General features: G+C 38.3%; 2 protein-coding genes across 3 annotated transcripts; one reads left to right on the top strand and one right to left on the bottom strand.

Moving 5' to 3' along the window:
• Positions 1-657: 657 nt before the first annotated feature.
• On the top strand, positions 658-189,147 carry LOC150083328 (HAUS augmin-like complex subunit 1). Of its 2 annotated transcripts, XM_090377185.1 has the most exons (8): positions 658-859; positions 22,377-22,551; positions 32,325-32,457; positions 65,412-65,546; positions 103,016-103,139; positions 127,050-127,115; positions 154,950-155,021; positions 189,003-189,147. In XM_090377185.1, exons 1-8 carry the CDS (start codon positions 839-841, stop codon positions 189,108-189,110), a joined length of 834 nt encoding a protein of 277 aa, XP_090233311.1. In that variant the 5' UTR covers positions 658-838; the 3' UTR covers positions 189,111-189,147. The 2 variants fall into 2 exon arrangements, with proteins under 2 accessions (XP_090233311.1, XP_090233312.1); XM_090377186.1 differs by lacking the exon at positions 65,412-65,546.
• Positions 189,148-211,562: 22,415 nt separating this feature from the next.
• LOC150083329 (uncharacterized) lies at positions 211,563-232,672 on the bottom strand. The gene is made up of 4 exons (XM_090378477.1): positions 232,661-232,672; positions 219,457-219,725; positions 218,694-218,823; positions 211,563-211,673 (listed from the first exon to the last, which is right to left on the bottom strand). The coding sequence occupies exons 1-4, from the start codon at positions 232,670-232,672 to the stop codon at positions 211,563-211,565; spliced, it is 522 nt and encodes a 173-aa protein (XP_090234603.1).
• Between the last annotated feature and the right edge of the window lie 55,686 nt (positions 232,673-288,358).

Raw genomic sequence — 288,358 nt, forward strand, 5'->3', positions numbered from 1 at the left:
TGCTCAACCCATTCAAGGCCTTATACACCTATTAATCGACCAACAGTAACACCAGACATTAGAACCACAATGTGCACTTGGTGGCAGTATCCGTCACGGAGTGGAATCCCTCAATCAGGAGGAATAATATAAGAGCAACAATAATAATAAACGTGTATATGTAATCATTTACATATCATTTATATTGGGAGATCCTAATACAATAATTTGATTTGATTTTTTTTTATTTTCCAATTACAGATTTTTACACTTCTATTGGTGTTTGAATTATTTTATTGAATTAATATAAACACCTTTTATAAGATGACACACTTCCTTCAAAAGCGAGAGAAGTACAGTAATCAAGAATTTTGATTCCTTGTTACGAAGTTCACTATTGTAAAGGGAAACTTACGGTAAATAATAAAAAGGGGGCAAAAAAAAATGTCTGTCCGAAATTCATTTTGATTTCTTGATAAAAATTTAGCTATAAATAATAATGACAAACGGATATTTATTTATTTTTATTATTATATTTTTAAATTTTCAGTTCGGTATAATTTGTGGTGAGTTCACCTAGTGATGGATTATACACAGAGAAGTAAGATATGTTACTCAATTGTTTGCCCGCAAAATATTTGATTGTAACTTGGTGCTTTAATCTGTGGATTGGTTTTCAGTGCATTTTCGGGCTTCGTCGTTCGATTTGTAACTGGTGTTTCACGCAGTACGGGTTTTTTAACACAGTTGGGAAGCTTATTTCTTTTCCTTCACCAAATATAAGACGGTTAGTGTTTAATAATTAGCCACCTGTGATTACAGTTATGAATTAATGGAATCATAGCCCGTATATCTATAGATGGAAGAGAAACACCGACAGGTGAATTTTAATAATTCTCTAGAATTTTCAAAAATTGTATTAAATAAACACTGAACTAATATAAAATACAATATTGGTATAGTTATATTTAAAAAATACGTTTCAACAAAGAAAAACAAACCGTGCGTACAGGGTATCACAAAAAACCCTGTACTCACGAAAGATGTTTTTTTTTTTTTTTTTTTTTATGTGAAAACAACCTTGACTTGGACGAGGAGCGGTTTAGTATGAAAGGAATCCGAACACGTTTAACATTTTAAAGCATCTATTTTTTGGTAATCCTGCAGTTTAGTGTCGTGAGTCACGGTCAATACTAACCTGGCGTGAATCATATTTTTATGGGCAGTTCCATGCGTGACACTGACTATGTACTACTTACTGTACGTATGTGCAGTAATTTTATTCGCTATACTCCAGAACATGGTGCACCTTCAGCCTGCCATGGTCTTGGGGTGTTTATTCCCCCTCTTCCAGCTGTTTTAAAATAGGAAAACGAGTTCCCGATTTTAAAACAGCGGCAAGGGTGGGATAAACACCCTAACTAACGCTAACCATAGCAGGTTAGGCACGCGATTTTCAAAAGGGGAACCGTGTTCTGGAGTTTTACCATTTTATTTTTCGTTTTCAGAAAGAATAAAAAACAATTTCCTGACTACATAAGACTTTGATTATAAAAGTAGATAGTTATAAAACGATAATGGAAATAGGGGGCTCGCATCTGGTGAGTATGGGCTTGGCACACCCAGGGTCCTGAGCTGGATATCATCATTCTTCTCTTTCTTGGTGATTCCCTTCTACTTTTGACTCTCTCTCTCTCTCAGGGTAACTCGGGAACTTTTTTTTTTTCCTGGTGCAGCATAAGCCTCAGGCTTCCTTGCACCATATGGCTATTAATAATAATAATAATAGGTAATTATTTTTTTTCAGGTAATATATTTTGTATTGCCTGAAAATAATGAGTATACAGCAGGCCCCCGTTATAACCCGTATCTGACTACAACGCTGTTCTTATATTATAACCCGTATCTGACTATAACGCTGTCACAGATCACTATAACGCTCTTTTACAGATTACATTTTTGACATATTAACGAAATCGTTTCATTTGATGGAGTCGATAGCTTGAAAATGAATAGCAAAACAGCATTAATCCCACGCCGACTTGAGAAATTTTCTCGCACACTAACTTAAGTTTCAGTACAGTGACTTGTTACGTAGTTCCGAGATCAACATTTTAAAAAATGATCAAGTATATTTGCGTTGTATGCATTTATCCGAAGTCTAGTCATCACTCAGTAGAGTATTAGACATCGTGCGTAACGGAAAGTTTACTTGAACATTGTATCGTAATTAATTCAACCAACGCAGTTACATTTTCGAAGAGCTAATAATGACTGATATAATGAAAAAGCAACACGTCTGGGCGCAGTACGAAGACTATAAATGTAAGAAAAAGACTGAATTTGAAAATTAAATTAGACGTTTTGAAGCGAATCGATTCCGGTCAACGACAAACGGATGTGTGCCATAATTTTGGACTTGCAACTTTAACTGTAAGAACAATTATAAAAAAATAAAGAATTAATTTTTGCAGCGGGAAAGATAGCTGTTCCACTGCAAGCAACTAAGACTAGGCCGGCTATTAGGATTGAAATGGAAAGACTAATTTTATTGAAGGTAATATTCCAATGCAGAATTCAGTTAAGTTAAATATTAAAAAAAGAGAGAGAGAGAAAGAGATTAGCCAATATGATGATCTGAAGAAAACTCGCCTAAAAAAAAAAAAAAAAAAATGTGGAACCATTTAAAACTGGTAAGGGCTGGTTGAATAGATTTAAAATCCAGGGAGAAGCGGCAAGTGCAGATCAAGGAGCCGAAACTTTCAAAAAAGAGCTTTTGTTAAAATTATTGAAGAGGGGTATTATGTGTTATACTTCTCAACAAGTTTTTAACATAGCTGTAGCAGGACTTTTGTGGAAACGAATGCCTAAAAGAAGTTTCATATTGAAAGAAGAAAAAAACATGCCAGGTTTCAAAGCGGAGAAGGATCGAAGGATCGGTTGACTTTATTGTTGGTTGTAACGCTGCGAGGGATTTAAAATTAATACCACTTTTAGTTTATTTGGAAGAAGGCCAAAGTTCAACTCAAAATCCACACATTTTTCATGATTAAATTCATTATTTTAATTGGAATTTTAAATTTACTTTTGATACGCAAGTAGTTACCACATAATTATACGTATGCAATGCAGAATATTTTATATGTGCATTTGAATATTAAATATTTTGACTGACATTTGTGCATCTTTTTCATTACTGTTTATTATTCATTAGGAAATATCCTATGGCACTGACCGCAGCTCATAAATACATGTTACCTTATGGGAAAGCGGCGCTCGCTTAGTGCGGATTCACTTAGCGCTCTGTTTTTCCAGAACGAATGATCAGCGTTAAGCGGGGGTCACCTGTACACTATTTTGTGATTATTTGTAATAATTTGTGAAATTTTACATTTGTGAAAAGGTGAATTAAATAAAAATACATATAGTACTTAATGTTATAGATCCAATGATTTTATTGTGTTATCGAAACTTATCCAAACAAAAGTGCGTTACGTAACTAGGAATAGGAAATGTACGTAACTAGAAATGTATGCTTGCATGTATACCAATGCTAGAAGTATAGTAAATAAATTTGATGAATTTGAAGTGCTGGTCAAGACATCAAGAGCGGATATTGTTGGGATAGCAGAGACGTGGTGTCACACAGATATAAGGAATGCAGAACTGGAATTTGGGGAGACAATGCGTACAGAAAGGATAGAAAGGGAGGAGGTGTTATGCTGTTAATTAAGAAAAACATAAAATCAAAAGAAGTGCACCCAGTTGATATAGATGAACAGAACAGTGCACTGTTGAGTCAGTTTGGTGTGACATAAGCACTGCGAAAGCAAAAATAAGAATAGGAGTGTGTTATAGGCCTAATGGCTCAAATGAGTACAGTGAACAATTGTAAAGAGAAATAGTGGGCTAGTAAATCAGAATGTCTTATAATGGGGGATATTAAATTCCCAGATATTGACTGGAACTTGTGGGTTGGTCACTCACACATTAGTCAGAATTTTGTGGATTTGTTGGATGATTGTTTTCTGCAGCAGCATGTTCGAGAGGCAACCAGAGAGAGTAATACTCTTGATCTGGTTATCAGCAGTGATCATTCGTGTATTAAGAATTTGCAGATAAAGGAACCACTAGGTGACAGTGGTCACAGTGTACTGATGTGGGATTTACTTAAAGATTTAATTACCATCAGGGGTAAAGGTTTGCTTCTGTAAAGGTGAGTACAGTGGCCTCAGAAAATTTTTAAATTCTGTACAGTGGGATCAACTGACCATGTTACCAACAGTAAATTCTAAGTGGGAAGTTCAAGGAATTAATCGTGGATGCTACTAAAAGTTTCATACCTATCAAGAAATATTCAAGGTTTAGGCCTAAATGGTTATCAAATGAACTAATGAGACTCGTAACAGAGAAGAAAAATGCATTGGATGCATATAAATTATCAAGCGACTCAGAAGCCTATGGCAGATATAAGCTAGTCTGTAATCAGGTCACAAAGGAGGTTAGGCAGGCGAAGGCAGATTACAAGAAATCCTTGGCAAAAGATGCTAAGAAAAATAGCAAAGATTTTTTTACTTATATAAACTAAAAGGAAGGGGATGAATCTGATTGGTCCACTTGACATTGATGGTTCGACTGTTGATGATCCCACTCAGATAGTAAACAAACTGAATGTGTGCATCCATATTCCCACATGAGGATTTATTAAGGTTTGAAAATGGCAGAAGGTTTTCAAATTGTAGCAGGATACTTAATGATTTTGTAATAACTGAGAGCAAAGTGGAGGAGAAATCGTTGAAGTTAAACATAAGAAAAGCACCAGGGGTGGTTGGGATCTATCCAGTTATATTAAAGGAACTTTCCCTCACGGTACTTGTTTGCTATCGGTCTCACGGCCGTATTTAGCCTTAGGTGGAGTTTACTCCACCTAAGGCTAAATACGGCCGTGAGACCGATAGCAAACAAGTACCGTGAGGGAAAGTTGCAAAGAACTTTGAAGAGAGAGTTCAAGAGTAGTGACCCAGAGCGGGTGCGAGGCCCATAGCTGATGCCGTCTCCGTCGGTTGCGATCTCCTTGGAGTCGGGTTGCTTGGGAGTGCAGCCCTAAGTGGGTGGTAAACTCCACCTAAGGCTAAATACGGCCGTGAGACCGATAGCAAACAAGTACCGTGAGGGAAAGTTGCAAAGAACTTTGAAGAGTGAGTTCAAGAGTAGTGACCCAGAGCGGGTGCGAGGCCCATAGCTGATGCCGTCTCCGTCGGTTGCGATCTCCTTGGAGTCGGGTTGCTTGGGAGTGCAGCCCTAAGTGGGTGGTAAACTCCACCTAAGGCTAAATACGGCCGTGAGACCGATAGCAAACAAGTACCGTGAGGGAAAGTTGCAAAGAACTTTGAAGAGAGAGTTCAAGAGTAGTGACCCAGAGCGGGTGCGAGGCCCATAGCTGATGCCGTCTCCGTCGGTTGCGATCTCCTTGGAGTCGGGTTGCTTGGGAGTGCAGCCCTAAGTGGGTGGTAAACTCCACCTAAGGCTAAATACGGCCGTGAGACCGATAGCAAACAAGTACCGTGAGGGAAAGTTGCAAAGAACTTTGAAGAGAGAGTTCAAGAGTAGTGACCCAGAGCGGGTGCGAGGCCCATAGCTGATGCCGTCTCCGTCGGTTGCGATCTCCTTGGAGTCTGGTTGCTTGGGAGTGCAGCCCTAAGTGGGTGGTAAACTCCACCTAAGGCTAAATACGGCCGTGAGACCGATAGCAAACAAGTACCGTGAGGGAAAGTTGCAAAGAACTTTGAAGAGAGAGTTCAAGAGTAGTGACCCAGAGCGGGTGCGAGGCCCATAGCTGATGCCGTCTCCGTCGGTTGCGATCTCCTTGGAGTCGGGTTGCTTGGGAGTGCAGCCCTAAGTGGGTGGTAAACTCCACCTAAGGCTAAATACGGCCGTGAGACCGATAGCAAACAAGTACCGTGAGGGAAAGTTGCAAAGAACTTTGAAGAGAGAGTTCAAGAGTAGTGACCCAGAGCGGGTGCGAGGCCTATATTAAAGGAGGCTGCAAAGCAACTAAGCAAACCCTTAGCCATAATTATGAGAGCATCCCACGGACTGGAGATGTGGAAATGTATCCCCAATTCACAAAGGGGGATCGAAGGGTGGCACGAGTAATTACAGACCAGTTAGTTTAACTTCTGTTTCGGGTAAAATAATGGAGTCACTGGTTTAAGATGCATTGCAGGATCATCTAGACAAGACTGCAGCAATAATTCAGACACAGCATGGGTTTGTTAAGGGAAAGTCTTGTCTGACAAATTTGATAGGATATTATGATGTGGTTACACAGGAACTGGATGCAAAAAATAATTTTGATATCATATATTTGGATTTCAGAAAAGCTTTTGACACTGTTGCGCATGGAAGACTATTGTACAAATTGGAGCAGAATGGTATTAAGGGTAAGTTGCTACAATGGATAAAAGGATGGTTAAGTGGCAGTAGACAGGGATATCAATGGGTGCTGCTCTTCATTGACTAATGTTATTAGTGGAGTTCCACAGGGTTTGGTGTTGGGTCCACTGTTGTTTTGTATATTTATCAATGATATTGATGAAGGTATATCAGGCTTAATGTCGACATTTGCAGATGATACAAAGGTTGGCAGGGTTGTTAATGACAGCAGTGGCAGTGTGATACTGCAACAGGATCTAGATAATTTGGGCAGTGGGCTAAAAAGTGGCAACTGAAGTTTAACCTTGACAAATGCAAAGTACTGCATATGGGTAGAAGTAACCCCCAAAGAAACGTACCAACTGTGTGGTACTACACTTAAGGTGGCAGAAAATGAAAAAAAATGAAAATGAAACTGGGAGTAATTGTGCAGTTAGATATGAAGTTTTCTGAGCAATGCAGACAGGCTGCCAGGGCAGGTCATGGGGTTTTGTCAATGATATATAGGAATTTTGCTAGCAGGGAAAATTAGGCGATTGTCCCTCTGTATAAGGCAATGGTCAGGCCATGCCTTGAGTACTGCGTACAGGTCTGGAGGCCTCATTTTAGAAAGGATGTAGATTTGCTTGAACGTGTACAGAGAAGGGCAACAAGATTATTGAGGGGAATGAAGGGATCCTCTTACCAAGAGAGGCTTAAGTTCTGCAAATTGCAGTGGCTGGAGACTAGGCACCTGTGCAGTGATCTGATTGAGGTATATAAGTCCTTGAATGGGTTGAGCACGCTGAATTCTGATGGGATCCTTCCACTTGTTCAGATTTCGAACCTAAGGGGGCATAAATTCAAATTAAGAAAGGACAGATGTAGAAAAGATGTGCGTAAATTTGCCTTCAGCCAGTGGTTAGTTAATTGCTGGAACAAACTTCCATTTGTCGTTGTGGAATTTGATAGGTTGAATAAGTTTAAGGAGGAACTGGATAGGCATTTGGAGGGAAGGGTGTTATTTATTTATTTATGTTTTTTTTGGAAGCTCATACACTTGCTTTCTTGCATCACATGCTACTACTACTATGTATTTTTCTTACCCTGCATGTAATAGTAGCTTCTATATTCTCGAGTAAACTCAAATTGATTAATTAAAAATCACCTTAGATCAACACCTAGACAAGAACGACTAACCAATATATGAATTGTATCTATAGACAGGATATTAGAGCTGGAAAAGGAATTAGAAAATGTGAATTGGAATATCATCGGTTTGGCTGAAAGAAGAAGAAGAAATGAATCAATTATAAGTTTATCAAGTGGAAATCTGCTGTACACCAATGGAAACAGTGAAAGGAGTGAAGGTGGAGTTGGGTTTCTGGTCCATAAAGATTTTAAAAACAACATTTTGGAATTCAAAAGTACATCACCAAGGGTGTCAAGACTAATATTCAAGATTTCTAAGAGGTACAAGCTAAAGATTATAATGATTTATGCACCAACATTGAGCCATGATGATGAAGAGGTTGAAGAAATGTACGCCGAAATTGAGTCTTCTAGATGAGCAAAAAACCCACTACACTATTATTATGGGGGACTTCAATGCTAAGGTTGGAAAAAGGCAAAACAGCGCAGAAAGAGGAACTATAGGAAATTTTGGAATTGGCGAAAGAAATAAAAGAGGTGAAAGACTTGTGGAATTTTCAGAATCTCAAGGACTGTCAGTAATGAACACTTTTTTCAAGAAAAGGGTGAACAGAAAGTGGACATGGAAGAGTCCAAATGGATTAACAACTAATGAAATCGACTTCATCCTCACTAACAGAAGATATATTGTGAATGATGTTACCGTCCTGAATAAGGTAAATGTTGGAAGTGATCACAGAATGGCAAGATGTACACTTGATATATATGTAGGAAAGGAAAGGAAAGGAAAAAACTGACTCGAGTAAATAATACAAAGGTCTTTGAGATAACAGAGGAGGATAAAAAGCAGTATGTACTGGAACTTAAGAACAAGTTTGAGCTTCTGCAGACTGCTCAGGACCAAGATATTGACGAGGAATATTACAACTTTCTGAAAGTGATAAAGCCCAAGAAACCTATAAGGAAACAGAAATCCAAAGAAGAAAAAATTAGTCAAGAAACACTTGTCATGATGAACCGAAGATGACAAATGAAGAGCAACAAAAACACTGACAGGGAGAAAATTGAGTATACTGAGTTATGCAAAGCCATTAGAAAGAGACTCAGAGAGGACATAAGAAGATTTAACACAAGAAAAGTAGAACAAGCATTAAGGGAAAACAAAGGATTTAAATCAGCAGCCATGAGCAGTAATACAGAAAGACAAATGATACTGAAACTGAAGAATAGCGATGGTGTACTTATAAACAGTTGAGCCTTAAATTTGTTTAGTTGAGCCTTAAATTTGTTTAGGCTATCAACTTCAACAAGTGATGGAAGTCAGTTCCACCAACCAACCACCCGCTGGCCAAAGGCAAATTTCCGCACATCTATCCGACATCCGTCCTTCCTCAATTTGAATTTATGCCCTCTGAGCTGATTATTCTGAGCAAGATGAAGAATCCCATTGGCATTGAGCATGCTCAAACCATTCAAAGCCTTATACACCTCTATCAGATCACCTCGCCGGTGCCTAGTCTCCAGACTCTGTAATTTGCAAAACTTAAGCCTTTCTTCGTAAGAGCAACCCTTTGTTCCATTCACTAATCTTGTTGCCCTTCTCTGTACCCATTCCAGCAGCTCTATATCCTTCTTGAAATGAGGCCTCCAGACCTGTATACAGTACTCAAGATGTGGCCTAACCATTGCCTTATACAAGGGAATAATCACCTCCTTATCCCTGCTAGAAAAATTCCTGTATATCATTGACAAGACACCATGAGCTACTCTTGCAGCTCGTCTGCACTGCTCAGAGAACTTCATATCTGCCTGCACAATTACCCCCAGGTCCTTTTCATTCTCCACCACTGTCAGTGTAGTACCTCAGAGTTGATACGTTGCTCTGGGGTTACTGTTTCCCATATGTAGTACTTTACATTTGTCAATGTTAAACTTCATTTGCCACCTCTTAGCCCATCTGTTCAACCTTTCCAGATCCTGTTGCAGCAGCATAGCGTCAGTGGTGTCCTTAACAACCCTGCCAATCTTTGTATCATCTGAAAACTTGGACATTAAACTTGATATCCCATCATCAATATCATTCATAAACACCGAAAACAACAACAGACCCAACACTGATCCCTGAGGAACTCCACTAATAACATTAGTCCATGTTGAGCAGTGTCCATTGATTACCACTCTCTGTCTTCTGCCACTCAACCATCCCCTTATCCATAGCAGCAATTTGCCTCCAATGCCACACTGCTCCAATTTGTGCAGCAGTCTTCCATGTGCAACAGTATCAAAAGCCTTTCTAAGATCCAAGTATATAATATCAAAGTTATTCCCTGCATCCAGTTCTTTTGTGACTACATCATAGTATACAATCAGATTGGTCAGGCAAGACCTGCCCTTAACAAAACCATGCTGTGTTTGAGCTATAACTGAATTCTTGTCTAGATGATCCTGCAGCGCTTCTTTAACCAGTGCCTCCATTAATTTACCTGGAACAGAAGTTAAACTAACAGGTCTATAATTACTTGTGTCAGCCTTTGATCCTCCTTTGTGAATTGGGGTTACATTTGCACATCTCCAGTCTATGGGTACCTCCCCTGAGTCCAAAGAAGCTCTCATAATTATGGCTAGGGGTTTGCTTACTTCCTTTGCTGCCTCCTTTAATATAACTGGATAGATCCCATCCATCCCAGGTGCCTTTTTTATGCTTATCCTCAACAATCTCTCCTCCACTTTCCTCTCAGTTATTACAAAATCATCCAGCTCACTGCCAATGTTTTCTTTTCTGTTTATACTCCGGCACGACAACTAAGTCAGTAGAGTTTATAATAAATCGTCAATACAAATATTTATCGTATTAAGTAGTCACGGGCTTGAACCCCGGTCCACTCATGGAACGCGTGCTGTGTACTCTCGCTCCTGACCACTTGGTTACATCAGGCTTTATGTGTTACATAATGTCTCATTCTCTCTGCCCATATTCTCATACACCAGTAGAAACAAGTACGAACCAGTAAAGGATTAAAAGCGGAGATTGGTCGTGACGCCCAGTGATCATCCTAATCTTTAGACACAACGCATCCCAATGCTGTAGCAATCAAGTGTTAGAACAGCCCTTGGTTTGCCGAGAGCACAAGTTTTGTCCTATCCTGATGATCATAGCATTCAGAATAATTATCATAGGAAAAGTAACACGGCCATAAGTCAAGGGGAATAAACAAGAGAGAAAACCACACACACACACACAGAGAGAGAGAGAGAGAGAGAGAGAGAGAGAGAGAGAGAGAGAGAGAGAGAGAGAGAGAGCCCCTTACAGTGTAATAATCACAAATTATTACAAATATATACTAATAATCACAAAATATTATTTTCAGGCAATACAAAATGTATTACCTGAAAATGATAATTACCTATTTCCATTATTTATAACTATCTACTTTTATTTTTATTATCAAAATCTTATGTAGTCAGGAAATTGTTTTTCTTACTGAAAACGAAAAAAAAAAAAAAAAATACCGAGTACGTAGTAAATTGCCAGTATACAGAGTATACAGTATCGCGCATGACAATTCCCAGCACATAGACTGGCAGATACAGTGGCAACCACCGGCAGATAGAGTGAGTGTCGCGCATGCTCAGCAAGTTGGAACTGCCGTCAGAATACGATTCACGACAGGTTGGAGCTGACAGGACTTACAACTTTTTCAACAGTTTCATGAATGTGAGGTTGCAATAATAGGTAATTTACTTACAATGGGTTTATGATAGATAAAATAAGATACATATACTTGAGATTGTAAAGATTGTAAACGTCTTTGAAACACAGCATCAATTATAGTTCCATAATTAGTAGTCAATACAGATCCAGAAGTATTTAACATAGTCCAGATTTATTTTCTAAGAAATCAGTCAAAGGTTTGGATTGAGTATCTGCAAAATTAACGTTGAAATTTCCACTAAATGCGACCGAATACCACTATTATTGGTATTCAGTCTCATTTGTTGTGAAAAAATTGTAGCAATGCATCCAATTCAATCGTGTAAGGAAGTAAAATGAAATGGATGAATTCAATGATGTGTTCGATCTTTTGGTTAGGTGAAATGTAAATGACTACCGAGAATATTGTTTGACCATAAGGAAGAAGGCATTCAGCTGCACAAATGTCTTCAACAGGTCTAACACTCATGGTTTTGCCAACAGTTTGTCGATAAATCACTTCCATATGAGCAGTAACAACATGAGTGCGATTTTCTATCTTATGATAAACTGCTACACCACCGGCTTGTTGATCTTCTCGTTTGAATTGAACGACACAATTGAAGTTAGGTATGCTTACCTCTTTGTTATTTAGCCACATTTCAGAAAGTAGAAGTAAATTGGATTGTTGTGCGACTGCATCAGTGAGATCGTCACTGGGTTGTTAAGGACACTAATGACAGTACGTTGCTGCAACAGGATCTAGAAAAGTTGAGCAGATGGGCTGAGAGGTGGGAAATGAAGTTTAACATTGGCAAATGTAAAGTGCTACATATGGGAAGCAGTAATCCCAGAGTAACGTATGAACTCTGTGGTACCACACTGACATAGTGTGCATAGTTTTGGGGGAAAGGCGCCTCCGGTGGTTTCCCACATCTGCGCCATATATACTCTGTGGAGACAAACAGTATCACTGTGAAAGCCAGAAAAAATTTGTTGTGTTGTAAATTAAGTATTGTGCTGGGTTCTGTTGGGTGTCCTGGCTTTTGGCCGCAGGGCCCCTGATGGGACCCCACGTTGCCCGCACACACCACTAGGAGGTAGCCAGGCTGCCCATAATTCTCTGGCTAGTCTCCTCCAGGTCACCTGAGCTTCCTGGAAAGAGACCAAGTAAAAAAAAAAAAAAAAAAAATATATATACAGTCGGTCCTCGTATAACACGTGTTTGCATTACACGAATTCGATCATACACGATTTATAAATAGGGGAACGTTATCTTATATAACACGAACCGAATTCGCTTATGCGCGATTCGCCTTTGTGTTTACAAGAAATGGCAGTCGAATGCGGAATCACCCCAACTGAACGCAACACGACAGGAACGAAGAAGATTCTGAAAATGTATTTGTGTTTTATATCAGTGAAGGGGAAACACATTTCACCATAATAACGTAAAAACCAACACAATTCCAGCTATCCATATAATCGCAAATGCAATTAGATGGAGTTTACTACCAGTTTATAACAGATTCCACTAGCAGAAACGCAACTGGAAATTGTTTTTATTGTTTTATGGTAGTAACCCCCAGAAATGTGCTTCAGTAAAATGTGAGGTGTTAATAGTGTATCTCGGCCTTTACGGTGTTGTTTATTCAGTTGCTATACGCGCGCAGCTTTGTTTATGTGTATCAAGCATGCCTCTTCGTTTTGTAATTGTGCTTTATTCCCTAAAAACGAGTAAAATACTTAAAAGGTGTGAAAAGGAAGTGTCCTGGCTAAGACACTGCAGATTCAGAGAGAGAAAAAAAAAGAAGCAATATCGATAAACAGAGGCGGACTGGATCAAAAATTCTTACCAGGGAAAATTTGTAGTGGCCTCGTACTACGGTTTATGGCCAAAATCACACCGGCCTCCGGCCCACCGTGGTTTCCCCCGTAAGGCTTATGGCCAGTCCGCTTCTGTCGATAGAGAAAAAATATGAAATTGTGAAACGCTTTGAGCGAAATGAAAGACCATGTGATATTGCACGTGCTACAGACCTAAATGAGGCAACGCGGAGAATTACAAAGAATGCAGAGAAAATAAAAACAACTTTCATAGCGGGAACAACTCAAAGTGTAATTAAAATCCATTAGATTAAGACACAAAGAATTGGAAGAGATGTTTGTTGTTTGTTATTTGGTTTTTAGGAGCATTAGCAACTAAGGCCATATTGCTCCGGGGATATGCGGTGGTCATTCCCTGACCTTTCCCCAGCCTCCCTATTTGGTGGTCACGGGCATTGGAAGAGATGGAACGGCTGTCATCTCTTTGGATAGAAAATCAAACAAAAAGCAAGTTTGCTTACGATAGAAGCAAAAGCATTAGCAATATTTTATTACGACTTACGTATTATAATTTATACTTACGTATTATAAAATACGTAAGTATTTTATTACGACTATTTTATTTAATATAATAAATTTTTTACGAATAAAATACTATTTTATCCGTAAAAATACTTTTTAGTATTAAAAAATACTAAAAATACTTTATTATAATATAATATTATTTTTATTACGTATTTTAATCGTTATAAAATATGTAAATATTTTATAACGATTAAAATTACCCGATTATTTATTGTGTTTGGTAATGTTTTGGTTCCAAATGTGTGTTCAATCTTGGGTGGTCGGCACCTAACCCTACTTTTCCCATAGGGGCTGTTGTTTATATTGCACGATTTTGCATTGCACGAGGGTTTCTAGGAACGCAACTATCGTGCTATACGAGGACAGACTGTATATATATATAAAATAAAATAATAGGGTACAGGGAGTACAGGATGTACTGGAGAGGGTAAAGGAAAGGAGGTATAGACAGAGCGACGGAGGATGCAAGGGAAGGCATCCTCCACAGGTTGGGTGGGAATTTTCTCACCTAAGCGGAAGTGGAAGAAGAGGCCCCTCGAGAGGGTGGGAAGGCAATCACGTATCAAGAGAGACACGGATGAAACAATTCAAGCGACCTGAGTGTCAAGTCCAGTAGCTAGAAGTGGTCACAATCTAGGTGAAGATGCTCAGTATATGAGAAAGAGTGTTCATCAATGTGCATCAGTTCCAGGACGTTGTACCAGTGATCTTCTTCTGGTGAAGAGATCATGGGCGAAGGCAGAAAAAGCGTGGTACTTGTCTTCCTCATTGATCAGAAAATGTTCATTTCCTCGAGGCAGGGCATGTATTTTTGATATGAGCAACGTTCGCAGGTCCTCGTAGAGCGGGCAAACATAGAATAGGTGATCCCAGTCTTCGTTTTCACCACAAAGACAGCGAGGATCATCCACGATGTTCATAGAGGCAAGTTTGTAATTTATAGATCCATGGCCTGTAATCAGGAAAGTGGTATATAACCCTGGACTGTACCATGATGGAGCTTTAGGGTAGATCTGGGCTATTTCAGGTAAGAATTTTTTAGTAATGGAACCTTTGGGGGTGGTATTCCATCTGTTTTGCCAGGCGTTAAGAAGGTAGACTGCAAGGCGTTTTTTTTCTTCTTTGATGGTGTTTGCTGGGTTTGTAGTGAAATCCAGGACGGTGGTAGGGAGTCCCTTTGCGAGCCGGTAGTGCACACCTTTGCGAATTATCTGCAGGTCCAGAGGGAGAACTCCTGCCAAGACTTGGAGCGCTGGGTTGCTTACTGTGCAGCAGGCACGAGTGATAGTGAGAAGGATATTACGCTGGATGGAGGTGAGCTTCCTTTGGTTACGAACAATGAGTGCACGATGAAACCAGACACCTGCACAGTAGGTTATAGTGGGAATGAATACAGCTTTGTATAGCATGTGCAGCGAGCGGCGATTCAGGCCCCAGTCAGACCTGCTGATCCTCACTACCATTGCCGTGTAGTTCCTGACTTTGCGATGAAGGTAGTCTATATGCGGGTAAAACGTGAGCTTGGGGTCGAGAATTACCCCAAGGTACTTCATCTCAGTTGTCAGTTTGATAGTTCTACCAGCAATTTTAATCTGCGGCGGCCTGCTTATTTGAAGGGTTCCTCTGAGTAGAATTGAAGTAGTTTTCTCAGTGGATATATGGAGTTTATGGAGGCTGGCCCATTTTTCTAGCTTTGTAAGGGCTCCGTTGGCTGTTGTTTCCAGGGAAGCTCTGGAGTTTCCAGTGACTGTCAGTATCAAGTCGTCTGCGAAGGCTTGGGTGGAAACATCTCCCAGGTCTAGGTTCAGGAACTCGTCCATGACCACATTCCATAGGAAAGAACCAAGAACAGAGCCCTGGGGGCATCCTCTGTAGACATTTCTGGAGACTTGTCGATAGGCATTTCTGACTGTAACACTTCTGTTGTGAAGATAGTCCTGTATGCAGCTGTAAAGATTTGCTGGAACGCTAGCTTCTCTGAGTCTTCGTAGTATACTTGGCCACCAGAGCAAGTCAAAGGCCCCAGCGAAATCCACTGATATTACTAAGAAGTATTTGGTGGCTGAATTTTTGACAGAATCCGTGAGCTGCCGAAGAGCATCTTCTGCTGAACGGCCTGCCCGAAAGCCAAACTGGTTTGGAGACTGGAGATTTGCATTTTTATAGTGTTTTTCCAGTCTGGATAAGAGAAGACGTTCAAATATTTTGCTTAAAATGGGAAGGAGTGCTATGGGTCTGTATGACCTTGGCTGCTCTGGTGGTTTACTTGGGTTCTTCAAAATGAGGCGTAGATTGGCCTCTTTCCAGTCATCTGGGAAGAGTCCAACTTCCAGACAATGGTCGTACAGGCTGAGAAGGAGATTTGATTGCGTCTCTGCAAGCTTCTTAATTACTTCTGCTTCAATGAAGTCTAACCCTGGGCTTTTTTTGTTTTTTGTTTTGCCAATGGAAAGTTTCAATTCATCTAAGTTGAAAGGCGGTTCTATAGAAGTGGTGCTGTAGGATGCGTTTTCAGTACAGATTTCTTGTTGCTGGCTGGATTGAGGATCTGTGTTTAGCGGGAACAGGGTGTCCAAGATGTTGTTTACTGACTCTTCCCATGTGAGGGTTGTGGTGCCCTGCGGGGTGACTGTAGAGGAGATGACCTCACCCCTGGGGAGCTTGTTCGTAACAATGCGATACACAACTCCCCAGGGGGTGCTGTTTCCAGTCGTGGAGACCAGGTGCTCCCAAGACTGTTTCTTCTTGGCAGGCAGATATGAAGTTTTCTGAGTAGTGCAGATGGTCTGCAAGAGTAGCTGATGGTGTCTTGTCAATGATATACAGGAATTTTTCTAGCAAGGATAAGGGGATGATTATCCCCTTGTATAAGGCAATGGTCAGGCCACACCTTGAGTACTGTATACAGGTCTGGAGGCCTCATTTTAAGAAGGATGTTGAGCTGTTGGAATGAGTACAGAGAAGGGCAACAAGATTAGTGAATGGAATGAAGGGTTGCTCTTGCGAAGAAAGGCTTAAGTTTTGCAGATTACAGTATCTGGAGACTAGGCACCTGTGAGGAGATCTGATTGACGTGTATCAAGCCTTGAATAGTTTGAGCATACTCAGTGCTGATGGGATTCTTCCTCTTGCCCAGAATAAACACCTGAGAGGGCATTTGGTCCTTGAGGTTGTCACAGACATTCTCTCAGATATGCCAGACAAGCTGTACTTGCTACCTGGGAGTCTAAAACGCTGATGGAACTGATATTCGGGTGACACTCAAGTCAAGTGGACCCAATTTCGGCGAAGTCCGGACGGTCTGTGACAGCCAAATCCTCTGCTTGCACCTTCACGATGGTGGGACTGTTAGTAATCCTGGGTATAACCTCCATGCACAAGCACATGGTGGGTGACCACCCAGGTGTGAACCAACGTATGATGAACGTCGTGGCGAGATCCAATATTCCTTACATTTCGAGGGTACAGCTCTAAAACGGTTTTCGCAGGCCGGCCGCTAGTTAGTACACCGGACCGAACCTATTGGTAACTCTCTAGGAGGCTTCCGGATCAGCTAGTGTATAATCTTGCTACCTCTACTCTGCCAGATAGTGACTGGAGGGAGTCCGAGTAGTGTGTATGCGGGGAGCATTGTCGAGGCCACGTTATGTCAAGGATCTGGGTATATTCTTACCACATGTACGCCATATCCAAAAATTTCATTACTTCATACAGCATGTCCCACCCACTTTTTCTTACTATTGAATACACCATGAATTGTCAAACTAATAGAACAAGCTTATCTGCGAAAAGATCTAAACCTCCCAAGGATTTCCTAATTCATTTCACAAATATACGTGGTCTCAATTCTAATCTCAACGATGTCCATTTCCACTTGCAGTCTGCCAAACCCCATGTACATTTTTTCTGACAGAATCTCAGTTATCGGTTGATTCAACTACTGCTCATCTCAGATGCCCAAATTATTCGCTGTATGATTCCTTTCGCCTCAAAGGTGGTACTTGTGCATATGTCCGTTCTGATATTCCCTGTCAGAGACTTGGCAATTTGGAATCTCCTCTCTTTGATCTTCTCTGGCTTAAAATCTCTCTACCTCATTGTGTCAAATTCATCTGTTGTCTCTACCGTTCTCCCAACTCCACTAATCACTTGGAGCTCTTTGACTTCCTCTCGTTGCAACTTGACTTTCTCCAGTCCAACTTTCCTAACAGTGAGGTAATTTTCCTTGGTGATTTTAATGTTCACAACTCCAGCTGGCTTCCGTTTTTCTAGTCACACCGACCCAGCAGGTCGAGATGCTGAGGCTTTTGCAATTACTAATGACCTAGCACAGATTGTTCATTTACCTACAAGAATACCGGACAATCCGAATCATACAGCCAATACGCTTGATCTTTTTCTCACAAACAACCCTTCTAAGTACACGGTCGAAATGAGAGGTCCTTTAGGCACTTCAGATCACAACTTGGTGATTGTCTCTTCTCCAATGGAACCTTTATCTCATGGCTATTCCCAACCTCGTGTTGTTTGGCATTACAAGAATGCAAAATGGGATGACCCGCGAGACTTCTTTTCTTCTTTTCCTTGGTCGGATTACTGTTTCAAAACTCCTGATGTCAACGTTTGCTCAGATCGTGTCAGTGAAATTATTCTTGCAGGAATGGAATCCTTTATCCCACACTCCACTTTAAAATCTCGTCCTTTATCTAAACCTTGGTTTTCCAATAAATGTGCTAAGGCTGTTCAAGAGAAGAATGTTGCATATCGTAATTGGCTTGTTTCTAATTCTTCAGTTTCATTTTCTGCCTACACCAAAGCTCGCAACAATTGTAAAGCAGTTATTAATCGGTCCAAACTAGAGTTTGAACAGGCTAAGAGTAGAAAACTTGCTTCTTGCCCTAATGGTAGCCGAGCATTCTGGTCTCTTGCCAAAGCTATTGGCCGCAACTTTTGCCCATCTCTGCTTCCACCTCTGTCCAAACCTGATGGTTCTGCTGTCACTTCAGCCAAGGATAAAGCTGACCTGTTAGCATCCCATTTTTCTTCCAGCTCATGTATTAATGATCTTGGTTAAACACCTCCCACCATTCCCAACACGGTCCAATCAATGCCTCCTGTGGTCTTCCGTCAAAAGGATATCAGAAGGATTTTGATGAATCTTGATGCTAAGAAAGCTCCAGGTCCTGATGGTATTTCTCCACTTGTTCTCAAAATCTGTGCTCCTGAACTTACTCCTATTCTTTGCCGCCTTTTTTCACTTTCTTATTCCAAAGTTGTTTTTCCTTCTGCTTGGAAATTTGCTCATATCCAGCCAGTTCCTAAAAAGGGTGACAAATCCCTCCCATCCAATTATCGTCCCATTGCAATTACTTCTACTCTTTCTAAAGTAATGGAGAAATCAATTAACCGCCAACTCTTAAACTACCTAGAAACCTTCCATCTGATCAACGATCGCCAGTATGGATTCCGTCAGTGTCGATCCACTGGTGATATTCTGGCTTATATTACCCATTTATGGACTACTTCAATGGAAAGGTTCGGTGAAACACAAGTTGTTGCTCTTGACATCTCAAAGGCTTTCGATCGTGTTTGGCATAAAGGTCTTCTAAACAAGCTTCCATCTTATGGTTTACCAACTGTTTTTAGTAATTGGTTATCCAGTTTTCTCTCTGATCGCTCACTGAGGGTGATGGTAGATGGCTCTCTGTCTTCTAACTTCTCCACTAATGCCGGTGTCCCCCAAGGTTCAGTTCTTTCCCCCACTCTTTTCCTCTTGTATATCAATGACCTTCTTCCATTGACTGGAAATCCTATCCATAGTTTTGCCGATGATAGCACATTGCATTCAACTTTCCATTTTGAGAAACCTTGCCCTGCTCAATCAGCTTCAACTTCTCGAAAATCTGCTACCAATTCCTTAAATGCCGATCTTCAGGTAATTCTCCAGTGGGGCAAAGACAACTTAGTTGATTTCAACCCTTCTAAAACTCAGTCTTGTCTTATATCTCGCAAAAAGGATTCTTCTGCTCCTATGCTTATCTTTAGTGACACTCCAATTTCTAGGCAAAAGGATATATCTCTTTTGGTGATTACCCTGACTTCTAATCTCTCTTGGCACAAGCACATTACAAATATTGCTTCCTCTGCATCTAAAAAACTTGGTTTTCTCTTTCGCTCTCGGCGTTACTTTTCTTCCAAACAGCTGCTCACTCTGTATAAATCGCAAATCCGCCCTGCCATGGAATATTGTTCCCACATTTGGGGTGGTGCCCCCAAAACCTCTCTCAGGCTTCTTGATTCCATTCAGAAGAGGGCAGATAGGTTAATTAATGATTCATCTCTAACAGAGTCTCTCCACTTGCTTTCTCATAGACGTACTGTTTCTGCTGCATGCCTCTTCTACAGATATTTCCATGGGCGCTGTTCTTCTGAATTGGCTTCTATAATTCCCGCTCTCTCTTTCAAAACAGTCTGAACACATGCTGCCACCAGCCAACATCCATTTACTGTCCAACTTCAAACCCACAGAACCAACTTTTCATCTTCCTCATTTATTCATTCAACTGCCGTTTTCTGGAACAACCTTCCTTCATGCGTATTTCCTGAAAATTACAATCTACAGAAGTTCAAGTCCAATGTCAACAAATATCTTCTTTCGTCTTCTCAACCTCCAACCCAAGCACGGTACTAAGTACTATAGGTTCTAATACCTCTCGTGTTTGGGGTTCTCATAAAAAAAAAAAAAAAAAAAAATAAATTGAAATTGAGGAAAGACAGTTGTAGGATAGATGTGCGGAAGTTTGCTTTTAGCCAGCGGGTAGTTGATTGGTGGAACAGACTTCCATCATTTGTTGTGGAAGTTGATAGCCTAAATAAATTTAAGGCTGAGCTGGACAGGTATTTGGAAAGAACAGAGGGGTGAAATCGGAGCAGTTTTTTTTTTTTTTTTGGCTGATGCTGCGTAAGCTTGCTTTCTTCCATCATATGCCTCTACTAATGCTATCTGCCAAATTTAAGATTGTGGGGGCATTTAGACTAAGGCGCATTTAGGGCTAGAGCCTCAAGCTGCGAACAAATTTAGACTATGTATATAAAGTGCTTAGCATCATAATACACAGCCATTTCTGAATAAACAGAAAATTTTTAAGGTGGCATCGTTTTAGGTTATATCTCATATTGTGAATGCCTTCACAACGAGTTGCCATGATATTGCACTACTTCGAATAAGTAACGCTTCACCTAAGGAGAAGACTAGTGTTACTTATTCTCAGATAGGTACCACCACCCAGACAGCACTGTTTCAGGGCTATTTGGCCCTTCGTCTGAGAATCTGAGAATAAGTAACACTAGTCTTCTCCTTAGGCGAAGCGTTACTTATTCGAAGTAGTGCAATATCATGGCAACTCGTTGTGAAGGCATTCACAATATGAGATATAACCTAAAACGATGCCACCTTAAAAATTTTCTGTTTATTCAGAAATGGCTGTGTATTATGATGCTAAGCACTTTATATACATAGTCTAAATTTGTTCGCAGCTTGAGGCTCTAGCCCTAAATGCGCCTTAGTCTAAATACATCATACACCATCAGGCATCTCTCATATTGTGGAGTTATACTTCATAACTGTTTTTGCCATCATTGCATCACTTGGGTACCTACCCACTCACTGACGAAGGGCCAAATAGATTGTGGGGGCATTAATTGCACAAAACTTCGTCATTACTCCAGTACAACAAATTAAACTGATATTTATAAAAATAAATAAATAAATAAAGCTTTATTTCAATAAAAAAAAAATTATATTGTACTAATATGATTAGTATCAATATATTTCATTACTGTATTTGCATATTTTTACTATTACTTTTAGTATTAGTATTGATAAAATGATACAAGGAAGAAAGTTTATACAGGAACAGCCAAAAAAAATATAAATTAATAAATAACTGCTATCCAGTTTGTTTGTTAAATTCTTCCAATAATTTATTCAGGCTTCCTTCTTTCACGATACCAGGGGAAGTGGAAGTTTATTCTACCAATTAGTTACTTTCTGCCTGAAGGTAATTTTTAACTTGTTCTGCAACCTTCCTTTCTCAATTTACATTTAAGGTGTGTGTGTGTGCACTTGCGTGTGCATGTGCACACCATCTGAGAAAGAGTAAAGATGCCATCACCATTTGGTTTGTGTAACCCTTAAACACTTTTTTTAATTATGTTACATCCAGATGCCTAGTTTCCAGATGTAGCAATTTACAGAACTTCAGTCTTTCTTGGGAAGCATACATGGTTGCTACCCATTTTTACTACCAACAAATCTTGTACCTCTTCTATGCACCATTTCCAACAGATATGTGTTCTACCTGAAATGAGCTATCTAAATCTGTGAAGTTGATGAATGTTCATTTGTGCAGCAACCCCATCACCTGTTTTAGAAACTTATATGCACCTGTCAGATAGCTTCGTATCAGACAGTACAATTTCCCATAGATCATTTTCATTATAACTGCCTTGAGTTTTATTAATTTATTGTGTCTACGATGCCTTTTTCACAAAGTTTGGGGATGTCTCTATTCATCTGGGATATATAGCTTATCAAAATCTTGCAAAATAGCAGCCCGTTTGTATATGACTGTGTGATGTATATAACATAGTAGAACCTGTACATATTCAATGTTTAGTTTTTATTATATGATAGAGTGAAATCTCAAGTATTTACTTTTGCATATAGGTTCAGAATTGGCTAAAAAAGGTTTATGGAGATGGTGAAATTCCTTTTTTTGAAATTGATGGAGAGTCTTTTGAAAACTTATATAATGTAATGTGCTTCAGTGAGGGAACAGAGAAGGATACTGTTGAAATTGTTAAAGATTACATGGTTAAAACATCAGAATATAGCACTGAAGGTAAGTAAAGTTTTTGGCTTTGTACTAAAAATTTTTTTACTGGAAAAGGTGTTGCAATTTGATAAAAGAATTTTGTACAGGTGTGGTAAGAAAATAAAATTGGAATTATAAAAACTAGTTTAGCATTAGTATAGGCATTTGATGCAAGAAGGCAAGCTTATGCAGCATCAGCCAAAAAAAAAAAAATAATAAAAATAAATAAATAAATAAAAAATAACCACTTCCACTTCACCCCTCTGTTCGTTCGAAATACCTGTCCAGCTGAGCCTTAAACTTATTTAGGCTATCAACTTCAACGACAAGGGATGGAAGTCTGTTCCACCAACCAACCACCCGCTGGCTAAAGGCAAATTTCCACACATCTATCCTACAACTGTCTTTCCTCAATTTGAATTTATGTCCTCTCAGGTGATTATTCTGAGCAAGAGCAAGAATCCCATCAGCATTGAGCATGCTCAAACCATTCAAGGCTTTATACACCTCTGTCAGATCACCTCGCTGGTGCCTAGTCTCCAGACACTGTAATTTGCAAAACTTAAGCCTTTCTTCGTAAGAGCACCCCTTTGTTCCATTCACTAATCTTGTTGCCCTTCTCTGTACTCGTTCCAGCATCTCTACATCCTTCTTGAAATGAAGCCTCCAGACCTGTATACAGTACTCTAGGTGTGGCCTGACCATTGCCTTATACAAGGGAATAATCACCTCCCTATCGCTGCTAGAAAAATTCCTATATATCATCGACAATAGACCACGAGCTACTATTGCAGCCCGTCTGCATTGCTCAGAAAACTTCATATCTGCCTGCACAACCACCCCCAGGTCCCTTTCATTCTCTACCACTGTCAGTGTAGTACCACAGAGTTGATACATTGCTCTGGGGTTGCTGTTTCCCATATGTAGTACTTTACATTTGTCAAAGTTAAACTTCATTTCCCACCTCTCAGCCCATCTGCTCAACCTTTCTAGATCCTGTTGCAGAAGCATAGTGTCCTTGACAACCCTGCCAACCTTCGTATCGTCTGCAAACTTGGACATTAAGCTTGATGTACCATCATCAATATTATTTATAAATACAGAAAACAATAATGGACCCAATACTGAACCCTGAGGGACTCCACTAATAACATTAGTCCACGATGAGCAGTGTCCATTGATTACCACTCTCTGTCTTCTCCCCCTCAACCACCCCTTTATCCATAGCAGCAATTTGCCTCCAATGCCACACTGCTCCAATTTGTGCAGCAGTCTTCCATGTGCAACAGTATCAAAAGCCTTTCTAAGATCCAAGTATATAATATCAAAGTTATTCCCTGCATCATGGTATCCAATCAAATTGGTCAGGCAAGACTTCCTCTTAACAAAACCATGCTGTGTCTGAGCTATAACTGAAGTCTTGTCTAGATGATCCTGCAGTGCTTCTTTAACCAGTGCCTCCATTAATTTTCCTGGAACAGAAATTAAACTCACAGGTCTATAATTACTTGTGTGAGCCTTTGATCCTCCTTTGTGAATTGGGGTAGTAGTAGTAGTGGCACATGATGCAAGAAAGCAAGTGTAGGATCTTATGCAGCATCAGCCAAAAAAAAAAAAAAAAATCACACCATTCCCTCCAAATGCCTGTCCAGTTCCTCCTTAAATTTATTTAACCTATCAACTTTCACTACGACAGATGGAAGTGTGTTCCAGCAATTAACCACCCGCTGGCTAAAGGCAAATTTCCGCACATCTATTCTACATCTGTCCTTTCTTAATTTGAACTTATGTCCCCGTAGGTTCGTGATCTGAACAAGTGGAAGGATCCCATCAGAATTCAGCGTGCTCAACCCATTCAAGGCCTTATAGACCTCAATCAGATCACCGCGCAGGTGCCTAGTCTCCAGCCACTGCAATTTGCAGAACTGAAGCCTCTCTTGGTAAGAGGATCCCTTCATTCCCCTCTCCAATCGTGTTGCTCTTCTCTGTACATGCTCAAGCAAATCTACATCCTTCCTAAAATGAGGCCTCCAGACCTGTACGCAGTACTCAAGGCGAGGCCTGACCATTGCCTTATACAGAGGGACAATCACCTCCTTTTCCCTGCTAGCAAAATTCCTATATATCATTGACAAAACCCCATGACCTGCCCTAGCAGCCTGTCTGCATTGCTCAGAAAACTTCATATCTGACTGCACAATTACTCCCAGGTCTTTTTCATTTTCTACCACCTTAAGTGTAGTACCACACAGTTGGTACGTTTCTCTGGGGTTACTTCTACCCATATGCAGTACTTTGCATTTGTCAAGGTTAAACTTCAGTTGCCACTTCTTAGCCCATCTGCCCAAATTATCTAGATCCTGTTGCAGTAGCACACTGCCATTACTGTCATTAACAACCCTGCCAACCTTTGTGTCATCTGCAAACTTCGACATTAAGCCTGATATACCTTCATCAATATCATTGATAAATACACTAAACAACAGTGGACCCAACACCGAACCCTGTGGGACTCCACTAATAACATTAGTCCATGAAGAGCAGCACCCATTGATTACCACCCTCTGTCTTCTCCCACTTAACCATCCTTTTATCCATTGTAGCAACTTATCCTTAATACCATTCTGCTCCAATTTGTACAGTAGTCTTCCATGCGCAACAGGGTCACATTTGCACATCTCCAGTCTGTGGGTACCTCTCCTGAGTCCAAGGAAGCTCTCATAATTATGGCTAAGGGTTTGCTTACTTCCTTTGCTGCCTCCTTTAATATAACTGGATAGATCCCATCCACCCCCAGGTGCTGCCTTTCTTGTGTTTATCTTCAACAATTTCTCCACCACTTTACTCTCAGTTATTACAAGATTCTCTAGCTTACTGCCAGAGTTGAATACACTTCTGGCATCCCCTCGCTGAATAACTCCTCATGTGTGAATGTCGATGCAAAATATTCATTTAGTTTGTTAGCTACCTGAGCAGGATCATCAGTTGACCCATCGATATCAAGTGAACCAATCTGATTCATCCCTTTCCTTCTAGAGTTTAGATAAGTAAAGAACTCTTTGCTGTTTTTCTTTGCATTCCTTGCCAAAGATTTCTCGTAATCTGCCTTCGCCTGCCTAACCTCCTTTGTAACTTGGTTACAGATCAACTTGTATCTATCATAGGCTTGTGTGTCACATGTTAATTTGTATGTATCCCATGCATTTTTCTTCTCTGCCATATGTCTCATTAGTTCATCTGACATCCACTTAGGCCTAAACCTTGAACAATATTTCTAAGTTGGTATGTAAAGCCTAGTAGCTTCCAAGGTAAGTTCTTTGAATGCTTCCCGTTTTGAATTTGCTGTTGGTAACATCATCAGGTGGTCCCACTGTATAGAATTTAAATACTGTCTCAGTCCATCGTAGTTGCCTTTACGAAAGCAATAACCCTTCCCTTTACCTCTAATGGTAGTTACCTCTTTGAGTAAATCCCACTTCAGCACACTGTGATCACTGCCACCTAGTGGTTCATTTACCTACAGATTCTTAATGCATGAAGAATCACTACTGATAATCAAATCAAGAGTATTACTCCCTCTAGTTGCCTCCCGAACATGCTGATGTAGAAAACAATCATCCAATAAATCCACAAAAGCCTTGCTAGTGTGTGAGTGACCATCCCCCAAATTCCAGTCAATATCTGGGAAATTAAAATCCCCCATTATAAGACTCTCTGATTTACTGGCCCACTCTATTTCCCTGTACAATTGCTTATTATACTCATTAGACCTATAGCACACTCCTACTCTCAATTTTGATCTCCCTATGCTTATGTCACACCAAACTGACTCGACACTACACTGTCCAGCAATGTCGACTGGCTTCACTTCCTTGGATTTTATGTATTTCTTAACTAATAGCATAACCCCCTCCTCCCTTCCTATCCTGTCTATCCCTACTGTAGACATTGTACTCCCCAAATTCCAGTTCTGCATTCCTTATATCTGTGTGACACTACATCTCTGAAATCCCCATAGTATCTGCCTTTGATGTTTTGAGCAATACCTCAAATTCATCAAATTTATTTACTAAACTCCTAGCATTGGTGTACACGCAAGTATACATGCACCTGTTCTTTTTCTTAGCTACCCTAACACAACCCATGTGTTTACTTGTACCCCAATGATTCCCAGCAGTCTCTGAAATATCCTGCATCCTATTTTCCAGGCTGCGGCTCATTCCAATAGAAGCAGTGCAAGAATCACTTTCACCTCTGCCAGTGGCTACTGTTAATCTATTAGTCCTTGTATCCCCCCAATCTAGCAGTTTTCCGACCCACCTAACACTGCCTCGATAGCATCAGCAAACATTCTTGCACCCTTTCCATTTAAGTGTATCCCATCCCTGTAGAAGCAGTCTCTCCTGTTAACAAGTACAAACCAGGCTGAAAAAAATTCTACCCCTTGAGCCTTGCACAATCTCTCCAGGGCCGAATTGATCGACAGGGCTCTCATCATATACTCCCCCCTATCGTGTCTGGACAGAATTGCAGACACTTTCAAATTCAACCCTAATTCAAGGCTTTTTTTTCAACAGTGACCTGTACTTATTAAGTAATTCCGCTGGTCTCCTACTCTTAATATCATTAGTTCCTACGTGTACAACTATATCACCTTTTGTGCCCTTAAAAGATGATATCCGCTCTACAACGTCATCAACCTTTGCCCCTGGCAAGACATACTCTGGCCCTGTTCCACCTATCCTTTTTACAAAGCATGTTTACCTAAACACTACTCTGATAGGGGTAATTCAGCTATTGAGGTTGTGTTTTTAACATCATAACATTTAGTAAACATGGATCAGTGGATGTATAACAATGTACATTACCTTTAGAGCATTTCCTCTCGGTGAAGTTTGTGTCAGTGATAAAGTTTGGTGCAGGTTGTCTGATGGTTTGGGTGCTGTTTTTGTTGATGGTTTGTACTTGGTCTGTTGTTGGTAGAGCCTGAAACTATGGAGTCCATCACCTACTTGGACATTCTGGACAATTATATTTTACCTTTACTGTGGGAGTATTTGTGAAAATGAGGCCTATCAGCATGATAGCACTCCTTGTCATACAGTAAGGGTTATACAAGACTAGTTTGTGAACTGGGACATTAAAGTTTGACTAGCCTGTTCAGAGCATGGGCTACAATCCCAGTGAGGAGCACCTAGGAGACAACTTTAATGCAGGATTAGTCTGTGACCTAAATGTTCTTCTTCCAAACTGGCTCTGGCAGTTGCTTTGCTGAGAGAATGGAAACATTCCAGCCAGCAACTACCTGAAGTTTGTGAAAAGTGTGCTTAGGAGGCTGACTGTCACAGGCCAAATGTGACCCAACCATGTATTGGGTTTTTGAATTAAAAGACCTCATTTGTAACTATCTGTGTGTGTCTGGATACTTTTGGTTGTATGGTGTATATACACATATTGTAGAAGGTTGTTTATCCAGATTTGTCAGTGTCTTATGTGTTTTTTTGGATAAGTGATATTTCTGAATGTGGTGTTTTGGATAAGTGATATTTCTGGATATTGGATATTTTAACCACTACTTCTTATTTTAACAAGAAATGTTCCTTGTTGACATGCAAAGGCTTAGACCAAAGTTCACTGGACATTCATAAACAATACTTATATTATAAATAAGTTATAAATTTGTTTGTTATAAATATAACATTACATTTGAAAATTACAGTTAACATAAATTGTAATAGAAATATTATAGATTATCACATATGAAATGATTACATAATAATTCAAGAAATGAAGAAATGAAATGTCATAGTGTTACTTTGGACTTAAATTTTTCTCAAAGGTGTTGTTAACTGTCAAAATACTTGTTTTGACTTAAATATTTTGGAGGTTGTCTGCCAGTATTTCATTTTGAGAAATGTATGCTCATATTTATAGGTATGCCTGATTAAGGAAACTTGAGAAATTACTGATGGGGAAGATTAAGTGGGAGAACATGTCTATAATTAAAGTCAAGGCACATTAGGCTGTGAGGTATCAGTCTATGATGTCAACAAATTACACATATTCTGTCTTTCAAGTTTTTAGGAGGAAAAAGCCATGCAACCGTCATCTGAAAGTGACTAACTTGGCCATGGTTTGTCAAAAAAAATCGCATAGAAATTCCTCATGTCTTGAAGGGATTCTAATCTATTTGTGTGCTGCAAAGGACCACAAAACTACATCGTGTTCCATCGCTAAATCCACCTGCATTAACTGTCAAAGAGAGCGCTTGGCTTACTCACGAGCATTGCAGAGGTGAAAAGAAGAAAAAGAAATTCAAAGATTTAATGCAGGGTTGAACATATTATATCAGGAGGCAAGAAAAGCGGATTTGAAAAAAAACCATGAATAAATCTATCTACGCTTAGAAGGGAGATGTTGCATTGGAACCCAAACAGAAATGACTGTTCCAGCAAAAGTCATTAACTCTCATCACATGCTACTTATTCAGCATCCACTCCCATATCAGTACCTTTAATGCTAACAAAAGAAATAACTAGAGAAGCTAGAGAAAAGAACAAAAAATGCAAAATACCTCTAGTGTTCAAGAAAAAATGGACCAGAAAAAATGTTCCAAGACCAAAAATGGTCTTGGAACCCTTTGCAGAGGAAGGAATAGTCACATGATAGAATCCATACTTCCCCAAAAAGTTAAATCCATGACTGGGGAAAGTAAGCCCTGAGCACTTCAGAAGACTACCAGGCGATCCACCAAGTCAAAATAATGGCTAAATTCGTACAGTGGAATTGTCGTGGATTCCGGCGAAATAGTGATGACATTAAGGCCCTCCTGCAAAAGCATGAGCCAGTGTGCTTTTGCTTGTAGAAGACATTTGAAGCCAAATGAAAAGTCTTCCATCTGTAATGCTGCCATGGTACATAAAGACAAACTGGGGATGGACCTTCCCATGGAGGAGTTGCTATCCGCAGTTCACCCTTATGCTAGGGTTTCTCTAATTAACAGTCTGTTCAATTTATTTGCCACCTGGAACTGACGTCTAGGAGACAGACCTTGATGATTTTATTGTGCAGCTGTCCTCCCCTGTCCTACTCCTTGAGGATTTCAATGGACATACCACCCTCTGGGATAGTGCCATCATTAATGGAAGAGGATGTGTCATAGAACATATGCTCACTGACAGTAACCTGTCCCTTTTAATTTTGGCAACTAACACCTAACATTGATCTGTCTGTCTGCTCCCCTTCTCTCTCTTCACTTATTTGGAAGGTGGAGGAGAACCCATATGAAAGTGATCACTTCCCTGTGATAACCACCTTCATTAGTGGGAGACTGCCTTTCTTTTAGGTTACCATGGTGGAAGAAGATTGATCAGGCTGATTGGAATGCCTTTCACCATCTGGCAGAGTTTGACTTCACCACATTCATTCAGGAGCCTATCAATGATGCAGTGATGCACATCACAGAAAAAATATTTTTCATGCAGTTGCAATTGCCATTCTGAAAACATCCACCCAGTTTCCACCTTTTCCAAACCATGGTGGAATGCAGAATGTGCAGCAACAAAAATGGCTGAAAACAAAGCATGCTATGTGTACTGTCAAAGTCAAAAGGAATCTTGGGTCTGTTTCACATCGTCTGTTACCTAGTTTTCCAGTACTAGTGTGGTCTGGGATAAAATACAGAAAATAAGGGAAAATATACATTTTCACCCTTTACTGATTCTAGAATATAATGGATGCACTGTTGTTGCAAAGCCGACTGCAGTAACTAATTCTCTTGGGGATATGTTTTCTAATGTCTCTGCAATATTGTCTTATTCTCCAGAGTTTCTAGTTGCAAAACATAAAAGTGAAAAACAAGCACTTAATTTCACATTAAAGGGCATTGATCCCTAAATGGGCCATTCACCTTGCATGAGCTAAAAAGAGCTCTAACTCTCTCTAAGGCAAGTGCTGTGAACCAGATAGCATCCATTATGAAATGATTTAGCGCCTTTCGTCAAAATCTATGGATCACCTACACTGTCATTCAGAAACTGCTCTTGAATAAATATTCTGTATAACAGAATATTTATTCTGTATAATTTTGTTATAACAGAATATTCTGTTAGAACAGAATATTTATTCTGTATAATTTTGTTATAACAGAATATTCTGTTAGAACAGAATATTTATTCTGTTGTGCAGAATAAACTGTGTATAACAACTTCCTCCAACTTTAAATAGTGCCCTCTATGTTGATGATTTTTACATATTTTCTCAGTCATGCAACATAAGGAAATTGAAAGACAACTGCAACAAGCCATTGATTGCATTAACTCCTGGGCACTGGCTAATGGATTCAGGTTTTCACCGCAAAAGATCACTCTCATGCATTTTTGTTGTAAGTCTAGTCTTCATCCTGAACCTTAACTGAGGCTTTGACAAAATGCTATTCTGCTAGTATTAGACACAAAATTCTTGGGACTTGTGTATGATAATAAGTTTACCTTTTTTAGAATATATCTGTCAACTCTGTACAAAGTGCGTGAAAGGGCTGAACATTCTCCATCCTCTCTCCTCTACATCTTTGAGTGCGAACTGATTCACCTTGTTGCACATCTATCGTGCGCTCGTATGATATAAACTAGATTACAGGTCCCAGATATATGCGTCAGCCAGAAATAAATAGCATACTTTGATGGCTGGACTCCATCCATCATCAGGCTATCTGTATTGCTACTGGAGCATTTTGAACATCTCAGCTGCAGAGCCTATACATGGAAGCAAATGAACCTCTGTTATTGTTTCAATGGAAGCAGTTGTTGCTAATGTATGTTTTAAAACTGAAATCTCTGCCAGACCATTCTGTGTGGACATCTGTTTTTAGGCCACGATGGGAAAATTTTAACAATGCCCATCAGACTGCCAATCGTACTTTTGGTAATTCCAAGACTTGCGTATCATAGTAGACAGGGTTGCCCAAACACTTCCATCTTGGCATGCTCACATTCCTACATGTGACTTTACCCTTAAGAACTGGATAAAGTCTAATACTCCATTATATCTAAGCAGATTCTCCCTGAATGCAATATATACATTGCAGAGCTGAATGCTGTAGGGTTAGCCTTGGATTACATCAGAACTTGCCAATACCATTGCTTTATGATATATTCCGACCCTTTGAGCATATTACAGGTGTTATTAACTTTGAGTTACAATTCTCATCCAGTCCTGTCTTGGGTTGAAACAATTAACATGTATTATACTTTTACACCAGACAAAATAACACATTTTTGTTTGCCTCCTCTCAATACACTTCTGCAGCCCAGTTTTGTAGAAGTCTTCTAACTGTCCTTTAAACCATGATTCGGCAGCAGAAATCACCTTATCATCAGCAGCAAAGTGTTTTTCACAAAAAAAAGACTTCAGGACAGGAATTTTGAAGAAATCCAAGGGTTCAAGTTGGGGGGGAGGGGAATAAGCAGAATGTGGCAATATTTCAGTTTTTCTTGGCACATCAAAACATTTCATATGCATTAAGCTCTCTTCAAATTAGTGATGACTGATGAAACTACTATACTGTCAAGGAGGATAAATTGTAATAAGTAGTATTGTAATAAGTAGTACATTCTTGCCATATAATTTTCAAATGTTATAATAAAATAAAAATTTATGTTTATGCTAATTAAGTCTGAAAAAATTGGAACAATTACTGTAATTGTAATAACATAAAATTACTTATTTTAAAGAATTTTCAGTAATCATAATTGATATTTAAATTTTTTTTTTGTATATGAATCTCACATTTTTTTTAATAGCCAGAAGACTTGATTTTATACTTCAGCATGCAGGAATAACATTTCATGCTTTGTCACAAAATGGGCAGTCAGATATTATAGCTTTATCATCAGCTGCTTATATTCTTGGATTGAAGGATGCATCTTGTACAAGGTATAACTTAAGAGATTTGTTGAATCTGTATATTATATTTGCATTTACTGAATGATTGTTTCAAAATTCACACAAATATCAGTTGATTTGTCCATGATTATACATTAATTATCCAGGTTTTACTTGCATGTTGGAGTTCTGCTTGGACATCCATGTTTTGTGAATATTTTTCTACTCTTCTTGCAGAAATTATTAAGAAACTTCCCTTCTATGTGGTTTAGAGATAAAGAGCATGCAAAAGAAAATGGAGAGGCAGAAGAATACCCAATAATTTATTTACATCATTATAAAAAAAAAAAGAAAAAAAAAAGCTTTTGTATAGCCAGATTTCTTCTTATAACTTACAGCGATGCTCAGACTGCCAACATAAATCTAAAGTTCTTTTAATAAACAGGACTGTTGCAATTTTTGTAAAATGTTTTTCTTTTTAAAAAGTTTTTAAAAGAAAACTGTGAATAATAAAATACATTTTTAATTTAAATTTACTCACTAACATGAAGAGTTAGCAAACAAATATATTTGTATACCTTTTCTTTTTTTCTAATTTGGTGATTCTAATTTAAAAAAAAAAAAAAAAAAAAATCTCCCACATCAAAAGGAGTTCAGCTGTTGATAAACAGAATGTACATTTATTGTTGACAAGGACAGTTCTTTTTTTTCTCCCTGATTCCCTTCCTCACTCACTGGAAAGGAGGGAATCATGTACAAAAAGTTTCAGAAATTTTGTGAACTCTTGCCACACTTCCTTGTTATCACCAAGGTCAAGAAACTTAACTTGTAGTATCCTTCTGTTATATTTAATCATGTCACATATATCAACTTCAGGTTTCAGGCTATGAACTGCACAGTCAAATAATTTTGAGATCTTGGAAACAGATAGGTTTTTAAAAAGTTGTCCTTTTTTACTTATTGAAGACAATTTAATATGTTAATTAAATAGTTTTAATAGTCTTAGTCACATTCTTTAGCTTATTTGTAAATTGGGCCAAAGATTTTGTAAGTTATGATGTAATATTGGTTGTGTACAAGGAAAGGGTTGAATCACATTGGTCCACTGGATATGAATGGATTAACTGTTGATGATACTTCTGGGATGCCAGAAGTATATCAAACTCTTAACAGGGAGCTAAATGATTTTGTGATAACTAAGCGGAAGTGAAGTTGAAGCTAAATATAAAAAAGGCACCTGGAATGGATGGGATCTGACCAATCATATTAAAGATGGCAGAAAAGGAGGCAAGCAAATCCTTAGCCATAATTATGAGAGCATCTTTAGATTCAGGAGAGGTCCCTGTGAACTGGAGATGTGCAAATGTGTTTCCAATTCACAAAGGTGGATCAAAGAGTGACATGAGTAATTACAGACCTGTTAGCTTAACTTCTGTTCCAGGGGAAATATTGGAGTCACTGGTTAAAGAAGTACTGCAGTACCATCCAGACAGGATTGCAGTTATACTGTAGTCACAGTATGGATTTAGGCGCCTCCGTAGCCAGGTGGGAAGGAGCAGCAGTGCGTAGCACACACTTCTTGATTAGACCGGGGTTCGAGCCCGTCACCACCAAATACGGAGGATGCGGAAAGGTCAAGGGAATGACCACCGCATATCCCGGAGCAATATGGCCTTAGTTGCTAATGCTCCTAAAAACCAAATAACAAACAACAAACAAACAGTATGGATTTGTTAAGGACAAATCTTGTCTGACCAAATTGGTTGGCTACTATAATGCAGTAACAAAAAACTAGAAGAAAAAATAAAATTGACATCATATATTTAAATTTCAGAAAAGCTTTTGATACTGTAGCATATAAAAGACTGCTGTTCAAAATGGATCACTGTGGCATTAAAGGCAAGTTACTGCTGCTGTGGAGAAAGTGATAGTTGAGTGGGAGAAGACAGAGAGTGGTAATCAATGGACATGGCTCTTTGCTGACTAATGTTATTAGTGGAGTCCACCAGTGTTCAGGGCAGGGTCTGTTGTTGTTTTTTTATATTAATTAATAACATTGATGAAGGCATATCAGGTTTAATGACACAAAGATTGGCAGAGTGGTTAATGACAATAAGCAAGGTATGCTACTGCAACATGATGTAGAAAAATCATGTAGATGTGCTGAAAAATGACAATTTAAGTTAGCATTGACAAATGGAAGGATGGACGGACTGACAAACAATAAATAATTATTGTAGAATTTCTATTGGTCTAATTTTAATTAAATTTGGGATAGCTCTATAAATCATTTTAAATGGTCTCAATGTAAAATTTCATGAAAATCTTTCCAGAGAGTCTAGTTATTATATAAGGATGTGGGGGGTAAAATATGTATATGTAATAATTGTGAGATTTCTGTTGGTCTGATTTTAATGAAAGTTGGAATGGTGTGACAAATTTTTTTAAAGGCAAAAAATATAAAATTGGATTAAAATTTGTTCACTGGTAGTTGAGTTGTTACATGCAGACAGATGGACATGGCTAAGACAATAGGTTCATTATACATATATACTAATACGCTTAAAAACAGAGTGAAAGCCAAATGCTTAAATTTTATTGACTGATCTCTGGTGTTACCCTAGTGTAAACAAAAATAGCAGCATCCAGGGTGGAGAAAGAGTACAAGTATTTTTTGCACAGAAGAAACAGTGTACAACAAATTAAATGGAACTTTCATATAAGGTTTAGCAAACAATCTGATATTCGATAAAATTGGCATAAAAGTTTTGTAGTAACTTTCAGATGCTCTGTACACCATGTTAGGAAGACTGGAGGCCCTACTGTAAGTTAGGACATCATTGAGGAAGGAGGAATTTAATCCATAATTCACAAAAATCATGGTATTGTGCCAGCATATAACTTTATGTACCACAAAAAAAGTGTGGAGAGTGTTGTGTTGTGTACATAGAAATCATTACTAAGATGGCAGAGGTGCCTGCCAGGTGGAACACATTGCAAAACAGAAACTCACAATGAGAGTGTGGAATAGTGAAAAATTAAAAACATGATTTTGTACACGTCCACGACAGCCACAGTTAACCTGGACCGTACACCTTTCAGAAACTTGCAGAAAGGTATGTGACCCATTCTTTACAAAAACAATAATGACCTTGGAATGGCTCTCCCACCATTCACTTATGCAGTGCTTGTTAGATACTATGATGTTTTTTAATAAACATATTATAGCTAGCCTGTTTAGGCAGGCCAACATTAAGAGTTACACTGTTCACTCTGATAGTCATTCATTTAATTATTAAATTATATTATAATTGTATTATGAGTTTATTATAAATTTTATTATAAAATAAAATTATGTTTTATAAATTTTATGTTATCAGTAGTGCAGAGAACAGTGTATTCAATATAATTTGATTTATTATTTTTTTAAATGCCACATGTCAAAAAATGCAAAAGCAAAATAATTGCTTTATATTAAATTATTGACATAGGTTCAAATTGTGCATCAGTGAAAAGTCTTTTTCAGTCTGGATGCAGATCAAGCTGACAATGTTTGAGCTGATCTATATAATATAACCACTGCCCTACTATTCATATTTGGACAATCCCTCCATTGATACACAGCCAAGTTGTATCCAAGCACTACATGTCATACAGCTATAGATATGCCCATAGGCCTTTGAGGAGACAGTAGTATGATTCTAAATCCAAGATACTGCAATTGACAGAGTTAACAGATTTCCATCATGGAATGATAATAGGGTGACACATAAGCAGCCAGTCTGTATGAGACATTAACATCACTGAAATTCCTTGGTTGATGGCGATGTTGTCTGCAAACGGAAGCAGACTAGTGTTGAAACAATCGTGAAACAACTCAGAAAACCTCTCTGAAGCTGCTGGAACATGACAGGAAAGCTGTTCAAAAGTCGTCTGCTCAGAATGTAGATTGGCATCACTGCACACACAGGTTCTCTGGGACTTGTCAGCACCAGAACAGTATGCTGAATGATATGTGTTACCCTGGTCATGCAACCACCCGTGAGCTATCACCCTGACTAGCTTGATGTAAGGCCCACCATTCTTGAACCATAGACCAATGGAAAGCTGTGTTTTCGAGTGATGAGTCACGTACATGTCTATCAGTCTAATGGTCATGCCTAGAGAAAGCTTGTCCTTAACAATAAAGTTTGGAAGAGACAGTGTGTTGATCTGGAGTTGTTTTTCATGGTTTGGCTTGGGACCATTGGTTGAATAGGACAAAAATGTGGAGAACCCTTTAGACATCCTCAACAATAATGCATTACCTATGTTGTGGCAATACGTCAGGGAAGGCTTTTACTTGTATCAACAAGATAACACTCCATGTGATACTGCCTACATTGTGACAGACTGATTGGAGGATATGAGTGTTGAAAAATGGGACTGACTGGCTCAGAGCCCTGATCTCAGTTCTGTAGAGAACCTCTGGAATGAATTGGGTTCTCAGGTGTATGAGAGGAGAGACCATCCAAAAAAGAACTGAACTGGTCACCACTTTGAAGGTTGAATGGTGGAAAATATTATAGGACATTTACAAGAACTGGTCGAGTGTTCCATGGAGACTAGAGGCTCTAATAAAGGCTAAAGGATTCAGCAAAAAAGTATAGTTTTTCTGTAAGTAAAGGTTATTTGTAGATATGCAGGTATTTGAATATTAATGGTAATGTGTGTGCATGTGCCCACACACGTGCAGATGCACACACTTATACTGAATTGACCCAATTTTAAACACTCATGTTCATGTTCCAGCATGATCAGAGGAATTTGCAATAAATCACAAATACAATCATTAATCGTATATAGCAGTCACGTAAGTTTGAACCACAGTCCACTCAAAGAGCATGTGCTAGTACACTCATGCTCCTGGCTACTTGGCTGCATCAGGCTTCCATTATGAATTTTTCTTAGTGATCCCCACCCAAAATTCTAGTTCAGAAATTGATCTATTTTGATTTGACAGCAGTTTTTGGAAATTTATAACATGGCTGTCAATAGACATTTTTCCACAAAAAATTTCTACCAAATCAAATGCATGTACGTCTGTGAGAGATGTTATTACAGTATTGTCTGCAATAAACAATTTTTTGTAAGTTGTACACCTTTTTTCTTTTGAAAGCAATGTAAGGTGGTTTCAAAATGGTTTGATACTAGTTTTGTCAGTGTGTGGTATAACTATCAGTAGATAATTCTTGAAATTTTGTAATTAGATACATATCAAAGAAAGTTGTTATAATGATATTGATTCTTTAAAATAATTTTTGTGTGGAACACCCATGTTTTGTTTTATGTGCTGAATGTAAAGTGGATGCAGTTTTTTGTTTTACATTTTTTTTTTCCCCATAGTTGATATCATAGTTGCCAATGGACAGTTTTTTCTTCAAACGTTTGTTATTAGAGATACTCTGAAAATTAAATTTTCAAAAACAGTCTGTTATGAGTAGTGTGTGCCTTTTACTTTTGCACACAAAACAAATGCAAAGTTTTTTTCTTTGATACAAATTTTATAGTTTATATGACAACTGTCAGTAGATCATTTTCCTTGAAATTATGTCACCAGATCGTACACATATCTAAGAACATTTCCACAATGATACCTAAAAAAAAATTTTATCATGCTCAGCATAAAATAGTTGGGAAATTTTTTGTCAGTTTATACTGGAACCAGTAGAATCAATTTTCTTAATTTTTTTAACCAGCTCAGCTAACGTAAGGAAGATAACAAGGCAATAGGTCTTTTAAAAGATTGGTTTGTGTTCTTTTTTTTGCATTTTTATGCAACTTAAGATGGATGCAGAGTTTTCATCATCTTTTTTTGTGATCCTGATGTTTCTTCCCAGGAATTGCATTCATCACCTTGAGAAAAGAAGTAACTGACAGCAACCAAGTGACAAGTGAGTCATGTTCGAAACTTCTGAAGGGCTTGTGTTTTAGTGCAAGAAGTTTAATCCTGCATTGGCCGACCGGGCTAGCCGAGTGGGTAAAGTACCTGCCCGGCAACCCAAAGGTCGCGGGTTCGATTCCCGCCTCGGGCTTGGATCAAAGTACTGCAAAAACCTTGGGAGGTGCAATATGGCCACAGAAGCCGATGCGCCAACAACTACCAAATCAAAAAAAAAAAAAAAAAAATCCTGCATTGGGAATGCAGTGTCTTAAGGCCCTAGTAAATTTTGTTCTCTTCATCTACTCTATCCACACAGCTCAAACTCCCAGAACCTTCAAAAAAAAAGTGCTTTCTTTTTGTATCGAAAATTCCAGAAATTTCTCTTAGTTATTGTTCTCACTGAAAAAGTACAGAATCAAGTATAAAATGCTATTACACCTAACTTTTTCTTTGTGTACAAATTAAAAAAAGAAAGTGTGCTCTCTCTCCACAATGATTTTTGTTTAAAATTATTATATGATCCTTCTGCAATTTGTTTAGTACAGGCAATCCCGTTATAACACAGTTTCGCTCTAACACGATTGATAAATTATGGCAATCCTTGCACAACACAGTACTTATATAACACGGTTTCACTCTAACACAGAGAATTTTGGCAAACCTTGCTTAACACATTTTTGAGCATTTGGGCAGAGAAAACCCTGCTAAATATTATGTTGGATGCAATTTTTCAACATTTCCATTTTTTTTTTTTTTTTGCATCTGTGCTGTTGACTGGCTAGTTCTAATGCAAAAAAGAAATTGGGAAATCCCCGTGTTAGGTCCTGTGCTATCAAACTTGTGTTTGTTTTTGAGACCACAAAAAAAAAAGAAAAAAAAAAAGTGACTTTGAAGCATTACTAAACTTTGTTTTTAAGAACTGTATTGTTGAAATAATTTCTTTGTTGTGAATTAAATTCCAGCCCTAAATTATGCCCAAGGAACTTAGGCATAATTTGGAATTGGTCCTTGAGGTTGTCACAGACATTCTCTCAGATATGCCAGACAAGCTGCACTTGCTACCTGGGAGTCTAAAACGCTGATGGAACGGATATTCGGGTGACACTCAAGTCAAGTGGACCCAATTTCGGCAAAGTCCGGATGGTCTGTGACAGCCAAATCCTCTGCTTGCACCTTCACGATGGTGGGACTGTTAGTAATCCTGGGTATAACCTCCATGCTCAAGTATATGGTGGGTGACCATCCAGGTGTGAACCAACGTAAGCAGGGGTTGAGGTGTGGCATCCACACCACATGGAGGAATACTGCCCCTCTATGTTACCAGGCAGTACTAGGTGGTAGATTACTATCATCAACCGGTGCAATACCACCACTTTGCTTATTGGAGGCTTGAAGTGGTGGAACCCATGTTTAGTCTCTAGAGCTAAGTTCCGGTCAACCCTTCCCTATCTCTTCCATCATGAAGTATGATTGATGACTTTTGAGGTTATGATGAACATCGTGGCGAGATCCAATATTCCTTACATTTCAAGGGTACAGCTCTAAAATGGTGTTTGCAGGCCGGCCGCTAGTTAGTACACAGGACCGAACCTATCGGTAACTCTCTAGGAGGCTTCCGGATCAGCTAGTGTATAATCTTGCTACCTCTACTCTGCCAGATAGTGACTGGAGGGAGTCCGAGTAGTGTGTATGCGGGGAGCATTGTCTAGGCCACGTTATGTCAAGGATCTTGGTATATTTTTACCATGTGTATGCCATTTCCAAAAATTTCATTACTTCATACAGCGGCGTCTCTGTAGCCAGGTGGGAAGGAGCAGTAGTGCATAGCACACGCTTCTTGATTAGACCGGGGTTCGAGCCCGTCACTGCCAAATATGGAGGATGCAGAAAGGTCAGGGAACAACCACTGCATATCCCGGAGCAATATGGCTTTAGTTGCTAATGCTCCTAAAAACCAAATAACAAACAAACTTCATACAGCATGTCCCACCCACTTTTTCTTACTATTGAATACACCATGAATTGTCAAAATAATAGAACAATCTTATCTGCGAAAAGATCTAAACCTCCCAAGCACTTCCTAATTCATTTCAGAAATATACCTGGTCTCAATTCTAATCTTAACGATGTCCATTTCCACTTGCAGTCTGCCAAACCCCATGTACTTTTTCTGACAGAATCTCAGTTATCGGTTGATTCAACTACTGCTCATTTCAGATGCCCAAATTATTTGTTGTATGATTCCTTTCGCCTCAAAAGTGCTACTTGTGCATGTGTCTGTTCTGACATTCGCTGTCAGAGACTTGGCAATTTGGAATCTACTCTCTTTGATCTTCTCTGGTTTCAAATCTCTCTACCTTATTGTGTAAAATTCATCTGTTGTCTCTACTGTTCTCCCAACTCCACTAATCGCTTAGAGCTCTTTGACTTCCTCTCTTTGCAACTTGACTTTCTCCAGTCCAACTTTCTTAACAGTGAGGTAATTTAGCATTTTAGCATTTAGCATTAGCAGAGGCATATGATGCAAGAAAGCAAGCTTATTCAGCATCAGCCAAAAAAAAAAAAAAAAAAAAAAAAAAACACCCACTCCCATTTCACCCCTCCGTTCGTTCGAAATACCTGTCCAGTTGAGCTTTAAATTTGTTTAGGCTATCAACTTCAACAACAAGTGATGGAAGTCGGTTCCACCAACCAACCACCCGCTGGCCAAAGGCAAATTTCCGCACATCTATCCGACATCCGTCCTTCCTCAATTTGAATTTATGCCCTCTGAGGTGATTATTCTGAGAAAGATGAAGAATCCCATTGGCATTGAGCATGCTCAAACCATTCAAAGCCTTATACACCTCTATCAGATCACCTCGCCGGTGCCTAGTCTCCAGACTCTGTAATTTGCAAAACTTAAGCCTTTCTTCGTAAGAGCAACCCTTTGTTCCATTTACTAATCTTGTTGCCCTTCTCTGTACCCGTTCCAGCAGCTCTACATCCTTCTTGAAATGAGGCCTCCAGACCTGTATACAGTACTCAAGATGTGGCCTTACCATTGCCTTATACAAGGGAATAATCACCTCCTTATCCCTGCTAGAAAAATTCCTGTATATCATTGACAAGACACCATGCGCTACTCTTGCAGCTCGTCTGCACTGCTCAGAGAACTTCATATCTGCCTGCACAATTACCCCCAGGTCCTTTTCATTCTCCACCACTGTCAGTGTAGTACCGCAGAGTTGATACGTTGCTCTGGGGTTACTGTTTCCCATATGCAGCACTTTACATTTGTCGATGTTAAACCTCATTTGCCACCTCTCAGCCCATCTGTTCAACCTTTCCAGATCCTGTTGCAGCAGCATAGCGTCAGTATTGTCCTTAACGACCCTGCCAACCTTTGTATCATCTGCAAACTTGGACATTAAACTTGATATCCCATCATCAATATCATTCATAAACACCGAAAACAACAACGGACCCAACACTGAACCTTGAGGAACTCCACTAATAACATTAGTCCACGTTGAGCAGTGTCCATTGATTACCACTCTCTGTCTTCTGCCACTCAACCATCCCCTTATCCATAGCAGCAATTTGCCTCCAATGCCACACTGCTCCAATTTGTGCAGCAGTCTTCCATGTGCAACAGTATCAAAAGCCTTTCTAAGATCCAAATATATAATATCAAAGTTATTCCCTGCATCCAGTTCTTTTGTGACTACATCATAGTATCCAATCAAATTGGTCAGGCAAGACCTGCCCTTAACAAAACCATGCTGCGTCTGAGCTATAACTGAATTCTTGTCTAGATGATCCTGCAGTGCTTCTTTAACCAGTGCCTCCATTAATTTACCTGGAACAGAAGTTAAACTAACAGGTCTATAATTACTTGTGTCAGCCTTTGATCCTCCTTTGTGAATTGGGGTTACATTTGCACATCTCCAGTCTATGGGCACCTCCCCTGAGTCCAAAGAAGCTCTCATAATTATGGCTAGGGGTTTGCATACTTCCTTTGCTGCCTCCTTTAATATAACTGGATAGATCCCATCCACCCCAGGTGCCTTTTTTATGTTTATCCTCAACAATCTCTCCTCCACTTTCCTCTCAGTTATTACAAAATCATCCAGCTCACTGCCAATGTTTACTTTACCTACATCATTCTCCTTCCTGAATAACTCCTCATGCGTGAATGTAGATGCAAAATACTCGTTTAGATTGTTAGCCACCTGAGCAGGATCCTCAACTGTTGAACCATCAATATCCAGTGGACCAATCTGATTCATCCCTTTCCTTTTCGAGTTCAAGTATGTAAAAAACTCTTTTCTGTTTTTCTTTGCATCCTTTGCCAAGGATTTTTCATAGTCTGCCTTTGCCTGCCTAATCTCCTTTGTGACTTGGTTACAGACCAACTTATATCTATCATAGGCTTCCATGTCACCCATTAATTTGTATGTATCCCATGCATTTTTCTTCTCTGCCACATGTCTCATTAGCTCATCTGACAACCATTTAGGCCTAAACCTTGAACAATATTTCTTAGTTGGTATGTAAAGCCTGGTAGCCTCCAAGATTAGTTCCTTGAATGCTTCCCATTTTGAGTTTGCTGTTGGTAACATCATCAGTTGGTCCCACTGTATAGAATTTAAATACTGTCTCAGACCATCATAGTCGCCTTTACGAAAACAAAAACCCTTCCCTTTACCTCTGATGGTAGTTACCTCCTTGAGTAAATCCCACTTCAACACACTGTGATCACTGCCACCTAGTGGTTCATTTATCTGCAGGTTCTTAATGCATGAAGAATCACTACTGATAATCAGATCAAGAGTATTGCTCCCTCTTGTTGCCTCACGAACATGCTGATGTAGAAAACAATCATCCAATAAATCCACAAAAGCCTTGCTAGTGTGTGAGTGACCAACCCACAAATTCCAGTCAATATCTGGGAAATTAAAGTCCCCCATTATAAGACTCTCAGATTTACTGGCCCACTCTATTTCCCTGTACAATATCTTATTATACTCATCAGAGTCATTAGGCCTATAGCACACTCCTACTCTCAATTTTGATTTCCCTATGCTTATGTCGCACCAAACTGACTCGACACTGCCCTGTCCATCGATGTCGACTGGCTTCACTTCCTTGGACTTTATGTGTTTCTTAATTAATAGCATAACCCCTCCTCCCCTCCTGTCCTGTCTATCCTTTCTATACACATTGTATTCCCCAAATTCCAGTTCCGCATTACTTATATCTGTGTGACACCACGTCTCTGATATCCCAACAATATCTGCCTTTGATGTTTTGAGCAATACCTCAAATTCATCAAATTTATTTACCAAACTCCTAGCATTGGTGTACACGCAGGTATACATGCACCTGTTTCTATTCTTAGCTACCCTAACACAACCCATGTGTTTACTTGTACCGCAATGACTACCAGCAGTCTCTGAAATATCCTGCATCTTGTTTTTCAGACTTCTGCTCATTTCAATAGAAGCAGTGCAAGAATCACTTCCACCTCTGCCAGTGGCTACTGTTAATCTATTAGTCCTTGTATCCCCCCCAACTAGCAGTTTTCCGACCCACCTAACACTGCCTCGACAGCATCAGCAAAAATTCTTGCACCCTTTCTATTTAAGTGTATCCCATCCCTGTAGAAGCAATCTCTCCTGTTAACAAGTACAGTCCAGGCTGAAAAAAATTCTACCCCTTGAGCCTTGCACGAAAATCACCAATTTTCCTTGGTGATTTTAATGTTCACAACTCCAGCTCAGCTGGCTTCTGTTTTATAGTCACACTGAAGCAGCTGGTTGAGATGCTTAGGCTTTTGCAATTACTAATGACCTTGCACAGATTGTTCATTTACCTACAAGAATACTGGACAATCCTAATCATACAGCCAATAAGCTTGATCTTTTTCTTGCAAACAACCCTTCTAAGTACACAGTCGAAGTGAGAGGTCCTTTAGGCACTTCAGATCACAACTTGGTGGTTGTTTCTTCTCCAGTGGAGCCTTTACCTCATGGCTATTCCGAACCTTGTGTTGTTTGGCATTACAAGAATGCAAAATGGGATGACCTGCGAGATTTCTTTTCTTCTTTTCCTTGGTTGGATTACTGTTTCGAAACTTCTGATGTCAACGTTTGCTCAGATCGTGTTAGTGAAATTATTCTTGCAGGAATGGAATCTTTTATCCCACACTCCACTTTAAAATCTCATCCTTTATCTAAACCTTGGTTTTCCAATAAATGTGCTAAAGCTGTTCAAGAGAAGAATGTTGCATATTGTAATTGGCTTGTTTATAATTCTTCAGTTTCATTTTCTGCCTACACCAAAGCTCGCAACAATTGTAAAGCAGTTATTAATCAGTCCAAAGTAGAGTTTGAACAGGCTAAGAGTAGAATACTTGCTTCTTGCCGTAATGGTAGCCGAGCATTTTGGTCCCTTGCCAAAGCTATTGGCCGCAACTTTTGTCCATCTTTGGTCCCACCTCTGTCCAAACCAGGTCGTTCTGTTTTCACTTCAGCCAAGGATAAAGCTGACCTGCTATAATCCCATTTTTCTTCCAACTCATATATTAATGATCTTGGTAAAACACCTCCCACCATTCCCAACATGCTCCATTCAATGCCTCCTGTGGCCTTCCGTCAAAAGGATGTTAGAAGGATATTGACAACTCTTGATGCTAAGAAAGCTCCGGGTCCCGATGGTTTTTCTCCACTTGTTCTCAAAACCTGTGCTCCTGAACTTACTCCTGTTCTTGGCCGCCTTTTTTCACTTTCTTATTCCAAAGGTGTTTTTCCTTCTGCTTGGAAATTTGCTCATACCCAGCCAGTTCCTAAAAAAGGGTGACAAATCCCTCCCATCCAGTTATCGTCCCATTGCAATTACTTCTACTCTTTCTAAAGTAATGGAGAAATCAATTAACCGCCAACTCTTAAACTACCTAGAAACCTTTCGTCTGATCAACGATCGCCAGTATGGATTCCGTCAGTGTTGATCCACTGGTGATATTCTGGCTTATGTTACCCATTTATGGACTAATTCAATGGAAAGGTTTGGTGAAACACAAGTAGTTGCTCTTGACATCTCAAAGGCTTTCGATCGTGTTTGGCATAAAGCTCTTCTCAACAAGCTTCCATCTTATGGTTTGCCAACCGTTTTTAGTAATTGGTTATCCAGTTTTCTCTCTGATCGTTCACTGAGGGTGATGGTAGATGGCTCTCTGTCTTCTAACTTCTCCACTAATGCCAGTGTCTCCCAAGGTTTAGTTCTTTCCCCCACTCTTTTCCTCTTATATATTAATGACCTTCTTTCATTGACTGGAAATCCTATCCATAATTTTGCCGATGATAGCACATTGCATTCCACTTTCCATTTTGAGAAACCTTGTCCTGCCCAATCAGCTTCAACTTCTCGAAAATCTGCTACCAATTCCTTAAATGCCGATCTTCAGGTAATTCTCCAGTGGGGCGAAGGCAACTTAGCTGATTTCAATCCTTCTAAAACTCAGTCTTGTCTTATATCTTGCAAAAAAGGATTCTTCTGCTCCTATGCTTATCTTTAGTAACGCTCCAATTTCTGGGCAAAATGATATATCTCTTTTGAGGATTACCCTGACTTCTAATCTCTCTTGGCACAAGCACATTACAAATATTGCTTCCTCTGCATCTAAAAAACTTAGTTTTTCTCTTTTGCTCTTGGCATTACTTTTCTTCCAAACAGCTGCTCACTCTGTATAAATTGCAAATCCGCCCTGCCATGGAATATTGTTCCCACCTCTGGGGTGGTGCCCCCAAAACCTCTCTCAGGCTTCTTGATTCCATTCAGAAGAGGGCAGTTAGGTTAATTAATGATTCATCTCTAACAGAGTCTCCACTCGCTGTCTCATAGACGTACTGTTTCTGCTGAATTGGCTTCTATAATTCCCATTCTCTCTTTCAGAACAGTCCGAACACATGCCGCCACCAGCCAACATCCATTTACTGTCCAACTTCAAACTCACAGAACCAACTTTTCATCTTCCTCGTTTATTCATTCAACTGTCGTTTTCTGGAACAACCTTCCTTCATAGGAATTCCCTGAAAATTACAGTCTACTGAAGTTCAAGTCCAATGTCAACAAATATGTTCTTTCGTCTTCTCAACCTCCAACCCAAGCACGGTACTAAGTACTGTAAGTTCTAATACCTCTCGTTTGGGATTTACATAAAAAAAAAACAAAAAAACCTGACAATTATTAAAAGAATGATTTCTAAATTGCCTTGTGCCAACTGTGCAAAACTATTTAATGCTGAAGAATCCAGTAAAAGTTTTATTGCAATTGGATAACACTCCAGGCCATCCAAAAGATTTGTCATTGAAAATGTTGAAGTACTGTTCCTACCACCCAATACAACTTCATTGTCAGCCATTAGATCAAGGCATTATATGTACTGTTAAAACTCATTACATCAGAAAATTTACAATGGATTTTGGAAAAAATTGATTCCGAATTTATTGAAGTGATGGAGGCATGGAGACATTTCTCTATTGTGGACTGTATTGGAATCATAACTTTATAGCTCAAGAAATAAAACCAATAACATTAAAACCAAATTGTAAAAATGTATGGCTAGAGTCGGTTCATTTGGGAACTATGGTTGAACCGGCAGAAAACAGAATCGGTGCGATAGTAGATATTGCTAAGTTGGTAGGAGGAGAAGGTTTGATGAAATGACTACTGAAGATGTTCAAGAATTACTGGTAGAAAAGAGGCTGCTGAAGTGGAGGTAAACCAAACCAATTCAAAGGATGATAGCGTAGATTAAAATTCTGAAGTTTCAATTTTACACTAAAAAGCGCAAGGCATAAATTTAGCCGAGCAATTAGAATCTTATTTTCTGAATGCAGATCCTTTGACTGAGGGGAACACAAATCTCCAAAGGGTGCTTCAAAAATGCTTAAATCCATACCATGCAATTTACAAAGATCTATCAAGCAAAACCAAACAAACCCAGATTACTGATTTTTTAAAAAGAGCAGACGCTGCAGAAGAAAGTTCAGAAGGTGAAGATATTCTGCAACAGAGAAAACATTCTCGTTTGATTGTGCTTAGCAGCGGTGAAGAGGCAGAAAATTAAATGAACGTACATTATCTGATATATATATATATATATATATATCACAGTTTGTAAGACTTTGGTTTAGTTATTACTATTTTTAATAAAAATTAAATTTCTGGTAGTTATAAAATTATGTATTTTTGTTAGCTTTTGGAACATAACCCCCCTTTTTGTACTGGTTCTTAGTCCCGTGTACCATGGTTTTGCACTACATGAGATTTTGAGAACCTAACTACCGTGTTATATGGAGGGTTACCTATATATACTAACAAAATCGCAAAGAAATTCATTTATTAGATGTAACATTATAAATTTCAAAAACTGGTGTCAAATAGAAATTACAACATTACAAACTGGATAACAAAAGAAGTTCACATTACTCACATAGAATTATTTTTTTAAAAATGATATGATTAAAGCACCTTGCCTAGATGTGTATAGTGTAAAGTGTGTTTAGGGTCAAACGGCACCAGGGGTTTCCCCCATCTCCGCGTTGCTTTCATTGTGAGTGAACCAGTTCGCTGGGAAATGCCAGAGATTTAAAAGTGTATGGATATTGTATATGTGTAATGTCATGTACCGTTGTTCATCTGGTCGTTTAGCTGCTGAGGCCCGACGTTGCCCCACTTTCGCCCCGTGGAGGCAGACCAGGAAACACCAGTAGACTAAGATTTACTCTGGCAGGTCCTGCCGCTTAATTTCCTGAGATTTCGGCGGCTAGGACCTATAAAAAAAAAAAAAGAGGAAAAGAAAGTTAAAAAATAAACTATGATATAAATATATATATATATATTTTTTTATTTATTTATTTTTTTGCTAAATTCTATGGGGAATAACGCTAAATTTTTAAACGCCGAGTGTATGGGCGAAAAACGTAATTTGGAGATGATTAAATCAATTCCGATGTGTAGGGCATTCGCTTGCATATGTGCAGGTAGAGTGGGTGGGGAGACTGAAGTGTGGGGGAAAAGACAGAAGTATGGAGTCGAGAGAGGAGGCAACTCCAAGTCACAGTGGAGCATGCCCATGCCCCACCAGAAGGGAAAGTGGGAATGGCGAGAAGTAAGACAGTAAGAGAAGTAAGAAGTGAGACAGTAAGACCGTCTCTCCCCCCCACCGGGGATATGGGTATTAAAGATGAAGGAGGCTAGGGTGCCCTCTTCAAGTCGCCAAATGGCGTTTGGCAGCTGTGCTGCGTTAAGTCTCTTTTCTTCAATATTGAGTCGATTTCAGTCCAGTCGCTCATGGGGTAAGCTCCGTCCTTGTGTTTTTCACTCACTTGTCTCAAGGTTTTTCTCTGTAGTAACTCTGTTGATAGTATTTTATGGTCTTGTACAGTTTAACTTGTGGTGATCATTCTTCAGACACGATTTATGGTAATCAGCAGTTTCTCCTCTCGAAGAGGTCCTGCGCATATTGAGAAAGTGCTCTGTATTCCTCTTCTGTGTCAATGAAGTGGGATTCCAGTCCTTTCGGAAGGTAGTGTATCTTTGTGTTCAGGATGCCTCTGAGATCTTCGTATTCTGGGCAGTCGTAGACCAAGTGGTTCCAGTTCTCGATCTCCCCACATGTGCAGTTGGGGTCCTCAACAAGGCAGAACCCAAGCAGCTTCTCCTTAAAGGGACCATGACCAGTAAGGAGCGAAGTCAAATGCTTCCCCGGAAAGTACCAGGCTGGTTGCTTGGGATATATTTTGCTGAGGTTGGGAAGGAATTTTCTTGTGATTTCTCCTTTTGTTGTATCAGTCCATCTTTGTTGCCACTCCCGAAGTAGGTAAGCCTGTAATCGGACTTTTTCTGTTTTTGTACTACTCGCTGGGTCAATTATGAAATCCTGGAAGGTGGCAGCAACCCCCCTGGCATGCAGGAAGAGCAAGCCAGCTTTTACAGTCTCCAAATCGAGGGGGAGCGCTCCAGCGAGCACCTGCAACGCTGGTGTGCTTACTGTTCTGCATGCTCGTGTGGTTGTTAGTAAAATGGTCCTTTGTATCGTATCCAGAGTTCTCCTATTGACTGCAAGCGTCGTTTTGCTGTACCACACTGCAGCAGCATAAGTTATCGCAGGGATGAAGGTTGCCTTATAATACAACATTAGTGCTGTTTTTTTTTAATCCCCAGTCTTTTCTCGTAACCCTCGCCACCAGTGCCGAGTAACGTCTTGTCTTCGTCCTTATATATTGTAGGTGAGGTTGAAAGGATAAGTTTTTGTCTAGGATAACTCCTAGATATTTCATTTGGTTGGCAAGTTTAATGGTCACACCTTCTATTTTAATTTGGGGTGGACGCCGTATTTGCAGGGTTCCTTTTAGTAGAATAGATGTGGTTTTCGTCGGTGAAAATTTTTAACTGGTTTCTTGTAGCCCAATTTTGTATTTTCTGCAGAGCTTGGTTTGCGGTAGTTTCCAGTTGGGCTCTTGAGTCAGCCTCAATGGTAAGAATAAGGTCGTCTGCAAAGGCCTGGGCTCCGATCAGCCCCAGGTTCAGGAGCTCGTCGAGAACCATATTCCAAAGGAGTGGCCCCAAGACAGACCCCTGCGGGCAGCCCCTGTATACAGATCTTGTGACTTTTTGGTAGTTGGCATTTATTTCTACTTTCCTGCAAGATAGGTAGTCCTCCATTACCTTGTATAGGTTGATAGGGACTGCTGCCACCCTTAGTCTGGCTAGGACGCTCGGCCACCATAGTGAGTCGAACGCCCCAGCAAAATCAATTGAAATGACTAGTAGGTATTTTTTTCTGCATTCCTGTGCCTTCCGAAGCAGGTTTCCAAGTGCATCCACTGTGGAGGAACCCGGCTTAAATCCGAACTGATTCCTAGCCGCCAGGTTTGTCCTCTCATAGTGGTTTTTGATTCGCTTGTGCAGCAGTCTCTCATATAGTTTGCTGACCACTGAGAGCAGTGCAATAGGTCTATATGACTCTGGGCAGTCCGGTTTTTTGTTAGGATTTTTAAGTAACAACTTGGTGTTTGCTGTTTTCCATGCTGTGGGGAATTTGCCTGTTTCCAGGCACCTGTTGTAGAGAGTAAGTAGTAAGTGCGGTGCAAATTCTGCAGTTTTCTTCAAGATCTCTGGTTCGATCATGTCCAGTCCTGGGCATTTGCGATTTCTGATCTTGGTGGTAGCCTCACTGAGCTCTTCCAGGGTGAAGAGGGGTTCAATTGTCGAGGTGTTATAGATTGCGTTGTCCTTGCAAATTTCGTGTTGTTCTTGCATGGTTAATATTGCTGGTTCCTTGAAGATTTTGTCCAGTATGTTGCCCATTGACTGCTCCCAAGTGGTCGTTAGGTTTCCCTCCGGTGTCCTGGTAGTACTAATGACCTCGCCCCTGGGAAGCTTATTGGTTATCACCTTGTAGACTATGCCCCAGGGGTCGGTGTTTCCAGAAGTAGACACTAGGCGCTCCCAAGAACCCTTACTTTTTTTATGGTGTCTGTGTAACGGTTCCTAGCTTCTCTGTAATGTTGTCTCAGGACCTCCACCTCATCTTCAGGCCAGGTTCTGCGAGCTCTCTGGAAGTCTTTGGTTTTGGGGTTTTTTTTTTTTATCACTCGATCACTGATGTTTTGTAATAATTTTGTAGTTTCCCTCTGAAGGTCATCCGGGTCGCTCCGGGGGTTTATGTTTTCCAGATTGTGTCTAATTGCCGTGGTGAGCAACTCTCTATACAGTGTCCAGTCTGCATTTGCGACTGCATATCTCATTTGTGGTTGGTTTGTTTGAGTTATTCTTGTTAGTTGTCTTTCAACTGAAAAGGTTATTGCCCGGTGGTCTGAGGTGGTCCATGCTTCCTCCACCCTCCAATTAGTCACATGTCCGGCCATACTCCTGGTGGCCAGGGAGACATCAATTGTGGCCTCCCAGAGGGTGCTCGAAAATGTTGGCAGATGGTGGGGTCGATTTAGTACAGTTAGATAGGATCCTGCAAGGTAGTCTTCTAAGAGTTGTCCATTTCCTCGCCTGTCTGGGGTGAGGCTGTGCCATGCCGGGGAGCGACAGTTGACATCAGCTCCAATGATGACTCTTTGATTTGGTAGGGTGTCCTGTAGGCATCGTAGGTAGTCGATTGCAAAGCCTATATCTTGTCCCGGTCTGCAGTAGAGTGCCACGACATATAGAGATCCTAATGCTGTGCCAAGTTGTGCACAAGCTGCCCATGGAGTACACAGCTGTGTGATTTTAGTTGTGCTGATGTTGGTGTTTCTTACCAGAACGGCAGCCCATGGGGTGTTGTCATCCGTGTGGATCACTTTATAATTGTGTGGGTACCCTGCGACCCGCTTTAGATGTGTATACGGTTCCTGGACTATAATGACATCCAAGTTTTCGTCTTCGGCTTTGGTCCGTAACTGGTCAGCCACTGATCTGGCGCGTTGTGTGTTAATTTGGATTATTTTCAGCATATTTGTGTTATAATTCTTAATTCTCGTTCCCATAGTTGATCCTGCTTTGGTATAAGGTCTTGGTTCGTTGGTATGTAGGGCATTTCGGGTCCCTAAGTGAGTGCTTGTGGTCTAATTTCATAGTCTTGCAGTTAACGCAGGTGGGTTCCTTATCTTTGTGGGGGCAGGCGTTAAAATCGTGGCCTTTTTCAGAACAGTGGCCACATGTTGGGGTGGTTTGCACACATGTGTGTCATGTGGCCAAACTTACAGCAATGGTAGCATTTCGGTATGATTACTCGTTCGTGATAGCGGTAGCTTCCCCATTCAATGAAAACCCTTGTTTGGTCTTTCAGGACCTTCCAGGCCTCCGGGGTAAGCTCAATTACCCAATTTTTATTTATTCCGTTTCTCGCTTGTATGAAGTATTTGGGTATTACTGTTTCTTGTGGGTCCTTTCCCGGGATTTTGCTCTGTAAGTTCTTGTGGTACAGCTCAGACGCTAGTTGGTTAGGTGTGACATCCTTGCCCACGTCATAAATTATTATCGCCGGACCTTTTCTTTTTGGTGGCTCAGCTGTTAGGCCCAGGGCAGCAATCTTGGGGTTTTCAATTATCTCTTGCATCTCTCGCTTTGACTCGGTTTCGATCACGAGTCCTACGCTCCTTAGTTTGCGTATTGCTCTTATTCTTGTTTGCTGGAAGTCGTCCTTCATAGTGCTTATTAGTTTGTTTTTGATTTCGTCACTTGTACCAATTTCCTCGGTGTTTTTGCGTCTTAATATTACAAGGTTAGGCGTTGGGAGTAGCGTTTTTTTCTCTGGTTGTTCCTTAGCTGGTATATTTATTACAGTTGGTGGGTTCCTCAGTGCATTTGCATAGGTAGGGCGCGCTGTTGCATTTGTGTGCCCCTACATTCCAGGTAGGCCTCTAATTTGGCCGCGTTTTTTTTTGCCTCGCTGTTGACCTTGTGGAGGACTGTTTCTAGTTTAGTCCAGATTCCCACAATCTCGCCTCTGAGGGCTGCAGTGATTCTGTTCGTTGACTCTTTTAGTTTGTTTTCGAGCTCTACCCGAAGGGCCAGTACCTGGTCTAGCACAGAGCCTTCCGGCAGCCTGGGGTCAATGTTTGGGGATTCAGGCTGTTTGCTTGCTTCTTCGTTGTTTTCTGTTCGTACATCCTCTTTATCTTGTTGTTCTTTATGTTCGCCTTGAGATCTTGTCTCCCTTCCCAACTTCGGGGTGGCGTATTTCTTGTACTTCTTTTTGGGCGTTGGCTGTGGCAGTGCAATGTTGCAGTCTCCACTTTGCTCTATTATTTGCAATTCGTCGTTTTGATCTTGTTTGTGATGTCCTCTTGTTAGTTTTTCTTCGTCCATAGTTTGTTCTGTGATTTTCTGATTTGAATTACTCATTTTGTCCCAGTTGGTGTCTGACTTCGGATCCTCGAGGCTGTTGCGGATTAACGAGTTCAGGACCTCTCCGTCCGGAAGAGCCTTTGCGATGATAGCAAATGATGCCGACCGTGAGTCCGTGGCGAAATTTTTTGCCTGACAACGTTCAGTTCAAGTTTTTAACTTACCCCGTTACAATTTGGTGGGGGGGGGGAAACGCCCGAGAGTGAAACTAGTCTTTGAGAGATCAAACTAATTTCTGTTGGGGTTTTCTATGACGGAGGTTATAATGGTGAACAGTTTTTACACTAATGGTGTAGTTACGATGATTTGATCCGTCCATGAGAGTCTATGGCAGATGGGGGGGGGGGACACTAGAATCATTGTTCCTTGCATTTAAGTCCACAATAAAGTTTCAATTTTGGGGCAGAAGCACTATTCACTGTTACTCTGATTGGGACACCTCCCCAGTCAAGTGCAAATACTCTGTATAGTGCCTTTAGATGGATACATTTTTTTTATTAATACACACAATTTACATACATTCATTTCATATATATACAAAACTTATATAGGTTTATATACAATTATATATACATTTCCATCATCCAGGTGTATGTATGTATTTATGTAGGTTACTGGCGGTTTCCAGGGTTCCCCCTATGTCCGCCGTCTATTAAGCGGTAGTTATTGCCAGCAGAATTGTAATGATTCATCTAAAGAGAACGACTTGAATTTTGATACGACATCAGTGATTATTTTGAGTTTAATTTAGGTTTAGCCGCGTTTTGCTTTGGGATTACTATTTACACCCGCGCGTGCGAGAAGTTTAAGTTTAGCGTTAGTTTAGTATAGGGTGACATGAATGCACTAGGGAAGAATTAAGTTTATCGCTAGTTTTAGTTTTGGAAGTTTGGAAGGCGCGAGATAGAGTAGTATGGCGTATTAGACTAATTTAGTTTAGGATTCTTAATGCTGATAGCACTTAGATCTTTGATGTTCATTTTAGTGTGTGTGGAGTGTTGTATATGTTGTTGTGGCTGGCATCTGGCTTTTAGCAGCAGGGGGCTGAAGGCAAGAAGAGCCTCAACCCCCGCTCCCGTCCCTAGCCGCGAGGAGGCAGCCAGGTTCTACTATCTTGTTTAGAATCAGTTATCAATAACACATTTTGTGTTAACTCAGCTTCAATCTATATAGTTGTGCACCCGGATCCGCAGGGCCCAATCCTGACCTAGATCACGGGACACACCCATAGTATTTTAAATTCAACATTGGCTCTACATGGTTTGGAGTGTGCCCAGTTCCCGCAGGGCCCAATCCTGTCCTGGAACGACCACACCCTTAAATTTTTGGGTTGGAATTACTGAAGTAACATGGTTTGGAGTGCGCCCAATTCCCGCAGGGCCCAATCCTGACCTGGAGTTGAAGCGCACTCAATCAATACGTTGATTTCGTTGATTTACATTGATTCCAATACAGTCTGTAGCAGTGTTTATTCTTGTGTTCCTAGTTTCCTGTGGCTTGTATTCTCTTTCTACGGGAGAATACCTTTTCCGCGAAGGTGGCCAGCGCTGAGAAGGACTCGGGGCTGTCGAGTAGCATTGGCAGGTCATTGGGGTTGTAAACGTTTGTTACAATTTGGAGTTGTGCTCTAAGGTCCACATAGTAATTGCAGTCAAAGATGATATGGGACACCGTCTCAAGCTCCCCGCAAGCACAGTTGGGGGATTCAACCAGGTTGAAAGTGAAGAGCTTGGCATTTATGCTGCCATGTCCTGTTAGTAGAAACATTGTATAGAGTCCCGGGTTGATCCAGGGCTTGCTTGTTTTATTGATTTCTATAACTTCTGGCAAGTATGTAAATGTTATTCTGCCAAGGGGAGAATCGGTCCAGTCCCTTTGCCAGTCAGCTAAGTACAATTGTCTGAGCCGGTTGTTATCTTCTTTAGTTGGTAGGGCAGCATCTATGCTGTATTGTGCTATCCTCTTGGGAATGGGCTGTTTTCTTTGGTATTGCAGGAAGGTGTCAATCACATCGTATATTACTGGACGTTTCCCACGGATGACACTTAGGGCAGCGGTGGAGATGGTCCGGCAAGCCCTGGAGGTGGCCAGGAGGAAGAAGCGTTGGGCTCGCAGAAGTATTTTGCGGACTTGTCCTCTGCTCAGGCTCGGTGCCCAAGCTCCTGCAGCGTAGCAAACAGTGGGGAGGAAGAGGGTATTATAATATAGTCTTAGCGTTGATGGCTTTATCTTCCATGATTTCCTGGTTATTTTCATTAGGTTTCCTGTTAAGATTTTGGTTTTCCTTAGCAAGTACTTAGCATGAGGAATGAAACTGAGCTTGCTATCCAGCATTACCCCCAAGTATTTGTATGAATCAACCACTTTGATTGTTGTGTTCCTAAGTTTGATCTTTGGTGGCCTACGTGGGTCAAGGTGGCCCTTTAAGAGCATCTGGCAAGTTTTCTCTGTTGAGATTGTTAGCTTATGGGTTATGCACCACTGGTCCAGATCTTCCAGGACATCCGTGGCTAGTGTTTCCAATTCCCGCCTGGAGTTTCCGTTTATAAGCAAGATTAGGTCGTCTGCAAAGGCTACCTTTGTGATTTGTGGTTGACCGATGGCGAGCCACCCGTCAAGGACCAAGCTCCAGCAAAGGGGGCCAAGAACTGATCCCTGGGGGCAGCTTAGAGGTTTACTACCCTTTAGATGGATAGGTATAGGTATAGGTATAGGTATGTTGAGGGTCTGACGGCTCCGGGGATTTCTCCCATCTCCGCGTATGTTCTTTGTATCGAGTGACAGTACCCTGTCTATGCCAGAGGTTTAAAAATAATGTATGGGTCATGTGGTATGTAGTTTGTTGTGCCCATTGTTCATCCGGCCTGTTGGCCGCCGGGCCCCCAGTGGGACCCGGCGTTACCATACCTAGCGACGGGGACGCCGGCCGGGTGTACCAAGAGACTAATTATACTCTGGCAGGTCCTGCCACTTACTTTCCTGGGATTTCGGTGACGAGGACCTAAAATAAAGGTTGGAGTTATCGCTAAGTTGGAGTTATCGGTTTAAGTAAAATTGCATTTAGAAAGCGCTGCGTGGGGTTTTACGCTGAAAGAACTATTTGTAGAGAGCCTAAAAGGTCGGGCAAAATTTGATGTGATTTAAATTTGGACATCTGGGGCAGTCGCTGTACAAGAGAAAGTGTTGGGAGGGTAGGGTGAAGACTGGGGGGATGAAATAGGAAGAAGAGGGGTCGGATAGAGAGGTGACCCCACATTTTCAGTGGGGCATGCCCATGCCCCACCAGAGTGAAAATATGGGGAGGAGAGGAGAAGAGCAAATACCCCCTCCCCTCCCGCTCCCCGGAAAAAAAAAAAAAAAAAAAACCGCACAAGGGAGTGCAGTTTTGGGTCGATAGTAGGCCATTCAAATCATCCTCAAGTCTTGTCTTTCTGTGGTATGGTGAGTTTATTGCTTGTGTTTTTTTTTTTTTTTTTTTTTTATTACTTGTTTGACCTCCTGCATTCTTCCTAGTTGGGTTGCCTTTGGTATATTTCTATCATTGTTTTCCTTCTAGAAAATAGATCCTGGGCATATTGACTGAGTGCCTTGTAGTCCTCTTGAGTGTCTAGCAGTCTGGGTTCTTGGTTGTCTGGGATATATTGGATTGACGTTATTAGCTGTAGTCGCAGGTCGTCATACAAATCGCACTCAAACATTAAGTGTCTCCAGGACTCCGGGTTGCCACAGGGACAGTCCGCGTTATTTATGATACCAAGTTGGTGAAGTTTAGCTTTAAACGGGCCGTGTCCTGTAAGGAGAAAGGTGGTATTTCGACCAGGGTGAAACCACACTGGCGCCTTAGGGTACAGCTTGGTGACAGTGGGGAGGAATCTTCTGGTCACTGCACCTTTTTCTGTGTTGCTCCATCTCCTCTGCCAAATCTGGATGAGGTGGTCGGTGATTCTTCTCTTCTCATAGTTGCGGTCATTAGTGATGTCAGTGGTGAGGTCATACATCGTAGCCGATGTGTTTCTGGCAAGATGGTAGAGCAGACCACAGCGGGTAGCTTCGAGATCCAGGGGTAGAACTCCTACTAGGACTTGGAGGGCAGCCGTGCTAGTTGTTCTAGTTGCTCTCGACATGGTAAGGAGGATGGTCCTCTGAATGGTTTCGAGGATCCGTTTATTCACTTCTAGTGCCGCCCTCGCGTACCAGACAGGGGAGCCATATGTGATGGCAGGGATGAAGATAGCATTGTAGTACAAAGACAGGGTAGTACGTCTGAGTCCCCAGTCCCTGCGAGTGACTCTAGCGAAGAGGGCCGCGTATCTTCTTATCTTTTGTTTAATATATTCTAGGTGTGGTTTGAAATTTAATTTTCTGTCCAAGATTATTCCTAGGTATTTAATCTGTTCGCACAGCTTAACTGTTTTGTTCTCAATCTTAATTTGTGGTGGTCTCCTTAAGTCTAACGTACCTTTTAGCAGCACCGAATTTGTCTTGTCGGGTGCTAGTTTGAGCAAGTGTAGCTTCGTCCAATCTAGCAGCTTTTGCAGGGCATCATTTGCTTGGATTTCTAAGGAGGATCTGCTGTCAGCCTCGATGGTCAAGATCAAGTCATCTGCATAGGCCTGGGCCTCCACACCACCCAGATCCATGGCGAGGAATTCGTCCAGGACAAAGTTCCACAGGAGCGGCCCCAGGACAGAACCCTGGGGGCAGCCCCTGTGGACTGGGCGACTGAGGCATTTATATGGTGTGGTAACTTGCACTGCTCTATCAGCCAGGTAATCCTTCATGCAATAATAAAGATTCAATGGAAGGTTGGCAGCTCTGAGTCTCGCCAAGACGCTCGGCCACCAGAGGGTGTCGAACGCCCCAGCGAAATCCACTGCGATGACGAGGAAGTATTTCCTTTTACAATGGGCGACTCTAGAGAGGAGGTTCTGTATTGCTTCGATAGTGGATTTGCCAGGAGTAAATCCGTATTGCTTTGTCATGTTAGGATTTGCTTCATCATAATGCCTTGTGATTCTTGTATGTAGCAGCCGTTCGAATATTTTACTGAGGGTTGGTAGCAGGGCTATGGGTCTGTAGGAACTAGGTGTCTCTGGTGGCTTTGTTGGGTTTTTTAGGATCAGTTTTAAATTTGCTTTTTTCCACTGTAGTGGAAATTTACCTGCTTCCAGGCAGCAATTGAATAGTTTTAGCAGTAATTCAGGTATATGTTCCGTTGCTTCTTTTGCCATCTCCGGTTCAATTAGGTCCAATCCAGGGCATTTCTTATTTTTCGCGCGGCTTGCTGCATCCTGAATTTCTTCTAAGGTGAAGGGGAGTTCTATTTGATCATTATTATAGGAATTGTTTGCTTGGCAGATAGCCTGCTGCTCATCTGTTAGTGTTGTTGGCAGCTCCTGAAGGATGTTGTCCAGGATGTTCCCAATCGACTCCTCCCAGGTTATGGTTAAATTTCCTTGTGCTGTTTTGGTGGCTGTCACGACTTCCCCCCTGGGGAGTTTGTGAGTGGTAATTTTGTATACCACCCCCCAGGGGTTGCTGTTTCCTGACCCTTGTACCAACCTCTCCCATGATTCTCTTTTATTTTTCTTTATCTGTTCAGTATAACAATTTCTAGCGATTCTATATTGGTTCCTGAGTTCAGTGACTTCTTGTTGCGGCCAATTCCTCCTAGCCCTCTGAAATTGTTTCCTTCTGTGTTGAACTATTTTCCTCATTCGTGTGAGCTCTGGAGTCCACCAGGGCGTGGCCCCTGCAATGGGGATTCTTCTCTTCATGGCTTTCTCTGCTGCTTCTGTTATTATTTTTGTTAAATCTTTCTGGAGTCGTTCCGGGTTTTCGCTCCCGCATTCCTGCTCCCTCAGTGTGTGTAGGTATTGCTGGCCTGCTGTGCGTAGAGTCTCTCGGAAGGTGTCCCAGTTTGCCTTGCTTAGGGCGAATCTATTTAGCGTGTGCCTGTCGGCAGCTGTTCTTGTCAAGTTCCTTTCTATTGTGAAGGTTATTGTACGATGGTCCGAGGTCGTCCAGGCATTTCTAACCGTCCAATTTGTGATGTGGGTGTCTATGTTTCTTGTGGCTAATGTTATGTCAATCTCTGCTTCCCATAAGGTGTTGCAGAAGGTCGGGAGGCAGAAGGGTTGGTTTTTAACAACAAATATGGAGTTGGCCAGGTGCTCCTCGAGCCTTTGCCCATTTGTTGAGCCTCTTCTTTCAGGCGTGGTACTGTGCCAGAGGGGGGATCTGCAGTTGACGTCTGCCCCCACTATTATCTTGTTTCCGCTTAGTGCAGTTTGAAGATTCTCCAGGTATGTTATCGCATAGTCGATTTCTGCCCCTGGCCTGCAGTATAGAGCAACCACATAAAGACTTCCCAGAGAGGAGACAAGGTGGGCACATGCTGCCCATGGTGTGCAGAATTGTGGGATTTTTGTGACCGTGATATGGGGGTTCCTGATTATCACAGTTGCCCATGGGGTTTCATCTGTGTACTGCACAATTTTGTATTTAATAGGATACCCCCGTACTTGCTTTTGGTGCGTGTACGGTTCCAATATTATGAGGATGTCAGCATTTTCATCGTCAGCTTTTAGTCGGACTTGCTCCGCCACCGCTCTGGCACGCTGTGCATTGAGCTGGTGGAATGTGAGAACGCTGGAGTTGAATTGTTTATGGTGTGTGGCCATAATCTATTCTCTGTTGGTAGGAACTCTTGATTTTTTGGTATGTCGGACACCCAGTATCGCGGATGGAGTGTGAGTGCTCCAGTTTCAGACTCTTACAGTTTGCGCAGGTTGGTGCGTCGGTTTTGTTGGGGCAGGTATTGTACTCATGCCCTTTGCCAGAGCAGTGGCCGCAGGTCGGCTCTCTTTGTGTGCAAGTATGAGTGGTGTGGCCATATCTGCAGCAGCGAAAGCACTTGGGTATGGATATATGTTCCCTGTATCTCAGGCTGCTCCATTCTATATATATTCTGTTTTGGGTGCTTAAGATTTGCCAAGCAGATGGCGCCAGTTCCACCGTCCAATTTACTCCCATCCCGTTCTTTGCTTTTATTTTGAACTTTGGAAAAATCAGCTCAGAGGGTTCCAACTCTGGGAAGTGGCTCTGTAAGTTCTTTCTATAAATCTCGTTGGTTAATTGCTGCGGATCCATGTCATACTCTACATCAAATATTAGTATAGTTGGGCCTTTCTTTTTCGGTAATTCTGCCTTTAGCCCTAATGTGGTTATTTTCTCATTTGCTTTTATTTCTTCTATCTCCTTCTCGCTCTCAGTCTCAATCACGATCCCTGGGTTCCTGGTTTTGCGGATAGACTTTATCCTGGTGTTTTGAAAGTCTTCCTTCATATTATCTATGACTTTTTGTTTGATTTGCACACTTGATTGGTTGCTGTCCCCGGTAGGTCTCAGTATCACTATATTTGGAGTTTTTGTGAGTACTTTCTTCTTTGGCACTTGTAATTCACTGGTTTTTTCCCTCTCACTTGGGGTATGCCTCAGCGCTTGGGCATATGATGGGGCGCGCTGTAGCATTTGTTTGCCACCATCAGCATCTTTATATGCTTCTAGAGCTGCAAGCGCCCTCTGGTGCTCCACATTTGTTTGCAGGAGGATTGTTTCTAATTTAGTCCATTGAAGGACTATGTCTGCTCTTAAGGTTGAAGAAATTCTGCTACTGTTATCTCTCATTATATTTTCTAGAGTGGCTCGCAGGGTGAGCACTTGCTCAAGGACTGTTCCCTGTGGCAATGGGAGATCCGGGGGGGAGATTTTTTCCCCTTGTTTTTGCTCTTCTGTGTTTTTGCTTGGCTCCTGTCGATCTCTTGCTTCACTATTGCTCCTCATTTCCCGGTCTGGTTTTTCAATATTGTACCTCTTGTTTCTCCTCTTGCAGGTGGTGTCTTGTCTGGTTTCGTCTTGTTCTTCTGGTTTGTCCAGGCTGGGTTTCACCGCTCGCTTGTCGGTAGATGTCTGGGAACCCTCTGGCTGGCCTTGTTGACTGTCTGGCATCTCCTCCAGGTCTTGTGTTCCCATACCCAGAATTGTATAATGGTGCCAAAATAATTTTTTGCAGCAGGATGAAATCTGCGGGATGAAAGGGTCTGAGGGGCAGTTGCTTTGCTGCTGGGGTGCAGTGTTTAGTTCAGAGTCTTGCGAGTGGGAGGGGGGGAAGTCTTAACCCCTAGATATGAAGAATACTGGATGACGAGCTTGGTTTATTGTTCGTCCTGGGGAGCCATTGGGAGCACGGCACTGCGCCTATTATTATATATATATATATATATATATATACATGTTCTCAATATCTTAAATGTAATTAAATTAATAACTTCTATTCATATTTTAAATCTAATAAATTTAGTACCAATAAATATTCTGGATATAGATGTCTTGAGGTACGTAGCTACCAACTCACGCAACGGTCACTCAAACAGGGCTTGACCAATCAGGGCTTGACCGCGTGGCGTAAATTGAGAACAAAGGCCTTTGTTTATTAACCAGCATGCTAAAGTCAAACAAGGAAAACTATCAAAATATCCAAAATTCATTATGAAAGTTACATGTGGTTGTAGAACTGTTCAATTACTGTTCCCGATAATTACTATCATCAATATTTAGGAATTATTTGTTGTACTATTCACTTTAACAAAATTGGCAATATAACAATATGCAATGCAAAATCACGTTGTGACCCGGCGAGATCAACGCTAATAAAAATTTTCATAACTTTCGATTACCTTGGCCGATCTTCACGAAGTTGATGTCCATGGACACATCTTGAAAAGAGGAACTTGATGGACACAAAATAAATGAAAATGTGACACTTGAAACCAATAAACGGCACAACAATAACGGAGCACCAAAACTATGCGTGTGGCCAGTACTTGGTCACCCCCGCTATTCGCGGTATCTGTATTTGCGGTTACTGATTTAATATAAAATGAAACCTAAAAAAATGTGAATTTTAAAGCGCCGTGTTTTCTGCCATAAAAAAACATGGGCGTGGCTAAAATTATCTTTCCCGGTCAAAACAGCGCTCAGTGGGTGGGGGAGAGGGGTGACAAAATTGTGAGCGTGGATGTTTCTTGCTAATCCTTGTTCAGTATGTGTTATGCACTTGTCATGGAAGGTTTCGTCATTTGCTTTTAATTTATATACTTATAAATTGAATAAATTTATATGCTTCCAAAAGTGATAAATCTACCGTTTTGCAGTGTAAAACAGACTTTTTCGAGTGAGTTAATGGAAGAAAGTGCCTTATTGTGGACAAGTTCTTTCTAACCCGTACAAAAATATGGCTACGAATAACAAGGGAAATGTAAAAAGATCAAAGAAGGTGATGACATTAGCGAATAAAATTGAGTTATTAGATAAAATTTCTAATGGTGAAAGTGTCTCCTCAGTGGCAAAACATTATAAAATCAATTAGTCAACGGTACGATCAATCAAGAAATTGGAAGAAAAATTCCGCCGTAGTGTCCGTGAAAACGCGCTAATTGCTTCAAAAATTTGCTCTGTAACTTTTGATGTTCAATTAGAAAAAATGGAAAAGGCTTTAAATCTGTGGATAGAAGACCGAACTCAAAATAAAATTCCATTAAGTTCACTCATCATTCTTGAAAAGGCAAAACTTCTTTATCAACACTTTAGCGAAACTGGTGATAGCACTGGCGGGATAAGTTTTTAGCTAGCAAAGACGCTGGTTTGAAAGATTTGTTTGAAATTTTTAATAAATATTACATTTAATATTAAATTGTTTCTTATTTTCATTTCGATGCCATATGCTTGCATTTCTCTACGTACTGTCTATGTACATAGTCATATTATGAAGGTACATATAATACATACATAGACAAAATTTTAGACTAGTTTTTCTTATATATTTCATACTTTGGAACGGAACCCCTTTATTACTATGAGAGCCATAACTTAGTATTTGCGGAATTTCTCAGGAACGTAACCCCCCCGCTATTCGCGGGGGTTTACTGTACTTAATCTTGTAACAAAATTGAAGTTAAAATTGCTATTGGAAGCTATGTTATAAATTTCTAAAACTGGTATCAAATTGAAATCTTAGTGACTACTTTCATTTGCATAGAAAAAAGGATTTGCCCCTCATAACATTGTTTTTTGGGAAAAAAGCATGCTTCTCACAACAAATCGGTTTTTTTTTTTTTTTGGAGGGAAAACAAAAATTATACACTCCTTCTTTAATGTGTTTAGCATTTACCTAACAAAATTTCAAGGAAATTTATATATTGAAAGCTGTCATAAATGTCCAAAAACTGGTATCAAATAGAAAACACCACATTACACACTGTTAAAAGAAATGTTTACATTACTTTCTTAGAACGTTTTAATCTGATATTAGTACAGCACCTTTCCTGGATGTGCATTTAATCAATTAAGAAAATTTCAAAAAAGTCTCTATTGATAGCAATATAATAAACTTCAGAACACTGTTGTCAAATTGAAACATTCACATCCACTTTATCATGCCTGGAAAAAAAAAAAAAAAATTTATGCCACACACAATGGACGTTTTTTAAAATTTGTATTGTTACAATATCTTTTTTAGTGTGTATTTGACTGTAATAACAAAATATCAAGAAAAATTTTTTATTGGAAACTGCATTTTAAATTTAGAAAAATCAGTGTCAAATAAAATGGAATAAATGTGGTATTTAAAAAAAAAATAACTGCCTCTATTATTAAGAAGTTATTTAGTTTTGCGAACTAGGTAATATTACTAATTGGGGTGGGGGAAAACTTAAGAAAATTTCTTGAATTCCAGCATGCTATTGAGTGTTTATAATTAAGGTCTCTTAGATCCTGCATGCCATTAGCATAACAATTCCTTGGGGCAATGCTTAAGGGTTAAGTGCAGTTGCACATACCAAGTTGAATATATTTTGCTCCATAATCATGTACTTGTATGTTGACTTGATTGAGTATTTCTGAATCAAAATTTTTTACTTATAATTAATTATGTTGATAGAGTAGCTGATTTAGATTTCTCTGAAATGACACTAGAAGTGTGTGGGTGGGTGGGTGGGTGGGTGGGTGATAGACTGAAGGCCTGAACATGGCTTTGGCCATTTTATCTCCTTCAGTAAAGTGGTCGTATTGCACCAATTGATAAGAATCATCTACCCCCTAATACTGCTTAGTGTCACAGAGGCTTTTCCACTCTCTATGAGGTGTGCATACCACATTTCAATTCCTGCTAACATGATTTACACATGGAGAGAAATATAGGGTTCTAATAGTCCTGTCAGAATGAAGGTACATGCAGAGGATTTGGATGTCACAGAACACTAATGTAAGATATAATAAAAATCAAAAAGAAAATTAAATTTGCTAGTGGCAAAGTTGCATTTTACTGCTGAAAAGCAACCTCCATTGTTTTTGTGGCAGTGATGCTCATTCCATTGCTGTGAGCATCATTGCCACAAATGATTGAAGGCTGAAGATAGACTGAAGGCCTGAACATGGCTTTGGCCATTTTATCTCCTTCAGTAAAGTGGTCGTATTGCACCAATTGATAAGAATCATCTACCCCCTAATACTGCTTAGTGTCACAGAGGCTTTTCCACTCTCTATGAGGTGTGCATACCACATTTCAATTCCTGCTAACATGATTTACACATGGAGAGAAATATAGGGTTCTAATAGTCCTGTCAGAATGAAGGTACATGCAGAGGATTTGGATGTCACAGAACACTAATGTAAGATATAATAAAAATCAAAAAGAAAATTAAATTTGCTAGTGGCAAAGTTGCATTTTACTGCTGAAAAGCAACCTCCATTGTTTTTGTGGCAGTGATGCTCATTCCATTGCTGTGAGCATCATTGCCACAAATGATTTGTTGCATTGTATGAATCAATTAGTCTATTCCAAAAAGTTTTAAGAATGTTGGGGAAAGGTGGAAAGTTCTCCCCCATTTTTTTTTTAACAACAGTCCTGTCCACAATGCCTGAATTGAGGTGATTGTTACTGACTTATCCTTTGGAATTTATTAGAAAATACTGATGAGTACCTTTTACTGTTTTTTTTTTTTTTTTTTTTTTCAACCTTACTTTACAGCAAGGTTTGGAGGGAAAAAAATATGAAATAATATAAAATTTGTTAGCTAAAAGTTGGTATATGCTGTTTTTTTTTTTTTTTAAATTTATTTGTTTTTAAAAGTTTTCTTCTAGGATTGCATGCTTTGTTTCAAAACAGCATGAAGATTGAAGAAAATCTAGCATCAGAAAAAAAATTATATATGACTTTACTGACCAGGACAAAAAATATCCTACGGAAGGTTCAGCAATTTGAAAGGTTGGTTGCACTTTTCATTAAGTGCTCAGTTCTAATCATGAAAGTAAATTGCATTTTTATTAAATGTTGCTTTATCCTGTAAATACTTTTGTAAATGTTTCTGTAGGTATAAAATAATTTAGACATTGAGGACTCATCTTTTTTGATATAACAGTGCACTTTAGTATGGATGAACAATTGGGAAAAAAAAATTTTTTTTCATGACTGGAAAGCAAAATAATTTAAATTAATTGCATCACAGGAATTTGTCTTTAATATAGATAGATTTTCAGACCTTATACCTTGCACTCCTTAACATATTTCATAAACTTCAAAACCCCCCTTTCAGAACAAGTGCAAATATACAGATATGACATAAAAACTTAGCTATGATTATGCATACTTTTATAAATGAATATTCCTTCAGTACATTTAATCACATATATTGAAATAAAAATGTGCTTCATACTTGGATTAGTTTTTTATCATTTTTGGATTAGTGTGTGTGATGAATTAATGTGTATACCAGGGTTGGGAAAACTTATAGGTCATAAAAGTTTACAAATTATTATAGCAAAATCTAAAAACTGCCCATGATTAATTATTACATTATAGTAATTAATGGATTGATATTGGTTATGTGATACAAGGAAGCCAAGTTTTTCCTGAGCCAAGCAAAATAAAACTCCTGAGTGGATGGAAATATGTATCCCTCCTCCCAGATACTGTTGGCATTTGAATTAAGCCACCAAAGCTACCCATGGAAGCTACTACATCAAGTTAAGGTTGCAAGGAATATGATAGAATAAACTCGCTTACTTAATCTGTAGCTTGCTTGCACAATGGAGTCAGGTCTTGGTTGTTGTTTTAAATATTAATTGATGCCCGCACATGACTCTTCTAAAATCTTGTCACCACAGTTGATCTTGCTGTTATTCATACAGTGGTTTATGCCTGCTGTAGTAGTGATCATTTGATGATGTTGGTTTCAAACAAATGAAGCTAATGGGTGTGTTGGTTGCATTATCATATTCAATTAAATTATGGTATACTTATCAGCCAGAAGATTGTTTCCGTTTTCCAGAAGATTTTTGATATTTGTCTTTTACTGTTTTCTGGCAACTTTATTTATTTTATTATTATTTTTTTTCAGATTTCAATTGTTTTTCTTATCTTCTTTAATATGCAATATGCATTATATTTTATTTATGAATGCTGACTTCTTTGCTTCCAGTTAGGCAGCCTGCTCATGTTTAGCATGCCAGTTGTCAATCACTTGCTTGATACTTGCAGAGGGTTTTGATTTGTTCACTTGTGATTAATTCTCCTAATTATTTGCTTTTAAAAATATTTTTTGGAAATGTGCAGCTTACCTGATGATTGATTTCTTTTTGTGACTATTATTCTCATTAAGTCTGTCAGATGTCAGCCACTAATGTGAGGTCAAAACAAAAATCCATTTTAAAATATTTTTCCTATAAATTTTATAGGCAGTAACAGTGCTGTTTGTTTTCACTCAGTGTTTTTTTTTTTTTTTTTTTTTTACCTTCTATCTGATGCTCTGCGTTATTGAACATTTTTTTTTTTTTTTTTTTTTTTGTGCTTTAGAACCTGTGTGCATTAATGATGCCAGTTTGTGTACAAGATGTGATAGCCCAATTTGTGTTTAGTCCACAGTATACACTGCTCATCATCATGTGCTACCTAAAAAGAAAAGACTGATTTACATGCAGATTTGCATTCATAACTGTGATGTGGGCATAAAAAATTAGCAGGTCAAGCTGATTGGTGTAGTAAAATATCTAATAATGTGTCTGTTCCTACCTTGATGCTAGAATCTGGAGGTGCTATAAAAACGGGTAAGTATTAGTGGGTAAATAAAATAGTAAGCAAGTGACCACCTAAGAGTGTGCAGTGTCTTTAATAACTTGTAAAGGATTGATGACCAACAGATCTGATTTGATTTGGCTGTCAGAAGCTGGAGGGTCAACATGCCAAATCACCTTTTGTGTGGGTCATGATGCCCAGATGGTTGTACACTGCTGGTATCAGCATGTACAGCAGAGTACTTGGACACATCACCAAGGTTCCAGTGCCATAAGAAAAATAGGAGGATGGGCAGATCCATTGACTAGCAATGGGAAACAGATCTCTCATACTCTGCCATATTTCCCACATTGTAATGCCATCCCTGTGTGTGCTTGTGTTGTGGAGCATGGTTAGCAGATGACTGCAAGAAGTGTAGCTGCATTCTTGCTATCTATTGAGTCATCTGCCTCTGATGCTATTTCATTGTTGTCAACATCTGCAGTGATACAGGGAGAGCTACTTGGAGAAATAAGAATGGTATTGTGTTGTCTTTAGTTATGTTTCTGTTTCGGATTCAGTGATGGTTGCATGTGCTTCTAGAGAAATGCTGAGAAGAGAGGTAATCTAGCCTGCATCAGGAGACAGCATAACGGGCCAATGCCTACAATTATGGTTGAGAAGCTATCAGTTATAGGAGCTGTTCACTTCTGGTTTTTATTGATAGCATTTACAGCAAGATATTATGTTTTTACTATTCTTCAATCAGTGCTTCTGTCCTTTCTATGCTCTATTCCAAACACTATTTTACAGCATGATATTGCCTGCCCGTGTACACCTCTCGTTAACAGATGGTGCTTAAGTGATATGAGCATACTTACTTCCTTGGCCTGCATATTCATCAAATCTGTTGCCCATCAAACACATTTGGGATGTGATGGACACTTGCTGATTTCTTCCTGTCAGTCACCTACTATAGTTACCCAACTAACACCACAAGTGCTAGAAGCATAGCCCAGTATTCACCAATATAATATTGGTGAATACTGGGCCTTAGTAAGAAGTCAAAATTGACTTCTTACTAAGGTTAGCCACTTGTATTGCTGTTTGTGGTGGTCATGCTTCATTTTTAATCCCAGGGGCTCACATTTATGTGAGTATGGGCCTGGCATACCCAGGGTCCTGATTGCTGGATATCATCATTCTTCTCTCTCTCTTTCTGGGTAACTCAGGATTTTTTTTTGGCTGGTGGAGCAAAAGCCTCAGGCTTCCTTGCACCACATAACTAATGATGATAATAATAAGTTAATACTATTGAATTGATACACAAACTTAATCTTTTGTTGTCTACATTGATATCTGGCATTCCACTTATTTTGAGTTAAAAGCATGCATCCTTTTAAACACAAGGTACTTTCAGTGACAAGCAGTACAGTTATTTAAAATTCAAATTTTTTCACTTAAGTCTTAATTTTTCCAATGCGCCTATATTATTGAAGTAGTGCATGTGGCCATTTTATTAAGAACACCTACCCTTTTATGAAATGGAATGCTCCTTCAGTATTAAGCATGTGTTGTTGAACGTGGCATGGTAGTCGACACCAGTATGGATATTATTTTGGAACTGCAACCCTGCTAGAGTTGGCATGTACAGCTGTGTCTCAGGTGTATCTAGATTAGTCCAGTAATCAAATAACATCTAGCCAGTGGCAACCTCTTGGTCAGGAACAGCTTTTTGTTCTAAGAGTCCAACAGTGGCTGACAAGACTTATGCAGGGTAACAGAAACTGTTGCACTGGTGGGAGGACCAGAATATGATGAAAACAACGTGAGTACATGGACCCATTTGTGCCATGTGTTAATGATATAAGCTGCTGATGTAGGGAGTGTTTTTATGGTGCAGATTGGGCCCCTTAATGGCTCATCATTTGAATGTCACAGGTTATCTGGAAATTTTCTGACCAGGTGCATCCCTTTATGGTTATACTGTATCCTTTGTAAATTTGTGAATGGATTCTTCCAACAGGATAATGAGCCATGTCACAAGGCAAGAATTGTACAGAACTAGTTCCATGAACATGAGAGTAAATTCAACCTACTATGGTGGCCTCCCTAATCACCAGGTCTCAATCCAGTCGAGCACATGTGAGATTAGGTGGAATGAATTCTTCAGAACAGAGGTTCACAAGCATCCGGTCTGCATCAACTATGGAAAGCAGTTGAGTCAGCATGGATCAGCACCACTGTGGCATGCTTACAATACCTTTTTGATTCCATAATATGATGAATCCGAGCTGTTATGAGGCCTAAAGGGAACCTAGTGTACCTAATAAAGTGGCCATTCAGAGTATGCTCACCATTAATATTTGGATAAGCTGTAATAATATTATAATCAATTATTAACATGGATTTAATTTATTAACCTTAAGTACTCCAGGCAAGCAGAAATTAAATTATTTACATTTCCAGTTGTTTCTAAATTTCTCTACTAATATAAGTAATGCAATGATGATTAGGCTTATCACATACTAAAATGTAAAAAGGCACTTTCCAGTTTCTTTTGGCTGAAATGGAAAGTGTTTTTTTTTTTTTTTTTTTGTTTCTTTTTTTGTTTTTTTCCTTTTCCCCTCCCTTTTATCTTCATAAAAATGTAGGCAGGTAGATGATTAAAGGAGCATCCAAACAAGATTGTTTATATTGAAAGTTCTTAGTAGCATCTACTGTTCATTTGACTCTTGTGAGGTCAAGTACCTCCTCTTCATGGGGAGGGGGGAGGTACTTGACCACAGCTTTACTTCACCCCTGTTTTTCATCTTCATGCTGATGGGGCTAAAGACAGTGGTGAGCTATAGTATGCTCGCGAGAGCCCATTGTTATTTTTTTTGAAAATTTGTGAGCCCTTTGTTGAGACGATCATTTATTTTACAAATGAAATCCTGAATGCAATTATTGAGTATCCAGAGCCGAAACTACGGTGGGGCGAGAGGGCCCCCCATTCCCAGCATTTTCATGGCACAATCGATCGGTTATGTATTTTAAAATTGCTTCATTTTTGATTTAATTAGTCAGACCACTGTTTAACGAACTTTTTTTATAGCGAATTTTTTTTATTCCACCTTGGTAATTACATTTAAAATAGTTTCCGTTGAACAAAGAAAATTTCCATGTAAAGAACGGATTAGGAGAGACAACTGTGTATGCATTGTTCTGACCTCTGGCGTTTAGGCAATTTAGATAATTAGAAAGTGCGAATTAAGGGTGAAAGGGATTACCGTTTCACAATGTTAGTGGTGTCCATAAAACCTAGGCAGTTACATACCAAGAAGTCGTGCTAGTCAATATGCTTTCCATAGCCAGTCAGAGGATAAAGAAGGTTCTCGACACTGATTATAGCCTCTGGTCAACGTGTGTTGTGGTTCCCCTTTACTCTGACAAACGGGCATATGTTTTTCGGAGAAGTGAGTGATCCACACCTTCCAGTAAATTTCTCCTGTCTATGTTTACATGGTCACAGTAGCTGAATATCCATGGGATTCCGACATTTTGCACAGTATTCAAAGAACTAGTGAGAGTAGCAACGTAGAGGGGGGAAGGGATTGAGGCAACTAAGATATATAAACTTTACGAAGATGAAATGTTGGCAGATTTTGAAACTTTGTTGAGCCTTTCACTGTGTAGAAAATGTTCTAAAATATAATGGCATACAGGCAATAATTAAAAAAAAAAAAAAAAAAAAACTATATCACCAATCTCCAAAAAACTAACGCAAATTAAGGATGATTGCTAAAGAACTTGATGTGGAAACTATAAAGATCAGTCTTGTGTTCGGGCCACTATGAGCAGCTTTTAGCTTGCGGACGGCAATTGTGGGTTGGAGGCATTCCTGCTTTGTGCAAACATTTTGAATCAGAAGTTAAATATTCCGGATTGTTAAATCGACTTTTAAATTTGAAATTTCTTAGCAATTTAGCAGTAATGATCGACATCCTGCAGGAGCTCTCCTGGCGCCTCCGTAGCCAGGTGGGAAGGAGCAGCACTGCGTAGCACCCACTTCTTGATTAGACCGGGGTTCGAGCCCGTCACCACCAAATACGGAGGATGCGGAAAGGTCAGGGATTGACCACCGCATATCCCGGAGCAATATGGCCTTAGTTGCTAATGCTCTTAAAAACCAAATAACAAACAAAGCAGGAGCTCTCTTACCTTTCAGAAGCTTTACAGAATCACAATGGTAAAAGCATATAAATTAATTATTTGAACTATCAATGATATTGCTAATTTGAAAAATTCTGAAGGAAATTATGAAGTTGAAATTGAGAGCATGTTGAAGTGGAAAGAATTTGAAGGAATCAAAATCGAAAGTAAAAAAATTACCTCGTGACAAGTTATTAAATGCATTGTGTTATCCTTAAAGGATAAGTTATTAATGCAACAGGGCAATTTTAAATTAAATAAAGAAAATAACGATACCATTGAAAGAAATTTTTAAACATATGCTACCCGAAATCGTGGAATATGAAAGAACTTTCGTCTTGGTGGCAAGAGGGCGAAAACCGAATAAGAAATTTGTGTTTTGATAAAATATGAAATAAAATTTAATTAAAGATTTTAGAGATTTTGTCGAAGACAGTTTATCTTTAAAATCGAGTGAAATTATCTTTTCAATTTAAAAAGCCAGAAAATATCTTTGAAACCACTGTGATTAGCAGTGCTGAAGCTGAGTGAGTTTTCAGCGTACGTTGCAGATTATGATGACCATACATCTAAATGGAAAACCATTGCTTCAATTTGATCTGGATCGTTACGTCAAATCATTCCTCTGTAATCATCGCTCAGCTATTGAGCAAAGCAGAAGATCGACAACAAATATTAATAAAGAAGTAAATTGGCAATTTTTAGAATAAATTTTTCTTGAATATTTGTGAAATAATTTTTTTTCATGTAATCTGTGATTTTTGTGTACTTTTTCTAGTGTTTGTTTTTTATTTTTATATTGTGGAATGTTTTGTGATAGTTTTTATGTTACTTGTGATATGGGAAATATTTCATGTTATTTTTTATTCTCAATATTAAAATTTTATCATGAAAAAAATGTATCCATCAGTGGCATAGCTACCATGTAAGCAGGCAAGGCAATTTCCTCCCGGCCCGGGCCTTTTAAGGGCCTGGCGTCTTTGGCTGTCTCCTGTTTTTGCAATTTTCATTAATATTTTTTCATTTATTGTAAATATTTTATTGATCATTCAGATTTTCATAATTTCTGGAAGACAAGATACAATGGATTTATGATAACTAAAGTAAGAGATGTATATATATATATACTTGCGAGTGCAACGTATCTGAATAGCTCTGTAAAATAGCACCAATTGATGTACCGATCTTGTAGTTGAAGCGACATATGCAGCTGTTAGGGGCACCTAACAATGGAATATAACAAAAATGCGAGACGAAAAAATAAATTGTTGACAAATATTTGTATTGTTGCAATCATACTTACTGCAGTAGTAACTTCAGGAAGCATGATTGCGACGTCATAGTATTCAAAAATTCTAAAAAGTTAAAACTCCAAACACTGTCGTACATGGTGAAGCATGATGACTAGGTTTTTTTTTTTTTTTTTTTAATATATAGCTCTAGGAACGTTTTACACATTCACTTATACGCATGGTTAAGGGGATAATAAGTCGCACCTGTCCACCCCCCCTAAATCCGCCCCTGACTTGAGATATCATACCGGTCACGAAAAATCGTCACATGCTCTAATCACACTACTAGTAGTGCGAGCGTGTGAAGCGCCTCTAGTGGAAGCCGCGGATGACGTCATTTCCATGACTGATCAAATTTACTCGGTAGAAAGTTGGAAAAACTGCGAGCCCATTGTTAAAATATTCACAGCTCACCACTGGTTAAACGATATTACTGTCAAGGATCACCTGAATAATGTCAAATTGATTAATCTTGGTAAATAGCTCCTATCCTTTTTATTATTATTTGATAAATAAATGAACAACTTTTGGTTGATTTGAAATGTGCTCTGCTGTAAGGACCCATCCCTACAAATATTATTAATAGTGGCTTTGTTAAGTATTGGAAATTATTTGTATTTTTAAACAGTTAGCCTTCAGCAAAAAATACCGGGTTTTTAGAAAACAATAGACTGAAAATTGTAGTTCAGACACTCCCAGCCTTAATTATATCTCTTGTTAAGTAAGTAATCTTTAAGTAAGTCTTTGATTGAAATAGCAACGGGTGGAAAACGGTTTCGAACCCGCGGAACAATGCATTCACTGATCTGGAAAAAATTCATAGTGAAAGTATTCTGAGTGAAGGCAGAACCCCACCCTTAATCAAACAATAGACTGCTATGAAACGCATTTGGGGAAAGAGACAGCACACGATAGTGGAGGATATTCAAAAATGGGAGTAAGTACTTAAAAATTTCATGGGGGATTAAGGGCATGTGAGGTCACAAGAAGACCCGGAACTTCCGGCCATCCTTCTAGAAGGATCGCAAAAATTCTGGATGTCGGAAGTTCAGGCAACAAAGGACAATTGGAATGAAATGAGCAAATGAGATAGGAGATGAGAGGGGCGAAGTAGCGAATGATTGGTTAGAAATGAGAGGTAGTGGAGATACAAAAGGGGATGTGAGGCGAGATTAGGGGTTCCCGAAAGTTTTCCTGATAGGGTGTGTTCCCGAAAGTTTCCTGAGAGCGAAGGTTCCTGAGAGGTTGTTCCAGTGTTTGTTATGAGGATGGTCCCTAAAGAGGTGGTTCCTGAAGAGTAGGTTCTGATAAAGTTTAGGTCTGTCTGTTAGAGTTAAGAAAGTTTGGCAAAGTTTTAAGATGGAGTTTGTCGTTTGGTTTTTAGGAGCATTAGCAACTAAGGCCATATTGCTCCGGGATATGCGGTGGTCATTCCCTGACCTTTCCGCATCCTCCGTATTTGGTGGTGACGGGCTCGAACCCCGGTCCAATCAAGAAGCGTGTGCTATGCACTGCTGCTCCTTCCCACCTGGCTACGGAGGCGCCGTTAAGATGGAGTAGTTAGTTGTGAAAGGTTAGATAAGTTTTAAGAATAGGAGTGAACGGTTAAGTAGTTGTTTTATAAGGCTAGTGATGGAAGCGACAGTAGAGCAGTATGCGGACAAGTGCGTCAAAAGGAGAAATAGAGCCTTGGGCAAATAAGTGAAGTCTAAGGAGAAATAAAGCCTAGTCCGTCATCAGAAGGCAGTGACATTGGCCAGTGTGCAGATAAAGAGAGCCGTGAAGGTAAAGTTGCAGACCGAAACCGAGTAGCAGTATCAAGGACCATATGATAAATTCCTAGAAGATGTAGATGATGCCCTATTCAGACGAGAACAGCAGCCCCAATAAAGAAAGGAAAGCCCCAGCGGAGGGATCATGTCCATTATTAGCAGTAAGTGTCTGATTAGTATTCCCATGTATTTAAAAAAAACTCTAGAGAGAGGATAACAAATACAGAAAGAGCAAATTGTAACAGATTTATATATAATAAGAGACATGTGCATAAAAATGAGTAATTATGATAAGGGAAGGGGTTTCATAGAGGTAGTAAAATACCCTGATTAACAGAAAGTAAGATAACAGTTTTGGAGAGGAGTAATTAAGGGAGATTATATAGAGAATGTTATATAAATATATATGTGATCTCTAAAATGTGGTAAAACGACAAGTCAGAAGTAAAGTTGTTAGCATAACTTAGGCAATGAGATGATGTATATTGATTTAAAGGATGAATGCAAATGTATTAAGATAAAAATCTAAATAAGAGAGATTTATCACTTAATACAAATATTCTCTAAGTGTGATTTACTTAGAGAATATTCGTATTAAGTAAATTATGGAAGTATTATTATCCATGTGATGTAGTGAAGGACAATGTAAAAGAGTATAGCTTAACCTAGCCAAACATTTTATATTTGTACGGTGAAGATAATATTATCAACTGTTATATGTACTTAATTATTCACCAATTTATTTCATGTAAATATTCTTAATAAACAAATTGTATGTAATGCATATGAGTTGTAACTATTATTATACTCATATGTAATGCATATGAGTTGTAATAGAGTCCGGGTGAGGAATATAACCACTGGAAACCCCCCCCCCAAATCTAGAATCTTCTGAGAGATTAACAAGTCAGGTGTTAATGTGGAAGGGGGAGAATTAGGGGGAAAATAAATATAATACAAAAATAACAAAGAGGGTAAAATAAATAACAATTACATCCTTCCCCCCCCCCCCACACTGCAACTAGGTAATAATATTGATACAATAGATTACTTAGGTACTTTGCATTGTATTTTTTAAATGTGAATTTTTCTATCTCTTTTCTCTTTTGAAGATAATTTTATAGATTTAATCAGTTTTATAAAAATTTATTTGAAAAATAAGTATTAAAATTTATTTAATTAATAAGTAATTTAATGATTTCACTTAGTTTTATTTCAGCTCATTTGTTTAAATATGTATTTAAATTTTTATGAATATGATATGGTATGGTTTAATTAATTTAAAAGATTGCACAACTTACTTTTGGCAGAGTGGAAGTATGTAGCAACACTTTCAACATGTGCACCATTGACACACAAATATGCTGTCTAGTTGTCTTTGGAAATGTACCGTTTCTTCATTGTTGCTATTTCACATCCTTTAAAATTTTAAGTTTCATTTCATAAATGTGTGGAGTGTTTCTGCAAACAGCATCTTTAGAAATCTCCCAGATAGAAACTTTAGATAGAGACAGATATTTAGATAGAAACTTTAGAAAACTACTGGAAGTTACAATCTGGAGATTGTAGTGGCCAGGATAATCCATAAGCAAAATGTGCAGTAAATTGATTGGACAAAATTTGGTTATAAAAATGTTCACTGATATGATCTGGCACATTAGTAAGAATATCAATTTTAACCAACTATTTTTTAAAAGTTGATATTCTTATGATAAGAATATCAGTTTTTACCAAATAGTTAGTAAAAATTGAAATCCTTACCATTGGAGGAATGGGACAAATTGTTTTTCAATGATTTATTACAATGGATATGTCACAGTTTTATTGTTTAAAATTAGTTATGTCTATGTTAATTTATACATGCCAGAACAGGACATCATACTGTGCATATGTTGAGGTTTCATTATTTCATGTTAGTTAGGTTTTTTTTTTTTTTTTTTTGTGTTCTATACATGGATATAATAGATTTGGAGAGGAATTGAACAGTGGCTACAATGTTTACAGAAGGGACAGAGGTAGTGATGTGGGGGTGGGAATTGAGTATGCTCAATTTAATTTAACAAGCAAAGAATTCTTTTCTTGTTAGAAGGAAAGGGATAACCCACATTGGCCCACTGGATACAAATGGAAAGTGACCTCCACAGGGTAAGCAAGGGCTATGCTATTTGCTTACCCTGTGAAGGTCGCTGATGAACTAAACAAGTATTTTGGATCTCTGTTCATACATGAATAAGTTTTAAGGGAAATGGTAAGAAATACCAGATATATATGTAATTGTGACTGTGGATTGGATTTAATTTTATGATAACTGAAAGGAAAAGAAATTGTTGAAGCTAAAAGTAAATAAGGCACAGGAACTGATGGAATCTATCCAATTACATTAAAATAAAAAAAAAAAAAAAATGTGATAAGAAAACATTTTGCCATTAGAAGGATGTTTATTGTAAACCAACAGAGATGTTCCCAAGAACATTTACTAGTTGAAAAAGGTACTATACGTGCTCATTGTTGGTCTTCACTGTAGCAAAAATAAAATAATCATAAAAGGGTATGGTGGGTTTAAGATATGCTGACCTGTGCCATGTCCAGAAATTCTTCTCTTTTATAAAAGTTATCCCTGAAAGTATTGCTATCACTTTGTTTTATTGCATTACATTTGTTCTTGCGAATTTTATCAAGGACCACGATTAAAATGAAAATAGTTACATCGTAGCTTGAACTTAGACTGCCTATTTAAAGAAGCAAAAGTTCATTCATTTATTGGAATTTGTTCAAATTATATAAGCCGGAGAATTGTTTCCCTAACACTTAGGGGGGACTTAGAGGGGAACAGGTATCCTGTGTGTTATCAGACACTCAGCCTAAAACACTGATGGATCCAATATCTCTCTATTACAGAAGATTTAGGAGAAGGCCGGTTGGCCTGCCTCCCTAAAATCCACTCATGCACACCTTCTCGATGGTAAGCCCTGTTACGTCACTTAGGTGGCAACGAACGTGTAGAGTGGTTCTCTTCAAGACGCCTGGTCAGCGTGAAGAGGAAAAGACCAAACCCTCCAGCAATGAGAGCACAACAATACAAATGGCCCTCAGTCCCCAGCAGCTTTCACTCTCCCTCTTACGGCAGCGAGAGGATCAGAGTGGAAGCAGAGGGTGCTAAGAATCTCTGGGTATGACCAGGCTGCCATGCACGGAAATTGAACTTGGCCTGTTATAACGTACGATCACTCATCGGTGAAGACAGGATATTAGAGCTGGAAAAGGAATTAGAAAATGTGAATTGGAATATCATCGGTTTGGCTGAAACAAGAAGAAGAAATGAATCACTTATAAGTTTATCAAGTGGAAATCTGCTGTACACCAATGGAAACAGTGAAAGGAGTGAAGGTGGAGTTGGGTTTCTGGTCCATAAAGATTTTAAAAACAACATTTTGGAATTCAAAAGTACATCACCAAGGGTGTCAAGACTAATACTCAAGATTTCTAAGAGGTACAAGCTAAAGATTATAATGATTTATGCACCAACATCGAGCCATGATGATGAAGAGGTTGAAGAAATGTACACTGAAATTGAGAGTCTTCTAGATGAGCAGAAAACCCACTACACTATTATTATGGGAGACTTCAATGCTAAGGTTGGAAAAAGGCAAAACAGCGCAGAAAGAGGAACTATAGGAAATTTTGGAATTGGTGAAAGAAATAAAAGAGGTGAAAGACTTGTGGAATTTGCAGAATCTCAAGGAATGTCAGTAATGAACACTTTTTTCAAGAAAAGGGTGAACAGAAAGTGGACATGGAAGAGTCCAAATGGATTAACAACTAATGAAATCGACTTCATCCTCACTAACAGAAGATATATTGTGAATGATGTTACCGTCCTGAATAAGGTAAATGTTGGAAGTGATCACAGAATGGTAAGATGTACACTTGATATAGATGTAGGAAAGGAAAGGAAAAAACTGACTCGAGTAAATAATACAAAGGTCTTTGAAATAACAGAGGAGGAGAAAAAGCAGTATGTACTGGAACTTAAGAACAAGTTTGAGCTTCTGCAGACTGCTCAGGACCAAGATATCGACGAGGAATATTACAACTTTCTGAAAGTGATAAAGCCCAAGAAACCTATAGGGAAACAGAAATCCAAAGAAGAAAAAATTAGTCAAGAAACACTTGCCTTGATGAACCAAAGACGACAAATGAAGAGCAAGAAAAACAGTGACAGGGAGAAAATTGAGTATACTGAGTTATGCAAAGCCATTAGAAAGAGACTCAGAGAGGACATAAGAAGATTTAACACAAGAAAAGTAGAACAAGCATTAAGGGAAAACAAAGGATTTAAATCAGCAGCCATGAGCAGTAATACAGAAAGACAAATGATACTGAAACTGAAGAATAGCGATGGTGTACTTATAAACAGCAGAGAAGGCATAATTCAAATAGCAGAAGACTACTATAGAGAATTATACAAGGAGCGAGGGAATGATACCAGCAGTGGGGAAGATGGATTGCAAATTAGCAACACATACAACATACCCGATATTCTTCCTGATGAGGTAGAACATGCATTGAAGAAAATGAAGAATCGGAAAGCCCCGGGGGAAGATGAAGTTACTGTAGAGTTGTTAAAATTGGGAGGAAGAGACATAACACAAAAACTGGCAAGGCTCCTCACAAAGTGCATTAGAAAAGGTGATGCCTAAGCAGTGGAATAATGCAATCATAGTTTTGCTGCATAAGAAAGGAGATAAATCAGAAATTGGAAATTATAGACCAATAAGCTTGTTATCCCATATCTACAAGTTGTTCACAAGGGTCATTACTAACAGATTAGAAAGAATACTTGATGAGAATCAACCGAAAGAGCAAGCTGGCTTTAGGACAGGATTCTCAACTATGGATCACCTTCACGTAATATCACAGCTAATGGAGAAAGCAAATGAATATAAAACACCATTATGCCTGGCATTTGTGGATTATGAAAAGGCATTTGACTCCATACAGCATAAGGCAATGTTTCGGGCACTGGAAAGACAAGGCATAGATACTCCATATATTATGATTTTGAAGAAAATATATGAGAGTGCTACATCCTTTATTAGACTAGACAAAGACAGTAGCAAATTTAAAATCAAGAAAGGAGTTCGACAAGGAGACACAATATCTCCAAAGCTGTTTACTGCTGCCCTTGAGGAAGCTTTCAGAAGATTAGACTGGTCGCAGAAAGGAGTCAATGTGAACGGAGAGTACCTAAACCATTTACGATTTGCAGATGACATTGTGGTCATAAGCCACGATCCCAAAGAATTAGAGGAAAATCTTAATCAGTTATGCACAGTTAGTAAGGATTTTGGACTAAAGATGAATATGGCTAAAACAAAAGTAATGATGAACAAGTATGCCACGGAAAGGGAAATAATGATTGAAGGAGCAGTAATTGAAAAGGTGGAGTCATATACTTATCTGGGACAAGTTATTAGCTGTAATAATGATAAATGGCTGGAAGTCAAGAGAAGAATAAATTTTGGATGGATAGCATTCAGGAAATATAGTCACATACTGAAGAGCAATATCTCAGTCTGTCTGAAACGTAAAATAATGAATCAATGTATACTCCCCACCATGACTTATGGAAGTGAAGAATGGAACGAATTATATTGGGAATCAGACTAAGAAGAAGAAGACAGATAAGAAGAGAAACAGATGGATTAGGCAGCAAACTCAAGTAAAGGACATTCTTATCAAAACAAAAGAACTAAAATGGTCTTGGGCAGGACACATAGCTCGAAGACATGACGACAGATGGACTAAGAAAATAACAGAATGGTACCCAAGAGGAGCTAGAAGAAAACCTGGAAGACAAAGGCGGAGATGGATAGATGAAATTCATGAGTTTTTGAGTAGTAAATGGATGGCCAGTGCTCAAAACAGAAGGAACTGGAAAGTTGCTGGAGAGGCCTTCATCCTGCAGTGGATTGAAAATGGCTGATGATGATGAACACTTAGGGACTCTGGATTACCAGTGTTACCCACGCCAGAGTGCAGCCCTGATTAAGGATAACATTCCTTTCAAGATGGGCGCCTCCGTAGCCAGGTGGGCAGGAGCAGCAGTTCATAGCACACGCTCCTTGATCAGACTGGGGTTCGAGCCCGTGCCCACCAAATACGGAGGATGTGGAAAGGTCAAGGAATGACCACCACATATCCCCGGAGCAATATGGCCTTAGTTGCTAATGCTCCTAAAAACCAAATAACAACAACCTTTCAAGATGGTTTCTATATCGTGTCCTTAATGATAGACTCCATGACCTTACTCATCAGTCTGTTATTAGTAATGGCCATATGGTGCAGCATAAGCCTAAGGCTTATGCTGCACCAGCCAAAGAAAAAAAAGAGTAAAATAATAATAACAATAAATAAATAATTAATAAAAGAAAAGGAAATAGAAAACCTATGTGCTTCCTTCCTGTAGGTAACTATCCAGCTGACCTTGGAATTTCCCCAAATTGTGAGCCTCTACCACCCATGTAGGTAAATTATTCCAGTAATTTATAACTCACTGGCTAAAATAAACTTTCTGCAATCCAGTCCAAATTTCTACCGCCGTAGCTTGAATTTATGGCCCCTAGTTCTAGAGTCATTTATAAATGTAAATATTTTGTCCTCATTCATTTTACTTTTGCCGCTTAGAGCCTTAACCATCTTAATCAAGTCTCCTCTAAATTGTCTAGTTTCCAAACTGTGTAAGTCTCCTCATATGGATGCCCTTTTGCCAATCCCACCAGGCAAGCTGCCTATCTTTAGACACTTTCAAGAAGCTCAATGTCTGTTTTTAGGTGCAGTCTCCATACTTGAACACAGTATTCCAAGTGTGATCTAACACTAGTCTTGTATATGAGATTATGACGTCCTTATCTCTATTAGCAAATGTTCGATAAATCGTCAATAGGACACCATGGGCCTTCCTTGCAACTGGTCTACAATGCTCGGAGAACTTAATTTCTGACTGTATAGTAACTCCCAAGTCTCTTTCTTCCACTACTGACTTTATTTCAACTCCACCAAGTGTATAAGTTATTTTGGGGTTACTGTTCTTCAGGTGTAAGATCATGTACCTTGCTGGATTAAAGCATAGCTGCCACTTTTCTGACCATCCCCGAAATCTATCTAGGTGGTTCTAAAAAGCTATGCTTGGCAGTGATCATTAACCACTCTACCAATCTTTAGATCATCTGCATATTAAACAACCAGCCCTCTATTCCTTTATTGACATAATTTAAGAAAATCAAAAACAACAGTGGTCCCAGTACTGATCCTTGGGGAACCCCACTTCTTACATTAACCCAATCGGAGGAATAACCATTTATCACAACCCTCTGCCTCCTGCACTGAAGCCATCCTGCTATCCATCTGAGGATTTTTCTCTGCAATTCCAACCTTTTCCATCTTATAAAGTAACTGCTCATGTGGGACTGAGTCAAATGATTTGCTGAAATCTAAATAAACAATGGCAAAATTTTTCCTTAAATCCAGCTCAAGAGCAATCCTGTCAAAATAGCTAACCAGATTTGTTAAACATGATTTTTCCTTTACAAAACCATGCTGTGTATCCTTCAGAATTTCATTTCTGTCTAAAAGATCCTGAATTCCACCCTTGATAATTGTCTCCATGGTTTTCCCTACTACTGAAGTTAGACTGACCAGTCAGTAATTTCCCGCTACACTCTTAAAACCGTCCTTATGTATTGGAAATACGTTGGCACTTTTCCAGTCCAATGGAATCTCTCCTGAGTCCAGTGACTCTCTCATAATTAGCGTTAATCGTTCAATGCACTCACTTGCTGCCTCCCTTAAAATTGTAGGTTATATGCCATCAATCCCCAGGAACCTTACTCATCTCTAGGCTCAAGTTTTTATTCATTAAATAATCGTGTGAAATTTCAATATCATTAATTACATATTTTTCAGCTTCACTCCCATAATTTCTCATTGACACAAAGGGTTTTTCTTCTGTAAATATCAATGCAAAATAACTGTTGAGTTCATCTGCAATATCAGTTGGGTATCTAATATTATCTCATGTCCATTACATAAGGGTCCGATCTAGTTTGTCCTCCTCTTTGTATTTATATATATGTGAAGAATTCCCTATCCCCATTCTTTGCCAGCAATTTCTCATAAGCCTTTTCTGTGGCACTATTACAGATCAATTTGTAGCTGATATAGGCTTCAGTGCTTTTTATTCCTTTAACTTTTCTATGCTGTCTTTTACTGCTCAAGTAATCTGGCAACTTCATTATTCATCCAACTTGGAATCCTCCTCATGGAGTATTTTTAAAATTTTATATATGCATTCAAGACTTTTGTGTTTAATGTTTTAAAGGTATACCATAATTCAATTGTATTCGCTCTCTTTGCGATATCTACTCAGTTAATAGAGGCCATGTAGCACCTTAGGCCGTCGTAATTTCCTTAAGTTATAACCCATTCCTTTGCCTTTGACTACTGCTACCTCTTTCTCTTCATCATCCACCGTAGAAGTGTGTGATCGGTTCCTGTACTGTCAGCCCTATTATGTCATCTGGTTCATGGGTGATGATAGCTAGAACATTCTTTTCCCTAGTACTTTTCCTGACATGTTGATACAAATAACAATCATCTAGTTTAAAAATTTTGTCCCCCCCTATCAAGTTTCCTTCCCATTTGCTCCAATCAATTAGAGGAAAATTAAAATCACCCATAATAAGTCATTCCATTTGCATGTAGAGGCTGTCATCATAACCTTCACAATCACCTGGCTTGTAGATTACTCCCACTCTCATTGTACTTTTGCTTCCAACAATCTCACATCATACAGATTCTATACTAGCATACGAAACATCTGAATCTGGGAACCCCAGATTCAGATGTTTCGTATGCTAGTATAGAATCTGTATGATGTGATACCTCATCCCCTATCTCCTGGTGGCACCATGTTTCTGTAAGCCCTATTGTGTCAGCGTTACTTGTCCTAACCAGCAGTTCAAATTCACTCATTTTATTGACGACACTTCTGATATTACCATATAAACATTTAAGACTTAGTGTTTTTGTATAGTTAACTACCCTGACACACCCCTTGAGGTTATTTTAGCTTTCTTCCCTGGCTTTAGCTACCCGCTCATTTGAAACGTTTCTGCACTCAGAACATCTTGCTAATATGATCTGTTGTGGTAACAAACAAGAACTCTTGAGATATGTGCAAGCATTACTTTGACCAATACTGCAGATAAATGTATTTATACTACCCTTGTTCACCGAAACTAGCAGTTACCCTGAACCTTTGAGGTATCCTTAATGATACTGGCAAAAACCCTTGCACCACCTTTGTTTAAATGTATCCCATCTTTATAAAGCAAATTCCTTCTACCTACAAGTGCGGGCCAAGCTGATAAAAATTCCCCCCAAAAGCCCTGCAGCAGAGTCCTTCAAGTCTTGAGTTAATCCACAAGGCTTTCGGCATATAATCCCTCCTGTCATGTGTGGGCAGAATTGCAGACACAGACATTCTGACCTAACTCACAGAATTTCTTCAGCATGGTCCTATATTTGTCTAACAAATCGTCAGATCTCGTGTGCTTAATATCATTAGTCCCCAAATGAATAATAATAATTGCCCATTCTCTCTTTTTTGCAATGCCTTTGTGGATTGGGAAAATTCCCAATAGGTTGATGGATTCACATGCAGCCTTTTTCAGTATGAGAAGATGCATACCCTCCACCTCTGGAGTGTGATGCTGAGGAATGTGTTGAACTTTAGTTATCATTTTTAGACTGATTCTGCAACCAATTCAATTAATTTAGAGGCATCTTGGTCTTTAGTTTAATTGAGTGTTTGACCACCCTTTCTGCCTTCAGATTGCAAGCGTACCTTGACAGCTTTTCCAGTACTCCCTTATCAGTGCCATTAAGGAAGATTAGAAATAGGAGATGCCTCACACTAATTCAGTAAGGACTCCAACTCTACATTGGCTCACCCTGCAAATTGTCAATTTAAGATGTCTTCTGATAGTATACAGTTTTCACCATTTTATGCTGATTTGGGGCGCTCTGGATTTGATTCCTCTTAATGACGGGGGGGGGGGGGGGTTCTGAAGTCTCCATTTGAGGCTGTAGTTGGCCAATCTCAGGTGATTGGGTTTTTCAAACTGCACACTTGTACAGGTATAATACACAATGACACAATGTGGTTTAAATTGCTAATGCACCTAAAAACCCAACAATTTATTAGTTGCCTATCTTTTAGATAGACTCCAATTCACCAAAGGATCTCACCAGTAATTCCAGTTTGTTCCAGTTTTATACTAGCCTTTCATACAAAACTATATTAAAAGTTTTCTTAAGGTCTAGTTAAATAATGTCAAAGTTGTTTTTTGTATCCATCTTGCATCCCCCTCCCTCCCTCAGTAACGGTAGCTTTTTATTTTTATGATAATCTTTTCAGAGATATTTATTTCACTTATTTTCCCATAATTGATTTCTTTTCTCTGTTCCTCTGTGATTGAGATGGTCCTTCGGCTGTAAATATCATCAAAAGGTACCCATTCAGCTTGTATGCCACTTTGGCTGGACTTTTTATGATTCATCCTTATCATTCAAGTAAGAGGCTTATCTGTTTTCACTTTTTCCTTTTTTGTATTTATACAAGGGGGTTTTGATAAGTTTCTGGCCTGACAAGAAAAAAATATGAATAGATGAAAATCCTTTTAGTATGTTGTTACCTAATGTCTCATAACATGTGCAAAATTTCATTCATTTCCATAGTAGTAATTTTTTTTTTATAGGTCTGAAGTGACCATGGCGACGCAAAGTGGGAGTTTTTCCAAAGTTGAGAAGAGAGCCGTCATCAAGTACCCCTTCTCCAAGAAAATGGGAGCCAAAGAAATTTATGACGAATTGAAACAAACAATGGCCAAGGAGTGTCCTTCATACAGCACAGTGAAATCATGGGTGGCAGATTTCAGGAGGGGGAGAACAAGCACAGAAGATGAAGAAAGACCAGGAAGACCCAGGACAGTAGTGACTGTGAAAATTGTCGATAGTGTCCACGACCTGATCCTTGCAGACAGGAGGACGGGTCTGCAACATGTAGCAGATACCCTAGGCATCAGTTTGGAGCGGTTGCATTACATCGTGCATGAAGAATTGTGTATGAGAAAACTGTCTACCAAGTGGGTTCCCAACTCTTGATAGCTGATGACAGGAGGAAAAGAAGGGACTGTGAAGGCACTTTTGGACCGTTTTTCAAGCAGTGCAAGCAATGTTATTCAACGAATAGTGACAGTTGATGAAACACCATTGTACGTGTATGATCCTGAGACCAAAAATCAATCCATGCAGTTTTGCAATGGTGGATCACCATGACCCAAAAAATTTCGGAGACAGAAATCTCCAGGAAAGTGATGGGTGTGATATTTTGGGATTGTGAGGGGATAATACTCGGTGGATACCTGGAAAAAGGCACCACCTTGAATGCTGAACGTTATGTGGTCATGTTGGACAAATTACATGCTGCTTTGAAGGAAAAGAGGTGGGGAAATTGTCAAAATGCATCCTTTTCCTCCAAAACAATGCTCCCTGCCACAAGGCCAGAATTGTAATGGAGAAAATTCATGACTTGCAGTATGAAATCATTGAACATCCTCCTTATTCTCCAGACCTTGCCCCCTCGGACTATTATCTGTTCCTCAAACTCAAAATGTACCTCAAAGGTACTACATTTAGGGACACAAGAGACGTTATATCAGCAGTAGAGGGGTGGTTTGCAGACAGACTTCTATTACCATGGAATAGAATTGCTGCAGGAACGTTGAATCAAGTGTATCAACCTGGAAGGGAACTATGTTGAATGAAATGACATTTATTCGCCACTGGTGCCATGTTTTCTTTCTGAGGCCGGAAACTTATCAAAATCCCCTCGTATATGAGTGGAAATCCTTGTCTGCATTCTTCTTTCTCTTTGTTAATGATTTCTCATACTCAGCTCTTGCCTGTTTCACTCCATCACTAGTTTTGTTACACATACACAATTACTCATAAGTTGGTGTTCTTGCAATAGCCTGTAATTGACCCATGCTTTTTTATTTTACTGAATTCAACCCTCAACCTCTTTTGTTACCCATTTTGTCATCTTTCTTTTGCAGAACTTCACTACAACAAATGCATTTGTTGGATCTTGGATCAGATTCTTTCCATAATGAATTGTTATCCAACAACATTGTTGTTCAGGTTAATTGAGTTCATGAAATACCACAGTTTCACAGATACAGTTTGCTAGACTAGATGGTTTAGAAAACTGTATCTGCTTGGCTTACTGTTGGTCCACAGTTTCTAAGCTATGAGATAGGTTTAACTTGCTCATAAAGAGGCAATCTGCGTACATTATTTGTCATACTCTTCAGAATTGTTTGATGTATAACATATCCCCACTATCATTTCTTTACCATTAGGTCATTTCACACAGTGCAACCTCAACATCCATCTCAGTTTGATATAGTGTTATGAGCAGTCTGGTAGCTTTCAGATACCTTTTGATAAAAAGCATGATCCCTCCCCTCCCTTTCAACAAACCAATCTTTGCTGATTGTACTGTATTTGTCATAATGAAATTCTTCATCCCCTATCTCAGAACAGATCCATGTCTCAGTTACTGCTATTTCGTGGTCATTAGTTGACCTGATCGAAAGCTCAGATTTGTTTAATTTATATTCTCTACCCCTGGCATTACTGTAATCATCATCGCGAACTTGGTCCGGCTTAGGTCTTTTAAGACCTGTTCCATTGTAGCTCTTGGAGGTGGTGTTGATCTCGCCATTGTTGTCTTGGTCGACCAACATCTCTTGCCTGTAGGTTTGTAGTTAAAGGCTAATTTTGGGATCCGGTCTGGGTTCATTCTTTCTATGTGGCTGATCCATTTTTCCTGATGCCGTTTTATGTCATTTACTATGTTATCTACTTTTAATTTCTTGCGGATATCTAAATTTCTTTGGTGGTCTAGTCTTGTAAAGCCTAATAATGGCCTTAAAAATCTCATTTGTGCTGCTTCTAGTTTGTGTGCATCTTTCTTATTTATGACCCAAGTCTCACAGCTGTAGAAGAGGGCTGGTCTTGAAATGATGTTGTGCAGTCATAATTTTGTTTCAGTTGTCATTTGTTTTCCGAAGTGGCATTTAATCATTCCAATCATTTTATTATATTTTTGTAGTTTAGCGTGGATGTCTTTCCCTTCATTTGATATTAAATTTCCCAAATAGGTGAAGTCATATTTGTTCTATTATTTTACCATCAGTAACAATTTTGACTTTGTAATTTTTTTCCACATAATCCCATTGATTTTGTTTTTGAGGCGGAGATTTTCATCTCGTACTTTTTACCTATTTTATTAAGTTCATTTGCTGCTATCTGTAGTTCATCTTTGGATTTTGAAATTATAACTTGATCATCAGCATATAATATAGTTTGGATTTTATTCCTGTTGGTCAACTGTATTCCGTTAATTGTTTGTTTCCATTCTTGTCAATTGTGGTGGGGGTGTTATTTTTATTCTTTATCTTATTATTATTTATCTCACACAGATTTCTACCCTTATTTATATTTATTTAGATTTTCTTATTTATTTATTTTCCTTTTTTCACACAAGATTTTTTCTTAGGTGCCCTCACACCTATCAAGGTCCCACCTTTTTGCCACTTGAGTGCTATACTCTGTATATATCACAGAAGATTCTCAAGATCTTGAGGGTAATTTCTTTTGATTCCCCTTAATCAGAGACCAGGATTCTTTCAATAAATTGTGTGAGAGCAAACTCTTAACTAGGCAAGCAAGGTGTGTGTTACTTAGAATAACAGGACTCAAAGTGAAAACAAAACATGAAATTTATTACATACATATATACAACATAATATACAATTGAATTAAAAAGCATACAGTCCTAATATACAAAGTCAACTCACAGATACCGTGCATATTTTATTCTAATTACAGTTTCCATTCACTAGCTAATCTGAGTTGACCATTATATGAAAACACCTGATTCATTCTTCTTGCCCTAACTAACTCCTAACACTTGTACATTCACTATACTTATTTCATTTACTCCTGGATAGAATACTGTTTCATATATTAACAATCAAATATGTTGCATTCGTCATTCAGCTCTGTGTTCTCACCACACTGTTACAATATACTTGTTAACCAATATTCAGTATCCTAAAGTCCTTATTTGTTATTAATCACTCAGACAAACCAACAAATCTTCATAAATTAAAACACTATATTCAGAGTTGCTCATGTAACTTAATTATCTATAATTTTAAAACATATTCAGAATCCTTCCTTATAAGCTTTACTACCCTTCTAACACATTATGTGTGTAGCACACGCTTCTTGATTAGACCGGGTTTCGAGCCCGTGACCACCAAATACGGAGGATGCGGAAAGATCAGGGAATGACCACCGCATATCCCCTGAGCAATATGGCCTTAGTTGCTAATGCTCCTAAAAACAAACAAACTAACACATTATATTAATTTCATCTATTACTCATTCCTTAGTTTCCCTTGCATTATACACTAACCCTTTTTAACATAATAAACTCTGTTAGTATATCTACTTCAGAGATAATTTATCTTTCACTTTATTCTCTAGTGCTACCCCCTTTACATTAATTACTATACTATTTCACTAGCAGGCCTTCTTGCTAACTTAGTGTACTTAATATATTGCTCACCTACTTCTATCTTTTTCTTTTCTTTTCCAGGGAGGTTTCAGGCTTCCATCTTAGGCTCTCCGGGCTATCTTCTAAGTCTTTCCTTCATCTACTTTCTCCTGAATCTGCTTCAGATAATTTTCCGGAACTCTTGGCTGCACGGGTCTGGCGTCCTTTCTCCTGCTTTGAATGCATAGCTCCTCCTTTACTGCGGATCATTCAGATGTATCTTTCTCCAAGAGGTCATTACCTTTCCTGGTTCACTTAACTGTCTTTCATAACCCTTTGCTTATCATCTTTAGCCTTCCCCTTAATTTTCTACTCTTAACTATTTTTCCCCTTTCTGTCTAGGGCCCTTTTTTTGGCACTCCCTACATTTCTGCACTGCCCGACTTACTTTTCTCACTCTGTCTCTGCCATCCCCTTTAGCCACACTCCCTCTTACGCTTGCCACTTGTCTTTTTTCACCCTCTAAGAATTTTATTGATGTAGATATTGAATAAATTTGGTGATGGTCCACATCCTTGTTTGACATCTTTATTGGTGTTAATTGGGTCTGATAGTTGGCCATTAGAATATTTTATACAAATTTTTGAGTTTTTATATAGGCTTTGGATCACTTTCCGGAGTTGGGTTGGGGTATTTTCTTCACGTAGAATCTGCCCAAGTTTTTCCTGGTTTACATTGTCATATTCTTTTTCATAATCAATAAACAGCAGAAATGTTGGTAGATTGAATTCTCTTCTTTTCTCCAAAATTTGTTGTAGTGAGAAAATGGCATCTGTTGTGCTTCTCCCTTTTCTGAACCCACATTGTTCTTCTTCTAAGAATTGTTCACCATATTTATTAAGTTTATTCTTTAGTATATTAGAGTATAACATTGCAGCAGTTGACAACAGTGTTATCCCTCTGTAGTTGTTAGGGTTATTTCTGGAACCTTTTTTGTGTAAATTGATTACTATTCCTGTTTCCCAATATTTGTGTATCCGTTGCTTATGCCATATGATGTTAAATAATTTTAGTAGTGCGTTTTTTTAGTAAGGTTAGGTTCTACATTCAAATTGTCTATGCCTGGGCTATTTTGGTTTTTTGATTTTTGTAATATTAACTCTAGTTCTTCCATTATTATATTTTCTTCATCTTTGTTTACCACAGAATTTGGTTACCACATGACTTTCATACAGGCACTAGGGAATTGGAAGAATTCATCTTCCAGTTCCCTAGTGCCTGGGTTATACCATAGTTTGGAATAATGTTGCTTCCATTCTGCTTGGGAGATGGAGTTGGTTTTTATTTGATCATTTGTGTCTAGTTGTAATTTCTTAAAAATTTTAAAATGTCTTCTCTGTCAGCCCGTGATATCACATTCTAAAGATTTAACAAATTTATCCCAGTCAACTCGTCGGATTCTTCTGGTTAGTTTTCTGACTCCTGTTCTAAGCTTTTTATATTTTATGTGTAGATGTAGGTCTTTAGTTTTAGGAATAGTTTATAGTTCTTTTTTTTTCTCATTGATTGTTTGTTTCAATTCTTCATTCCAAGTTCTTAGCCAGTTTTTATTTTTTGTAGGTTTATATCCAAGACGTTCTTCAGCAGTTCCCAGAATTGATTTTCTCATGTTTGATCAGATTTCCTCAACATTATCACTTTCATCTGATTTGAGTTTCTTTCAATCGACTTTCATACAGGAATTTAGTGCTTATTATTACATTACTGTAATAAGAAATTAATTTTGTCTAGATAGTATTATAACTTTTTAAAAACAATTCTCTTTATATTTTATACTTTTGTAGAACCCAACCACTGACCCACTAAAGAATTCAGGATTGCTGCCATTTTAATTTATAAAATTTATAAAAAAATGTTAAATCAATAAACATAATTTAAAACATATCATACGACAGTCAGTTTTCTTAAAACTAATCCACCTTTCATTTCCTATTTATTAACCTTACTGAATTAAATTACTTTTACTTGCCACTTGGTTACGGTATCATTGCTCTAACCTCCCTGTGGTGAGATCAAAAACTTAGATTTGAAAAGTCAACCCCTTCCTCCAGGGAGGAATGCCATGGACTCTGAAAACTTCTCACCACTAAATTCATATAATTCCGTGGATTTTTTACATCAACATTATTCTGATTGACCTGAATATTCACCTATGAATTTCAAGGGATTAAAAAAAATTAAGAGATGATTAAGGATTTACCTCTTTTCTGATATTTCACTACCTTACAAACCAACCAGTAAGTTAAACTTCCTTTATTTCTCATCCGGCTATATCTGAAAAATGCTGTGGGTTCCCCAAAGATAATGAGAATGATTCTATCTGGAAAACTCCTAGTTGAAACCTCCAGTTTTAAACATACTGCTGTATTCTTGCTCTTGTATGAGTAAAAATCTCTCCTAAATAGCTCTCAAGGTGAAATGGGACCTTATGAATGTTTCAGAGAAGGAAATGATCCATGAATTAAGTATTCTGAACAAAATGGGATGGCTCCTAGCATCGTCCTAATGCTTAACTGATTTAATCTCTTTAAAAGCTGGTGTTTTAAAGTGCCCTGTATGTCTTTATATTCCAGTTCCACCAGTGTCATTTAAAAATATGGACACTCTAAACAGTGTGGCAGGGATTTCAAGTTTTCCCACACTGTAACTTTGTAGATCACAGTCATACTGGAATATAAAGATATTTTTTTAACGTCTTCCAGTGTTCACAAGACATTTAAAAAAAAAAAAAAAAATTGCAGAGATGCATAGTTGAGAACACAATAACCTCTGTAGAAGCTAGATTTTGGCAATTATTACCAAACCTTTTTATTTCATATCCCTACAAAAGAAGCAAACTGTGTTGATTTAGGCTGGCTTTCTCTTGCTCGACACCATAATGTTTTATTTTTCACATTCAGTACCATTAATACTGTAACTGTCCATGAACCAGCTAAAAAAAGGAGTAAGCTGCAACACCCTGTTATCGATCTCTCTCTCTCTCTGTCTCTAGCAACTGTGCTTTTCCCAAATGCAAAATAGTAATAGTATCACCATATAATGCAAGGAAGCAACAGGCTTTTGCTGCACTGGCAAAAAAAAAAAAAAAAAACCCAACCAAGAAATCACAAATTATATGCTTTCCTTCCTCACACAGGTAAGTATCCAGTAGACATTTAAATTTATTCAAACTGTCAGCCTCAACTACCTGCAAGGCCATCAACAACTCGTTGGCTAAAAGAAAACTTCCTACAATCTAATTAAACCTCAAGCCCTGTAATTTGAATTTTTGACCCCTAGTTCTGAAATGGTTTTAACAATAAGAATTCCACCTTCGTTCATTTTAGTAATCCCTCTCAGAGCCTTATAAACCTCAGTCAGGTCACCTCTGAGGTGTCTAGTTGTCAAACTCTGTAGCCTACATAATCTGAGTCCTTCCTCATATAGTCACCCTTCTGCTGATCTCATCATTTAAGTTGCCTATCTTTGGACCCTTTCAAGAAGCTCGATGTCTTTTTTTCAGATGAGATCTCCATACTTGAACACAGTATTCCAAAATGTGGTCTTACAATTGCCTTATACGGCGGGATTATGACCTCCCTATGTCTACAGGATAGCGTTCAATAAATCATTGATAGGTCACCATGGGCTTTCTTGGCTGCCTGGTTACACCTTTCAGAAAACTACATATCTGCTTGTATTGTAACTCCTAAAACTCTTTCCTCACTGTTTTTAATTCAACCCCACCCAATGTGTGATTTATTTTGGGGTTGTGTAAGACCTTGCATTTAGCAGCATTAAAACATAGCTGCCACTTTTGTGACCATCCCTGAAGTCTGTTCAAGTCATCCTGAAGGAGCACTGCTTGGCACTGATAATTAAAGACTCTGCAAATTTTGACATCACACCTTCTATCCCTTCGTCAATGTCATTTATGAAGATGAGAAACAACAGGCGTGCAAAAACCAATCCTTAAGGGACCCCACTCCTGATGTTACACCAATCTGAAGAATATCCATTAATCACAACCCTCTGCCTTCTTCACTGTAGCCACCCAGCAATCCATCTTAGAATCTTACCAGTAATCCCAACCTGTTCAAGCTTATACAGTAACCTCTCATGAGGGACCATCAAATGCTTACTAAAATCCAAATAAACTATGTTGAAATTGATCCCTATATCCAGCTCATGAGTAACTGTGTCAAAATAGCCTACTAAGTGAGTTAAGCATGATTTAGCCTTAAAAAGGCCATGTTGTGTATCCTTCAGAATGCCATATCCATCTAAATATCCCTGGATTGCACTCTTAATCACTGTCTCTAAGATTTTTGCTATTTACTGAAGTCAGACTAACTTGTCTGTAGTTACCAACTTCACTCTTAGAACTGCTTTTATGTATTGGCAATATATTGGAACGTCTCTAATCCAAAGAAATCTCTGAGTCCAAAGAAGCCCTCATAATTAAACTCAGCAGTTTAATACACTCCCTTGCATTTGCCCTCAAAAGTACAGGGTATATGCCATAGACTCCAGGAGCCTTATTTGTCTTTATGCTGAAAAGGTTTTCTAATAAATAATCATCTGTAATTATGACATCACTAATTTCATATGGCTCAGCTTAACTTGCACAGCCTCTTCTCACTATAAAGGGTCTTTCGTCAGTAAAGACAGATGCAAAGTACCTGTTCAATTCATCCACAAAATCAGTTGGGTTGTCTAAGACTTTCCCACACTCAATGCATGAGGGTCCAATTTGATTTGCTTTTTTTCATCCCTGTATCACCTACATGAAAAGTTGTTGCTAGAAAAGAAAATATTCAGCCACTGGCAGTTCTGTATATGGAAAGAGCTTGTTGATGGAAGACCAGCAGAGGGTGAAAAGAATCATGTGGCCAAACATATAGGCTGCATTTGATTAAATGACTGTGCAGCCCAACAGTATTGTGTAAAAGGTCTATCAGAATATGTGACATATCAGACCCTGTCATGGATGGAATATAGCAGCAAATGATCTCTCGAAGTTCCACCCCTTGTCATCTAAAATTGAGCAGCTGTAAATGTACAGTGGACACAGAACACTGATACCAGCTTTTGGTGAAGCACAAAAAATTGCCTGGTGTGGTAAATCCCAGTTCCAGACAGTTGTGGTTCAGAAATACCATTGGATTAATATTTGAATACCATAGCTTACTCTTGTCAAAAATTCTCTCCAAATTTGGCCTTCAACTGAATGCTGAAAAATCTTCACATATTTCAATTACAAAAACGTTTAATCCATTCCAAATTTCTCCTGCACTTGATGGTGTTATTTCTGAAGTTAATGAAGCATGAGGATCTCACTCTTACTGTTGCAACAAATCGCTTTGTGATTCCATCAAAAATCTCAAAGTTCTTGTCATACAGAAACCATGGGTTCTCAAACAACATTTGGTACATGCTTTTAATAAGGATTTATTATGAAGGTACATTGTGTCTTCTCCATAAACACTGATTTTGTATTCCTCAGAGATCTAGCCCTCAACTTCTAGCTGCAGTATTAAAATCCCAACTCTTACTCTGTTGAATAGCAAATTAAAGTGCATAGGCAAGATGTTAGCATTAGTAGAGGCATTTGATGCAAGAAAGCAAGCTTATGCAGCATCAGCCAAAAAAAAAAAAAAAAAAAAAAAACCACTTCACCCCTCTGTTCGATCAAAATACCTGTCCAGCTGAGCCTTAAACTTATTTAGGCTATCAACCTCTACCACAAGGGATGGGAGTCTGTTCCACCAACCAACCACCCGCTGGCTAAAGGCAAATTTCCGCACGTCTATCCTACATCTGTCTTTCCTCAATTTGAATTTATGCCCTCTCAGGTGATTTTTCTGAGCTAGAGGAAGAATCCCATCAGCATTGAGCATGCTTAAACCATTCAAGGCTTTATACACCTCTATCAGATCACCTCGCTGGTGCCTAGTCTCCAGACACTGTAATTTGCAAAACTTAAGCCTTTCTTCGTAAGAGCACCCCTTTGTTCCATTCACTAATCTTGTTGCCCTTCTCTGTACTCGTTCCAGCAGCTCTACATCCTTCTTGAAATGAGGCCTCCAGACCTGTATACAGTACTTGGGCCAACTTTTAAACTAATCAACAAAATAAACATTGATTCTGAATTGTTCAATAATGAATTGAAATACAGGACCAAGATCATCCAAATAGTTTTTGTAGGCTAACCATAATGGTGTAGGTTGGTTTTTTATTTATTTTTTTTAATTATTTTTTGTTATATAATATCGGTGTAAATACACCATAGTTAACCCATAGATTTGAGCTACGATTGTAGCGTAGAAGGCATCGTTTTAATTGTATCTCATAATGTGGTTGCCTTCACAACAAGATAGCTACTATTGAATTACTTCAAATAAATAACGCTTCTCTAGTAGAGAAGACTACTGTTATTTATTTTCAGCGTACCACCACCCAGACGATCGTTTCGAAGCTTTTTAGCTTCGTCATCAGTGGGCGGGTAGGTAATACAACAAGCCATCTCAGTTGCAAAGCTATATCCACATCATGAGAGATGCCAGAAGGGTGTGGTGGTAATGTATTTGGAAAATTAAATGCACTAGGCATAATCCTTATGGGTTTTGATAATTAACTATATAATATCGGTGTAAATACACCATAGTTAACCCATAGATTTGAGCTACGATTGTAGCGTAGAAGGCATCGTTTTAATTGTATCTCATAATGTGGTTGCCTTCACAACAAGATAGCTACTATTGAATTACTTCAAATAAATAACGCTTTTCTATTAGAGAAGACTACTGTTATTTATTTTCAGCGTACCACCACCCAGACGATCGTTTCGAAGCTTTTTGGCTTCGTCATCAGTGGGTGGGTATGAAATACAACAAGCCATCTCAGTTGCGAAGTTATATCCACATTTTCCAAATTATTTTTTGTGTACATACATGCATACACATATGCCAGGGGGAAGGTTTGGTATAGAATATGCAGTTATTGTTTGTCTGGTGTTTTGGATGAAGAGTGCTGTGTCTACTTGCACAATTTTTATCATTTGTTGTTAATTAATTTATGATGTGTATATGATTGTGTTATAAGCACCTCTGGCCTGCGAGCCATCCAGAGCATATAAATTTGAATGTCCCCTAAATGCTGTTATAATCAAGGGATTTTCCTAGAATAAAATGATATTTATATATTTTATTATTGCACATTGTTCCCTTCAGGTGCATTTCCTTTATGCTTGCAGTTTATCAATCTGGTGACAGTTACTTACAGCAGGATATTGTGCCATGTCACATAACTTGGATTGTTTAGAAATAATTCCAGAGCATGAGAGTGACTTTAACATACTTAATTAGCCTACCCAGTCACTGGATCTTAACACAATGGAGCTTCTGTAGGATAAAGTGGAATGAGTTGTTCACAGCAAGAATATACCACTGTTTGGTCTGAGGCAGGCACTTGGTGCATTTGAATCTGCATGGGCTAGTGATCCTGTGGAATACTTTTGACACCTCACTCAGACCATGTTTTCTGTGATTAGCCTTCTGTTTCAAGTAAAATTATACATCTCTGAAAGATATTGTAACTTTGATCTAGCTGCACACCATCACTAAATATAGTAATATAAAAATTGTTCTAAATGATTCTGTGTTTCTGGTTAAGGGTAAGTTCCACCTAGGCCTGTGGCTGAACCGTGTCAATGCCATGCCCCTACCCTCATGGTCTGTGGGACAAGATTCAGGGTGGCGGCGGTGCGGGTATGGTGTCTGGGTAGCCCTCGCGTTCCACTCCCGAGTGCATTTATTGCATGCCGGGTAGTGGGCGTCTCTTTGGGCTCCATGGTGGGTGGGGAGCCCGGGCACTGAACCACTTAAAAAACTACATGAATCCTGATAAATTAATTTCTTCTGGGGCCCCAACCCAGTCCCTAACTGAAAATTTTACCGTAGACCAAGAGAACGTCACTTCTGCAAAAAGACAGAAAAAGGAGGTTATATTAGGTCCTACACCTCGGTTCCTGATAATTCACTCAACTAGTGAGAAGCCTATAGGAAAAATGTCACCCTTCTTTATCCAGAAGGGTTTGGAAGGGTTGGCAGGCTCTCCTAAGTCTGTCAAATGGCTTCGTTCGGGTGACATACTTGTAGAAACCAGAAGTGATATACACTCAGAACAGCTCCTCCGTGCTATATCTATCGGGGGAATGCCTGTCACTATAACCCCCCACAAGACACTGAACTCATCCTGTGGTGTCATCGCGGAATGGGATCTGATGGATGTAACTGAAGAGGAAATTTGTTCAGAGTTAAAACCACAGGGAGTGACAGCTGTTAAACATATATCCATGCGTAAGGATGGAAAATTAGTTCCCACTAGAAATATCATCTTAACATTCAATTCACCAACTTTTCCTCATGAAATCAAAGCTGGCTATATTAACTGCCCAGTGCGTCCGTATATCCCAAAGCCGTTACGGTGCTTTAAGTGCCAGAAATACGGACACTCACAGATGGCTTGTTGTGGAACCCTTGTATGCGCTCGGTGTGGCGCAAAGGACCACAAAACAACATCATGCTCAGCTGCAAAACCAACCTGCATTAACTGCCAAGAAGAACACCCAGCCTACTCAAGGGCATGCCAGAGGTGGAAACCAGAAAACGAAATTCAGTGACTTAAGGCAGAGCTGAACATATCTTATCAAGAGGCAAGGAAAACGGTGAAACCTTTAAATATAAATAAACCAACCGACGCTCAGAAGGTAGCAGGGAGATGTTCCATCGGAACTCAGACCAAAATGACCATACCACCAAAGGAGTCATTCACTCCTATTGCTCGCTGCCTATTAAGTTCAATAAAACCCGCACAAAAGGACCAATCAGCTGCCACTCCAATATCTGTACCTCCTAGTGCCCCACCAATTAGAAAATCAGTTTCTGGAGAAAAGAATAAGAAATCTGACGCACATCCTAGTTCTCAGGAAAAAAATGGATGTTGAGGAGAAGGAGGTACAGGAAGAAGCAGTCTTGGAACTCTTTACTGAGGAGGATATGGACATGGGGCAGCGTCCATACTTCCCCAGGAAGGATAAATCTAAGACTAACAAAAATAAGCCCTCAGCACCTCGGGCCGACCGGGCTAGCCGAGTGGGTAAAGTACCTGCCCGGCAACCCAAAGGTCGCGGGTTCGATTCCCGCCTCGGGCTTGGATCAAAGTACTGCAAAAACCTTGGGAGGTGCAATATGGCCACAGAAGCCGATGCGCCAACAACTACCAAATCAAAAAAAAAAAAAAAAAAAATCAGCACCTCGGAAGCCGCCTGAAGGAACCACCAAGCCAAAATAATGGCTAAATTCCTACAATGGAATTGTCGTGGATTCCGGCAAAATGCAGAAGACATCAAGGCACTCCTGCAAAAGCACAAACCATCTTGCTTTTGCATACAGGAGACTTACCTAAGGGCAAATGATGACTCTAGGATGCACAACATTACTATCATTCGCAAGGATAGAACTGGGGATGGCCCCGCTCATGGAGGAGTCGCAATCCTTGTGGGCAACCATACCCCTTTTCAGCATCTGCAACTTACTACCAGCATGGAGCCAGTAGCAACTCGAATAACAGTGGGGTTTTTACCAACCGTTTGCTCTATATATTTGCCACCTGGTACTGACATCTGCCAGAAAGACCTTGATGATCTCGTAATGCAGTTGCCTCCCCCTTTCTTACTTCTTGGGGACTTTAATGGACATAATCTGTGTGGTAGTGCTAGCATTAATAGAAGGGGACGAGTCATAGAGAGTATGCTCATTGACAATGACCTCTGCCTTCTTAATGTGGGAACAAACACCTTTTTCCACATGCCTACCCATACGTTTTCTGCCATTGATCTTTCTATCAGCTCGCCTTCTCTTCTCTCGTCACTTACCTGGGAGGTAGAAGGGAACCTGTATGGAAGTGATCACTTCCCTGTGATAACCACCTTAATTACTGGGAGACCTTGTCTTCCTGTCAGGTTACCGCAGTGGAAGTTTGATCAAGCTGACTGGAGTGCCTTTGAACACCTGGCAAAATTTGACAACTCTGCAGTCAGTCAGGAGCCTACCAATGATGCAGTTACGTACATAACAGAAAATATTGTCCATGCAGCTGCAACTACAATTCCAAAAACATCCACCCGGTTTCCTCCATTTCCAAAGCTATGGTGGAATCCAGAATGCACAGCAGCTAAAAAGGCTCAAAACAAGGCTTGGGGAATATTTCGAAGATGTCCTACTACAGTCAACCTATTAGCCTTTAAACGTGCACGAGCCAAAGCACGCTACATCCGCTGTCAGAGTCAAAAGGAATTGTGGATCCGTTTCACATCATCCATTACCCAGACGACCAGCACTAAGGTGGTCTGGCAAAAAAATCCGGAAAATGAAGGGAAAATACACAGCACACCCCTCGTCAGTCCTTGAATATAATGGATGTACTATTGCAGACTCTACTGCAATAGCCAATGCTCTTGGGGAAACATTTTCTAACATCTCTTCAACATCATCTTACTCCCCAGAGTTTCTGGTCTTAAAGCGCAACACTGAAAAACAGGCCCTTAAATTCACATCGAAGGGTTCCCACCCATACAATGGGCCATTTAATATCAGTGAGCTGAAAACAGCACTCGCCCGTACAAAGGCTACCGCTGCTGGACCAGACAACATCCATTATGAAATGATCAAACATCTTTCACCAGAATCCATGGACCGTGTGCTCTTCCTGTACAACAGAATCTTCCTTGAAGAGCATTTTCCGGATACCTGGCGCAAGGCAACTATTCTTGCTTTTGCTAAGCCCAGAAAGGATCCTATATGTCCAAAAAACTATCGTCCCATTGCTCTGACCAGCTGTCTGTGCAAAATATTGAAGAGAATGGTCGGTGCTCGTCTCTTATGGTATTTAGAATCGAACGACCTTCTCTCCCGCTTTCAGTCCGGCTTCCGAAGAAACAGGTCCACACTGGACCACTTAATTAGACTGGAAACATCTATCTGAGATGCTTTCCTAAAAAGAGAACATTTGGTGTCCATCTTCTTTGACATGGAAAAAGCATACAACACAACTTCGAGATTTGGTATTTTAAAAGACCTTCACAACCTCGGTCTAAGAGGCCACCTTCCCATTTTTATTTAAAATTTTTTATCCTGCCGTTATTTCCAAGTTCGTGTAGGATCCTCCCTTTCGCGGCCCTTTTGCCAAGAGGAGGGGGTACCACAAGGATCTGTCTTAAGTGTCACGCTTTTTGCCATTAAAATAAATTCTATTTCTGAACAACTTCCTCCAACTATAAACAGTGCACTCTACGTCGATGACTTCAGCATATTCTCTCAATCATGCAATATGAGGGTTATTGAGAGACAACTGCAACAAGCTATTGACCGTCTTAACTCCTGGGCCACGGCCAATGGTTTCAGGTTCTCACCGGAGAAGACCGTTTGCGTACATTTTTGTCGCAAATGTAACCTCCACCCTGAGCCTGAATTACGACTTGGACAAAGCACCATTCCAGTTGTATCAGAGGCGAAATTCTTGGGACTAATTTTTGACAAAAAGCTGACATTTGTCCAACACGTTCGTCAGCTTTGCACAAATTGCACGAGAGGGCTTAAAATTCTCCACTCTCTCTCTTCTACCTCTTGGTGTGCAGACCAATGCACTCTCCTACGTCTATACCATGCACTTGTATGCTCAAAATTAGATTATGGGTCTCAGGTATATGCATCTGCCAGAAATAGTGCTGTTCGTTGGCTTGACCCCATCCATCATCAAGCCATTCGTATTGCTACTGGTGCATTCAGAACATCACCTGTCCAAAGTCTGTATGTCGAAGCAAATAAACCATCCTTGTCGCTTCGATGAATGCAGTTGTCTCTACAATATGCCTTCAAGCTGAAGTCCCTGCCAGACCATCCCACGTGGACATCCGTTTTCGAGCCACGATGGGAAAATCTCTATAACACACGACAGACTGCCAATCGCCCATTCGGCATTCGTGTTCAAGAGCTACTCAATGAGCTTAACATCTCGGTAGACAAGGTTGCTCGATCACCAAAGGAGCCCCTTCCACCCTGGCATGGACAAACACCAGCATGTGACTTCTCGCTCAAGATTGCGACGAAGTCTAATACTCCGTCTTCTGTCTACCTGCAGCTCTATTCACAACACCATGCAGAACATTTTGACTTCTTGCCAGTCTACACAGATGGCTCGAGGTCAGAATCGTATGTGGGATCTGCTGCTGTTTTTCCAGATAAAACCATATCAGAGCAGATACCCCTTGACTGCTCTGATATGGTTTTATCTGGAAAAACAGCAGCAGATCCCACATATCATTTACACTGCAGAGCTGCATGCCATAGAGTTAGCTCTAGATCACATAAGAAAACAGTTACCAATGGTGTATTATGTATGCCGATTCAGTGAGTGCACTACAGGCTTTATCAGCGGTGTCACGCACTAATCATTCAACCCTGTCCCAAATTCAGCAGATAATATACAGTCTCTATGCAAATCGATTTGATATCCGCTTCTGCTGGATTCCCCAGTCACATCAGGATTAGAGGAAATGATTTGGCTGACATTGCAGCCAAATCGGCAGCCCTGACGGATAATCTTGACCTGTTAGTCCTCTATACAGACTACAGGCAAGTGATCCGTAGTAACCTACATTCTCAGTGGCAGGATTCGTGGCATCGACTGATTACTACAAACAAACTATGTCGAATTAAGCCTGTGATCCATCCTTGGTGGTCCAGCTTACGCAGGGATCGCAAAGAGGAAGTTGTTCTTACCCGGCTCCGCATAGGACACTGTCATATTACACACTCCTTTTTGCTGAGGGCTGATGACCCTTTTATGTGCGAGCAGTGCGACACCATTTTATCTGTTGAACATATTTTATGTGACTGTACCAGTTTTATAAATTCTCGTTTTACTGCTTTTACCCATCTGACTGAGCCATATACACTCAGTCAGATTTTAAATGACAACGACAATGTGTCAGCAGTTTTTAAATTTTTAAAATCGATCAATATGTATACACGCATATGAAATGTACAATTTGCTTTTTATCATTGTACTGATTTTATGTATATATATATATATATATATATATATATATATATATATATATGTGTATATGCAACTTTAGATGAAGTAACCTTTTTAAAATTAAAAGTAACCAGTCTAATCTTTTTTGAATTTTAATCTTTCCATGGTGCACTATAACCTTGCTGTTTTTGCACCACAAAAATCAAATCAAATCAAACCTGTGGCTGAAATAACTAATTTAATGTATAGCAAAGTGACTTATTATTTTTTTTTTTCCCTCTCTCTCTCCATTTTGGAACTTTTAGTGTATAATTCTTCTCTATATAGGTCTATATAGGCCTAATTATAGCCTTCATTAAATTGGGATCTCTACATATTTATCTAGATATTACAGATAACTATTACAAAAAATTTTGAAAGTTCAAACTGAATAATCCTTATCCTCAAGAGAGGTGGTATTTTAAAACTGATGGGCTGGATTTGGAGAAAACAATATTTTAAGTTCTGCATATATATATATATATATATATTTTTTTTTTTTTTTACTTGGAACTTGTTATATGTTTTTTAGTTAATGATGCAGTATTATTATAGAGAATTGAATACAGCCAAAGAGTGGATAAAGGAAAACTTCACAGATACTCAGAAAAAGATTAAACAGACCTTGTATTTAAATAGCAAAGTCAAGGAATATAGTAGCAGCATTCAGAAATTTGAGGTAAGGAATTACAAAAAAAAAACTGCAGTAACATTTTATATCATTATCAACTTTTAAACGTCATTTTAAACAGGGTGTTTCTTAACATGTCAACCACACTTTCAGGGTTGATTTAGGACCTGAAAAAAATTTAAAAAGTTTAAATAAACACATGTCTGATTCTAAATAGTTAAAGCTATGGCTGTTTAAATTTAAAAATAATGGCTTTTCAGTGGTAAAAAATAATAAAAATATATTTAAATTCTTAAATAAAAAATAATTAAGGTTAACCAGACACATCTAGTAAAATGTTTATTCATATTAGGGACATTTGCGTGTTCTTGTTTATTTTTATTTTACCACTTACCTTTTTTTTTTTCATCTACCTTTGAAAACTATAGCCATTTTTTAAAATTCAAAAAAACTATAGCTCAGCTGTTCAGAATTGGACACATGTTTATGTTAACCTTTTTTTCATTATTTTCAGGGCTTGAATTGATCCTGAAAATACAACACTCACTTGTTATGAAACACACTGTATACAGTGTGTTTCATATGAGGCCTGAGCTAGTGCAAGGAATGTTTATTTTATTTATTTATTATTTTTTTTCCACTGGGTGTTTCACTATCTTAGATTTTGGTATAAAATATATTTTTTAACTGTCCTGCAAGGATTGTGTGTGGTATAGACCAGGGTGTGGGGTGTTTTTTTTTTTTTTTTTTTTGTAGCTGTACTGCAAATTTTATGACAGTTTTGATAAATTTTTACTAAAACCTAACAAAGATGCCAGTAATTTCCAAAATTAATAAAAGATGATAAAGTTGTTTAATCTGGCAGTTAAAAAATCTTAACATATAAAAGGTATGTACCAGGATAGACCCAAGAAGTCTGAGTGACAGATAAAAAAGAAGCCCCATATTCATTGACTTCCAAGATGGCCAACGTGACAATATGATATCATTTTCCGACAGCTTTAACAATCCAGAGAGCAACAATTAAGGAACTAAATGTTCCTTGAGAAAATAGCTTTCAAGAGTGATTTCAGTGATATTTTTAGATGCACACTTAATTAGGTTATGTTTGAAGACAAGCATGAAAAATAGTTGGTCAGTTTACAATAAAATTCTATATTGATTTAATCCTGGAGTTTTTTTGTTTTAAAAAAACAAAACCTTGTCTTTTAAATTTTAAAACAAAAATTAAAAGTTAGTATTTTTTATTAATTTCTTTTATTCTTGTATAGTAAACTTTGTAAAATCAACAATCCAGAATACTTTAAAATCACAAATCATTTTTTTTTTATAAAATCACATTTTACAAAAATATCAACATTTTACAATCCAGAAATATACAAGAAAGTAATCTGTCTACTCATATAAACATTCAAATTTTTCTTTAAGAATACATGAAAAAAAAAAGTGACACTTTTTTACAGGACTATCTTATCCTTTCATCTGTTTTTTTCAGCCAGCAGGATTAAAATTGCATTGATAACATGCAATGGTCTTAATTCTCACAGCAGAACAAACTTGTCCCTACAACGAATTGCCCAGAAATTGCACTATTTCCAAACAGATGACCTGCCGATAGGTTAATTAGCCATTTGTTTAAAAGATGAGACCTGTGATAGCCTGTTTCAGGACTGACTGGTCCCTCATCAGTAGCAGGTGGTCTCTAGGGATACCACACAGACATGCAGTTGTGGAGAAGTTGTTTGACATGAGCTATCATTTCTAGGACAACTCATTACAATGCAAGTTTGCTGCTGTGAGAATTGAAACCATTGCATTGTCCATGCAGTTTAAAACTTCCTCACAAAAACAGATGAAAGGACAAGATAATCATTATAAATTTTTAAATTTCTATAGGTATAAATAAATTCATTTATTTGTGCTTAATATTCATTAAAATGGGCTCCTCTAAAACTGTGCAACCACTAGGGATACTTCTTTAAAACCCGGCATTTCTCAATCCCTGAAGGTGTCGAATTTTAGTTTACTGTGTTATGCTTTGATATCACCATGTCAAATGATATATAATAAACTGGTTTTCCCTGCTGATTATGGGGAGAGGAAGTGTGTGCTACACACTGCTGCTCCTTCCCACCTGGCTACGGAGGTGCCGATTCTGTCAGAAAAAGTAAGTGGGGCTTGGCAGACTGTAAGTGGAAATGGACATCACTGGGATTGGAACTGAGATCATATATATCTCTGAAATGAATGAGGAAATGTTTGAGAGATTTAGATATTTCCACACATAAGATTTTTCTATTAGTCTATTTGTGATGTATTCAGTAGTAAAGAAAAGGCGGGAGACATGTATGAAGTAACGAAATTTTTGAATATAGCATGCACAAAGCAAGAACATACCCAGCTCCTTGCCATAATATGACCTCGACAATGCTCCCCCACATACACACCACTCAGACTCCCTCCAGTCACCATCTGGCAGAGTAGATGCAGCAAGATTTTTATTATCTATTTTATCATTTATATACACTAACCGATCAAGATGCCTTCAGAGAGTTACCAATAGGTTCGGTCTGGTAGACTATCTAGCAGCCAACCTGCAAACACCATTTTAGAGCTGTACTCTCAAAATGTAAGAAAGACTGGATCTTGCTACGATGCCCACCATAGCCTCAAAAGACATCAATTATACTGTATGATGGAAAAGACTGGGGAATGCCAGAGATTTGCTCTGGAGACTAAACATGGGTTTCACCACTACAAGCCTCCAATAAGCAAAGTGGTGGTATTGCACTGGTTTATGAGAGTCATCTACCACCTAGTACTCCCTAATAACACAGAGGGGTGGCATTCTTCTGTATGGTGTGGATGCCACACCTTGACCTATGTTGGTTCACACCTAGGTGGTCACCTGTAGTATACTAGCTGCTGTATTTCAGGACTTGCACATGGGGTCATATCCAAGGTTACTAACAATCCCACCATCATGAAGATGCAAGGAAGGAATGAGGCAACCAAATTTCAGTGAAGTCTGGTCATTCCAGACTTCACCGAAACTCAGTCCCCTTGACTCAAAGTGTCACTTGAATATCAGAGTTCCATCAGAGTTTTAGACTCCCAGGTAGCAAGCCCTAGCTTGTCATGCCTGAGAGAATGTCTGTGACATTATTTTAAATAAATGATATTTGAGATAAGCACTTGTGGTCAGTGTCCCTTTGGTAGAATTACCCTATCTGTGCAACCACTATTCATGTAGAACATTCAAAATTCTGGTTTTATTTCTTTTTTTGGGATCAGTTGTGGTTTCTATAACAATGTCAGAGAAATTAAGTGGAGATTCTTTCCTTAAATGTTAACAAAATACTTTATAAATGAAGTGTAATTCTTGTGGGAGAAGTCCATAGATGATTTGAAGTGAGGGTACAGAAACCATTCTACAAGTTCTTAACATGGCTAGAAGGCACGATCTTTGAATGGTGGCTAACTTAGTAGTAAGGATGCCAGCTCTTCAGAACAAAATACTAGCATCATATATAACTACAGAAATAAATATTATTCAACATAATATAGATAGGGTATTGATTTTTAGATCCCAATCTTGAGATATCTGAAAAATCATAGCTGTAAATTTTTTTTTTTTTTTTACTTTAGATAATAAATGATTGACACAAGGCATGAAAGCTATTTTATCTATATACACTTATAGATGTTCAGAATTACATAAGAAATAGGGTAACCAACCATCCCAAATTTTGCGAGACATCCCGATTTTCTCTCTCTATAGAGGTGTCCCAAAATAATCCTAGGCGGGACGCCGCCATCTGTTCCGATTTATCACATAACGTAAAATAAATAATATAAAATATAATAATAGATCATACTAAAATTCATTAACTAGCATAACATGAATGTGAATAGAAAGTTTAAATAAAATAAATCTTCATTTACATCTTCGATGTTTATTTGTCTTAGATTCCCAGTCACCAACAAAATCCCAGCTTCTAATTGGTACAAGTAATAAAGTGATGTGTGTGTGCTGCCGCATCACAATATATGTGAAATGTGTTCGTTGGGATGTATAGATAACGTGGGGGTCCTGTGGGGGGGAAGCTTGCCAGGGAAGGGGTTGAATTGAAACAAAAGCAGTCAGCCAGTCAGTTTAGTCACATGTGTAGCAGCATAAGGAAACAGAAAAATAACACTGGTCAACACCAAAAATGTGTCTGGCTTGAAAAGTCAATTCTTCTTAATTTCAGCATGAGAAAAATGAATATAACATTTAAAACTCTTAGTTAGCTCTCGGTTGCACAATATAGTCCCTCTTATGATTTAGTCAAATATTGGTGAATACTAGGGAATTTTGGAATCTAGAGAATAGATAGGTTGGTAATGCTGAAACAGGAACCGATATGCCATGTTTTTTTTTTTTTGTTTTTTTTATTTCTGTGTATTTGTATTTCTGTGTATCATATACCTTTCAAGTGATCTTCATTTCTTTTTTTTTTTTTTTTTTTTCCCTTCAGGTTTATGGACAAAAATTATGTAAAAAGCCAGGATGCCACGTAAATGTGTTAACAGGGTTGACAATTTTTGTTATGTGTGTGGTGATGTGACATTTTCCACTCAAACACCAATTGACTCCACTTGTGAAGACAGCCTACTACCATTATTTTGGCTGTAAGGTAGGGGATGAAGACAAATCCTGGGCACCTCATATTTGCTGCAACACGTGCTGTAAATCTCCGTGGATGGTTGAATAACAAAGGACGTTCAATGCCTTTTGCCACCCCAATGATTTGGAGGGAGCCTTCAAATCATGTAAATGACTTATTTCTGCATGGTGCCTCCTCTTCAGCATGGCATGTCAAAAAAAAAAGGAAAACTGGACTGTGGAATATCCCAACATCCCATCAGCTATCCAACAGTGGCACATGGAGATGGTCTGCCTATACCTCACCCTCCAGAAGAGTACACTTTGGAGTCTGATGAAGATGGGGACAGTGTGAGGAATGATGGTCAACCTGAGCCTTCAACATCACAGGATCTTAATTTTGTGCCAGAACCTGAGTCACTGAGTTAGTCGCACAAAATCACTCAAGGTGAACTAAGTGATCTAATTCAAGCCCTAGATCTAATGAAAGAAAAAGCAGAGCTTCTGGGATCAAGGCTCCAACAGTGGAATCTTCTGCAGCCAAAAAAAAAAACAACCTTGTTGTCTGCTGTGACATCAATAGTTTGATGACAGCTTTGAATGTGGAGCACAACCCACAGGACTGGAGGCTATTAATAGACTCATCAAAGCTAAGTTTAACGGCTGTTTTGCTCCATATTGTGGAGCATTGCCATTTTGTTTTGCTCCACAATGGCAACACTCTTCCTTCAGTTCCTCTAGGCCATGCTGTCCACATGGAGACATATGAGAATATGAAATTAATTCTGGAAGCAATGAAGTACAAAGACCACCAATGAGAGATCTATGGAGACCTGAAGGTGATTGCAATACTGCTGGACATGCAGTTGGGATACACGAAGTACTGCTGTTTCCTGTGTGAGTGGGACAGTCGGACTAGGTCCTCACGCTACAAAAGTCTAGCCTTTAAGGGAAAATCTGCGCCCCGGGGAAGAAAAATGTCCAGCACAATCCTCTGGTTGATCGAAGCAAAATTCTTCCGCCCCCTTTACACATCAAACTGAGACTCATGAAGAACTTTGTTAAGGGGATGCAACAGGATGGAGAAGCTTTCAAGTACCTGAGAGGACAATTTCTACTGATGAGTGATGCTAAGGTTAAGGAAGGAATCTTTCTTGGTCTGCAAATTCAGTTTTATTGTTGAGGTGCAGATGGTTCAAAGTTTCAGTGTACTATTCCAAGTTAATGTTAAATGATGAAAACTTTGAGTGAGTCCTCCAGGGTAATGAGAATGCAGCTTGGGAAGCCTTTAAAAGTGTTGTGCATGACTTCCTGGGAAACCGAAGAGCTAGAAACTATGTTGAGACTGTGAACAACCTTCTAGAAAAGTATCATCAATTAGGCTGCAACATGTCACTGAATATCCACTTTCTCTACTCTCATCTGGACTTCTTCCCTAACAACTGTGGTGCAGTGAGTGACGGGCACGGTGAGCGATTCCACCAAGACATATCAGCAATGAAAAGAAGCTATCAGGGTAGGTGGAACGCTTCTATGCTTGCTGACTACTGTTGGACAGTAACAAGAGATGCCCTGGAAGTGGAATACAAGCAACAAGCAAAAAGAAGTTACTGTCATGAATAGGCCACATTTTGAGAAAGTACTTTCGGTTCCTGTGCAGTTTTCTTGTGTTCTTGTTTTTTAAGTTTTAATTAAAAACAACTGTGATTTATGTTGTATCAAGAAAATGTAAATATGAGATTGTTTTAATATTACTTTTCACTCAGACAACTACTGAAATTACTATTCTCTTAGACAATAGCGAAAGTACTGTATCTCAAAAAATAGAACTAATAAAAATTTCTGACGTCATATTCGTTTTTCTCAACCCAAAATTAGTAAAGTTTGCCTATTTTAAGAAAGGAAACAAATTCAAAGAATTTTTTTGTTGAACAGAGAAGACTATGTTCTGCTGATTGTTTGAGGGCCTATATGAGAGCTTGAAGGACAGGGTGGATGTCCTCGAAGGATTTAAATTGAGGGGGCCCATCAAGCTCTCAGCTGCCCACATCAATGCTAGAGCTTGCACTTGAACGTCGTGCAATGCGACAACCACCAAGCCAGAATGTGCTGCTCCCAAAGGAACTAGTTGTCGGTGGCTCTATTGTCAGGGAAACATTTAGCATTGGCAGAGGCATATGGTGTGGGTGGGCGGGCTTATGCGGCATCGGCCAAAAAAAAAGAAAAAGAAACCCTCCCATTTCACCCCTCCATTCGTTCTGAATGCCTGCCTTGGGTTTGTTTGGGCTATCAACTTCCACAGCAAAGGATGGAGGTCTGTTCCACCAGCCGCTCGCCCTCTGGCCGTGGGCGGATTTCTGCACATCTGTTCTGCAACTGTCTTTCCTCGGTTTGAGTCTGTGCCTCCTCAGGTTCTTTGCGCGGGAGGAGAGATCCCATCAGCATTCAGCTTGCTTGGCCCATTCGGGGCCTTGTGCGCCTCAGTCGGGTCACCTCGCGGGTACCTACTCTCCAGCCAAACGGAGAACATATTGTGCAAAAAGGATAGGTAGAACAGGACCATGGTATGTCTGCCAGGGGCAAAGGTTGATGAGCAAATATAGAGCAGATATCATCTTTAAGGGCACAAAATGTGATATTGTCGTACACATTGGCACTAATGATATTAAGAGTAAGAGACTGGCAGAATAAGTACAGGTAAACGTTGGAAAAAAGCCATGAGTTAGGGTTGAATTTGAAAGTGTCTGCAATTTTGCCCAGACACGATAGGAGGGAGTATATGATGAGAGTCTTGTTGATCAATTCGGCCCTGGAGAAATTGTGCAAGGCTCAAGGGGTAGAATTTTTCTCAGCCTGGTCTGTGCTTTGTTAACAGGAGAGACTGCTTCTAAAGGGATGGGATACACTTGAATAGAAAGGGTGCAAAAATATTTGCTGATGCTATTGAGGCAGGGTTAGTGAGTCGGAAAATTGCTAGCTTGGGGGGATACACAGATTAACAGATTAGCAGTAGCTGCTGGCAGAGGTAAAAGTGATTCTTGCACTGCTTCTATTGGAATGAGCAGCAGCCTGGAAAATAAGGTGCAGGACATTCCAGAGACTGCTGGGAGTCATTGTGGAACAAGTAAATATATGGGCTGTGTTAGAGTAGCTAAGAATAGGAACAGTGCATGTATGTACCCCAGGGGTTCACATCTGATGAGTATGGGCTGGCAACCTCAGGATCCTGAGCTGGATATCATCATTCTTCTCTTTCTTGGTGATTCCTTTCTACCCTGTGTTCTCTCTCACACAGGGTAACTTGGGATTTTTTTTTTTTTTTTGGTTGGTGCAGCATGAGCCTCAGACTTGCTTGCACCACGTGGCTATTAATAATAATAATAATAATAATAATAATAAAAAACGATTTTGAAACATTCCGTCTAATCAAATCACCAGTATGGATTTTGTCAATGTTCATCCACTGGTGATATACTGACATATGTCCATCTGTGGACAAATTCAGTGGAAAAGTTTGGTGAAATGAAAAGTAGTTGCTCTTGACATTCAAAGACTTGTAATCATTGTGTTTGGCATAAAGATATTCCAAATATGCTTCCATCATATGGATTGCCAGCTGTTTTCTTTAAGTAATTGGGTATCCAGTTTTATCACTGACTGCTCAGTGGGTGGTAGTAGATGGCACTGTCTTTTAATTTATCCACTAATGCTGGTGTTATCTAAGTTCAGTTCTTCATCCCACTCTTTTCCTCTTGTATAATTAATGACCTTCTTCCATTTACTGGAAATCCTGTCCTTAGTTTTGATGATGCTAATACATTGCATTCAACCTTCCAGTTTGAGAAACTTTGCCATGCTCAAACAGCTTCAACTTCTGAAATACTCACTACCAATTCCTTCAATGCTGATCTCCAGTGGGGCAAAGATAATTTAGTTAATTTCAGTCCTTTTAAAACTCAGTCCTATCTTATTTTGCAAAAAGAATTCTGCTGTTATGCTTATCTTCGATGACATGCAGATTTCTAAACACGATCACATATCCCTATTAAGGATTACCCTGTCTTCTAATTTCTCTTGGCATTAGCACATCACAGATATTGCTTCCTCTGCATTTAAAAAACGGTTTTCTTTTTTCCTCTCAGCATTTATACTTTACTTCTAAACGTCTGCTTGCTCTGTACGTATCTCAAATCCACTCTGGCATGGAATGTTGTTCTCACATCTGGAGCAGTACCTCATAACCTCTCATGATTCTATCCTCTGTTCAAAACAGGGCAGTTAGATTAATTAATGATCCCTCTCTTACAAAGTCTCTCTCACATAGGCATTTTGTTTCTGCTGCATGCCTTTTCTGTAGATATTTCCGTGGGCATTGGTCTTCTTAATTAGCTTCTATAATTCCCCCACCCCCTCTCTCTTCCAAATCAGTCTGAACATGTGCCACAACCAGTCAATGTCCATTTATTGTCCTACTTCAAACTCAAAGAACCAACTTTTCTTCTTCCTCATTTATCTCGTCAACTTTCATTTTCTGAAACTCTCTTTACATACACTTCTTGAAAATTACAGTCTACAGAAATTCAAATCTAAGCCATGTGTCAACAGTTATCTTTCATCTTCTCAACCTTCAAACCATGCACAGTGCTAAGTATTATAGGTTGTAATACTTTTCATATTTTGGGTTTTCATAAAATAAAAAAAAAAAAAGTAGTTCTATCCTGGCCTCTCTGCCTCATTACTTATGACAGAATGTGGCTCTTTAAACCAGCTGTTCCCAAACTGGGGTCCACGGACCCCTGGGAGTCCATACACGTGCCATGGGGGTCCACGAAACGACCCTCTAGAACTGGTCAAATTATTCGTTCTATGTATGTATAGCAAATTGATGATAAATAAAGTTATTATATATTTATGTAAAATAAGAATAAAGTTGAGTTGTTTTAAACATAAAACTTTGAAGTTTTTTTTCCCCAGAAAACCCAGTGTTCGTGCGTTCACGCACACACACACACACACACACACACACACACACACACACACACACACACACACACACACACACACACACACACACACACAGAGGGTCTGCGAACTTTTTTTATTTTATTTTTGAAGGGGTCTGTAGATCTCAGTAGTTTGGGAACCACTGCTTTAAACAACCAACTTTTCCAGTTCATTTTTATCTAATACTGATGCCTGTTCTTGTGATTCTATCCTGCACTAGAAACATGTAATTTACTTCTATTCTTTTTATCTAGGCCTTTGGCAAACTCTCTTTACTGATATCTTGCATGTCTCTCCAGCAATGAAAATAATTTTGTGGGTTTCCAGGAGTTTATGGTAAAATTATTCAACAGACATCACAATTGACTATCTGTCAATTCTCCTACCAGTTCATCTGACTCCTGATTGTGTTTACCAGAAGATTCTAGTCCATCTACTTGCTGACTCTGCTTTGTGTGGAATTGTTCTTTTAGCAGAATTTGTATTCTTTGCATATTTTGTTGTCTAATGTTAAAAGCTCTTTGATCTTTTATACATTCACTCTTCAATCTCTTCTTTTCTAGTTTGATTGGATCTATGTGTGGCTGACTTCCTTGTGAACTGGTATTTTTTTATTTTTATTTATTTATTTTATTTTTATTCATTTATTTTATTTTTTTAAATTACTGGTATCATAGGTTGGGCCTCGATAGTGCAGGATTTAGTCCACTCAGTAGCACATGCACAGTTTTCACCCACCTCCTCATAGCGTGGGTGGTTACTGGGAAGCAGACTTCCATAAGTCCACATGTCATATAAACAATGTGAAAAACTAGCTAATGTTTATATTGAATTGTTAACAGCAGGTAGTTGTTTCACTTCATTTCAGAAGTCAGAGAGTATCTTTTACTCTGTGTTAGAAGTGAAGTATTTAAACATGGCATCATCATTTACATTTTATAACAGTTTTTCTGAGAAACTGTTGGAACTTTGATTCACAATTTGAATGGAAAGTTCATTCTATTTTGTTTTGGATATTTTGTTCTAGGAAGGATTATTGCATTAGGCAAAATGCCTGTTGGTTTCAAGGATAGAATTTCATTCAAATATTATGATCTCAAAAGCTAACACTGTGGGCTTTCATATATACAGGGTGAGTCATGAAAAAGTAGCCCTGTCAATGAAACTACAATACCATGCATGCACAAGTGAGTAAATGTATAGTACATTACCTGCCATTAAAGAAAATGTTGGAAATAACCTCCTTGGGCCGCAAGACAGTGCTGAGGCTGTGTCAGCATGTTTTGGCAAACTCTCTGCAACACTGTACCATCAATGCCCGTGATAGCAGTACGAATCTTCTCCTGTAATTCCTGAAGAGTGTGCAGGTTTGTCTCTTAAACTTTCCCCTTAAGGTAGCCCCAAATGTAAAAATCACATATGGACAGGTTGGGGGAATGTGGGGGCCATAAATCTTTGCTGACAGTTTTTCCATCTGGAAAGACTTCATGAATTTGGGCCAGCACTCTGTGGGATATGTGGCAAGTGGCCCCATCTTGTTGAAATATGTACCACTCCCGTCTTCATTGGTTAATTGTGCATAAAAGCTTTCAAATATTGCAAGATACATGTCTGCATTAACAGTTGTCTCAAAGAAGATGGGCCCTATGATCCGCCATGCTGATATGACACACCATACTCCGATTTTTTCATCATGAAGCCGTTCTTTGTGGAGTTGGTGTGGATTTTCAGTTACCCAGTACCTTGTGTTTTGAGATTTGATGTGTCTAGATAATGAAACCAGGCTTCATCTGACATAAAATATTGAGTTGGATTGAGTGTCCCATCAACAATGCTGTTGAGGAGCCACCTGCAATAATTTTCACGTTTCACTTTATCTGTCTCTTTTAATTCTTGCATGCACGTTACACAAAACATTTTCAAATTTAGAGAATGCAGTACACGTACACATGTTGTTTGACTTACATTGACTTGCTGGGCTAATTTCTGGGTGCTCTTCCTGGCGCTTAATTTCATCCTCTCGTGAATATTGCGCACTACAGTTGGTGTACGAATAGATGGGGCTCTGTTCTCTTTCACATTGAGGACACTTCCTGTGTCATGCCACTTCTTCATCAGTTGCTGTATACAGCATTTTGCTGGTATTTGAGCAGCGGGGAACTGTTCTGCAAACATTCTTCTTGTTTCCTTAAATGAACCTGTATGCACATATGCCTCAACAATTGCAACTCTTTCTGGAACTGAATAAGGCATGATGATGCAGAAAACCTTTACAAATACACAAGACACAAACTGGATTACATCCGGCAAAACACTGCCTTCCAACAAGATTGACCTTGAGGGGTGACGCAAGTGACTCACCCTGTATGTGTAACTGACTAGAAATAGGTTATGCCTCAGCTATTAGGCCATATTTTGGAAAGCCTGCTGCTGACTTGATAAGAGCAGGCTTGCTTTCACCTTAAGGATCATGTTTCATCTCATTTAAAAACTGCACAGTATTGAGGGTAGTGGATTACACAGTGCAGCAGTTTGAAAACGACACTGATTCTAGAAAAAATATAACAATCCCATGTATGAGTAAACTAACCTTGGTTTGTTTAAAGTAACTTACTCCTAAATCCACACATGCATGCATGCATGCAATGATCACAAATCTAATGGAACAACTGGTGGAAGGCCATGAACACTGATATACTGTTTGGCAAGAACGCTGACATGCTGTTTAGTGGTGCCTTGAGCTTTGTGTCAAAAAGAAGTCACACATAGCTAAGTCCGGTGAATACGGTGTGTGTGACAGTACACAGACATTTTTGCTAGCCAAAGACTTCCAAACAGTGAGAGCCTCATGGCTTCATATGTTGTCATGCAAGAGGAGCCAACTACTGCCGCCTTCCTATATTAAGGCTGCACACAACAGATTCTCTGCAACAAAAGTTTCAAAGCTTCCAGATAGTAGGCAGCAGTAACATTTTGGCCATTGGCACAAACTCTTTGTGCACAATTCCTTTGCTATCATAGAAAGTGATGAGCATAGTTTTGATCTATGACTTTTCTTAATGAACTTTCTTGGTTTTCAGAGTTCGCCGACTTCATCCACACTTTGTTTTGGAGTTGTGAAAATGCCATTTTTAGTCATCCATAACAATTGAATTCAGGAAGTTGGATTTGCTTTCTGCAGCGTTCAATTCACCCATATCATTGACAGTCTGTTAACGGATGTGGAACAAACCATGCACAGACCTTCGTTTCTTCAAATCCTGGGTTATTATTTGGTGAATGGTTTCTTTATTAATGCATTGATCTTTTGAAATCATTTAGAGTGTTGCACATCGGTCAATCTTTCAATTACCTCTGGCGTTTGAATTGTTTTTGCTGGACTCCGTTGTTCATCTTCCAGTGATTCTGTTCCATGGGTGAAACATTTATGTTACTCGAACATGTGTACAAGAGACAGTTCTCTCTGTACGCTTACTTCATAATCTGAAATGTTTCTGTGGCCCTTTTGTCCATTCGAACACAAAACTTGATGGTTGCTCTTTGTTCCATTGTTCCTCCACAACACAAGAGAGATGTGCAGTTCAGCTCACACTATGTTCTGAAATGGTGGCAATTTCCACTTACCTTGACTGCTGCTGTGCTTGAGGAACCATCACTCTTTCATTTCGTGTTTACTTCTAGTGGATGGCAGCACCAGCACCCACAACATCAGTCTCATTTTCCAGTTGCTGCACTGTGTATGTTTTCTACTTTTTATAATACTGAAAGTGCAGAGAGAGCAGACTTTCAAATTAAAAAGCGAGTCACTATTTTCAGATAGAAAATGTTGGTGATGTAGACAGATCTGAATGAATAACTTGCAGAATAATGGTTAGCTCTGTCTACATCACCAATATTTCTTGTGTATTTGTGAATAGTGACTAGCTTTTCAATTTTAAATTTGGTTTCTCCCCTTTACTTTTCCTGTTGTTGCTGCAGTTTTGGCCTCATAGAAAGCATAAAACATAAGTACCTTTCTCTTGTCCCTCCATGCTAACACTTCATAGTCTTTGAAAACCAACAGTTCTATGTTTTTCAGTTTTCTTTGTGGTCTTCATCTCTGCTGGTAATCCTTTTGTTTCCCATTACAGTACCTCTAAGGTGTATATTTAATTTATGCAGTTCTGCTAGTTGGATGATAGTGTAAAATTAGTGAGTGAATAAATAAAATCCATTATCCTCAGTACTGCGAAGTAGTTTTTGGATAAGCAATGAAATGGTGGATTAAGTTGTTTTTCTGTTGAGTTGAATTCTTTAAAATGATTCAAGTTTTTGCTTCCAAATTCCATGTATTATCCAATTAGCTTAAATTCCTGTTCTATATGATAATTACTTTGTAACACAAATATAAAGTACTCTCTTTAATTTTTATAAACAACAGGACTTGTCTCAGAGCAATTACTATAGATATGCAGTTTCTCCCCTAACTCTCTCAGCTGGAGATGCAATAAAAAATATATCAGTGGAATGCTAATTACAACAAGAAACTTAAAAAAAGTAAACATTTACATTTCATAGGGGAACTAGCTGTTTGTCAACTGCAGTATATTCAGTTTTAGAGTAATACATTAGAGTAAATTTTTGTAAATGAAAGCATGTCACCCTTTTTAGATTCTAAAATCAGAATTTGAAGAGCAGTGGTAGCTGATGCTATAACCCAATGTACATGAAAAATTGAACAGGTTAAGTGTTTCTAGTGTGTTACTGGTTGCACTTGTATTCGCCATAATATTATATTGTACTGTGAAGTTTGCCTGTGCTCTCATAACTAGAGAAGTAAAGAGAGGGAGTGGAAGTCTGATCTCGAATGTATCCTAGCCTTATTATTTTATTTTAAAGTAATAAATAAAGCAAACATGGTCAAACATGATAAAGCACATTAAACAGTAACTCAGACTTGAGGAATACCATGGGGGGGGGGGTAATAACCAAAACATGCTTCTGTTTTGCCATGGAGAATTTTACTTTACTTTTAAAAAAGTGTGGAATGAAATTTTCTCACAATAAAAATGCATGCATAAGTTAACTTTGTGTCTTTTAGTCGTTCTGTATTTGTATAAAAAATTTAGATAAATTTTATTTTTGACTATATTGTGGATATTAAACTAATCCCCCACCTTATATTGAGTTTACATTGTATTTCTTTGTTACCAACTTTTATCTCTTTATATCCCACTAACTTTTCTACTAATTTTCCCTTAGTATTCAAATATCACTTGCTTATGCTAGAAGCTATGCTGCACATCATAATGCATTAATTAAAATAGCTATAACTCATATGATATCTATCCTGAGTTAGTTGTTCATTAATCTAGTGTTGTGTAAACACTAGATTAATGTTTACACAACACTAGACTTAGCATAAACTTAACACAAAAAAGATATTCTTCCAGTTTTTCTTATATTAATTTATGCTAGGATACATATATCTTGTATAACTTGTTTATTTAAAATCTGTTAAATTCTTTACTTGTTAAAAAATAATTGTGGTGATTCCTATGCTATAGTAAAAGCATAGCATGCTTGTAATATATTTATGTGGCCTAAATTTTTGGTCTTAAACAACCCTTAAATACACAAGCTTTAGCTAATTGCAGGGACAGGTTGATTAAAAGCTTGATTAGAAGTTTATTTTCTTTAGTTTTTAATAACTGTTCTTTTGTACAACCATGTTTATAAGAGCAACAGTGCTCATAAAATTACCAGATATATTACATATATTTTTTGATATAAAGATCTTTAGTTATAAAAATTCAAGCAAACTTTTATTTTAAAATGACACAGATTATTATTATTTTTAAAAATTATACTCCTTTGGTTTTAAATGTTGCAATACAGTACTCTTTCTCACCTGTTTGTTAGAAAGGACTTGTTTCTTATGTGAATCTTTTTTTTTTTTTTTTTTGGTAATTGATGGCGCATAGGCTTCTGTGGCCATAATGCACCTCCCAAGGTTTTTGCAGTCCTTTGATCCAAGCCCGAGGTGGGATTCGAACCTGTGACCTTTGGGTTGCCAGGCAGGCACTTTACACACCCGGCTAGCCCGGTCGGCATTTTTGTGAATCACTGAAGTGATTGCATGCAATTGGTCCTGGAGAGATTGTGCAGGAATCATGGGACGGAATTTTTCTCAGTGTGGTTTCTGCTTGTTAACAGGAGAGATTGCTTCTGCAGGGATGTGATACATTTAAATAGAAAGGGCGCAAGAATATTTGCTGATGCTATCGAGGCAATGTTAGGTGGGTTTGAGTTTTATTGGCGCATAAGCAGCTGAGGCTATAATGCGGTGTTAGGTGGGTTGGAAAACTGCTAGCTTGGGGGGGGATTCACAGATTAATAGGTTAATAGTACCTGCAGGCAGAGGTGGAAATGATTCTTGCACTGCTTCTATTGGAATGAGCAGCAGTCTGCAAAGTTGAAGTACTGGGGATTTCAAGGGCTGCTGGTAGTCATCACGGAACAAGTAAAAACATGGTTTGTGTTAGGGTAACTAAGAGTAAGAACAGGTGCATGTATACTTGCATGTACACCAATGCTAAGAGTATAGTAAACAAATTTGATGAATTTTTAGTGGTGGTTAAGACATCCAAGGTGGATATTGTTGAGATATGGTGCCACTCAGATATAAGGGATGCAGAATTGGAATTTGGCGAGTACAGTGTGTACAGAAAGGATAGACAGGATAGGAAGAGAGGAGGGGTTATGCTATTAGTTAAGAAACACATAAAATCTAAGGAAGTGATTTTTGCACTGTCCAACGATGTCAAATTCCATTTGACATCAATGGACAGTGCAATGTTGAGTCAGTTTGGTGTGATGTAAGCACTGGGAAAGCAAAAATGAGGGTAGGAGTTTGTTTTAGAACTAATGACTCTGATGAGTACAAAGAACAACAACAATACAGAGAAACAGAGTGGGCCAGTAAATTGGAGTGTCTTATAATAGGGGATTTTAACTTCCCAGATATTGACTGGAACTTGTGATTTGATCACTCGCACACTATTAAGGCTTTTGTAGATTTACTGGATGATTGTTTTCTACAGCAGCATGTTAGAGAGACAACCAGAGGGAGTAACACTCATGATCTGATTATCAGCAGTGATTATTCATGCATTCAGAATTTACAGTTATAGGTAGCAGTGATCACAGTGTACTGATGTGGGATTTACTTAAAGATTTAACTACCATCAAGGGGGCACTACTTCCGGTGGGTGCGGGATTTTTGTGCATGAGGCACTTAAAATAGAAGACCAGGCCCAGCACCAATTGAATATGGGCGGCCATTAGGGTATATTCGCCATCGGGGAGCGGCTGTGCAGGTGACAGCTTCTCCCTGATGGCGAAGAGACCTTCCATACAGGTCTATTTTGCAGAGGCTCTGCACAAAGTCAATTTTATCAGGTGGAGATAGACGGAAGTCTGGGTGCCACTTTAGACATAATAATAATAATAATAATACCATCAAGGGTAAAGGGAAGGGTTTTTGCTTTTGTAAAGGCGACTACAGTGGTCTCAGAGACTTTTTAGTTTCTATACAGTGGGACGAAATGATGATGTTACCAACAGAAAATTCTAAATGGGAAGCATTCAAGGAAGTAATCTTGGAAGCTACTAGGCTTTTTGTTCCAACTAAGAAATACTGCTCTAGGTTGAGGCCCAAATGGATGTCAGATGAACTAATGAGACTCGTGATAGAGAAGAAAAATGCACGGTATGTGCATAAATTGTCAAGTGACACAGAAGCCTATGGTAGGTACAAGTAGTCTGTAATGAAGTCACAAAGAAGGTTAGGCAAGCGAAGGCAGATTATGAAAAAGCTTTGGCAAAGGATGCAAAGAAAAACAGCAAAGACTACTTATATAAACTCTAAAAAGGAAGGGGATGAATCAGATTGGTCCACTTGATATCAATGGTTTGACTGTAGATGATCATTCTCAGATAGCTGCCGAACTAAGTGAGTATTTTGTATCTACATTCACACGTGAAGAGTTATTTAAGGAGGAGACGGCCAGATGTTTATCTAACTCTAACAGGGAGTTAAATGATTTTGTAATAACTGAGAGCAAAGTGGAGGAGAAATTGTTGAAGATAAACATAAGAAATGCACCTGGGGTGGATGGGATCTATCCAGTTATATTAAAGGAGGCAGCAAAGGAGATAAGCAAACCCTTAGCCATAATTATGAGAGCATCCTTGGACTTGGGGGAAGTCCCTGCAGATGTGCAAATGTATTTCCAATTCACAAAGGGGGATCAAAGGGTGATACAAGTAATTACAGACCTGTTAGTTTGACTTCTGTTAAAAGGAAAATATTGGAGTCACTGGTTAAAGAAGCATTGCAGGGTCATTTAGACAAGACTGCAGCAATAATTCAGACACAGCATGGGTTTGTCAAGGGGAAGTCTTGTCTGACAAATTTGATTGGATATATGATATGGTCACAAAGGAACTGGATGCAAAAAATAATTTTGATATCATATACATGGATTTCAGGAAAGCTTTCGATACTGTTGCACATGGAAGACTTCTTCTTCTTCTTTGGTCCTTAGCTGGCAGCTGGGGGAGGCGGTTGGCCACGCAACCAGTATGCTGCTGTAGGTGCCGCAGGGTTTCGGACTTGCTCTGTGATGTTCTTCCATACCTTACGATCCATGGCTTCAGTCCTGGCCTGGTTAAGGTCGAGACGTCGGCTCTTTAAGTCATTTTCCACTTTCTTGGTCCACGTTTTCCTAGGCGCGGTCCGTTGGATGCTCCATTGGGTGGGTCGTTGTCTCCAAAGGAGTGTGGATGGTATTCTGTTCGTGCCCATTCTACATACGTGCCCATTCTACATTCTACATTCTGAGCCTTCGCTTCTGGATTTGGTCGGCAATGGTTGGTTGCTGTTGGCATCTGGCGCGGATGGTATCATTAGTGATGCGGTCACGAAGAGAGATGCCCAAGGTCTGCCACAGGCATCGCATTTGGAATACCTCAAGTTTGTTCAAATCTAACTTGAGACAAATCCATGTTTCCGATCCGTAAAGAAGAATGGGCAGGATCAAAGTCCGGAAGAGTCGGATTTTAGTCTTTGTGGAAATGTTGGTCCTCTTCCACAGACACCATTTGAGCGAGGCGAACGCAGTGGCCGCCTGTCCAATTCTGCTGTGGATTTCCATGGTGGATGCAACTTTCTTCTCCTGGACCAGCGACCCAAGGTATTTAAAGTCCTGCACTTGCTCGATCTGGACGCCTTCGAGATAGATGGTGGCTTGTGACCCATCTGTTGTCAGGGCCTTTGTCTTACCAGCATTGATCTTCAAACTGTATGGCCGGGCAATGCGGGCAATGTCGTAGAGGATGTCCGTGGCTTCAGCGTCGTTACCGGCAAGGATAGCACTATCATCAGCAAACATCAGGTCAGTCACATAGTGATCCTTGTCATATTGTATGCCCTGTCTGTTTCTGAATGCTTGCCTCATAATGGCGTCGACCACGATGTTGAAAAGCAACGGGGAGGCTACATCCCCTTGGCGGACTCCAGTTTGGATGGTAAATTCCTCAGACAAATCGTTCTGGATGCGCACCTGGCTGGTTAAACCGTTGTATGCAGTTTGGAGGAGTGTGATGACTTTTCGAGGTACATGTTCAGCCTCTAGTAGTTTCCATAAGGCAGGCCGGTGGACACAGTCGAAAGCAGACTTAAAGTCAATGAAAACAATGACGGTTCGCTGTCCACACCGGATCCTCTCCTCCATCAGCTGACGAATGGCAAAGATTTGATCACAGCATCCTCGCCCTGGTCTAAATCCTGCCTGTTCTTCTCAACTGGTTTGCTCGCGATGTTTTTGCAGTCTTGACTGGATAATCTTCATAAAGACCTTTCCGATGATGGAAAGGAGGCTGATGCCACGGTAGTTCTTGCAGTCCCGGTTATCACCTTTCTTGTGGATCGGTACGATAATGGCTTTCCTCCATGTTAACGGAATTTGTTCAGTGCACCAGATGGTTTTGAGGAGTGAGTGTAGTCGGCGAAGCAGTACATCTCCCCCGGCTTTGATCGCTTCTGTGGTGACTTGGTCCACTCCTGGTGCCTTGCCATTCTTCAGGGATTGTATGGCTGCTTTCACTTCTTCTACTGTAGGCTCAACATCGACCATGGAGACCTCAGGGGGGTCGATCGAGAGTGCTGTTGCTGGCGGTCCCTGAGGTGGGTCGTGATTGTACAAAGCTTTGAAGAATTCACTCCACCGTTGCAGGCGTTCGGATGGTGATCGCACGAAGGTGCCATCAGCATTCTTGATGTCATCATACATGGAAGACTACTGTACAAATTGGAGTAATATGGCATTAAGGGCAAGTTGCTACAATGGATAAAAGGATGGTTGAGTGGGAGAAGACAGAGTGGTAATCAATGGACACTGCTCTTCGTGGACTAATGTTTTTAATGGAGTCCCTCAGGGTTCAGTGTTGGGTTTATTGTTGTTTTCTGTATTTATAAATGATATTGATGATGGTATATCAAGCTTAATGTCCAAGTTTGCAGATGATACAAAGGTTGGCAGAGTTGTTAATAACAGTAATGACAGTATGCTGCTGCAACGGGATCTGGAAAAGTTGGGTAGATGGGCTGAGAAGTGGCAACTGAAGTTTAACACTGACAAATGCCAAGTACTGCATATAGGTAGAAGTAACCCCAGAAAAATGTACCAACTATGTGGTGTTATGCTCAGGGTAGTGGAAAATGAAAGAGATCTTTGGGTAATTGTGCAGTCAGATATGAAGTTTTCTGAGTAGTGCAGACAGGCTGCCAGAGTAGGTCATGGGGTCTTGTCAATGATATACAGGAATTTTGCGAGCAGGGATAAGGAGGTGATTATCGCCTTGTATAAGGCAATGATCAGGCTCCACCTTGAGAACTGTGTGCATGTCTGGAACCCTCATTTTAGGAAGGATGTAGTTGCTAGAACGAGTACAGTGAACGGCAACAAGACTGGTGGAGAGAACAAAGGGGTGCTCTTATGAAGCAAGGCTAAAGTTCTGCAAATTGCACCTTCTGGAGACTAGGTACCTGCGAGGTGATCTGATTGAGGTGTATAAGGCCTTGAATGGACTGAGCAGGCTTAATGCTGAGGGTATTCTTCCTCTTGCTCAGATTACAAACCTCAGGGGGCATAGATTCAATGCTGGAACAAACTTTCATCTGTTGTTTTGGAAGTTGATAGCTTAAATATATTCAAGGCAGAACTAGACAAACATTGAAATGAATGGATTAGTGAAATGGGAAGGGATTTTTTTTTGGCTGATGCTTGCTTTCTTGCATCATGTGCCTTTACTAATGCTAATGACACCTGGTTGTTCTGATGTACTAGAAATAAACAGTATTTCTAAAAGGAGTGTAATGTTGAATAAGAGAAGTAATAAATGGCTAAACATCCATTAGGGTGTTAAGGTTTCATTACATATAATTTATTATTGTTACTTCTGTAATAGGACCTTGTGAATCACAGGAGTGGTATTCTTGAACATTTCTGCATGTAGCAACTATGTTAGTTTTCTGCCTTAAAATATATTTTAGTATTAATATACAAGGTGTCCATAAAGTCCTGGCCCTATTTTAAAATTTACTTATGTCACAATCAAAAGACATAGAGCAATGGTGTTTTTATGCAAATTATTATAAAACTGCAAAAGGTTTTTACAAAGTGTTATAAAACTCAAAGTTTTTTTCCATTCTACAGGGTATGATGCATAAAACTGGCGATTCCAAAAGAAGACTGGATGTGTCATGCGGTTTGCAGAGTCAAAATCTGTGACTACTGTGTAACGAAATTATCACCATCAATACAGAAAGGATCTTCCCTCCAAACCATGTGTCAGGGGGTGAGTTCAGAATTTTTGAAGAACAGTAAGTGTGATTTGAACAGCCTCAAAGTGGATGTCCATACATTTCTCAAGAAACCATTGAAAATGTCTATTCAGCATTCCAGTGCAGTCCTCAAAAGTTGATTCATCATGCTTCATGTGAACTGCAGTTATCAAAATCCATAATGTTCTGCATAAGCGATTACATCTTTATGTATACAACCTGCAAATTGTCCAAGCTTTGCAGTGAAATGATCTTCTTTGTGCCATGCATTTGCTTGTTCCATGCTAGCTTCAGTTGATGAAGACAATGAATACCAAAAAAAGGTGCTTTTCTCTAATGAAGCCACTTTCCATGAATCTGGACATATGAATCACCATAATATTTGGATATGAGGTTCCAAAAACCTGCAAGACATTCATTATAGCCCAAGTGAAACATTTGCTGTGTGCTCATGCATGATAGGTCCATTTTTCTTTTGTGAGAAGAGCAACATGACAGCATCTCGACATGCTAGAGCAGTTTGTGATCCCTCAGCCGGAAGAGCTGAAGCCATTCATCATTTTTCAGCACGATGGCACACTTCCACACTGGAGTACAAATGTTAATCATTTTCTGGATGAAACATTACCCAGTAGATGGGCCAGGATGGACCAATCAATTGGCCTCTATGCTTCCCTGACATCACACCTTTAGACTTCTTCCTATGGGGGTACCACAAAGATTTGTGTACAAAACATCCATTTCTAACATTGAAACTTTTCACGGAAGGATAACCGGGTCAATCAAAACTGTGGGTGTTGATATGCTGGCCCATACATAGCAAAAAGTGGAATTTCACCTTGATGTTTTGAGGACCACTACAGGTGCACACGTTGAGGTGTGCACCTGTACATAAACTTTTGGAGTGTCATAATAATTTACATAAGACCACATTGCTCTGTCTTTTGGTTGTGACATAATTAAATTTTAAGAACTCTTTACTGCATACAAAAGGCACATACCATACACAATACCCTTCAGGGCTACAAGCCAGGGGTTAAAATAGGAATAGAACAGGACTTTACGGACACCCTGTATTTTATGCATATTGACTGGCAATCAATTTTGACAATTTATGCTGAGAAATAGAAGTGATTGCATTGTAGGGTTGTTCAGCTATGATGGAAGTAAGTATTTATTTTAATGATATTGCAGATAAGTACTTAAGATTCTCACTTTTTAATGAATGTTTTTTCATTATTGCATTCTTGTGTTATGATTTTGTATTTAAGAAATGATAGTCATCTCATACATATATTAAATGGAACCAATTTAATATTATTCATTGGCAGTTGTACAAATTACATATGTGCATTTATATTTGACTATAATGAGATATTACCACTACCAACCCCACCCAATGCAGATAGTGTCTTGAGTTCAGCTGTAAACAACTTGCGTACCTTCCCTGTGATTGATGAGTTATGACCTAGAAAACTTTCAGAAAGAGAAAGTTTTCTCTTTCTGAAAGTTTCAGAAAATGGCAAATCAGCAACTGGATGTTCTGTTGCTTCTTTCTTATGTGATATGTTGATTATTTTAATGCAGCAGCAAGGAATTGTGTGGTGATAGCATCACAATACTTAAAAGGTCAAAGCCTGATACAGCAATTTTGTCCTTTTGGTGAAATATGATGAATTTTTAATTGGCATTCCACTATTATGCAAATGAGCAGAGAGTCTATATTGTAATTGTTACAGACCATGTACATTTGATTTTTATACTCACACACTGCCATTCCACTTTCACTCTGGTTTCACTTTTAATGATCTCTCTCTCTCTCTCTCTCTCTCTCTCTCTCTCTCTCTCTCTCTCTCTCTCTCTCTCTCTCTTCATTTCATTTCATTTCTATATGGTTTGGACAGATTCCTTCAAAATATTTTCAGCACTATATGATCTCTGTCTGCTGAACTCCAGAGTATAAGGTTTTAGTTATAATCAAACTGTAAAGATGCAATCACAAAATTATTTAAGCTGTTTAAAGCATCATCAGAATAAAAGCACAGTGGTACAGTTCAAATTTGGTTTCTGAGAGTTCAGAAAAAAGTGCATCAGTGATGAGAAAGACTGAGAAATTGTGGAGTGTTTAAAAATGATAGTTATATTTAGATTATTAGATTGGTAGAAAGGATGGAGCTGTCTAGTTATCAGTTTTTAATAACTGAGTATCTTGAGCTTATGCTATAAAGCTCATGAAATTCCATGTCAAAAAAATTTTTGAAAGTAATTAAAGTCAAATTTTAATCCGCACCACTTTTGACACTGAATTTGGATGGTGTGAAACTGAATTATTTGTATAAACTACTGCTTAGTGTTATACCACTAATATGCAACTTTTTTAATATTGAAACACTGAAATTATTATTTTCAACTTTTTTAGAAAAAACTACAAGCAACTGGAGCAGATCCCACATTATATCATGACGTTCTTGTTAAAAAATTGGATGTAAGGCTTTTCTTCAATTATATGTATAATATATAAAATGTTATTAGTATACATATATATTTATATACACATATATGAAAAAAAATTACTTGTACTCCCACAAATAATATTAACGTTTAAAAGAAGTGCAAGAATGACATAAGTATCAATAATCCTGTTTATATGCACAGAGGGTCATTAATACTTTTGCCATATGCATATATGGGGTGGTCACATTATGTTTACTCAACTAAACATTAATGCTACTTCTTGAGTAAAATGTACATTTGACTTGAATTGCATTTGTCATTGCTAGATTTAACTTGACATGATGTTTTCATTAGACAAATATGTAATTTCTATTTCTAAAGCACATGTTGGCTATAATTATGAAGGTGAGCTCCTCAAGCAATGTAGCACGGTAATAAACACGTGTGAGATATGAAGTCACAAGAGTGCAGTGGTAGATAAAAAGAGAAATATAGTTGAAATAATAGTCAAAAGTTTGGAAATTTAGCAATTTTAAAAGCTTATGCTTGGATTAGAGTGTGATTATTTGTAGAATTTGTCTTAGCATTAGCATTAGTAGAGGCATATGATGCAAGAAAGCAAGCTTATTCAGCATCAGCCAAAAAAAAAAAAAAAAAACCCCCTCTCCCATTTCGCCCCTCCGTTCGTTCGAAATACCTGTCCAGTTGAGCTTTAAATTTGTTTAGGCTATCAACTTCAACAACAAGTGATGGAAGTCGGTTCCACCAACCAACCACCCGCTGGCCAAAGGCAAATTTCCGCACATCTATCCGACATCCGTCCTTCCTCAATTTGAATTTATGCCCTCTGAGGTGATTATTCTGAGAAAGATGAAGAATCCCATTGGCATTGAGCATGCTCAAACCATTCAAAGCCTTATACACCTCTATCAGATCACCTCGCCGGTGCCTAGTCTCCAGACTCTGTAATTTGCAAAACTTAAGCCTTTCTTCGTAAGAGCAACCCTTTGTTCCATTTACTAATCTTGTTGCCCTTCTCTGTACCCGTTCCAGCAGCTCTACATCCTTCTTGAAATGAGGCCTCCAGACCTGTATACAGTACTCAAGATGTGGCCTAACCATTGCCTTATACAAGGGAATAATCACCTCCTTATCCCTGCTAGAAAAATTCCTGTATATCATTGACAAGACACCATGAGCTACTCTTGCAGCTCGTCTGCACTGCTCAGAGAACTTCATATCTGCCTGCACAATTACCCCCAGGTCCTTTTAATTTTCCACCACTGTCAGTGTAGTACCGCAGAGTTGATACATTGCTCTGGGGTTACTGTTACCCATATGTAGTACTTTACATTTGTTAATGTTAAACTTCATTTGCCACCTCTCAGCCCATCTGTTCAACCTTTCCAGATCCTGTTGCAGCAGCATAGCGTCAGTAGTGTCCTTAACGACCCTGCCAACCTTTGTATCATCTGCAAACTTAGACATTAAACTTGATATCCCATCATCAATATCATTCATAAACACCGAAAACAACAATGGACCCAACACTGAACCTTGAGGAACTCCACTAATAACATTAGTCCACGTTGAGCAGTGTCCATTGATTACCACTCTCTGTCTTCTGCCACTCAACCTTCCCCTTATCCATAGTAGCAATTTGCCTCCAATGCCACACTGCTCCAATTTGTGCAGCAGTCTTCCATGTGCAACAGTATCAAAAGCCTTTCTAAGGTCAAAGTGTATAATATCAAAGTTATTCCCTGCATCCAGTTCTTTTGTGACTACATCATAGTATCCAATCAAATTGGTCAGGCAAGACCTGCCCTTAACAAAACCATGCTGCGTCTGAGCTATAACTGAATTCTTGTCTAGATGATCCTGCAGTGCTTCTTTAACCAGTGCCTCCATTAATTTACCTGGAACAGAAGTTAAACTAACAGGTCTATAATTACTTGTGTCATCCTTTGATCCTCCTTTGTGAATTGGGGTTACATTTGCACATCTCCAGTCTATGGGTACCTCCCCTGAGTCCAAAGAAGCTCTCATAATTATGGCTAGGGGTTTGCATACTTCCTTTGCTGCCTCCTTTAATATAACTGGATAGATCCCATCCACCCCAGGTGCCTTTTTTATGTTTATCCTCAACAATCTCTCCTCCACTTTCCTCTCAGTTATTACAAAATCATCCAGCTCACTGCCAATGTTTACTTTACCTACATCATTCTCCTTCCTGAATAACTCCTCATGCGTGAATGTAGATGCAAAATACTCGTTTAGATTGTTAGCCACCTGAGCAGGATCCTCAACTGTTGAACCATCAATATCCAGTGGACCAATCTGATTCATCCCTTTCCTTCTCGAGTTCAAGTATGTAAAGAACTCCTTTCTGTTTTTCTTTGCATCCTTTGCCAAGGATTTTTCGTAGTCTGCCTTTGCCTGCCTAATCTCCTTTGTGACTAGGTTACAGACCAACTTATATCTATCATAGGCTTCCATGTCACCCATTAATTTGTATGTATCCCATGCATTTTTCTTCTCTGCCACATGTCTCATTAGTCCATCTGACAACCATTTAGGCCTAAACCTTGAACAATATTTCTTAGTTGGTATGTAAAGCCTGGTAGCCACCAAGATTAGTTCCTTGAATGCTTCCCATTTTGAGTTTGCTGTTGGTAACATCATCAGTTGGTCCCACTGTATAGAATTTAAATACTGTCTCAGACCATCATAGTCGCCTTTACGAAAACAAAAACCCTTCCCTTTACCTCTGATGGTAGTTACCTCCTTGAGTAAATCCCACTTCAACACACTGTGATCACTGCCACCTAGTGGTTCATTTATCTGCAGGTTCTTAATGCATGAAGAATCACTACTGATAATCAGATCAAGAGTATTGCTCCCTCTTGTTGCCTCACGAACATGCTGATGTAGAAAACAATCATCCAATAAATCCACAAAAGCCTTGCTAGTGTGCGAGTGACCAACCCACAAATTCCAGTCAATATCTGGGAAATTAAAATCCCCCATTATAAGACTCTCTGATTTACTGGCCCACTCTATTTCCCTGTACAATATATTATTATACTCATCAGAGTCATTAGGCCTGTAGCACACTCCTACTCTCAATTTTGATTTCCCTATGCTTATGTCACACCAAACTGACTCGACACTGCCCTGTCCATCGATGTCAACTGGCTTCACTTCCTTTGACTTTATGTGTTTCTTAATTAATAGCATAACCCCTCCTCCCCTCCTGTCCTGTCTATCCTTTCTATATACATTGTATTCCCCAAATTCCAGTTCCGCATTACTTATATCTGTGTGACACCACGTCTCTGATATCCCAACAATATCTGCCTTTGATGTTTTGAGCAATACCTCAAATTCATCAAATTTATTTACCAAACTCCTAGCATTGGTGTACACGCAGGTATACATGCACCTGTTTCTATTCTTAGCTACCCTAACACAACCCATGTGTTTACTTGTAACGCAATGACTACCAGCAGTCTCTGAAATATCCTGCATCTTGTTTTTCAGACTTCTGCTCATTTGAATAGAAGCAGTGCAAGAATCACTTCCACCTCTGCCAGTGGCTACTGTTAATCTATTAGTCCTTGTATCCCCCCCCAACTAGCAGTTTTCCGACCCACCTAACACTGCCTCGACAGCATCAGCAAAAATTCTTGCACCCTTTCTATTTAAGTGTATCCCATCCCTGTAGAAGCAATCTCTCCTGTTAACAAGTACAGTCCAGGCTGAAAAAAATTCTACCCCCTTGAGCCTTGCACAATCCCTCCAGGGCCGAATTGATCGACAAGGCTCTCATCATATACTCCCTCCTATCGTGTCTGGGCAGAATTGCAGACACTTTCAAGTTCAACCCTAATTCACGGCTTTTTTTCAACAGTGACCTGTACTTGCTAAGTAATTCCGCCGGTCTCCTACTCTTAATATCATTAGTATCATCTTAATATCATCTTAATAGTCTTATGAGTTAAACATGTTAAAGGGACAAAGGCTAATACACTTGGAAGCTTGTATGGTCTATTATTGTAGTTATTATTAATAGCAGAGAAAGCCTACACTAGAACATTGCACTTTTTGTTTTTATATTATTATAAGTTTGATTGCAAAAGCAAATATAAATATATAAATTAATACAATACTAATCTATATTTGTATTAATTAATAATATAAATTAATACAAATATAAATAATGACTTAAAAAGAAATCTATACACTCATTCCAAAGCATGCTTGAGTTAAAGGTATATTATTAAGAATTAGATTAATTCAAGTAACGGTTCAAGAAAAACATACAAAGTTAGATGAGAAAAATTGTCTCAAAAGTTTACATGTACCTTACCTATTCTTATCAGCTTTTATTACTGACACGTATCAAAATTCATTCCTGAAAATATAACTCCTAAAATTATAAGGTGTCCAGTAGTTATTTTTCTTCATTGCACTGACAGACAAGTGAACATATTAATTACAGTCTATTCTAAAGCTAACAAAACTATATGTTTGGAGATTCCTGGGATGTTAGCATTAGCATTAGTAGAGGCATATGATGCAAGAAAGGAAGCTTATACAGCATCAGCCAAAAAAAAAAAAAAAAAAAATACACACACACACACACACACACACACACACACACACACACATACAGGGTGTCTCAAAAACATTGGTACAAACGTTTAGGGGAGGTAGGTAACATCTAAAGGAATGTGAATCACATAGGAACCCATAACCAGAAATGTCACGGGAAAGTAGTAGCAATGGCACAAGAAGCAGAAATGACATAAGACAGTAATTAGTGGCAAACATTTATTTGACATACTATTAACAATGGAGTACGAGATGGATGCATTTCATGATGTTACAACAGATGCTCGAAGGTTCCACCATGAGACACGATGCATGCGTGACACCGACGCAACATGGATTGGCAGACACGGTCGAACACACCTGGAGTTTCTTTGCCAGTAGCAGCAGCGCAGACGAGTCTCGCCACGAGATCCATTTCTGTCTCCACAGGCGATTCATACACGATAGATTTGAGGCCCCCACAAAAAGAAATCAAGGGTCGTTAAATCAGATGACTGTGGCGGCCACAGGTCCACCATGGCCAATCCATCGACGCCCAAAACGCCTGTTCAAAATGGTCATGAACACACCTTCCATAATGGGCATGTTGTGCCACATGGGGGCGAACACTGTGTAGGTTGTCGTGAGCCCACACATGAGCATTGTGCTGACTGAATAAGCCTCATCCGTGACCAAAACATAGGATGGAAAATTCAAGTCTTGAACACTTTCTTGGAGAAACCACTGTGCAAAAGCCACATGTGCATGATGATCTTGGGTCAGCAGTAACTGAACCCTTTGGAGATGAAAGGAATCGTCGTGCCAGATATGCTGTACACTGCAACTAGACACTCCTGAGGCAACGGCACGTTACTGGTAGTAGGATTATTCTGGATGGCATTCAACACACTTTCTTCCATGGCGGGAGTTTGCGTCGAACGTGGTCTGCCTGCACTACTCCTGTTACCTCTAAATGACCCATAATCGCACAAATTTTCATGCACACGCGCAAACAAACGGTGGTCCAGTACATGTCTGTCTGCGAAGCGTTCTCCATAAATTCGTTCAGTGGCTTGTCCATTGCCCTCTGCTAATCCATACACTAGGTGCATGTCTGCCAGCTCACAGTTCATATATCGATGCATGCTTTTCATGCAGCAACTACTGCTTGAATGAGTAAACCAGAAATTTTCCCTCTCGCGAACTGATGAACAGTGCCATATACCGACTTATGGTGATGTTTCCGGTTATGAGTTCCTATTCGATTCACATTCCTTTAGATGTTACCTACCTCCCCTAAATGTTTGTACCAATATTTTAACGACACCCTGTATATATATTGTCGTGAGCCCACACACGAGCATTGTGCTGATTGAATAAGCCTTCAATGAATAAGCCTACGGTGACGTTTCCGGTTATGGGTTCCTTTAGCATTAGTAGAGTCATTTGATGCAAGAAAGCAAGCTTATGCAGCATCAGCCAAAAAAAAAAAAAATTAAATAAATAAAAAATAACCACTTCCACTTCACCCCTCTGTTCATTCAAAATACCTGTCCAGCTGAGCCATAAACTTATTTAGGCTATCAATTTCCACGAAAAGGGATGGATGTCTGTCCCACCAACCAACCACCCACTGGCTAAAGGCAAATTTCCGCACGTCTATCCTACATCTGTCTTTCCTCAGTTTGAATTTATGCCCTCTCAGGTGATTATTCTGAGCAAGAGGAAGGATCCCATCAGCATTGAGCATGCTCAAACCATTCAAGGCTTTATACACCTCTATCAGATCACCTCGCTGGTGCCTAGTCTCCAGACACTGTAATTTGCAAAACTTAAGCCTTTCTTCTTAAGAGCAGTCCCTTTGTTCCATTCACTAATCTTGTTGCCCTTCTCTGTACTCGTTCCAGCACCTCTACATCCTTCTTGAAATGAGGCCTCCAGACCTGTATACAGTACTCTAGGTGTGGCCTGACCATTGCCTTGTACAAGGGAATAATCACCTCCTTATCCCTGCTAGAAAAATTCCTATATATTATTGATAATACACCATGAGCTACTCTTGCAGCCCATCTGCACTGCTCAGAGAACTTCATATCTGCCTGCACCACCACCCCCAGGTCCCTTTCATTCTCTACCACTATCAGTGTAGTACCACAGAGTTGATACGTTGCTCTGGGGTTGCTGTTACCCATATGTAGTACTTTACATTTGTCAATGTTAAACTTCATTTGCCACCTCTCAGCCCATCTGCTCAACCTTTCCAGATCCTATTGCAGCAGCATAGTAGTGTCTTTGACAACCCTGCCAACCTTTGTATCGTCTGCAAACTTGGACATTAAGCTTGATATACCATTATCAATATTATTTATAAATACAGAAAACAATAATGTACCCAATACTGAACCCTGAGGGACTCCACTAATAACATTAGTCCACAATGAGCAGTGTCCATTGATTACCACTCTGTCTTCTCCCTCTCAACCACCCCTTTATCCATATCAGCAATTTGCCTCCAATGCCACACTGCTCCAATTTGTGCAGCAGTCTTCCATGTGCAACAGTATCAAAAGCCTTTCTAAGATTCAAATATATGATATCAAAATTATTCCCTGCAACCAGTTCTTTTGTGACTGCATCATAGTATCCAATCAAATTGGTCAGACAAGACCTCCCTTTAATAAACCCATGCTATGTCTTAACTATTACTGCAGTCTTGTCTAGATGATCCTGCAGTGCTTCTTTAACCAGTGCCTCCATTAATTTTCCGTGAACAGAAGTTAAACTCATAGGTCTATAATTACTTGTGTCAGCCTTTGATCCTGTGAATTGGGGTCACATTTGCACATCTCCAGTCCATGGGTACTTTCCCTGAGTCCAAGGAAGCTCTCATAATTTTGGCTAAGGGTTTGCTTACTTCCTTTGCTGCCTCCTTTAATATAACTGGATAGATCCCATCCACCCCAGGTACCTTTCTTGTGTTTATCTTCAACAATTTCTCCTCCACTTTACTCTCAGTTATTACAAGATTCTCTAGCTTACTGCTAGAATTGAATACACCTCTGGCATTGCCCTCGCTGAATAACTCCTCGTGTGTGAATGTCGATGCAAAATATTCATTTAGTTTGTTCGCTACCTGAACAGAATCATCAACAGTTGACCCATCGATATCAAGTGGACCAATCTGATTCATCCCCTTCCTTCTAGAGTTTACATAAGTAAAGACTTCCTTGCTGTTTTTCTTTGCATCCCTTGCCAAAGATTTCTCGTAATCTGCCTTCGCCTGCCTAACCTCCTTTGTAACTTGGTTACAGATCAACTTATATCTATCGTAGGCTTCTGTGTCACATTTTAATTTGTATGTATCCCATGCATTTTTCTTCTCTGCCATATGTCTCATTAGTTCATCTAACATCCATTTAGGCCTAAACCTTGAACAATATTTCTTAGTTGGTATGTAAAGCCTAGTAGCTTCCAAGATAAGTTCTTTGAATGCTTCCCATTTTGAATTTGCTGTTGGTAACATCATCATTTGGTCCCACTGTATAGAATTTAAATGCTGTCTCAGTCCATCGTAGTCGCCTTTACGAAAGCAATAACCCTTACCTTTACCCCTAATGGTAGTTACCTCTTTGAGTAAATCCCACTTCAGCACACTGTGATCACTGCCACCTAGTGGTTCATTTATCTGCAGATTCTTAATGCATGAAGAATCACTACTGATAATCAAATCGAGAGTATTACTCCCTCTAGTTGCTCCGTGGTGGGTGGGGAGCCCGGGCACTGAACCATATAAAAACTCTATGAATCCTGATAAACAAACTTCTTCAGGGGCCCCAACCCGGTCCCTATCTGAAACAATTGAAAAAGAAGCAGATAGCGTTATTGCTAATAAGAGGCAGCGAACCGAATTAACATCAGGGCCAGTCCCAAGGTTCCTAATTATGCACTCAACAAGTGAAAAACCGATTGGAAAAATGTCGCCCTTCTTCATACAGAAAGGGTTAGATGGGTTAGTAGGTTCTCCCAAATCAGTTAAGAGGCTCCGCTCTGGAGACCTCTTAATTGAAACAAAAAATGACAGGCAATCCGAACATCTACTCCGAGTAACATCAATCGGAGGAATCCCTATAACGGTGACACCACACAGAACACTCAATTCATCGAGAGGTGTCATTTCGGAGTGGGACCTTCTCGACGTCACCGAGGAGGAAATCTGCTCCGAATTAAAACCACAGGGAGTCATTGCCGTCAAGAGAATCACTGCGCGAAGGGATGGAAAAATAGTTAAAACCAGGAGCGTTATCCTGACTTTTAACTCTCCTAAACCTCCTGACGAGATAAAAGCTGGATACATCAATTGTTCAGTGCGTCCATACGTTCCGAACCCTTTACGGTGTTTTAAATGCCAGAAGTATGGACACTCTCAAATGGCCTGCCGTGGAGTCCTTGCATGCGCACGATGCGGTGCAAAGGACCACGAAACAACAGCATGTTCAGCCGCAAAACCCACCTGTATTAACTGTGAGGGCGAACATCCGGCCTACTCACGAGCATGCCAGAGGTGGAAAGAAGAAAAAGAAATTCAACGGCTGAAGGCAGAGCTAAATATATCATACCAGGAGGCAAGGAAATCGGTCAAACCCCTGAATATCAACAGACCTACCTACGCCCAGAAGGTAGCAGGGAGATGTTCCGTCGGAACTCAGACGGACATGACCATTCCTCCAAAGGAGTCTTTCACTCCCATCGCGCGGTATCTCTTAAGTTCACAAAAACCTACACAGAAGGACCAATCAGCTGCCACTCCTACATCGGTTCCTCCTAATGCTCCACAATTAACAAAGGTCATTACGAAAGAAAAGTATAAGAAAGGGGAAGTCCCCCCCTAGTTCCCAAGAAAAGATGGATGTCGAGCAGAAGGAGGTACCCGAAGAATCAGTCTTGGAACTCTTTGCGGAGGAGGAAATGGACACGGGACAGCGTCCATTCTTCCCCAAAAAAGACAAATCCAAGACCGATAAAAGTAAGCCCTCAGCACCTCGGAAGCCACCAGATCCCACCAAGCCAAAATAATGGCTAAATTCCTACAATGGAACTGTCGTGGATTCCGCGAAATATTGATGACATCAAGGCCCTCCTGCAAAAGCACGAGCCAGTTTGCTTTTGCTTGCAGGAGACATATCTAAAGGCAAATGACGATCCCACGATGCACAACACCACAATTTTTCGTAAGGATAGAATTGCGGATGGCTCTGCACATGGGGGAGTGGCTATCCTTGTGGGTAACCAGACCCCAGTGCAGCCCTTACTAATTACAACTAGAATAGAGGCTGTTGCAATTCGCCTTACGGTGGGATTTTTATTAACTGTGTGCTCTATTTATTTGCCACCTGGGACTGACATCTCCCAGGAAGACCTTGATGATCTTGTATCGCAGTTGCCTCCCCCTTTCTTACTTCTCGGGGATTTTAACGGACATAACACCCTGTGGGGTAGTGCTAACATCAATGGAAGGGGACGAGTCATAGAGCGTATGCTCAATGACAATGACCTTTCCCTTCTAAATACTGGAACAAACACCTTTTTCCACATGCCTACCCGTACTTTTTCTGCCATTGATCTCTCTATCTGCTCCCCTTCTCTACTCCCTTCACTCACCTGGGAAGTGGAGGAGAATCCATACGGTAGTGATCACTTCCCCGTGATAACCTTGCTAGACAGTGGGAGACCATGTCTTCCCTTCAGGTTACCACGGTGGAAGATTGATCAGGCTGACTGGACTGCCTTCCAACACCAGGCAAACTTTGATCTTAGTACGGTCAGTCAAGAGCCTATCAATGATGCAGTTAAGTACATCACAGAAAATATTGTCCAAGCAGCTGCTAATGCTGTCCCAAAAACATCAGCCCGGTTTCCACCATTTCCTAAACCTTGGTGGAATTCACAATGCACAGCAGCAAAAAAGGCTCAAAACAAAGCGTGGGGGATATTTCGCCGATATCCTACCACGAACAACCTTATAGCCTTCAAACGTGCACGAGCCAAAGCACGCTACATCCGTCGTCAGAGTCAAAAGGAATCGTGGATCCGTTTTACATCATCTATTAACCAGTCTACCAACTCTAAGGTAGTCTGGGATAAAATCCGGAAAATGAAGGGAAAATATACATCCCACCCTTCTTCAATCCTAGATTATAATGGATGCGCTATTGCAGATCCAACTGCAATAGCTAATTCTCTTGGGGAAACATTCTCCAAGATCTCTGCAACATCTTCGTATTCCCCAGAGTTTCTGGTCCTGAAATATAAAATCGAAAAACAGGCACTTAGCTTTAAATCTAAGAGCATTTATCCCTACAACGGGGATTTCACTATTCTGGAACTGAAAAGGGCCCTTGCTCTTTCCAAAGCAAGTGCCGTTGGACCAGATGGCATCCATTATGAAATGATTAAACATCTTTCATCAAAATCTATGGATTGTCTGCTCCTTCTGTATAACAGAATCTTTACTGAAGGGCAGTTTCCGGACTCCTGGCGAAAGGCTATCGTTCTTGCCTTTCCTAAGCCAGGAAAGGATCCAAAAGTCACCACCAATTATCGTCCTATTGCTCTGACTAGCCGTCTGTGCAAAATCCTGGAGAGAATGGTTAATTCTCGTTTAATTTGGTATCTAGAAACAAATGACCTTCTCTCCAACATCCAGTGCGGCTTCCGAAGAAACCAGTCCACTTTGGACCATCTTATTAGGATGGAAGCATCCATCTGGGATGCTTTCCTAAAACGCGAACACTTGGTGTCGGTGTTCTTTGACTTGGAAAAAGCGTATGACACAACTTGGAGATTTGGCATTTTAAAAGATTTACATAACCTAGGCCTTAGAGGGCATCTCCCCTTTTTTATTCAAAACTTTCTCGCCAAACGATCGTTCCAAGTTCGTGTGGGATCCTCACTCTCTCGCTCCTTTAACCAAGAGGAGGGAGTACCACAAGGATCAGTATTAAGTGTTGCGCTTTTTGCCATAAAAATAAATTCCATCACAGAACAACTTCCTCCAACTGTAAACAGTGCCCTCTATGTTGATGACTTTAGCATTTTTTGCCAGTCGTGCAACATGAGGGTTATTGAAAGACAACTGCAGAAAGCCATTGATAGTCTGAATTCCTGGGCACTTGCAAATGGCTTCAGGTTCTCGCCGGAGAAGACCGTTTGCGTACACTTTTGTCGCAAGCGTAATCTTCATCCTGAACCCGAATTAAGGCTTGGACAAAATGCTATTCCAGTAGCAGCAAACACAAAATTCTTGGGACTCATATTTGATAAAAACTAACTTTTTTGGATCACATTCGTCAACTCCGCACAAAGTGCACACGTGGGCTTAATATTCTCCGCTCGCTCTCCTCTACATCTTGGGGAGCAGACCGATGTACCATTCTTCGGCTTTACCATGCACTTGTGCGATCCAAACTAGATTATGGGTCCCAGGTTTATTCCTCAGCCCGAGACAGTGTCCTGTGGTGGCTGGACCCCGTCCATCATCAGGCTATACGCATCGCTACTGGAGCATTTCGAACATCTCCTGTCCAGAGCTTATACGTCGAAGCAAACAAACCACCGTTATCGCTTCTACGTAAGCAGTTGTCTCTACAGTACGCTTTAAAACTGAAATCCCTGCCAGACCACCCTACGTGGCCCTTCGTTTTTGAGCCACGATGGGAAAACTTGTACAATACCCGTAAGACTGCCAATCGTCCTTTTGGTATTCGTCTCCAACGGCTACTCAATGAACTTAATATCAAGGTAGACAAGGTTGCCCAAACATCAAAGCAACCCTTTCTACCCTGGCATGCTCGTGTCCCGGCATGCGACTTGTCGCTTAGAATCTGGGCAAAGTCGGACACTCCATCATGTGTCTACCTGCAGCTTCATTCAGCACACCGAACTGAATATTCTGACTTCGCGCCAGTTTACACAGACGGCTCGAAGTCAGAATCATATGTGGGATCTGCTGCTGTCTTTACAGACAGGACTATATCAGAGCAGATTCCCTCTGATTGCAGCATATTTACTGCAGAGCTGCACGCAATTGAGTTAGCCTTGGATCAAATTAGTAAATGCCAATACCAACGGTTCATTTTATATTCCGACTCTCTTAGCATGTTACAGGCTTTAATATCTGTGAGGTATAATCCTCATCCAGTTCTGTCTAGTATTCAGCAGAAAATTCACGTTCTCCATGAACGCGAATATGACATCCGCTTCTGCTGGATTCCCAGCCACATTGGGATAAGGGGAAATGATTTGGCTGACGCCGCAGCCAAATCAGCAATTCCCAATAATAACCGCTGCCTGCTAGTCCCCTATACAGACTACAGGCAAATAATATACCAAAAGTTATATTCCCAATGGCAGGATTCGTGGAATAGACAGACTGCGAATAAATTATATCAAATAAAGCCTGTAATTGAACCGTGGCAGTCTAGTCTGCGCAGGAATCGTAAGGAGGAAGTTGTTCTTGCCCGGACCCGCATAGGACACAGTCATTTAACTCACTCGTTTTTGCTGAGGGCTGGTGACCCTCCTATGTGTGTGTCCTGTGGCACAGTTTTAACGATTAGACACCTTTTAATTGACTGTCCCAATTTTAGCAATATCCGTCTTACCGCTTTTAATCATCTGACTGAGCCGTATACACTCAGTCAGATTTTATCTGACAATGACAACGTGTCGGCTGTTTTTAGCTATTTTAAATTAATAAAAGTTTTTAATTGTATTTAATTTATGTTATTGTTACGTTTTTATTGATTTATTTTTTATATCATTGTAATTATATATATGGACATGGTGGCCTTACTAATTAGGTCACCGAGAATTTAAAAAAAAAAAAAAAAAAAAAAAATTTAAATATTACCTAGTCTTGGCGCACCATAGCCGTAGTTGCTAGTGCGCCAAAAAATCCAAACAAACCAAACCCTCTAGTTGCCTCCCGAACATGCTGATGTAGAAAACAATCATCCACTAAATCCACAAAAGCTTTGCTCGTGTGTGAGTGACCAGTCCCTAAATTCCAGTCATATCTGGGAAATTAAAATCCCCCATTATAAGACTCTCTCTCTCTCTGATTTACTGGCCCACTCTATTTCCCTGTACAGTTTCTTATTATACTGATCAGAGTCATTAGGCCTATAGCACACTCCTACTCTCAATTTTGATCTCCCTATGCTTATGTCATACCAAACTGACTCGACACTGCACTGTCCAGCAATGTCGACTGGCTTCACTTCCTTGGATTTTATGTATTTCTTAACTAATAGCATAACCCTCCTCCCTTCCTATCCTGTCTATCCTTTCTGTAGACATTGTACTCCCCAAATTCCAGTTCTGCATTCCTTATATCTGTGTGACACCACGTCTCTGAAATCCCAACAATATCTGCCTTTGGTGTTTTGAGTAATACCTCAAATTCATCAAATTTATTTACTAAACTCCTAGCATTGGTGTACACGCAAGTATACATGCACCTGTTCTTTTTCTTAGCTATCCTAACACAACCCATGTGTTTATTTGTACCCCAATGATTCCCAGCAGATTCTGAAATATCCTGCATCTTATTTTCCAGGCTGCTGCTCATTCCAATAGAAGCAGTGAAGAATCACTTTCACCTCTGCCAGTGGCTACTGTTAATCTTTTAGTCCTTGTATCCCCCCATCTAGCAATTTTCCGACCCACCTAACACTGCCTCGATAGCAACAGCAAACATTCTTGCACCCTTTCTATTTAAGTGTATCCCATCCCTGTAGAAGCAGTCTCTCCTGTTAACAAGCACAGACCAGGCTGAAAAAAATTCTACCCCTTGAGCCTTGCACAATCTTTCCAGGGCCGAATTGATCGACAGGGCTCTCATCATATACTCCCTCCTATCGTGTCTGGACAGAATTGCAGACACTTTCAAATTCAACCCTAATTCACGGCTTTTTTTCAACAGTGATCTGTACTTGTTAAGTAATATCGCCGGTCCTATAAGATTCATGTTCCTTTAGATGTTACCTACCTCCCCTAAACGTTTGTACCAATATTTTTGAGACACCCGGTATATATATTCCCATTTCATCCATCCATTCACTTCAAAAGTTTGTCCATTTCTTCTTTGAATTTATTTAAGCTATCAACTTCCACAAAGGAGAATCAAAGGGTGACACAAGTAATCACAGACCTGTTAGTTTAACTTCTGTTCTGGGGAAAGTAATGGAGGCAATGGTTAAAGAAAGCAAGACTTCAGTTATAGTTCAGATGGGTTTGTTAAGGGGAAGTCTTGTCTGACCAATTTGATTGGATACCATGGTGTAATCACAAAGGAACTAGATGCAGATAATAATTTTGATATCAAATACTTGGATCTTAGGAAGGCTTTTCATACCATTACACATGGAAGACTGCTGCACAAATTGGAGCATTATGGTATTGGAGGGAAATTGTTGCTGTCGATAAAGGGATAGTTGTGGAGAAGACAGAGTGGTAATCAGTGGACACTGCTCTTTGTGGAGTCATAGTATTAGTGGAAAAGTCCCCTAGGGTTCATTGTTGGGTCCATTGTTGTAATTAAAATTTAAACATGAGGCAGATTATTGCAAAGTTTGTACCCCATTTGTTGAAGGATGAACAGAAACAGATCTGACTTTATGTATGTAGAGATCTGTAAGCAATGGCTAGAAGGGACAGAAACTTCTTTTCGAAGGTCATACTAGAGGGATGAAACCTATGTTTAAGGTTATGACACAAAAACAAAAGTCATCCGAGTGCAATGTTGATTCAGTGCAATGTTGATTCAGTTTCGTGTATTATAGGCCTAATGACTGTGATGAGTATAGCAGATAACTATATAGAAAAATAGTGGGTCGGTCAGTAAATAAGAATGTTTTATAATGGAGTTGAACTTTATAGATGTTGACTGGAATTTGTGGGTTGGTCACTCACACTAGCAAAAATTTATGGATTTGTTGGTTGACTTTTTTCTACAGCTGCATGTTAGAGAGGCAACAAGAGGAAGTAATATTGTTCTAGTTATCAACAGTGATTTTCGTGCATAAAGAATCTGCAGGTAAAAGATGCACTGGATAGCATTGATCACAGTATACTGATGTGAAATTTACTTAAAGTTGTAACTACTGTCAAGGTAAAGGGAAAGACTAGCTTTCATGAGGGTGACTACAGTGGGCTCAGATAGTTTTTAAGTTGTGTGCAAGGGGACCAACTGATGGTGTTACCAACAGCAAATTCTAAATGGCAAGCATTCAGATAAATAATTATAGAGGCTACTAAGTTTTTCTTACCAACTGCGAAATACTGTTCAAGGTGTTGACCTAAATTGAGTGTCAGATGAACTGATAAGACTTGTGGCATAGAAGAATAATATGTGGGATGCATGTAAAATACCTTATAATCAAGTCACAAAGAAAGTTAGCTTAGTAAACGCATATTAGCATTAGTAGGGGCATGCAATGCAAGCTTATGCAGCATCAGCCAAAGGGGGGGATGCTCCCATTTCACCCCTCCATTCATTTCAAATGCCTGTCCAGCTCAGCCTTAAATTTATTTAGGCTATTAGTTTCCACAACGAAGCCCGTTCCACCAATCAACTACTCACTGGATAAAGGCAAATTTCCACACATCTATTCTACAACTATCTTTGCTCAATTTGAAACTGTGCCCCCTCAGGTTCTTAGTCTGAAGAAGAGGAAGAATCCCTTCAGCATTCAGCTTGCTCCACCCATTCAAGTCCTTATACACCTCAATCAGATCACCTTGCAGGTGCTTATTCTCCAGGCACTGCAATTTGCAGAACTTAATCCTTGCTTGGTAAGAGTACCCCTTTATTCCCCTCACCAATCTTGTTGCCCTTCTTTGTACTCATTCTAGCAACTCTACATCCTTCCTAAAATGAGGCCTCCAGCCCGTACGCAGTAATTTAGGTATGGCCTGACCATTGCCTTGTATAACGGGATAATCACCTCCCTGTACCTACTAGCAAAATTCCTATATATCATTGACAAGACTCCATGACTTGCTCTGGCAGCCCGTTTGCACTGCTTAGCGAACTGCATATTTGACTGCACAATTACCCCCATGTCTTTTTCACTTTCCACATCCCTGCGTGTAGTACCACACAGTTGGTATGTTTCTCTTCGGTTATTGCTACCCACAACCAGTACTTTGCTTTTGTCAATGTTAAACTTCAGTTGCCACTCCTTAGCCCATTTTCCCAACTTATGTAGGTCTAGTTGGAGTAGCATACTGTCTTTACTTTCGTTAACCACCCTGCCAACCTTTGTATCATCTGCAAACTTGGACATTAAACCTGATATACCTTCATCAATATCATTGATAAATATACAAAATAACAATCGGGCCAACACCGAACCCGGGCAAACTCCACTAATAACATTTGTCCACGAAGAGCAGTGGCCATTGATTACCTCTCTGTGTCGTCTCTCACTCAACAATCCCTTTATCGATTGTAGCAACTTACCCTTAATGCCATAGGTCTCCAATTTATATAGCAGTCTTCCATGTGCAACAGTATCAAAAGCTTTCCTGAAATCCAAGTATATGATATCAAAATTATTTTTGGCATTCAGTTCCTTTGTGACCACATCATAGTATCCAATCAAATTGGTCAGACAAGACCTCCCTTTAACAAACCCATGCTATGTCTTAACTATTACTGCAGTCTTGTCTAGATGATCCTGCAATGCTTCTTTAACCACTGATTCCATTATTTTCCCTGGAACACAGGTTAAACTAACAGGTCTATAGCATCACCTTTTGAACTCCCTTTGTGAATTGGTGATACATTTGCACACCTCCAGACCATGAGGACCTCTCCTGAGTACAAAGGAAGCTCTCGTAATTATGGCTAAGGGTTTGCTTACTTCCTTTGCTGTCTCCTTTAATATAACTGGATAGATCCCGTCCACCCCAGGTACCTTCCTTATGTTTAACTTCAACGATTTCTCCTCCACTTTGCTCTCAGTTATTACAAAATCACTTAGCTTCCAGTTAGCGTTTGATAAACTTCTGCACTCCCCTCATTGAAATACTCCTCATGTGTGAATGTAAATGAAAAATACTCATTCAGTAGTCAGCCCATCTATGTTAAGTGGTTCAATCTCATTCATCTCTATCCTTCTAGAGTTTACATAAGTAAAGAACTCTTTGCTGTTTTTCTTTGCATCCTTTGCCAAAGATTTCTCGTAATCTGCCTTCGCCTGCCGAACCTCCTTTGTGACTTGATTACCGACTAATTTATACCTGCCATAGGCTTCTGTGTCACCTGATACTTTATATGCATCCCATACATTCTTCTTCTCTGCCACGAGCCTCATTAATTCATTTGGCATCCATTTAGGCATAAACCTTAAACAGTATTTCTTACTTGGAATGAAAAGCCTAGTAGCCTGCAAAATTATGTTCCTGAAGGCTTCCCATTTAGAATTCAACGTTGGTAACATCATTAGTTGATCCCGCTGTACAGAATTTAAAAACTCTCTGACACCACTGTAGTCACCTTTACAAAAGCAAATGCCCTTCCTTTTAGCCTTGATGGTAGTTACATCTTTAATTAATTTCCACATCAGTACATTGTGATCACTGTCACCGAGTGGTTCCTTTACCTGCAAATTATTAATGCATGAATAATCACTGCTGATAATCAAATCAAGAGTATTACTCCCTCTGGTTGCCTCTTGAACATGTTGCTGTAGAAAACAGTCATCCAATAAATCCACAAAAGTCTTGCTAGTGTGCTAGTGACCAACCCACAAGTTCCGGTCAATATCTGGAAAGTTAAAATCCCCCATTATAAGATATTCTGATTTACTGGCCCACTCTATTTCTCTGCACAATTGCTCCTCAGATTCATTAGGCCTGTAACACACACCTACTCTCATTTTTGCTTTGCCAGTGCTTATTTCACACCAAGCAGACTCAACACTGCATTCTCCACCAACATCAATTGGATGCACTTCCTTAGTTTTTGTGTTTCTTCGCATTATGGCCTTGCTGCCCTTGCACCTTAAAGCCCATGAGTTTCTTAACTAACAGCATAACCCCTCCTCCCTTCCTGTCCTGTCCTGTCTATCCTTCCTGTACACATTGTACTACCACCTACTCCCCAAATTCCAATTCTGCACTGCTTATATCTGTATGAAACCACATCTCTGATATCCCAACAATATCTGCATTTCATGTTTTGACTAGTACTTCAAGCTCATCAAAATTATTAACTATACTCCTAGCATTGGTGTACATGCAAGTATACATGCACCTGTTCCTACTCTTAGTTACCCTAACACAGCCCATGTATTCACTTGTTCCACTGTGACTCCCAGAAATCTGCATCACCTTGCTTTCCAGGCTGCTGCTCAATATAATAGAAGCAAGAATCACTTTTGCCTCTGCCTGTGGCCACTGTTAACCTTTTAGTCTGTGTATCCCCACCCCCAAGCTAGCAGTTTTCTGTCCCACCTTACACTGCCTCGATAGCATCAGCAAATATTCTTGCGCCCTTTCTATTTAAGTGTATCCCATCCCTGTAGATGCAGTCTCTCCTGTCAACAAGCACAAACCAGGCTGAAAAAAATTCTACCCCTGAGCCTTGCACAGTCTCTCCAGGGCCGAATCGATCAACAAGGCTTTCATCATATACTCCCTCCTGTTGTGTTTGGGCAGAATTGCAGACGCTTTTACATTCAACCCTAACTCACAAATTTTTTTCAACATTGAAAAAAAGTTGTGAGATAGGGTTGAATGTGAAAGTGATGCAAGAAAGCAAGCTTATACAGCATCAATCAAAAAAAAAAAAAAAACACCCTTCCCATTTCACCCATCCATTTACTCCAAATGTTTGTCTAGTTCTTCCTTGAATTTATGTAAGCTGTCAATTTCTACAACGACAGATGGAAGTTTGTTCCAGTAATCAATTACCCACTTGCTAAAGGCAAATTTCCGCACATCTGTTCTACAACTGTCTTTCCTCAATTTGAATTCATGTCCACTCAGGCGACTAATGTGGGAAAGAGGAAGAATCCCATCAGCATTGAGCTTCCTCAAACCATTCAAGGCCTTATACATTTCATTCAGATCACTTTGCAGGTGCCTAGTCTCCAGACACTACACTTTGCAGAACTTGAGCCTTTCTTTGTAAGAGCAGTGTTTTGTTACATTCACCAATCTCTTACGAGATTGGTGAATCTTCTCTACTTGTTCCAGCAGCTCTACATCCTTCCTAAAATATGGCCTCCAAACCTTTATACAGTACTAAGTTGTGGCTTGAGAATTGCCGTATACAAGAGGATAATCACCTCCTCGTTCCTGCTAGAAAAATTCCTGTATATCATTGACATGATACCATGAGATACTCTTGCAGACTGTCTGCACTGCTCAAAAAACTTCATATTTGACTGCACAATTACCACCAGGTCTTTTTCTTTCTCCACTACCCTGAGTGTACCACGCAGCTGATACGTTACTCTGGGGTTACTGCTACCCATATGCAGTACTTTACATTTGTCAATGTTAAGCTTCAGTTGTCACCTCTCATCCCATAGGGCGCCTCCGTAGCCAGGTGGGAAGGAGCGGCAGTGCATAGCACACACTTCTTGATTAGACCAGAGTTTGAGCCCGTCACCGCCAAATACGGAGGATGCGGAAAGGTCAGGGAATGACCACCGCATATTCCCGGAGCAATATGGCCTTAGTTGCTAATGCTTCTAAAAACCAAATAACAAACAAACAAGGAAACATTTCATCCCATATTATTATTATTATTATTATTATTATTAGCCGTATAGTGCAGGAAGCCTGAGGCTCGTTTTTCTTTACATCCTTTGCCAAAGATTTCTCGTATTCTGCCTTCGTTTGCCTAACCTCCTTTATGGCATAGGCTTCTGTGTCACCTGATAAATTATATGCATCCTATGCATTTTTCTTCTCTACCACCAGTCTCAATTCATCTGACCTCCATTTGGGCCTAAACCTTGAATAATATTTCTCAGTTGGTGTGAAAAGCCTAGTAACTTCCAAGATTAATTCTTTGAATGCTTACCATTTAGAATTTGCTGTTGGCAACATCAGTTGGTCCCACTCTATGAATTTAAAAACTGTTTTAAACCACTGTAGTCACCTTTACAAAAGCAAAACCCTTCCCTTTACCCCTGACAGTAGTTACATCTTTGAGTAAATCCCACATCTGCCACTGTGATCACTACCACCTAGTGGTTTCTTTATCTGTAGATTCTTAATGCATGAAGAATCACTACTGATAATGAGATCAGGTGTATTATTATATTACTCCCTCTTAGGCAATTACAGTAGTTAGGCAGGCTACGGAAGATTACAAGGAGTCAATCTCTTGCCAAGGACAGCAGCAAAGACTGTGCTTACACTGAAAGGACAGAATTCATGGGATACTTGGTTCCTGGGCAAGATGATGCTGTCACCCCTCTCACTAGTGGACAAACCCACCATTTGGTAGGTACAGGTAGTTCTCGACTTTGAGTTAATTAGTTCCTAGCACATGCTCGTAAAGCGGGAATTAAATCCCATATGCAAAATGTTATAAACAGTGATTACGTTCTCGACAATGAAATTAGTTAGCTAATTAGTTTGTTTAATGGATTTATCCAAAGAAATTAAAATTTCTTTAATTTCTTTGGATTTATCCAAAAAAATTAAAACATAGCCTGTAAAATCAAGCAAATTATAATAATAAAGAAATTATTTATGATTTACAAATTGTAAAGAATGTTTATTCTTCATCATTGACTAAATGCGCACTCATTGATCACTTATTATTGGCTCGGCACTCGTTGGTTTGTTGCACAAGGAGTCGCCATTTCAGAAATGTTTCATGATGCATTTGTTTCTATGGTAATCTTCTATTTTCTTTATACATTTCAATGCACAAGCATTTTTTAAACAGAACGCACAAATTGCAACTAACACGATTTGCGCGGAGTAACAAGTTTATGTCGCTTAAAAAAAAGGAATGAAGAGAAGATTCTGAAAATTTATTGTTTTTATATGATTGAAAATTTCAGTGAAGGGGAAACACATTTCACCATAATAACACAAAAAAAAAGCACACAATTCCAGCTATCGGTATTTTGGCAAATGCAGTAATATTGAGTTTACTACCCATTTATAATATCTTGCTGTAACAGAAAAGCCCAATAAACTGGAAAGTGCAAATTGTTTTGTTTTATGATTGTGACCTCTAGAAATGTGCTTTAGAAAAATGTCACAAAAACTTCAAAATTGGTTCTTATAACAGAACATATGATAACGATGAAAGTGTAGTGCATTTTAGTGATTTGAAATGGTGACTAATACAATTTGCACTATAAAAACGACCTTTTAGACCGTTATATAACAAAAATTTCAAACTCTGAGGTTGTGGAACGAATTACCAAAAAACAATGTGTTATTGGGTTCACATTATGATATTTTCACGATATTATGGTGTCCCTGGAACGGGGACACCATCATATCGTGAAAGCTGGGTACAGTCTATTGTATTAGCTATGCACGTGGTTTGAAATGCGGTATTTATGAATGTTTCACATTCATTTTTTGCTATTAATGTTCATATTTTCAATTTTGTTAATACTTGATACTTGAAAAAAAAAAACTCGGCAACTCATAAAGCGAGAACTGCCTGTATATAGGTACGCTGCATCACTGCATTCACCTAGACGGTAATTCAATGTCAGTATGGCTAAATGTCACGAGTTAACCGACTTTGAAAGAGGGATGATAGTGGGTGCCCAACACATGGGTCACCCACTATCATCCCTTCTTGGTCATTGTGCACCCACAGGGCAGTGGACTCTTCCCGCAGGATAATGCAACTCCCCACAGAGCCGTGGTAACTAGAACATGGTTCGAATAGCATTCTGATTTTACCGCCATGGAATGGTCTCACCGTTCATCAGACATGAACCCTGTGGAACATCTTTGGGATGCTGTCGAAAGGTCCGTTCGAGCTTTGTATCCTTCACCCAGGAATGCGCCAGAATTATGGACAGCGGTGCAGCAAGCATGGATGGAAATACCTGTGGAATGCTTCCGTGAACTAGTGGACTGAATGCCTCGTCGTGCGACTGCCTTTATCCGGGCAGAAGGCGAGCCTACCTGTTACTAGATAGGTTTCCCATGATTTCTGCCCACAGTGTGTATTAACAATAGAACGGAGGGACAGAATTACATTAGGCTTATGTAATTTCAGTGGTTTAACTGTTGATGACCCTGCTTGGGGTGCTGAAAAACTGAATAGATATTTTGCTTCTACATTCATATGTGAAAAATTATTTTGGGAAAGTGATGTCAGAAGTTTATCAAACTCTGATGGGGAGCAAAATGATTTTGCGATAAATGAAAGGAAAATGGAAGAGAAATTGTTGAAGCTAAGCATAAAAAAAGGTACATGGAGTGGATGAGATCTATCAAGTTATATTAAAAGAGGCAGAAGAGCAGGTGAGCAATACCTTAGCCATAATTATGAGAGCATCCTTACATTCAGTGGCTATTCTATAGACTGGAGATGTGAAAATGGATCTCCAATTCACAAATGGGGATTAAAGGTGGCAGGTAATTACAGACTTGTTACATATGCTCTAGGGAAAACGATAAAGTCACTGGTTAAAAAAATAACGCAGGACCATCTAGGCAGGAATGCAATTATACTGCAGTCACAGCATGGTTTTGTTAAGGGGCAGTCTTGTCTGACCAAATATGATTGGATACTATGATGTAGTAAGAAAGGAACTGGATGCAAAAAATAATTTTGATATCTGAGTGGACAGAAGGGAGTGCTGTAGCACACACTCTTTGAGTACCTGGATTCAAGCCCCTGACTGCTAAATATGGTCAATCTGCCAACCCGCATTGGACCAGTGTGGCAGATTATGGTCCATTTCCCATGACATGAATCTTTAAGGACGCCTCCTCAACGAAAGAAACTTAAATGGGCAAGTCCATCCATTTATATCCCAACCCATTAATGCATTATAAATATCAAAAATTTGGTCACACCCAGACAGCCTGCTGTGGTGATGTTCCACGTCCTAAGTGTGGTGGTAAGAACCATACTCAAATAGAATGCTTTGCACTAACTCCATAGTATTCCAGTTTTAAAGGTGACCATCTGGCCTATTGTAAAGATTGTGAATTGTGGAAGTTAGAAAAAAACGTGTGAAGTTAAACATAAGAAAAGCACCTGGGGTGGATGGGATCTATTCAGTTATATTAAAGGAGGTGGCAAAGCAACTAAGCAAACCCTTAGTCATAATTATGAGAGCATCCTTGGACTCGGGAGTTTCCAGTGGACTGGAGATGTGCATGCAAATGTATCCCCAATTCACAAAGGGGGATCGAAGGGTACATGAGTAATTACAGACCAGTTAGTTTAACTTCTGTTCCGGGTAAAATACTGGAGTCACTGGTTAAAGATGCATTGCAGGATCATCTAGACAAGACTGCAGCAATAATTCAGACACAGCATGGGTTTGTTAAGGGAAAGTCTTGTCTGACAAATTTGATAGGATATTATGATGTGGTTACAAAGGAACTGGATGCAAAAAAAATAATTTTGATATCATATATTTGGATTTCAGGAAAGCTTGTGACACTGTTGCGCATGAAAGACTATTGTACAAATTGGAGCAGAATGGTATTAAGGGTAAGTTGCTACAATGGATAAAAGGATGGTTGAGTGGGAGAAGACAGAGGGTGGTAATCAGTGGGTGCTGCTCTTCGTAGCCGACCGGGCTAGCCGAGTGGGTAAAGTACCTGCCCGGCAACCCAAAGGTCGCGGGTTCGATTCCCGCCTCGGGCTTGGATCAAAGTACTGCAAAAAAAACCTTGGGAGGTGCAATATGGCCACAGAAGCCGATGCGCCAACAACTACCAAATCAAAAAAAAAAAAAATCAAGCTGCTCTTCGTGGACTAATGTTATTAGTGGAGTCCCACAGGTTTCAGTGTTGGGTCCACTGTTGTTTTGTATATTTATCAATGATATTGATGAAGGTATATTAGGCTTAGTATCGAAGTTTGCAGATGATACAAAGGTTGGCAGGGTTGTTAATAACAGTAATGGCAGTGTGTTTCTGCAACAGGATCTAGATAATTTGAGCAGATGGGCTAAGAAGTGGCAACTGAAGTTTAACCTTAACAAATGCAAAGTACTGTATATGGGTAGAAGTAACCCCAGAGAAACGTACCAACTGTGTGGTACTACACTTAAGGTGGTAGAAAATGAAAAAGACCTGGGAGTAATTGTGCAGGCAGATATGAAGTTTTCTGAGCAATGCAGACAGGCTGCCAGGGCAGGTTCATGGGGTTTTGTCAATGATATATAGGAATTTTGCTAGCAGGGAAAAGGAGGTGATTATCCCTTTGTATAAGTCGATGGTCAGGCCACGCCTTGAGTACTGCGTACAGGTCTGGAGGTCTCATTTTAGGAAGGATGTCGATTTGCTTGAGCGTGTACAGAGAAGGGCAACAAGATTGGTGAGGGAAATGAAGGGATCCTCTTACCAAGAGAGGCTTAAGTTCTGCAAATTGCAGTGGCTGGAGACTAGGCACCTGCATGGCGATCTGATTGAGGTGTATAAGGCCTTGAATGGGTTGAGCATGCTGAATTCTGATGGGATCCTTCCACTTGTTCAGATTACGAACCTAAGGGGCATAAATTCAAATTAAGAAAGGACAGATGTAGAATAGATGTGCGGAAATTTGCCTTTAGCCAGTGGGTTGTTAATTGCTGGAACAAACTCCCATCTGTCGTTGTGGAAGTTGATATGTTGAATAAATTTAAGGAGGAACTGGACAGGCATTTGGAGGGAAAGGTGTGATTTTTTTTTTTTTTTTTTTTTTGCTGATGCTGCATAAGCTCATACACATGCTTTCTTGCATCACATGCCACTACTACTACATACAAAAATATAAGATTGAAAATAAGGTAAGTTATCATGAAGAAAGAAAACTTAAAGTGGCAATACCAAAATGCATATGTTTTCTTCCCAAATTTACCAATCAGTAGTAACCCAAGCAAAATCAATTTCAGAATGGGCTTAGTTAATGCTTTTGACTGAGTGTCCATCTAAGTCATGTTTAGTAGACTAAACCAATAATGCACCTCTGACAATTCCATTTGATAGCAGCTGTTTCCACTCTTAAATAGCAGGGAAATCAAATCCTGTTGAATTGAAACAGTCATACCCAGCAAGTATGGATATGGATGATACAACCAGTTTAGATGATTTCCTAGAATATGCAGCTGATGACATGGAAAGAAACCAGTGTTCTGTATTAAGCAAGGATACAGAAGATAGCAAGTACACAAGGTGTCTCACTTTTCTTAGAATATAAAAATCAAAACAAGATTGCATTGCACAATCCATTCATAAAATGAATATAGGTTAATTTTCCTGTTGCAAAACCAAATTTATTATTTAAATAATGGAACACATCATACAGTGGGATTTCAGAATATTATGTAATAAAATAGATGATCTCCATGAGGAAATTACGCTCCATTACAGGAGTGTAATTTAACCCCACGTCTCTCCCAGTATCAAAAACTAAACTATATATACAAATACAGGAATCTCTGCACATGCAGGTATGGCAGTCTTAGTGAACTTTAGAATTCCATCCAAATATATTCCCCTTCCTTAGAAGCAGTTTCTGTTCATATTATAGTTGTCACTGCATTTACTATTGGCTCCATATACCTTTCACCTATGTTATTAAAGATCTTGAAGAATTTGTAGCCTAAATTCAAACTCTGTTTTGCTTATTTGGTGATTTTAATGGCTTCCCTCCATTATGGGGTCCTCTCAAATGGATAAAAGAGGAAAATTGATCAACTTTACTTGATTCTCAGAATCTTACTCTACTAAATACTGATTTCCCTACATATGTGCCCTTATCTACTGGATCAACCTCAGCCATTGATCTATCCATCTCTTCTGCTGATTTATGTCCAAGTATTGAATGGACAGTATTAGATAATCTGCAAGCTATAAATATCAAGCACTTCATAAGCAGAATATATAAAGTGAAAATTTTCTGTAGTAGATTGCATCAAATTTAAATTTCTTACTTCATTTAATAAACAAATCATTCAGCACTAACCTACTAATTATGTTGCAAAACATATTGCACATCAGATGCTGGCAGCACGATGTTGCCAAAGACAGTTGTCCTTTTGAAATTGAAAGCATGCTAAACAATGATAGAACAACACATGTAGTGATGCCAAATAGGCAAAAAATAAAGCAGGGACTACAACAGACAATTTCATCATATACAAGAAATTAAGGAAAAAGCATGTTATATAAGAAAACAGGCTAAAAGAGAATCCTGAATTAAATTTGCTCCAAAAATTAAAGATTTGAATCAAAGACTAATATGTTTAAAGATAAAACAACTCAGTTGTAAATTCCCCTGTCTCGTCTCCCTTTGCAGTAGTAGTGGCATGTGATGCAAGAAAGCAAGTGTATGAGCTTATGCAGCATCAGCCAAAAAAAAAAAAAAAATCACACCATTCCCTCCAAATGCCTGTCCAGTTCCTCCTTAAATTTATTTAACCTGTCAACTTCCACAACGACAGATGGAAGTTTGTTTCAGCAATTAACCACCCGCTGGCTAAAGGCAAATTTCCGCACATCTATTCTTTTCTTAATTTGAATTTATGGCCCCTTAGGTTCGTAATCTGAACATGAATGTGAACTGGAATGGACGAGAATTCTCTTCCTCTCCTGATATTGCAGATATCCTCAGAGAAGCATTCTCCCAAGTATCAGCACAGCTCATGTTTAATCCTCTTCAAAAAATCAAAACCATAATAGAAAAGGGTAAAGTAAATTTTAACACTCTACTATTTCTCCCTTATAACTTTGTTGACATCTGTATTACATTTGCCTTCTTCACTTTCTCTTAAACAATGTTTGGCTATATATCAATACCTCACAGATAGATGCAGTTGTCATACTTTCATATGATATTTCTTTTCTCTCCCATGGTGAGGCACCAAAACCACATAGTTGAGCCTCATATTTTTGCATCAAGTAAATATTGCTTCTGAATAAAACATTTTTCTTTTTAATCGTATATGAGTTGGTGTCATTTCATAGAATAAAGCCATATTATATATCTTTGTTTGATGCAGTGTCTATGTAAGATTTCAATAGGATTTCTTGATTTTTATAGGAAATTAAAGAACTTCAAAAGAAATTATTACCACTTTCTGCCAAATTGAAATGTTATTCTGACCTTACTCCCGTAAGTATTTGAATTTCATCATTGACATTGATTCAATGGGTATTTGAAAAGTTTTTGACTTACTATAGAAAGATTGAAGTAATCTGGAAATGAATTAACTTTTATTCAACATAATCACCTCTAAAGGCAATATAATTTATGCAATGTTTTCTAGATTCCCAGAACCAATCGTCATTTGCATAAATAATGTTATTTGGCCTTAAGTTCCACCCATTCATGGTTTTTTTTTTTTTTTTTTTCAATGCAGGAAACAGGTACTAGTCTTGTAATAAGTGCATCTTCCTCTCTATATAAATCTGTTTGATATTTTGCTTCATGCAGAAAAGAACTGAATAGTGAGCCTAAAACAGCAAAGTTTATGAACTCTTAAGTAATATATCTTAAATAGGAAAATGAAAATACAAAGTCAGTTACTTGATAATTTAATGATACTTATGATGTATTCCTTTTAATTCATTATTAATCTAATCATCCAAAATCACAAAGATTTCCACCAATTTCTGTTGGATGCAACTTTGCTGGTCTTTGAAAAACCATATTTTAAAACTCATTCATCCTGTAATAGTCAACCATAGCTTCTCTAATCAGCCTCCTCACCTACATGCAGTTATTCAACACAGATCTACAACTTTCAATCTCTTGGAAACTCTTCAGAATAGAGAAAACTATAAACAACAACTTGCAGATTGATGTAATTTTTTTTTTTTTTTTTTTTTTTTTTTAATATTAGAGCTGCCTTCAATAATGTGTTCATCCTCACCCTACTTTATTTTCTTCAACATTACTTTAAAATCTCAGGTCCTCTACTCCAGATCTTTACTTCTTTGCTGGAATCAAGGAAGTTAATCATCTCATGTGGCCCAAACTCAGCAACCATCAGTATCAAGAGGGATATACATCTCTCAGGGTGGAATGATGTCAGCTACCCTCTTTACTGCACTTCTAGAGACATTTCCTTCCTGATGTCCCCACTTCAGTTCAGTTCCTTTTCAGATAACCTAAAGCTATTTTCACTTCTGATATTCCACATATTGCATTGGAAATCAGCCAAAATCTCTCTCTGGAAATAGATCTCATTAAATTTCTTGCAATGGCTGGGCTGCAACCGAACCATGATAAAATGGCTCAGATGACTTTAATGAAGAGGCACTATAAAAACAATATCAATGGCAAATTAGTAAAAGAAAAAAAAAGTCTCATCCCACACAGACCTTTGTCTTACCTGAGATGAGAACCTCACATTTCAGGACCATTTCCACCAAACTAGAAACAAAACATATGCCGTATTTTGGGCTATCCAGCAGGTACTAACAGTTGTCTCACACCCATCCTTCTTTATGCTTCAGAGACCTGGTTCTCTGCACCGGCATGCCAAAAATAAAAGAATATTCTGTATTGAATATTGGATTTTAAGATGACTAAACTGCATACAAGGGATTCCGTTCATTATATCCCAGATGACATTACACGCCAATCTTGACATCACACCTTGGAGGTTTGTCACTCTATTGAAATTACTGACCAGAAGAGTTGATGTTTCCAACATATATGAAATTGCTACAGGTTCCAGATCCCGTCACAGAAGTTTCCCTTAAGAATGAAAGTCTACAACCTTGCCTGCTTGAATAATATGTTTCCAGCAAACACCTTAAAATATTTTAACGAACTTAAAATTGACCCATTTAAAGTAATTGAAAATAAGACATACAAAAAAGCAATCCAGGAGAACCTTAGCCGGGTGGGTGAAGTGCCTGCCTGGCAACCCAAAGGTCGCGGGTTCGATTCCTGCCTCGGGCTTGGATCAAAGTACTGCAAAAACCTTGGGAGGTGCATTATGGCCACAGAAGCCTATGCGCCAACAACTATAAAAAAAAAAAAAAAAAAAAGAGAGAACCTTGAGTGAGCCACTCCTAAACCTTTTGGGGATGTCTAGTAAGAAAGAACCATTTGTGGATTTTCACTTGATCTGAGGAACCAGTATACTTATACTCTCCTATCTAAAGTCCCATTTATCTAATTCCTTATATAAATGTAAGTAACAAATAACAATTGTAAATATTTCTGTAGATCAATACTGTCATTGTATATATTATTGTAATTATATTTTATGAGTACTCTTTTTGCTCCCTTCTAGATTGTATACTGTTCAGGGGGTGAATGTAAAAAAGCAATAAATGATAATAATAATATTATTATTGTAGAATGAAGCTACTCTGAATTGTTTAGAAATAGCGATGAACATAATCATTCTTATACTTCCCTTTTCAAAATAATATCCACAACTTAAACGTGATTCTTTTTTTTTTTAACTGTTCTCTGCAAAGATTGCTGCTCTCTTCTTACTGATTTGCTATTTTATTTCAGGAGAGGAGAACAGCAATCATTTTAAACATTGTTGCACTGTTGGTAAGGAAGTTTTTTTTTTTTTTTTTTTAAACAATTTGACTGCGAGTATATTACTTACCTGACAGTTGTATAAAGTTTCATACAGACACAGTTCCACATTTTAAAGAGGTTATATCTGGAGGATAGGGCGAGTACGACAACAGTTCTTAATCTCAATTTTTGTTCATTATCTCTATGATGATTTGAGCCTTCTGACTACATCTGTATTGAGAATAAACTGAAATTTTTGACTGGAAACATTGTTCTGCAGGAAGAGAATCCCTCTGGAAAGTTTCCCATGACATTTGGACTTTTTTTATTGCTCATTAAATTTCCTATCAAGGCAGAATAATATTCACCCATAATGGATTTATATTTTTGAAGGTGATCAATGAATATCATCCCTTCTTTGTCCCAAAAAACATGCCATAACCTTAACAACTGAAGACAGCCTTTAAAATTCCTTGTGGTAAGGAGATCCCTCATTCCATTGTAAACACTTAAAAGGGAGTCGTAGCAGACAGGGATTTATTTAATGTATCAGAAGAAATAGTACAAGAATTGCAAGAACAGAAAGAATAATAACAGAAAAAGATGGCAAACTTGTATCTACTTTCAACATTATACTTACCTTCAGCACACCGATCTTACCAATCGTAAAAGCAGGTTATCCATTGTGTTGTTTGTCCATATATACTGAACTGTATAAGTGCCAAAAATTTGCCCATTCACAAGTAACATGCTGGAAAGATGCAGTTTGCTGTAATTGTGGGTCTATGGACCCTACAAAATTGCCTTGATGTACAAACTACAAAGGTTCTCATCCAGCATTCCGGGATACTTCAAGGCCTGTAGGCTGTGGAAATTAGGTAAAAAAATTAAAAAAATAAAAGATAGAACATAAAATCACATATCCACAGGCTAGAAACAACTCTTCCATGACTTTATATTAACCAAAGATGATATTAACCAAAAACATGAAAAAAAAAAAAAAAAAAAAAAAAACACAATACAGACAAAGACAACCATTCCTCCAAACAAGATCTCTTATTGGCAGAGTATCAGCAATCTTCTCAACAGAGGATGCCAGGTCAAGGTATTAATACCCCAATCCCAGTCCCATCTGTTTCTGCTCTGGTAACTCTAAAAGCACAGGAACATAAAAAATTTAATTCTGTTAAAGTATAAAAGTTTTCTCCAACACAGATGATAGATTATGAAATACAGCCATCGAAGAAGAATTGCTTAAGATATATGCCAAAGATAATGTGGATACAGGATGCCCCACTTTTCTAAGAAAGATAGACTCAACAAGCAGCATGCTTAATGGGAAAAGATGTAAAAGTGATCAACATAAGTAAACAGCTGATAAAAAAAAAAAAATCAGATCCACCTTCCACTTCCAAATTTAAATGATGGAATACAGTGAAATTGTAGAGCACTACATAGCAATATTGATGACCTATATGGACTGACCATCCATTATAATCCAATAGACGTGTGTGCAAGAAACCAGCGTGACTTCTGAAGTGTCACCTCCTATTAAAAATTATATTGTCTCCTCCTATTAAAAATTCTACAGATGAGACAGAGATTGAGCAAACACAGCTCATTGTCATTTTGTATGTTTAATACAAATCTTGGCAGAGCGATCCGATTATTGCCCTTGGCCACCTGGCTCCCTACTTCCCGAAGGATGGCACTGACTTGTTAGAACTTAGTTTTGTGTAAACAAAAGCAGTTTATGGTAGCTACAACGTCAAGTGCAATCTGAAAAACATCTTTCTCAAGGACAAGTTGTTAAATTAACAAAAGAATAAAAAGTTTTTCTAAGTTGTTTACGTGCACTCCCTTGCTCTCCACGGGAATAAGGTCAGCTGCAGTTGTTACCCCAGTTTAAAGAGTCTTTTGCTATTGTATACAGCAATCTATTTTTTGTGCCATTTTATCTGAACTGATGTCTTTTTTTGGAACTTGTGTCTTTGAATTAATTTAAAATTTGTTTATATTAAATCTTATCTAGCAGTGTTATGGTGACAAAATGTAGACAGACAGAGAGAATTAAGCCTGGAAATTAAACTAAAAATTATACAAGAGGCTGATAGGATGGAAAGAAGCAAATTGGACATTGCAAAGGAATACAACATCCCTACTTTATCTACAATACTGAAAAACCGAAAAAGACTTGAAGAAGGGCATGACACTGGAGCAGCAATGAAATACAGGAAATGAATTTGTGGTGCAAAACATGAGGAGCTTGAAACAAAACTTTTCAAGTGGTACCAACAAATGTGTGCATCTAATTTGCCAATATCAGGTCCGATTTTGCAAGAAAATGCAAATTATATAGCTCAGCAACATGGGAATAGCGACTTCAAATGCAGCAGTGGCTGGCTCCAAAGATTTAAAGGCAAGAATAACTTGGTTTCGCGAAATGTTTGCAGTGAGTCTATATCAGTCTACAAAGAAAAGGCTACAGACTGGTTGTGTTCTGTACGGTCTATCTTTGAAAAATATGAGGCAAAGGATATTTTTAACCTTGACGAGACAGGTTTATTTTATAATTTGCTGTCCGAGGAGGAGAGTCTTGTCATGGTGGAAAATTAAGTAAACAAAGACTCACTGTTCTGTTATGCTGCAATTCAGATGGCAGTACAAAACTACGCCCACTTGTGATTGGTTAGTTTTCCAAGCCAAGATGTTTTAAAGCAGTTAACCAACTTCCCTGTGATTATGAGGCCAATAGAAGTGCTTTATGTTCAAAATTTTTCAGTCTTGGTTATCAAAATTGGACAGAAGAATGGCTTCAGAAAAAAGGAACATTTTGGTGATTCTAGACCGTTGTACAGCCCATTCTACCAAGACACTTAAGTTGACAAATATATGGCTGTTGGTGCCTCCGTAGCCAGGTGGGAAGGAGCAGCAGTGCGTAGCACACACGCTTCTTGATTAGACTGGGGTTCGAGCTCCATCACCACCAAATATGGAGGATGTGAAAAGGTCAGGGAATGACCACCACATATCCCCGGAGCAATATGGCCTTAGTTGCTAATGCTCCTAAAAACCAAATAACAAACAAACAAACATATGGCTGTTGTTTTTACCCCCAATACTACCAGTTTAATGCAACCACTGGATCAAAGCATCATTTATAACCTCAAGAGAGCATATAGAGCCTGCCTGATAAAAGTACTTGATCCCCAACATAGGAGGGAACAATTTGCAGCCAAATTGGAATGTCTTGGATGCTATCCGTAATCTTGTTATTGCTCGGGAAAGTATTACATCAAGTGTAATAATCAACTGCTTCAGAAAGAGTGGCTTTAGAGAGAACATCATTGAAAAACATGGTCCAACAAATGAATGTGATAGCAACAGTGAGGAATGGAAGAATTTGAAGGAGCATATAGATTTTGTTGGCAAATTTGAAGAGTTTGTGAAGATGGTTGATGAAGTTGCTACTACTGCAACGTCAACACCAGGAAAGGATCTATTATAAAGGAGTCATGGATCTAACATCAAGGATCTATTATAAAGGAGTCATGGATCTAACATCAAGGATCTAATATAAAGGATATATATAATAAAGGGAAGCTATTAGATTTAAAATCGACATTGCAAAAAATAAAGGGAAGCATCGTATTGGACACATGAGTAGTACGTGGTAAATTTTTTATCTATCACCATATTTTTTATGTAGGTTGCTGAACATTTTTTGATACAGTAAGTCCCTGACTTACGCAACTACGGATTTACATAAATTTGTTTTCACTCAATTTTTATTTTTAGGATTGTAAAATTTAAAACAACAAAAAAAAATAATAAGTAATCAATAACGACAATACGGCACACACACAAATTGCACAAGTAAGATCGGAGTAACAAGCAAAAAAATAGGAAAAAAAAGAGAAGATTCTTACAGTAATTTTATTTTATTATTATTTTTTTATATGACTGAAAATTTCAGTGAAGTGGACACACACTTCACCATAATAACGTAAAAATCCACAGAATTCCAGCTATTGGTATTATCGCAAATGCAATAAGATGAAGTTTACCACCCGTTTATAATAGATTGCGCTAAGAGAAACGCCCAATAAAACGGAGTTACGATACGGAGTTACAATAAAACACCCAATAAAAGTGCAAATTGTTTTTATTGTTTTTTGTTGACCTCCAGAAATGTGCTTTAGTAAAATGTGGGCTTGCGCGGGATGATAATAGTGAGTTTTCACCTTAACCCTGTGAAGTTCTTTATCGAAAATTTCATTTTGACCATTATCATGGTGCCGACTAAGAGAATAAGTGACAGCGGTACTAGTACATCTACCAACAAAAGGAAAGCGATCAATTTTGATCAGAAAATTAAACTAATAAGAATGTATGAAAATGGCCAAACATTAACAAGTATCATGCTGAATTCAGATTTGTCAGTAATAATTTAGTAGCAATAATGTTACTAGTCATTCCTGAGTTATGCAAAACTCAACGAAGTAAGAAGTCCTGGAACATATCTCTTACGTATTTCAGAGACTTCTGTATTTTTGGATTAACCAGGAAATTGATTATCCGGGATTTGTTTTTTTACCATCTATCCCGGAAAATCGAGTCTACTGTACTATCTGAATATTACACAGAATATCAAGATAAACTAGGATGTAAAAAAACAGTACTGGATAGACCTTGACAACCTTGTGAAAAATAACTACATACAGATGGGTAATAGCATCTATGTGCAAATAAGAGGTGTGGCTATGGGTTCAAGTATTTCTTTCTCCATAGCCAACCTCTTTGCACTTTTATGAAAATAAGATTAAAGAAGACATTACATACTACAGGTACATTGGCTATGTACTTGTCATCAACTATACAGATTTCAACAACATGGCTAAAAAAATCTATCCCGAAGAACTGACTATAGAAAGAACCAACACAGAAAGCAACCTACAAGCCACCTACCTAGATAGTCAAATCACAATAATAAGTGACTTCATATATACCAGACACTACGATAAAAGAGACCGGTTTGGCTTTGCAGATATTAAACTAACTAACTGGGAAACTAAATTAGCTAAAAATATACGTGGAAACGTGATTAGAAAACAAACAAACAAACAGAATTATACAAATATGCAATAGCCCAGAAAACATTATAGCAGCTTTAATAAAACTGAAAAATACCCTCATCAAAAACAAAGTACCTATTACATCAGACACCACATAAACACAGCTGCACAAGCTAAACTCAAACAGCAACCAACTAACATTAGTCCTAATAGTAACTGGAACATAAACACTCTAATTAGAGCTATAAATTGGCCCCCATTTGAACCCCAGGTTAATTGCGCATAAGTGTGTCTCGACACCTATGGCCAGAGATTTAAAAGTGTATGGATATTGTACATGTGAAATGTTGTGTTCTGTTGTTCATCTGGCCGTTTAGACCCCTACTGGGGGCCCAACGTTGCCCACACTTGGCCCCGTGGAGACAGACCAGGTACACCAGTATTTTTAGATAAGTACTCTGGCAGGTTCTGCCACCTAATTTCCTGAAATTTCAGTGGCTAGGACCTATATAAAAAAAAAAAAAAAAAAAAAAAATGGGGTGGGGGGGGGATAAACGCTTGAATCTAATTAGGCCGAAAGAGGTTGCAAGTGTGCGACACCTATGGCCAGAGATTTAAAAGTGTATGGATATTGTACATGTGAAATGTTGTGTTCTGTTGTTCATCTGGCCGTTTAGACCCCTACTGGGGGCCCAACGTTGCCCACACTTGGCCCCGTGGAGACAGACCAGGTACACCAGTATTTTTAGATAAGTACTCTGGCAGGTTCTGCCACCTAATTTCCTGAAATTTCAGTGGCTAGGACCTATATAAAAAAAAAAAAAAAAAAAAAAAAATGGGGTGGGGGGGGGATAAACGCTTGAATCTAATTAGGCCGAAAGAGGTTGCAAGTGTGCGACACCTATGGCCAGAGATTTAAAAGTGTATGGATATTGTACATGTGAAATGTTGTGTTCTGTTGTTCATCTGGCCGTTTAGACCCCTACTGGGGGCCCAACGTTGCCCACACTTGGCCCCGTGGAGACAGACCAGGTACACCAGTATTTTTAGATAAGTACTCTGGCAGGTTCTGCCACCTAATTTCCTGAGATTTCAGTGGCTAGGACCTATATAAAAAAAAAAAAAAAAAAAAAATGGGGTGGGGGGGGATAACGCTTGAATCTAATTAGGCCGAAAGAGGTTGCAAGTGTGTCGAGTTTGGCATTTAAAATTTTTACGTTGTGTGGGGCATTCGCTTTTCGGTGGCAATATAGGTAGAGTAGGGGGGAGAGACGGAAGGCTGGGGGAAAAAGACAGAAATATGAGGTCAATAGGGAAGGCGACCCCAGGTATATCAGTGGGGCATGCCCTTGCCCCACCAGAGGGAAAAGAGGGGGTTGTGGGGGGGGGGGCAGAAAGACCTTCCCCTCACCCCACCAGGGATAGGGAGAGAAAGTGGGCGGGGCAAGGGAGCGCCGCCCAGTTTGCCATAGCGGCAATTTGCAGTGCCCTCAAGACCATACAGGTACAGTATGGTCTTGAGGCCACCATACACCTGTGAATAGCGGGTGTTTACTGTACCATACAGGCACAGAGTGTGTTTAGTGTCAAACGGCACCAGGGGTTTCCCCCCATCCGCGTGCTATACATTGAGGGTGTGAAACAGAACACTGTCAATGCCAGAGGTTTAAAAGTATATGGATTTTGTATTTGTGTAGTGTCGTGTACCGTTGTTCATCTGGTCATTTAGCCGCTGGGCCCCTAATGGGACCCAACGTTGCCCCACTCCGCCCCATGGAGGCAGACCAGGTACACTACTTAGTTATTTACTCTGGCAGGTCCTGCCACCTAATTTCCTGAGATTTCAGTGGCAAGGACCTAAAAAAAAAAAAAAAAACACGCTATAGATAGGGGTCAGCCAAAATAAAGGGAGTACTAGTTGGGCGATTTGATGTTGTGAAGTTTTTGGATGTAGGGCTCACACAATTTAGAGTTGATTCAGACACTAGTTGTAAGTTAGAGAAGGGGAGGGAGACTGAAGACTGGGGGGAAAAGACAGAGATACGGGGTCCATAGGGAAGATGACCCCCAAGTCAGTGGAGCAGGCCCATGCCCCACCAGAGTGAAAAAGGTTGGGTCTCAAATGAGGCCCACCGTTGCCTACACTATATCTCGTGGAGGCAGACCAGGTACACCAGTATTTTAGAAATTTACTATTTACTCTGGCAGGTCCTGCCACCTAATTTCCTGAGATTTCAGTGGCTAGGACCTAAAAAAAAAAAAATGGGGGGAGGGGGGGAGAGAAACGCTAGAAATTGGGTCAGGCCGAGATATAAGTTATACGGGTTAGAGTTCTTTTTTTTTTTTTTTTTTTTTTTATTTTAGTGTGGGGCTTGTGTAGTTTTGGCAAGCGTCAAACGCTAGTCGCAAGATAGCTAGAGAGGGAAGGGAGACTGAAGACTGGGGGGGGGGGTGAAAGAGAAATATGGGGTCAATAGTGAAGATAACCCCAAAAAGTCGGCGGGGCAGGCCCATGCCTCACCAGGTGAAGATAGGGGATGGCAGGGGGGGCTACAGAGTAACCATTCCCTGCCAAGGGAAGGGAAAGAAAGTGAACCAAGTGAGGGTACCCGGTTCAGATCGCCTAATGATGTTTCGGCAGCAAACTGCACAATGTTTTTGTCAGGTCTTCGTATGCCATTCCTGGGACATGTTGTCCCTTCCGTGTGAGTGGTCAAGTCCAGATAATGACTCCAGTTTAAGCCAGTGGTCAGATCCAGGTTAAGTTAATGATTAGTTTTTCAGATTGTAGCTGTTAGGTTTTTGTTTGGTTGACACATCTAAGGATCTTTATTGTGGATGACGAGTGGTTAATTTGTGGGAAAATTCCAGCTAAGGTTGTGGGTATGTTCTTCTAGTAAAAAGATCCTGCGCAAACTGCGTTAAGGCTTTATAGTTGTCCTCGCTCTCCAGGAGATATTGTTCTTGGTTTATTGGCGAGAAACGTATTCTAGTTATTAAGAGGCAGCGGAGGTCTTCGTATAGTTGGCAGTGGTGCATGAGGTGCTCCCACGTCTCTGGCTGTCCACAGTGGCAGAGAGGGGTGTCACTCAATCCGAAACTGGAGAGTTTTGCTCTTATTGCACCGTGTCCCGTGAGCAGGTAAGATGTCAGCAGTCCCGGTGAAAACCAGTTTGGGCTTTTGGGAAACACTAGTTGATTATCCGGTATGAATCTTCGGGTGACTTCCCCTTTTGTCGAAGTCGTCCAGCGGGTTTGCCAGGCCTGCTGTAGGTGGGTGAGAAGGCGTTTTTTCTCGAGTTTAAGATCGTTTGCCGGATCAGTTGTGTAGTCTAGGCAGGTGATTGATTTTCCTTTGGATAGTTGATAAAGCAACCCACAGCGGACGATCTCCAGGTCCAGGGGGAGAGCGCCCAAGAGGACCTGGAGGGCGTGGGTGCTTACAGTACAGCAGGCTCTCGAGATTGTCAGTAGGACTGAACGTTGAATTGTCTCTAGCTTCCTTTTATTTACTGCTGTTACCGCCTTGTGGAACCAGATTCCTGATGCGTATGTTATTGCTGGTAAGAAGACTGCCTTATAGAAGAGGGCTAGGGTCCTCTTCTTAAGCCCCCAGTCGCGACGAGTGACTCTAGCTATTAGTGCGGAGTATTTTTTGATTTTGCTTCGGAGGTAAGTAAGATGGGGTGTGAATGACAGATTTTTATCCAGCAGAATACCAAGATATTTAAGTTCGGTGGAAAGCTTAATTGTTGTTTCCTGAATCTTTATCTGGGGAGGCCTTCTGATATTGAGAGAACCTTTAAGTAGGATGGAGCAGGTTTTTGTTGGGGATATCTTTAAGTGATTTTGGGTGGCCCAGTCTTGTAGGATATTTATAGCATGGTTTGCAGAGATCTCTAGTTGAGTTCTTGAGTCTGCCGCCAGCATCAGGATCAGGTCATCCGCATAGGCCTGTGATCTCACATTACCAAGGTCGAGGTTTAGAAAGCTGTCGAGCACCACGTTCCAGAGAAGTGGACCAAGTACTGAACCTTGTGGGCATCCTCTATAGATTGGTCGTGTGACTGAACAGTACGGAGCACTGACGGTTACTGTTCTGTTTGCAAGATAGGTTTTTATACAATTGTACAAATTAGCTGGTAGTTTTGCTTTCCGGAGTCTGCCGAGGACGCTTGGCCACCAGAGGGAGTCAAACGCCCCGGCAAAATCCACTGAAATGACAAGGAAGTATTTGTGGCTGGTAGTGGTAGCTGCTTTGACGATATTCTCTAAGGCGTCCACCGTGGAGCAACCCCTTCTAAAGCCGTATTGGTTGTCAGAGTGAAGGCCAGCCTTGGAGTAATGAATTTGTATTCTATTGCTTAAAAGATGTTCTAGGAGTTTGCTTAGTATGGATAGAAAAGCGATGGGCCGGTATGACTCCGGAAGGTCTTGTGGTTTTGTCGGATTCTTGAGAATAAGCCTTAATTTTGCAGATCTCCATACTGCTGGGAAATGGCCTGCTTCAAGGCAATGGTTGAAGAGGTTTAGGATCTCATTTGGGATGGTTTCAACAGCCTTCTTTACGATCTCGAGCTCCAGCATATCTTCTCCTGGAGATTTCTTGTTTTTTATTTTTGCCGCAGTGGTGTCCAGTTCTTCCTTGGTGAATCTGTCTTCCACTTGGGCCGTGGTGTATGTGCTGTTTTCCTCACATTGTAGTATTTGCTCTGGGGTGCTTGGTGGCATGTGTTGATGGAACATGGCGTCAACGATGTTATTTATAGATTCGGACCATGTCTTTGTATACGTGCCTTGTGGCGTCTTGGTGGCTGGGATGACTTCTCCCCTGGGGAGTTTATTTGTGATTACTCTGTAGACCACTCCCCAGGGAGCAGAATTTCCAACTGTGGAGACTAGGTGCTCCCAGGAGCGCTTCTTCCTTTGTTTAATCAGGGCTGTGTATTCATTTCTTGCTGTTCGGTACTGCTGCTTGAGATACTCTACTTCCGCTTCCGGCCATGTCCGTCTTGTGCGTTGAAAATTTTTCCGCCGAGGCAACCCAAAGGTCGCGGGTTCGAATCCCGCCTCGGGCTTGGATCAAAGTACTGCAAAAACCTTGGGAGGTGCATTATGGCCACAGAAGCCGATGCGCCAACAACTACCAAAAAAATAAGATGAAAGCCTGTTTAGAACACCTTTACGCCAAACACGATCAAAAGCCTTTGAGATGTCAAGAGCAACTGCTTGTGTTTCACCAAACGTTTCCATTGAATTTGTCCATAAATGGGTAACATAAGCCAGAATGTATCACCAGTGGATCGATACTGACAGAATCCATACTGGCGATCATTAATCAGATGGAAGGTTTCTAGGTAGTTTAAGAGTTGGCGATTAATTGATATCTCCACTACTTTAGAAAGAGTAGAAGTAATTGCAATGGGATGATAATTGGATGGGAGGGATTGTCACCCTTTTTTAGTAACTGGCTGGATATGAGCAAATTTCAAAGCAGAAGGAAAAACACCTTTGGAATAAGAAAGTGAAAAAAGGCGGCAAAGAACAGGAGTAAGTTCGGGTGCAGAGGTTTTGAGAACAAGTGGAGAAATACCATCAAGATCTGGAGCTTTCTTAGCATCAAGATTCGTCAGAATCCTTCTGACATCCTTTTGACGGAAGACCACAGGAGGCATTGAATGGAGCGTGTTGGGAATGGTGGGAGGTATTTTACCAAGATCATTAATAGGAGTTGGAAGTTCGAGCCCGTCACCACCAAATGCAGAGGATGCGGAAAGGTCAGGGAATGATCACCGCATATTCCCAGAGCAATATGGCCTTAGTTGCTAATGCTCATAAAAAAACAAATAACAACAACGAGTTGGAAGAAAAATGGAATGCTAGCAGGTCAGCTTTATCCTTGGCTGAAGGTTGGAGCAAACATGGGCAAGAGTTGTTGCCAATAGCTTTGGCAAGAGACCAGAATGCTTAGCTGCCATTAGGGCAAGAAGCAAGTTTTCTACTCTTAGCCTGTTCAAAATCTAGTTTGGGCTGGTTAATAAATACTTTAGAATTGTTGCAAGCTTTGGTGTAGGCAGAAAATGAAACTGAAAAATTGAAAACAAGCCAATTAACGATATGCAACGTTCTTCTCTTGAACAGCCTTAGCATATTTATTGGAAAACCAAGGTTTAGATAAAGGATGAGATTTTAAAGTGGAGTGTGGAATGAAGGATTCCATTCCTACAAGAATAATTTCACTGACACGATCTGAGCAAATATTGACATCAGAAGTTTTGAAACAGTAATCCGACCAAGGAAAAGAAAAAAAGAAATATCGCAGGTCATCCCATTTTGAATTCTTGTAATGCCAAACAATAAGAGGTTGGGAATAGCCATGAGATAAAGGCTCCATTGGAGAAGAGACAATCACAAAGTTGTGATCTGAGGTGCCTAAAGGACCACTCACATCGACCAGGTACTTAGAAGGGTTGTTTGTAAGAAATAGATCGAGCGTGTTGGCTGAATGGTTAGGATTGTCCGGTATTTTTGTAGGTAAATGAACAATCTGTGCAAGGTCATATAAATAAATAAAGAAAGAAGAAAAATAGTGATAGAAGTAGGATAGTAGGAACGTTTGTTTCACCCTCGTATTGCACCAATAGTTCTACGAGCAGGAAGAATTTAGAAATAGACAGCAGAAAGATAAAAAGCATAGAAAAAGTAATAATTAAAAGACAATAAGCTTGCTGGGGTTGTGAGGCCCAACCTTATAGTTAAGGGCTTTGGCATTTGTAAGCATTAGTATAAAAGGGAGCTAATATCAAAAGCTTGTATTTAGAAATATATGTGTCGAACATGCATATAAAAGAAATCTTAAACGAAACCAAAAGTAAAATAAGAAAGTGAACATGTACAATACCTGGAATATTACAAGTAATGTGAAATGAAAAAAGGCAGGAAGATGAAGTGCATCAATTCAGTAGAGTAGTTAAATGCAAGCAGGTTTCAACTAAGTGAACAATCTATTTACATGATAGAGCAATTTATAGCAGTGAAACAGACTTAATAGTAAGCAGCATGGAAATTCAAAAAAGCGGGAACGTAGTGACCTCTATAGTCATATTTAGAATACAAGTGTACGGAGAAAATTTATAATAAGCGTTGAAAAAAGAAAAAGTGTTGGAAAATTATATTATTATTTTGATGTACTAATTTTCCTTTACAGTTCCCCCACTATCTAGCTTGGTAATTCTGCCCATAATTTTTCTTAATTTATCATAACCTCTAGGATTTTAATATTCTTTCATAAATCTACTACACTTCTTTTTCTACTTTCCTCACCCTGCTAGTTACTGGCAATTTGTATAACTATCACATCCGGCTAAGGTAAAGAAAGCCATCACGATAACGAAGAGAAACATCTGATAACTTATGCGAAAAATTAGTTTCCCAACACCAGACTAGCGCTGCTCGCTCGGTAAACAGACGGTAGGTGTCATCGGTCTGGAGCCGAAATCGAGAAGAATATATTGATTGACAGGTAGGCGTGGCAAGCGATAAAATTGATTGGTGGTGGGCACAACAGATGACAAGCTACTGTGTAGTCATTGGTTGATATTATAATGTATATTTTTGTGTAAACAACGGTGCATAATAGTTTTGTGATGAACAGTAAACGAATAGTAGTGATGAATCTTTTAAAGATGGAAGAAATTTGTAAGGAAAATAAAACGTTGGTTGATTTTTTGATGAAAACTAAATTTATAAAAGTTGTTTCGTTCCATTCATTTTTATGTTCTTCATTGTGTTTTTTTTTTTTTTTTTTTCTCATTATCAAAAGCAGATTTTTGGAGTTCATGAGTGTTTTAGGTTTGGTTACGAAAAAAGGAAAAGGTTTCTTTATTTTTTTTATTATTATTATTGGCCATGTGGTGCAAGGAAACCTGAGGCTTATGCTGCACCAGGCAGGAAAAAAAAGATATCTGAATTACCCAGAGAGAGAGAGAGAGAGAGAGAGAGAGAGAGAGAGAGAGAGAGAGAGAGAGAGAGAGAGAGAGAGAGAGAGAGAGAGAGAGAGAGAGAGAAGTATAAGGGAATCACCAAGAAGGAAAAGAATGATGATGATATCCAGTTTAGGACCCTGGGTGTGCTAAGCCCATACTCACCAGATGTGAGCCCCTTTGTTATATTTCGTAACCTGACCTTCAATGGTAGATTAGGAAATAACAGAAAAGGTTTCCTTATATTTCGTGACCTAACCTTAAACATTAGGTTAGCAAAAGAAAGAAAGATTCTTTATATATATATACACACACACACAGTAGAACCTCACTAAATGGTCACCCGCTAAATGGTCTCCCTCTGTAATTGGTCACATTTGGAGGACCAGTTTTTTTTTCCCGGAATTGTCTTGATATCTTTTTGATTCCCAAATCTAATGCATATTTGTGATAGAGTATGAAGCACACGGGAAAGAAAATAACAGGGAACAAAGTCATTACTGTGTTCCTCAGAACAATTGAAAGATACTGATTCAAACACATATCTCATTAAAACCGTCCTTTCCTGAATAGTAAACAGAAAGCAAGGGTGATCGTTTCCTAGCTGGCTGTTTAAAGCTAATTCATAGAAGTTCTTTCTCCCCTTCCACTGTGACTTAGTTTTAAGTCAGTATGTATTCCATTCGAGCTGTTCGCGGTCACATAGTCCTTCTTAATTTCAAGTTTCTAAGTGTGTTCGAGTGACTTAAATCATGTCTGCTAAACGTACTTATAAAAGTCTGGATTTGCCTAAAAGATATGAAATTTTCCAACATCTTTGTAAAGGTGAAAGTGCATCAAAACTCTTGGAAATGTATGGTGTCCCACATACCACAATTAATAATATAAAAAAGAATGGGGACAAAATTGAAGAATTTATGTGCAGAACAGAGGCTGCTGATGGAAATGTTTCGAAAAGAAAAAGGCTGACTACAGCGACACTCGACAAATTGGACGAAGCCATGTTTATATGGTTCGCACAGCAGCGCTCCCAAGAGATTCCATTAAGTGGACGAATTATCAAAAAGGCACTCCAAATGAATCAAAAATTGAACGGTGACCCAAATTTTAAAGCAAGTCAAGGTTGCCTCCATAGGTTTAAGGAGCAGCACGGTATTCAGCAGCTATGGATTGAAGGAGAGATGATGAGTGCTAACAGTGAAATCCTAGTGCGTTACAGCGAAAAACGAAGTGCCCGTATTAGTGATCTTGGATTGCACGCAGAACAGGTGTATAATTGTGACAAGTCAGGATTATACTGGAAAGCACTTCCTCAAAAAACACTGGCATCTCGTTCAGAATCTTCAGCCCCAGGATTTAAGGTAAGGAAAGAGCATTTAACAATTGTTGTTTGTTCCAATGCTAGTGGGAGCTACAAAATGATATTAGCAATAATCAGCAAGGTAAAAAAAAACCACATGCTTTTAAGAACATGAATTATAATTTACTGCCTGTAAAATATTATGCCCAAAATAATGCCTGGATGAACATAGAAAATTTTAAGCAATGGTTTACAGAAGAATTTTGTCCCAAAGTTCTTTCTTACCTTAAAACAAAAAACTTCCCAGAAAAAGCCCTTTTTGATAATGGACAATGCTCCTGCCCGTCCCCTTGACGATTTAGAAGAATTTTCATCCCATAACAACATTCGTTGCCTATTTCTTCCAGCTAATACAACTAGCCTATTACAGCCAATGGCCCAGGGCATTATAGAGTGTTTTTTTAAGAGGCAGTATAGAAAATTATTTTTACAGAACTTGGTACTATGTGAAAACAATTTAGAGGTAGAACGGTTCTGGAAGGAATATACTATAAAGGATACTATCTATAATGCAGCTGATGCGTGGCAAAGTGTTCCTGAAAAGACACTAAAATATGCCTGGAATAAGCCCTGGCCATCTCAAACAATACAACCTGACTCTGCAGAACAAGAAGATTCTGGTCTCACACCACCAGTTTTAATAGAAATTTGCAGATCCTTACCAATATTCAAAAACTTAAATAAAGACTATGCAAAAACTGGTGCGATATAGACGCAATGGATGTAGGTTACGAAATTTTTACGGATAATGAAATAGTCTCCTAGGTTTCTACAGGATTTACTGAAGTAGTAGATGAAGAAGACGACAGGCCCACAAAATCTACCATTTTCTCATAAGGAAACTAGTCAGATATAATAAATTGGTATGAATGCCAAGAAGAAGCAGAAATGGCAAAAATAATTTTACTACAGTAGCAAATTTTACTACAGTAGCAAATTTATAACTTTGCTACTGAAAAACGCCGACAATACCAAAAGCAAACAAAAATAACAGATTTTTTTGTTAAACAAATAAATTATATATGTACAGCTTCAAATTACTGTAATGTAAATAAGTTTTCTTTTTCTTTCTTTTTTTTTTTTTATTAGGTTAAAACTGTTCTTAAATATACATGTATGTAATTTTTTTACATGTATGTAATTACTGTATATGTATTAAAATTTAATCTAAATAAATAATTCCTAGTTTTTTATGGTTACAAATCGACTTTTTTACTCCCTCACTAAATGGTTTATTTCACTAATTAGTCACCCCTCTGGTTCCAAAGGTAACCAATTAAGTGAGGTTCTACTGTATAGTGAATAGCTATTTAGGTGTTGATTGACTTTATGATAAGTGTATCTGCAGGAGTGTCTTTAAAAATAAAAGTACAGTATTTAAAAAATTAATATTTTGTTAATAAACAGTTTATGCACTAGTCCACCCATGATTGTAAAGAATAAAGGTTAGGTTACCCCTCTATTTCAGGAGGGGTTCAAGCTCCCATGTGATTCAATTGAAGGTAACCTGACCTTTTTTTTACCATTATGGAAAGCATTCATTAGGGCAAGTGGCCATTAGTGCTTCTAAGTGATACTAAACCGATGTTATCGTGTGTTGTGTTCACGCACCAATCAGCACATCGTTTGCTCCGCCTACCTGTCAATCAATATATCGTTCTTGACTTCTTCTCCAGACCGATAACACCTACCGGCTGTTTACTGAGTGAGCAGCGCTAGAGTGCCGTATCGGGAAACTTAATTTTCCGCATAAGTTATCTGATGTTTCTCGTCGTTCTTGTGTTGGCTTTCTTTACCTTCGCCTCATATCTAATTACTAATTTTGCATTCACTGAAACCATTTCGTAAACTGTATAACCTTTTTCATATGTAACTCTTTAAACATTCCTTTATAGAGTACACTGAATACTTATTATATATATATATATATATATATTAGTCAATTTTATTTAACGGTATCTATCTGTAGGGAATTAGGTGTATAAGGACCAAACTAACAAGTTAGTAAAAGGTAAAAGTAAACCAGCTTTAGCCTGGAAGGCCTATATAAAATTATATTAATGAAAATAGAAATAAAAATGGACAATGAAAATAACAATAAAAAATGATAGTAAACATGAAAATTGTAAATAACATTCTTTCACTTGGTCATTGGTCTGCTACTTCTTCGGGGGCTTTGAGCAGACCAATAGCCAGACTAAAAGAATGTTTCATACCTACCTGTTTCTTTTGTCCCCATTCCAGTTTTGCCTGATTTTAATTTTTAGGTGATTGTATTGAAATTATTAGAAATTAAATGGGAAGTGGTAATAAATGAGAAAAGATAATGTGTTAAATTTAAATTTTGTAAAAATAGTGTCTGAATCAGCAAACTGGGATAGGCGACACAAAGCCCAACGGGAACATATCAGATTAAATGAGAATGGGTTCTTACTTCCTTCTTGTTCTATGGTGGTCAGACTGAAAAGGAATCAATTCCCACCTTCTGGTTGTTTAATGTGTTGATTAAATGATACTGCACAGCTGCGCTTTTCATTGACTATGGCGTAATGGTGAAATTGCTGTAGGCAATATGTCCTATGTAAATGCAAATGTTCTGATAGCCTTGAGAGAGTTTATATTTGAGTTAGTGGGGGGGGGTGTTGCCTCTGATGGCGGAAGGAACCTATATAAATGAAATGATATGTTTATACAAGTACAATAAGTGTTACTATGATTAAATACAAGAAGTATGTTAATGTAAATATATAGGAAATGCTAATCCCTGGACAAGGGCCAGTATAGCTTTTCTAAGGCATAATGACCTGTGCATGTCCAAGGGGATAGCTATATACATATTTACAACCTCCTTCAACGTGAATTTTCACCCTGTCTCTAGGTTTTATACTGTGTGTAATTAAATGAAGGGATATAAACATGTGTTTAAAATACCTTAGGCACGATTATTCTGTTGTTTGGAGTTTGATACAAGTTGATAAATTACCAATTATTAGATAGTCTGTTTTGGGGGGCTCGTCGTCTGAACGCACACGTTCAGGCGACGAGCCAACAAACCTCCGTTAATACACCATTTTTTTTCCATACAAAAAATGTCATATAACTAATTACATGTAAAATATGCAGAATTCAATATATAGGGCAAACCAGTACAGAGTTGCACATAAGATTAAATCTTCACTGTTCACAAATAAAGAAATATGGTGAAAATCTCACCAAAGACAGCAGCTCCAACGCTACAGACAAATACACCAATGTAATAGAACTCAGACACTTCCAAAAACACAATTTCACTAATATATTGATAGCCATCCTAGCAATTATGGAAAACACCACCAAAAGAGAAATTATGGAAGACCTGTTTATACTACAGTATAAATCCCTCTACCCATACGGACTAAACAATAGATGCAATGGCAGAAATTTCATTTACACTAGCCCCAAACAAAGTACATATACCATCTTTTAACAACTAAAAACTTGCACATTAATGGGATAAAAAATGTTAAAATTAAGCAAGAACACAGCTACTACAACAGGGTTGGCCCACAAAATCTTAACCACTTTGATAAACTTCTCACATTATGGGACTTCTCACATTACCATCAATTTGCTCTTAAAATCAGTAAACTAAAAGCATTAAGCAAGATTTACCAAAAATTCAATATCCAGAACATACATCCCATCCATACATTAGAAGATATATTTAAATTCAGAATCGGAATTGATTACCGAGATAGAACAAAAAAGAATACTGCATTATACAATTCCTTAATCGTTCATTTGACTACGTCAACATCAGAGATATCATAAATAAAACTAAGACATACCTTCCTATAAAAAATATCAACATAGAAATCAGAAACAGATACAAGCCAATAGGCCATATGTAACTATAAAATTACCATTGCTAATATGAACACCACAGATCAACCCTGTTACTGCCAGGAAAACAAATATAAAAAATATATAGATCCCCATTACAATCATATCATTACACACGACCTTAACATTATAAAGGACCATACCCTAAGAGAGATTATGAAAAAGGGAACTAAATTCGGACCCAATACCCAAGCCAACCTAAAAAACACATGCAAATCTATTTACATGGATCTTCTACGGTTTGCCTTTAAAACTGCCTGCAAATTCGACACACCAGTAGAAGCCTTTCAAAGTTGGATAAATACTTCCACCGAACTTATTCTGGCTAGATTCAAAGAAATCATACCACACCAAAATTACATTAAACAATACAACCTCAAAAGAATTAATTATAAAACAAAAGAGCTACAAAATAAATTCGTCGTTACAAATGCAGATAAGGGCAATAACTTCAACGTTATATGCAAAAAATTCTACATTGACAAGCTTAAAGAGGAGATGAACTTCGGCGATACATATAAGATCGTGAATTCCACACCCCTAGCTGCATTACCAAAAAACTTATAGCCATTCACAAAAAACATCAAATTAAAAATAGATAATACAAGATACCCATTTGTATATTGGATCCCCAAATTCCACAAAGACCCGATTGGAAAAAGGTTCATCACCTCTGGCAGAAACAGCTACATAAAACCATCCAGTAATTTAATGGAGGACAAATTAAATATATTATAGCCAACCAACTCACCAATACTAAACTTATCTCCAATAACAAAAAATATTTAGACTACAACAAAAACAATAGAATCAGAAGTCAATTTTAAAAACCTTTTCACCAGTATATCACACGACAATTTAAAAAAAGTTCTTTTACACTCCTATGAAACTTATCAAAATATAATGGGATGTAATAAACAGTACTGGCACGACCTTATTAATCTTAGTATCAAAAACAATTACGTACTTATGGGAGATGGCATTTACATGCAGAGTAGCCTTTACCTTGATTATTTCGAAAACAATATCAAAGAAGAAATTATATTCTACACATACATTGAAGATGTACTGATTATCAATTTTGATAATTTCGATATTATAGCACAGGAAATTTATCCCGCAGATTTAACTATGGAATGCACCAACCTGGATAGTAACCTACAATCTCGACAGCCAAATCACCATCACCAGTGACAATGTTTACACTCGACATTATGATAAGAGAGACCATTTTAGCTTCCCAGCTATAAAGCTTACCAACTGGGAGAGCAATTTGGCTAAGCATATCCATGGAAACACTATTAGAAATCAGAAAAACAGGTTAATACACATCTGCAATAATCTAGATAACATGACGGAAGCAATAAAAAAAAACTGATAGATATTCTCATAGGCGTCCCTGTAGCCAGGTGGGAAGGAGTGCAGCAGTGCGTAGCACACGCTTCTTGATTAGACCGAGGTTCGAGCCCGTCGCCACCAAATACGGAGGATGCGGAAAGGTCAGGGAATGACCACCGCATATTCCCGGAGCAATATGGTCTTAGTTGCCAATGCTCCTAAAAACCAAATAACAACAACAGATATTCTCATCAAGAATAATATACCTGCTAATTACAGCAGACACCATATTAAAGCAGCCATACTTGTGAACCTCAACCTACACCACCCCAACGCCAATCCCAATACACTTATTGAAAATAAACTGAACCAGTTTAGAACTATAACACCAATAAATGGCCCCGTAGCCCATCTTTGAAACTACTGGTTGTTTAAAAACCAGTGTCCTTCATCAAACTAAGATAATGACTTCCCAATTTTGATTCCTGGGTTTATTGCACTCAGAATAGGCTCGTCGTCTGACCGCACTGTAACCTGGCTGACCAAAAATCTCTTTCCCCCCCAAAACAGACTATCTAATAATTGGTAATTTATCAACTTGTATCAAACTCCCAACAACAGAATAATCGTGCCTAAGGGTTTTTTTTAAATTTTTTTTTTTTGGTAGTTGTTGGTGCGTAGGCTTCTGTGGCCATAATGCACCTCCCAAGGTTTTTGCAATACTTTGATCCAAGCCAGAGGCGGGAATCAGACCCACGACCTTTGGGTTCCCAGGCAGGCACTTTACCCACCAGGCTAGCCCGGTCTGCCATGTGCCTAAGATATTTTAAACATATAACGTTTATATTCCTTCATTTAATTACAAACACAGTATAAAACCTGGAGACACAGGGTGAAAATTCATGTATTCCTTCATGAAAATTCATATATTCCTTCATTTAATTACAAACACAGTATAAAACCTGGAGACACAGGGTGAAAATTCATGTTGAAGGAGGCTGTAAATATGTATATAGCTATCCCCTTAGACATGCACGGGTCATTATGCCTTAGAAAAGCTATACCGGCCCTTGTCCAGGGAATAGTATTTTCTATATATTTACATTAACATACTTCTTGTATTTAATCATAGTAACACTTATTGTACTTGTATAAACACATCATTTCATTTATATAGGTTCCTTCCACCATCAGAGGAAAATCCCCTCCCCCACTAACTCAAACATAAACCCTCTCAAGGCTATCAGAACATTTGCATTGACATAGAACATATTGCCTACAGCAATTTCACCATCACGCTACAGTCAATGAAAAGCGTTGCTGCACAGTATCATTTAATCAACACATAAAACAACCAGAAGGCAGGAATTGATCCCTTTTCAGTCTGACCACCATAGAACAAGAAGGAAGTAAGAACCCATTCTCGTTTAATCTGATACATACCTGTTGGGCTTTGTGTCGCCTATCCCAGTTTGCTGATTTGGACCTATTTTTACAAAATTTAAATTTAACACATATTTTACAAAATTAATTCAACACATCTTTTCTCATTTATTAGAACTTCCCATTTAATTTCTATTAATTTCAATACAATCACCTAAATTAAAATCAGACAAAACTGGAATGGGCACAACAGAAACAGGTAGGTATGAGACATTCGTTTAGTGTGGCTATGAGTCTGCTCAAAGCCCCTGAAGTAGTAGCCGACCGGTGACCAAGTGAGAGAATGTTATTTACAATTTTCATTGTTTTTATCATTTTTTATTGTTATTTTCATTGTTCATCATTATTTTCATTTTCATTAATATAATTTTATATAGGCCTTCCAGGCTAAAGCTAGTTTACTTTTACTAACTTGTTAGTTTGGTCGTTATACACCTGATTACATGCATGTATAATGACTAATTGCCCTATGTGCAATAGCATTAACGTTGCACAACTGACAGGTATCTAATATGGTAAACTTTACCAAATATCATTTTTATAGTCTTCAGTAAGAACACTATATATATAATAATTTTATTCTTTATATAGAGGTACTAAATAAACAATTATAGATCATCACGAAATGAAAAAGATACTGTACCTTTCTATAATGAAATAAATATATACATTAAAAAAAAGTAAATTACTTAAACCCAAATTACATGACACCCCTAGAATGTTATTGTGGGAGCACCTGAAAATGTGGGAGGATGAAGACTGTAATTATGCAAAAAATTGAAGAATGATGCTGTAATTTATTTAGAAAAAAAAGTCCATCGTGTATGATGAACGAGTAAGAAAGAAGCATGGTCCTGATATGCTTCACTGTAAGCATATACACAGACATCACAGCAGTTTGACTAAAATCAGAAGAATTAATGAGAAATATCCTTCTATAACCATTTCTATACTACTACTAAAAGGAAAGAAATCCTTGGTCCTCTTGATATTGCTAATTCTTTAGGTGAAATGTTTGAAACACTTTCAGCTGTAACTTCTTATGAGCCAACTTTTTGGTCACATAAAGTACAGGTAGAAAAATATAATTTGAATTTTAATAATACACTCAAGCTTCTGTATAATGTACCTCTTACCACAATTGATTTATGCAGTGCACTTGCACAATCAAAGAGTAGTGCTGGAAGTCCTGATGGAGTTTATTATGCTATGATTGATCATTTGAGTGAAGAGTCCCTAACTACTCTTTCACACCTGTTTAATAGGATCTTCAATGAGGATTACAGTCCTGCTAACTGGTGTTATTCTGTTGTATTAGCATTACCAAAGCTGGGGAAGGATCATTCTGATCCAACAAATTACTGGCCTGTCACTTTAACTAGCTGTTTGGGAAAAATAATTAATGTCAGGTTGACGTGGTTCCTAGAGACTAAAAACATTCTAAGTCAAAATTAGTATGGCTTTCGAAGAGCCGGGATGCGGGACACAGTCTACACACCATCGAAAACACCAGGGGTGAGAAGTGCTGCATCAAAGCTGAAGCAAACATTCAAAATGCAATTCTTAGGAATGAACACTTAGTGATGATATATCTTGACATGGGAAAAAACTTTTCAACAAAACCTGGTAATATGGGGTTCTTCACAATCTTCCAAAATTTATCTGGAACTTTTTGAGCAACAGATCCTTTCAGGGACATTTTCATACTGCTCTCTTCCAAACATATGTTCAAGGAGGAGTCCCCAGAGTTCTGTGCCATCAGGATCAGTTCAATTACCAAATGCATTTCTGAAACAGTCAAAACATACCTATATACTAATAATCTTGCAATCTCATGCCACTCTCAAATATGCATCCAATTAAAAGACATCTTCAAGGCACCATTAACAAGCTTATTAAGTGTATGAAAAATAATGGTTATTGCCTCTCAGAGCAGAAAAACAACAGCTATCCATTTTTTGCTGTAAATGTCATTTACATCCTGATCCACACTTACAATTTGATTCTCATAGAGCTACTTTTCAACATAGTATTAAATTTTTTAGGCTAATACTGGATAAAAAAATTAAGGCTTTTGGATCATATTAAGCATATATGTACAACCTGTCTCAGTAAACTAAATCTGCTTAGTGTAATTTTTGTTATATCATGAGGTGCAGATTATTACATGCTGCTACACCTATACCATTCATTAATTGATCTCGACTGGACTTAATGCATCTCCTGTATATTCCTCAGCCAGACAAAGTGTATTAAAATGCCTTGACCCTGTATATCACAGTGCCCAATGAATTGCACTATGGATTTTTCGTACATCACCAGATGAGAGTCTTTATGGAAGCACATCAACCTCCACCACACCTTCTTTGCCATTTCATTTTCTGCTATTAAACTGTGCAGCTAAAATCAAGTTTTCCATATCATCCCATATAGCAATACCTCTTCACACTAAAATCATGACATACCAAAATTAACCATTAAGGAATAAACCATGCGACATTAGGTTATAAAGCTTAAATGTGTGTTGGACATGAAATACAATAACATAATTCCAGATGTCAGCACAGCCATGGAAGATAGCTTTGGTACACATTGATAACTATTTCCAACAGTGGGGAAAGAATTCACTTCCAAATTTCAAAATCACCAAAATTTCTATATGAATTCACCAAATTTTTTAGGCAGTGCCTTTAAAAGGATGGGTGGAGAGATTTTTTTTGTACAGGGTTATCAGGATTGGAGAAGTACTTTTTATAACATTCTGATCACCTCACCCATCATCTGATCTTTGTGGAGGCAAGGGTTATTAAAAATGACACCTGGCTCCACAAAGATCTAGTTCTGTTTTGAGTGCGCCTCTGTAGCCAGGTGGGAAGGAGCAGCAGTGCGTAGCACACGCTTCTTGATTAGACCGGGGTTCGAGCCCATCACCACCAAATATGGAGGATGCGGAAAGGTCAGGAATTGACCACCGCATATTCTCGGAGCAAAATGGCCTTAGTTGCTAATGCTCCTAAAAAAAAAAACCAAAAACCAAACCTGTTTTGAGTGTTATAATTCTTATCCCATTGGCAAATGAACTTATATTATATTGATAAATATTGCTTTTTATTGTCTTATCAATCTAGTTAATATTTTATCCAGACACTTCCTATAGGTGGTAATTTCATGGCAGTCTGCATGTTTTACGGAACTAAATATTTCTCTGGGCTGAATTTTACTGGTTGACTGTCTGCATCCAAGACCCCCTCCCCCATGGTTCACCATTGCCTGCTCTCATGATGACTAGTTCTCCAGGTTTTTTGTTTTTTAGCTTTATTGCTTTTGATATATTTTAGCCTGATTTATATATTTTTAGATGTTTTTTTTCCCCTTCAGCAGGCGCTAGCCTCCTTTATTTGTCTTCTGAGATTGGCTGTTTCGTTTCTTCACCATGGGACTGACTTAGGTATGTTTTTTTTTTTTTCTTCATTGATATGGCTGCATAGAGAGAAAAATAGAGTTTTTGCATGTATTGTGTCATATCAGAGGCTGGTTTCTGCTGTGATGGCTTTCAGTGAGAATCTTAGCATGTTGTTGGGGGAGATTGGCATTCAGTGCTTGTTGTGAGCAAAGTGGTCATGGACTGAATATTTTCATGTGCCTTACACCTTTCTATGAACTAGTTGATAGATGAAGAAATAATGGGGAGATCAGCATTTGACTCAGTATGCAAAGAGCTGTAAGTTGGGGTTGTTAGGCTGGTTTGGTATTGAGTCTTTTTGCAGTAATGATGTCTTCCAAGTTTTGGCCATTTGGGTCTATATTGTCATTACACACCAGAGTGCAGATCTTGAATTTTCATCTATAACTAACTATGTTGTATTACTTGAACCAGTACTGTCTCCTGTTTCGGGTAATATGTATTTTGATGCAGGTATCATGAGTACACTTGTATATGCTTACCTTGTATCTCTAGTTAGTAAAAAGCCTTCAAGTGCATTCTTGTGGAATAATGATATCAAGTAATAATGATTTAAGCCAGCAAGATAAAAATTAAATAAAAACTTAATTCTGCAGCCCCATCTCTCCAGATTCATGGGAATCAATTTAATGATATTAATGTTCTGTTTATACTCTGGGACAACCACATAGGTCAGAGTTTTAAAATTAATCTTTTCTTTTTTTTTGATAAGAATATTATCATTAACTGTATTTAGCAGTTAATTGTACTCAAATTAGGAGCAACCCAAACATGTACTACTCCATTCCCTGTTTGACCACTCAGCTACTTTATTTAGTTTAGAATTTTTAAACTTTTTAATGAAGAAACTAGAGCAAAAACTTATTGAAAGATACAAAGTTGCTATTAGGTGAGCAAAGTAAGTTCATGAAAAGGCTCTATACTAATGGGGTTAAAATGATTGCCATGTGATTAACAGTAAACTCTGCCTAGTACCCTACTCCATAGAGACTAATATTTTAAGGAAGAAATTTCCTATGCAATGATTTAAAAAAAAAAAAAAAAAAAAGGTGCTAAAACAACTTTAAGAACAATGCTGTCACCTTTAAAATTTTTAATCAAAAAATAATAAATAATAAATAAATAAAATATACTTATTGCAATGTCTGAATCAGTGGTAAACTTTAACAAAAGTGAATGTTTGCTCAAACCCCATAAGGTGACTCCTAGTAAATGGATTATGCAAATATGAGATCTTCCAGTATCACTTTACAAAGACTTCACTCCAAAACATGATGATTACATTGCATAAAATAGAATGTATCGTAAACCACTTAGAAATGGAAAATGATTATTTTTAATAATGAAAATTAATTCAGTTTGTTACTTTAATTGACATCAAGCATCCAGTTCTCACATAACCTGACTATTTTAGTTTTATTCTAGTTTGTTGAGATTGGGACACTTTGTACCATGATATGAATTGCAAAATCCAGACTGTATAGCAAACAGGAAAGAAAATTGCTGCCAACAGATTAATTTTTCAGGACAATATTCTGAACAATTTTGAGAGTTTGGTGGGTTGTTTATCTTAACACAATGCTAATTAGGCGTAATATTTGAAAATCGTATGTTTTATTAAAGATTGATCATTTTATTTTAAGGTGAAAAACCAATTGATCTCGTGAACATTGTGAAGTTGAAGAATTTTGTGCTCCTGGGAATGGATGTTTTTAAAAATTTTGCCATTTTGTTCACCTAATTTATATTTTAAATCGTATTAAATACATAGTTTATAGTATTAGTCATATTTCTTAATTTATTTTTAAATTTAGCTAGAGATTTTCTACATTCCGACTTAACTATACATAGAACCATTTTATCGCCGACTTGACACAAATATCATATCTCGTAACTTATACTGTAGTCCATGGTGAGAGAATTCTAGTTATTTAATTGTGGTAAATAGGTACCTTGAAAGTTCAAATCACATAGCTTGCCATTATATAGATAATTTTTTTATCTATTATAATTAACTTTAAAATATAATGGTGTATAATAATTAGCATAATACATATAAATATAAGTATTATGCATAAATTTTATGGTGTAATACATATAACTTAAACTTGATAGCATAGTATATATTATGCTGTGTAACTGGTGAATTAGACTAGTGCTATTACTGCATTTAAGTATATTAGTTATTAGTTTAGTGTAGTATTCTCAATTATATTGAATTTAAACAGAAATCATACCCCAGACTAAAGCAACAGGCTCAAAGTAGTGGGAGCCTTGGCTTGAGGAAGAATGGAAGGGGCAATTCTCTTATGAATCATGGCCTGACGAAATGCTGTTTGTGCAACATTTGCGGACTTTCTGGAACAGGATATGATACAGCCAAGGGGTTGTCTTTGTGTGTTAAGTGCAGAGTGTGTGTGAAGAAATTAGGCACCAACTCAGCATTCCAATGAGCATTTATGAGAGCTTGAAGAATAGGGTGGATGTCTTCAAGCTCAATGCCAGAGCTCACAATTGAGAATCAGGCAACACACTGGCAACCCCCAAAACAGAATGGACTGATCTCACAGGAGTTAGCTATTGTTGTTGACTCAATTATTAGGAAATGGGAAATGTATTGTGCAAAAGCATAGATAGAAAAAGGCCGGAGTATGTCTGCCAGGGGCAAAAGTTGATTATGTAAAGGAGATATCATTTAATGGTACAAAAGGTGATACTTTTGGTACTAATGACTTAACAGGACAATGTCAAAAAAAAGTTGGGAGTTGGGTTATATTTGAAAGTGGCTGCAATTCTATCCAGACACGATAGGAGGGAGTTGGAATAGTGGTGGTAGTGTTTTGTGGAAGGCGCCACCAGTGGTTCCACACATCTGTGCCATGGTACTTTTTAAAAAATTACAGAACCTGTGTAGAAGCCAGAAAAGTGTAGTGCCTGGTTTGTGTTGGAATGGTGTTATGTTCTGTTGTGTCTCTGGCTGCTTGGCCACAGGGCCCCCAATGGAACCCCACGTTGCCTGCCACTGCCACTGGGAGGTGAGCCAGGCTGCCCATTATACTCTGGCGGGCCTCTGTCAGAGTCACCTGAGCTTCCTGACAGACAAAAAAAAAAAGTTTGGAACGAGTGAGTAAGGAAATAGTGAAGAAAGGTAGGGTACAAAGTAGTTTAAAAAAAAAAAAAAGAGCAGGCCACAGAGAAGGGGGCCTGCTAGAGATGGAAACAGGGAAGAGTGGGGAAGGGGACTGGCCCCAGGAGGAGAAAGTCATGGGAGTGCCATATGAAGCCCACATGGCAAGTATCAATCCTAACCTCAGAAAGGGTTACCATGACATCATATAAATCCCACAATGGAGAGCTCGTTGTCAGCAGATCCTACTCGGGAGAGATAGCCTGAGTTTGCATTTTGTCAAGGTTTGCACTTAAATCCCACCTGGATGAGACGATCCAGGTCAGTAAGAGAAGAGAATGGAAACACATTAAGTGATGATTCAGAGAACCAGGCTGGAACTTTATATGTGACTGGGAGCTGGTTGTTGAGAGGAACAAAAGGATGCTCTTACTGAGAAAGGCTTCAGTTTGGCAAATTGCAACATCTGGAAGCTAAGTGCCTGCAAGGTGTGATTGAGGTGTTTAAGGCTTTGAATGGATTGAGCAAGCTCAGTGCTGATAGGATTCTGCTCCTTGCTGAGACCAACACGAGGTGGTATAAATTCCGATTGAGGAAGCCTGGTTACAGAAACAATGTGTGGAAGTTTACCTGTAGTCATGTTGACATGTATTTTTGTAAATGGTGGCACCTAGAACATCTGTTCAACTCCACCTCGTATCTCTGTGAAGAACAGTATCACTACAAATGGGTCAGATATATGTGTGATGGAGGTTTGTGTGTATTATGTGTATGTTCTGTTGTTGTGTCTGGATGATTCTGGGTCCACCACGGGAAGGTGGGCCAGTCCCAGTAATGCACGTACTGTCTCAAAAGAGACTCTGGCCACCTGATGTTGCCAGCAGGTAGGCCAGGATCCTCTGGGGGCCCATTCCAGAGGGGCAGACAAAATAGAAAAAAAAACAAAAAAAAAAAACCCACCTGTGGTGCAGGTTATGGGAAGTAAATTAATAAAATAAAATAATAGTAAATAAAAAATAATAAAAAAATAAATAAAAAATTTTGTGAGTTAAAAATAATAATAATTAAAAAAAAATAGTAATAATAAAAATAAGTCTGGAGTGGCTGACTCCAAACAGAATGCAAGGAGGGAAAAAAAAAACAACCCCATTGTCTAATCCATATCAGGCCCAATGCCAGGGGTGTTGACCACTCTATATGATCTCCTTCAAGCAAAGACTTCCGTAGCAAAGTTGTGAAGAGCAGATAAACGTTCAGAGGTTAGGAGTAACTGGTCTAATTGATTTTCAGATATTGGGATGGCGTTCACTAAACCTTGCCTCAAATCTTCATACAGAATATAGTCAAAAAGGAGGTGTCTCCAGTTTTCCTTGGCTCCACAGTAGTACAGGTCAGTCGTGCAGAGGCCTAGTTGATGCAGTTTTTCATTAAGAGAACCATGTCCAGTAACTAAGAAGGAAGTCTCCATGGTGAGAGAAAGCCAAGATTGGACAGAATTAGAGGATGTAAAGGTGACATCAGGAAGGAATCTTCTAGTAACCACCCCAACCTGGGATGTGTCCCAGCGGGTCTGCCAGATGTTCACTAACTCGTTGTAGCATCTGGCTTCCTCAGCTTTTGGATCAGTATCTAGATCAAGCTCAATGTCAAGGAACTTGGTGGGGATGTTGTTTTTAATTCTAAATACTAGTCCTCTGTAAGTGGCATACAAATCCAGAGGAAGAGTTCCAGCTATGACCTGGATGGCTGCTGTAGATACTGTTCTGCAAACTCTAAGGGTAGCCAGTAGCATTGTACGTTGGATGGAACTCGATCTGTCTCTCATCTTTGACCAAACCAACTCAGTGAAACCAGGCACCGGCTGCATATGTGACGATTGGCAGGAAGACTGCTTTATAGTAGAGATGAAGCGTCCTCTTGGAAAGGCCCCAGTCATTCCTGGAGATACGAATAATGGAGCCAGAGAGCTTCTTGACTTTTGATCTGAGATGGATAAGGTGTGGCAGGAAGCTCAGTTTGTGGTCAGTTAACACTCCGAGAATGGTAGCTTCAGTAACTATGGGTAGCCGGATTCCAGAGATTTTAACCTGTGGTGGACGCCTGAAGTCTAGCTTGTGCTTAAAGAGCATCATTTTGGTTTTACTTGGGTTAATGCAGAGTTTTTTTCAATGCTGCCCAGGAGGAGAGATCAGACAGGACCAGATTGGCATTATGTTCAATGGCACTCCTAGATTTTCCAGACAACAATCGTAAGGTCATCGGCAAAGGCTACAACTTTGGTGTTCTCAAAGGAACAGGAGAGCCAATTCTGTAGAACCATATTCCACACCACAGGTCCCAAAGCCGACCCCTGGGGGCATTCCCGAGAGATGGCCTGAGGACATGTTGATACAGGCACGGGTTGAGGTCCCGGGCACAGAAGAAAATATTGGGCCCCTTAAAAAAAATTTAATTTGTAGCCTGCCAATGAAAAGAACAATATAAAATTTAACAGTCTGAATGATTAGAATACTAGAGAAGAGATTTTTCGTTATAGTGCAATAAATTAATGATTAATTAAAATTCAAAAATTATTCATAAACTATGAAAATCCAGCCGCTGATGTAACAACAGGAATTAATTTTATCTTAATATAATTTCAACGATATACGCAAATATGCGTATATTGTAAGTCTGCACTGCAGGAGAACCTTTGTAAGTACAAAGTAGTAAATACGATTCTATTGCTCCGATGAGTGGTAGTGCAGCTGCGCGGGCTTATGCAGCGTAGTATGTGTATAGTATGCAGCGTAGTAATGAAATAATGAAAATAAGCGAATATAAACATACTATCAGGTTTTACCACCGATTGTAAACTTGTACATAATTAAAATTGCACATATGAAACCAAACTTGGTGTCATTAGAAAAAAGTGTAAAGTTGGGGTTTTGGGGAGCCCTTCAGAAGTTGGGGTCCAGGGCGCGTGCCCGGTGTGCCCGCCGTTAAATCCGCCTCTGTGTTGATACTTGGATTTTAGGATAACAGTTCTTTCAGAGAAGTAGCTAAGGAAAAGTTTATATAATTGATGGGAACAGGAGGCAGACCAGAGGCACTCCAAAGCTCTGTCCCACCAGACAGTGTCAAACGTTCCCTCAAAATCGACAAAGATCCTGTCAAGGATTACATTGGCTGAATCATACCAGTTGGAGGTTAGCCTGTACAGTGTTGAAAATTTCAGGGGTGAAGGTTTTATATACTAAACCCCAGGGGTTGGAATTCCCAGTTTCCTTGACAAAGCTCACCCAGGTTGCTTTCTTCCTGGCTGCTATGGCTTTAGTATAGTCATTTTTCTTTTGGATGTAGTCACTGTACAGCCGTTCAACTTCTGGGGATGGCCAGTCCCGCTGCCACTGGTAGTAGCGACATGCCCGCAGTGCCAATCTCTGAAGTCTGGTGTGATCGTTGGTCCACCAAGTGGAGACAATAGGTCGGAATATTTTCTTTTTGGCGGTAGTCAGTGGTTGGTTGATTGTTGGAACAAACTTTCTTTGTTGTGGAATGGATAGTTAAAAATGGGAAGTTTTTGTTTTTTTTCTGGCTGATGCTGTATAAGCTTGCTCTTACATCATTTGCCACTACTAATACTAATTCAGCACTAAGTAAAAAACTTTGAAAGAAATTTGTCAACTTCCAGATGTTAAGCATATAGAGTATTTTTTTTTTTTTTTTTTTTCAACCTGCAAGTCACAACCTACTAGTTGGCCCTGATGGATATTGAGATAGATCTCTTAAGGTTCTAAGATGATTTAAAATATTTTCGACATACTTATGTATTTTATTGATTATAGTATGTTAAAATTTTAATGATTAATCTGTTATTTTGTATAACTTAAATTTTACAATGAGAAATAATTTTAACTTTTTAACTTGCTGCTTCTGTTTGTCTTTCTATATAGAATGAAGCTCTAGCTGCCATAAAGGTTGAAGAAGCAAAGCAAGAATTAGCAAGACTTGAAAAAGAAATTTTTCAAGATGTTACATTAATTCATACATTTTGCAATTAATTATCAACGATTCTCTTATAATGTATGTTTTACCAAAAAAAAAAAAAAAGAAGTTTTGTAGAAGCATTTTTTAAATTTTTATTTATTTTTAAATCTCATCATGTAAATTTATACAGCTGTGAAAAAGAGTTTCATTTTGAGTGTTAACATCACTCAAAAGACATTAGCCTGAAATCTGTAAAGTAGCATGTTTGGAATTTATCCTGCAAAAAGCATGTTTCTGCATAATAAAATGAACACCTGAATTTATTGAATATTATTAACAGATACTATACAGAAAAGCAACAAGTTAGTAGAGGCATATGATGCAAGAAAGCAAGCTTATGCACCATCAGCAAAAAAAAAAAAAAAAAAACCACCCTCCCATGCCATCCCTCCATTCATCCCAAATGCCTGCCCAGCTCAGCCTTAAATTTATTAGGCTATCAACTTCCACAACAAAAGATGGAAGTCTGTTCTACCAGTCAACTACCTGCTGGCTAAAGTCAAATTTCTGCACGTCTATTCTACAACTGTCTTTTCTCAATTTGAATCTGTTCCCCCTCAGGTTCTTAATCTGAGCAAGAGGAAGAATCCCATCAACATTCAGCTTGCTCATCCCATTCAAGGCCTTATACACCTCAATCAGATCACCTCACAGGTGCCTATTCTCCAGACACTGCACTTTGCAGAACTTAAGCCTTTCTTGATAAGAGCACCCCTTTGTTCCTCTCACCAATCTTGTTGCTCTTCTTTGTACTCATTCTAGCAACTCTACATCCTCCCTAAAATGAGGCCTCCAGACCTTTACACAGTACTCTAGGTATGGCCTGACCATTGCCTTGTATAACAGGATAATCACCTGCTAACAAAATTCCTATATATCATTGACAAGACTCCATGACCTGCCCTGACAGCCCATCTGCACTGCTCAGCAAACTTCATATTTGACTGCACAATTATCCCCCAGGTCTTTTTCACTTTCCTGAGTGTAGTACCATACAGTTGGTTCTCTTCTGTTATTGCTACCCATATGCAGTACTTTGCATTTGTCAATGATAAACTTCAGTTGCCACTTCTCATCCCATTTGCCCAACTTATCTAGATCCAGTTGGAGTAGCAGACTGCTTTTACTGTCGTTAACAACCCTGCCAACCTGATATACCGTCATCAATATCATTGATCAATATACAAAACAACAATGGGCCCAAAACCGAACCCTGGGAAACTCCACTAATGACATTTGACCACAAAGAGCAGTGTCTATTAATTACCACTCTCTGTCGTCTCCCACTTAACCATCCCTTTATTCATTGTAGAAACTTACCCTTAATGCCTTACCTCTCCAATTTGTTCGGCAGTCTTCCATGTGCAACAGTATCAAGCTTTCCTGAAATCCAAGTGTATGATATCAAAATTATTTTTGGCATTCAGTTCCTTTGTGACCACATTATAGTATCCAATCAAATTGGTCAGACAAGACCTCCCTTTAACAAACCCATGCTGTGTCTTAACTATTACTGCAGTCTTGTCTAGATGATCCTGCAATGCTTCTTTAACCAGTGATTCCATTATTTTCCCCGGAACACAAATTAAATTAACAGGTCTATAGCATCACCTTTAGAACTCCCTTTGTGAATTGGTGATACCTTTGCACACCTCCAGTCCATGAGGACCTCTCCTGAATACAAAGGAAGCTCTCGTAATTATGGCTGAGGGTTTGCTTACTTCCTTTGCTGCCTCCTTTAATATAACTGGATAGATCCCATCCACCTAAGATGCCTTTTTTATGTTTAACTTTAAGAATTTCTCCTCCACTTTGCTCTCGGTTATCACAAAATCACTTAGCTCCCCGTTTGTTTGTTAAACTTCTGGCACTCACCTCATTGAATAACTCTTCATGTGTGAATTTTGATGCAAAATACTCATTCAGTTTATCAGCTGCCTGAGCATATTCATCAATGTTAAGTGGTCCAATCTGATTCATCCTTTTCTTTCTAGAGTTTACATAAGTAAAGAACTCTTTGCTGTTTTTCTTTGCATCCTTTGACAAAGATTTCTTTTAATCTGCCTTTGTCTGCCTAACCTCCTTTGTGACTTTTATTACAGACTAGCTTATATCTGCCATAGGCTTCTGTGTCACTGGATACTCTATATGCATCCCATTAATTTTTCTTCTCTGCCATGAGCCTCATTAATTCATCTGACATCCATTTAGGCTTAAACCTTGAACAGTGTTTCTTAGTTGGAATGAAAAGCCTAGTAGCCTCCAAAATTAAGTCGCTGAAGGCTCCCCAATTAGAGAACAGTCGGTGGATTTTTGTAAAGGGATAAGCAAGATGCTGTATTTTTAATTTTTACCGTATTATTAATTAACATACTACATTGTGTTTCAGAGATATTAAATAGGTTTAGTAGCGTTCGTTAGCTTCTTATTTTGAATTTAACTAGAGATTTTTGGAAGTTATGACTCCCAGTTTTGGCACCAATGTTGTAGTCGATAAGAAATAGCGTAATGTTTTTAGCAAGAAAAAGCAAGACTTTAAAGAAATTTTTAAAGTTCTTACTTTAATTCATACACTTTATAATTGATAATCAATTTCTCTTATAATGTTTATAAAAATGAAAAGCAATTCTTCATAGGAGTATTTTTTAATTTATTTTTTAATTTATTTTTTAAATATCCCAAAAATGTAATATAGAACAGAAACAAAATCTGAGATAAAACACAGAATTCCAGAAAGAAACAACAGAAAACAATTTTACATTTGGTGTATAAAAGAAAAAAATAGGGAGGAAACATTGTCCAGTTCACATCATTTAACAGCAAAATTACAAGAGTGAGTAGCATATCCACCAACTTTCAGTTTACAGGGATGTGGGAAGATGTATTAGGAGAAAAATCCTTTCTATAATGCTTAAGTTTTCTGTATAAGACGGTTATAAGATTGCAACTGGAATACAGTGTCCAAGTATGGAGACTGCACCTAAGAAAAAGACATCCAGCTTCTCAAGGGTCCAAATGAAATGCAGGCACCGTATGAGGAAAGGCTGAATATGTGGGCTTGAGAGCCTGACAAACAGGCACCTTTGTGGGTTGTTAAACATTGATAATGGATGATTGATGTTTAACAACTACAAAGTTGCTGGTTAAATCAGCACTTCCTATGGGATGTGTCAATCAGTTTTAAAACAAGGTTTTGGAATGCAATGCATTTCTGCAAATTTGTGCCTGATATCGTCATGATGATTACAGAGTGTGGCTAGTAGGTATCACAGTAGGATCTTTGTGAATGTCCAAGTACAAATATTCTCCAAGGCCCAAAAATATTAGCACAATCTCAATCTAATATGAAGATCATGTTTAGCATATGTTTGACTCATAGGGCATTGTTAATTATGAATTTGTTCTGCATTGTCAAACAGTGAAACAATTTATAGTAATTGCACTGTACTGTTTAAAGAAAACAGCTGGAAAAGTGAGCTTCGGGCAAATGACATTTGCTTCATAACAGTACAGCTGCACACTTGTTTTCCATGAAGGATTTCTTGTGAAGTATTCCACTGCTGTGGGCCTCCATTCACCATACTCAAGCAGTAGTCCTTGACATTTCAAAGACACTGGATAGCCAGTTATCACTGTGGGTGATAATAAATGACTCTGTCTTCTAACTTCTCAGTTAATGCTGGTATTCTCCAAGATTCAGTTCTTTCTCCATTCTTTACCTCATATATTAATGACTTTCTGCTGTCTGGAAATCCTATCCATAGTTTTTTGCTGATGATAGCACACTATATTCCACCTTCCAGTTTGAGAAATCTACCTTGTTCTGTAAAGGCAGCCTGACTTTTCTATACCACCAGTTCCCTAAAATGCTAATTTCCAAGTAATTTAACAATGGGATAAAGAAAATGTAGTTAACTACAATCCTTCCATACTCATATGATACTCAGATTTATAGACAGGATCTCATGTCCTTTGGCAATTACCCTGACTTATAATTTCTCTTTGGCATAAGCACAACACACATATTGTTCTTCTAGATTAAAAAAAGGGGGGGGGGGACTTCCTTTTTCACTCTTGTTTTTCTTCTAAACAAACAACCAGTTCACACAAATTTCAAGCTCCTACATCTTATTGAAAAGAGGACAGTCAAGTTAATTAATGGCCCATCTCTTGCAAATTCTCTCTACTTCAGTCTCATTGATGTTCAGCTTCTGCCCTATGTCTTTTCTCAACTGGCTTCTGTAATTCTCACTCTCTTCCAAATAAATGCCTCAAGCAATCAGCATTCACTAACAGAACCAACTTTTTTTTCTTCCTTATTTGTGTCTTTTACTACTTCTGTTTTGTGATACAATCTTCAATATCATGTATTTCTCAAAAATTAGTCTACAGAAATTTGGATATAATATCAATAAGTATCTTCTGTCTTCAACCCGTGCACAATACTAAGTACTGTAGGTTCTAATACTTCTTGTGTTTGGAGTTTTCATTTTAAAAAAGAAAACTTAAGGCTGCAAGGTAAAATCACTACCCTTCAGACTTGTTACATTATGACCTAAGCTGCTGATGTGCTATAAAAAAATCAAACAACCAACTACTTCATAATCAACTGTAATGCCTGTTTGAACTAAATTACCAACTTTTAGTTCAAACAGAACTAAAAAGCACTTTTAGAACTAAATTACCAACTCTTAAATGGTTTGCCAGATTTTGGAGGTACAACTGTACCCTACTAGGTATTTAAAAAATTGAACTGTTACCACTGCTAATGAGGTTATGTAGCATCAGCCAAAAAAAAAAAAAAGATTTCACACAACCTAAATGTTTGTCCAGTTCCTGAATTTGTTTAAACTATCAACTTCCACGACAGATGGAAGTTTGTTCCAGCAATTAACCATCCACTAGTTAAGGCAAATTTCCGCACATCTATTCTACAACTGTCTTTCCTCAATTTGAATTTATGCCCCCTTGGTTTTGTAATCTGAGCAAGTGGAAGAATCCCATCAGAATTCAGCGTGCTCAACCCATTCAAGGCCTTATACACCTCAATCGGATCACCTTGCAGATGCCTAGTCTCCAGCCTTTCTTGGTAAGAGGACCCCCTTCGATCCCCTTACCAATCTTGTTGCCCTTCTTAGTACATGCTCAAGCAAATCCACATTCTTTCTAAAATGAGGCCTCCAGACCTGTATGCAGTACTCAATGATTGTCGGGTTGTGCTGGAGGAGTCAGAGCACTCTGTTAGCAGAAATTTCCAGCTGAGCCCTTGAGCTGGTAGGCACAGAAAGGATCAAATCATCTACATAGGCTTGGGACTTAACATGCTCAAGATCTTAGTTTAGGAACTCGTCCAGGACCATGTTCCATAAAGCTTGTCCTAGGACAGAGTCCTGTGGATCTTTCTGATCACCCTGGAGTAGGGAGTTTCTACACTGACAGATCTGTCACACAGATAGCTTTTAATGCCGGAGTAGAGATTTTGAGGAATCCATGCTTGCCTGAGCCTGCCAAGGATGCTCAGCCACCAAAGTAAGTCAAATACCCTGTCAAAGTCAACTGTGATTACAAGGAAGTATTTCTTGGATGTGGATTGAGCAGATGTTATCAGGTTATTTAGTGCATACACTGTTGAGTATGGATGGAATCCATACTGGTTCGCCTGTAGGTTTGCTTTTGTATAATACTTGTGAATTCTGAAGATGTCTCTCAAAGAGTTTGCCGAGAACAGAAGGGCGATTAGTCTGTATAATGTTGGCTATTGTGGCAGTTTATTCGGATTCTTGACAAGTCTAAGATTAGCTGTCTTCCAATCAAGTGGAAAGGATTCTTTTGCTGGACAGTGGTGTGGTTTTCAACCACTGTCTGGCAAAAGGATCTGGTGTGGTGTGACCAAACCTGCAGCATTTGAAACACTTTGGGACAGCCTTGTGTTCTTTAAAACAATGGCTGCTCCAGTCGTCTATATATATTCTGTCTTTGATTTTTTACTGTATTCCAAGCTGGGGGGGGGGTAACTCCACCACCCAGTTGACATTATTATCTGACTTTTTATGAAATTTTAGCTTAATCTCTTCTGAGGCCAAGTCAGGGTAAGATGGTTACAGTAGAATAGTTCCTTGGTGATTTGCATAGGTGTGGGGTTCTTGCTGACGTCAAATATGATTACCGAGGGGCCTTTTTTCTTCAGTTCTGCAATAAAGCCAGGTGTTGAGATGGCAGGATTTTTTATGATGTCTTTTATTTCTTTGTATGTTTCAGTTTCGATCAATTTAATTCTTGTAGTTTTAAAGTGCTCCTTCTGGTTATTGACGATTGTATTCTTGACTTCCTCGCTAGACTTAATATCCTCGTTGTCAATAGGTTTTAGAATAACTAAATTTGGAGTTTTTCTTCTGATTGTCGGGCCAGAGGCATCATTACTCAGCTTGGTAGCGGTCCTCAGGGTATCAGTGTACGAACAAGGGCGCTGTTGCATTTGGTTTCCTCGTTCCTCCATATAAGCCTCTAATTTGGCTGCAGGCTTCTCACACTCAGTAAATATTCCATCTTTGACCAGATGATAATTATCTTTCCTCTCAGGGCTGTAGTTAGTTATGTGATTACTGGAGTCAGTCATAAGGTCCTCCAGTTCCCATCAAAAAGATCTGACCCAGTCCATGATAGGGTCATCAAGGGGTGTTGGATCCAGTGCTGTAGCATTGCTATAAGGTGTATTTGGTTGCTCTTGAAGCCCTGCAGGTTCGCTGTTTTTTGCGGTCTCAGTGTCTTGCTCCTGCCACTTTCTGGGCAGTCAGTTTCACCTAATCATGGCTCCTCGACAGATGAGTCCGCAGGAGAGAGAGAGATTTGGTCAATTGTTGTGTTGTCTCTCTGTTGTTTTTTCCAGCACTTGGGATGCAGCTTTTGCACTAGCTGCAGAAGTGTCTAGTTCGAGTCGTGGCACTAATCTTTGGAATAAATTTTCCAGAACACTCCTCTAGACCAACATTAAATTCACTAATTGTATCTTGGAGAATTGGGGGGGGGGTGGCAATTATTGAGACCAGTTTTTCTGTTCTTCTCTGGCCAAGCAGCACATTAATCTTAATTCACATTCTAGAATTGAGGTATTAAATCACTCCAGTGATTTTTCACTACTATTCATGGTTGCAAGAATTCCATATTTGTGTGGCAGGTTCTGAATATTAACTGAAATAGAGGGATCTGCATAAACCTCATTATGGAAGCAGTAATTCTACAGAATGAGTGTTGCAACTCTTTACAGTCTAGCAAATGAACGTTATGCTGATTCTGGAATCTGATAATGATTTCCTTAATTTTCTATCATCTTCCCTTTTTTTTCTTGTTACTTTCTTTTTCTTTCCTCTGCCTTTTTTCTGTGTTCCATCCCTATTTTCTCTTATGTCATCGTGATTTACGCTGGTTCTGCTTATACAGGGTGGTCCATAATTCGTGGTACAACCAGCAAGAGGCTGATTCTTCATGAAAAAGTAAGTCAATTGAAGAATAAAATTTTTTCATATGAGGCTTCGTTTTTGAGAAAATCGACTGTAAATATTAGTTGAGTACGCATACACTTGACTAAGGCACTGTTCATTTGTTAATCAGTCTTGGTATCGCACTTATTATCAATATTATTCACAATCAGTTTCTATCAACCCATCGATATGGCATGATACAGTAATCGCAAATACACGGACGTGCCCCTTGCATTAGGAGCATGTGCTAGAAACGATTCTGCTGCAGCAAATTATTATAGAGAGAGAGAGAGAGAGAGAGAGATATCCAGACAGGCAAGTAATTCAAAGAGTAGAGCAAACACTGTCTGACTGTGGTTCGTTCCATTCTCTGCATCAAAATTGCGGACATTGTCGTTGACTGCATAATCATACAGAAGAAATTATGAAGGATGTCAATAATAATCCTCATCTTAGTTCGAGAGATCTTTCTTCTCAGCATAACATAAGCAGGTTGACAATTATTCTTGTACTACTTGAGAACAGAATGCATCTGTTTCATGTCCAGAGAGTGCAAGGACTAAGAGCTCGTGATTTTGTTCCATGAATGGCTTTCTGCTATTGGTTACTTATGCAATCACAATTTTTATGATGAATTTTATGGACTGATGAGTCCAAATTTACATGACATGGAATTTTCAACGTACATAATATGCACTGGTGGCCACTTGAAAATCATCACATTGTTGAAACACATTTTCAAGAAAGGTGGAACATGAATATCTGTGCTGGTATAATTGAACCATTAAACGAAATCTAGGACCTTATTTCCTTCCAGATAATTTAAGGGGTGCATCGTACTTAAACTTCTTATGCAACGAGTTACCTGGACTATTAAAAAAAATGTCTCTGGATACTAAAGAGCTATGATTTTCCAGCATGATGGTGCCCCAGCTCATTTTACTTGAGAAGTGAGGAACTTTTTAAATGAGCAAATCACAGTTGCCTGATTTGCACCTTTAAACTTTTACTTATGGGGTCATATCAAAGCAGTCGTGTATTCCGAAGACATCAGTCTTGTACAATTGAAGGAAAGGATTGTACTGGCATTCAAAACATTAAAAACTTGAAACACACTGGAAAGGCTTCAAGGTAATCTAGTGAGAAGAGCCCAGCTTTGTATGCAACAGAATGGGCAACAGTTTTGAAACTAATAAAAGGAAATATCGTGTCTCATTTTAATTTACATATCGTATGTTAAAGTACACACTGTAAACAGAAGAGTAAATAGTGGTCGGTATCGAGATCTGCTCGACGGTGTCTTAGTCAAGTGCACGCGTACTCAACTATTTAAAATTGATTTTCTCAAAAACGAAGCCTCATGAAAAACTTTTATTCTGCAATTTCGACTTGTTTTTTCATAAAAGGACCAGCCTCTTGTAACATGAATTATGAACCACCCTGTATTTGTTAGATGGCCACCCTATTAATTTGTATGCCATACTACCTTTATAAGTTGATAAAGGAACACAATCCACTCATTTTCATCTGTTTTATTGCTTTTACCTCTATCATTTTGTGGTTTTACATGATTTAATTTTGTTTTTTTAGAATATATGTCTATATTTTAATTTTTTGTTTACAGTTCATTTGTCATCTATTTGTTTCGTTTTTATCTAACTGCTATTTAGTTGGTCTTGAGAATTTTTATAAAAGCATTTCATATCACTGATGGATTAAAATTTTTTGTCATATGATACACAGATGCCAACAAATATCAACACTATAACTTATTGTTGACAGATTTTTTTCCCCCACCATTTATGCCTTTAAACCAACAATTCCTGTTAAATTAATGGCCCACTTACTGGGATCAGAATCATATTAATATGGAAGCTAGGGCTTGCAAACCGGTTAAATTCGGTTTTCATATTGAGTTGTTAAAACCGAAACCGAGCTTCTAAAACCGGATTCGAATATTTTTTTAGTTAGCCCTCGAATATAGTTTTTGTTATGCACATTTTCTTTTGTTTGTTCGTTTATCTGGATCATTCAACTGCTTTATGTTTTAAACATGTTTTTATTTTATTTTATTTTATTTTATGTTTAGGTACGAATCTCATGGGCAAGTGGCCCAAATCTAGGAGGGCTACCTTTTATCTTCCCACTTGTATCTTTTGAAACTTGCCTTGTTTAGACTCTTCATTCAGTGCTTGCGGGAGTGATGCATAGTATTGTGCCTTTGTTATCTTCAATATTTTTATTTAAAATTGCCGGTGATATAAATTCCTACTAATTAATATTTATTACTCTTAATATGTCTAAGATGAAATCAAATGTATGGAATTATTTTGCTCGAAAAAGCAAAGATGAAGCACAATGTTCGAAATGTCAGAAGATAATGAAGTCGTCTGGAGGATCTACATCATCTTTGATGTTGCATTTAAAGAAAATGCATCAGATTGACATTAAACAAGATAACAGTGTACCTTCCGTAAAAATGGTAAGAACATTAGAAAACTTTATCGTTAAAAAATCTATGGAAGAATATATTTCAAAATTAGCTGCTTTAGATGGATTTTCTTTTAATTCAATTGCCAAGAGTGAGTTTATACAATCAAGCCTTCACCTTCAGAGAAATAAATACGATAAATTACCACCAGCCTCAGTGAATGGAATTTAAAATATGGTTCTGAATTATTATAAAACTAAGAAAGAAGAACTCATTCGGCATTTCAAAAATTCATTGGTTTCGGGTGCACGGTATTCATTGACTCTAGACGAATATACGTCTATACAAAATAAAAGGTATATGAATATAAATGTGCATTCAAAAGACAATCATTGGTCGTTAGGTCTTATTGAGATTAATGGTTCACTTGATAGCAGAAGAACTGAGCAAATTGTGAATGGACACTTGAAGGAATTTGGTTAAAACTTGGATGAGGATATTGTTGCCTTCACCACCGATGGAGCAGCAATGATGATTAAGTTTGGCAGGAAAATTACGCCTAATCATCAACAATGTATAGCCCATTGTATGCATCTGTCAGTTATAGATGTACTTTATGGAAAAGGGTTTCTGGGGGAAAAGGGTTTATAGGGTTTCTGGTCCATAAAGATTTTAAAAACAACATTTTGGAATTCAAAAGTACATCACCAAGGGTGTCAAGACTAATATTCAAGATTTCTAAGAGGTACAAGCTAAAGATTATAATGATTTATGCACCAACATCGAGCCATGATGATGAAGAGGTTGAAGAAATGTACACTGAAATTGAGAGTCTTCTAGATGAGCAGAAAACCCACTACACTATTATTATGGGGGACTTCAATGCTAAGGTTGGAAAAAGGCAAAACAGCGCAGAAAGAGGAACTATAGGAAATTTTGGAATTGGTGAAAGAAATAAAAGAGGTGAAAGACTTGTGGAATTTGCAGAATCTCAAGGACTGTCAGTAATGAACACTTTTTTCAAGAAAAGGGTGAACAGAAAGTGGACATGGAAGAGTCCAAATGGATTAACAACTAATGAAATCGACTTCATCCTCACTAACAGAAGATATATTGTGAATGATGTTACCGTCCTGAATAAGGTAAATGTTGGAAGTGATCACAGAATGGTAAGATGTACACTTGATATAGATGTAGGAAAGGAAAGGAAAAAACTGACTCGAGTAAATAATACAAAGGTCTTTGAAATAACAGAGGAGGAGAAAAAGCAGTATGTACTGGAACTTAAGAACAAGTTTGAGCTTCTGCAGACTGCTCAGGACCAAGATATCGACGAGGAATATTACAACTTTCTGAAAGTGATAAAGCCCAAGAAACCTATAGGGAAACAGAAATCCAAAGAAGAAAAAATTAGTCAAGAAACACTTGTCATGATGAACCAAAGACGACAAATGAAGAGCAAGAAAAACACTGACAGGGAGAAAATTGAGTATACTGAGTTATGCAAAGCCATTAGAAAGAGACTCAGAGAGGACATAAGAAGATTTAACACAAGAAAAGTAGAACAAGCATTAAGGGAAAACAAAGGATTTAAATCAGCAGCCATGAGCAGTAATACAGAAAGACAAATGATACTGAAACTGAAGAATAGCGATGGTGTACTTATAAACAGCAGAGAAGGCATAATTCAAATAGCAGAAGACTATTATAGAGAATTATACAAGGAGCGAGGGAATGATACCAGCAGTGGGGAGCATGGATTGCAAAGTAGCAACACATACGACATACCCGATATTCTTCCTGATGAGGTAGAACATGCATTGAAGAAAATGAAGAATCGGAAAGCCCCAGGGGAAGATGAAGTTACTGTAGAGTTGTTAAAATTGGGAGGAAGAGACATAACACAAAAACTGGCAAGGCTCCTCACAAAGTGCATTAGAAAAGGTGATGCCTAAGCAGTGGAATAATGCAATCATAGTTTTGCTGCATAAGAAAGGAGATAAATCAGAAATTGGAAATTATAGACCAATAAGCTTGTTATCCCATATCTACAAGTTGTTCACAAGGGTCATTACTAACAGATTAGAAAGAATACTTGATGAGAATCAACCGAAAGAGCAAGCTGGCTTTAGGACAGGATTCTCAACTATGGATCACCTTCACGTAATATCACAGCTAATGGAGAAAGCAAATGAATATAAAACACCATTATGCCTGGCGTTTGTGGATTATGAAAAGGCGTTTGACTCCATACAGCAAAAGGCAATGTTCCGGGCACTGGAAAGACAAGGCATAGATACTCCATATATTATGATTTTGAAGAAAATATATGAGAGTGCTACATCCTTTATTAGACTAGACAAAGACAGTAGCAAATTTAAAATCGAGAAAGGAGTTCGACAAGGAGACACAATATCTCCGAAGCTGTTTACTGCTGCCCTTGAGGAAGCTTTCAGAAGATTAGACTGGTCGCAGAAAGGAGTCAATGTGAACGGAGAGTACCTAAACCATTTACGATTTGCAGATGACATTGTGGTCATAAGCCACGATCCCAAAGAATTAGAGGAAAATCTTAATCAGTTATGCACAGTTAGTAAGGATTTTGGACTAAAGATGAATATGGCTAAAACAAAAGTAATGATGAACAAGTATGCCACGGAAAGGGAAATAATGATTGAAAGAGCAGTAATTGAAAAGGTGGAGTCATATACTTATCTGGGACAAGTTATTAGCTGTAATAATGATAAATGGCTGGAAGTCAAGAGAAGAATAAATTTTGGATGGATAGCATTCAGGAAATATAGTCACATACTGAAGAGCAATATCCCAGTCTGTCTGAAACGTAAAATAATGAATCAATGTATACTCCCCACCATGACTTATGGAAGTGAAACTTGGGCACTCACCAAAAGAATGGAAGAGAAGCTAAGAACTACACAGCGAAGAATGGAACGAATTATATTGGGAATCAGACTGTTAGATAAGAAGAGAAACACATGGATTAGACAGCAAACTCAAGTAAAGGACATTCTTATCAAAACTAAAGAACTAAAATGGTCTTGGGCAGGACACATAGCTCGAAGACATGATGACAGATGGACTAAGAAAATAACAGAATGGTACCCAAGAGGAGCTAGAAGAAAACCTGGAAGACAAAGGCGGAGATGGATAGATGAAATTCATGAGTTTTTGAGTAGTAAATGGATGGCCAGTGCTCAAAACAGAAGGAACTGGAAAGTTGCTGGAGAGGCCTTCATCCTGTAGTGGATTGAAAATGGCTGATGATGATGATGATTTATGGAAAAGCAATCAATTATGGTGCGACAGTTTCTGTGTCTCCCAAAGACAATGAAGAAAAAAAATGAAAATAATGAAGGAAGTAGTGATGATGAAGAAGTTGGAGAAAGACAGCAAGGCATGCTTTATCAAACCGACTTTACCGATGAGTTCATTTATTTCTTCAATCCGATGGCCAATATTGCACAAACTATTAACAAAGTCAAAAAAATTTACAAGCTTTTTCGAAAATTGCCTACCAAAAATGACATATTATAAAATTTTGTTAAACCAAAATTTAATGGGAAAGAATATAAACTTATATTAGATTGAAAGACTAGATGGGATAGCACATTCTATATGATTGAGAGATTTTTGAAATTGAAAAATTGCATTCTAAATTCTCTATGTGCAGTACTGTCAACTGAAGCTGTGTCTGACGATGACTGGAAAACACTTGAATTGCTATGTGAAACTTTGCGACCAGTTGAAATGATTCTGAAGGCTATAACCTCAGAAGATACAGACTTACTTAAAGCAGAGTCTTCAATAGAATTTCTGCTTGCTAAGCTTGATACAGCAGAAACCCCATTTGCTTTAAAGTTTCACCAAAGCCTTTTGCAGCGTTACAATGCAAGACGAAATTGCCAAACTGTGGCTTTGCTGAGCTATCTACACAACCCCAAAAAGTTTAGGAAAGAAGATTCAGGTTCAAGAACTTTTGATTTTCCAAGTAAGCAAGTTTTGAAAAAGCATGCTGAAGAGATTTATCAGAGATTATTTGCAAAACATTCCGAAGGAGTCTTAGCGTTGAATGAAGAAACTGAAAATAAACAAACTGTTCTTTTAGAAGAAAACAAAGACTCGTCTAGTTCCGATGTCGGAGATACACTCATGCGAGAGTATGATAGTGATTATTACTGATATAGTGATTATTAGAGAGTATGATATGAAAGAGATTAACTGAAGAGACTTCAAAATATCAGAATGAATTGGAAATCAGCAAAGAATTTAAAATTTCGGAGGCAACTAGCAGCCGAAGTGAAAAGCTGGAGAAAGTTTATAGAGCACTGCTGACCATTAAACCAACAAGTGTCCAATCTGAGAGAGTGTTTTCGATCACTGGTCTCTTTAACACAAAAATAAGGGCAAGTCTATCAGGAAAAATGCTTAATATACTGTGTTTTTTAAAGGGCCATTTTCAGAAAAAAGCTGAGCAATAAATAGTAAAGTAATTTCCCCAAGCTGTTTATTTTTATTTATTTATTATTATTATAGGGCTTATTATTTTTTTTGTATAATCTCAAACTGGTTACCTTTTTGGAGCATTTTAATTTTTTTATTTTTTTTTACTATAAGAGGTGATAGATTTGTTTAAAAGATTTGATTACGATTTGTACAGTCTACCCAAGATAAAATAAATACTTGTGTTATAAGCTTTTAATTATTTTCTCTAAGTCTGAGAAAATTGGTTTTAAAACCGGTTTTAAGAATAAACTTCGGTTAAACTCGGTTTTGAAATTTCTCGGTTTTATGAAGCCCAGAAGCAGCCACACCAGGTGGCAGGCTGTTGTAGGTGGGTGGCAAAATGAACATAAACCTCTTCATGTTTAGGTTTATTCCTTAAATAGTATAAAATATATAAAGCATAAAAATTACAGCTAAACTACAAGTTTCCTAACTTACCTTGCAAAACAGTTTTAAATATAATTAAAAGCACTCAAAAGTGAACATAAAATGATGAAATGAAAATAAAAACCACTCATTAAAAGTCACAAGGATGCATTACTGACTACCCTAGTTCAACTGTTTTTTTGGTTTTTATGGTTCATCAACCATAAAAAACAAAAGATTCACTGCCAGCAGCCTTAGCTTTTGCGCACGCATCTTCAGTGAGCAAAGGAATGTTATGTGATGAATTATGGTAGAATGTTAAAAAAGCTATTTTGGGTGCATCCAATGATCTCTCTCCTCATTAGAAAGATATTGGATAAACTCCAATATGGAGGTTATCCAATAGTTTTCCAACATTTCCATTTAATATTGGAAATTCTGTGGAGTAAAACTTCCACATATGAAAAGTAATTTGCTACAGGAAAGTTTAATAGTTCAGCATGATCAGTAATAGAAGAGTGCCTCTCCAAGACTGCATGCAAGAATACCTCTATATTACTGTAATTAGAAGATACTTTGTGATAATATGCCCTAGTTTTAGAAATGCTAGATGGACTATATCAGCCTTCCTGGAAAGAAATCATATAAAGGCTATTTTGATTGTGCATGGATGTGTTACTTTTATCAATAGAGCAGGGCCCTGCGTTATGGCATTCTGCTAATATGGTGGTTTCCAATTACACGTATATCCATGTTCAGCATTTTTGCACAACACGCTCAGCAGAGGGTCCGAGAATGGCATCACATGCCATTTTATTGTCGGTGAATTGGTTTGTTTACAGCACTTGTGCACTCTACATCTCTTTGTATTCTGGTAATTTTCCAAACTTTTCAAAGTTATATTGCATTATATATAATATTTTTGTGCCAATTACAATGGCATCTAAGTATAGTACTTTTTTTACTAGTGATAAAAAAAAAGGAGTCATGAGCCTCTTGCTTTAAATGTGAAGTTAGAAATGATTAAACTAAGTGAGCAAGGTATGTCTAGGGCTGAGATAGGCTATAAGCTAGGTTTGGATCGTCAAACAGTTAGTACAATTGAACGCTAAGGAGAAAGTGTTGAAAGAAATTAGAAGTGCTACACCAGTGAACACTAAAGTAGAAAACATGATAGCCTTATTGCTCACATGGAAAAATTTTTACTGATGTGTGTAAAAGCTGAGCCATCATCCAGGACAAGGCCCTAAATCTCTTCAATGCTATGAAGGCTGAAAGAGAGGAGGAAGCTGCTCAGCACAAATTTGAAGCTAGCAGTCTGGTTTAATAGGTCTAGGGAAAGAAGCCATCTCCACAACAACAAAGTGCAGGGTGAAGCAGTTAGTGCTGATACAATAGATGCAGAAAGTTATCCATGTGAGTTTTCTAAGATCATTGAAAATTGTGGATATACTAAGCAGCAGATTTTCAAAGTGGATGAAACAGCCTATAAAGAGAAGTCAATGCCTGGCTTCAAAGCTGCAAAAGACAGGCTAACTCTCTTGTTAGGGGCTAATGCAGCTGGTGATTGCAAGTTAAAACCTATAATGATTTATCACTCAGAAAATCATAGGGCCCTAAAGAACTATGCAAAGGCTAGCCTCCCTGTTTATTATAAATCTAATTCAAAAGCTTGGATGGCTGAAGATGTTTTCTCAAATTGGTTCACGGACTATTTTAAAACAACAGTTGAGACTTATTGCAAGGAAAAGAAAATTCCTTTTACGATTTTACTTCTTGCAGACAATGCCCCTGGCCATCCCAGAGCTCTAATTGGTTTGTACAAGGAGATAAATGTTCTTTTTCTACTTGCAAATACAACTTCATTGCTGCAGCCTATGGACCAAGGTGTAATTGCAGCATTTAAATCTTATTACTTAAAAAGAACTTTTGCTACTGCTATAAATGCTTTAGACAGTGATACAGTAACTGGGCATAAACAAAATAAATTAAAGGCATTTTGGAAAGACTTCACGATTTTTGATGGTATAAAAACTATTAGAGATGCATGGGAGGAAGTTAAAGAAACAACATTGAAAGGTGCTTGCAAGAAGCTAATTCCCACACTTATGGATGATTTTGAAGGCTTTGAGAATTCAGTGAAGGAAGTCACTACAAATGTGGAAATGGCAAGGGAATTAAAATTGGAAGCCGAGCCTGAGGCAGAATTGTTTGTCTCTCATGATAAGACCCCAACAAAGAAACATCTGATTGACGAGCAAAGAAGGGTGTTTCACGAAGAGGAATCCCATCCTGATGATATTCCTGCCATCCCTAGAGAAATGACCACTGAGGAATTGGAAGAAGCTATCAACTGTATAGAAACGGGGATGGCAGCTTTTGAGAGAATTGATCCAAATTTCGAAAGAAATTCTAAAGTGAATGCAAGGCGTCTGATGATATTGCATGCTATAAAGAAATTCTAAGGGAAAGGAGATGGAAATTCATGAGGCAAAGTTCATTGTTTTCCTACTTTACGAAAGTACCATTGCAACTTTCGACAGCAACAGCTAGCCTTGAACGATCTTCAACGTCAACAGTAACACAAATCCCTGCAAGAGCTTCAACCAAGTTTCCATTGTCAAAATGAATAAGATTCGTTAATGAGTCAGATGGTGAAAATGTGCCATCTCCTTCATCCTTCCTACAATAAATATATTCATTTTTTTCAAATTTACATTCGTCAATCACTATAAGCTAAGGGCGAAAATATTAACATAAGCAATGTTTATACTGTATATTCATTTGATTTTCGTATCATTTTTGAGACCTAGTTCTGTTGCTCATTTAATGTATTAGTAATGGCCACATTGTGCAAGGAAGTGTATGGCTTATCTGCCAAAAAAAATAAAAAATAATAAGAGAAAAGGACACCCTATGCATTTCTCTCCTTCCTTAGGTAATTATCCAGCTGACCTTTGATAATTGATGTTTGCATGTAGTTTAAACATGTTATTAGGCTTTTATATACATTTGCAAGTGAAAAACAAGTTATGTTCCACTTTTTTGCTTTTCAGTGGGGAGGATGTCTGGAACCTAACCCGCCATATGAGTGGGCCCTACTGTATGGTGATAAGTGAAAAATAGATTATCTTTAGTCTGATGAATACTACATTTTACAGGATGTAAGCTGATTTATATTTTTTGTCATGAAAGTTTGCTTTAACCTCAAGTATAGACTGAGACAAGTATGATTTTCTTTTAACAATGCTACTTATTGGTTAATTTTTGATATAAACCTTTCTTAGTATAGCTTCAAATGATATTGGGTTATGTTGTTTCCAATCCCTTTTTGTGGAACAATGCAGGTTATATGAGTCAGCTGTATCCTTTTTTAAATGTGTTTTTCTGTGATCTTTTCAGTGTTTCATTGATAGAGGAATAGGTTCTCAATCAGAATCATTATACCATGCCCCCAGGTTAATACATTCTAACTATAGTCAAGATGATCCTGGCTGCTACCAAAAGGTCTGCAGGGACTGTGCAGCAGCCCTATAAATTTTCACTTTACCAGTTTCTTTTTATTAAAATATTTTTTAATATGTACATAACAGATTGCTTGATATTTTATAAATAAAAAAGAAGTTATTGGCTTTTTTTATACTTTTGCTTTGTAACAATTGAAAACGTTGCTAAATTAATAACCTATTTAGTAAACTTTGTATTCCTAAACAGGATTCTGTTTAGCAGGTAGGTAGTAAACAGATATTGGGTTTTAAGGCTCCATTGTGTATACAATAAAATATAAAAGTGACAATTTCAGGTAGTCTGTAAGACAACTTGTCTTTATTAGTGTCACAAATGAGTAAATTTGTACTATTCATATATTCTTATATGAGTTAATCATATATTCACTATATGTCAACAATCCCCCACCCCCCTGCCTTTTATAGTCATCATTTGATCTCACATAGTGGTATATTATAGTAAAATCTGAATTAAGAACTGCTGTCTACATTTCAATCCATTTATTTTTGCTCTTTTAAAAGTTTATATTGTGACATTTTATTACACTAGACAGTAAACTGTAAAGAAAGCAGTAGATTTATGCAGTACTCCGTCATGCCATCATCTGTCTGTAGGTTTGTGGTCCAATAGATCACAAACCTACAGACAGATGATGGCATGGCATGGCATGACATAGCTCTTATTGATGCTATATGTGTGCATGGGAGACTTCATGCGACTGAGCCTTTCCTTGTTGCCATTTTTATAGTATTGTACTGCAAATTGTTCCATATTGTACTGGAACAATGGCTTAATGTGGAAGTGCATCTGCTATAAGAAACTGGCAACCTTAAAAGTTTACTTTTTGAGAAATCAAAAAGTAAACTCAAAACCATGGCCAACAAATTCCATGAAGTATTTTCATTTGATGAAGGAGATGAACAAATTCTTGAGTTTGTAAGTAAACAACAGTAGTTTTGTTCAAAAATGTATACCCTATCCTCCAGCATTGCCCAAGTTAGCTGTTCATATCATGGCATGTAAGAGCACAACTGACTGATTTTCAGAGGAATATTATATTGTTAGCTTGTCAATTCATGCAACTGCTGGCAGTCTATACCATTCAGTCATCCACCAGTGATGTTATCATGAAATCCAGCAACGCATGGGAAGACTATAGAAGCACACTCCATATGAGTAGAGGATAATCAGAAAGTCATCAGTATGACATTCTTGTCAGAAATCCTGCAAAACATCAACCAGGTGGTTAAGGTTCACTAGGGGTTGAGGTCTGCACAGACAGTGTATGAGCTCCACAGCCTCAGCTTTCGTGAGAGATTAGTGGTGCATAAGCCAAACATTTACCACCTGCAATTAGTGGCCTTGCCTTGAGTAGCAGAAATTGGTTTTATGATGTGGTGAATCTTATTACTCTCTATTCTCCTCAGATGGGTGTGGAGGAGGCCTGGAAAACGGAAGAAGTGCATCAAATATGTTTTCATTTGTATAATTACCTCTTTTTTTTTTTTTTTTTTTTTGTAAATAATTGTTCGAGTATCCCGGAAGTATCGGGAGGCTGTAAACCCCTGAAGGGCAATAAAGATATTCTCTCTCTTTCTCTCTAAGTGTTGTTATGACATTTGGCACCTTCTCTTGGTATGGCCTAGGATCTTTGTCACTGTGTTGGGAAACATGAAAAGTGATTATGATACCTACCTTAACATTTTGGACAAATCCATGCTCCCTAAAATATGGCAATTATTTGGTTGAGGTCCATGTTTGTTTCAACAAGATAATGCTCCAAGCCATACCACTGGTGTTTGAGAATGGTTCATAGATACAAAAGTTGTAATGGCTGGTGCAAAGTAATAAAATGGGATGAACTGAAACATGGGATGAGGCAATGATATCTGTATGATGTGTCCGGGTTTTTTTTTTTTTTTTTTTTTTGAAGGATAGTATATATTGGCACTAATTCATGTCATTCTTACCCTAAGCGACCTGCCTTTAGTTAAAGTTAATCTTGTATTTAAATATATCAATCAACCTTAATTTTAAACAATTTTTTTAGTGGTAGATTTTTTTTTTTTTTTCTTTCTATGAAAGTTAAAGGACTTGCAAGCAGAATTATGAAAACTACAAAATTTGTTTTGTGGTATTAATAAAATTATTCAGATAAAGCATTAGTAACATTGCTCTGCCTGTTAAGAAGTGTATTTAAAACTGATATTTTTACAGTAATAGGATGATGACTTAGACTGCAAAATTGACCTATATGCATCAATTTTCCATATATTTTAGTTTTTAAGCCATGTTTCATCTTAAATGATATTCAAATTAAAGAAACTAATAAGGGCATAAAAGTTAGTAAATTCATCAGCACCGTACAACTCACATAAGATTTGTAAAACAAAAGCTAATTTCTCTTCTAATTAATATATGGTTTGTGTAGTGTTGTTTTTGTTTATGAAGTAATTTCACATGGAATGTGGGAAAGTTACACCTTTTTTTGATAATTTTATTATAGCCCTATATACAAAGGATTGCATAATTTGATAAAAATATTGATGCATTTTGATTGTTTTTGGTTAAATGAGTGGTTTGCAAATTACTCTTATGGCATATTTAACCATTTGTATTGTATAAAGAATTAAAAGAAAAAAACAGTGAGTGAAATTTGCATTGTTACTTTAAGCTGTTTGTTTTTGTCTGGGGCACAAACAAAAAAAAAAAAAATGTAGCACCACCCCTTCAATAATATACATATACAAACAAATAATTGGAAAAGAGACTTTGCAACTCTCTGGACTTGCTCCCACTTGACAAGTATCTTGGGTTGCCAATGGTAAGTAGCAATTCCTCCACATGACCACTTGTATATGCAAAACTTGGGTGCAAATACTACCAGGTAACTTCCTTAAGAACAAAAACTACACTCTTCATCAGGGCAACAAAATGGACGACATTTATGGAAATGGTTTTAATTTATGGTATGCAGTTACTGAAACAAATGTTTTAAGGTAAATGAAATAAACAAAGAACATAGAAATATAAAGTTTATTCTTATAAATTATTTAAAATTTCTGTGAAAATCTTAAGCATTATAAAAGGCACATGAGAAGGCTATGCATGACATTTCAACATTCTGTATGATAAATAAACCAAAGCTGAGCTAGAGATACATATTGAGGATAATTTAAGTAAGCAGTTAGTTGCTGCACTAAAACAGTAAAAGTTAATACTCAATAATAATTGATAACAGTTGGTATTCACAGCATTCATAATATTAAACATAAATAAACAGCAATTTTGTAATTTAAATAAGAGTAGAAAATACCAAACATTAATGAGCAGCTTTTTTTTGTAATAAAATATATACACTGTACATATGTAGGAATGCAAAATCTGAATACAAAAAGTATAAATCAAGATATACACATATAAATAGATGAGAGTAAGGAATATTACTGAGACTTTTAAGATAGGGTAAATCTGGAGAAGAGAGGATATAAAATTAGATCATGGATATGAAAGAGTATGTCTACTGACGTGGGTGAGGAAGAAGCACAATTAATCCAAAATAAAGTGGTAGGAGATAATACTAAATAAAAAAAAAATAGAAAGGTAGAGGAATAGATAGTTTTTGGATAAAACTGAGACTAAAGTAACAATTACAAAAACATAGTGCCAATTTTATTTGGTATCCTACCTGAAAAAGATGGGATCCAAAATAGAATAATATATCCATTAGTTTTTTGCAAGCTAACAAAATGCAGTACCTCAGAACTGAAGTTTACTGTCTACTTATATAACATAACAGCGAAAAGAGCTCACAACATTAAAATTATCAATGTTACAAATATAAATAACTACATATTGCTAAGATGTAGTTATTTACATTTAAAGCAATTAATACAAAATAGTTTTTGATATATAAAAGCAATGTTGAAATTATACAACATTGCTTTTATATATCCAAAAGTAGCCTTCAAGAATTATTTTGATAACTTTTTTTTATAGCCTGTAACTAATAATTTTGTGATCTTTTTTTCACTAACATGTTTAGCTGTATGAGGCAACTTAAACAGCACAGCTAACTTATTAAAATTACTGGATAATTTGAATTAAAAAGCACTATAAATTAAATATTTTTAATTCTTAAGGAGTAGAGGTAGGAAATGTTATTCTTCTCTACAATAAGGACTAAATAAATTTATCTTTTCAACATGTGATATACCAAAGCGCATATGATCTTCATTAAATCTTGAAATTGGAATATCTCTGGTGAAGCCCTGAAATATTAAAATAATTATGTAAGCAGTGTTTCGTATATTTGCTAAAGCAAATTCAACTGTTTATAATAATTTCAATAAAGATTATTTTATTGAGCCAAGAGACTTGTCCAAAATTTAAATAAATAATTTTGTTTTATGAAGGACAGCTATAATTAAACTACATAGTCTAGATGGGAAATGGCCAACTGCACAGCTGAAATTTTTCCACAATGATCCAAATAATCCACCAACATGGAAAGAAATAATACAAAAAAATTAATTCCACATAATGCAAACAGGGATACTTGCACTGTGCACCAATATCAATGTTCAATGTAATGTCCACTTATATCAAAAATATGCTGAATTATGATCAAAAATAGAGTCACATACTTAATCATAATATTTCCTTTTAGAATGTTCATCTACATGCTGTTGATAAAATTCTATTTACCTCTTCCTCATGTTTTCTAAGTATTTTATCCTTTCAATATCACCAGAATCAAATTATATGAAATGAGGTCAGGTGAATGAAATGGTCAAACAATAAGGAACAAGTATGAAGTTAGGTTGTCTCTAGAAAACATATCACCAGACAAGTACAAAACAGCAGTACTCCATCCAGGGTAGAATTTTTTTCAGTGTGGTCTGTGCTTGCTAACAGGAGAGACTGCTTCTACAGGAATACACTTAAGTAGAAAGGGTGCAAGAATATTTGCTGATGCTATCGAGGCAGTGTTGGTGGGTCGGAAAAACTGCTAGTTTGGGGGGGGGGGGATTCACAGACTAAAAGATTAACAGCAAGTGCAGGCAGAAGTGAAAGTGATTCTTGCACTGCTTCTATTGTAATGTGTAGCCGGCTAGAGAGCAAGTTGCTGGGGATTTCAAGAGCGGCTGGGAGTCATCACGGAACACGTAAATACATTGGATGTATTAGGATAATTAAGAGTGAGAACAAGTGCATGTACACTAATGCTAGAAATATAGTAAATAAAATTGATGAATTTGAAGTGCTGATCAAGATATCAGAGACATGGTGTCACACAGATATAAGCAGTGCAGAATTGGAATTTTTTGGGAGTACAATGTGTACAGGAAGAGAGGGGGGGTTATGCTGTTAAGAAATACAAAATTTAAGGAAGTGCAATGTTGAGTCTGGTATGACAAACACTGGGAAAGGAAAATAGGCCTTATGACACATGAGTAAAATGAACAATTGTGCAGAGAAATATAATGGGCCAGTAAATCAGAATGTCTTGTAATGGTCACTTGCAGGCTAGCAAGGCTTTTGTGGATTTATTGGAGGATTGTTTTCTACAGCAACATGTTTGAAGGGCAACCAGAGGGAGTAATACCCTTTATCTCATTATCAGCAGTGATGACACATGCATTAGGAATTTGCAGATAAAGGAACCACTATGTGACAGTAAGTGTACTGATGTTGGATTTACTTAAAGATGTAACTACCATCAAGGGTAAAGAGAAGAGTTTTTACTTTCGTAAAGGTGACTACAGTGGTCTCAGACACAATCATACCTAACGACAGGGGGGCATTAGGTATGATTGTGTGTAACAGGTGGCTGGCAATAATTCACGCCTTTAATTGCTTTGACCAAATGCTGACTACATAAATGATATGATTAGGCTGAACAGACAAATAGCCTCAGCCACTCGTGTTAATGTGCTACAGACTAACTATCCCTTGAAAATTAAAATGAGCTCTCCCAATTGAGACTTCGTTTCTGTGTTGATAGGTGATGGTCATTCACTAGTTACATTGATTTGAATCTTTACTACTAGCATGCGTACGTTTTATTAAATATGAAAAGTTGAACAAAGAATTATTATTTGCAAGATATCTAGAAACTTATACCAAAGGCGAGTCTATAGTTTTTTAAAGGGAAATTCCACTTAGAAATGTACCTGCTTGTGCAATGGATGGAGCACCATCAATGATTGGTCATTACAAGGGTTTTATGGCTTATTTAAAAAATGCTGTGCCAAATATTACTGTTCATTGTGTCATTCACCGTCAACATTTAGTTGTGAAAAAACTTGATCAACTGCACAATTCTCTACACACTATTATTACTGCTATAAACAAAATTAAAGAACATTCTTTGAATGATCGTATATTTTGAAAGCTTTGTGATCAAAACAATGAAGATTTTGAGCAATTGCTACTTCACTCCAAGGTTCGGTGGCTGTCAAAAGGCAACTGTCTCAACAGATTTTATGAACTCTGATACTGTTGTCAAGTTTTTTGAAGATAGAACAACGACCTTAATAATGACCTCAAGAAAATGAAAACTGATATTGCTTATCTTGCAGATTTATTTACTATATTCAACTCAATGAATTTACAAGGACAAGATGTAACTCTTATTAAGGCGAAAACTCAAATTTCAGCATTTATTTCAAAATTAAAGCTTTATGCGCAACATAGGACGACATGAATTGTATCAATTTCCAAATCTGTTGGAAATAGAGAAAAAATAGCTGATGAAACTCTACTAACTTTTTGTAATCATCTAGAAACGTTGCACAGCGATATGCAGGAAAGTTTTGAAGATCTCCTTAATTTGAAAATTCCAGATTGGGTTATAAATCCTTTTTTAAATAATGACGATGGTGAATGTTTTGTAGAAGGAGAATTGATTGAGTTACAAAATGAAGTTGAACTGAAGCCAAAATTTTAAAATTCATATCAGGAATTTTGGTTACAAAAGAAAATCCCTGACCATTATCCTGCATTATGGGGAATTGTAAAAAAATTACTTATTTCTTTTCCAACATCATATCTAGTCAAAACCGGTTTCAGTGCTATATCTCAATTGCTGACAAAACAAAGAAATTGTCTGGATGTTGTTAAACATGGCAATTTACGACTTCTACTTACAGATATTAAACCTAATATTGATAAGCTAATAAATCTCCACCAAGCTCATCCATCGCATTAAATATTAAAATATAATTAACTATTTCCATTAATATGACTTATTTATGTAATTGTAATTTTTAACGAAGAAGGAATAAAGTGCAGTAAATAGTTTTCTTTATAATTTACACACACACACATGCAGGGTTGCATTTATATTTTTGGAGGCAAACAGACAAATATTCATTTCAGTTATTTAGCTTCACTTTATATTGGTGGGCTAAAAAAAAGCCCTGGTGAGGGCTTTTTTTAGGGGGCGGTGATCCAACCAAGGGAGGCGATGATCCAAAAAAGTTTGAGAAGCACTGCTTTATAACATTGTCATTTTGCAAAGCCTGCCTTACTTTCAAACCTTGTTCGATGTTTGGATCTGCTGTCATTATCAATTCACAAACTTCATCTAATTTAGCAATCAACGTTGACAGTTCGTGAATTGTGAATTCTTTTGTGGCTGTAACATTTTCTTCTTCATATAAGCGTTGCTGCTCCATTTCCACAAGTGTTTCATCAGCAAGGTCATCGGAATGAGAGTCATGCATTGACGCACACTGTCACAATCCGAGGTTTCAAATCCAAGATGATCTTTCCCAAGCTGCACAATGTTTTCAGAAACTGTTTTGATTTGAGATTCAATACTGGTACAATTAATATTGGCACAATTCGGTAAAAGATTTTTCCAAACAGCTCTCATGCTGTTCGCAGTTACTTGAAGCCATGATTCACATATGTTTTCAATGGCGTTTAACTGCAGGGCAAAAATAATTTATAAATCAATCTTCAAAGAGCTGTTTCGTTACCCAGGCTTTCCTATTTGACTGCCATATAACAGAAAGAGTAGTTTTTGAAAAGGTTTTTAGAGCCCTTGGATTTTCTGATTTATATACCAGCATAGGCTTTAATTTAAAGTTACCTGATGCATTTCCACCTAGTAAAAGGGTTAATTGACTTTTGATGGCTTTATATCCTGGTTGAGTTGATTCTTTTTCTGCCAAATAAGCGGATGGCATCTTCCAAAATAATCCCGTTTCGTCCACGTTGAAAATTTGTTCATCCTTGTAACCATTATCTTTAATCAGTTTTTTTTTAGATCATCATGAAATCTTGCAGCTGCTTCACTGTTAGCATTGGCACTTTTACCACTAAGTCAAACATTGTGGAGCCCCATACGTTTTTTAAACCTGTAAAACCAACCACAGCTTGCACAAAAACTTTCCTCTTCCTTGCCATTTTCTTTTGTTAGTAGTGAATAGAGACTGCTTGCTTTAGCTTGAATCGTCATCTGACTTAACGTAATTCTTTTCTGGTTACAGTCTTCAATCCATAACATTAACAGACGTTCCATATTATCCATTTCAGAGCTACGATTTTTGATATATAAGATGCTGTTGCCATTCCACGTTCTTTTATTTTATCTTTATTCTTTAGAAGTATTTGTATCGATGATTCATTCATATTCTTGTCCCGTGCTCTCTTAGCATATGATGCACCATTTTCGTATTGTTTTATAATTTCTAGTTTATCATCTAGCGTCAACCATTTACGTTTAGAAGAACACTCAGAGCCATTACATTTCTTCTTTACACTCATGTTTGCGTATAAAGGTGTAACATTTTTAAAAAAATAATCTTTAATAAAAATACACAGCAAAAAATATTGGATTTGTAAAGGGGAACCACAGCCTGAAAATGATTAAAAAGCACTGCATTAAACCACCTCTTTGTTTGTCAATATGTATATAGATAGATATAAAAAAGTCACTAAAACCTGAAGGATAGAAACACTATTCTGAATAATGGAAGTAAATTCTGAATGCTATGGAATCCAGTATTATCATTTGATATATTCAAATATTTATAATAAAGTGATGTAATGCTTGGGGGAATCATAAACATACTTTTAGGAAAATGGTGGGAGCTGGTTGATGCACAGGGGACATTCACAGTGCTAGATAACCCCAGATAACCTTGAAGTCAGAAGTGCCAATGAAATTGATATTTTAGTAATAACAGTCTTGTACGAGAAGAATCTCAAATCCAGTAAACCTGCAGAGGCTAAATTCTCTTCTTACACTTTGGAACCTGTTAACATGAGTGCCTTTTGAAAAGGTTTTGACCTACCATATATTTGAAATTTGAAAATAAACATGATAACACTAAAAACATGTATGTAACATAATTTTCTGAGTAATATTGTTAATTTTATTATTATTATGATTGTTCTACTGGAAAAGGGTTTATGAAAACTATTAGTAACCAGCTTTTCTGTTTTGCTCGGTAAATGAATGCACATTCCCAGTCAGCCAACAGCAAATGTATGTGCTCAGTTAGTAGCCTATTCCACAAAACAGTTAAGTGCTGTTGACTGCAAGTTAGCATGCAGTCCTAAAATGTCTAGGAACACTGTCATCTACAATAACAAAACCACTCATTTGTTGGAATCAAAATGTATTCTACCTTAGCACTTGCATATTTTCTTAACATACATCATGAACTATATACAGTACATTTAAGTAAACAGGAATAAAGATTAATAATGTACACAACTGAATTATTTCCATAATCGAATTATTAAAATAATTCATTATGAAATTTAAAAAAAAAAACAATGCCATTTGTAGAGAATATCGAGTTATGTATTATCATCTTTACCATGTGAAAACAATTAGAACAAGGTGGTAGATGTTTAATGAACTAGAGGGTAGAGGGAATGGAAAAAAGTAACCTGAAACTGGAAAGAAACATCAGCACTTAGCCATTACCATACCACTCTTCAAGCAAAATCCAAAAGGTTGCAAAGACAGTGGTGGGGCACCTGACAGGTTCTTGCACAGATTTCTCTATTAAAATCAAAAAAACACACTTCAAAAACAACTGCAGTAAAATTTTTACTATAGAAAGGTAAAAAAAATCTCTGATTTTTGTTAAATTAATGGTTAATATGTTATTCAAGGGGAACCTGTCACCGCTGCCAGGTTAATAAAGCATTTCTTAAAGGAAATTGAGTTAAATTTAACTCAATCTCCACATTTCTCCAAAAAATATGATAGGTGAAAATTAATCACAGGAATATCAAAAACCATGGGATGATGTGTTGCCCTGCGTGGAGTCTGCTGAAAATTTGCAAAAGAAAACAGTATGACCCTTATCTTTCAATGAAAGTTACATATATATATATATATATAATTTCATCAAAATTAATGATGTCAGTAAGATTCTTCAAACAGGCCTCTGAGGTTGGGTATATTCATATTGTAGATTTGAGTGTTTTTCACCAACCTTATGTAGAAATAAAACACAACGAAAACGAAAACTGGAATCTTGATTACATTACATTAAATTACAGTACATTAAAATATACTAAATTAAAAGCGGTAAAACCATAGCTTTCAAAGGCTCCTGCCTTCTTCTTCAGCGGTATCCGCTGAAGAAGAAGGCAGGAGCCTTTGAAAGCTATGGTTTTACCGCTTTTAATTTAGTATATTTTAATGTATTTTATTGTTGTTAAACCAGTAAATTTTAATGTTTATTTTATATGTATATTTCACATATTTGAGTTGTAAAGTTAAATATATTTATTGTAAATACAGGCAATTATAATTTATTATAAATACACATAGTTATCAAGATTCCAGTTTTCGTTTTCGTTGTGTTTTATTTCTACATAAGGTTGGTGAAAAACACTTAAATCTACAATATGTCAGTAAGATGTTTATTTCAAACATTACCAAAACATTTGTTTCACTCATTACAAAAACAACCCTGAACATAACAGAGGCAGTTGATTTCAGCATGCAATTGTCCCTTGCTGACAGTTAAATTATCTGTTTTTATGTCACACACAGCTTTCTGGTAGTCATCACTGGTATTCTTCCTACATAAATGGGTAAAGCCCAAAACCCTCTCAGCACATCTGAAGATATCAGAATTCATTTTCACTGACAAAATATCAGAAGTTACATTATTGTGTTTTTATGTATATTGTTAAATTTTAACTTGCATTAAATAAATTTTAGAGAAACACTGTATCTATGAGTATACTACTTCATTCAGTACTTGAAACACAAATATAGATAAAAAGGAAAATGTATGTTTAAGTCAAACCTGATAGCTGTCAAAAATTGGGCATTCAGGAGATAAGTGGTTATTGGATCTTCTGACTTGTACAAACACTGGTGGTCCTACTACTGATCCTGTGACTTGAGGCAATATAGTTGATTGAGGTATTCCAAGGCTGAAAAGTATATCTTAATATATCATCTATGAAAGTGACTATTTTTCAATTTTATACAAATTCGCAAAATCAATCTATAAGAAATTATTCTTTCATAAGACAAAGCAAAAAGTTAAATATTTACAATTAAAATATATATGATTAACATAAAAAAAGTTTTAATAAATTTAAAAATGTTTTTTATCTCATAAAGAATAAAAGTAACTAGGAATATTTCAGATTAGTCCAAAAGTTTTTTCTCATCTACTGAACTTATCTGATCATGTATAAACATAGTCAGCTACCTAAGTCTCACACATCATCCAAAATTTTCAACTATATCTTGATTTCATATTCACCTAGAATCCCTGTGAAAGAAGCCTAAAGCTAATCAAGCATATTCGTTATTCCTTTTCTACATAGCCACCAGCCAGAAAGACAAGATTTCTATGACTGATAATAAATTTCCAAAAGCAATTTGTTAGAATGCCTCTGGTTGTCTTTGAAACCACGCACAATCTCAGAAATCACTGTCATTATTAGGAAAGTTTGTTATGAAAAAGAACTTCAGGAACAGAACTGAAGGTGAAATATTAGGCGAATATGGCAAATACAGCAAAATTTCTAAAGCTACATTTAAAAGGTCTAGTTTACCTTTCTTCTTTTTCCCAGTTTTCAAATTCTTCCTGCTTGCGATGTAATTGTCGAATATGTGCTACAACATCACCGCCCATATTTTTGAATAACTTCCCTTCTGCATTAGTTTTCTGCTTTTTTCGTAACTTGCTGGGATGAGGAAGCGCACGTGTGCCAAAAATCTTATTCTTTTTACAGTCAAATGTTACTGAACCAGATGACAGTGGCAATAATTGCTCTAGGCTATTCTTATCATCACTACATTTTTGATCAACCTGAGAGGCTGCCTAAGTAAAAATTATTTGGGTCAGTATTTTTATTATTAAATTATATCAATTAAAGGCATTCTTACTGAATCGTTCAATTAAATTTTTAACTTTTAGCAACTTGCAGAATATGTTCCTGAAAATTGCTGCATACATCAAATCTGCATAAAATGGGAAACTTATGTAACAGAGATAGTATCTCCAAACATACAAGATTTCACTTTTAATATTAAATTAATCAAATATAATATAGATTTTATTAATTTGAAATACGGTTGTGCCCCTGTATCCGCTGATTCAGTTACCCACGGAAAGAAAAAAAAAGAAAAGGCTTAACATATACTACTCGTGTGTCCAATACGATGCTTCCCTTTATTTTTTACAATGTCGCGTATGGTTCAATCACCAACATTATAATGATTCTTTAGAGATTTAATGGATGCACTGTTTTCAAACTTTTGAATAATTTCAAGTTTTTGTTTAATTTGAAAGCACAACTCTTGCGTTTGCCCATCATTTTCGTGATTTCTAAACAAACAAAAAAAATAATAATAAAAAAATATTACTATATATATAAAAAAAAAAATTCCGACATCCCTGCCATAAATAATGAAACAAAATTTGTCCTTTTGTGGTGCGACAGAACAACAATTGACATGACGCACTAAATCAAACTAAACATTTGGTCTCTCTTTTTTTTTTTCTTTTTCTTTTTTTTTGTTTTGAGCAGTAGGTGTGAACACAGTGGGGGTTGCAAGATAAATAGGTACACTAATCTCCCAATAATGACTTATAATGCCGGTTCTTGTCGCTTATTTACAACTTATTCTGGTTATTACTTGAATTTTATGGGTTTTTTTTTTTCTATTTGGAGTCTTAAAGTGTCCCAGTAAATCGAGTCTGCTGCACTTTATTATTACCATATTTAATGTTGGTAATGTTTTACTGTGTGTTTAATTTATCAATTAAACTTTATTATACATATGTATGTACAAGAAAATCACATTATATATGGGGTCAGCAGGTGTTTGCTTATATCCACGGTAGGTCTTGGAACGTATCCCTCACAGATACGAGGCTCTTACTGTATATTTAAAAAAATTTACTATATTATAATTAATTCACAATAGAATAAAAAATTAATTTTACTGTAAATTTAACTTGTATTTGAACATATCTGATTCTACTGTAGGCAGCCAAAGAGAGTAGATGTATTTTAAATTGGCACCCATGGATTAATTGAAAAGGATTAAGATCACATGTGTGGTAGACAAAAGTTTCTTTAAAATTTGTTTAAATGTAATTTTTAAATTATTTTTTAATATATTTTGTGAAATTAATTTCTACAATGTTTTGTAAATTTAATTCTTCACTTTCTCAAAACTATTTCTATCAAATGAAATATTTCCAGCAACTTTGGAAGCTTAATTTTAACTTCACTAGTGGATAAAGTTTTTGCAACAATTTAATTTCTGCAATACTTTGTTAATTTAAATTCTTTAATATATTGTAAATTAAAATTTTGTCATCTTTCTTAAGTTCAAATTTTACCTAAATAATGGTTGTTACAAGATTCACTTTCAATACATCGTCCAAGAAATTAATGACTCAAACATTTCTGGTTTCAGTCACAAGTTTATTGTTGGTATAGCCCAGGACATGTATTCTAAGGTCAATACAGTAAACAAATGAAACTTCACTGATGAATCTTTTCTTTGCATCTGATGTAAGGGATATACTGATCTCAAATTAAAACTTACTAGAATTTTAATCACTGAAGAAACAGGCACTTGCCCTAAAATCAAACATAATTGGGAGATTCTCAGCGACTCAAGTATCTCATGATGTGCCCAGTGATGCGCCCCCAATTTGGATCCCAGAACAGAAGAGTCAAATGCAGACTGCTCTGGTTGAAGGAGATTTAGTTTTATTGGGAGACTCTTGTCGGGGAACATTTTTTGTAACTAACATAGGTGGACCCGAACCAGGGTGTACACTGAAAGGACAATTCATGGGATACCTGGTTCCTGGGCAAAGTGATGTTGTCACCCCTCTCGCTAGTGGATGAACCCACTGCTTGGCAGGTATATAGGTACACTGCATTCACGTAGACGGCAATTCGATGTGAGTATAGATAAATGTCATTAGTTAATCGACTTTGAAAGAGGAATGGTAGTGGGTGTCCGATGCACAGGTCACTCTATTGCGGAGGTAGTATAGGAATTGCACTATCCCCATTCGACAGTATCAAGAATGTATTGAGAATACACTATATCTGAAATAACATCTCATCATGGACAGCACTGTGGGCAGAGAAAGGTGACTGATGAACATGCCCGTCGACATCTGTCTCACATTGTTTCAGCCAACCGGAGAGCGATAGTGGCACAAATCACCAACAACTTCAATAAGGGAGATGCCAAAAACGTCTCCAAGACCGTAAGGTGGTCATTAGCCACAATAAGTTATGGGAGCCGCCGCCCCACCAGAGTCTCATTGCTAACACCACGACACAGGACTCTATGCCTCAACTGGGCAAAGGAACATCAACACTGGACTTAGATGATGGGAGATGGGTCTCCTGGTCCGAGGAGTCCCAGTTTCAGTCATTTTGAGTAGACAGAAGGGTGTGTATCTGGCGGAAAGCGCACAAAGCTATGCACCCATCATGTCAACAAGGAATTGTTCAGGCAGGTAAATGGTTGGTAATGGTCTGCGGCATGTTCAACTGTCACACATGTTGGAACCTCTGGTATGTCTTGATGCATCTCTCAATGGTCCAGGTTACATGTCCATCCTTGCAGACCATCTGCATCTCTTCATGGTCATCGTGCACCCACAGAGCAATGTGGACATATGTTTTTGTAAAGGGCGGGTCCTAGAACGTGAGTTCAACTCCGCCTCGTATCTCTGTGAAGAACAGTATCACTACAAATGGGCCAGATGTGTGTGTGTTCTGTTCTGGCCTCTTGGCTACCCAGAAGCATCAGTCACCTGGATAGATGATTCTGGGTACTCGTCCACAGCACGGGAAGGTGGGCCAGTCCCAATAGAGCACGTACTGTCTCGATACGAGACTCTGAACCACCTGATGTTGCCAAAAGGTGGGCCAGATTTCTCTGGGGGCCCACTCCAGAGGGGGGAAAAATAAATAAAATAAAAATTAAATAAACTAAAAACAAAAACAAAATATATTTCCCGTGGTGCAAAAAAAATAAAATAAAATAATAAACAAATAAATAATTATAATAATTCCCCGTGGTGAAAAAGAAAATATATTAAATAAATAAAAAAAATAAATAAAAAATAAGAAAAATAAAATAAAATAAATTCCCTGTGATGAAAAAAAAAAAGGGGGGGGGGGGAGGGAGAGCTGTCTAGCACCAATGATAGTCTACATCCCAGGTGTCAGAACAGCACGAGTAAAAAAAAAAAAAAAAAAAAATGAAGCTAAGTAAATGAAAAAAAAATAATAATAAATAAATAATAATAATAATAATTACGGAATAATTAAATAATTTTAATCCCACAGTGAAGAGGAAGATGTAAGTCGGGGTGCCAGCAGAGAGAGAGTAAGAGAGAAAAAAAAAATATATATATATGTGAGAGTGGTTATCTATCCTGCACAGAGGGAGAAAGAAGAAAAGGTGAGCCAAGGCTGCTCCTAGTTCCAGAACCAGTGCAGAACGCAGGTTTGAGGAAAAAAAAAAAATAAATAATAAAAAAATAATAATAATAATAAAATAAAAATAAATAATAAAATAAAAATAAATAAAAAATAAAAATACTTAAAGAATAAATAAATAATTTTAATCCCACACCCTGGCTACAGTGAAGAGAAAGATGTAAATCGGGTGCCAGCAGAGAGAGAATGAAAAAAAAAAAAAAAAAAATGGGAGAGTGGTTATCTATCCTGCACAGAGTGAGAAAGAAGAAAAGGTGAGCCACAGCTGCTCCTAGTTCCAGAGCAGGACCCGGAAACAATGCAGAACGGAGGTTAGAAGAAAAAAAAAAAAAAAAAAAATAGTCAGTAGAAGGGGTGACTTTCAGTTGGCAGTGGAATTGTTAGTGATCGGCATTTCCACGTCGGTGATTGACGATCAGTGTCCTCCTCCAGGCAAATACCTCAGCTGCAAAGGTCTGGAAGGCTTCGAGGTTGTTTTGGGTACATATCAGTTGATGCAGATCTGCTGGTGGGAAGTCCTGGATCTTATTCTGGAGATGGTTTCTGATATTGTTGTAATGTACACACTCCAGAAGCAAGTGTTTCCAACTTTCACTTTGTCCGCAAAAGCAGTAGGGAGTGTCGATGAGTCCCAGTGTATGCAGTTTCTCATTTAGAGTACCGTGTCCGGTAATGAGAAAGGAAGATTCGAGGCTGAGGGAGAACCATCGGGCGTTATTTTTAGTGGTTGCAAAGGTTACCTCCGGAAGAAAACTCCGAGTTACAACCCCTACAGTAGAAGAATCCCATCTGGTCTGCCACATTGAAGAGTTTATTGAGATTTCTCCTGCTTTATATCCGTAGTTAGTGAGAGTTCTATATCCAGGATCGTTGCCGGAATACCTTTTTTAATTCGATAGCAGAGCCCCTTGTAGATTGTGTAAAGGTCGAAGGGGAGGGTGCCTGCTATAACTTGGAGAGCTGCTGTAGAGACTGTACGGCAGATTCAATGGGTTGCCAGTAACATAGCTCTTTGTATAGAGTTTAGCTTTTTTTTCATCTTAATGATGGGAACTCTGTGAAACCAGACCCCTGCAGCATAGGTTACTATTGGGAGAAAGACAGCTTTATAATAAAGAAGAAGGGTTCGTTTTGATAGTCCCCACTCACTTCTTGAGATCTGTATAATTGCGGCGGAGAACCTTTTGGTCTTGGAACTCAGATGCTGTAGATGGGGGAAGAAAGACAGGCGGTTGTCTATTACTACTCCCAGGACTTTTGTCTGTTCTACGAAGGTTAGCTGGGTTCCGTTGATTTTGACCTGGGGAGGCCTTTGTAAATCGAGTCGGTTTTTAAACACCATCATCTTAGTTTTGGCAGGGTTGATTTGCAATTTGTTGATTGTTGTCCAAGTAGAGAGAGATGGTTCAGTACTCGCTGTGCTGTGGATTCGAGGGCTGCTCTGGAATGACCAGCGACCACGATGGTGAGGTCGTCGGCGAATACTATGATTTTCGTTTTTTCAAAACTGTTACTGAGCCAGCTCTGGAGCACCATATTCCACACCAAGGGCCCCAAGACAGCCCTGGGGACACCCACGGTGGATGGGTTTAAGGACTTGGTGATATTTTGACTTAACTACTATTGTACGTTGTGAGAAGTAGCTTCTGAACAGCCAGTAAAGATTGTTTGGACATTCTGCTGTGCGAAGACGTTCCAGTGCACTTTCCCACCATACATTATCGAAGTCTATAAACAGAGCGAGTTCATATTTGGATTGTGAAGTTTCCAGATGCAGGATCAAATCAGAGAGGGCATCTTCACATGATCTGCCCTGGGTGAATCCATATTGGGCTGGTGAAATCATACCTTTGGAGAGAAAGAGATTCGTGATTCGGATGGCCATTAGTCTTTCCAAAGTCTTGCCCAGGTTTGCCAGCAGGGCAATTGGTCTGTATGAACGAGGGTTTGTTATTGGTTTATTTGATTTTGGTATTAGGTGGAGAAGTGCAACCTTCCAGGGCTGGGGGAACTTTGATTTTTGGAGGCATTTACCCACAGAGAAATGGACTCTTCCAGCAGAACAATACACCTCCCTACAGAGCCATGGTGACTAGAACACGGTTCGAAGAGCATTCCGCAGATTTTAATACCATAGAATGGCCTCCCTGTTCCCGAACCATATGGAGCATCTTTGGGATACTGTGGAAAAGTCCGTTTGGGCTTTGGATCCTCCACCCAGGAATGTGACAGAATTATGAACAGCAATGCAGCAAGCATGGATGGAAATACCTGTGGAATGCTTTTGTGAACTAGTGGACTCAATGCCTCGCCGCATGACTACCCTTATCTGGGCAAAAGGTGAGTCTACCCGTCACTAGATAGGTATTCCATGATTTCTGTCCACTCAGTGTACTTGCTGGGAGTAACAATCGATGATGTTACCAAAAGGTTGTCAGATTTTAAGAGGGATAAAGGGAGCATTATTATTCATGTGGAGACTAATGATATTAAACAAATGTGACCAATGATTTTTGGATAAATATATGACCATGCTGAAAAAATGTGTAGCAAATTAGGTCAGAATGTGTATATGTCTTCAGTTACATCCAGACATGATAGGAGGGATTATATGCTGAAAGCCTTGTGGATTAACTTAAGACTACTCTGGCTGAAGGAGACACTTGCAAGGCTTTAGAGGAAAAATTTTTTATTAGCATGGTCCACATTTGTAGGAATAAGTTATTTGAATAAAGGTGGTGCAAAGGTTTTTTGCAGTATCACTGAGCATACGTTAAGGGTTCAGAGAAACTGCTAGTTGGGAGTAGGGGATGAAGGTAATATAAACCTATGTTTATCTGATGATATGAGTCAAAGTAAAGCATGCACACACACATCTCAAGAATTCTTATTTGTTGCCACAACAGCCAATGTTGGCAACATGTTCAGAGGATGCCAACGTTTCAAATGAGTGTGAAGAAAAAGCAAGGGGAAACAAGCCTAAATAATTTCAATGGGTGTGTTAGAGTAGTAAACTAAAGAAAACTACTTAGTCTTAACTGTGTCTACAGTAATGTCAGGAATGTTGTCAATAAAATTGGTGTGAATTTGAACAACTAATGCTGACTAAATGATAGGACAACTAAAACAGCCATAATAGAGCTAACAGACACGTGGTGCAACCTTGAAATTAAGGATGTCAAGTCCCACTATGATATGTAAAATGTATTTAGGGAAGATAAAAGGGGTAGTGGGGTCAAGTTTCTTATCAAAAGGAGTCTGAGCATGAAAAGAACTTTTGCTGAATCAAAAGTAATAGTATTAGTATTAATAGTGGAAAATGAAGCAAGAAAGCTAGCTTATACAGCATCAGAAAAAAAGAAAAAATCCCATTTAATCTATCTATCTCCTCCAATAGTTTGTCTAGTCCTTCCTTGAATTTATTCAAACTATCCACTTCCACCACAAGGATGGAAGCTTGTTCCATCAATCAACCTCCTATTGGCTGAAGGAAAACTTCCACACATCTATTCTGCAAAAATTCTTCCTCAATTTGAATTTATGCCCTGTCATGTGTGTACTCTGAGCAAGAATCCCATCAGCATTGAGTTTGCTCAAGCCATTCATAGCCTTAAACAACTCAAATCAGATCGCCTCACAGATGCCAAGTCTCTAGATACTGCAATTTGCAGAACTGAAGCCGCTCTCTTGGTAAAGCATCTCTCTGTTCTCCTCACCAATCTTGTTGCCCTTCTCTGTACACATTTCAGCAGCTCTACATCTTCCTAAACTTAGACTTCTGGACCTGTATTCAGTACTCAAGATGTGACCTGACCATTTCCTTATAGAATGGGATAATCAACTCCTTATCAATGCTATTCCTGTATATCACTGACAAAACACCATGAATTATCAGGGCAGTCTGTCTGCAATGCTCAGAGAACTTCATATCAGACTGCACAATCACCCCCAGGCACTTTTCATTTTCCACTACCTCAATCGTAGTACTATACAGTTCACACATTACTTTGGGATTACTGCTACTCATATGCAAGCCATTGTTTCTCAGTGTTAAATTTCAATTGCCATTTCTTAGTCCATCTGCCTAATTTGTCTAGACCTTGTTGCAGCAGCATACTTTGATTACTGTCATTAACTACCCTGCCAACATTTATTTTATCTGCAAACTTACATATTAAGTCTGATATACCCTCATCAGTATCATTAATAAACAATGAAAACAGAAATAAGCCCAACACCAAACCCTGTGGGACACCACTAATAACATCAATCTAAGAAGAGCAGTATCCATTGATAACCACTCTCAGTTTTCTCCCACTCAACCATCCCTTTATAAAGCAGTAACTTGCCCTTAATGCTACAATGATCCGATCTGTATAGCAGTCTTTTATGTTCAACAGTATCAAAAGAATTCCTGAAATCCAAGTATAAGATATCAAAATTATTTTTTGCAGGCAGTTCCTCTGTCACCATATCATAGTGTCTGTTCAAATTGGTCAGACAACATGTCTAGATGGTCTTACATTAGGTTCCTTAACCAGTGATTCCATTATTTTCCCTTGTAACAGAAATTAGCAGATCTGTAATTATTTGTGTCACCCTTTGATCTTCCTTTGTGAACTGGGTATACATTTGCACATCTCCAGTTCACAGGGACCTCCCCTAAATCCAGAGATGAGTTGGATATCATCATCATTCTTCTCTTTCTTGGTGATTCCCTTTGACTTTTGACACTCTCTCTTCTCGCTCTCTCAGGGTAACTCAGGAATTTTTTTTTTTTGGCTGGTGCAGCATAAGCCTCAGGCTTCCTTGCATCATGTAGCTAATAATAATAATAATAATAATAATAATAATATTATTATTATTAGAGAAGGGCAAGACCATCCAGCCCCACCAACTGGAAGTGTTTCCTGCGCATTTGTGCTTGTGACCATCCAGGAAGGAAGAAAATGCCAATGCATGAAGTGGAGCATTGAAATGAATACATACATCATGCGAGCATACTATGAATTAACCAGGCTAGAGAACGATATGACAAAGTACAGATCGCAACTACATACCAAATGGTTAGAATGATACCCAGATATTCAGGTCACCAAACAGCGATTAGCAGACCAGAGAAGGACCATCGTCACGAAGAACCTAATAGCTCCTGCCATCTTGGAATAAATCAAGCAGGATGTCATCGATCTGCTACAAAGAACAAAGAATATGGTCATTATGGAACTAGAGGAGGAATAGCATACCATGGAACTAGAGGAGGAACAGCATACCATGGAACCGGAGGAGGAACAGCAAGAAGAAATACAACCCAGAGTAGCTGAAGTGGAAAGAGGCAAAGTCATGCTATCCAGAATAGATGAGTGGAAGAAGGCCCTAACAGAATTCGAAGGAATGGATCCCACAAGAACCAACGTGATACCTAAGCAGAGGCGAAATAAAATCCTATGGAGAGTAACAGACCACCTCAATCGGCAAATAATGCCACATTACCTTGACAACAATGGTGCAACGCTGGAGGCTATCCACACAGCCGTATACTGTCCTGCCATAGCAGCTACTAGGATTAATGGGGAAGAAACAAGAGACCAGCAGCAGCAGAAGAACCGAAAACAGAAGGAACCGCCAGCTTGGGAAAGAAGACTTCAGCAGAAGATAGAAGAATTAAGAGTCAAGATAGGACAGTTGACCCAGTACCAACAGGGTAATAGAAGTAAGAAATTGATTGGAAAGGTGAAGAGCATCCTCAAGAGAGGCAGCACCCACAGCAAACATAAGACAAGAAATCAGAGAATAGGAGAATACTTAGATGCACTGAAGCAGAACCTCCTCGCACTCAGCAAGAGACTAAACCGATACAAAGAGAACTCCCAGAGGAAAATAACCGAATCTTCGATGAGGACCAAAGAGCCTTCTACAGGAAACTGGATGAAGATGAGAAAGCAGGAAACAGACCACCCGAGAAGAAGATGATCGAAGAGTTCTGGGGAAATATCTGAAGCAGTGAAGTAAGACATAACAGCAAGCACCCTGGATAGAAGTAGAATGGAAGAAAACGAAGGACATACAAAATGTGAGACAGTGGGAGATTCGAGAAGAAGAAGTAAAACAGTCGATCAGAACACTCACAACTGGCGAACCCTGGGAATTCATAACATCCACAACTACTGGTACAAGAAGCTTACCTGCACACACAAGCACCTAGCAGAGCAGTTCACTCGAATGATAAGGCACCTGGAGACAATCCCGAAGTTTCTCACCGAAGGAGTCTCATATCTGAAGCCTAAAGATGAAGATACAAGAAACCCGGCAAAATACAGGCCAATCACATGCCTCCCAACGATGTACAAGATCCTGACCAGCTGCATAACTAAGAAGATATCAGACCACCTAGAGAGTCAGAACATAATGGCCAAACAGCAGAAAGATGAAGGAGCAATTAACCATAGATGCCACAAGTATGGAGCAAGCCTTCAAGAAGCACTGCAACCTATACACGGCCTACATCGACTATCGCAAGGCCTTCGACTCCGTACCTAACAGCTGACTAATAGAGACCCTGAAGATCTACAAGGTCAATCCGATAGTGACAAACTTCCTAAATGCAACAATGGCGAAATGGAGTGCCACCATTAAGGTCGAGAACATCACAATCAAGCCAATCCCCATTAGAAGAGGAATCTTTCAGGGAGATGCTCTGAGCCCACTATGGTTCTGTCTAGCACTCAACCCGCTATCCACCAAGCTCAATGGCAGCAAGTATGGATATAACCTCAAAGAAGGAAGAAAGAACCTGTACACCCTCACCCACCTGATGTACAAGGATGACATCAAGCTCTATGGGGCAACCAAGAAGCAACTCCAGCAACTACTCCTGTATACTTAGTACTCAAGGTGTGGCCTGACCATTGCCTTATACAGAGGAACAATCACCTCCTTTTCCTAGCAAAATTCCTGTATATCATTGACAAAATCCCATAGCCTGCTCTGGCAGTCTGTCTGCATTGCTCAGAAAACTTCATATCTGACTGCACAATTACTCCCAAGTCTTTTTCATTTTCTACCTCCCTAAGTGTAGTGCCACACAGTTGGTACGTTCCTCTCGGGTTATTTCTACCCATATGCAGTACTTTGCATTTGTCAATGTTAAACTTCAGTTGCCACTTCTCAACCCATCTTCCCAAATTTTCTAGATCCTGTTGCAGTAGCACACTGCCATTACTGTCATTAACAACCCTGCCAACCTTTGTATCATCTGAAAACTTTGACACTAAGCCTGATATACCTTCATCAAAATTTTTTATTATTTTTATTTTTTTATTTTATTAACAACAAGATACACAACAGGTAACCATTAACAGTGTATCTGAGAGCAGAAAAATGAAAACAATTGATAACAATAACATGATCAACTATATCAATGTTTATCTTCCAACAGGAAGATAAACATTGATATAGATTTAAAAATTAAAATCATATGTACAAAAGAGGATTGCATTAAGTTAAGTTACTGGTAAAACAAGTAATAAATTAATTAGTTAGAGAATAGAAAGATTATTTTTTAAAAAAAATAATATTAAACTACAATGATTAGATGAGAGCTAGTCACTTTGCAGTTTAAGAGAAGAGGCAAACTTGTGGATGGAGTTCATCAGTGGTTGGGAGTTGTCAAAGTCAATGAGAGTCATTTGCTGATTCTGTTCAGTGGACTGAACTTCATAAAGTCTGTGGTGGCAGAGTCAAGGCGAAACAGTGTAAGGTTCCTGACTTGTCTACAAGGAGCACTGAAGTTGATTTTACTAGGGATATCAGATGCTTCATAAGTTCCAGTGATTACTTTGGCTAGAAGGGTGATGTCAGCAATAACTCTTCTAGTGCGCAGAGGCTTCAGATGAAAGTAACACACAGCGATTCATAGTACATTGTGTGATAAAACAGAGGATTATGGAACGTAAGGTAACAGACAAAATTTTTTTGGACTGCTTCAATTTTGTTAATTAGAGTTTTTGTGTGGGGATTCCAGATGAGTGAGCTGAATTCCAGGATTGGGAGAACTATAGTTTTATAAAGGATGACAGTATGTCTGTAGTTTTTGAATTTGTAGGTATTCTGTTTGATAAATCCCAGTGTTTTGAAAGCTTTGCTGGTGATTTTAAGGACCTGGGCATCAAATTTAGCACTGCTGGAGAAGAGAATCCCCAAGTCGTTAAGGCGCCTCCATAGCCAGGTGGGCAGAAGCAGCAGTGCGTATCACACGCTTCTTGATTAGACCGGGGTTTGAGCCTGTGACCACCAAATACAAAGGATGCAGAAAGGTAAAGAAATGACCACTGCATATCCCCAGAGCAATATGGCCTTAGTTGCTAATGCTCCTAAAAACCAAATAACAACAACAAAGTCGTTAACTTGGTCACACCTTTCGATGATCGCAGAGTTAACAGTGTATTCCGTATTTATTAGTTGTGCAGATCTGCCGGATGAGAAAGAGATTACTTTGCACTTCAAGGGGTTAGCAGGCAATCCATTCAGAGATAGCCACAGAGAGAATTTATTTAGGGCACATTGAAGCTGTTGAGAATCCGTTATCTCCTTCACTGCTGAGTAGGCTTAAGATCATCTGCATAGAGAGCAACTCGAATATTGGAGGTGCAGATGAAAGAAGGAAGATCATTTATGAAAACAATGAAAAGTAGAGGACGTAGGGGAGAACCTTGAGGTACTCCCCTAAGTGGTATAAAACGGACCGAGTTCACTTGATTGACGATAATGCTAAAGGAACGATGCATAATATAGCTGCGTAGCCATGAGTGCAGAGGGTCGCGGATACCATATTGCTTAAGTGTTTCCAGAAGTTTTTTGTGCAGGACTTTATCAAATGCTTTAGATATATCTGTGTAGACTGCATCAACTTGAAGGTAGTTATCAAGAACTGCAGAGGTATATTGCTAGAAAGGAAGCAAATTTGTGACTACAGACTTGCCACTGCAGAAACCATGTTGGTTCTGATCAATGAAAGGCCTGAAGAATTCAAAGAGATGTTTGTGTACTGCTGTGTCGAAGAATTTAGCCAGAATATGGGTCTGTAATCAGTTACATCATTTTATCACCTTTCTTGAAAATTCATTGATAAATATACAAACTAACAGTGGACCCAACACCGAACCCTGTGGGACTCCACTAATAACATTAGTCCATGAAGAGCAGTGCCTATTGATTACCACCTTCTGTCTTCTCCTACTCAACCATCCTTTTATCCATTGCAGCAACTTACCCTTATTACCATACTAATCCAATTTGTACAGTAGTGGACGCCTCCGTAGCCAGGTGGGCTGGAGCAGCAGTGCGTAGCACACGCTCCTTGATCAGACCAGGGTTCGAGCCCGTGAGCACCAATTTTTTTTTTTTTTTTTTAAATACGGATGATGCGGAAAGGTCAGGGAATAACCACTGTATATCTACGGAGCCATATGGCCTTAGTTGCTAATGCTCCTAAAAACCAAACAACAAACAAACATTGTACAGTAGTCTTCCATGTGCAACAGTGTCAAAAGCTTTCCTGAAATCCAAGTATATGATATCAAAATTATTTTTTGTATCCAGTTCCTTTGCAACCACATCATAATATCCAATCAAATTTTTCAGACAAGGCTTTCCCTTAACAAACCCCTGCTGTGTCTGAATTATTGCTGCAGTCTTGTCTAGATGATCCTGCAATGCATCTTTAATCAGTGACTCCATTATTTTACCCGGAACAGAAGTTAAGCTAACTGGTCTGTAATTATTCGTGTCACCCTTCGTCCCCCCTTTGTGAATTGGGGATACATTTGCACATCTCCAGTCTGTGAGGACCTCCCCTGAGTTCAAAGATGCTCTCATAATTATGGATAAGGGTTTGATTAGTTCCTTTGCCTCCTCCCTTAATATAACTGGATAGATTTTATCCACCCCAGGTGTCTTTCTTATGTTTAATTTCAACAATTTCTCTTCCACTTTGCTCTCAGTTATTACAAAATCATTAAGCACCCTGCTACGATTTGATAAACTTCTGGCATTTTCAATCCTTAATAACTCCTCATATGTGAATGTAAATTCAATGTGTGAGTATGGTCCATTTACCTCAACATGAATTGTTGAGGAAGCTTCCATCCTGCAATGGACTGATAATGGCTGCTGCTTTTTTTTTTTTTTTTTTTTTAAATAAAATTTGGTAGATCCCATCAATTCCAGTTTCATTTTTTATGTTTAACATAATCAAATTCTCTTCCACTTTCCTCTCAGTTATCATAATTTAGCATCCTCATGTGTGAATATAGATGCAAAGTACCTATTCAGTCTATCAGCAAACTGAGTAGGATCATCAACTATTTTTTTTTTTTTTTTTTTTTTGTGGTTGTTCGCGTATCAGCTTCTGTGACCATAATGCACCTCCCAAGGTTTTTGCAGTAGTTTGATCCAAGCCCGAGGCGGGATCCGAACCCGCGACCTTTGGGTTGCTAGGCAGGTACTTTACCCACCCCGCTAGCCCGGTCGGCAGGATCATCAATAGTTAAACCATTGACATCAAGTAGACTAATGTGATTTGGCCCCTTTCTTCTATTAATATAAATAAAAAATTATTTGCTGCTTTTCTTGGCATTCTTTTCCAGAGACTTCTCATAATCTACCTTGGTTTGCCTAACCTCCTTTGTGACTTTATTGCAGACTAGTTTATATCTACCATAGGCTTCTGTATCACCTGATAATTTCTATGTAGTCCATGCATTTTTCTTCTCTGCCACGGGTCTCAATAGTTCATTTGACCTCAATTTAAGTCTAAGCCTCGAACTGTATTTCTTATTTAATGTAAAACTACTAGTAGCTTCTATGATTATTTTCATAAATGCTTTCCATTTAGAATTTGTTTGTAACAACATTAATTTGTCCCACTGTATAGAATTTATAAACTCTCTGAGACCACTGTTGTCTCCTTTATGAAAGCAAAATCTCATCCCTCTACCCTAAATGGCAGTTACATCTTTAAGTAAATCCCATATTAATGCACTTTGTTCACTGCTAGTGGCTCTTTTATCTGAAGATTGTTAAAACATAAAGAATCACTGCGAATAATCAAATCAAGAGTATTTCTCTCTCTCACGTAGCCTTTCTATTGTGCTGCTATAGAAAAGTCATCCAACTGATCCACAAAACTCCTGCAATTGTGTGAGTGACCAACACATAAGTTCCAGTTAATATCTGGAAAGTTAAAATCCCCCATTAAAAGATTCTCATTTACAGGTCCACACCATTTCTCTGTACAGCTGTTCATTGTACTTTTCTACTCTCTCATTTTTATTTTACCAGTGCTTATCACACCAAACTGACTCAACATTGCAATGGCCACACATGTCAACTAGATGCACTACCTTTGATTTTATGTGATTCTTAACTAACAGCATAACCCCTCCTCCCTTTCTATCCTTTCTGTACACAGTCCTCCCCAAATTCCAATTCTGCATTTCTTATACCCATGTGACACCATGTCTCTGAAATCCCAGCAATATCTGCCTTTGATGCCTTGGCTAGCAAAATTTCTTAACCAAGAGAAAAATCCCTCCCTCCTCCTGATGTCCTGTCTGCACTTTCTGTATATGTTGTACTCCCCATATTCAAATTCTACATCCCTTATATCTTAGTGATACCATGTCTCTGATATTGCCACAGTGACCAGATTTGATTACTTGACCAGCACCTCAAATTCATCAAATTTATTTACTATCTCCTAGCATTGGTGTACATGAAAGTATATATGCACCTGTTCTTGCTCTTTGTTACCCTAACACACTCCATGTATTTCCCGGTTCCATGATGACCCACAGCAGGCCTTGAAATTCCTGGTACTTTACTTCCTGCATGTTCCAATAGAAGCAGTGCAAGAATCACTTTCACTTCTGTCTGTAGCTATTGTTAATTAGTCTGTATATCCCCCCAAGCCAACAGTTTCCAACTCACCTAATACTGCCTCAACAGCATCAGCAAATATTCTTGCACCCTTTTTTTTTAAGTGTATTTATTTCATCCCTGCAGAAGCAGTCTCTCCTGTTAACACACACAGATTATGCTGAGAAAAATTTCCCACGAGCCTTGCACAGTCTCTCCAGGGCCAAACTGATTGACAAAGCTCTAATCATGTACTTCCTCCTATTGAGTCTGGGCAGAAAGTTTCAGATTTAAGCCTAACTTGTGATTTTTTCTCAACATTGCCCTGTACTTGTTAAGTAAATCCTTGGATCTCCTATTCTTGATGTCATTAGTGCAAACATGTACAATGATATCACCTTTTATGCCCTTAAAATATATCTGCTCTATAAAGAACTTTTGCCTGCAGCAGACATACCCTGGTCCTATTCCACCTATCTTTTTTGCACAAGATATTTCCCATTTGCCTGACAATAGAGTCACCAACAATAGCTAACCCCCACTGTGACCACTGCATTCTGCTTTGGGGGTCGTCACTGTGTTGCCTGATGTGCAAGTGCAAGCACATCAGACAACACAGGTGGACAGCTGAGAGCTTGATGGGCTTCAACATAATTCCTTCAAGGATATCCACCCTGTTCTTCAAGCTCTTAATAAATTCCAATCAGACCCTGAGTTGATGCCTAATATCCTCACACTCTTTACATCAAACATACAAATAAAGACATCCTCCTTGGCTGTATGATGTCCTGTTTCAGATAGATCCACAAACAGCAAACATGCAGTACATTTTGTGAGGCCATTATTCAGAGTAAAACTACCCCCCATTAGCACCCCCCCCACCAAGCCACAGCGCTTCTGCTAGTTTGAGCCCTTTGATTTGCTACTCTGGTCTGCTGCATGATATCCATTCAAAATAAATTTAATTGAGAGTACTACACTAAAGTAATATACTTAAATGCAATGATAGCATTATGCACTGGTTAGGCAGCAAAAATATGTATTACTCTATCAAGTTTATGTTATTAAATATATATTAAAATTTTGAATTTACATTATATGTATTAGGTTATAGAATTTATATTATATGTATTACATTACTGAGTTGACACTATGCCATTATATTTGTAAAGGTGTTAGTCAATTACAATAGCCAATAAAATTATCCATTAATATCAACCTACAAATTATGCCTTCAAACATAGAATGTGTGGTGCGACTTAGTTGGAAGTAAAGGTATAATGAGAATGGGAGTAACCTACAGACTGACCAGAGGATTGTAAAGAGCATGACAAGAGTCTCTACATGCAGAATGGGTAACCAAGTGTGAATGTCTTATTATGGGTGACTGCAATCTGCCCACTAATTGAGTGGATTAAGTAGTAGGGAAACTCACCATGGGAAACAAAAATTTAAAATAAACTTTATTATTATTTGTACCAACATGTTAGCAAAAATACTGTATAGGGGTAAAAATAATCTATACCTCATCATTCCTTACCAATCAGATGGTATCATAGGTACAGTACAAGAATCATTGACAGGTAGTGATCACATAGTTGTTAGTCGGAAAATGAAGAAAAGTTTTGCAGTGATTAAAGGTAAAGGTAGGGCCACGTTAATGCTATGGCCAAACTGGCCATGGCTGGGGGCCTCATTGTCAGTGTAAATATTTTATTAAGTAGTGATAAAAATTTCTAATAATAATAGTTTTTACGGATGTTAGAAAAATATATAACACTCTATGGATGAATAAAACTCTCTAAAAACAAGAGTTTTTTAAAAACTTATGTAGTATTTGTATTTATACGTATGTGTGTAATATATATATATAAGCTTGCTTCACAATGGAATATACACCCATCGTGTTCATATGAAAAAATACTACAGAAAGGTGAAGCACTGGTTAAAGATAAAGTATGATCAGCATAAATGGAATGTCTGTGTCAAATTTCAAGATGCTGTGGTTCCTTCTGGATTTGCATGGTGGTTTCTCTGCATGATAGGATGGAGTATATGATGAGAGCCTTGTCGATCAATTCGGCCCTGGAAAGATTGTGCAAGGCTCAAGGGGTAGAATTTTTTTCAGCCTGGACTGTACTTGTTAACAGGAAAGATTGCTTCTACAGGGATGGGATACACTTAAATAGAAAGGGTGTAAGAATATTTGCTGATGCTATCGACGCAGTGTTAGGTGTGTCGGAAAACTGCTAGCTTGGGGGGAGACAAAGACCAATAGATTGACAGTAGCCACTGGCAGAGGTGAAAGAGATTCTTGCACTGCTTCTATTAGAATGAGCAGAAACCTGAAAAACAAGATGCATGGTATTTCAGAGACTGCTGGGAGCCATTGCGGTACAAGTAAACACATGGGTTGTGTTAGGGTAGCTAAGAATAGAAACAGGTGCAGGTATACTTGCGTGTACACCAATGCTAGGAGTTTAGTAAATAAATTTGATGAATTTGAGGTATTGCTCAAAACATCAAAGGCAGATATTGTTGGGATATCAGAGACGTGGTGTCACACAGATATAAGGGATGCAGAACTGCAATTTTGGGGAGTACAACGTCTACAGAAAGGATAGACAGGATAGGAAGAGGGGAGGGGTTATGCTATTAGTTAAGAAACACATAAAAACCAAGGAAGTGAAGCCAGTTGACATCGCTGGATAGTGCAGTGTTGAGTCAGTTTGGTGTGACATAAGCATTGGGAGATCAAAATTGAGAGTAGGAGTGTGCTATAGGCCTAATGACTCTGATGAGTATAATAAGGAACTGTACAGGGAAATAGAGTGGGCCAGTAAATCAGAGAGTCTTATAATGGGAGATTTTAATTTCCCAGATATTGACTGGAATTTGGGGGCTGGTTACTCACACACTAGCAGGGCTTTTGTGGATTTATTGGATGATTGTTTTCTACATCAGCATGTTCGGGAGGCAACTAGTGGGAGTAATACTCTTGATTTGATTATCAGCAGTGATTCTTCATGCATTAAGAATCTGCAGATAAATGAACCACTAGGTGGCAGTGATCACAGTGTGCTGAAGTGGGATTTACTCAAAGAGGTAACTACCATTAGGGGTAAAGGGAAGGGTTATTGCTTCCGTAAAGGCGACTACGATGGACTGAGACAGTATTTAAATTCTATACAGTGGGACCAACTGATGATGTTACCAACAGCAAATTCAAAATGGGAAGCATTCAAAGAACTTATCTTGGAAGCTACTAGGCTTTACATACCAACTAAGAAATATTGTTCAAGGTTTAGGCCAAAATGGATGTCAGATGAACTAATGAGGCATATGGCAGAGAAGAAAAATGCATGGGATACTTACAAATTAACACATGACACAGAAGCCTATGATAGATACAAGTTGATATGCAACCAAGTTACAAAGGAGGTTAGGCAAGCGAAGGCAGATTACGAGAAATCCTTGGCAAGGGATGCAAAGAGTTCTTTACTTATGTAAACTCTAGAAAGAAGGGGATGAATCAGATTGGTCCACTTGATATTGATGGGTCAACTGTTGATGATCCTGCTCAGTTAGTTAACAAACTAAATGAATATTTTGCATCGACATTCACACATGAGGAGTTATTTAGCGAGCGGAAAGCCAGAGGTGTATTCAACTCTAGCAGTAAGCTAGAGAATCTTGTAATAACTGAGAGTAAAGTGGAGGAGAAATTGTTGAAGATAAACACAAGAAAGGCACCCGGCGTGGATGGGATCTATCCAGTTATATTAAAGGAGGCAGCAAAGGAAGTAATCAAACCCTTAGCCATAATTATGAGAGCTTCCTTGGACTCAGGGGAGGTACCCACAGACTGGAGATGTGCAAATGTCACAAAGAAGGATCAAAGGCTGACACAAGTAATTATAGACCTGTGAGCTTAACTTCTGTTCCAGGAAAATTAATGGAGGCACTAGTTAAAGAAGCACTGCAGGATCATTTAGACAAGACTTCAGTTATAGCTTAGACACAGCATGGTTTTGTTAAGGGGAAGTCTTGCCTGACCAACTTGATTGGATACTATGATGCAGTCACAAAAGAACTGGATGCAGGGAATAACTTTGATATTATATACTTGGATCTTAGAAAGGCTTTTGATACTGTTGCACATGGAAGACTGCTACACAAATTGGAGCAGTGTGACATTGGAGGCAAATTGCTGCTATGGATAAAGGGGTGGTTGAGGGGGAGAAGACAGATTTGTTTGTTATTGTTATTTGGTTTTTAGGAGCATTAGCAACTAAGGCCATATTGCTCCGGGATATGCGGTGGTCATTCCCTGACCTTTCCACATCCTCCGTATTTGGTGGTGACGGGCTCGAACCCCGGTCTATTCAAGAAGCATGTGCTACGCACTGCTGCTCCTTCCCACCTGGCTACGGAGGCACCTGGAGAAGACAGAGAATGGTAATCAATGGACACTGCTCATCGTGGACTAATGTTATTAGTGGAGTCCCTCAGGGCTCAGTGTTGGGTTCACTATTGTTTTCTGTATTTATAAATGATATTGATGAGGGTATATCAAGCTTAATGTCCAAGTTTGCAGACGATACAAAGGTTGGCAGGGTTGTCAAGGACACTACTTACACTATGCTGCTGCAACAGGATCTGGAAAGGTTGAGCAGATGGGCTGAGAGGTGGCAAATGAAGTTTAACATTGACAAATGTAAAGTACTACACATGGGAAACAGCAACCCCAGAGCAACGTATCAACTCTGTGGTACTACACTGACAGTGGTAGAGAATGAAAGGGACTTGGGGGTGGTTGTGCAGGCAGATATGAAGTTCTCTGAGCAGTGCAGACGGGCTGCAAGAGTAGCTCATGGAGTATTGTCAGTGATATACAGGAATTTTTCCAGCAGGGATAAGGAGGTGATTATTCCATTGTATAAGGCAATGGTCAGGCCACACCTAGAGTACTGTATACAGGTCTGGAGGCCTCATTTCAAGAAGGATGTAGAGCTGCTGGAACGAGTACAGAGAAGGGCAACAAGATTAGTGAATGGAACAAAGGGGTGCTCTTACGAAAAAAGGCTTAAGTTTTGCAAATTACAGTGTCTGGAGACTAGGCACCAGCAAGGTGATCTGATAGAGGGGTATAAAGCCTTGAATGGTTTAAGCATGCTCAATGCTGATGGGATTCTTCCTCTAGCTCAGAAAAATCACCTGAGAGGGCATAAATTCAAATTGAGGAAAGACAGATGTAGGATAGACGTGCGGAAATTTGCCTTTAGCCAGCGGGTGGTTGGTTGGTGGAACAGACTCCCATCCCTTGTGGAGGTTGATAGCCTAAACGAGTTTAAGGCTCAGCTGGACAGGTATTTTGAACGAACAGAGGGGTGAAGTGGAAGTGGGTTTTTTTTTTTTTTTTGGCTGATGCTGCATAAGCTTGCTTTCTTGCATCAAATGCCTCTGCTAATACTAATGCTAACTTCCTTGATTTCTCTGCTTTCTCTAGAAGAGCAGCAGGGCAGTAGATCCGTACTATAGTAGAAGAAAATAGTCTGCCAGTTGAATTACAGCTTGATGCATAGATTGAAGTAATCAATCAATTGGTTCAAAGAAACGGCCTTATTTGTATCACTCCGTATCTAGCAATTTTTTTTTTTTAAAACATTTGATCCTCAAGGAGAATCTTCAATTGGAGTATCCAATTGAAGATTCTCCTATATGCTTGAAGGGTGGTCAATTTGATCCTACAAAATATGCAGTCTATTTTCCCAAATTGTCTAATACAAAAGTTTAAGGTAGCACTACCACTTGTGTCCCCCTGACTAATTGCATTGGTCTTTACACCTGATCCAACAGATCCAAGATGTCCCTCTTGAACTACAGTAACTGATAACGTTGATTTGGCTCTGGATGCAGCCTAATTCATCTCATATTGAGGCTGTGCGCTTGCATGGACAGTGTGAGGCTGCCTGCAATCGGGCTCCAATTAAAGTTAACGGTTAGTCTTTCTTTCTTTCCACTTCAACATGCTCTCAATTTTAGCTTCATAATTTCCTTCAGAATTTTTCAAATTAGCAATAGCACTGATAGTTCGAATAATTAATTTATCTGCTTTTAACCATAGTGATTCTGTAAAACTTCTGAAAGGTAAGAGAGCTCCTGCATGATGTCGATCATTAGTACTAAATGGTTAAGAAATTACAGATTTAAAAGTCGATTTAATAATCCAGAATATTTAACTTCTGATTCAAAATGTTTGCACAAATTGGGATAATTCCTCCAACTCACAATTGCTGCCCACAAGCTACAAGTTGCTCATCGTAGCCCGAACACACGACCGATCTTAATAGTTTCCACATCAAGTTCTTTAGCAATCATGCTGGTTTTTTGGAGATTGGTGATACAGTTTTTTTTTTTAATTATTGCTTGTATGCTATTATATTTTAGAACATTTTCTACACAGTGAGTCTTGACAAAGTTTCAAAATCTGCCAACATTTCATCTTCGGAAAATTTATATTGCTTGCTAGCTGCAATAGTGGCACAACTCAAAATTCTTAATTTTTGAGTTAATACAACTGATGAGGTTGGGATAGTGGACTCTACATTTATGCAATAACAGTACAAAGTGAGATCAATTATAATATCTTAGTTGCCTCAATTCCCCCCTCTACATTGCTACTGTCACTAGTTCTTTGAATATTGTGCAAAATGCTGGAATCACACGGATATTCAACTACTGAGACCATGTAAACACAGACAGGAGAAATTTACTGGAAGGTGTGGATCACTCATTTCTCTGAAAATCATATGCCTGTTTGTCGGAGTAAAGGGGAAACCACAATGCAGGTTGACCAGAGGCTATTATCTGTGTAAGGAATCTTCTTAATCCTCTGACTGGCTATGGAAAGCATATTGACTAGCGCGACTTCTTGGTATGTGACTGCATAGGTTTTAAGGACACCACTAACATTATGAAATGGTAATCCCTCAATTCGCACTTTATAATTACCTAAATTGCCTAAAGGCCAGAGGTGAGAACAATGCATACAAAGTTGTCTCTCGTAATCCGTTCGTTCAACGGAAATATTTTAAAAAATTCACTATAACTATAAAGAAGTTTGTTAAACAGAGGTCAGACTGTAATTAAATCAAAATGAATCAATTTTAAAATATATAACTGATCGATTGTGCCATTAAAATGATGGGGATGGGGCCCCACTCGCCCCACCGTAGTTTCGGCTCTGGATACTCAATAATTGCATTCAGGATTTCATTTGTAAAATAAATGAACGCCTCAACAATGGGCTCACAAATTTAAAAAAAAAAATAACAATGGGCTCTCGTGAGCCCACTATAGCTCACAACTGCATATGCCTCATTGTATTGAAATACACGATGGTTGAAACTTAGAATACTTTATTAACTCATCAACAAACCAGGAAATCTCCGGACTTTGGTAGTATCTCTAGGAGAGCGCAATTGATGTCATCCTGACAACAACAGCAATAGCCTAAAACTTCAGGATGGGAAGGTACAGGAATCTGTACTGGAAAATACAGATTCCTGTACTGATTAATCCTCCATCACTTGTGCTCTCGATTTAACACAGACACTTACGTGGCATCTGTGAGACACCTTTTTTAATTTCTTACTTTTTTACTGAATTGAATATGGTGATCCATTAATTATGATCTGCTAAACTCCAATTAAAAAATACTGAAAGAAAATCATAATAATAAAAGTTTTTATCATTTTTTTTAGAATTTTTAAGGTTATTCATCTCCTGAATCAAAGCACAAATGCTTGCATGGTGTCTAGCAAATGCAACATGAACATCAGCATTCTTTAATTGTTAATGTTTAGCCAGGGGAAACCAAAGCTCTATAGCAAGATTACAACCTGTCGCTAGCATCTCACAAACACCACATGGGAATGGGAAATGCCTAGAAGAAAAATAGATGGTTTTCTCACCTGGCATCTGTTAAATGCTAAACAAAAAATTTCATGTCTCATAATTTCATAGTACATCAAAATGGATGCAGAAAACACTGTATAACCAATTAATGAATACTGGTGGACAAAGGTACATGGAAGAATTTGATTTAATTTACAAATTTAAAAAATTAACAGAAATATTTTAAAAAATGGAGTCTGTCAGATGCCAAGCTAATAGTGGAAGGTTAATGATTACCCTTCAGCTTGGTCTAATGTTAGAAGTGGGATCCCAGAAGGATCAGTTCTGAATCCACTGTTTTTGATTTTTATAAATAGCATCAATGAAAGGAAAAAGGACATGATATCAAAATTTAAAGATGAAGGAATAGAGGGCGTGATGTGCCAACAGTTAAAGATGATGAAAAGATTAGCAGATTGATTAATGATCCGTGCAAAGCAGTGCTCCTCCTTGAACAAGCTTCAAGGATGGTCAGAAAAGTGGTAGCTATGTTATATTGTAGCAAAATGAAAGGTCTTATGTTTGAGGAACAGCAACACCAGAATAACTTATACATTTGATGGGGTTGAATTAAACCAGCAGAATAAAGGTATTTGGGAGTTATCATATATTTGAATATGAAGTTCTCCAAGCAGTGTAGACAAGTAACAAAGATGGCCTGTGATGTCCTATTGATGATTTATAGAACATTTTCTTGCAAAGATAAGGACGTTATAATCCAACTGCACAATTGTAAGACCATTCTTGGAATACAGTGTTCAAATATGGAGACCAGGCCTAATAAAAAAGACATTGAGCTTCCTGAAAGGGTCCAAAGACAGTCGCAACAAATTTGGAGAGACAGACAAAAGGGCATCCATATGAGGAAAAACTTCAAATATGTAGTATTGGCAGTGGCAAATGATACAAGACAGCAAGTTATAAAGCATCAGCACAAAAAAAAACTTTTCAGAATCTGTCCATCCCATCTAACAAGTTTTCTAGTTATTTTTTGATTTTATTCAGACAACCCACTTCCAGAACAGATGAAAGATTGTTCCGATAATCAACCACCTGCTGGCGGAAGAAAAACTTCCACACATCTATCCTACAATCAACCTTCTTCAATTTGAATTTGTTCCCTTGTATGTGTAGTCTGTGCAAGAGGAATAATGCCATCAGCATTGAGCTTACTCAATCCATTCAAGGCTTTAAACAGCTCAATCAAATCTCTTTACAGGTGTCTAGTATTCAGACACTGCAATTTTCAGAACTGAAGCCTTCCTTGGTTAAGACCACCCTTTTGTTTTTTTTAACAATCTCACTACCCTTCTCTGCACATGTTCAGGGCAGATCAACATAATTCCTAAAACAGGGCCTCCAGACCTTTTTGCAGCACTCAACATACGGCCTAACCATTGCCTTGTACAATGGGATAATCACCCCTTATTTCTGCTAGCAAAGGTCTGTATATCATTAATAAAACTAAATGAGCTGTCCTGGCAGCACGTCTCCAAGAACTTCATATCTGACTGCACAATTACCACCAGGTCCTTTTCATTTTACACTACCTTGAGTGTGGCACAACACAATTGGTACATTACTCTGGGATTGCTACTATCCATATGCAGTACCTTGCATTTGCCAATGTTATAAACTTCAATTGCAATTTTATTTTGATAGATTGATAGATTTTTCTATCAATTGATAGATAGATTTTTCTAGATCTTACATATGCATGCCTTCATTACTCCTGGCCAACCATTCAGGAAAACTTTGTATCATCTGCAAACTTGGACATTACACCTGATAAAAAGAAATGAGAATATCCATGTGAAGGCTAAGATTTTTCGGCTCCAGCAAATGGATATGTTTTTGTTAAATTTTTACTGTTTTATTGACTTAATTGGCATATGAATTTATTTTCTAGAAGTAGCTTTATATTCCTAGTCACACTACTTAGTTTATTTTGAATTTAGATAGAGATTTTGTAAGTTACTACTTAGTATCCATAGAATGTTGTACTGTTCAAAACTTGCCACCATGTTGTAGTATATTAGATCAATACAGAAAAGCATAATGTATATCTCGAACTTGATAGCGTAAGGTACAATGTAAAACTAGATAGCATAATACGTAGCACTCTATTAGTTTAGCATATTATTGTCAATTTAAATTTATAAATCTTATTAATTTCATTAAATACAATTAATTAAATACTATTTGATTTTCATTGTTATTTAAATTGTATTTAAATGGAAATCATGCCTCAGACTAGAGCAGAAAAGCAACGTGCACAAAGTAGCAGGAGTGCTGTGGCTCAGGGGAGAACAGAAGGGGGCGATTCTCCAATGCATTACAGTCTAAAAAAATGTGCAAAATGTGAAATGTCTGGAGCAGCACATGATCTTGCCAAGGAGGATGTCTTTGTGTTTGTTAGGTGCAGAGAGTGTGTGAAGAAATTAAGGTGCCAACTGAGTATTCTAACGAGTCTATGAGAGTTTGAGGTGTAAGATTATTGGCCCCCATATTAATTCCTTCGTGCCCTTGAAGGAATTAATATGGGGGCCAATCAAGTTCTCAGCTGCCCAACTCAACACCATAGCTCAATCTTGTGCATCAGGCAACACAGTAACAAGTTTCAGGGCAAAATGCGCTGGTCCCACAGGAGCTAGTTATTGTCGATGAGTCAATTGTCAGAGAAATGGGAAATATATTGTGCAAAAAGGAGAAGTGGAATAGGACCAGGGTATGTCTACCAGGGACAAAAGTTGATGAAGTTGTGCAGCAGATATCATCTTTTAAGGACAATAAAAGGTGATATTATCGTACACATTCGCACTAATGACATTAAATGTAGGAGACCTGCGGAATTACTTAACAATTACTTAACAATGTTCAAAAAAGTCATGAGTTATTAAATTTGAAGGTGTCTGCAATTCGGCCCAGACGCAATAGGAGGGAGTATATAATGAGAACTTTTCAATCAATTCAGCCCTGGAGAGACTGGGCAAGGCTCATGGGGTAGAATTTTTCTGAGCGTGGTCGGGGCTTGTTAACAGGAGAGACTGTTTCTACAGGGATGGGATACACCTAAACAGAAAAGGTGCAACGATATTGCTGATGCTATCGAGGCAATATTAGGTGGATCAGAAACTGCTGGCTAGGGGGAGGAATTCATAGACTAATAGTTTAACAGTAGCCGTAGGCAGAGGTGAAAGGTTTTTTTTTTGTTTTTTGTAGTTGTTGGCACATCGGCTTCTGTGGCCATAATGCACCTCCCAAAGTTTTTGCAGTACTTTGATCCAAACCCGAGGCGGGATTCGAACCCGCGACCTTTGGGTTGCCAGGCAGGCACTTTACCCACCCAGCCAGAGGTGAAAGTGATCCTTGCACTGCTTCTATTGGAATGAGCAGCAGCCTGGAAAGCAATCTGCTGGGGATATCAAGAACTGCTAGGAGTGATCAAGAAACAAGTATATATGTATAGGCTATGTTAGGGTGACTAAGATTAAGGGCAGGTTCATGTATACTTGCATGTACACTAATGCTAGAAGTATAGTAAACAAATTTGATGAATCTGAAGTGCTGGTGAAGACATCAAAGGTGGATATTGTTGGGATATCAGAGATGTGGTGTCACACAGATATAAGGAATGCAGAATTGGAATTTTGGGAGTACAATGTGTACAGAAGGGATAAACAGGATAGGAAGGGAGGAGGAATTATGCTGTTAGTTAAGAAACACAAAATCTAAGAGCCGACCAGGCTAGCCGGGTGGGTAAAGTGCCTGCCTGGCAACCCAAAGGTCACGGGTTCGAATCCCGCCTCGAGCTTGGATCAAAGTACTGCAAAAACCTTGTGAGGTGCATTATGGCCACAGAAGCCGATGCGCCAACAACTACCCAAAAAAAAAAAAAAAAAATCTAAGGCACTGCATCCAATTTCCATTGGCGGATAGGGCAATGAGTCAGTTTGGTGTGAAATAAGCACTGGGAAAGCAAAAATGAGGATAGGGTTGTGTTACAACATATATGACTCTGATGAGTACAATGAACAACTATACAGATTAATAGAGTGGGCCAATAAATCAGAATCTGTTATAATGGGGATTTTAACTTCCCAGATATTGACTGGAATTTGTGGGATGGTCATGCACACACTAGCAAGACTTTTGTGGATTTAGTGGATGAGTGTTCTACAGCAGCATGTTAGAGAGGCAACCAGAGGAAGTAATACTCTTGATTTAATTATCATCAGTGATTATTCATGCATTAAGAATCTGCAGATAAAGGAACCACTTAGTGGCAGTGATCGCACTGCACTGAAGTGGGATTTACTTAAAGATCTAACTACCATCAGGGGTAAAGAGAAGGGTTTTTGCTTTTGGAAAGGTAACTACAGTAGTCTCAGAGATTTTTAAAATTCTATTCAGTGGGACTAACTGATGATGTTACCAACAGAAAATTCTAAATGGGAAATATTCAAGGAATTAATCTTGGAAGCTACTAGGCTTTTTGTTCCAAACTAAGAAATACTGTTCTGGGTTTAGGCCCAAATGGATGTCAGATGAACTAATGAGACATATAGCAGAGAATAAAAATGCATGGGATACATATAAATTAACATGTGACACAGAAGCCTATGATAGATATAAGCTGATCTGTAACCAAGTTACAAAGGAGGTTAGGCAGGCGAAGGCAGATTATGAGAAATCTTTGGCAAAAGGATGCAAAGAGGAACAGCAAAAACTTCTTTACTTAAGTAAATTCTAGAAGGAAGGGGATGAATTAGATTGGTCCACTTGATATCGATGGTTTAACTGTTGATGATCCTACTTAGATAGCTGACAAACTGAATGAATATTTTACATCAACATTCACACATAAGGAATTCTGTAGGGAAACAGAGAACAGAAGCTTATTAAACTCTAACAGGGAGGAAAATGACTTGATAATAACTAAGAGCAAAGTAGTATCACCTTTTTTTACCCTTATCTTTTAAGGGTGAAAATGTTGTTTTAGTTTTTAGGAGCATTAGAAACTAAGGCCATATTGCTCCGGGATATGCGGTGGTCATTCCCTGACCTTTCCACATCCTCCGTATTTGGTAGTGACGGGCTCGAACCTCGGTCTAATCAAGAAGCATGTGCTATGCACTGCTGCTCCTTCCCAACTGGCTATGGAAGCGCCTTTAAGGGTGGAAAAGGTGATACTATTGTATACATTGGCACTAATGAAGAGCAGTGCAGAAATGATTGAAATTAAATGTTAGAAAGGCACCTAGGGTGGATGGGATCTATTCAGTTATATTAAAGGAAGTAGCAAGGAAAGTAAGCAAACCCTTAGCCATAATTATGAGAGCATTGTTGGACTCAGGGGAAATCCCCATAGACTGGAGATGTGCAAATGAATCGCCAATTCACAAAAGGGGGGATCAAATGGTGACAAGAGCAATTACAGACCTGTTAGTTTAATATCTGTTCCAGGGAAAATAAGGGAGTCACTTGTTAAAGAAGCATCATAGGATCATTTAGACAAGACTGCAGTAATAATTCAGACACAGCATGGATTTATTTAGGGGCAGTCTTATCTAACCAATCTGATAGGTTACTATGATGCTCTGACCAAGGAACTGAATGCAAAAAATAATTTTGATATCATATACTTGGATTTAAGGAAAACTTTTAATACTGTTGTACATCGAAGACTACTGTACAAATTGGGGCAGTATAGCATTAAGGGCAAGTTGCTACAATGGATAAAAGGATAGTTGAGTGGGAAAAGACAGATAGTGTTAATCAATGAACACTGCTCTTCGTGGACTAATGTTATTAGTGGAGCATCCCAGGGTTTGGTGTTGGGTCCACTGTTGTTTTATATAATTATGAATGATATTGATGAAGATATATCAGGCTTACTGTCCAAATCTGCAGATGATACAAAAGTTGTCAGGGCTGTTAATGACAGTAATGATAGTATGCTACTGCAACAGGTTCTAGAAAAGTTGGGCAGATGGGCTGAGAAGTGGTAAGTGATGTTTAACACTGATAAATGCAAAATACTCCATATGGGTAGCAGTAAAACCAGAGAAATGTACCAATTGTGTGGTACTACACTCAGAATAGTGGAGAATGAAAAAGACCTGGGAGTAATTATGCGGTCAGATATGAAGTTTTCTGAGCAGTGCAGACAGGCTGCTAAAGTAGGTTATAGGGTCTTGTTAAAGATATATTGGAATTTTGCTAGCAGGGATATGGAAGTGATTATCCCCTTGTATAATGCAATGGTTAGGCCACACCTTGAGTATCGCATACAGGTACGGAGGCCTCATTTTATTAAGGATGTAGAGTTGCAAGAAAGAGTAAAGAGAAGGGCAACAAAGGGCATCATCTGAAATAATCACCTGAGAGGGAATAAATTCAAATCGAGGAAAGACAGTTGTAGGAGAGATGTGTGGAAGTTTGCCTTTAGCCAGTGGGTAGTTGATCGGTGGAGCAGACTTCTATCTTTTGTTGTGGAAGTTGATAACCTAAATAAATTTAAGGCTGACGTGAACAGGTATTTGGAATCAAGGGGTGAAATCGGAGCATTTTTTTTTTTTTTTTTTGTTTTTTGGATGATGCTGCATAAGCTTGCTTTCTTGTATCGTATGCTTCTATAATGCTAAAAGTAAGGCTTAAGTTCTGCAAACTGCTGAATCTGGGGACTAGGCACCAGCGAGGTGATCTGATTGAGGCCTATAAGGCCTTGAATGGATTGAGTAGGCTCAATGCTGATAGAATTCTTTCTTGTGCTCAGATTACAAACCTGAGGAGGCATACACTCAAATTGAGGAAAGAGAGTTGTCAAATGGATATACAGCAATTTGCCTTTAGCCAGTGGACAGTTGATTGCTGGAACAAACTTCCATCTGTGTTTGTGGAAGTTGTTAGCTTAAATAAATTCAAGGAAGAAGTTATCTTATTTGATTTTATTATTTTTTTATTGTTTTTATTAATTAATTAATTTTTTATTTTATTTTATTTGATTATTATTTTTTTGGCTGGTGTAGCAAAGCTTCCTTCGCCATGTTAGTATTTATTAATATTTGTATCAATTATTAATATTATCCATATGGTGATTCCTTGCAACATATGGCTAATACTAATAAATCCATAGAGTTGGCAGCTGTGTGGTTCCAACGTCCGGCTAATGATTTCTGACTTTTCCTTTCTCAAATGGGTATGTATAGAAGTATTAATTATTACCCTAGGTGAACTAAAAGTCAGAAGGGATGATTTTCAAATACATACCATTGGATCAAAGTAAAGAAACTAGTTACTTACAAATCCATATAATTTTTCTTCACAGGTATTCCAAGGCAAATCCCTGCAAATATCAAATTAATTTTAGAACTAAAACTGATCACCTTGATTTCTTGTTTTATTATTATTTTTATTTTTTTATGATTAAATTAAATTTTAAAAAAAATAAATTAAAATTTTAAATTCAAATTAAGAATTATTTTTAATTAATTAAATTTAAAAAATTAAATATACAGTTTAACTTAATTATAATGATCATAGGCCGCCATAGCCAAGTGGTCAAGAGTGGGAGTGTTAGCACACACTCTGAGTAGACAGGGGTTCAAATCCCTAACTGCTAAATGTGGTTGATCTGGCTGCACTGGACCAGTGTGGCAAATTATGTTTCATTCTCTCAACATGACTTGTTAAGGAATCCTCTGTCCTGCAATGGATTAAAATTGGCTACAGATTTTTTTATCATGGGCAACAATATCACAGCTATAGGAGTAAATATAAAAGAATTCACTAAAAAATATGGATAGTTTAAAAACAAATTTCACATTTGCAACAGGTATGATAACTGAGAGCTCCATGGATATTATTAACAAAAATGAAAAGACTAAATTAGACATAATCAGTGGTGAGCTGTGAATATTTTAACAATGGGCTCGCAGTTTTTCTGACTTTCTACCGAGTAAATTTGATCGGTCACAGAAATGACGTCATCCGCGGCTTCCACTAAAGGCGCTTCACATGCTCGCAATACTAGTAATGTGATTAGAGTGCTTGACGCAATTTTTGTGACTGGTATGATATCTTGAGTCAGTGGCAGATTTAGGGGGGGTGGACAGATGCAACTTATGACCCCCTTAACCATGCATATAAGTGAATGTGTAAAACGTTCCTAGGTCTATATAAAAAAAAAAAAAACCTTAAAAACCTGGTCAGCATGCTTCGCCTTACGATGATAACTGGATATGACAGTGTCTGGAGTTCTAACTTTTTAGAATTTTTGAATACTATGACGTCGCAATCATGCTTCCTGAAGTTACTACTGCAGTAAGTATGATTGCAATAATACAATTATTTGTCAACAATTTCTTTTTTCATCTTGCATTTTCATTACATTCCATTGTTAGGTACCCCTAACAGCTGCATATGTCGATTCAACTACAAGATTGGTACATCAATCTATTTTACAGAGCTATTTAGATACACTGCACTCGCAAGTATACACCTCTTACTTTAGTTATCATAAATCCATTGCATCTTGTCTTCCAGAAATTATGAAAATCTGTGAATGATCAAATAAAATATTTACAATGAGAAAGCTCTTTTAATTCGTAATCGATATATACAAATCAAAATGCCTAAAAGAAACACAAAGGATGGTTCGCATAAACCATCTACTGTGCATGCTCGACACATGTGCAACTTTTTTATTATTCATCTTTTTTTTTTTAACAACTAGGGAAATACAATGAATACCAGTAGCGTAGCTACCATTTTTCAGGCCTGGAGGCAAAGAGCATGTTTGGGCCCCTACTTAATGAAAATTGCAAAAACAGGAGACAGCCAAAGACGGCCTGCTGTCTTTGGCTGTCTCCTAAAGGGCTGGGCCCGGAGGCAATTGCCTTGCCTGCCTGCATGGTAGCTACGCCACTGATGGATACATATTTTTCATGATAAAATTTTAATATTGAGAATAAAAAATAACATGTAATATTTCCCATATCACAAATAACATAAAAATTATCACAAAACATTCCACAATATAAAAACAAATATTACATAAAAAACAAAAACTAGAAAAAGTACACGAAAATCACAAATTACATGAAAAAAAAAATATTTCACAAATATTCAAGAAAAATTTATTCTAAATATTGCCAATTTACTTCTTTATTAATATTTGTTGTCGATCTTCTGCTTTGCTCAATAGCTGAGCAATGATTACAGAGGAAATTTAACGTAACGATCCAGATCAAATTGAAGCAATGGTTTTCCATTTAGATGTATGGTCATCATAATCTGCAACATGTTAATTGTCACAATATTATTCATTACGCTGAAAGCTCACTCAGCTTCAGCACTGCTAATTGCAATGGTTTCAAAGATATTTTCTGGCTTTCTTAATTGAAAAAGTAATTTCACTCGATTTTAAAGATAAACTGTCTTCAAAAAAACTTCTAAAATCGTTAATTTTTATTTCATATTTTATCAGAAAATAAATTTCTTATTCGGTTTTCACCCTCTTGCCAACGAGACGAAAGTTCTTTCATATTCCACAATTTCAGGTAGCATGTTTAAAATTTCTTTCAATGGTATCATTATTTTCTTTATTTAATTTAAAATTGCCCTGTTGCATTAATAACTTATCATAATGCATTTAATAACTTGTCACAAGGTAATTTTTTTACTTTCGATTTTGATTCCTTCAAATTCTTTCCACTTCAACATGCTCTCAATTTTAGCTTCAGAATTTTTCAAATTAACATAGCACTGATAGTTCGAATAATTAATTTATATGCTTTTACCATTGTGATTCTGTAAAGCTTCTGAAAGGTAAGAGAGCTCCTGCAGGATGTCGATCATTACTGCTAAATTGTTAAAAATTCAAAATTTAAAGGTTGATTTAATAATCTGGAATATTTAACTTCTGATTCAAAATGTTTGCACAAAGCGGGAATTCCTCCAACCCACAATTGTCGTCCGTAAGCTAAAAGCTGTTCATCTTGGCCCGAACACACAACTGATCTTTATAGTTTCCACATCAAGTTCTTTAGCAATCATCCTTAATTTGCGCTAGTTTTTTGGTGATAAAGTTTTTTTTTAAATTATTGCCTGTATGGCATTATATTTCAGAACATTTTCTACACAGTGAAAGGCTCGACAAACTTTCAAAATCTGCCAACCATTTCATCTTCATAAAGTTTATATATCTTAGTTGCCTCAATCCCCCCCCCCTACATTACTACTATCACTAGTTCTTTGAATACAGTGCAAAATGTCGGAATCACACGCATATTCAGTTACTGTGACAGTGTAAACATAGACAGGAGAAATTAACTGGAAAGTGTGGATCACTCTCTTCTCCGAAAAACATATGCCCGTTTGTCCGAGTAAAGGAGAACCACAACGTAGGTTGACTAGGGGCTATTATCCATGTCAGAATATTCTTAATCCTCTGACTGACTATGGAAAGCATATTGACTAGCACGACTTCTCAGTATGTGACTGCATAGGTTTTACGGACACCACTAACATTGTGAAATGGTAATCCCTTTCACCCTTAATTTGCACTTTCTAATTATATAAATTGCCTAAAGGCCAGAGATGAGAACAATGCATACAAAGTTGTCTCTCCTAATCCGTTCGTTACATGGAAATTTTCTTCATTCAACAGAAACTATTTTAAATGTAATTACCAAGGGAGAATAAAAAAAATTCGCTATAAAGAAGTCCTTTAAACAGAGGTCCGACTAATTAAATCAAAAATGGAGCAATTTTAAAATACATAACCGATCGATTGCGCCATGAAAATGCTGGGAATGGGCTCCCCTCGCCCCACCATAGTTTCGGCTCTGGATATTCAATAATTGCATTCAGGATTTCATTTGTAAAATAAATGATCGTCTCAACAATGGGCTCTCACGATTCCATGCGAGCCCACTATAGCTCACCATTGGATATAATCCTTTCATTTGTGCAAGGGTAAGCTGAGAATTTTTTTAATAATTCAAAAATTATAATTCTGTTCTAATTTAATACTCTGGGGTTACTTCTACTCATATGCAGTTCTTTGCATTTGTCAATTTTAAACTTCAGTTGCCACTTCTCAGCCTATCTGCCCAACTTTTCTGTTGCAACTGCAGATAAAGGAACTGTTACAGATAAAGGAATCACCAGCTGGCAGTGATAACAGTACTGATGTAGGATTTACTTAAAGATGCAACTGCCATCAGGGGTAAAGGGAAGGTTTTTTTTCTTTCGTAAAGATGACTACAGTGGTCTCAGACAGCTTTTAAATTCTATAAACTGGGATCAACTGATGATGTTACCAAAAATTATCCCTAGGGCTCACATCTTGTGAGTATGGGCTTGGCACACCCAGGGTCCCGAGCTGGATATCATCATTCTTCTCTTTCTTGGTGATTCCCTTCTACTTTTGTCTCTCTCTCAGGGTAACTTGGGAACTTTTTTTTTTCCTGGTGCAGCATAAGCCTCAGGCTTCCTTGCACCATATGATTATTAATAATCATAATAATAATAGAAAATTCAAAATGGGAAACATTCAAGGAATTATTCAAGGAAGCTACTAGGCTTTTCATACTAACTAAGAAGTACTGTTGAAGGTTTAGGCCCAAATGGGTGTCAGATGAATTAATGAGAATGAGACACAGCAGAGAAGAAAAATGAATGGGATGCACATAAATTATCAGGCAACACAGAAGCCTATTGTAGATATAAGCTAGTCTGTAATCAAGTCACAAAGGAGGTTAGACAAGCAAAGGCAGATAACGAGGAATGTTTGGTAAAGGATACAAAGAAAAACAACAAAGACTTCTTTACTAATATAAACTCTAGAAGGAATGGGTCAAATCAAATTGGTCCACTTGATATTGATGGTTCAACTGTTGATGATCCTGCTCAGATAGCTGACACAATGATTGAGAATTTTGCATCTACATTCACACAGGAGGAATTCTGTAGGGAAGTGGAGGACAGAAACTTATTAAACTCTAACAGTGAACTAAATAATTTTGGAATAACTGACAGCAAAGTGTAGGAAAAATTGTTGAAGTTTAACATAAGAAAGGCACCTGGGTTGGATGGGATTTATCCAGTTATATTAAAGGAGGTGACAAAGGAAGTAAGCAAACCATTAGTCATAATTATGAGAGCATCCATGGATTTGGGGGAGGTCCCCACAGAGTGGAGAAATGCAAATGTATCTCCAATTCACAAAGGGTGACACGAGTAATTACAGACCTGTTAGTTTAACTTATGTTCCTAGAAAAATAATGGAGTCACTGCTTAAAGAAGCATTGCAGGATCATCTAGTATAATAATTCTCTATAGTAAAAATTCAGACACAGCATGGGTTTGTTAAGGATAAGTCTTTTCTGTGCAATTTGATTGGATAGTATGATGTGGCCACAAAGGAAGTGGATGCAAAAAATAATTTTGATATCATATACTTGGATTTCAGGAACGCTTTTGGCACTGTACAAATTAGAGCAGTATGACATTAAGGGCAAGTTGTAGATAAAAGAATGGTTGAGTGTGAGAAGACACAGAATGGAAACCAACGGACACTGCTCTTCATGGACTAATGTTATTAGTGGAGTCCCCTTAGGGTTCGGTGTTGGGCACATTGTTGTTTTGTATATTTATCAATGATATTGATGAAAGTATATCAGGCTTAATGTTGAAGTTTGCAGATATACAAAGGTTAGCAAGCATTAGTAAGGCATATGATGCAAGAAAGCAAGCTTATATAGCATCAACCAAAGGAAAAAAAAAAACATTCTTCCTATTCAATCCATTCACTCCAAATGTTTGTCTAGTTCTGCCTTGAACTTATTTAAGTTTACCTCCATTACAACAGATGGAAGTTTGTTCCAACTATCAACCACCTGCTTGCTAAAGGCGAATTTTGGCGTATCTATTCTACAATTGCCTTTCCTCAATTTAATTTATGCCAGCTCAGGTGAGTAATCTGGGCAAGAGGAAGAATCCATTAGCATTAATCATATGGAATTTACAAACACATAATTATCATAATCAAAAATGACACACTTCTTCCTGCCAACTATAAGGGCAATACAAATACAAGGATGGCTGGTACATACTCTCCTCTACAATTATACATAATTCTACAGATAGTTCGCTCTCTCTTAGCCAATTTCATGAAAGGGTCTCTTAGCCTAATCTTATAAATATACCAATATGTATATATATATACCTATATAAATGTATGCATATTGAATGCCTGTCTAAGGCAGGCATTTCTTCTCTCTCAACTTCAGTAGCTAATTTCATCTCCATGAACTTTCTGTGGAATTCTTCCACACTTTCCTTACTCGTTTCTAAGCAATTACACAGTTTATTTATTCCTTCCAGGAATGTATATTTCTTTTGGAATAATTTCCTCATCACTTCCCCAAATTTACTGAGTGTGTCAATGTCTGACACTTGTGTAGCTTGCTGGTATTTGGCTAAGGCTTCTCCGTCTAGCTTAAACTCAGCCAGTGTTACAATTTCAATCTCTTCTAGACTCTCATTCTCTTTGACCACTCCCAGCTTCCTTAAGAAAATTTCTACCTCTCTGTGGGTTCACTCCTAAATGATTTCAATATTAGCACATCTTGAAATTTCTTGGAAATACTCGAGTGTACATTATTACCAAACTCAACCGAGCTCTCTCTCTCTCTCTTTAAAAATATTATATTTTCAAAAATATAATTGTTTTTACCTTTATTCCCCTTATTCCAATTAAAACAATAATCAACCTCAATTAATCAATCAATAATCTTCCTGTTTAACCAATCAACAATTCATTAATTAATAATTGATATGCAATTAATAATCTACCTGTATAATCAAAGTACAGCTACCATAAATCACGAACCACCATAAATCAATAAGCACTTTAAATCAACACTTAGCCGGCAATCCACTCATTATTTGTTAAACATTTAAACATTCAATACTTCAATCCTTTATTCCATAATTAATCATTTCTCATTAATCTACTACTAATTTTCTGGCTCACCAACTGATTTTAATATATATAGATCTGAATTTAATATAATTTAATATTGAATACTGAATTAATATAATATAGATCAGTAACTATTTTTAATTTGAAAAATTCTCAATACTCAAGAGAAATACAGCTCTTTTACCACCAATCTTGGAAAATGCTTTCTTGGCTCTAGATAATTGTGGGGGGGGGGAAACTATCCCCTGATGTCTAAAGTCAATGTGGAAGAAAATCCTGGCTGACTAAGCCAATTGTGGGAACTTTATCTTATTCAATTTTATTTAACTATATAATTTTATTGATTTCTATTAACCCAGCTTACCTTGGAACCTCAATGGGCTGTTGCTGTAAGTTTATATTCCAGACCAGGGGTCCTCACTCCTCTCCAAGGTCCACAACTATCTGACTTCACTACTATCCTTTTCAGAAAACTCCGGTTCATAAGGATTTTTTTTGTTTATTTCTCCCTTTCTTTCCAAGATATTAAAGTGGTTTACTGTAGAGCTGTATGTATTTTTCTGTATTTATCATACATTTTCATTTTTATTAACATTAACAAGTTTATTATTCAGTATTAATCATACGGAATTTACAAACACATAATTATCATAATCAAAAATGACACACTTCTTTCTGCCAACTAACTATAAGGGCAATACAAATACAAGGATGGCTGGTATATACTCTCCTCTACAGTTATACATAATTCTACAGATAGTTCACTACTCTCTCTCTCTTAGCCAATTCCATGAAAGGGTCTCTTAGCCTAATCTTATAAATATACCAATATATATATATCTACCTATATAAATGTATGCATAAGTACATACAATTTCATTATACTCACACACCTTCCTTGGATACACTGGGGCATCACAGTCAGGTACATTACCTTCTTTGGTTCATAGATAAATGTAGTTCACATATACAGAGTGAATGCTCAACTTTCAACTCTTTCTTCCCTTATACCTGACAATTTTTTTTTTTTTTGGTCCTCACCTTTTTCCCATTATATATACATGAGGTTAGCATTTTTACTGTTTTGGCATGAAATTTTTACGGCCGGATGTCCTTCCTGACGCCAACCCTCACCCTTTATCTGGGCTGGGGATATGCAGTGGTCATTCCCTGACCTTCCACATCCTCCATATTTGGTGGTCACGGGCTCGAATCCCAGTCTAATCAGGAAGTGTGTGCTATGCACCACTGCTCCTGCCCACCTGGCTACAGAGGTATCCCCTTATACCTGGCAATACCTTCAGATTTATGATTCTACACATGCCTCTATGTCACAGAAAGGTAATAATCTCTCTCACCCACTCTTTCTCACTACTTAAGTAAATCTATTTCCCATCCTTTATTAAGTTACTCAGGTCCAACCTATCTGCCTTGCCTAATGTCTATGTGATTAACTATAAATTTTTCAGAGGACTTACTTGTACCAAATCTTCTTGCCAGATCTCCTTTTTCTTTATCTTTCTTACAGGATTCCTACGATCTGCCTTCTTCCTTGAATGGCTTCAGCACAGCCCTTGCTTGACGTTCCTCTCTTTGCTCCCGCTATCACAAAGATTCTTCTTACTTTTGGACGCTTCTTTTCCTTGAATAGGAAGGATTTCTGATGCTCCTCATCTCAGCACTCTATTTCTTCAAACACTTCTTTATCTGCAGACTCTTTCCACTATTACTTACTAGATACGCTTCACTACCCCACACTCCCTTCCAAAAACACAGCACTTTTTCATTACTACTTCTATCTTTTCCCGACTTTCATACTTTGACCTTTCTCCACCACACCAAAAGAAGAAAGTCCCCTCTCTCTTACCTCGACCAACCTTCCTCTCTGACCACCAAAAGGAAAATGCATTCTTCCTTTCTCTTTTCGTTCCCTTTTTCACCTCATTCTCTCTCTCTCTCTCTCTCTCTCTCTCTCTCTGGCCTTCCATTTTCACCTTCCATTTTCCTACAGCATCCTCATTCTAATTCAATTCTGGCCCTCTACTTTTGACTAGACCCCGTTCTGATTGGTAGGCAACTACATTTGTAGCCGAGGAGAGTATCATGTTCCAAGGCTTCTAGAATCTATTTCCACTTATCCCCTTTAGTCTCACCTTACTGAAGTGACCGCCCTTGAAATTTATAAGGGTGCACTTAAACATCAGCTTTTTTTTTCTCTTCACTTCTAAAACTCTAATCCTTGCTGCCTCCCTAACAGCCATAACCACTCTATATTTCTGAAATGGTCCCTCTCATATTGGTCACTTTGTTTTCTGCTCCACTTTTACTCTGTTCATTTCCCTCAAGTGCAGTGCCCGCTAAACTTTGTGTAAGCTGTTCAGTCCCCCCCTGCAGTTTGTCATCCATTGTTTTCCCCTTTCCCTCTGTAGCTACTCTTAAAAAAGATGATTGCAGCCCCTACATCAAACAAGCCCCACTAAGCCTTTCGACATGATCAATGATCACTCTCCTTGCCCAAAGTTAGTTTTATTTCCAGAATTTATCATCAAACAATAATGATTTAAATTCTCATCAAAAAAAAAAAAAAAAACATCACGTAAGGTATGTATCTTACACTCTCCTAGGATCTTGCTCTCAATTTTAGAAAGAAAGAACTATTACTATTATTATTATTAGCCATATAGTGCAAAGAAGCCTGAGGCTTATGCTGTACCAGCCAAAAAAAATTTCCGAGTTACCCAGAGAGGGAGAGAGAAAGTAGAAGGGAATCGCCAAGAAAGAGAAGAATGGCGATATCCAGCTCAGGACCCTGGGTGTGCCAAGCCCATACTAACCAGATGTGAGCCCCTGGAGAAGAAATAATGCACACAAGTGTTTTTTATATTTAAAAATACCAATAACAGCACACAATGTACATTAAATTTCTATAAAGTTCAATATTCCTTACCATAAATTTCAACACGTGATAAACTACACTGCATCCTTCTCCCACACAATGGACAATGAAAGTGAAAGAACAATATGTTCCGTGACTTCTTCCTTCTTCTGCCTTTCTCATGGTAGGTAACTGTTAAAAAAATGTTGTTGCCAACAGTTTTTGAATAGTTGCAGTGTCATCTGATGGTTGTGTTAGCAACCAGCTTTTAACTATATTTACCGGGATGTTTAAAACATAGTTTTCATCATAAAAAAGAAAAAAAAAAGGAAGAAACCTACTTACAGGCAAATTAAAAACGTAAACACTAAAATCAACCAAAATAACGTAAAGCTTACGGTGAAAAACGTAGGACCTGGCAACCTTAGTTGCCTGATAATTTATATGCATCCCATTCATTTTTCTTCTCTGTCATGATTCTCATTAATTCATCTGATATCCATTTAGGACTAAACCTCGAACAGTATTTCTTAGTTGGTATGAAAAGCCTAGTACCCTCCAAGATTAAGTCCCTGAAGGCTTCCTATTTAGAATTCACCATTGATAACATTATCACTTGATCCCACTTTACAGAATTTAAAAACTCTTTGATTAGTAGTTACATCTTTAAGTAAATCCAACATCAGTACACTGTGATCACTGCCACCTAGTGATTCCTTTATCTGTAGATTTTTAATGCATGAAGAATCACTGCTGATGATCCAATCAAGAGTAGTACTCCTTCTGGTTGCCCCTCAAACAGGTTGCTGTAAAAAACAATCCTCCAATAAATCCACAAAAGTCTTGCTAGTGTGCGAATGACCAACCCTCAAGTTCTGGTCAATATCTGGAAAGTTAAAAGACCCCATTATAAGATCTGATTTACTGGCCCACTTTATTTCTCTGCACAATTGCTCTCATCTGCACTCATCAGATTCATTAGGCCTATAACACACATCTACTCTCATTTTTGCTTTCACAATGTTTATGTCACACCACACTAACTCAACACTGCATTGTCCACCACTGTCAATTAGATGCACTTCCTTAGATTTTGTGTTTCTTAACTAACAGCATAACCCCTCCTCCCTTCCTGTCCTGTCTATCCTTTCTGTACACACTGTACTCTGAAAATTCCAATTCTGCACTGCTTATATATGTAAGGCACCACGTCTCTGATATATTCTAACAATATCCGCTTTTGATGTCCTGACCAGCACTTCAAATTCACCAAATTTATTTACTATACTCCTAGCATTGGTGTACATGCAAGTATATATGACCCTGTGCTTACTCTTAGTTACTCTAATACAGCCCATGTATATACTTGTTTCATGATGACTCCCAGCAGTTCCCGAAATCCCCAGCAACTTGCTTTCCAGGCTGCTGCTCATTCCAATAGAATCAGTGCAAGAATTACTTTCACCTCTGCCTACCATTAATCTATTAGTCTGCGGGTTCCCCCAAGCTAGCAGTTTTGTGACCAACCTAACACTGCCTCAATAGCATCAGCAAATATTTTTGCATCCTTTCTATTTAACTGTATCACACATCCCTGTAGAAACAATCTCTCCTGTTAACAAGCACAGATCACGCTGAGAAAAATTCTACCCCATGAGCCCTGCACAATCTCTCCAGGGCCAAATTGATTGACAAGGCTCTCATTAGATTCTCTCCTGTCATGTCTGGCCAGAATTGCAGACACTTCAAATTTAACCCTAACTCGTGACTTTTTTTTTTCAACACTGACCTGTACTTGTTAAGTAAGTCCGCAGATCTCCTACTCTTAATGTCATTAGTGCCAACGTGCACAACAATATCACCCTTTGTGCCCTTAAAAGATGATATCTGCTCTACAAAGTCATCAACTTTTGCCCCTGGCAGGTATACCCTGGTCCTATTCTACCTAGTCTTTTTGCACAATATATTTCCAGTCTCCCTGACAATAACTAGCTCCTGTGGGAGCAGCACATTCTGCCTTGAAGGTTGCCGCTGCGTTGCCTGATGATAAAGTACAAGCTCTGGCATTCATGTGGGCAGCTGAGAGCTTGATGTGTCCCCCAATTTAAGCCCTTACAGGGCATCTACCCTGTCCTTCAAGCTCTCATAAAGACACATAACAACGCTGAGCTGGTACCTAACTTCTTCACACTGCCTACATTGAACACACACAAAGACATCCCCTTGGTAACATCATGTCCCATCCCAGAAATTTCTGCAAACATTTCACAAGTTGCACTTTTCTTTGGGATGTGATGCATTGGAGAATCACCCTCTTCGGTTCTCCCCCCGAGCCACAGCACTCCCGCTACTTTGTGCACGTTGCTTTCCTGCTGTAGTCTGGGGCATGATTTCCGTTTAAATATGATTTAATTAATTAACAATGAAAATTAATAAGGTTAATAAATTTAACTGATTAATTCACTATACTTGACTATACTATACTAAGCTAATGCAGTAATACATATTCTGCTATATAGTTTTACGTTATACCTTAGCTATCAAATTCCAGATATATATTATGCAGTTATGCTATACCGTAACAATCTCAATGCTAAATTAGTTATATCCTTATCTAAATACAAGAGATATATGCCCAAAAAGTGATTAAAAATAGTTATTTATTACAATTAAAACTCTACTATTCTTCTACACTACTGTTTACGCTATGAAAATTCAGCCAAAACACCATTACGATAGAGGTAAGAGTAGCAAGTTGTAACTTACAAAGTCACTAGCTAAATTTAAAAAATAAGCTAACGAATGCCACTAAGCCTATTTAATCTATTTGTAAGACACAAATTAATATTGTAACTAATCAAAAATACGATAAAATTTCAATGAAAACTTATCGGCTTGCAGCAGCTACAGAAGTCTACGCCTTCTCCAAGCGAATGACAGCAAATCCGAGGTTGTCAGAGTTTTTTAAGTTGTAAAGAGTAACATACTGTCATAACTCTGACAGTAGTATACTGTCAGAGTTATGACAGTATGCTACTGCAACAAGATCTAGAAAAGTTGGGCAGTTGGGCTGAGAAGTGGCAATTGAAGTTTAAAATTGACAAATGCAAAGTGCTGCATATGGGTAGCAGTAAAACTAGAGAAATGTACAAACTATGTGATACTACACTCAGAGTACTGGAGAATGAAAAAAACCTGAGGGTAATTGTGCAGTCAGATATGAAGTTTTCTGAGCAGTGCAGACAGTTGCAAGAACAGCTGATGGAGTCTTGTCAATGATATACAGTAATTTTGCTAGCAGGGATAAAAGGTGATTATCCCCTTGTATATGTACAGGAACTCCCTGACTTACATAATACTTGATTTATGGAAATTCAACTTTACGTAAGTTTTTGCCGGCCGGTGCAAACTTAAAATAAATCGTGAAAATATCATTAAGTGAACCGAATAACACGTTTTTTTTTCGTAATTCGTTCCAAGTCCTTGGAAGTTGAAAATTTCACTATATTACTAAGCTATTTATCTCTCTAAAAGGTCATATTTTTAATGGAAATTGCACTACCCTTCCATCATTATCATATGTTCCCGTTATCAGAATCAATTTTGAACACCTTTGTGATATTTTTCTAAAGCACATTCCTGGAGGTCACACTAAAGAACAATAAAAACAATTTGCACTTTCTGGTTTATTGGGCTTTTCTGTTAGTGCATCTAATTATAAATGGGTAGTAAACTCAATCTTATTGCATTTGTGATAATACCGATAACTGCAATTGTGTGGGTTTTTACACTATTATGGTGAAATGAGTTCCTCTTCATTGAAATCTTCAATCATATAAAAAACAAATTTTCAGAAATTTCTCTTCATTCCTATTTATGTATTACAACGATGAAGGGAAAGGGACCAACGGAAAGTGCAAATGCTGGCAGTGCCAGGAAACTAAACAAAATTGATTTCGAAATGAAGATGAAAATGATTAAGAAGTACAAAACAGGACAAAGTTTCTCGTCTATTGCAAGGGAATTAGGTCTCGCTGCTTCAACAGTGATACTATTTTAAGGGACAGTCCGCGTATAAAAGAACATGTCAAAGGATCAACACACTTAAGATCAACAGTGATCACAAAACAGCGTTCAGGTGCTATATTGAAGATGGAACAGCTGTTAATAATAGGGATCGAAAATCAGATTCAGAAGCAAGTGCCCCTGAGTCTAATGGCCATTCAAGCAAAAGCAACAAGTATTTATAAAGATATTAAGGATAAGTACAGGGAACCCCAACCCAACCCAAGTTCGTGGCAAGCAACAGGTGGTTTAATAGGTTTGAACGTCGTGCTGGTTTCCACAACGTTAAAGTATGCGATGAAGTCACCAGTGCCAATTCTGCAGCTGCAGAGAAATTTTGTGATGTATTGGAAAAAATTATTGATGAAAGCAGCTATTCAATGCAACAAATTTTTAACGTTGACGAGACTGCTCTGTATTGGAAAAAACTGCCGCATCGAACATACATTGCCAAAGAGACAATGCCAGGTTTCAAGGCTTCAAAAGATAGGGGCCACGCTCTTGCTTGGGGCTAATGCAGTGGGAGATATAATTTTAATAGAGATTAAAACCCCTACTTGTGTACCATTCTGGAAATCCTCGTACATTTAAGGGCATCATTAAAAAGCCACCCTACCCGTGCATTTTCGATCGAATGAGAGAGCATGGATAACAATATCTCTCTTTGAGAATTGGTTTAAATGCTGCTTCATTCCTGATGTTGAAAAATATTGTAAAGACAATGATGTTCCTTTCAAGATTTTGCATCTATTAGATAATGCTCCTGGATATCTTACCCATCTAGATGATTTCAATTTGAATGTGAGAATCATATTTCTACCAAACACGTAATCGCCAAACACGACGTAACTGATCCAAACTATGGATCAGGGTGTTATTTCGAATTTAAAAGCATACTATTTACGCACAAAATTTGCTTAGGCATTGAATGTAGTAGACAATGAAAAAAATTTTATGTTAAGAAACATTTGGAAATCTTACAATATTTACCACGCCATCTTAAACATTAATAAGGCCTAGGCGGAAATTATTAAAAGTTGTTTAAATGGTGCATGGAAGAAAATATGCCCACGGCATGTAAAAGGCTTTGAAGGATTTGAAAAAGATGAATCATATGAAGAGGTTACAGATAAGATTGTAAAGGTTGCAGAGCTACTTGAGTTGGAGGTTGATGCCAAAGACGTGGAGGGGTTAAAAGAGGAAGAAGAGAAGGAATTATCTAACAAAGAACTTACTGACTTGCAGGCAGCGATAGTGAGAGAAGAAAATGTTGACGAAGCTCAAAATGAACCAAATGAGGAGTCAAGAGGCCTCATCACCAGAGAGATGGCAATGGCATTTCGTGAAATTGCATGGCAATGGCGAGGTTTGAGAAGATGGATCTGACAGTGAACGATTCTTAAAAGTTAACAGATGGGCGAATGATATGGTTGCTTGCTACAAAAAAATCTACGATGAAAAGAAAAAAGCCACCATCCAGTCATCCATTAATATGTTCTTTCGTAAGGTTGAGCGGCCGACCCCTTCTAAATTGCCACAGCCCTCAACCTCCGCAGCAGCATATTTATCAGCTGAAGATGTTGATTCTGGCAACAATGCTTGAGAGGTAAAACTTACTGATGTTATGCCTGTCTTCTCTCTTTTTTTGTAATTTTATAATTTTGAAATGTTTTTAAATTGCATGCTTTTGTAATTTTTCCTGTGCATGAGATAAAAATTGAATAAATACAATAAATAATTCTATTTATATGTTCATCGAACATTTCTTTTTGATTCAATCAATTCACCGAGCACTGTTGCGAGTGCTGCACAAGCATGGGGAAAATTCTGACTTACGTAGTGTTCCACGGAACACAACCTTTATGTAAGTCGGGGAGTACCTGTATAAGGCAATGGTCAGGCCACACCTTGAGTACTGCATACAGATCTGGAGACCTCATTTTAGGAAGGATGTAGATCTGCTGGAATGGTAACAGAGAAGGGCAACGAGACTGGTGAAGTGAACAAAGGGAAGCTCTTACCAAGAAAGGCTTCAGTTCTGCAAACTGCAGTGTCTGGAGACTAGGCACTTGCGAGATGATCTGATTGAGGTGTATATGAACCTGAGGGGGCAGAAACTCAAATTGAGGAAAGACAGTTGTCAAATAGATGTGCAGAAATTTGCCTTTCACCAGACGGTAGTTGATTGCTGGAAAAAAGTTCCATCTGTTGTTGGGGAAATTGATAGTTTATATAAATTCAAGGAAGGACTGGACAAACGTTTGGAGCAAATGAATGGGTGAAATGGGAAGGGGTTTTTTTTTTTTTTTTTTTTCCTCTTTTGGCTGATGCTGTATAAGCTTGCTTTCTTGCATCATATGCTTCTGTTAATGTCACTGCTAATTCTGCAGCTTTGTTATAAAAAGAACAAAAGTCTGACACGTTTCGGATGCAAAGATGATCTGGTCATAAGGAGAAGTGATTGTTTGTTTGTTTATTTGGTTTTTAGGAGCGTTAGCAAGTAAGGCCATATTGCTCCGGGGATATGCAGTGGTCATTCCCTGACCTTTCCGCATCCTCCATATTTGGTGGTCACGGGCTCGAACTCCAGTCTAATCAAAAAGCGTGTGCTATGCACTGCTGCTCCTGCCCACCTGTCTACAGAGTCAGCTGGAGAAGTGATTACAATATGTATTTTCCTGTCACTGCTGCATGAACAAATATATATATATATAGCCACATAAAAGTATTTTTTTAAAACAAAATTTGTTAATCAAAATATAAGCTTAAATATATAATTATTTTTAATTAAAAATTTTAATAAAAAAAAACAAATTCTTTTGTATCTCCACATACAAGAAGGAGATTAAAATTCAGCTATTGTGGCAACAACAACAACAGCATACTACACTTTCTTCTTGTAATCAGAGCTGGCTAGTATTTAAAACACAGCAAACATTACTGATGATCATTATGACCAAGCTGCACAACAAATCAAATCAAAGCAATGCATACTGCTCTTTGTGGACTAAAGTTAGTTCACAAAGTTTTATTAGTGAAGTCTTAAAGGGCTCAATGCTGGGCGGCCTGTTGTTTTCTAAATTTATTAATGATATTGATATGTGGGTAATTAAGATGGTTAATGAGAGTAATGACAACATGCTATGGAAAAAACATCAAAAAAATTAGCAAATGGGCTGAGAAATAGCAACTGAAGTTTAACATTGACAAATGGAAAGTAATGCATGTGGGTAGCAGTGAACTCAAAATAATGTACCAACTGTGGTGTACAACACTCAGGGTAATGGAAAATGAAAGAGACCTGGGGATAACTGTGCAGTCAGATATGAAGTTCTCTGAGCAGTGCAGACAGGCTGCCAGGACAGCTCATGGGGTTTTATCAATAATATACAGGAATTTTGCTAGCAGGGATAAGGAGATGATATTCCCTTGTATAAGGCAGTGGTCAGACCACACCTTGAATACTATGCACAGGTCTGGAAGCTTCATTTTAAGAAGGATGTACAGTACTGGAGTGGGTAAAGAGAAGGGCAACGACAATGGTGAGGAGAACAAGTGGTGCGCTTACCAAGAAAAACTTCAGTTTTGCAAACTGCAGTATCTGGAGGCTAAGCACCTGTGAGGTGATCTGACTGATGTATTTAAGACTTTGAATGGACTGAGCACGCTCAATGCCGAAAGGAAGAATGATGGGATTCTTCTTCTTCTTGCTCAGACTACACACATGAAGGGGCATAAATTCGAATTCAGGAAGAATGGTTGCAGAATAGATGTGTGGAAGATTGCCTTTAGCCAGTGGATAGTTAATTGCTGGAACAAACTTTCATCTCTTGTTGTGGAAGTTGATAGCTTTAATAAATTTAAGGAAGAACTGTAAAAGCTATTGGAGGGAATGGATAGATGAAATGGGAAGTTTTTGTTTTGCTTTTGTTTTTTTTGGCTGATACTGTATAAGCATGCTTTCTTGCACTTTTTGCCGCTACTAATACTAAATAGAATCATAACTTTAAATTAAAAAAATATATATATATATATTGATTTGCGAAAACAGGATAGCTCATCACGCTTCATTAGTCCACACTTCAGGTAAGAGAGCCATTTTGATTGCCTTTGTGATCCTATTAACAAAAGTGTTGTTTAGTCACCTATTAACAAAGGTGTACAGCATCCTATAACAAGAAGAAAAAAAGTTATATAATATGCCTTTATTCGTGTGATGATTGGTGATGTTTCACTATGGGGAAGGCACTGTTTCAACCCAAAAAAATTGTTACTTTACTATTCAAACAGCCTTACTTGTCTAATGTTTAAAAAATAACAGCAAAGCAAAATATTGTATGCATATGAACAGTACATATGTTTATAGTACTTTGCTTTATTGCTATTTTTTTAAACTTTAGAAAAGTAACTACATTTAGCATTAGTAGAAGCATATGATGCAAGAAAGAAAGATTATACAGCATCAGTCAAAATCAAATTTAAAAAAAAAAAAAAAAAATTCCCATTTCACCGATCCATTCACTCTAAAAGTTTGTCCACTTCTTCCTTGAATTTATTTAAGCTATAAACTTCCACAACGACAGATGGAAGTTTGTTCTGGCCATCAACTACCCACTGGCTAAAGGCAAATTTCTGCAGATCTATTCGACAACTGTTTTTTCTAAAATCAGTTTATGCCCCTCAGGTTTGTAATCTTAGCAAGAGGAAAAATCCTATTAGCACTGTGCCAGCTGAATCCATTAAAGGCCTTATATACCTCAATCAGCCTCGACACCACATCTCTGATATCCCAACAATTGATGTCTTGACCAGCACTTCAAATTCATCAAATTTATTTACTATACTCCTAGCACTGTTTCTTACTCTTAGTTACTCTAAGCCATGTATTTACTTGTTTCATAACTCCCAGCAGTTCCTAAAATCCCAAGCAACTTGCTTCCCAGGCTGCTGCTCATTACAATAGAAGCAGTGCAAGAATCACTTCCACCTCTGCCAGCAGCTACTGTTAATCTATTAGTCTGTGAATCCCCCCCAAGCTAGCTGTTTTCCAACCCATCTAACATTGCCTCGATAGCAACAGCAAATATTCTTGCACCCTTTCTATTTAAGTGAATCCCATCCCTGTAGTAGCAATCTCTCTTGTTAACAAGCACAGAGTATGCTAAAAAAATTCTACTCCATGAGCCTTGCACAATCTCTCCTGGGGCCAATTTATTGACAAGGTGCTCATCATATATTCCCTTCTATTGTGTCTCAGCAGAATTCCAGACACTTTCAAATTTAACCCTAACTCGCAACTTTTTTTCAATGTTGAGCTGTACTTGTTAATAAGTAATTTAACAAATGTATTTCATCAATTTGTCGAATCTCATTACAACAAAGTTCAAAAACATTAAAATAAGGTTAAACTTAGTAAAGTGCATAATAACCCTAATTACTAACAAGCATTTCAAGAAACCTAATTCTGGCAATAGCAATAATAAAATTAATACACAATCTCCTAATTCTTCATAGTGAGAAAAAACTGTGTGAATGAAGCTGAGAAGTGTGAAGTTAGCAGTTTTAATTTTACTTTATGCGAGTAGTTGAGACACAACAGAAAATAAGTTTGTAATATTAGTTAATACATGTTAGATTGCATATTTGCATTTTGGTTTGGTCTATCAATTGGATTTGCTTTCTAGTTAGAATTAACAATACTTAAGACATTTTCTGTTGTTTCTGTCTCAACTACCTGCATAAAGTAAAATAAAAACTGCTAACTTCACACTTCTCAGCTTCATTCACACAGTTTCTTCTCACTATGAAGAATCTGCTGTTTGTAAAGACTAATATGAAGTATCCTTTCAATTCATGAACATCAGCTATGTTATCTGAGACTTTCCCACATTCAATATTCAAGACAGTCCAATCTGACTAGTTCTTTTCTTATTTGTATTCATACATGTAAAAATTCTTTGTCCCTGTTCCCTGCTCTCTCATCCCATTGTGATTTCTCATAATCAGCCTTTACCAGTGTGTTAGTACCAGAATTAGCCATATGATGCAAGGAAGACCTGAGCTTTTGCAGCACTAGCCAAAAAAAATTAATAAACCACCTATCTGACTCCCTCCTAGCATAGGTATCTATCCACTTAAGCTTTCAATTTCCCCAATATGTCAACCATCCACAGATGCAACTGATTCCAATAATTAACTAGCTAAAAGAGAAGTTCCCAATCAAGTCAAACTCTCTGTCTATAATTTGAATTTATGGCTCCTAGTTATGGAATCATTTATAAATGAAAATTTCATCCTTGTTCACTTTACTCTCATCTCTCAGAGCCTTATACACCTCAATCAAATCTCCTCTAGGGTGTTTAGTTTCCAAGCTCTGCAACCCAAATATTTAAAGTATTTCCTGATGTGGTAACATTGCTCATCTCTCGACCATTTCAAGAAGGTAAATCATGTAAGAGTACCACAGAAATGTCAATTTTTTACTGTGGTGCTATTACAGATCAACCTGTAACTTTATATGCTTCATTACTTTCCATTGCTCTGTAACTTTCCTCTTTTTTCCTCTGCTGAACTCACTAGCTTGTTATTCAGTCATCTCAACGTTCTCCTCCTATTATATATTCTTGTGGAATATATACATTTATGGCTTCTGTTGCTTTAAAGGTATTCCATAATTCTTATGTATTTTCTCTTCCTGCACTATTTGCACAGTTGATAGAAACCATACAATACATTAAACAATTGCAGTCTTCCTTACTGATATTAAAGGCCATGCCTTTGCCTTTACAATCTCTCTTCTCGTTGTCCAACTTGGAACTCCACAATCCATTCCCACTAATGGTTCCTGTACTGTCAGCTCAATGATGTCATCTGGTTGAGTGATGATCGCATCTAGAATATTTTTGCCACTAGTGCTTTCCCTAACATGCTGATACAAATAACAATCATCTAGTTAGCATTGGCATTAGCAGAGGCATATGGCGCAAGAAAGCAAGCTTATACAGCATCAGCCAAAAGAAGAAAAAAAAAAACTTCCCATTTCACCCATCCATTCATTACAAATGTTTGTCTAGTTCTGCCTTGAATTTATTTAAGCCATCAACTTCCACAACAGATGGAAGTTTCTTCCGGCAATCAACTACAATCTTTCCTCAATTTCAATTTATGTCCCCCCTCAGGTTTGTATTCTGAGCAAAAGGAAGAATCCCCATTAGCATTTAAAGGCTCAATGCTAATGGGGATTCTTCAAGACCTTATACACCTCAATCAGATCACCTCGCAGGTGCCTGGTCTCCAGATGCTGCAATTTTCAGAAATTAACCTTTTTTCATAAGAGTACCCCTTTCTTCCCCACACCAGTCTTGTTGCCCTTCTCTGTACTCATTCTAGCAACTCTACATCCTTCCTAAAATGAAGCTTCCAGACCTGTGTGTAGTACTCAAGGTGTGGTCCGACCACTGCCTTATACAAGAGAATAATCACCTCCTTATCCCTGCTCACAAAATTCCTGTATATCATTGACAAGACCCCATAACCAACTCTGGAAGCCTTTCTAGTATTGTCTAGTATAGCCTGTCTAATAACTGCACAATTACCCCCAGGTTTCTTTCATTCTCCACTTCTTTGAGTGTAACACCACACAGTTGGTACATTTCTGTAGTTTTACTGCTATCCATATACAGTACTTTGCATTTGTCAATATTAAACTTCAGTTGCCACTTCTCAGCCCATCTACCCAACTTTTCTAAATCCTGTTGCAGTAGCATACTGTCATTAACAACCCTGCGAACCTTTGTATCATTTGCAAACTTCGACATTAAGCTTAATATACCTTCATCATTATCACTGATAAATATACAAAACAACAATGGGCCCGATATCGAACCCTGGAGGACACCACTAATGTTATTAGTGGTGTCCTCCAGGGTTCAGTATTGGTTCGGTATATGATACCGCTAATAACATTAGTCCACAAAGAGCAGTGTCCATTGATTACCACCCTTTGTCTTCTCCCATTCACCATCCTTTTATCCACTGTAGCTACTTGCCCTTAATCCAATACTGCTCTAATTTGAACAGTAGTCTTCTATGTGCAACAATATCGAAAGCTGTCCAGAAATCCAAGTATATGATATCAAAATTATTTTTTGCATCCTGTTCCTTTGTGACCACATCATAGTATCCATTCAGGGCCACATTAACACTACGGCCAAACTGGTCATGGCCAGGGCCTCACCCAAAGAGGGGCCTCATTTTCAGTCTAAATATTTTCTAAAGTAGTTATAAAAATTTCTAATAATAATAAAAAACCAAGAAAAGGTGTAAAATAAAAGCAAAGTTAAACATAACTTGTTAACTGTTTAAATTTTATTCTTATACCGTTTTATTGAACAATAATTAGGTTAAAAGTTTCTATTAAAATTGTTTTTATTGTTACTTTATTTATCAAGTCAAAAAAACAAATTTTTGACCTCTTATTTTACATTTTTATCAAAATAGTATGAACCAGAGGTGTAATGCTCAATACATTCTACGTTGATAACAATATTTGTAAAATAATAAGAGAAGTTTACCTCAACATAGTATGTAGAACCCTTCCGTATGATACTCTCCAGAAATTAAAACAAAAAAAATCAAAAATGTTACATAATATTAAAAAATAATTAAAAATCAATGTAACGCAATTAAAAATAAGAAAATTAATTAAAAGAATTTAACGAAAAAATTTCAAAACGATTTTCCTTCCTGAAGCTGACAATGCTTTTCGACTGTATGTCGTGATCACAGGAATGAAAATTACCGAATAAGGGTGAGCATGAAACTTAAATAGGGATTATTTGTCTTTGCGCATAAAAGCCCATGAATTGGAGATCAGATATTGCCGGCGAACATTAACAGAATTCTCATGTAATTTAATATCTATGGTTTCTGCAATTAATAGTCGCGTATAATTGGGTTGGACACTAAGTATTTTGGCCTCGTTAAATAAAAAAGTATGTTTTTCGATAACAGCATGAAAAGCTAATTCTGACGCTGTTGAACAAGAAGCATGAACTGAGGCCGATGTTGATTAACACGAATATTCAGAGGAAGATGCATCAAACCTTGGTAAGACGAGTTGCAATCACCGCAAGAAATGTTGTATACCAGGTCATTAATTTGAGTTGCAAACGAGTAAAGGACTGAGTGATTGTTCAGTATAGTGTGTAATTTCCTTATTGGCCTGGCCACAATTTTAAATCCAGTATCTTTAAAGAATCTTTTAAGCTGTTTGTGCCACTGTTCAACATATGGGACAGAAATAAAGTATTTTTTGATATTACTATTGTTGGTTGGTGTAGTATTTTGTATCCTATCCTTAGCTTGTACCCTAATACGGTTTATTGTAGCAAGTGGATAACCACTGTTTAAGAATCTACTAGTTAATATTTGTATTTCTAAGCCCAAAGCAGATTCCATTGTTGAATATTTATAGGCATTTAGAAATTGATTAAAGATAATCAATCTTTTGTAGGTGAACAGGTGATAGCTGTTATATATATAAATATTAAAGGTGCCTCAAATTTAAATATGGCTGGGGGCCTATTTCATCCTTAATCAAGCCCTGTATCCATTCAAATTGGTCAGACAAGATTTCCCCTTAAATAAACCCATGATGAGTCTGAATTATTACTGCAGTCTTGTCTAGATGATCCTGCAATGCTACTTTAACCAGTGACGCCATTATTTTTCCCGGAAAAGAAGTTAAACTAACAGGTCTGTAATTACTCATGTCACCCTTTGATCCCCTTTGTGTGAATTGGAGATACAATTGCACATCTCTAGTCCGTGGGGAACTCCCCTGAGTCCAATGATAATTATGGTTAAGGGTTTGCTTACTTCCTTTGCCGCCTCCTTTAATATAACTGGATAGATCTCATCCACCCTAGGTGCTTTTCTTATGTTTAATTTCAACAATTTCTCCTCCACTTTACTCTCAGTTATTACAAAATCATTTAGCTCCCTGCCAGAGCTTGATAAACTTCTGGTCTCCACTTCCCTACAGACTTCCTCGTGTGTGAATGCAGATGCAAAATACTCATTCAGTTTATCAGCTACCTCAGCAGGTTCATCAACAATCGAACTGTTGATGTCAAGTAGACCAATCTGACTCATCCCCTTCCTTCTAGAATTTACATAAGTAAAGAAGTCTTTACTGTTATTCTTTGCATCCTTTGCCAAAGATTTCTCATAATTTGTATTCACTTGCCTAATCTCTTTTGTCACTTGATTACAGAATACCTTATATCTACCATACACTTCTGTGTTACCTGATACTTTATATGCAACCCATGCATTTTTCTTCTCTGCCACAAGTCTCGGTTCATCTGATATCCATTTGGGCCTAAACCTAGAACAGTATTTCTTAGTTGACATAAAAAGCTTGGTAGCTTCCCAGATTAATTACTTGAATGCTTCCCAGATTAATTTCTTGAATGCTTCCCATTCAGAATTTTCTGTTGGTAACATCATCAGTTGGTCCCACTGTATACAATTTAAAAAATCTCTGAAACCGCTGAAGTCACTTTTACAAAAGCAACAACCCTTCACTTTACCCCTGATGGTAGTTAAATCTTTAAGTAAATCCCACATCAGTACACTATGATCACTGCTACCTAGTGGTTCCTTTATGTGTAAATTTTTAATTCATCAATAATCACTGCTGATAATCAGATCAACAGTATTACTCCCTCTGGTTGCCTCTTGAACATGCTGCTATAGAAAAAAATCATCCAATAAATCCACAAAAGCCTTGCTATTGTGCAAGTGGCCAATCCACAAGCTCCAGTCAATATGTGGGAAATTAAAATCCCACATTATAAAACATTCTGACTTACTGGCCCATTCTATTTCTCTGTATAATTTTTCATTGTACTTGTCAGAATCATTAGGCATATATACGAAACTCCTACCATCATTTTTGCTTCCCCAGTGCACTGGGAAAGCAAAAATTATGTCACGCCAAACTGACTCAACGTTGCACTGTCCATCTATGTCAACTGGATACACTTCCTTAGATTTTATGTGTTTCTTAACTAACAGCATAACCTCTCCACCCCTTCTATCCTGTCTCTCCTTTCTGTACACATTGTAGTTCCCAAAATTCCACAATAGCAAGGCTTTTGAGGATCTATTGGATAACTGTTTTCACAGCAGCATGTTAGAGAGGCAACCAGAGGGAGTAATACTCTTGATCTGATTATCAGCAGTGATTAGTCATGCATTAGGAATTTACAGATAAAGGATCCACTAGGTGGCAGTGATCACAGTGTACTAATGTGGGATTTACTTAAAGATGTAACTACCATCAGGAGTAAAGGAAAGGGTTTCTGCTTTCATAAAGGTGACTACAGTGATCTCAGAGATTGTTTAATCCCAGGGGCTCACATCTGGTGAGTATGGGCTTGGCATACCCAGGGTCCTGAGCTGGATATCATCATTTTTCTCTTTCTTGGTGATTCCCTTCTACTTCTGACACTCTCTCTCTCTCTCTCTCTCTCTCTCGGTAACTGGGGAATTTTTTTTTTTTGGCTGGTGTAGCATAAGCCTCAGGCTTCCTTGCATCATATAGCTAATAATAATAATAATAATTCCATACAGTGGGACAAACTGATGATGTTACCAACAGCAAATTCTAAATAGGAAACATTCAATGAAGTAATCTTGAAAGTTTTTTACTAGGCTTTTTGTTCCAACTAAGAAATACTGTTCCAGGGTTTAGGCCCAAATGCACTGTCCATCATGAACTAATGAGACTCGTGGCAGAGAAGGAAAATGCATGGGATGAATATAAATTATCAGGTGACACAGTGGCCTATGGTAGATATAAGCTAGTCTGTAATCAAGTCACAAAGGAGGTTAGGCAACTGAAGACAGATTATGATATTTCTTTAGGCAAAGGATGCAAAGAAAAACAGCAAAAACTTTATTACTTATATAAACTCTAAAAGGAAGGGGATGAATCACATTGGTCCACTTGATATCGAAGGTTTGACTTTGGATGACCCTGCTCAGATAGCTGCCAAACTGAATGAATATTTTGCATCTACATTCACACATGAGGAGTTATTCAAGGAGAAGAAGGCCAGATGTTTATGAAACTCTAACGGGGAGTTAAATTATTTTGTAATTACTGAGAGCAAAGTGGAGGAGAAATTGTTGAAGTAAAACATAAGAAAGGCACCTAATGCAGATGGGATCTATTCAGTTATATTAAAGGAGGCGGCAAACTAAGTAAGCAAACCCTTAGCCATAATTATGAGAGCATCCTTGGACTCAGGGAAAGTCCTACCGGACTGGACAGGTAAAAATGTATCTCCAATTCACAAAAGGAGATCAAAGGGTGACACAAGTAATTGCAGACTGGTTAGTTTGACTTCTGTTCCAGGGAAAATAATGGAGTCACTGGTTAAAGAAACATTGCAGCATCATCTAGACGAGACTGCAGTAATAATTCATAGGTATGTTAAGGGAAAGTCTTGTCTGACCAATTTGATTGGATACTATGACATGGTCACAAAGGAACGGAATGCAAAAAATAATTTTTGATATCATATAGTTGGATTTCAGGAAGACTTTTGATACTGTTGCACATGGAAAACTACTATACAAATTGGAGCAGTATGGAAGTAAGGGCAAGTTACTACAATGGATAAATGTTAGGTTGAGTGGGAGGAGACAGAGAGTGGTAATGAATCAAAACTGTTCTTCGTCGACTAATGTTATTAGTGGGTGTCCCCCAGGGATCGGTATTGACCACATTGTTGTTTTGTATATTTATCAATCATATTGATGATGGTATATGAAGCTTAAAGTTTACAAATAATGCAAAGGTTGGCAGGGTTGTTAAAAGTTGAACAGATGGGCTGAGCAGTGGTAACTGAAGTTTAACATTGACAAATGCAAAGTACTACATATGGGTAGCAGTAAGCTCAGAGAAAGGTACCAACTGGGTGGTGCTACACTCAGGGCAGTGGAGAAAGAAAGAGACCTGGGGGTAATTGTGCAGTCAGATATGAAGTTTTCTGAATAGTGCAGATAGGCTGCCAGAGTAGGTCATGGGGTCTTGTCAGTGATATACGGGAATTTTGCTAGCAGGGACAACGGGTGATTATCCCTTTGTATAAGGCAATGATCAGGCCACACCTTGAGTACTGCATATAGGTCTGGAAGAATCATTTTAGGTCTAGTATGAGTACAGAGAAGGGCAACAAGACTGGTGAGGGGAACAAAGGGGTGCTCTTATGAAGAAATTCTTAAGTTCTGCAAATTGTAACGTCTGGAGACTAGGCACTTGCAAGGTGATCTGATTGAGGTGTATAAGGTCTTGAATGGATTGAGCAGACTCAATGCTGATGGGATTCTTCCTAAGATTACAAACATGAGGGGCATAAACTGAAATTGAGGAATAGATGTGCTGAAAGTAGCCCGGGCAGGGGGGGGGGTAATTGATTACTGGAACAAACTGCCATCTGTTGTTGTGGAAATTGATAGCTTAAATAAATTCAAGGAAGAAATGGAAAAACGTTTAAAGCAAATAGATGGGTGAAATTGGAAGGTTTTTTTTTTTTTTTTTTTTTTGACTGATGCTGTACAAGCTTTCTTTTTTTCATCATATGACTCTACTAATGCTAATTTTTTCTGTATAAAACTGACTAACTTACCTCGGACTGAATTGGGATATGTTCAATGGTATATCACCAATACAAACTATTAAAAACAAAAACTCTAGAATGTAACCAAGAATGAATAACCAGATACAGTTAGCTGTGGCCATTTAATTTTTCCTTAATGTTTCTTTCTTTACTTAGTTACTTAAAATATTTCACAATAAACAAGAGACCCAATTCTCCTAACTGATGCTTAATTCAACTATAAGGAAACAGAAACAAAGAACTGTGGTGCACAATTCATTGCTACCTACAAAAGCAGTGATTTAAGAGTGAGGGGATAACAGAATTAAGAAACAAATAAGATTCATATGTTTCTTTGCATGCTGCACATGTTGAAGAAATGTCTCAACAGCCAATTTTCATAAATTTCTGTGAAAAATTCTGTATTTATTATTTAAACTCTCTGACAATAAAAAATTACAATGTAATTCATAATGAAGAGAGAACAAAGAATAAATTCAAAACGGCAATTTAAAAATACTAAAGCTCCTTTCACAAATATTGGAAATGCCCGGACTTCTCAGGTCTCAATAACGCTATGCCCATGATACAGATATAATATAATAATAGCTTTATTACAATCTCTGTATAGAAAAATTTTAGATATTAAAAATCTCCAATAAATACCGTAGTCCATCTCCAAAATAACAGCATTTATTTGTATGCTCACAGCAGGTTGCTGGATTTAAAGAACGTCTGACAGTCCCAGATGATCTAAAAACAGAAATCAGAATTATAATTTAAATTTTACATATTTAGCTAAAAAAAAAAAAAATAGGTAATTATCACATAAGGTTCAGAAGGTCATAATTCTATTTTTTCATTAGAAAGAGCAAAGGGTTTTGTTATAAATGTGCACACATCTTAATACATTTGATATGCAAGGAATGCTTAATAAAAAAAAAAATCACAGAAAATTAAATTACACAAAAATTAAGGCACACTGGTGCACTACTTTTCAACGTAATCATTCATCACATTCAGGTACTAGACCTGCGATGTCATGAGAGAAGCCACACCTCTGTTGTAAAATTAAGTGACATTCCTTTTAAACATATTTCTAGGCGCTAATCCAAATATATCTTTTTCTTTTCTTTTCTTTTTTTTTTTTTGTGAAACCACAAGCACAAGAGGTATTGGAACCTATAGTACTAAGTACCGTGGTTGGGTTAGAGGTTCAGAAGATGAAAGAAGATATTTGTTGGCATTACACTTGAACTTCTGTAAACTGTAATTTTCAGGAAATACGTATGAAGGAAGGAAGGTTGTTCCAGAAAACGGCAGTTGAATGAATAAACGAGGAAGATGAAAAGTTGGTTCTGTGAGTTTGAAGTTGGACAGTAAATGGATCTTGGCTGGTGGCGGCACGTGTTCGGACTGTTTTGAAAGAGAGAGTGGGAATTATAGAAGCCAACTGAGAAGAACAGTGCCCATGGAAGTATCTGCAGAAAAGGCATGCAGCAGAAACAGTACATCGATGAGACAGCAAGTAGAGAGACTCTGTTAGAGAGGAGTCATTAATTACTTTAACTGCCCTCTTCTGAATGGAATCTAGAAGCCTGAGAGAGATTTTGGGAGCACCACCCAAGATGTGTGAACAATATTCCATGGACTTGCGATTTGTACAGAATGAACAGCTGTCTGGAAGAAAAGTAATGCCAAGAGCGAAAGAGAAAACCAAGTTTTTTAGATGCAGAGGAAGCAATATTTGTAATATGCTTGTGCCAAGAGAGATTAGAAGTCAGGGTAATCCCCGAAAGAGATATATAATTTTGCCTAGAAATGAGTGTCAACAAAGATAAGCATAGGAGCAGAAGAATCCTTTTTGCAAAATATAAGACAAGACTGAGTTTTAGAAGGATTGAAATCAACTAAGTTGTCTTTGCCCCACTGGAGAACTACCTCGACATCAGCATTTAAGTAACTGGTAGCGGATATTCGAGAAGTTTAAGCTGATTGAGCAGGGCAAGGTTTTTCAAAATAGAAAGTGGAATGCAATGTGCTATCATCGGCAAAACTATGGATAGGATTTCCAATCAATGTAAGAAGGTCATTAATATACAAGAGGAGTGGGGGAAAGAACTAAACCTTGGAGGACACCAGCATTAGTGGAGAAGGTAGAAGACAGAGAGCCATCTACCATCACCCTCAGTGAGCGATCAGAAAGAAAACAGGATAACAATTACAAAAACAGTTGGCAAACCATAAGATGGAAACTTGTTTAGAAGACCTTTATGCCAAACACGATCGAAAGCCTTTGAGATGTCAAGAGCAACTGCTTGTGTTTCACCAAACTTTTCCATTGAATTTATCCATAAATTGGTAACATAAGCCAGAATAACACCGTGGATCGACACTGACGGAATCCATACTGGCGATCCTTGATCAGACAGAAGTTTTCTAAGTAGTTTAATAGTTGGCGGTTAACTGATTTCTCCATTACTTTAGAAAGAGTAAAAGTAATTGCAATGGGATGATAACTGGATGTGAGAGACTTGTCACCCTTTTTAGGAACTGGCTGGATATGAGCAAATTTCCAAAGCAGAAGGAAAAACACTTTTGGAATAAGAAAGTGAAAAAAGGCGACAAAGAACAGGAGTAAGTTCAGGAGCACAGATTTTGAGAACATGTGGAGAAATACCATCAGGACGTGGAGCTTTCTTGCCATCGAGATTCATCAAAATCCTTCTGACATCCTTTTGATGGAAGACCACATGAGGCATTGAATGGAGCGTGTTGGGAATGGTGGGAGGTGTTTTACCAAGATCAGTAATACATGAGTTGGAAGAGAAATGGTATGCTAGCAGGCCAGCTTTATCCTTGGCTGAAGCGACAACAGAACCATTTGAGTTTAATAGAGGTGGAAGCAGAGATGGGCAAAAGTTGCGGCCAATAGCTTTATCAAGAGATAAGAAAGCTCGGCTACCATTAGGGCAAGAAGCAAGTTTTCTACTCTTAGCCTGTTCAAACTCTAGTTTGGACTGATTAATAACTGCTTTATAATTGTTGCGAGCTTTGGTGTAGGGAGAAAATGAAACTGGAGAATTAGAAACAAGCCAATTACGATATGCAACATTCTTCTCTTGAACAGCCTTAGCACATTTATTGGAAAACCAAGGTCAAGATTTTAAAGTGGAGTGTGGGATAAAGGATTCCATTCCTGCAAGAATAATTTCACTGACACGATCTAAGCAAACGTTGACATCAGAAGTTTTGAAACAGTAATCCAACCAAGGAAAAGAAGAAAAGAAATCTCGCAGGTCATCCCATTTTGCATTCATGTAATGCCAAATAATATGAGGTTGGGAATAGTCATGAGATAAAGGCTGCACTGGAGAAGAGACAATGACCAAGTTGTGATCTGAGGTACCTAAAGGACTATTCAATTCGACCGTGTACTTAGAAGGGTTGTTCGTGAGAAAAAGATCAAACGTGTTGGCTTTATGGTTAGGATTGTCCAGTACTCTTGTAGGTAAATGAACAATCTGTGTAAGGTCATTAGAAATTGAAAGTTTTAGAATCTCGACCAGCTGGGTCGGTGTGACTAGAAAATGAAAGCCAGCTGGAGTTAGCAGTAGCATTAGCAAAGGTACCTGACGCAAGAAAGCAATTTTATATAGCATCAGCCAAAAAAAAAAAAACCCTTATTTCACCCATCCACTTGCTCCAAATGTTTGTCAAGTTCTGCCTTGAATCTATTTAAGCTATCAACTTCTACAACGACAGATGGAAGTTTGTTCCAGCAATCAACCACCCGCTGGCTAAAGGCAAACTTCCGCACATCTATCCTACAACTGTCTTTCCTCAATTTGAATTTTGCCCTCTCAGGCGATTATTCTGAGCAAGAAGAAGAATCCCATCCACATTGAACATGCTCAAACCATTCAAGGCTTTCTACACCTCAATCAGATCACCTCACAGGTGCCTAGTCTCCAGACACATTAATTTGCAAAACTTAAGCCTTTCTTCGTAAGAGCAAGCCTTGGTTCCATTCACTAATCCTGTTGCCCTTCTCTGCACTCATTCCAACAGCTCTACATCCTTCTTAAAATGAGGCCTCCAGATCTGTATACAGTAATCAAGGTGTGGCCTGACCATTGCCTTATACAAGGGGATAATCTCCTCCTTATCCCTGCTAGAAAAAGTCCTGAATATCATTGACAAGACACCATGAGCTACTCTTGCAAACTGTCTGCACTGTCAGAAAACTTCATATCTGCCAGCACAATTACCCCCAGGTTCTTTTCATTCTCTACCACCACTGTGAATGTGGTACCACAGAGTTGATACGTTACTCTGGGATTACTGCTTCCCATGTGTAGTACTTTACATTTGTCAACGTTAAACTTCATTTGCCACCTCTCAGCCCATCTGCTGAACTTTTCTAGACCCTTTTCTAGACAAGACTTTCCCTTAACGAACCCATGCTGTGTCTGAGCTATAACTGAAGTCTTGTCTAGATGATACTGCAATGCTTCTTTTACCAGTGCCTCCATTAATTTCCCTGGAACACATGTTAAACTAACAGATCTGTAATTACCTGTGTCTCCCTTTGATTCTCCTTTGTGGATTGGGGTCACATTTGCACATCTCCAGTCAATGGGTACTGGACATGTGCAAATGAGTCCACTGAGTCCAGGGAAGCTCTTATAATTATGGCTAAGGGTTTGCTTACTTCCTTTGCCACCTCCTTTAATATAACTATATAGATTCCATCCACTCCAGGTGCCTTTCTTGTGTTTATCTTCAACAATTTCTCCTCCACTTTACTCTCAGTTATTACATAGTTGAATACACCTCTGGCATTCCCCACAATGAATAACTCCTCATGTGTGAATGTTGATGCAAAATATTCATTTAGTTTGTTAGCAACCTTAGCAGGATCATCAACAGCTGAACCATCGATATCAAGTGGACCAATCTGATTCATCCCCTTCGTTCTAGAGTTTATATAAGTAAAGAACTCTTTGCTGTTTTTCTTTGCATCCTTGCCAAAAATTTTTTGTAATCTGCCTTCGCCTGCCAAACCTCCTTTGTAACTTGGTTAAAGACCAGCTTATATCTATCATAGGCTTCTGTGTCACATGTTAATTTATATGTATCCCATGCATTTTTCTTCTCTGCCACATGTCTAATTAGTTCATCTGACATCTATTTAGGCCTAAATCTTGAACAATATTTCTTTGTTGGTATGAAAAGCCTAGCTTCCAAAATTAATTCTTTGAATGCTTCCCATTTTAAATTTGCTGTTGGTAACATCATCAGTTGGTTCCACCGTATAGAATTTAAATACTGTCTCAGACCACCTTAGTCACCTTTACGAAAGCAAAAATCCTTCCCTTTACTACTGATGGTAGTTACCTCTTTGAGTAAATCCCACTTCAGCACACTGTGATCACTGCCACCTAGTGGTTCCTTTATCTGCAGATTCTTGATGCATGAAGAATCAGTACTGATAATCAGATCAAGAATATTATTCCCTCTAATTGCTTCCCAAACATTCTGCTGTAGAAAACAATCATCCAATAAATCCACAAAAGCCTTGCTAGTGTGTGTGAGTGTCCAACCCACAAATTCCAGTCAATATCCGAGAAATTAAAATCCCCCATTATAAGACACTCTATTTCTCTGCACAATTGCTCACTATACTCATCGGATTCATTAGGCCTATAACACACACCTACTCTCATTTTTCCTTTTCCAGTGCTTATGTCACACCAAACAGACTCAACATTGCATTGTCCACCAACATCAATTGGATGCACTTCCTTAGATTTCGTGTTTTTTAACTAACAGCATAACTCCTCCTCGCTTTCTGTCCTGTCTATCCTTTCTGTATACATTGTACTTCCCAAATTCAAGTTCTGCACTGCTTATGTCTGTGTGACACCATGACTCTGATATGCCAACAATACCTGCCTTTGATGTCTTGACTAGCACTTCAAGCTCATCGAATATATTAACTATACTCCTAGCGTTAGTGTACATGCAAGTATACATGGGCCTGTTTCTACTCTTTTTTACCCTAACACAGCCCATGTTATTTGTTCCACTATGACTCACAGCAGTCCTGGAAATTCCCATTGCCTTGCTTTCCAGGCTGCTGCTCAATTGCATTTCAATAGAAGTAGTGCAAGAATCACTTTTACCTCTGCCAGTGGCTACTGTTAATCTATTAGTCCATGTATCCCCAAAGCTAGGAGTTTTCCGACCCATCTAACTCTGCCTCGATAGTATCAGCAAATATTCTTGCACCCTTTCTATTTAAGTGTATCCCATTCCTATAGAAGCAGTCTCTCCTGTTAACAAGCACAGACCAGGCTGAGAAAAATTCCACCCCTTGAGCCTTGCACAATCTCTCCAGGGCCAAATTGATCAACAAGGCTCTCATCATATATATATATTTTTTTTATTTATTTATTTTTTATTATTATTATTTTTTTTTTATTACTCCAAAACAGCCGAAGCCTTACAGAGGAGTAATATAACAGTAGCAATACAGTAATAATTCTATTTACAGTCTGTACACAATGTCAGGTCTCAATATACAATGTCAAATATACAAGGTCAATTTTCAACATATACAATGAATATCATACGTTACAAGTGATTTGCATTTGAGCAAAGCTGGGGTGACAGAGAAATTTGTATTTCTAAGCGTTTTGTTGTTTTCTTTTCTTGTTAGTTCACAATAAGTAGTTGCATTGGTTGATTTATGTTATTATTCTTATTGTTTTTTTTTATTTATTATAATTGTTATTTTTTATCTTTGTTCATTGAAAAAATTTAAAGCTAAATATACCTTTTTTTATAGTTTTATTATTGTTATTATTATTAAATTAATCATTTATTTTCATTCTCTAGTAACTTGATTATAAAACCTTTGTAACTCTTTTTTGATATTAATGTTTTCATCTAGAATATCGATGTTGGATTCATTTAGCAATTTTGCAGTTCTGAAGTGAATGCACCATTCATCGTAGGATTTTGTGTTCAATTCCAACCTAGATTTGTACACTAGGAATCTGACTATGGATTTCTGAATACGTTCCAGTTGTTTTATAAGAATTCTGGTGTGAGGATTCCAGATTTGTGAGGCATATTCTAGAATTAGGTTGATTATCATTATGCAAGTTGTTTTTATTATTATTATTATTATTATTATTATTATTAGCCATATGGTGCAAGGAAGCCTGAGGCTTATGCTGCACCAGCCAAAAAAAAAATTCCGCATTACTCAGAGTGAGAGAGCAGCTGTACGTTGGTGAAGTCGAAGCAGATTCTTTTAAGCAGTCTAAGGGATTTGGAGGCCTTAGCTGTAGTTTTATTTACATGTGTGTTGAAGTTTCCCTTGTTAGAAAACCATACTCCCAAATCTGAAGCCTCATGTATTCTCAATAGCTCATGGTTATTAGTTTTATAGGGATAATTAATCTTGTGTTTTTTGTGATAGTCTGCGACAGACACGGTGCAGCATTTGTTTAAGTTTAGTGTTAGACCATTGTTTGTGATCCATCGGGTGATGGTGTCTAGTCTATTTTCCAGTGATTCACAGTCTTGTGTTGTTTTGATGGTTTTGTTTATTTTCAAGTCATCTGCATATGAGAGCACTTTGATGTCAACATATTGCATACAATCTTGTATGTCGTTAATATATACAGCAAAGAGTAGTGGCCCCAGAGGAGAACCCTGTGGGACTGCCCTTTGTATATGGAAAGTGGAGGAGTAACTTCCTTCAAAAAGAACTCTGCTTTTCCTGTTGAAGGAGGAGTTAGACAAGTGATAAGGCATTACTTGATAAACCTATGTGCCTTAATTTGAGGCAAAGCAACTTGTGTGGTACCGAGTCAAAGGCTTTCTGTAGGTCCAGATATATAATGTCAATTTGATTGTTATTATCAAGGCTGTTTGATGTAATGTTCTATGGACAGTAAATTAGTCACTGTTCATCTGCCCATAAGGAAGCCATGATGAATGTGGCTGAATTTGTTTTTCATGAAGGAGCAGAGCTGAGAGTAAAGGAGGTTCTCAATGATCTTGCTTAGGGGGTTAGCTTTGTGTATGGGTCGAAATGAGGTAGGTGTATCTTTTGCCCCCTTTTTAAAAAGTGGGGTGATAGTGGTTTCCTTTAATCTTCCAGGGAGTGATCCCTTTTTGAAAACGGCTTTGATCAGATGTAGAAGTGGACATCTACCAAGCAGTGTTTCCAGAGTACCATGGGGAGACTGTCGGTGTTTGTGTCATAGCTTAATTTAAATTTGTTGAGGGTATTCAATAAAGTCTCTGGATTGACTTCAAATTGTGTCAGGGTACCACTAAAATATGAGGAGGGAGAGGTGTTATCCAGCTTACTGCTGTGATCAGCTTTTTCAGTATATAGTTCACTGTAGAAATTTGCAAATTCATCTAAGTGAATGGTCTCCATTTTGTTCATATTTTTGTGGTTTTAGCATTAGCATTAGCATTAGTAGAGGCATTTGATGCAAGAAAGCAAGCTTATGCAGCATCAGCCAAAAAAAAAAAAAACAAAACCACTTCCACTTCACCCCTCTGTTCGTTCAAAATATCTGTCCAGCTGAGCCTTAAACTTATTTAGGCTATCAACTTCCACGACAAGGGATGGAAGTCTGTTCCACCAACCAACCACCCACTGGCTAAACACAAATTTTTGCACGTCTATCCTACATCTGTCTTTCCTCAATTTGAATTTATGCCCTCTCAGGTGATTATTCTGAGCAAGAGGAAGAATCCCATCAGCATTGAGCATGCTCAAACCATTCAAGGCTTTATACATCTCTATCAGATCACCTCGCTGGTGCCTAGTCTCCAGACACTGTAATTTTGCAAAACTTAAGCCTTTCTTCGTAAGAGCACCCCTTTGTTCCATTCACTAATCTTGTTGCCCTTCTCTGTACTCATTCCAGCAGCCCTACATCCTTCTTGAAATGAGGCCTCCAGACCTGTATACAGTACTCTAGGTGTGGCCTGACCATTGCCTTATACAAGGGAATAATCACCTCCTTATCCCTGCTAGAAAAATTCCTATATATCATTGACAATACACCATGAGCTACACTTGCAGCCTGTCTGCACTGCTCAGAGAACTTCATATTTGCCTGCACAACCACCCCCAGGTCCCTTTTATTCTCTACTAAGTCAGTGTACCACAGAGTTGATACGTTGCTCTGGGGTTGCTGTTTCCCATGTGTAGTACTTTACATTTGTCAATGTTAAACTTCATTTGCCACCTCTCAGCCCATCTGCTCAACCTTTCCAGATCCTGTTGCAGCAGCATAGTGTCAGTAGTGTCCTTGACAACCCTGCCAACCTTTGTATCGTCTGCAAACTTGGACATTAAGCTTGATATACCCTCATCAATATCATTTATAAATACAGAAAACAATAGTGGACCCAACACTGAGCCCTGAGGGACTCCACTAATAACATTAGTCCATAACGAGCAGTGTCCATTGATTACTACTCTCTGTCTTCTCCCCCCTCAGCCACCCCTTTATCCACAGCAGCAATTTGCCTCCAATGCCACACTGCTCCAATTTGTGCAGCAGTCTTCCATGTGCAACAGTATCAAAAGCCTTTCTAGGATCCAAGTATATAATATCAAAGTTATTCCCTGCATCCAGTTCCTCTGTAACTGCATCATAGTATCCAATCAAATTGGTCAGGCAAGACTTCCCCTTAACAAAACCATGCTGTGTCCGAGCTATAGCTGAAGTCTTGTCTAAATGATCCTGCAGTGCTTCTTTAACTAGTGCCTCCATTAATTTTCCTGGAACAGAAGTTAAGCTGACAGGTCTATAATTACTTGTGTCAGCCTTTGATCCTCCTTTGTGAATTGGGGTCACATTTGCACATCTCCAGTCTGTGGGTACCTCCCCTGAGTCCAAGGAAGCTCTCATAATTATGGCTAAGGGTTTGATTACTTCCTTTGCTGCCTCCTTTAATATAACTGGATAGATCCCATCCACGCCGGGTGCCTTTCTTGTGTTTATCTTCAACAATTTCTCCTCCACTTTACTCTCAGTTATTACAAGATTCTCTAGCTTACTGCTAGAGTTGAATACACCTCTGGCTTTCCCCTCGCTAAATAACTCCTCATGTGTGAATGTCGATGCAAAATATTCATTTAGTTTGTTAACTACCTGAGCAGGATCATCAACAGTTGACCCATCAATATCAAGTGGACCAATCTGATTCATCCCCTTCTTTCTAGAGTTTACATAAGTAAAGAACTCTTTGCATCCCTTGCCAAAGATTTCTCGTAATCTGCCTTCGCCTGCCTAACCTCCTTTGTAACTTGGTTACAGATCAACTTGTATCTATCATAGGCTTCTGTGTCATGTGTTAATTTGTATGTATCCCATGCATGTTTCTTCTCTGCCATATGCCTCATCAGTTCATCTGACATCCATTTAGGCCTAAAACTTGAAC

Source organism: Mastigoproctus giganteus, chromosome 7, assembly GCF_048544385.1.
Source record: "Mastigoproctus giganteus isolate SK-2022 chromosome 7, ASM4854438v1, whole genome shotgun sequence".
NCBI lineage: Eukaryota > Metazoa > Arthropoda > Arachnida > Uropygi > Thelyphonidae > Mastigoproctus > Mastigoproctus giganteus.

Coding starts and splice junctions, on each gene's coding strand:
- LOC150083328 (XM_090377185.1), top strand. CDS start 839: ATGGAAGAGAAACACCGACAG. Junction 860..22,376: donor TGGAAGAGAAACACCGACAG/GTGAATTTTAAT, acceptor TTTTGCATATAG/GTTCAGAATTGGCTAAAAAA. Junction 32,458..65,411: donor AAGGATGCATCTTGTACAAG/GTATAACTTAAG, acceptor TGTTTTTAAAAG/TTTTCTTCTAGGATTGCATG.
- LOC150083329 (XM_090378477.1), bottom strand. Junction 218,824..219,456: donor AACTGGGAAAAAGAAGAAAG/GTAAACTAGACC, acceptor TATACTTTTCAG/CCTTGGAATACCTCAATCAA. Junction 211,674..218,693: donor CAATTTTTGACAGCTATCAG/GTTTGACTTAAA, acceptor TTAATATTTCAG/GGCTTCACCAGAGATATTCC.